This window comes from Arctopsyche grandis, chromosome 3 (genome assembly GCF_051622035.1).
Source record: "Arctopsyche grandis isolate Sample6627 chromosome 3, ASM5162203v2, whole genome shotgun sequence".
Lineage (NCBI taxonomy): Eukaryota > Metazoa > Arthropoda > Insecta > Trichoptera > Hydropsychidae > Arctopsyche > Arctopsyche grandis.
The window spans coordinates 23,693,367-23,981,724 of NC_135357.1; the positions used below are offsets into that span (position 1 = coordinate 23,693,367).

The 288,358-nt window shown below is 32.4% G+C and overlaps 11 protein-coding genes and 2 non-coding genes across 19 annotated transcripts in view; 4 read left to right on the forward strand and 9 right to left on the reverse strand.

Annotated features, from left to right (window-relative positions):
- LOC143909599 (uncharacterized) overlaps nucleotides 1-12,672 on the reverse strand; it is a 13,311-nt gene extending 639 nt beyond the window's left edge. The window contains exons 1-7 of the mRNA XM_077427656.1: nucleotides 12,496-12,672; nucleotides 3,624-3,731; nucleotides 2,720-3,046; nucleotides 763-936; nucleotides 561-665; nucleotides 366-476; nucleotides 1-64 (exon numbers count right to left, since the gene is read on the reverse strand). The exon at nucleotides 1-64 is cut by the window's left edge and continues 20 nt beyond it. Coding sequence (XP_077283782.1) covers nucleotides 1-64; nucleotides 366-476; nucleotides 561-665; nucleotides 763-936; nucleotides 2,720-3,046; nucleotides 3,624-3,731; nucleotides 12,496-12,516 — 910 coding nt within the window. The 5' untranslated portion in view covers nucleotides 12,517-12,672. The remainder of the gene's footprint in view (nucleotides 65-365; nucleotides 477-560; nucleotides 666-762; nucleotides 937-2,719; nucleotides 3,047-3,623; nucleotides 3,732-12,495) is intronic.
- On the forward strand, nucleotides 1,015-1,086 carry TRNAT-CGU (transfer RNA threonine (anticodon CGU)). The gene has a single exon. It is a non-coding gene; the product is annotated as a tRNA-Thr (tRNA).
- A 9,782-nt stretch (nucleotides 12,673-22,454) lies between the features above and the next one.
- Gp210 (nucleoporin 210) lies at nucleotides 22,455-33,598 on the reverse strand. The gene is made up of 36 exons (XM_077427462.1): nucleotides 33,225-33,598; nucleotides 31,954-32,098; nucleotides 31,757-31,877; nucleotides 31,597-31,675; nucleotides 31,402-31,519; nucleotides 31,182-31,322; nucleotides 31,007-31,103; nucleotides 30,712-30,931; nucleotides 30,442-30,625; nucleotides 30,268-30,359; nucleotides 30,018-30,185; nucleotides 29,804-29,941; nucleotides 29,634-29,725; nucleotides 29,362-29,550; nucleotides 29,147-29,280; nucleotides 28,851-29,021; nucleotides 28,554-28,757; nucleotides 28,295-28,483; nucleotides 27,989-28,201; nucleotides 27,687-27,909; nucleotides 27,390-27,596; nucleotides 27,118-27,312; nucleotides 26,919-27,035; nucleotides 26,760-26,845; nucleotides 26,500-26,681; nucleotides 26,217-26,379; nucleotides 25,917-26,138; nucleotides 25,718-25,831; nucleotides 25,430-25,642; nucleotides 25,238-25,339; nucleotides 23,979-24,099; nucleotides 23,668-23,903; nucleotides 23,443-23,595; nucleotides 23,210-23,360; nucleotides 23,091-23,141; nucleotides 22,455-22,991 (listed from the first exon to the last, which is right to left on the reverse strand). The coding sequence occupies exons 1-36, from the start codon at nucleotides 33,518-33,520 to the stop codon at nucleotides 22,762-22,764; spliced, it is 5,757 nt and encodes a 1,918-aa protein (XP_077283588.1). The 5' UTR covers nucleotides 33,521-33,598; the 3' UTR covers nucleotides 22,455-22,761.
- Nucleotides 33,599-34,566: 968 nt separating this feature from the next.
- LOC143909469 (exportin-4-like) lies at nucleotides 34,567-41,623 on the forward strand. Its single transcript, XM_077427463.1, has 13 exons — nucleotides 34,567-34,739; nucleotides 34,831-35,109; nucleotides 35,229-35,486; nucleotides 35,559-36,068; nucleotides 36,150-36,358; nucleotides 36,474-36,629; nucleotides 36,705-36,790; nucleotides 36,870-37,038; nucleotides 37,123-37,452; nucleotides 37,639-37,900; nucleotides 37,979-38,245; nucleotides 38,327-38,536; nucleotides 39,790-41,623. The coding sequence occupies exons 1-13, from the start codon at nucleotides 34,620-34,622 to the stop codon at nucleotides 40,177-40,179; spliced, it is 3,246 nt and encodes a 1,081-aa protein (XP_077283589.1). The 5' UTR covers nucleotides 34,567-34,619; the 3' UTR covers nucleotides 40,180-41,623.
- kar (monocarboxylate transporter 10-like protein kar) lies at nucleotides 41,621-57,581 on the reverse strand. Of its 2 annotated transcripts, XM_077427466.1 has the most exons (5): nucleotides 57,472-57,581; nucleotides 51,952-52,345; nucleotides 45,605-46,711; nucleotides 44,891-44,965; nucleotides 41,621-42,604 (listed from the first exon to the last, which is right to left on the reverse strand). In XM_077427466.1, the coding sequence occupies exons 2-5, from the start codon at nucleotides 52,190-52,192 to the stop codon at nucleotides 42,561-42,563; spliced, it is 1,467 nt and encodes a 488-aa protein (XP_077283592.1). In that variant the 5' UTR covers nucleotides 52,193-52,345; nucleotides 57,472-57,581; the 3' UTR covers nucleotides 41,621-42,560. The 2 variants fall into 2 exon arrangements, with proteins under 2 accessions (XP_077283592.1, XP_077283591.1); XM_077427465.1 differs by lacking the exon at nucleotides 41,621-42,604 and having other exon boundaries at nucleotides 44,287-44,965.
- A 517-nt stretch (nucleotides 57,582-58,098) lies between these two features.
- Ufl1 (UFM1 specific ligase 1) lies at nucleotides 58,099-61,800 on the reverse strand. Of its 3 annotated transcripts, none has more exons than XR_013260344.1 (7): nucleotides 61,560-61,800; nucleotides 60,452-61,443; nucleotides 59,920-60,370; nucleotides 59,382-59,840; nucleotides 59,041-59,252; nucleotides 58,611-58,958; nucleotides 58,099-58,413 (listed from the first exon to the last, which is right to left on the reverse strand). XR_013260344.1 is itself a non-coding variant. In XM_077427464.1 (6 exons), the coding sequence occupies exons 1-6, from the start codon at nucleotides 61,640-61,642 to the stop codon at nucleotides 58,807-58,809; spliced, it is 2,349 nt and encodes a 782-aa protein (XP_077283590.1). In that variant the 5' UTR covers nucleotides 61,643-61,800; the 3' UTR covers nucleotides 58,574-58,806. The 3 variants fall into 3 exon arrangements, 1 of the variants encoding a protein (XP_077283590.1); XR_013260343.1 differs by having other exon boundaries at nucleotides 58,105-58,285; nucleotides 58,672-58,958; XM_077427464.1 differs by lacking the exon at nucleotides 58,099-58,413 and having other exon boundaries at nucleotides 58,574-58,958.
- A 1,082-nt stretch (nucleotides 61,801-62,882) lies between these two features.
- AIMP1 (aaRS-interacting multifunctional protein 1) lies at nucleotides 62,883-64,251 on the forward strand. The gene is made up of 3 exons (XM_077427470.1): nucleotides 62,883-63,051; nucleotides 63,313-63,822; nucleotides 63,901-64,251. The coding sequence occupies exons 1-3, from the start codon at nucleotides 62,911-62,913 to the stop codon at nucleotides 64,186-64,188; spliced, it is 939 nt and encodes a 312-aa protein (XP_077283596.1). The 5' UTR covers nucleotides 62,883-62,910; the 3' UTR covers nucleotides 64,189-64,251.
- Nucleotides 64,252-64,290: 39 nt separating this feature from the next.
- Nucleotides 64,291-67,242, reverse strand: CCT8 (chaperonin containing TCP1 subunit 8). Its single transcript, XM_077427468.1, has 6 exons — nucleotides 67,005-67,242; nucleotides 65,898-66,455; nucleotides 65,454-65,828; nucleotides 65,154-65,380; nucleotides 64,863-65,058; nucleotides 64,291-64,785 (listed from the first exon to the last, which is right to left on the reverse strand). The coding sequence occupies exons 1-6, from the start codon at nucleotides 67,062-67,064 to the stop codon at nucleotides 64,561-64,563; spliced, it is 1,641 nt and encodes a 546-aa protein (XP_077283594.1). The 5' UTR covers nucleotides 67,065-67,242; the 3' UTR covers nucleotides 64,291-64,560.
- A 998-nt stretch (nucleotides 67,243-68,240) lies between these two features.
- Nucleotides 68,241-83,912, reverse strand: LOC143923130 (uncharacterized). 3 transcript variants are annotated; one of them, XR_013261699.1, is made up of 6 exons: nucleotides 83,645-83,890; nucleotides 83,172-83,316; nucleotides 82,780-83,088; nucleotides 82,447-82,645; nucleotides 69,086-69,227; nucleotides 68,241-68,651 (listed from the first exon to the last, which is right to left on the reverse strand). XR_013261699.1 is itself a non-coding variant. In XM_077446654.1 (5 exons), the coding sequence occupies exons 1-5, from the start codon at nucleotides 83,839-83,841 to the stop codon at nucleotides 68,563-68,565; spliced, it is 939 nt and encodes a 312-aa protein (XP_077302780.1). In that variant the 5' UTR covers nucleotides 83,842-83,912; the 3' UTR covers nucleotides 68,445-68,562. The 3 variants fall into 3 exon arrangements, 2 of the variants coding, with proteins under 2 accessions (XP_077302780.1, XP_077302779.1); XM_077446654.1 differs by lacking the exon at nucleotides 69,086-69,227 and having other exon boundaries at nucleotides 68,445-68,651; nucleotides 83,645-83,912; XM_077446653.1 differs by lacking the exons at nucleotides 68,241-68,651; nucleotides 69,086-69,227 and having other exon boundaries at nucleotides 80,545-82,645; nucleotides 83,645-83,907.
- On the reverse strand, nucleotides 75,310-75,525 carry LOC143910108 (small nucleolar RNA U3). Its single transcript, XR_013260439.1, has one exon. It is a non-coding gene; the product is annotated as a small nucleolar RNA U3 (small nucleolar RNA).
- Nucleotides 83,913-86,206: 2,294 nt separating the features above from the next.
- Ggamma1 (guanine nucleotide-binding protein subunit gamma-1) lies at nucleotides 86,207-89,648 on the forward strand. The gene is made up of 2 exons (XM_077426863.1): nucleotides 86,207-86,319; nucleotides 88,953-89,648. The coding sequence occupies exon 2, from the start codon at nucleotides 89,056-89,058 to the stop codon at nucleotides 89,266-89,268; it is 213 nt and encodes a 70-aa protein (XP_077282989.1). The 5' UTR covers nucleotides 86,207-86,319; nucleotides 88,953-89,055; the 3' UTR covers nucleotides 89,269-89,648.
- Nucleotides 89,522-92,794, reverse strand: LOC143908992 (DNA fragmentation factor subunit alpha-like). 2 transcript variants are annotated; one of them, XM_077426861.1, is made up of 5 exons: nucleotides 92,678-92,794; nucleotides 92,433-92,516; nucleotides 91,855-92,350; nucleotides 91,701-91,774; nucleotides 89,522-91,297 (listed from the first exon to the last, which is right to left on the reverse strand). In XM_077426861.1, exons 3-5 carry the CDS (start codon nucleotides 92,334-92,336, stop codon nucleotides 91,215-91,217), a joined length of 639 nt encoding a protein of 212 aa, XP_077282987.1. In that variant the 5' UTR covers nucleotides 92,337-92,350; nucleotides 92,433-92,516; nucleotides 92,678-92,794; the 3' UTR covers nucleotides 89,522-91,214. The 2 variants fall into 2 exon arrangements, with proteins under 2 accessions (XP_077282987.1, XP_077282988.1); XM_077426862.1 differs by having other exon boundaries at nucleotides 89,527-91,294; nucleotides 92,678-92,790.
- Nucleotides 92,795-109,743: 16,949 nt separating this feature from the next.
- Nucleotides 109,744-143,097, reverse strand: LOC143909473 (D-beta-hydroxybutyrate dehydrogenase, mitochondrial). The gene is made up of 6 exons (XM_077427469.1): nucleotides 142,959-143,097; nucleotides 139,499-139,820; nucleotides 136,743-136,946; nucleotides 130,385-130,538; nucleotides 112,500-112,861; nucleotides 109,744-110,574 (listed from the first exon to the last, which is right to left on the reverse strand). The coding sequence occupies exons 2-6, from the start codon at nucleotides 139,772-139,774 to the stop codon at nucleotides 110,419-110,421; spliced, it is 1,152 nt and encodes a 383-aa protein (XP_077283595.1). The 5' UTR covers nucleotides 139,775-139,820; nucleotides 142,959-143,097; the 3' UTR covers nucleotides 109,744-110,418.
- Nucleotides 143,098-288,358: the final 145,261 nt, after the last annotated feature.

Genomic DNA, 288,358 nt, shown 5'->3' on the forward strand with positions numbered 1-288,358 from the left:
ACATAGGCTTAATCAACTCTCTGGACAGCGGTGAATTTTCCCTTTTTGTTTCAGGAACACAACTCTAAAATTAAATATTTAATGTAAATAAAGTCATCTTTCAAAATATGATTATTTATTTCTTTTAACCACTTAATCGCCACGCGTTTTTAGAAAGTGATTCGATTTTTTTTATGTTTGTGTTTAGTGCCAACCCTTTACACTAACTACCTCTTGAATATATAAGAAACTAAGAAAAAATGTTGACATTTTTCAATTGTATTAGTATCACAGGATATATTTAGAGGAAACCAAAAATAATTTCGAGTCATAGCGCGCACCGGTGCGCTTATGGCGATGAAGTGGTTAAATTCAAATGAACCTACGGCAAACTTTTGACAAAATTGTAGACCCTCTTGAATATCGCCTTTTAGTTCATTGGCAACTGGCAAGTTTGCGATCCTTTCAGCTATTTTTTCATAGTTCGGTTCCAAATTCTGAAATATAATCGAATATGATTGAGAATATACTTTTTGAGAAAATGGTTTTAAAACAAGTTTTCGCCAAAATCAAAAAATTACTTGATCTAAATAGCCTAGTTCTTGCATTACACATGTAACATTTCGAACTTTTCCACTGGACCGAGACGTCAACACTTCAAGCCTATTTCTGAAGTCCATATCGCGCTAAAATTACAAAAGTACAATTTAAATAAAATCCACATATGTTTAATGAAATCCATTTACACTTTCAACATTAACAAAATATGTATGCATGTCTAACCGACATTCGTTGACGAAAATATGGGAAAGATTGCTGGAAGTATGATGGCGGTTGATACTGCATGGGGTATTGTTGTTGTGGCCATTGTTGGAAGTACGGTGAAATGATAGGTTGGTATATCGGAGCGTTTCCCAATCCAAATCCTAAAGATTGCGGAGCGTACGACTGGAATTGCTGAAAATTCAAACGAAAAAATTTGAAAATTAACGACTTTTTGTATTCAAATGGCAATATTTGAAATCAGCTGATCAGGCCTCTTTAGCTCAGTGGTAGAGCACTGGTCTCGTAAACCAGGGGTCGTGAGTTCAATCCTCACAGGAGGCAGGTCAATCGAACCCGAATTCTTTTTAATACTATTTTATGTACGTATAAAATATAAAATAGTCATACTATGATTTATCAAATACGTTTGTTAATCTTAATGATGCGTAATAACGAGTTTTAAAATTTTAATTATGATTTTTTTAATATTTTTTTATTAAAATAATTTTCTTTAATTTCCATCTTCTACACACACCATTCATTTTCTTCATACGCGAGAAAATTTCAAGGAATGGTTCAAGTTTTCGATTAATACATATATAGTGACATCTTCATACAGTCCTGAAAAACTATCTGGTAATAATTTTTAAAAATATGTATTCTACTACTGAATAATATCCAAGTTTTACTTTAATATACGATATTTACTTTAAATACAGAAAATAAAATAAACAATTGAATTAACTATATTTTTATACATATGTAATCCAAACATTTTTTTTTTAATTAATGTTCTTTTTTTGTATGACATGTATATGCATTATCTACTGCAATATCATTAAACGATCTTATCGTTTAAAAAAATATCAGCGCGTCAAACCCAATATTAAAACCACATATAATTTACATACAATCATATAATTTACATACATATTATTTATTCGATTTTCTGGATGATTATTAGTATGTCTATCGCTGCTAGCAAGATATGGATGGTTATTAAATCCAGATCGACCGCCTTCTTTTAATTAAGTTATAGAAATTGCAACTCTGAAGTTTGAAATTTATTTAACTTAATTGTCGTGACGGTTCCAATTAAATCGGCATACCCTGCCGCTCTTGCAAATTCGGCTATTCCAAATTTGTTGATTGTTTCAAACAATACATATACTTGCGATTTGTAATCAATACCTATATACCTATATTGTTCATAGCTAATACAAATATTCAATGATTTTTGAAAAGGGGAAAAAATATGCTTATAAAAAGGGACAAAATGGGCTCTTTCTAGAAAATTTCCAACGCGCTTGAAATAACAAACAAAGTATGTATGTAGCTAAATATGATATTATATACATATGTACACGATGTGTAAAAACAAAAGCTGAATCATATCAATATAATCTTCTTCAAGTTAAGTATTAGACGAATATTTGTTTAATTTTCCGTTTAACAAATCTACAGTTTTCAATTCGAAACCAGCAAATACATATACATAGTATACTATTATATGGTATAAATGGTCAAAAATTACTTATTTACAAAGATAAATAGTAAATACAAAATATTTGAACCATATCCTTGTATATGTTAGAGTCCAAGTGTTCACTTCGATTCGATCATGAACATACTAGTTTGTTCATACACGAACTATCGGTTTTTGTCCAATGCTATGTACATTCAAAAGCTATCTTCAAATACACTCACCTGGTGTCGCATGAAACTTTTGGCTGTCAAAACTTTTGAACTGTCTAAACCTTTGAGATGTCAAAACGCCAAATATTTCAAAGGGAAATTCTATGGAAACCGCATTCAAACGTTTCTATAATCCCTGTTTCCACTAATATTAAAATATTGCAACCCAGGGTAAGCATACGTACATATGTATGTACATATAGGATGTGGCATACGATTGTAACATATAGGTACAGTTGAAAGAACCATCTGAGATGTAATATTCAGTGTTGATGCTTACCTGTTGAGGTGGAAAACCCATAATAGCTTGCTGTAATTTTTCCGCATCGATGTTGCCCTGCTCTGGCATGGGCGGAACGTTCATCTGCGACAAAGGACCTGGAGGTATTTCATTATTTTGAATATTTTCAGGATTTTCTCCCAATCTAGTGTGTTGTGGGATGTTGATGGCTATCGGAGGAAGTCGTCCATTGTATATCGAAGATGGTGGGGGTGGAGGAGGAGGAGGAGATCTTTCTTCAGACATAGCAGCACATTTCGCACAAGCCGCCTTCATTTCCCTCCTTATATCTTTAACAACTTCTGCGCCAAAGCAGCTCTCGTATATCTGTTGAGAATTATTGTAATAATACATATAAATGTGCGCACATTGCATTTACAGTGAACCATTACCACCGCTAACTCTACAATTAAATTCGAATTACTCTCTCCCTCTCCCTACAGTTATACGTAGTTAGATAGTCTTAGTGGTGAAACAGGAATAGCCACGGCAACTTCAAAAGCAATTGCAATGTTTCCCATATCCCATCAGTCGTGATTTAACTGCATTCTACGAGTAAAAAGCATTCACAGATAACACAAGACTATTTCGGGATAGACAACGGATTCTGGTTGGATAAACAGATGTGTAATAAATGCAATGGAAGAAAGATAATTTAAAACGTATTACACAAATCGTGTGAATATCTCACTTAAAATCTCATCATGCTCAAAATAACAAAAACAAAGTGAAGTTGTACCAATTTTGTATCGTTGTATCTACTATGAATTATAAGTCGACTGTTTTAGCAAGGTGAAAATATCAAATAAAATTTGTACAATATTCAGTTGTATTATATTAAATATGGACCATACTTTCAGAAAGAGAGTAATTCGTAATTAATTATTCTATTTATTTTACAAACCTTCATCATTGCATATTTCTTGATAAACCGATCGTCGCTTGATCCAAAGCTCAAAACAGATACTGCCATCCCTAACAACAAAACAATTCTGAGCATTGTTGACCCCATCTGCAAAAAATAAAAAATTGTCTATGTAGAAGACATAATCTAAAGATTTAAATAATATTTAACTTTAAAAATTTAAGTATCTATGTATACGCATTAATCTGACACTTTTTTATTTAAATTAAAAAAAACCTGAAAGCAAGATAAATTACGTGAGGAATTTAACGTAAATGAGATTGCTCACGACTCAGACCAGTTCTAGTGAGATAGTCCGGCAACTTACACATGTAACTTATACATATACATGCGTATGTACATATTACATATTACATAGACCTATGTATGTATAGTCGTTTTTTCCACTCCTGCTAAACTCTTTGAAATAATTATCCACAGACACCTTTATAGGCACTGTCATTATTTTCTCACTAGTTTTGTGCCTGTTGATTTCAACTGGTGACTTCGGAAACTATACACGAATTAAAATAAAGTTATATGTTATATGTATGTATATAAATATAGTGTAAGGTAATTTGTAGGCGCGCGCGTGTATTAATGCGCCGTTCACCCGTTCGAAATGATGAATGGATGAGTGTGTGTGTGTGTTTGTCACCCATCGCTCGGCCTGACGTCGCACATGCCTGTCGTCGCTTGGCCTGACATAATACTTCCCCCCCCTCAACTTCCTCGCGTCACCTCGACCACTTGATTCTGATTGGTTGTGTATCCATAGTCTGTCATATGTCATATACCGATATCCCGTTCGTTTTTATATATATTATTATTATTGATCAACAGCGTGGTTTTAGACGGTCCCAATTTACAAATTTACTCTGTCTGTCAAATTTTGTTATAAAATCACTTGATGTCGGAGGACAGTTTTATGATTATCTTATAATTTTTTGAGCCTTTTAAAAACCCACTTTATGAATTGGAGGCAATATGTGCCATACTGCGGTAGGGTTTCTGACGAATACCTTACCCATTCTGGTGTTCCTCAAGGTTCAGATCTCTTCCTTGCTCTATATTCATAAATGATATCTTATAAATAAATAATATTCATAAATGATATCTTAAGGGTCATTAAGCACCCTGAATTTCTATCGTTTGCTGACGATTTCAAATTGCTCAAATCTATTGATGCGCTTTGCGATTCGGTTGACCTTAAATCAGATTTGGATGCTATTTTCAATTGGTCAGCTGTAAACTAGGGGCATCAAACTCCTCTACCAAATATTTGTTAACTAGAATTTGTTCAATCTGTAGTATACTGATCTGTTTGAGGGTTTGTTCAATTTGAAATCGTAAATGTGCTCTCATATTAAATTGTTCATATTTTATCTTATTTTTTATTTTATATATTACTAGTTGTTTTACCCGGCTTCGCTCAGTATTTGTAATATAAACAGCTTAAACGTGGCGAATCTAATAGTAAATATTCGTTTGTTTTTTTATTAAATTTATTTGAATCGAAAAAAATATAATATTCAACCAAAGGAATTGTCGTCATAGAAACTTTGTCTTGTTTACGAAGCTCCCAACCAAAGATGCAAACTTACAAAGTCTCTTTCGAAATAATATATTAGATTTTTGCTCTTTACTTTACATTATTTTCATGCTTATTTTTGTTCAAATTTTGTCATATTTTGATATTTAAATTTTATTGTATCTTCTAATTGTTTTTTCATGTATGTACATACATATATATTTTGGCTCTAGTGATGCTCTGGAGTATATCTGTAATGCCACTTTAATTTAACTGTAGTAAATAAATAAGTAAATATGTATCCCTAGTATATATTTTTTTTATTTTAAAAATATCTGAAAGTAGACGAGCAATCTCAACAAACAAAAAATGGTATGCGTGTGTGATAGTTTTCCGCTCAATTATAGATACATAATATTTTTGTCTATGCTGAGACGAATTTTCGATTAGTCAATTTGATCTGAAACGAGTACGTATGTATGTATGTTCAAAAACGTAATATATATTTTCCGTTAAAAAATGCCGTTGTTACTAATCATAAATCATCGCTTGATAACACACGAACGCTTGTTTAGCGTGAAACGTCAAAAACCTGAACTTGAAACAACCGTTACTAAGATTGGTCCATTTTTCTATACACTATAAATGACAGTCGTAGATATTTTTCATGATAAACTACAAAATGCTCCTCTGTGCTATCATCATACATATTTTTGGCGGAATCCTGTTATATTAATTGCTAATGAATTGCGATTTGCGGACGATCACATGACAACGATTATTTTTAAATTGCTTGTGCATTTCCTTTGTGAAATGTTGTTTGCTTTTTCCGTTAGTCGGTCCATAACCAGTTTTAGAAAAAACTTATAGCCGTACATATAACTAAACGCCAGTTATATTATTTTCCTCCCCCCCCCCCTCCCCTCCCACAGCATTTAATATTTTTCTATACTGAGTATACATCATATCATGTCATTGAGAAATACTTTAATGATAAAAAATACGTCACGATTAACGTCTCAACTTCAATACATTTTTGGATTTTTTTTTTACTTTAATAAGCAGTCCGTTTTTTGAAAAACTCCTTGTTATAGAGTTCTTTTTATAAAGAGGCTTTGATGAACAATCCAGGTGTATGAATCGTCTACCGAAAATCAATCCTAGATTCCCAAATTCAATCATAGTGCGTGCACTATTTTCAAGTGATAGTTTAATCAAAATAATTTTAATAATATTATAATATTATTTATGTACATATTGTACCGCAATGGTATTAAACAGAATGATTCAATGCGCCATTGTGGCATAAATGTTCAAACATTCTGCAAAGTATTATAAGTATTATACAAAGCAAATACAAATATCAATCAACATCTACATTGTATGATCAAATTTGCAGCATTTTATACTGAAAACCTGAAATTTTGCGAGAAAATAGGTAAGGTTGCCAATTTTTTGAAACCGTTTCCATGAAAATCACATGAATTGGCAAACTCTGATAGGAAACGATTGACCTCGAGTCACAAATCCAAGATCTGTCCAGCAGCAATCGCTGGGATTTGAACCCGTGACCACTTTGTTCGAAAAAATCATATGCTAACCACTGGTCTATGCTGCTGATATACATATATATATATATATATATATATATATATATATATATATATATATATATATATATATATATATATATATATATATATATATATATATATATATATATATATATATATATATATATATGTACATATGTGTTACAGTCCAAGTGTTTACTCCAGTTCGTTCATGAAAATACTAGTTTGCTCATACACGAACCATTTATTGGTTTTAGATTAAGTGCTAAGAGTCAATCTTCTATTAAAACTTTTGAGTTGTCAAAACCTTTGATATGTTACATAAAACGCCATGTTATTATTTTAAATGGGAATTCTATAGAAACCATGTTATAAGTTTATAACTCGGGATTGCAATACCGAAAGTACCGATACCGATAATATCAGTATTTGACCGAAAATAAACCTTTGGTACTACCGGTATTTAAAAAAGAAATACCGATAATATCGATTTTTCTCAAATTCGTACACTTTATTTGTCAAAAACGATATCTCCATGGCAAAAAATTACGAAAACGACCGATGTGTACGTATATTGTTTGAAAGCAAGTATAAGAGATATAAAAAATGACCACTAACACGAAAACCATGTGAACTTAATAAGAGGTAAGTAATAAAAGAGGAGAATACAACAAACTAAATAAAATATTTTTAAATGTTCACTGTTGGGGATAAAATGCATATATTATTGGCGTGGGATTTCGATGTAAAATAGTTTTATGCAGTATTTAAATTATGGTAGTACCCACTTTTTCGCAAACATGTAGTCCAGGTTACTCTATTCCTAGAAAAACGATTCAACTTTTATATAACAATATATGCCAATAACGTCGCTGCGACTATAAAATCCGCCACGTGCAGATAAATTAAAATAGAAATACTGTCTATACTTTAACTGGCTTTTTTTTCTTTAAATTTTGAAACAAATCCCATGTGCGTCTTTTTTGTTTTATCACATTTAAAATTTTTTTTCGATATCCAAATTTGAGATTTTTAGCATTAAAAATAGTAATAAGTTATTTTTCACATGGTAATATCGGCATTGTTCTTTTTTCTTTCGATAATAACGATATCGGAAATTTCGGTATTTTTGCAATATCTAATTACAACGTTACTATAATTCCCGTTTCCGCATTTATTAAAAATATTGCAACCCAGGGTAAGCATACATGAATAGAGGATGAGTGAAAAGATTGAAAATACTTAAATGTATGCCTAATAGATATGTACATAGATCGGTTGTCAATTTTTTCTTTGGTGTACACTATAACTGATCAGATTGGTTCGTATATTTTTGATTTTGAAATGCTTTTTATTATTACTAAAGTATGTTCACAATACGTCTCGTATCTATTTTAATAGCTACCGATCTACTGGTCATTTTCTATTTTACAATTTTATTTTATTTTTGTTAGTAATTTTAGTATTATATTATTCTAATGTACAGAATAATAGGAAAAATAGCTCAAAAACCTACATATTTATTGGTTCGTGTATGAACAAAATAGTATCTTCATGAACGAACGAATGTACACGTACAATTTGCGGGTTTTATACTCATTATTATTATAGAAACATAAAATCTTTATTTGTAATTTATTAAACGCAACCCAAGCATGTACTCAAGACACAAAACAAAATCAATGCGATCATCACTCACACATAAACCGTTTTTAATGTTTCAATCCGGTTGAATGTCTGTAGTGCAATGTGCGATATATCTTTTTTGAACGTCGGAGATAAATTCCTCAATTGCAATGTAATAGCACTGGATTCTAGTATGTATACTTATAAGGAGAAATGAAACACGTGACCACATATGTCACTGGACAGTATAGTTCAGAACTGTTATTCGTCCGACGACTATGACGAGGATCTGTTGGGTTCGCATCCCTGATCCGGTTCATATTATACATAGTATCAAAGTTGTTTTTTCACAAAGATCCAATCTACAGCCAACAATGACGGTATTCCCATCATCGTTTCGATTCGCGAGAAATTGCGATCGCCAAGATCTACTTTGCAAATTATTTGTGCCTGGTCATTGCTACGACAACAAAAAAATTACAATTGTAGGCACCCAACCCCGTCAACGAACTTTCAAATCCCGAACTATATACTAATGTATCGATTATTTCGTTTTCACAAGCAAATCACTGTGTTTTTATAATTTTTTGTCGAAATATACATATGTACATATATTAAACGTTGAATTTTATTGATCGCACACTAATAATAGTATTTTCCAGTTATTTGAGAGGCATCCCTAATCGACAATTGATTGCAATATTTTTACTTTCATGATCGTCAGTTAATTTAATCCATATTATGAAAATTGTCGCATTTTTTTTCACATGTAAATGATTACATACCGGTTACTTGATAGCCTACAATTATTATTCTCATTTTATATACATACATATGTACTATAATAATGAAAGGACTGTAAAAATACTACACATATGTATATACATACATATGATTCTTGAAAACTAATCAAAGAAGCGCTCTAATGGAATCAACATCGAAAAATTTTTCGTTAAATATATTATCTCTTATTGCTAGAAATGAGGTAAATTATTTGAAATATAATAATAAAACATCGTTAGTGGTCAATCGATTGTACCTCAAAGTGCTTATACGTGTCCATTGAGATGCGGTTCTTGATCTCCCAACATCGTAGTTTTTATAATCTTCTTTTCTTTGTATTGTAGGTCTTTATTTCTCAAAAAAAGTGATAAACAAATGGCCCATTTGTAAAGACATGCAGTAAATACCAAAGGAAAAATAGTATAATAAAATTGTTCAACAGCCCTGATGCGTTTACTTGTGCAACGCACTTCAGTGCATTGATCTTGAAATTTCTACTCACAATTATGTTATAGCTTTGAAAGTACACACTATTGAGTAACTTGTGCTCGACCTTTTGGGCCACCCATAAATTTAACTTACGAGCTATGTACAATAATAAACTCGCCTTAAAATAATTTATAAAAATATGCAGTTTTTTTATTATTAACATCTAATTTGTTCATTTTCTACGTAAATTATACTTATTATGAATTCGTTCAATCCGGATTATATTTTCAATTAAAGATACGTGATCATCTTAAAAAAAGCTCTCGTGAGAACGTTTAGATTTAAGATTGGGTCAATAGGCAAGTAGTAAAGTGCTAAATCATGTATGCTTTTTATTAGGTAGGATCTTTTAGTTTTTATTATAATTGAACACATTTTCAATTTGTTATGTCGAAGTAAGTATATTCCATTCAAAATTAAAATAATTATAATACGTTATTCGTAATATTTCAGGCATAATTCATCACTTTCCGAATCCACCTACACTTGACCAAAGTAGGTACCTATTTGTTTTTTAAATTGTTATTAACAAGATACCTACCAAAAAGTATATTGAACTCACACTTGATTTGGAAAAGACGTTATATTCCCATTAACCTCGATATAGCTTCGGAAATTGGCGTACAGAAAAAAAATATGTTATATTTCGAAAATTTCCATTTTCAATGTTTCACGTATTTTTATTTCAAGTGTGAGTCATATTTTCAAATACATATGAGTCACATTATTAAGACAATGAATTTCGTCTTCCGGTCAAAACAATAATCTAATTTTTATATATAATCTTTTATATTATATAATAATCTAAGTCGTAATTAATACGTGATGCGTTTCATTGTTTAATTTTTCACACAATTTTCCCATTACAACAATACATACGATACATCAGAACAATTTATTTTGTAACTAAGTAAATGTATAAATAAAAATATCTCCCCAAAACCACCATTTATCGTTATCTGCCTTGAACAATTGGGATACATAGCGTTAAAGATTCGTTTTCCCACGCGCAAAACTGCTTTTTGATCCGTGTATTTTTTCCCCGTCCCCCCTTTGCTCTTCGAAATTACGATAGTAATGATACCGTATTTTTTTTAGTTTAGTTTGAACCGTTTGTTTCCACGTACGCCAAACATGTATTTATCTCTGTAGTGCAACGGTTACGTTACGTTACGAAACGCCGGGCGGTTGCATCCACTTAGCGAAACATAATGAATATTTTGGTACGTGGTAATTGGACGTACGGTATCTTCAAAATTCAGCCAAATTGTTTTGTAAAAATGCCAGGTGTCTGCCATATCATATTGACGTCGAAATTTACAGGCTATCAATTTAAACTTATTCGGAATATATTTTTTCATGGTAACAAACCGAGTAATAGATTGATTGATAAGTAAATTTACCGTGACATTGGTCTAGATGAAATATCTAGACCAATTCATACAAAATAGATTTATCAAAATTTTATTGGTTGTGAAAATTTTGTATATCTATACGTACATATATTGGTATATTTATGCATTTTCTCTTAATTCATCTAAATTTGATTTGCTGTTTAGACAAATTCACAAAAATTTTTACTACATATGTATGTATACCGTAGTAATAATTGATGAAGTTTTGTGATCATGCGAAAATTCTACCACGAGAATTTTTTAACTAATACAAAACATATTTAATAATATACTTTATTTTCATTTCAATGAATATCCAAGATTTTTATTATTTAATAACTTATAACTATCTTAATATCCGGAGATAAATAGAAAAAAAGCTTTTGATGCGAAGTAATTGTATACCTATGTACATTTGTATGTATGTTTTCCTGATGTTCTCAAATGAAATATATGTAATGGTGCAAAAGTGTTCTGATTTCAGTATATATTTTACGGGTCTACGTGACGCGACAGAATGTTAAATGACAGAAAACGCAAATATCGGAAGGCAAAGATCAAAAATCGAAAGATCTTAAGTCGAAAGATCAAAAAAAAAAAGGTGCATGGTAAACGGTACATACTCACTTAATTTGCGCGAGCAGGATACAACAGGAACAAGAGGAACATGCTTTTCCTCCCGTATTCTGCGCGCGCACATTAATACGGGAGGAAAAGCCTGTTCCTCTTGTTCCTGTTGTATCCTGCTGGCGCAAATTAAGTGAGTATGTACGTGAGTATGTACCGTTTACCATGTACCTTTTTTTTTTTTTTGATCTTTCGACTTAAGATCTTTCGATTTTCTATCTTTGCCTTCCGATATTTGCGTTTTCTGTCATTTAACATTCTGTCTCGTCACGGAGACCGATATTTTACGTATCATGAAAAAGACGTAGGCTTTTGAACTCTTTTTCCTTTATATGCTGTAAATTAGTATTAGAATAATATAATTAGTATTATTATTTGTGAGTAATCATAGTTGATTACTCACAAAATTAAATTAAAATTGTAAAATAGAAAATTATCAGTAGATCAGTAGCTTTTAAAATAGATATAAGATGTATTGTGAACATAATTTCGTAATAGTAAAAAGCATTTAAAAACCAAAATCAAGAAAAAATACCCTAATTAAATTAATTACAAAAATATAACTATTTACCGTTCAATTTTTTCAGCAAAAATCTCACACCGATTAATTTTAAGTACAAAATTAGACAGACATCAAATACTCATGCGTATAAGGTAAAAAAATTATTTAATTTTGTTTTTTAAATTCAATTTTCTGAACACTCATAGATTATTTAATTATTTAATTTTGTTTTTTAAATTCAATTTTCTGAACACTCATAGATACTTATAATTAAAGTATTGTTTATATATGTATGTATGTATGTCTATAAGCATGGTTAGTATCAAATGACAAAAAAATTACTTACCTCGCCAAACAGCCGAGTCATTCACGAATATTTTGTTTGATTTTACACTTTTACTGACGATCACAAATCAATGACAGTAATTTAAACTGGACGAAAGAAAAGATGTAAAATTTTCACCGGTTGTGGTGAGTGCGGCGCGACATTGACCTCAACGCGAGGGTCATCAACGAGCGAGTAAACGCAAAACCCGCGCGCTTTACTTTATATACCCGAGAACATACCTACTGTTTGATGGAAGCCTCCATTTAAATTGACACATCAATTAACTTGATCCTCACATTCATCTACATTCTGGAAGATGAATTTATGTCTTATCAATTAAATTGAATTAATTTGTAAATGGTATAAATTATTTGATTGATAAAATAAATTGAAACAATCTAAAACAGAATTACTCAACACGACATAGCCATATACACATATACACATACATACATACATAGAAATCGCGTCCTTAGAGAGCAAATTTGCTTACTCCACAATTTGACGAAAGTGTAAGTGCACTATTTTCTTACTGTATTCATGTTCCATCAGATTAGACTAGTATTTTTTCAAAACAAGATCCCATTTTATAATTTTATGTTTAGACAATACATAGATACGTACAAAAGGGGTCTACGTGACGAGCGAGAATGTTAAATTACAGAAAACACAAATATCGGAAGGCAAAAATCGAAAATCGAAAGATCTCAAGTCGAAAGATCAAAAAAAAAGGGTGCATGGTAAACGGTACATACTCACGTACATACTCACTTAATTTGCGCGAGCAGAGTACAACAGGAACAAGAGGAACAGGCTTTTCCTCCCGTATTCTGCGCGCGCACATTAATACGGGAGAAAAAGCCTGTTCCTCTTGTTCCTGTTGTATCCTGCTCGCGCAAATTAAGTGAGTATGTACCGTTTACCATGCACCCTTTTTTTTATCTTTCGACTTAAGATCTTTCGATTTTCGATCTTTGCCTTCCGATATTTGTGTTTTCTGTAATTTAACATTCTGGCTCGTCAGGGAGACCGGTACAAAAGTTATAAGCTTTAGTTTTTATTAAAAAAATTACAAATTACGTATTAATTCATTTCCAAAATCACCAATTGAAATTTTAAGCAGAAAACACTAGTAGGTATCAAATAGGAACTTACAAATGAAAGACATTTGAATTATGAAAAGTGATTTTTTATTAGCTTCACTCTGTTAGTTCCATGGAATTCCTGTCAGTAAAAAAATTGTGATCTGATTTTGAACCACTTCCACTCTTCAAATCGTTTTGATATTTTATCGACATATGGGGACTAGCTAACATTGAAATAAGCTAATGTTTCTAGAGGAGTTTAATCATTAACGAACTCATTAAAAATTACATGGGAATGTTGTGTCAAATCAAAGCAATGGCAGCTAATTATACAAACGTGACTTTCTACTGCCCATCATCTCATATAAACTTATTATATTTAGTCCACCTGATTTATCTTTAAAATGCTTCCCTAAACAATAAGGCAATGTGTTGTGAAAACTTTTACGCTCTAAGGATGGGATACACATATTATACTATGTATGTATGTATCTACGTAGATCAGTGGCGGCTTGTGCCTATGGGCTGCGGGTCTGCAGCCTCCTAGTATAGTACATATGCATGATATTTTTGTTTGGATTTGGTCCCCGAGCTACTATTGAACTTTGTATTAATATGTATACCGAATTCGGTGATTAAAATTAAGTTATTTGCATAATTAAACATTGTATAATGTATGATACACTAAATAAACACTATATGTATTTGCATGCTAAACATGACACTGACTGAACTTATGACACATTTTTAATATTTTAGTTTTGTGGAAACTGTGTTGATTTTTCCACTAAACAAAGAACTATTTCTTATACGCTCGTGTACTAATATTAGCATGAGGACTTTTTATAAATCTACTTGTTTTCTTAGCTCAATACATACGTGAATAAATATACCTAAATATAATCTAAAGCAATGTAGGTGATTAGATCGCGCAAACAAATGAGACATTATTATTAAAAATAGCACCCATTACTTTCAAATTGTTTACGCTTTTATAACCGTTTTCATAGTTAAAGTTTCTTTTTTTTTATATATATAAAATTTTAACAACCAAGAATCTGTTTTATATTAATAGTCTGTTTTGAATAGCGTTTCATTGCACGTTTCGCATTTTAAATTTTAAAAAAAGTAAGAAAACGTTTATAAAATCGATGAACCATTAAAGGCGGCATGGCATCACTAACAACTTTGATTAAAAATGAAACATGAAATACAAGCATGAAATAGAAATTACTTAGAAAATATTCTCCATTATTAATTGTCGGTCTTATAAAATCTTTCGATCGATGCAAATAAAATCATACGAAGAAGTAAGAATCGTGGGAGCTTTTTTAACAGGCAAAAACACATTTAATTATACTTGGGTAATCCGAATTGATATAGCCGATGGTTCATTCATATTTCGTTTCCTTTGAAATGGAATTAACATCTACATACATTCTTACTTTAAGATACCCACCTAAACACGAACTGTTATTAATCAAGCTTGTTTGTAACGAAGTATAGTTAATCGTACAATACATAGTTACATAAATCGTATTTACGCATCAAGATAATATACCTATATATTGCGTACTTCGATACTGGAACTGTACCTGTTATTACTTTAGTTTTATATAAATTAAATATTTTTCACATCCATAATCATTTTCTTTGGATTATCTGTATATGTAGTATCATACATACGTAGGTTTTTATTTTTCGTATTGTAATGGAGATATGTACCTACCTACTAACATTATCAAAACAATAGTGCAGAATTAGATTAGGGATAAATATAGGTATCAAAGTTTTGTAGCTTGGATAAAAAATTTCATTGATAAATAATTTGAAAAAAATCAATCTATGTAGTGGATAATGTCTTTATAAAATTAGAATAGGAAATTTTTATAATGCGTTAAAAATTATTAATGATACGTATAAGACAAGACGTGCCGAAAATTCTAGTTATTTATTTATAGATAATTTGCTTACTCGATACGTTTATTATATAATATAATATTCCGGTGCGGATAAGAATCATTAAGAATCGTAATATCGGATCATCCGCGGTATTAAGTATTGCGATTCGTCTGTAAAATGGGTCAAATCTAACAAGTAATGGGTACAATTTCTGATCGATTCAACAACAGCCGACGCTCTCGAGCTATTATCGATCGGGTTTAGAAGGATGCGAAGTTCAGCGAAAATTGCATAATTCGATGGCATTGATGATGACGGGAAGACGGTAATAGATAGACATGAGACTTGCCAGCAATTACGCTGGATGTTCGAGAAAAATTAATCATGAAATAAAGCGTAATTGTAACGTGTGGAAGAATATGCAACGCGAAGCAACTTGTATTGATTGGTGCGGCGATAAGATGAGTAGGTATAAAATCTCGGCAATTTCCTTATACTTTTTATGTGAACTAAGCTAAATGAATTTTTGAATTCAGTCTTCTCGATTTCAATATGTACTGAAACATTTATTCGTTTTTATCAATCAATCCCGCCTACATCTTCAATGTTTAACGGTCAAATTTAATCAAGTCAATAAAATGCGTACCTGCATCAATTATTGACTACCGTTACGAAAATTTTATTTATTACGGATTGAAATTTTTTTTGAATTGTATCTTCTACTAGCGGTCTCATTTCCTCGACCATTTTTAAAAAAATGTACATATACATTTCAATATCGCGCATTTAATCAGACATTTCACACATCTTCTAACACGTCTAGACAAGAATATTGTAATAAAATTTACCAATCATAAATATGGTGAAAAGTTTTTAATCATTTCAACTGTATGTATGTACATATGTAGGTACATTAGCTTGAAATATTAAATGCACTCAAAGAAGTATGGAACGATAGGAATCTTCAATCAATGTATTTTTTCCAGTGATGATGTATGGTTATGAATAGAGGTAGGACCAGAAGCGCGCCGTCTATTGTTCCATTATTGTAAATGCTTTGTAAAAAAGGTTCGGCAAACCTTTAACAATGGATTTACAACATGTGAACAATGAACAGCGCGCTCTGGGTCCGCTCTTTAGTTATGAAACTTGGACATTGAATGCCAAGATGCTACTCAAAGTCCAATTCACTCAAATATATATAGAACGCTGTATGCTTGGCATAACGAGGAAAGACAGGAAACCGAATACTTGGGTGAGAAGTATGACAAGGTTAATAGATATCGTAGAGAGAGTGAAGAGATTGAAATAGCAATGGATGTCTAGAACTAGAAGAATGTACGAAAAGTGGAAAAAATAAATGCTAAAGTGGTACCCAAAAGAACATAAAAAATTGAAAGGAAGGCCGCAAGGAAGATGGTTAGACGAAATTAAGATAATGTGTGGGGTAGGATGAATGAGAATTGCGCAAAACAGAGACAAGTGGAAGCGTTTTGGAGAGGCCTTCATTCAGCAATGGATGGTGAATGGCCGTAGATAATGACGATGATGATGATATAGTGTTTAGTCGTGTCCATTTTAAATTAATTTTAAAATATTTGTATTTGATTTATTCCAGATAAAGCTTTTATATGCACATTTTAAATCGTCTATGTATATTATTCAACTCTTCGGGATGGTTATAACGCTGTCACTTGTCTTAGAATCGTATAATCATTGCGGAGAAAATCGCAATTACGTGTCAAAAAAGTTAACGGACAGTATTAAACTTTAGATACCATTTTAATAGCTTAATTAAAGTTTGATTTGTAATGCTATACATTAAATTTGACTTAAATAGTAAAGCCTATGCGGTTTGTGTGATTAGAACTCGGTTGAATTTACAAACAAAAAATATTATTGTGTAATTGGCTTTTCAAAGTAATTATGTTTTAATAGATACCTACTACACATTTCGAACGATGAACTGACCAAATCATATATGTATGTATGTACATATGTACCTATGCTTCTTAATTTTTTCTTTTTAAAAATTGTCAGATATAAAAAAGCACTTGATCAAAGTTACTGTTAATTGTAAATTGATAATTGAAATGGATAACGTTTTCGTCGGGTAGTGCATTGAACCCAATGAATTACAACAGAATCAAAATACTAGATTGATTATCAAATTTATATATTACATACACTTCTATATGTAGTCAGTATCTGAAAGTCATTTCAGCCATCATCCACATCTATAAATAAGACCCCAATGGGCAATAAAAAATGTCTTGTTCACTTTTCTCGATGGAATAATACCAACCATTAACGGCTTTTCATTTATTTTATCTGATGTTCAAAGGAAATGATGTATAGTAAATATACATAAAAGAAACAATTTACGATAAATATAAAAGGAAATAATAAACTCATTTTTTCTTTCATACAATAATTTGTACAAATATGTATCTATATCCCATTTAAATGTACAATATTTTGGTCAAGATTGAAACAAAATGATTTGACAAACTTTTTAGGGTGAAGATTTTGGTGTCTTTTAACCTTTATATTCAATCCCAGAAAAGCACGCCAGAAAACTAATTAGAAAATTATTTTTAATTTTTGCTACTCATAAGAAAATACTTTTCATGAAAAAAGGGGCTAATGGATTAGATACATATTTTTATGTATAATTACGACTATATTATTTTATTGAATAAAATACTTTCATAATCTAATCACATTTTCATGATGTAGAAAAATGTGTGTGTGGCTGTGTGTCTGTGTATTTTGGGGATTTTTTGAACACTGTTAGTCCTATTGAAGTGAAACTTAGAATCGGTTACTGAAACTCTTATCGATACGACGTAATTATTTCTCAAGTTTTTAAGTTGACCGGAAATGGTACCTCCCCTTATAGGTGTCCTTATTTTTTTTTAAGTTTTTGAATTCAATTATCTCCCAAACCGCTAACCGAATCCGACTGATTATCTTTACATGTGATAGAAATTATGAATTTCTTTTTTAATTATGAAATTATTTTTTGAATATTTTCATCTGAACCGGAAGTAGTACTTTTACTCCAGAGAATCGAGGTTTTTTATGTTTTTCTCAGAAACCTTGTGGTTTATTGAATTGAAATTTCATATAAATATAGAGGTTTAAGCTTAATACCAAGCTATGTATAAAATTTGGTACTCATCCGTTAACCGGAAGTGGCAGTTTACTCTTGTTCGATTTTTCTTCGTTTCTATTTTTTTAGTTTCCATTGGTTTTTATTTATTTTTATTTTGGGGAGGGAAAGTGTCTCTTGCCCCATCTGGGTGCACCATTGCACATTCTATCCACACGCATCTGCATCAAATTGTATTGAATGAGTTTCATTTAGAGAGAGAGAAAGGGGAGCAAAACGGCAATGAGGTTATCTCTATCCAGTCGAAGGGAAGATTCTTGAGTCTTGTAAGGGCCACGACCGTCATGGTCAAGGTCGTCAAGATGTCCGCCGTGGCTGTCGTCTCAATCGTTGTAAGGTGAGTGACCGCGGCACCTCTCAGCCGGCTTTTTTGTCACGGGCCGTTGATCCTCAACATCTCCTGTTGTCAGAAGTGCTCTTAGGCAAACAGTTCAGCGTTAAACAAACACGGCGAACGTTAAACGGAGCCGCCGCCCTTGCTCATGCATATGCAAAAATTCAAACGACCCAAAGAAAAGAATATTTTTTCACACCGAACGGTACATTCTAACTCTGGCAAATGTGCGTTCGTTCCATATTTGTGAGTCAACTCTCTTCTGGGTACCAATCGAGGCGATATCTCAAATGACGCACACGATGGTGTGACTTTATGCCAGGGCTGTGGAGTCGGAGTCGTTACAAAAATCGAGTGACTCGGATTTCACATTCAAATCGCACTTATTTGGGATCATATTTGCCGCGAGTGATAGCCAATACCTAATGTCTTTTTCTTATTATGAACATTAGAGAAGAAACAATTAAGTGATAACCTGAAATATGCGATCGAACGAGCCCGACAGATTGAAATTGAAAATTACGGTAACTTGCGGGCTATTCTTTTTTACAATTGCTTTAAAAAGATCTCAAATGTGTATTTAGGAATTCACAAATATAAAAGACTAGTGTTGTACCCGATGCAATATTATCGCATGGGTGTTGGCATATTTTATTATTAACTAAAAAAAAATAAAAGTAATGTGTCGGTTCTGTGTTCGATCCAAACGCGATCGAATTTTTTTCAAATACCTTTTAAATATATTTAATTTAATATTTATATATAATTGTTTAAAATTAAAAAAATAGTAAAAACTACCTACCTATATATAAACAATATAAAACACAAATAGAAAAATTAATTAATTAAATAAATTTTCAATAGATGGCGATAAACGCTCAGACTTAGTGCTAAATAAAAAAAAGAACTAGGCTGGTGTTTAATTTTTATGACCCCCCCCCGCTTTTTTCCTTACCAAAAAAAAAAGTTGTATACTAATATTGGTAGTTGAAATATTTATAAAAAAAAAAACAAATAATATTCTTGTTGAAATTATGATGTATTTTTTATATTTTATAAAAACTTCCATAATGCACCCTCTTCAAACCCGTGTTCGTGTGTCAACAGCAACATTTGCTTTTAGCAATGCTAAAACCGTGTACATACATTGTACATATGTATCGATGCGGTGCAAACGATCGAAAAGCGCCAGACAGACTGAACCACAGATTAACGACACGTGTACCTTATGCATGCGCACTGCTCGCACTTACACTAAGCGAAATCTCCCCGAAGTCCCGACATATCCCGGAATCGAAGTCGGAGTCGCATTGTGGATAAAGGTCAGAGTCATATTTTATTTAATAACTACACAAGCCCTGCATTATGCACATCCTGTCATAATATGAGCTTACCATCCCTTTTCTGAACTTATATTTACAAGATTTTTATTAGCTTCGTTTTATACTCACTTCACCGCTCGAGGTATGCAAGACTGCAAAATGTCTCACTGCTTTGATACAAATACGGAGTGTCTACTTAAGATAATAGTTGAAAAATTAGCGAGACTATGACCACGAAGTTACTATAGAATTTAACCAGGCAGACAGACAACAGTATGTTTGACCGAATTTTACATTGTTGAATCATCTTTCGTGGACAAAGGACGCCATTTTGATCTTGAAAAGAGCTCTCGGTGTGACCTAACGCTTTTTCGCGGCTCCATTATTAAACTTCATACACAATGCCACGGCTGCCATTAAAACGAGAATATTCATATCCTTTCACAACGACACCGCGGTAATTAGATTTTTTCCTCGGCAATGGCGGCTCGTTTGAGTTCAGCAACAAAGCTCGTCTTACTTAAACATCACCTATAAAATTCTTGCATAAATACATATTTAATAATCAACCGCAAAAAATGATTCAGTTTTAATTTATTTTCAGAATTGTGCAAATAAGCATTGAAGTAAAAAACAGATCAGATCTTCCAGCAACCATGTGTAAAATGAATAATTGGAAATATGGATTGATATTGTCCACATACATATATTCATAATTTGCCAGGTGTGTAGGTTAGATTCAAAATGTATCAATGTGTGAAGAATCCAAAATATCAGCAAATCAACAGTAGAACCATGACACATACAAATTATGTAAAAATTATCAGCTAAATTAACTTGAACATATCAATTATCAGGCAAACGGAAAGTATCATCACAGTAACAAAGATTTGCGAATGAAGAACTACATTGAATGTATCAACAGCGTGTATTCCATATTCCAAATGGCTAAAAGGTTAGAATAGCAAGAAGAGGATTTTTACGACAACAAAATCAATCAATCCACCCAAGCGACCAAAATCCATAATCCATTAAAAAAAATCACTTTCGTCGACTACTATAATAGAAAAACAATTGATCATTATTTACACGACTCAGTACGATATCTATACTATAAAAATAATAAAATAGTTTGTTATTACCAATTCATTATATGTACATGAGACATTGATACTGCTTTTGAAATCATTAATTGATCAAGTTAGTGAAAATTGAGAATTTTCATCAATGAAAAACGTCTACACCACTGGTCATACTAGGAACCGCAAAAATAATGAAACCTGTATAGGTATATTCACTATAATACAAAATCGTGACCTCACACACAAACCAATCTTTAGGTCCTTATACCGATTTTCATGCGATTATCTTCACCTTTGACGTACTCTATTCACCATTGTAACCACAAAAGACGACACATTTAAGTTTTTATCCAAATTCTTTTGCAAATCTCGTTAGATCAAATCAAATCGAATATGTATTTGCAGTTCCACGATTACATTTTAAATCTAAGAGTTACTTAGTTATTTAAAGTCGTATAATTCGAAAGTTGTGGTAATGCTCAGTAGAAAAAAAATAGTCAAGAAGTCACAGAACACAATATGAAGTATTCGTTTTTTCTTATCTGTGTAATGAAAAGACACTTTTGTCTTGTGTCTTGGTCGGTTTACTACATTCGAAACACCGGTGCCCATTATTCAAATTTGTCATTGTTTCATTGTTTTTTGATATTTACTTTTACAACATAGACGGAAAGTACTAATAGTATTAAGGTCAATATGTATATATACATACGCATAGTATGTATATACATATATGCATTCACAAAAAACAATACTTCTAACAAAAAAAGTATGTACATGTACAAGAAAAAAAGAAATGAGTAACACCATAAACTCATTCCATATTTATTACAAATGCAAAAATATGCAATACTAGTGTTTGCAACTGGGTTCACTTGCTATATATTTGTAATATATGCTTTAAGCATGGCTAATCTAATAGTAAACATTCATTAAGTTTTTTTATTAAATTATTTGCATCGAAAAAATTAATATTTAACGACGCCCAATAAAAGTCTTCGTTTTATATATAAGATTATTCTTAAATAAGCCTATAGCAACTAAAATTGTATGTCCGTGGAAGTAAAAAGACAGAATTCTCGAAAAATACTCATTTTATTTACACTGGTAATTTTGTTAAGCAACATACAAATCCAACAATGTAAAAAACAAAAAAGCTTAAAATAAAAATACATTAACTAAAGCGAGTCACAAAACCTAAACGAAATAATATCTAACATTATTTTATATTTACAACTTTCACAAACCTTCACACTTTTTCTCACGAAAAGAACATACTTTAGTCACAAAAATATTAACACATCGGGTTCTCCGAATTTATAAAAAAAAAATGTTTTCTCATTTAACAATTACATAATTGTATTAAATAAATATAAACCACTATTCACAAAAATCTACGATTTCTTCGACGCTCTGCCGATACTAGATACGACGGATCACCATAAACAGCAGAGCTACTTGAATCTAAATTAGGATTGGATGGAGAGTAATGCATGCTAGGAGAAGCAGCAGAAGGCGAAAATGACATGTCTGATGTGTTCCTAGATAATGGCGACCTGGATTGATAAGACATGCTACGAATTTGTGAAGTCATATCATTTCCCTGTGATACAGCTGTAAATAGAAAAAATATATATAATATTTAAATACATGTATGTATGTATATATATTGAAATAACTAAACAATATTTTAATAGATTGAAGTTATCTTACGTGAATATTCTTTTTTTCTAATCTGCAATGGATAGATGATATTGCCATATACTGAAAAAATAGTTTCCATTAGTCAATTGAACAATAAGTCATAATTAATTATAGTAGAAAATACGCACTGTATACTGAAGCAACCAAAATAATAATAAATGTTACGATTGCCAGCAATAAAGGTTGATACCCTTGTATAAATTGTAAAATAGGTGAAGATCCCCCAGCAGCACACTTTTCATCCAACGATGAACTTCCTCCGTTAATATTAACCAAGAACTTAAAAAAATATACATATTAATTATATTGATATATTACACATAATATATTGTCGATATATGTAAATGAAATCAAAACTTACTTCAGAATTCTGATGTGTTAATGGTGAAATCAACAAGATGGACGCTTTTCTTGGTCCATAAGAATTACTATCACCCCGTATTATATACCGAACTGCTGTATCTGACAAATGCAAAGGTCCTTCCACCGTCAATATATCATCCTTCGGTATCATCTTAAATTAGATACATAAAATAAATACTATTCCTTTTTAGAAAAAATTTTAATTAGGCAATTTAAAACAAACCATCAACTGTTTGAGCACTTCTTTTGATGCTACAACATCTACTGAAGCTGCAGAGGCTGGAGGGGGCGACAGCACAATGATTTCTGGCTGAATTTTGGCACTTTGAACTAAGCGTATCATTAGTGGATCGGTAGAAATGCTACCAGAGTGCGCAACGATTATTACACTTTGACTGGTATTGATGATATTCGAAAAGGAATATTCTTGAGACCACGATATTTCACAACCATAAGCACCTAAAATTAATAAAAAAAAAAATTAACTACTGTGGAAACAATGCTCTAAAAAAAATAGACATTTGACAAAATTACCTTTAACTTTATCAAAAACGGGCGTTGCCACTACATTTGACACTTCATCGTTGTATTTGACTTGACATGAAAATGGGAAAAACGTTATCTCTTCGGATAGACAATCCTTTTCGTCGAGAAGCTAAAAGAAATTCGAAATTGATTAATCAATGTTAAAAAAGTGTAACAATATAATAATATTAGTTTTGTACCCAATGAAATATCATCACATGGGTGTTGGCGTATTAAGTTATTAAAAAAAAAATGTCGGTTCTGTGTTCGATCCGCACGTGGTCAAATTTTTTTCAAATACCTTTTAAATATATTTAATCTAATATTTATATTTAATTGATTAATATGAAAAAAAATGGTAAAAACTACCTACAAACCTACCTACTTGTAAACAATATAAAACACCAATAGAAAAATTAATTAATTAAATAAATTTTCAATAGATGGCGGTAAATGCTCAGAGAAAACATTGATAGCAAACAGTATATGTATATACAAGTTTTTTCTTTTATTATTGTATGTTCGTATATGTTTTAGCAGTCACGTACATATGTACATATGTCGAATCGAAACGACTATTATAGTATTGCGAGCGTCATCTCAGACAGACAGAATAGCGATATTATTATGATTACCATCAAAATTAAATTAAAATTGTAAAATAGATAGAACATAATTTAGTAATAATAAAAGGCATTTAAAAATCAAAATCAAATATTAAATTAGACAAGATTTCAGTTTATCTTCCAGCTCCCGAAATTTACAATTTGTCGGTTTATTTCGGTATTAATAGGAGGATTGTGTTCATATGGTGAATTCTAGTATGATCGCGTGATCAATCTATTTTGGAGCCAGGTCATGACAGATACATATACCCATCCCTGAAGTGAAACACGCTTATAAACCGAACCATGATTCGAACGTCGTTGCTTTTGTGCACGTGGTTTTGCTCTCTGTTTACTTTACTTACATACATATGTATGTAGGGATGATTTTTAAACGAGCCGAGCCGTATGTGTGGTTGGTCAAACTGAGACCGGATGCGTGTTGTTATGGTCACTTGTTGGAGAACAAGCCCGAAGAGACATGTACAATAAATAGTTCTGACTTAATCTGCGCGTTTCGCTTGGAATCCTTCACATCCGGATCCTATATGTATGTCGAATCGAAACGACTAATATTGCATGGCGAGCGTTATCTCAGACACATAGACAGACAGACACACAGAATAGCGATATTATATATATGATATTGCTTAAAAAACTTACAATGTTATTGATTTTATTCTGTTCCTCGTGATTTGCAAGCACCAGATGAACTATGTAAGGTTTTTCTTCAGTAACCACATGGGCATCACCAATAAAATATATCTACAACAAATATATTACCCAAATTAAATTAAATATATCTAAGAAATTATTCATGTTTATATATGTACATAGCAGGAAAAAAATATCAACCATATCAACAGGCCTAATGAGGACAGCAGCATGGGCGACATATGGTAATCCATTTGGAGCATTAAGAACGAGAGAAGTAGCTGCAACATTCGAAACACGAGCTTGAGACAAACCCATGCCCCCTGCCCATACCGCTCCATCTAAACTTTCAGTCCACGTAGCGCCTTTGACAGCACTTCGCATACACCAAATATCGCCAACTGTTGCCAAGATCTAAACAAAAAACGAAACTCCTTACGAAACACATTTCGAACAAAAACGATTTACTAAAAAAAAAATGTTATTTACCTTTTGAGGATACAGAGCAGTTTGTATTGTCAATGATAAATAATCAGAAAACTGTTTTTCTGAACTAGGATCCCAAATTTTTACAACACCCCCACCGGAGTCAGCCAGTAAAAGCTAAATACATATTAAACAACGAGGTCAGAAATAAAGTAATTTTATTGTAAAAAAAAATTAAAAATTTGTATGACAATTTACTTACTTCAATAGTTTGTGTAGAATTTGTAACAACAGAAATTATATCAGGTCTGTTTGTAAGGTGTCGAATATTTTGAGTAACAGTAGAGAATTTTCGTCCGAGAACGTCAAATTTAGACATGGTTAAAGGCAATGTAAGTCCCATGGGTAAAGCTGCTAAGCCATTCAATTTATTAAAAACGGCTCCTTCCCAGAGTTCAACCATCGCATAATGTGGGGCACATACCTGATTAAAAAAACAATTTTAATACAGAATATTTATAATGAAATTAGATTGTTACGTTTTTTATTACAAAATAATAACCTCCAATGACAATATAATGTGTTGCTTAGACCATACTTCAGAGTCGACACTGCTTATTGTAAGTATAGCTCGTCCAAGTCTACCAAAAGTGGTTAATTTTCCTTCAGATGTTATTTTTACTAAAGGTTCACCATCTGAGAACTTATTGTCATCTTCTTTAATGCTGTAAATTTATAGCATAAACCTTAATATATGTATGTATTTGCAAATCATTGATGTGTTATATATGTATATTATAATTACTTCAAATAGAAAAATGATTAATATTAATACACATATGTACCTATAAACAAGATTATCGTGTTGATAATTTGTTTCTAGTGAAATTGACGAATGCGGTGCGAGAAGCAATGGAGTAACTTCGATCATTGGATTTTTCATTCGAAGTGGTTCGATTATAGTGAAATCAAACCTTGCATACCAAGAAGAACTGGATATTTTGGCTAAAACGGACCCTGCCACTGCCTGTTTAAATTAAAATATATTATAAAAACTTAAATTTAGAATCGATCGCATATATTATAATATGATTGAAAATATTACCGTAACATTAAGATGCACTATGACACTTCCAGGATGTACGGCTGTGAGTCTTATTGAAACTCGATCAGTGTCATCAAATTCAATACCTAAATTAATACAAAAATTTATATCAATATAATTATTACGAGTACATATGTATATTTTAACATGTGTAAATACCTGTTGAACCCAAAATATCATGAATGGTGGCAGAACCATCTCCAGATAAAGACCAACGAAAATGGAGAGAAGACTTCAATGAACCGAGTTCAATGGGACCCAAATTATCTGGTAAACCTTCAATATAAAAACGAAAAATTTATCATTTGCAAAATTTAATTGTGAAATATATACTTTTATGGAAGAATTTCTCACTAACCAGTCACCCACAGCGGCATAGTGTTACCGGTTAGCAATGTGGACGTTGGAGCATATATAGCTACAGATTCTAAAGGTAAAACGCGAACACTCGCTGATGCACAAGCAAGTTCAGCGCCACGAAGACCATCGGCACACGCTTCTACTCCAGCAGAACCCGTACTTAGACCAGAAACAACGCCAGAACCAGTTACATCTAAAACACAATAAAAAGTTAATAATGAAGTGTTCCAAATAAAAAATCGATATATTAAAAAATGGAAAAAGAAATACCGATAATATCAAATGGACCAGTACTCCTATGGAATCGTACAGTAGCCGGTGGAGGTGGTCCGCCAATTACTTTAAGCGTTACACTTCCACCTGGCAATAGTACAGATGAACGAGGTACCACTTTCAAAGGAGCAAAAACATGAGTGATGACAGTAGTCCTTGCTTTCCCGGCAGTAAATTCGATAGTAGCATCGCTTACTTCCAAACCTAAAAGTTCAGGCAACAAATACGTCATTACAAATCACATGCTAAAAATATACCTATAGAATAATAATAGCATCTTGTAAAATAGACAACCTTGTACGGTGTATATAAAAGCATCATCGCTTTTATTAGTAGAAGGATTTACTTTAATACGCCCTTCGTTAATCTTAGCCGTGAGAGCGGGTGCTCCATCTGCGTGAACAGGCAAAATTAATCCATTACGATCATAGAAACGAACCAAACAATCCGCACTATGACCCTTTTCAATTAATTCGGGCATGTCTGCTATTATATTCACGACAGACACAACACTTATCTAAAATCAACCAAGAGTCTATTAATATCAATTAAAATATTGTATTTCATAAAAAAAAATACGCATCAATTGTAAATACTTGAATTGTCGGTGATGCTGAATTCATGCACAGATCTACAATAGACACGGTCACATCGCCATCGGATAATGGTTGAATCTTGAGACTTCGTCCATTAGAGTGATCTAATGTAACTCGAGCACAATCTTCGTTGGAAAGGTTTATTTGAAAACTACCCGATCCATGAGACAATGATAGTTGAACTAAATTATCAGGTTGATTGTATATTAAAACCTGAGGAAAGGAATAGTTGTAAATATATAGTACATTATATAATAAATATGTATGTAGTATGTAGACGGAAAAATAGTTCTGAAAAATAAATACTCTATTCATTGATGCATGCACAGCAGCAGTTAGCCTTAATGATAATGAAGCATGAGGTAAATTTGTCCAAGAAGGATGATGATGAATGCCGGCCGCTTTTAAAACAGCTCCTCTAAATCCCAACGCTTCTAGACTTATCTCAATTGAATTGGTTCTATTGAATGTTTCAGATCCAGAAACAGCAAGCATCTATAATAATAAATAAAATAAAAAATGTATACTAAATATAAAATAATTCATTTAAACGCTATTTCTTTACCTGATAATGATAATCAACAACTGGAACATTGTATTGTTGATCAAGCTTTGTCAGGAACCTTTCCACTGGCACATCAGATAAGATTGCCGATGGTTTTGACGACCAACGAACCCTTACTGATGAAGCATTGTGAAAACTACGACCTTCGGCATCAAGAACTACAATTTCAACCTCCACTGAACCTTCACCATTCAATATTGACGTCTAAAAATGAAATCAAAATGTTGATTTAAAAAAAAAAGTTATATACTATATTTTTGCACTTAGACAATAGTACTAAAATATAATATGTATAACCTGTGATGATGAAACTGGACATAATGTGCCAATATTCTGTTTTGGAACGAGCTTAAAAGCAGCTGGATTACTACACGATATTTTCACTGAAGCTTCCGCTACACTGACCACACTCATATCTATTCCTTTATCACTACCAAAAATTTTTAGATGTGCATCAGTTTCACCTAACTGAAAAATTAAAAGTTTAAAAATAAATAAATTAATAATACAGTGAAATTCGGTTTCAATATTAACATATCACATACATGTATTTATGATATAACATATGTATGTATGTATAGACAAAAAGTTACCTCAAGACATGTTACAGTGTAAGCATGAAAATTATTAGACGTCGGATATGATACGATTTTAGCGATTTCTGGATTGGAATTTTTTATTTCTTTCTGAATGTCTATCTCATTACTAAACCATGGAGCAGGTCCTCCTAAAAAAAAATCATAGATTTTAATATTGCTGATAATATAACATTAATCGCATCCTGTAATATTTCATTGAATCAAATTACCTGAAAAAATTACATTTACAGAACTTCCAACTGTAAGAAGTACTGATTCGTGTGATGCAGGTGGATATAGTTTTTGCAATGGAGCATAACATCCCAACGACAATACAACTTCCAATTGACCCCATCTCACAGCTACCAATCCACTTCCAATATCAGAACACTTCACCCTTAATACAGTACATGCCAAACCTATAAGAAATGTAAGATTTACATTGAATTATATAAATTACATAGTTGAATTAGTATTCTTCAATATACATATGTATGTATACCGATCAATTTTTCTTCCTTTTTAGTTTCTAATTCAGCTGTTTCAAAATAAATTCCTTCCATTGAAACTACTTTAAAATGTATCAAATCACACCTGTAAAATACAATATTAAATATTAAACTTATGAAAATACAAAACTTAAACTATGTACACAATTTAAATATGTATTACTTGTTATATGGTAAATATTTTTCAGAATTAAGTGGTATTTCAGTAAATAACGCGATGTGAATTGCCAAATTAGATCCGACAGGTCCTTCTGCCTCGTACCATACAACGTCCATACGAGCCGGTTCGACAACCAAAACGCTGAAATTAAACCAAATTAACTGTAACATTCATAAGAATAGGTACATGTTACAGATATATCGTAACTAGATTTTACCTAGCGATTCCGTTAATCAGTGGATTTGATGCCATCGATGCAGTAATTTTCGCTTTTCCGGGTGATGCAGCTGTCACCAATCCACTGTGAGCATCGACAGTAGCTGAACCGTCCGCATGCCAAACATATGTACCATCTCCACCGATAGCCTTTAATTGAATTTCATGTCTGAAATATGAAAACTTTGTGTTATTAACACATATCCACACACACACATAATTGGTTCATAAATAATTAAATTAAATGAAACCTAGTGTTGTAGTTTGGCTCCCAAGGTAAAATTGATTTAGATGGAATAACCTCAATTTTATCAAAAATTTGCAATTCACCACTCGCTGATATCTATAGTTAACAATTTGAATTATGTATATGGCAAAAAAATGTATATATATATAGTATGTGTTATAGAAGTATGTATCAATACTTTTGGTGCTATTGATGTACCAGCAACTGACAGTAATGTTGCTCTGATTGAAACAATACCAATCTGCTGTGCTTTTCCAGTCAATACTGTGCCGTTAATACTTCTCGATTTGACATCAATTAAAGATTCATCCAATTCTAATCCAACGAGAGTTTCTGGTCCAATATATATTCGCCGATCTTGACTGTTAAGAAGAAAATTTAAATGTTCAGGTAAAATAAGTCTATAATAAAATGAAATACATTAGCGCAATGCACATAAAGTACTTACTCATCCATAATATGCACAAAAATTGTGAAAAGATCTCCATTTTGAACACTCCAGGGGCTCGGTCCTGAGCTTGGCTTAAGTTCCAATTTTATACTGAAAGGCGCCACTACACGAATATTTGCTTCTGGAGGTCTCACTCCGTCATTTTCACCATCCAGACCCTCACCGGCATCTCTTAAAAATACATGTGTAGAGCCCATAGTCACACCAACAGCAATGCCTATCGAGGAAAAAAATTGTGTGAAAAAATTGGCTCATATTTGATCTTATATCATTTAATAAATAAAATCAATACCAGTTTTTTTATTCAAATCTGCAATGTTATCATCTTCTATGTCTAGCCAATACTGTGAGGATGGTTGTGGCAATTCTACTAAGCGACCCTCCCGAACCTGACATTAAAAAATGATTAATACTTTATATTAACCGTCACATTTCAAATGAAGACAATGAAATGATTAAAATAAAACCTGAATAATTTTGAAATTGACGGAATCCCGCAACTGAATAGATACATCAGATGGAATAACCAAAAGATTGGCAACAACCCTAAGTGTTACTTCAACGCTGTTAACTGATGAATACTCAGTTTGTGGCAATTTAACTATTACCTAAACAAAACAAAACAATAATTGTATTTAAAAACCATAACTTTAATTTAAAATTCATTATAAATACTAAATATTTTACTTTCGCTGAACCAGTTGATACTCCTTCAAGCAGAGCAGTATGACCTCGTAATCCACGAGATTCCAAATCTTGAAGAGCATTCGATGCCTCATACTGGGATTCAGAAAACGTCATTATTCTATAAATAACAAAGAAAATTATAAAATAAACAAAACACAAATAAAACCACATACATATACACAATAATGAACAAACCTAATAACGTCATTATTTTTAAGCGGAGATACAATAGTCCAATAAAATTCAACCCCATCCAAAGATGTAAATTCATTGCCTGAAACACCAATACGTCTACATATACAAAAAACTCAAATTTCGCTTCATTTTGAAATCCAACCATGAATTTAGATACTACCTTGATCGTCATAAGCTCGCACTTCAAAAGCTTCGGGGGCTTCCTCTACGAACAACTCTCTCGTCGTAGTGACCACTTCGAGAGATGTTATTTTATCCACTATCACATCGCAACGAAGAATCTAATAAACAAAATATTAAAAACATTGGAGCATTTGCAACTGTACCAACAAGGCAAAAACGTAACACAACACATACTTGTTTGGTATGCACATCTTGGGCAAAAATTATAGCAGTCTGGCGATAAGTTAAATGTGGCACACTCGACACGCGTGCAGATGTTGAACAGCCGCTCACATTCTCCAAAGGCACAACGTTGACAATGTCATCCCTGGACGAACTCCTGAAATATGATAATTTCTAAATGAATATTATCTCAAATTTACTATTCGTATTTACAAAAGAATTAACAATAAAATTTTTAAATAAATCAAAGTGATTAAGGAAAAGCTACCATTCTCTGCCGGGGACTAAATCTTTAGCAGTTTTTCATTGAAATGCCAATAAAACTGGTTTGTTTTAAAATATATAAACCGTTTGCCCGCGGCCGTCTTCTATGGAAGCTTTGGGCGACAAGTTTGTAGCGCAGCTGTCTTCCATAGAATTTCTGAACTTTGCACGGGATTTTGAGGCTTATATGCGCCTATTTCAACTGTTTTAAGGTTCAAAATTGGTTGAATATATTACTGAGTTGAATGCCATCTATTCAATTTGCTTAAAATGAATATATACCAGTCAAAAATTAGTTTTTTATGGAACCATACCGAAACCTCGTTTATGTGACGTCACGTCTTCATACAATTATGAAGAATGATTATTTGACAATTAATCCAAAACTACGCGATATATTATTTATTTTATTGTTTAAAATAATACTTCATGTGTTAATTAACATATCCGGTTACTTGAGTAAATATTAAAATCTGTATTTAAGGTCGAAAACTCGATTGCCAAATTCCCTAAAAAGGTGCCGCGGACAGAGCTTGTTCGCTATATTTATTGCCACGGGCAAAGGGTTAATATGTATATTTAAAAGATATTTCAATGATAAACCGCCTTTTCTAGGCTGAGTACATTGCAAAAAGTTGTGGAATAATCGGCATTTGTAGTTTTATAAAATTTTAATGAAAAAATTATACACGAATTTATGATCCACATAGAATGATGCCGTAAGCTTATTATATTAAAAAAAAAATTGTATAATCTAATAATTAGTAAATACTGATAAGTTAGTAAGCTATATCGCGATTTTGATTTGCTGACTTTAAAAACAGGTTGTGCAAAAGTATAAAAAACATTTTATAAAATAACCATAGTAGTGCATATCGCTTTATTATGGTCGATAAATTAGTTGGTGAATGCCAAAATTATCGGAATTTAAGAATGTGTTTGCGACCTAAATCGAAGCACCTATGTACATAAATGAACGAAAATAATTTTTAGGTTATGTGAGTGGAGTGTAGAATAACCAAGAATAGCAAGAAGCCGCGCCGGTAACGATCAAGGTGAGGGCGGGAGGTGCAGCAGCGCGGACCGGAAGCGGAAGAAGAGCCCGCGGCAGACTGAGCTTGGGGCCGCCGGAAGGAGATGCGACCACGCCACCCGCTCCCGCTCCCGCTCCCGCTCCCGCTCCCGCTCCCACTCCCACTCCCGCCGACAAAAGCATCGAAAACACCGAAAACACAGCAAACGACGACAGCCACATTGTCGTGCGAATGTCGTGCGAACGCGACCGCGAATACCCCCCGCGGTTCCGCTCCGCCATCGCTTCGATTGCAACCGGCGTTGTTCAAACCGCGCGCCCAACTGTCAAGTGTCAAACTCGAGCCTACATCCTAGCTCTATTCACGGCCATACATTGCGGTTTCACAAATTACTTTAACTTAAGATCTACATTTGTTAGCCATGTAATGGTCATTAGTTACTTGGATTATAAAAAGAAACCACCACAGTACTATAAAGTATAAAAGTAAGTATAAAAAAACCACCACAATAAGTCTAAAAAAACTACTTGGGGTTTAAATTAAAAATAAGAACTATGTGTCACAATGCAATACATAGACCCTGGCTTTTGGGCTGGTGCTGATGGCACCGGACGCAATAGATGCTTTGCATCTATTGCGTCCGGTGTGCTTTGCGTGCTAAGTTAGAATTGTTTATTATCGCTGGCAAACATCTTGCCAGCTTTTGTTAAGTTTAGGTATGAAACACCACCATGTACATATGTATCTTCTATGCTCTCGACGACGCTCTTACTCACTCGTTACTGATAGTAGTATACTATATTAATTTATTCATATGGCCAACACGGTTCGGTGATTATTTCGCAAAAAGCGATCTCGCGCACGTCACTAAAATCTCGATCACGGAACATCTGGCACTCGGGTTCTCGTAAGTACAATATTCACGTCATCGAGATATTAGTGACGTGTGCGAGATCGCTTTTTGCGGAATAATCCGTTTACCGGCCAACACATACATATACATATATGTCATTTTAGGGTTCGGTGATTACTAATCAAATGTGAACTGGTCATAGGACAACCGGTTGCCCTAGATCGGTCACACGTGATCACCCGTCACACTAAAACTGGTCACACCTTAAAACTGGTCATACCCGAAAATTGGTCACGAAAAACTGGTCACACCCAAAAATTCGACCAATTTTTAATTTTTGGGTGTCCTGTGATTGGTTCACATATGACTAGTAGTCCGTTTACCCATTTTAGACTGTATTGTTTTTGTGCACCAAGTTGACAGTTGACGGTTGAAGATCGCCGGTTTATACAAATGTGGTGTGGTGTTGGCAGTAGTGCAGTGTATGGTAGAGTTGTGTAGAGTTGTGATTGTGTCGGGCGCTCGCAATGATGTGGATGGGTGCGGGGGCGGAGGCGTCGGGGGCGATGGGGGCGCAGACCTCGGGAAGCGCCGTGTCCTGTGAGCGCGTTTTGGCAGCGTTAGAGCCGGCTGCATGTCTGCTCCTGGTCAGTTTTTCATCTATTCTACCATAACCTCACTTGATCTGACACTTGGAAAAAATTTCACTCGTGTTGTTATCGATGATTTTCATTTCAGTCCCCTCCTAATTTGATGACGCCCGATCAATTGAAAGAAGCTGAAGCCATATTTCAAGACTTTCGCAAGATCCCTTCGCCTTATCAATTATGCAAAGAAATATTAGAGACTTCTTCCAACGAATATATTCTGTTTGAAACGGCAGGCCTGTTAAAAATCGCCCTTGTTAAAGAATGGTCGACGATAAACACGGAAGACATTCAAGTGTTAAAAAATTATTTATTACAATATGTAGCTCACAAACGGCTACCTTCCTCTGTTAGGGAAAAAATATTGCAGGTTTGTTTATATTAATTTAATTTTACGTACAAATCTCTCGTTTCCATATATTATAGAAAATCCCAATTCCAACAGTTTCAGTTTGACTTGTATAATTATTTTTTAAATATAATTTTTAGGTGTTAAGTATTATTGTAAAATGGCAAAGTTTAGAAGACGGTGGAGCTAGTCGACACGCTCTAGTTCAAGAAGCTAAAGCTCTGATCGTATCTGGTGGAGATCAATCCGCTCTAGGCTGTTCGTTATTAAGCGCTATTTTGCAAGAACATACCAGTAATGCGCGACCTTCAGATAATCTGTCTTCGGATAAACGTCAACAAATTAGAAGACAATTTGAATGCACTGATTTATTCGATATATCTTCATTTGGCATCCAAGTAATATTTTATTATTATCATTGTTTAAAATATTATATTTTTATCTGTAAATAATTTTTGGAAATGTTTCAGACTTTACAAGAGATAGTCGAACGAGGAGCTCTTAACAATCAAGACGATATAGTTTTTGCAGAAAAATTGTTACAATTGGTTCGCACTGCTTTGTGTTGGGGACAACTAACTTTGATGTTACCTGCTTTGTTATTTGACTCGGATAGAAAAGAACAATCTGAAGCGTGGACAGCTTTGATTACGAACGACAAATTTTTCATTACTCTAGGTGTATTAGGTAGAAATGGAGAACCACTATTATCTCCTGTTCTCTCTTGTCTAGAACAGCTGACTTACGTTATAGCTGGTTGTTCTGAAATGGACAAAGAAAATGCCTTGCGTTTGGCCAGAGCTTTATTCCCTCTCTTGGGTGTGGCTCCATCTCCTGCACCTGCTACAGCTCTTCGTCGACTTGTTATTAACCATTCCAGACATTTGCTTTCCTTACCACCAAATGAGTTTTTACAATTTCTCACTACACTTCTTGCTTACATTGAACATTTGATTCGTCTCAGTGCATTAGAAGAGGCAGTAAGTTGTTTTTATATAATTAAATAAGTCAAATATTATTGTAAAACAATTCCGAATGGTACTTATGTATGATTTATTTAGCATGCAGCGATAGGTACTGATGAAGAAGATGGTTGGCGAATGGGCCTTGAGGCTGCTTTAGAAGCATGGGTAGAATTATTGCATGTTGCTGCTCCTCAACTTTTAACATCTCGTCCACCAAAACCCATTCCTCAACCATTCATTGAGGGGTCTGCTCATATATTTGACGCCTTACTTAAAACTAGGCTAGCAGCTCCTGATGGCACTAGGTAAATAATTCTAACTATTATTTATTCTAGTAAAATAGTTTGTGTACAAAAACTGTCGAGTTACCATTGTGGGATTTGCTTTGTCTTGTTTAAGTTTATTTCAATTATTTTATAGACATGCTGGAGCTGAAAATGAAACTGAAATCGAAGAAGAAGGCAGTGATATTGAAAGATATGACAATCTATTGTCATTAGCCGGAGCTTTAGGACGAGCAGCCCCTGAACATAGTATTCCATTACTATGTCGTCTATTAGAAGCTCGCACAAATAGGTATGAAATATCTATCAAATAACCATTAACAGTATTAAAATACCTATTTACTTCTTTTAATTTCTACTATTTTAGGATGCAAGAATTATTTATGATTGGAATTGAATCTCAAGAACTTTGCTGTATATATGAAGACCTCCACTGGACTATATTATTTACAGGTGTGTATATTACACTCGATTTAGTCATTTGTAATTCGAACACTTATCTTTTAACTATCGAAACCATGATCGTTTACAGCACATGTCTTGACGCAAGATGGTGAAGGAGAAATTCCAGCGATTCCGGGAAAATTGGTTCATCACAGTGTCCGTGTTCCGGGTGACTTACTTGCATCAGAAAGATTATTAGCATCGCCAGAAAATCCATCATCTCTTGATGATATGCAAGCTGCAAACACGACTATAAGGTTTTTATCTATCATTTCTTCAAAACATGTATACAAAATAACAATATGTAATTAAATAATATATCATTATTCAAATGTTTTTAGATTAATAGCAGGTTTATGGCGTATGTGCTGGATAGCTGGATGGGGAATGGGTCGATGGGTAGCAAGTCCTACATTGGGTGCTAGTGTGACGTGGTTTCTTCGTCGTTGGGCTCGTGCATACTGGTTACCCGATAATAGTTGTGCTGTCGTATCTGGCAAACCTGGACCAGTATTACAGGCTATTTGGGGACGTGGCTCTCCACGCGACGTATGGGCAGCTCAACGGCTATCATCAGGTGCTTTAGCAATATTAAGATCGCTACCTGGTGATCCTGCACCTGCTCACCACGCCATTGCTCTATTAAGAACTGTCGCTTCGATAAATTGCCAGTGAGTTAATATGTTTTTTTTATTTTATCTATATACGTAGTAACAATAGATGAAGTATTGTGATCATGTGAAAATTCGAACTCGAGATTTTGGCTGATTCGAACTCGGAATCGATCACTGATCACTTTTGTTTATTTACTTGTTTGTTTCGAGTTTTTGGATTTAAATAATGTAATAAATTTTAAGAGAAGGTAGTACTGGAATGATACATGTGTGGGAAGCTGTCAAATGGGGTATCGGACCTGATGGTGTCGGATTGTCAGAAGAAGCGCGCCGTGGATTAGCAGCTGCAGCTAGCGCTGCAGTATCTGCACTTCCTGAAGATCAACAATCGTCCCATCTTAATGATCTCTTAGCACCGATTCATATCGCACTTACTTCGCCCTCGTCTAGTTCTGCCTATTTACAAGCACTCGACGTATACACTGGTCTTGCCGAAGGTTGCAAGGTAAAGTATATGCTGTATTTATAATATTTTTTAAATTGTAATAAAAAAATTATTTGTATGTATTTTATTTTATTTTAGGCAAAGTCTTCTATTTCCATTTGGAAAATATTAGAACCAGCTGTAGCTGCTTCTGTTCAAGGTTTACGTGAAGGTGGTGCCATTACTAGAAGTACATTACGCTTGGCAGCGTCGTGCGTTGCCTATTTATCACAGACTGTACTAAACTATTCTAGTGGGCTTTTGTTATTACACATAATTGATGTGTTGAGAGCTTATTCAACAAAGCCTATTCTACAATTCAATAATGCGGCGCATGCTGAAGATGCCGAAGATGATTATTGCGAGGTAGAGATTTAGTTCAAATAATTTTACAAAGATATGAGAGTCGCAATGTAATGCAATCTAATATGCGTATGCTTTGAATAGGAGACAATGCTCGTTATGGAAATAATCAGTGAATTAGTAGCCAAAGGATATAATGATTCTATGGAAAGCGGAAATAAGGAAGGCATGGCTGCCGTATTGGAAGGAATTCGTGTTATTTTGCCGAGAATGATGTCTCCAACATCACTACTACAGCGTCCTAATGTAGCAAAACGATATTATCGTTTACTATTTGATTTTGGACCTGATATTGTAAGTTTATTTATAATTAAATTTACAAGTACATATAGTGTCGTAACAGGGGGGTTGACGGGAGTATCAATGTCCCGGGCGCACCAGCCTTGGGGGCGCCGTATAGGCAACATATTGTTTTATCATATTTTGTAGTAACTTTCACTTCGAAAAGTACAAAAATTATTTGTGTTCTTTGTAATCCATCTGTCAAACATGCAGTATTTCTAGGCTTTGTATTGAAAGCAATAATGTGGCGCTAGATTTGAGCCTGACCATGAAAACGGAAAATACATTTAAGACAATGCCTTAGCTTTCTATAGATGTCAGTGACGGCTCGTCCATATGGGCTGCGGGGCTGCAGCCTTCCAGTACAGTACAAATGCATGCTATTTTTGTCGTCCACATGGGCTGCGGGGCTGCAGACCTCTCAGTATAGTACATATGCATGCTATTCACCCCGTCATCGAGCTACTACACCCCGATTAATCTCTGTAGCCCCCCCATGATGAATTCTCATGAGCCGCTACTGATAGATATACATATATTTCGTGTCTCAGCCCTTGAAAATACTACGAATGAATGAAATACAGAAATTCTTGTAATTTCCTGTATTTTCAGATATATGTACAGAGCCAGCTCGTGGCGTGTGCGAAGTGTTTGGCACACATAGGCGCCGTAAAAGAACGGGCGCCTAAAATATTTCGAAAAATGTTATAAATATTTATATGACCGAAGAACGAAACATTAATACACCAAAAATCTCATAAACCGTCATGCTTTCGCCCTATATCAGAATAATAATTTGATAATATATTACATATAGAAACCATTTTACCAAAGGTTAAAAACTTTTGTAATTTTCAATATTTTTTAGTTCATTTTACAAATTTACAAAATTTTGTTAGATCTCTATTTTCCTTTTTGTATGTATTGTGTATTTTGATTTTCTAATGCGTTTATTTTTGTATTTAATTGTGTATTTGAATATTTCTCTTAGACAACGATTCACAAGCTGGCTCTGTATATGTACACACATACTTGAGTTTTAAAAATTGAGATCATTTGTCTGTTACTTGGAAAATTATACAAGTCAACAAATATGAGTAAAAGAGGGGAAGGGGGTGGGGCAAAAATAATGCTTGCCCCGGGTGATATTTACCCTCGCTACGCCACTGTATATGTGTACAATATTTAACTTTTTTATGTATTGTTGCGAGTATTTGATACATTTGTGTACATGTATTTATATATTCCGTTCTGATTCCTTATAGATATGTCCTTTGGAAGATCAGTATTTCAATGCTGTCATGAGATCAATAGCTGATGGTTTGGAAGCTGCGTCGGATGAAGACGCAATACTAATGTGCAAACTTTTAGGAAATCTGGGAAGACAAGCAAATGGAACGATAATAGGAGCTAGTAGATTGTTAGATGCCTTACCATCGTTAGCTAATCGACTATTGTCAGCCGCGGCAACGGGTGCTTTGCAAGCACATATTGAATTCGCTGCCTCTACATACTATTGCCTGGCTTGCTATTTACAGAACATGCAATTGCCTAGTGAGCTTGCAGCCATAATGAAATCTGACATACCGCCTATGCGTCTAAAAACTGCTTTCACTAAGTATTTTTCACACTTGCAAACACTCAATTCTATATAGTGTTTATAAAATAAAAAATTACTTCTTTGTGTGAAAAATTTATATACTATCTGTAATATATGTATATTTGTAATATATATATATGTATGTTTTGTCTACTTAATGGTCAAATTCATACAGTGCTTATTGCAATGTGTATATTGCAGCGTATGTGTTGAGCCCTTCTGTAAGAGCACGTCACAATTGCGAAGGTGCTATTTTACAAACGTACGTGATTGTCTGACGTGTATAGATCGTTGGCGATGGAGCTCTCATATCTTCCATTTAAAAATATGAGATGTTTTAGGGTTTGTGTCATAAAGCAATGCCTTTGATATGTGTTTCGTGTTGATGTGTTAGCTATTTGTAATTCAAATTAACAACCTTGGTTTGCAGCTAACTGGCAATCTATGTATGTATGTAGATCTCGAAAAAGTTTGTGCTAATGTGATCCAAAATCTGCGACTCTAAAACAGCGATGGAAAAAATCCAAGATTGCTCGACTATTGCTTAATACCTAATGAACATGATTTCCAAATTTTGACTTTATTTTTTTTTTTTTAATAATTAATTTTAAAAACTGTCCTTATAATCTTAAAAAATGAAAAGCAGCACGAAATTTCATTGAACTCGACTTCCAGTAATTGTCGTTTTTGACCATTCCTTGGATTTATTTTGTTTTGAATAATATTTTTATTGCAAAAATATGTACATATTTAATTGGTACATAAAAATGTGCATTTAATTAATTTACGTAAATGATCTAAATAACAAACTATGTAATGATTCACTGCGAGATGCATAGTCGACAGACTGGTACGATCTAAATATGATTCTACTTTTTAGTAAAATGCTAGTGATATTGAATTATTATATTTAATAAAATATACTCAATTATTAATACATGCTCAAACATATATAAATTTTCAGGCATGTTTTATGAACAACTTTTATGTTTTGTTTTTTTTTTTATCTGCGATTAGAATGATAAACGGGTTTTTAAAACTTTTAATTTAAGTATTAAAAAATTACTGAATTACTAATATTATGTTAAATTTTCTTGTGCTGTATTAATGAGAATTAATATCCAAACATTTTAATTTTAACCAACAAGTAGTTGAAGAATTATAAATATTTATAAGAGATTACTAAGACCATTTAAAATTACAACACAATCACCTCATGTACGCTTAGGAGAATGAATTTCAAAATAATTGATTTTACATGCATGTTATCTTGCCATTCCTCGGTGATGTTAATGAAAATTTAGTGCATCATCAATATCTATGTGTAGATGAATATGCTTAAATATACATCGTGTTCCAAAATTATGTATTCCTTTTACAATTATCCAACCACTTGTAATGAGATATTATTTTTCTTCTTTCGCTATTTACCCTACATGTAAATGTACCAATGTAGGTAAATGTTTTTTGTATTTTTTTTTAATAAAAAATATTTTTATAAGTATCATATTTTATTTTAGGTTTAAGTACAGATATTCATAATTCAATACAAATACGAGCATGAGGTAAAATTTAGTGCTATAAAAACATAAATTAGGTATCAAAAATCATAACGAAATGAAAAATTATTGTTATAATGCAATAAGAAACTTTTATACCTGGTTTAGTATGAAAAAGAAATTATCTGTAATATTTAATCAAACTGGACAAAGTCAAAATTAAACCGAAAACAATCCGACATCGGTGGCCCAATATCCACCCATTCAGTCATTCTTTTCTTTGTACACGGGTTATTTATAATTAAATTTATTTATAATCAAATCAAAATATAATATTTATAATCAACACGGGCCATTTATAATTTCTTGATCATCAGCTAATCAATTTTAATATAAATCACATATATTATCAGACATTTATTTTATAAAGAAATTGTGGAATTACATATAGCCTGTAATTTGTAACAAGAAAGGATAGAAAAACTCTCGTTTCATAACAGATTTTTCGATTATGACACTTATTTTAGGAGTCACATCAGTCAATTGAGATATCGACATCCTGCTCTAATATTGTGTAATATTAGTTCATGCATTTAACCATTTCATGAAACATTCGCATTTAGAAACACCATTAACAACCAACGGAAAATTCAAAATGTAATGTACGCAAATTATAATTACACAAACACAATAATCTTAAAATAGAAAAAGAATTCATAAATTAGCGTTTTATCATAACATAAAATAAAATTTTTATAGACTTAAATTAACATAACGTAAAATTGTGAATTACAAATATCAAACAGCATTATAATGGGAGTTTTCTGTTCGTATAGTTCAATAATTTTATTAAATTTAAAACAAATCACTTGAATGAAAGAAATCAGTTTCTTCATATTTTTTAAATGCCCAACACTGAAAATATGGAGTTGAATTTTCAGTGCACTTGTGTATTGAGTGTGCCATTTTCCTTAGTCGAATCTGGAATAGAAATAAAATATTGGTTCATAATTATTCAAAAACGTACATAAAATATATTCCCCATTCAATTTTCAGATACTTACATAAGACATTGAAATTACGTAATACAATTTATCTACATATCATACATGTAATAAATAAGTAAGAAGCCTCTTACAAACATTAGAAAATTATTATGAAAATGTTTTTTGAATTTTAGAAAGTATGCAATGTTAAAAGACGTCATTAAGTAACCAAATATAGTTATTAAATTTAATCGAAAGAAAAATTAATATACAAACAAAAAAGACAATTTGTTATATAGACATTGTGTTATGACTAAAGGGCGGATAGGGAGCGTGCTTTTTCCAGGAATCGGGGCGTTTTGGGTCTATTTACAAAGCTAGAGTGCAAAAAAATAAGGTTCGACGAACAATTAACAATGAACGGCACGCTTCCGATCCGCTCACTAGTTATGACATACATATAAATAATATATATTATTGTAATACATACGATACATACATAATAAATGTATTGGTAAGAAACAATCACAGCACTAATTACACACAAATGCAGAACACATCAAATAATATCATTCAAAATATGCACATACAATATTTAGTAGAGTGTATTATTAAAAGTGAGAAATTAATTTATATATGCAGTCTGTTAAAAAATTCAGAATATCAGAAACAGCAAACTTTATTTTTTTCATACAAATCCAAGCAGTTTCGTCCGTGAACGAAGGTGTCAATATATGTATATATGTAGAGTATCCATTGGTGGTTTTCTAACCCTAATATACATATGTATATTATCTATATAATATATTTATTTTATTAATAAAATAGTCTCAACATAATTATCAAAAATAATTGATACAATAACACAGGATAAATATAAACACTTGATTTTTAAAAATAAATTCAATGTGATTCCAAAGTCAATAGCATTTCTAATAAACATATTTTATTTACCGAGCTATTTTTTTGGAATCTTTTTGATTTGATGCATTAAGAAATGTTTTATAGTTTATTAGTTATTTTCAAATCAACAAAAAATGTTATATAATATTATAGCTATACATATGTGTATGAAATTAATAATAAATATTATATATAATAAAAACAATTATATCAAAATTTCTCTTTTTAGTAATACAATGATGCATACTGGTCAATAGTTTTTAATGTTAGACATAATATATGCGTAGAAAGAAACAAATATGCTAAAAATGGCAGTTTTGCTGTGTACTCCATTTTATAGAATAGAAAACTATTCAAAAAAATTTATTTCCAAAATCGATTTTCCTTCACAAGATTCTGAATCTAAGTCTAGATGAATCTGTAATGACGAGTGTTGAAGTGGATCTCAAATGCAGATTTTGCTATTTTAATCAAAAAATTTGATTTGAGAATGAAAAGTCCCACAATAGTACATATGTAAATATTTGGTTCTTTCTACTTTGACGTTGACCAAAATTTTTTAATGATGACCGACTAGTTATAAGCTCTATTTCTAATCTATGGATTATTAAAGACGTAAAAGAATACACAACAAAGTCAAAAGGTGCTTCACGAAACATAATGTTTTATTTTATTCTAATGAATGTGATTTGGATAAAAATTTAAAAAATATAATATAACATATTTCATTTCTAATTAAAATTATATAATTATGTATGTATTTCATTTCTTTATGTATAAAATCACCACAAAAATAAAATGCTTAAGAATTTTTAGAAACTAATCATATCTATGTATTTCACAATATATTTTATATAAAATACTAGATCCCAAATTAAAATCGATTAGTATTTATAACTAAAGGTTCGAAGTAAACCATAGAAAACAATCATTATGAATCATCAGCCTTCGAGATCAAATATTTGGTATTAAATCATAAAATAATGAACACACTCCTATACATATGTACATTAATATATCACAAATAGATAGATCGCACTCAAAATATTATCATTATCACATAATTTGAGAAATATCGACATAATAGACTATGATACTGTGTATGGTTTTAAGTTTTGGATTCTTCTAAGTTCACTACTGTGTAAGTCTATTGGCCAAACCATTTTTTTTTTATTAGATGATGGACAAGAATAGTAAGCGGAAGAAGCATTACATGTGAGATAATTACTATTAAATTTAGGACCTATGTGAATGTTACAAGCGAGCAAAGGGGTATGCGAGTTTGACAGATTTTCGTGCTTTGTCGAAAGTGTTTTATTGTTGGGGCTTCGTGCTGGTGCAATGTAGGGTGTGCTGTAAAAATGCCATGGTAGTGTACCTGGCGAAACTAAAGCTGCCAAAGGCACAGCTTCTGGAAGATGGGATCCATTTCGTTTATCTGAATATTCAATATCTGAAAATTAATAAATTATTCATTCGTACGAACGTGGAAATATTTTTATTTTTATTATATAAATAAAAATATAGATTAAGTAACAATTAAAAGTTGTCTTTTTCTTATTATGCTGTATACTACTATAATAACTGACAAAAAAATAAAATTATAAATAGAAAATTATCAGTAGATCAGTAGCTATTAAAATATACATAAGCAGGGGCGTCATTTCAGCTTTTCCCAGGGGGGGGGCAAAATTTTTGACAAGTAAGAAATGACTTTCTAGGGGAGGGGGTGTATTATATTAAAAAAAATTACTGTATATGAATTTTAACTATTTACATATTTTAATCATTTTTTATTTATATATTTTTATCAATAAAATTAATAGTAAAATAATTAAAAAAATATCTATTAAGATTTGGTTTGTTGGTTTAGTATTTTAAATCATAATAATACATTAAACAATGTGGATAGTCCCGTTCAAATCTAGGGGGGGTGGCTGCCCATCCCAGCCCCCCCAAATGACGCCCCTGGATATACATAAGATGTATTGCGATCGTAATTTAGTAATAATAAAAAACATTTCAAAATCAAAATCCAATTAAGTAACAATGAAATTTTTCACTAAAATAATGCAATTGCATAATATCTTACCATCTTTCCAAGCATTTGTAGTCAAAATTGCTTCATGGCCATTTTTTTCTTCCATGGGTGGGTCTTTGGCAAGTCTAATCAAAAACATAATTGTTGCACCCACCAATGGTGGCACCCCAGCAAGAAGAAACGGTAAAGTGTACGATTTCGTATGATCATATAGCATCCCAGCTAATGGTGGTCCTAATGTTAGAGGTATTGAACACAGACCGAGTAGAAATCCAATAGCTTGAGCACCACCCTTTTGTCCACAAAGATCAAAAGCAATTGGGCCCAAAAGTGAAATGAAGCACCCATCAAATAGACCCATACCCAGCGCAATTGTTAAAAGCAAGCCGTAATAGTTTGCAAAAGGCAAACACATAGACAAAATTCCTATACTATAAAAAGAAATTTGTTGCAATAGAATTCTATCCACTCCAGGTAAATCAGCTATATAGCCAAAAACTAATCGACCAATACCAGACGTTATAGCGATGCACATAACTGGAAGATTGCTCTTAAAACCGAATGTCACTTCGATGAATTTAGGCATGTGAACATAAGGTACAAAATATCCAAAAAGTGCTGATGGAATAGCAAGTGCCCATATTACATACTTTTTTCTTTTCCAATTATCAACATTGACGAATGATTTCATCAGAGATGCACAATCTTGTTTGTGGCTTACTTTCTCTATCGTAGTTTGCGGTTTAAATAGTAGGGCACACCATATAATAAAGGAAGATAAAAACGCGAGGACCCTCAGTGTTACAACTAGACCATGATTCGTTAGTACATAATCGAGAAGTACGGGCAATACAACAGTAAATACTGAACTACCGGCAGTAACGATACCATTTACTAAACCAAGATATCGTCGAAAGTAATGTCCAAGTATAGCAAGGGAAGGTGTATAGGCAAGAGCTGCACCCACACCAAACATTAAGCCATACGTGAAGTAAAGGCATTCTATGCTATGACTTACAAAAGATGAAAGTAACATACCACTGGTGGCGAGAATACCACCCAACAATGTTATACAACGAAGACCCAATCTATCAGTCAGCATTCCTGCTACAAACGACAGGAAAAACATACCTCCTATAGCCAGCGAGCCAACCAACGCTGAAAAGATACAGAAAGGATTTGTTTATTTTGTAAGGAAAAAGAAGACAGCTGGTGGTGTCTTTCACAGGGGTGTGCTCATGTACAATGCCCTCCCTGAGTGTGTCAGGTCTTCTAAGACAGTGGATGCATTTTTGCGAGGTGCAAGGAGACACCTCGGTGAGAGACAGTGCATATAAATTTAGAATATATAAAATTTTAGAGTTAAGTAATTAATAATGTGTTTGAGTAAAAGTACAAATTGTATTAAATTAGCTAAATAGTTAAAATTATATAAATAAATAAATAAATAATGACAGTTTTTGTATGTATCCCAAATGTTATATGAATATTTTTAAACATCCTTGCCCTTTATGACCCTTTTTTGTACGCATCTAACGATGTCAATCGATGTCTCATGAGATCGAAAACAGCGCTGTTCAATTGATCGTTGAAAAACAATTGGCAAATTGATTAGATACTACCGCCTAAGAATTGAAGGTACATATGTTAAACAAATTGGTATCTATAGACTGGTAGTAATGAACTTTATTTTTGTTCTAATTTCCGGGCGGAATAAGCCACCAAGAAGCCGAAAATTTCCCAGTAAGCCCTCATTAAAATTATTTTATATATACGTATTTAAAATAAATTTGATTTAATGAATTGAAATTCAAAATATTACATCGGCAAAGATCGAAAATCGAAAGATCTTAAGTCGAAAGATCAAAAAAAGGGTGCATGGTTAACGGTACTATGTATGTATATATAATATATATATGATTGGCATGCGGTGAAATTATCTCTCTTTTTGTCATACAGCCTTGTTTAATGTGCGCGCGCAGAATACGGGAGGAAAAGCCTGTTCCTCTTATTCCTGTTGTATTCTGCTCGCGCAAATTAAGTGAGTATGTACGACGGGGGGAGAGATCCTTTTTTATCTTTCGACTTAAGATCTTTTGATTTTCGATCTTTGCCTTCCGATATTTGCGTTTTCGGGCGTTTCACTTTCGGCCCCGTGAGGTAGACCCATTTTATTTCAATATTTTGTACGCCACTGGTCCCAATTAAGTTTGCCTTCGTTGGCCTAGTCCGTACGCACCATAATAGTAAGTTTTTATAGTAATGAACAAGTATATATAGATTAGTAATAAGCAAGAGCACCATTAGGGTGAAAACATACTCAGTGGGACGTGGCATTTGTTTTTTTTTTAGATACTTTCAAACATGCGAAAAAACGCAGCACCCCTAGCCCATATTGATGGTACACAGTCCCAAAAATCACCCCCTGGAGTGTTTTCGGTGATATTTTATCCTTGCTTGATAGTGATCGATAATGGTGAATCCCATATTGGAAGAAATGTAGGAGAAACTTGTCGGTTGTATATGTACATATATGCATACACGTGCGACTTCCCAAACATATTCATTCTGCATGTGCACAGCGGGAACCAAGGACACATAACGTCCCATACCACTCAGTGCGTTTCTGCCCTTATGAGTACACTAGGTTTCAACTAATTCATACCCAAGTTATAGATGGTTCTTTAGTTTATTTTATGAAGATAGATCTCTATGAAAAGCTGTGATCGTGTATTTAAAACATTCCAATGCATTTCTGTTAGGTAAAGAAGATAGTTGACAGCGCCTCGAGAAAGGTCGTAATAAAAATCGGTTTGAGATAATCGTGACCTAAAAATGTACCCGTAATTATAATATTTTTATCAAAATAATCTACATAGGAAAACGTATATTATTGACCCATATTCAGAGATCTCAATTTAAATAATAAAACGCATCTTTATACTAGCATTTTAAATATAATGTGACAACATAATTATGAAAAGTCGATGAACCTCGGTTCAATGCTAATATTATTATATCATTTCATGATAATTCGGTATCAACACATTGCTATAGAAACGTCAAATTAAACTCTGATTCCACTTTTCCCACACATGAAGTACTATACAGATAGTGACTGGGATTGAATATAAACACAAATAAATATATAAACTTGCGTAGCTTTGACCGTAACATTTTCAACTATCTAAGCGGCATGTTCAGTAAAAAATTGATAACACGTATTTGAATACTAAATTGATTGATATTGATACATAATATTTAGAAACAATTGTTTTTCTCGTAAATATTGCTTATTTTTGAATTTGAACCAAGTAAAAAAATCCACGGCGATTTGCCAGACATCTGAATATTTAAGCGCATTATCAAATCAACAAAATATCACAAGCGTAGGAAGCTGTATACATGTAATATTTGACAAATCTATGAAAATTTCGATTATAAATCTGAAAAAAAAAATACTGCTATCGATTAGTAGACAAATGCCCCCATTGTGGCACTCAAAGTTCCCAGTGAGGTAAGTTTCACATTCAAAATCAAAGTAGAACATGTTCCAAGTTTTGAAATAGCAACTAAGCATGTTTATACGATAAAAGTGCAGTAATCACCGAAGAGGAGTCGAGTAATTCGATATGAAGAAATTTAATATGTATGTATGTATATGATCGATACGAGTAGATAGGCCTATGAACTGTGAATGAGTGAAAATTGATATCCCTCGAGTTCAAAGCCTCTTAAGGATTTATGTACCTACGATTATTGTGATCGATACCATCATGTATGAGTCCTAGTATGTGGTTATGAATAATAAAAAAGCGATACTATTTTAAAATGTGAATCACTGAATAAAATGAAATATTCAATTTAAGAATTGTAAATAGGTTTTTGAGCTCTTTTTCATATTATGGTGTACATTAACATTAGAATAATATAATACTACTAGTGTTGTACCCAATGAAATATCATCACATGGGTGATGGCATATTAAGTTATTAAATAGAAAAAATTAAAAGAAATGTGTCGTCGGTCATGTGTTCGATTCCCAGCCTATTTTTTTTTTTCAAATACCTTTTAAAAACATTTAATTTAATATTTATATTAAACCAGCTGAACCCGGTATGCGTTGCAATGCCACAATAACGCATGCGATTCCCGTTTCCGTTTTTGGGCGATTTTTTTCTCCGTCCCTGTTCCCATTTGTCGAAAAAACGCAGGTGGCGATGGTTTTACAGAAACCATCGCGCATATACACACAATAACTCCTGTAAGTTTCATCGCAATCGGGTGAATAGTATGGGAACGCATACGTGACAGACAAAGAGACAAAAAGACAAATATAGATTTTTATATACAAATATAGATAAGTATGTAGATTATTTAATATGAAAAAAATTGTATAAACTACCTACCTATGTACCTACCTAAATATTAACAATATAAAACACCGATAGAAAAGTTAATTAATTAAATAAATTTTCGATAGATGGCGATAAATTCTCAGCCAAGTGGAAAGATTGGCATCGATTAGTATATATAGAAGTTTTTTTTCTTTTGTTATTATATCTTCGTATACGTTTTAGCAATGACGTATATATGTATGTCTAATCAAAACGACTATTATAGTACGGCGAGTGTTATCTCAGACAGACAGACAGACAGACAGACAGACAGACGGAATAGCGATATTATATATATATATATATATATATATATATATATATATATATATATATATATATATATATATATATATATATATATATATGTACATATATGATTATGATTATTATCAGGGTTATATTATATTCAAGTTATATTAGTATATTGAATATTAGTATTCCTCTGAAAAATAAAATATGCCCAGACAAAAAGGTGCCGGAACGCCATTCCGCCGCGTTACATTATGAAAGGAAATAAATAATTTGTATATAAAATTATTATTTTGAATAAAAATGCCAATAATTTTATTTTACTACCGCCGTCTATGTATAAAATTAATGACTACCAACTGTCACCGAGATTAAAAATGTTCGGACTTGTTTCGCTTCTTAAACGATATTTTATCTCTATCGTAATGGCGGAGGATCCATTTACTTGTATTGATGACCAAAATGAGCAACATGGCAAAGTATGAAAACGATCGGATAAGAGGCAAACTTTTTCCTGAATTGTAATCGTAAGTGAAACGTAAAGGAGGTATGTAATAATAAAAAAGCCCCGATTATTATTATGATTACTAACAAAATTAAATTAAATCAGTAGCTATTAAAATAGATGTTGTAAAACGTATTGTGAACATAATTTAGTAATATTAAAAAAGCATTTAAAAATCAAAATCAAATATTCAATTGGATAAAATTTCAGTTCAGTTCATCTTCCAGCTCCCGAATTTTACAATTTGTCGGTTTATTTCGGTATTGATAGGAGGATTGTGTTCATGTGGTGAATTCTAGTATGATCGCGTGGTCAATCTATTTTGGAGCCAGGTCATGACAGATATACCCGTCGCTGAAGAGAAACACGCATATAAACCGAACCATGATTTGAACGTCGTTACTTTCGTGCACGTGGTTTTGCTCTTTGTTTACTTTTGTTTTCAGTGTTACAAAATTTCGCGTCTTTGTCCAATCCAAATGTATCCACAACGGGTGTGCAATTGCCAAAATCGCATTAGACGGTCGCTTTGTTCAAATATGACATTCAGTAGCCTTCCAGTGTTATTTTGGTCATTTTAAGAATCCGATTTCGCATCGAAATGGTGTACTGTCAACACTGAGTCAGCGCGCAAACCACTTTTGTGTTTGATTACAATACAAATCAATGTTGTCTTATCACTAAATTATCGTTATTACTATTTTCAACTCATTGACGAAAATAAATACTACACAATACACACGTGGAGTAGCGTTATGTCGAATCGGAAATAAGCATTATAATAACAATAGATGCATTTGACCATCAACCGATACGCCATTGAGTGACAAAAGGATTCTGTATAGTGCGATATATTATACACATATGAAGCACAGAAGTGCCAAACTATTGATTTGAAAAGTCTTCCAAACTGTTGACAATTTGAAAATCGATACGCACCTTTATATATTTTATAAATTTTTATCTTTCCATTTTTTAAAAAAATGGAAAGATAAAAAAAAGGATTCAATTTTAACTTTCTCTTCATTCAGGTTACTTTTAAACTCAAACTACTGTTCATATATCATATTTTCTCGGTTTAAATTTAAACATATGTACATGTACTCGAACAATAAACATATGTAGTATGATATAGTATAATATTGATATTAATGTAGATAGTATGTTAATATGATGGTAAGTTTTCCCTTTACATTTAAAGTTTCGTGCTGAAATGGCGCGAATTTCAAATAATTTTAATATACCTGCTTTGCTAGAGGCATCTGCGTCACCGGCCTCATTGAGGCTCTTCTGAAGATAGGTGTGTATGACCCCAAAGCTATTGATGATACCCAAAAGGATACCATTGCAGAGGAACGAGCCCATCATGACGAACCAGGCTCTGGCTCCTCCATCTGGTGGTTTGTTCGCCACGAGCTCAGTCTCTTTGAAAACTTGCTCTGGAGGCGGTCGGGTGTCCTCAGCCATTGGTACAGATTCCTCCATGAGTGCCAAAGATGAGTCTCAACAGTTTCGGCAGTACATTGGCATTGGGAGCACAACCTATACCTAAGGCCGGAACACTGCTACTGAGTGCCGATCGGCTTCTCTTGTCGCCAATATTCTCAAGCAGCTCATAGCGGCTCTCAACATTTTAAACTAGAAAAACACGAGAATAGATCAATAATATAATCGGCAGTACTTGAAAGCTGAGTGAAAGACACAATTGTCATGGATAATCCGTGAATGAAAGGGTGAATATGCACATGTATGTTATGACGGACCCAGGAGCGATCGCTCCCCTCGGAACTTATCCATATTGTGGGAAAATGAATTATAATCAATCATAATGCACCTCATTTTGATGTTAATTTAACAGACATACGAATTGTATGACTAGACCACATAATGCTTGGGGGATTTTCAATTAAACAAGTTGACTCAAAAAATTAAAGATTTAATTTTTATTTTATTATTTTTACTTTATCTACTAGTGGTGTACCCGATGACATATCATCGCATGGGTGTTCGTATATTAAGTTATTAAATAAAAAAAATTTAAGGTGGAATTTTTTCAAATACCTATTAAATTTATTTAATTTAATATTTATATTTAACTAGTTGTTTTACCCGGCTTCGCTCAGTATTTGTAATATAGCCAGCAGCGTGGCTCGGTCGTTAAGCTTCTGCTTAACACTGAGAGGCGCCGAGTTCGATCCCTTGAGCTGACCTCGATTGAAAAGAATTTTTCTGAGTATATCTGTAATGCTGCTGGTCAGACCAGGATTTGTGACTCCTGGTTGATCGTTTCCTATCAGAGTTTGCCAATTTTCTCTGATTTCATTGTTGAAACGATTCCCGATTAAAAATTGGCTAAAAATCCTTCCTACCCACTATGTCACCACTATTAGAGTATGATTAATGTAAATATTACAATAAAAAAAATGTATGTACAATTCATAGATGTCTCGTTAATTGTCGAGTTTAAGTCAGTGTCTCGTAATTTAGCGACTTATAATAAAAAAATGCTGTATTGTTTGTAATTTGGCCAGGAAGGCGCATTGGGGTTTACCTGTAATGCCTTCCTGGTATGAAATAAAAAATAAAATAAAAAAAATAAACAGCGTAAACATGGCGAATCTAATAGTAAATATTCATTTGTTTTTTTATTAAATTTATTTGAATTTTATGAAATTTTGACTTGTTTACGAAATTCCAACCAAGAATACTTACATACAAAGTGTATTTCGAAATTATATATTAGATTTTCTAATATAAATAAAAAAGTAAAAACTACCTACCTAGCTATATGTAAACAATATAAAACACCAATAGAAAAATTAATTGATTAATTAATTCATTAAATAAATTTTCAATAGATGATAGTAAATTCTCTGCCAAGATAATACATTGATAGAAAATAGTATATATAGGTATTTTCATTTGTTATTTTATTCAAATATACGTTTTGGCAGTGGTTTAGATGTGACGTACTATATAATAAATACTGAAAAATTCCTTAATCCTTAAAATCCTACAAGCTTTTTATTTACGAGTCATTCTTCTATTTAATTTTTTAATACATTTAATACAATATATTTAAAAAAAATTAAATAAAAAAATGAACATCGAAAATGATAAAATTTCTTAACTTTCCAAAAGCTTCCACTTTTATTCTGTTGAAAGTAAACAATATCATTATGAAATATAAAAAATATTGCATACATATTTGCTAGGTTTTTTTTTAAATCGTTAAATTAAGAATTTTATAAAAAAATTGTAAGAGCTAGTTTTTAAATACGAAATACTCTAGGGCGTCGCAACATGTGTGCCGTGGCACACGTATCTCACCATATAGATCTAACGCGTGGGAGCGAGATCGCGTGTGAGGGTTGCGTAGCTCTGCTCTAGGGAATAATAACTCAAAGTAAGTTTGTAATTCCGTCAAAATCTATGGCAAATATACAAATTTTATTAAAAAGAATTTTCAATTGACTAACGTTTCTGTTTGGCCAAAGTATTTCTTTTTTTATATTTTAAAAGTTATAGTCTCATCCCGACTTAATTTGAATGCAAGGTCGAAATGCCAAACTACATTATTTAAGTGATTACCACAATTAGTTAGGAAATTCAAAATTAATATAAAATGAACAATCAAACATCTTCCTATGACGTAATATACGTCTCTTTTTAGCATTCCAATATGTCAAGTTTTTCGAAATTTTAATATTTGATCACCCCACTGTGCGACGCCATAGCATTTCTATCTCACAACGGCTTATTTTATCTCATGATTCATACTAGTAAAAGGGGCGTATTTTCTCTCAAAAAATATCCATCTACCAATATACCCATGAAGTATAGATACATATGTATATGTACAATAAATTATCGGTTATTAATATAGCTTCAAAGTATCTACATGCGTGTATATGTTTTCTATACATATGTATGTATGTACATACATTTAGAACGGGTACCATTTATCGGCCCGGCAAAATAGCCCTATTTCCAGAAAAATTAGGTATTTATCACGACATAATATGCAAATAAAAGAGTGCCCCTCTCTAAAATAGCTCGCACGACAGAATCGGCGTTCGTCCGGCAAATCAAACGTCATGGGGGCTGCCAGTAACAAAAATAAAATTTGACGTTTCAGTGAAATCATAACCATTTACATTTTCACTGGCCCCTATCAGTGAAATTATATTTTCACTGACCCCTATCAGTGAAATTATATTTTCACTGGTCCCTATCAGTGAGATGTTAATTAGACATTAAATGTTTTTTTGACAATTGTCGTGTAATTTATTTTACAGCCGTGCTAAAAATATTATCCTATTTAAAACCCTCCCAGTAGAATTAGTAAAATACGCCTCTATGAGATAAAAACACCATGCATAGTTCCATCTTCTCATACATTTATAAATAATCATTAAAATTAGAATTTAAATTCCCCCTCTTGTCGCAACAGTAAATGCTATCCGTAAAGTATAAGTGGTGCGCAATATTCGTAAATAGTATGTATTCGAATTCGAGTTGGATTTGTTTATTGATATCGTATATAATAATTGTGTAATGCGTGCGTGTAAAATGCGTATTGATGTTCGTTAACACGCTCCGTCTCTCTTTCTCCCCTTGGAATCGTATATCGTGAAAAGAGACGCGGCATAGTATAGGCTTTGCGCATGCGCGATGCGATCGTCTAACAAAAACAAGATTTTTTTTTCAAAAACAATTATTAATTTTTAAATTATCAATTCCGTCGATCCTAATTGCGATATTTTACCGAGTGCACAATTATTTGCACACAGGCCACTAGTATAAAATAAAATACATACATGAAAATATTAGAATCGCTCTAATAACTTTAAACTATAAACAAAGTTATTACATTTGACTTAATCATGTTTTTATTTATGCTAAACAAAACAAATTAAATTATTGACTTTTTGAAAATCCATTTTTTATAATGAAATAAAATACTGTTTTGTGTATTTCGTTGCTTTTCGATAAATTAAAAAAATTTACTAATTTAGCATGCATTTAAGTACATATGTATGAATTTAATTAAAAAAAATATATATACTACAGTACACACCAACCCAACAATTTATTTAATAAATATAAATTTATTGATATTAAAAAAAGTATCTGAAAAGTGTGAATATTATTTATTTATGTATATACATATATGGGATTTATCAAGACCAAATTATTATTTTTTTCCAAATATTATGTATGCACATTGCAAATGAAAAAGTGAAATAAATAATAATCAGTTAAATAACTTTTTAGAAACCGTTGTTGGTAAACTATTTTATCCTGGAATAATAGAATGATGGCAGAGCAAATATAATTCAGACAGGAGTAAATATAGACATTTGTAATTAGTATAACATACATATGTTAGTCGCATAAATAAGACAAAAAAGTAGGACACAATCATGTCAATTACGGAAAGCAATTTAGCTATGACACAGTATACTATAAAACATGTAAGTATGTACTTTTTATTCCTTGTGTGTCGTTCAGCAGTTGAAGAGCCATTGGATGTAGTTCATTGAAGAATAGTATGACTTGCATTTGGAAGAGCGTATCTCGAGTAAACTGTTTAAGTGGTCGTTCACGTGTCATTTTTCTAATAACTTTTTTGATACTCAATAATATTTTATGGTAGCCGTTGTATGTAGACGTATTTGCGTTATCGAAACATTAATATTAACGATTCATGCACATTATTTTGCCATGAAGTCAATATAGGCAATGCAAGCATACCGATCGGCTATTTAACATACATTATTCTGTACCGATAATCACATACGTGTTTTAATTATCATTTTTAACTCGCCTCAAAGCCGAGTAAAATACATATGTACTTTTAATTAAGAGGTGCAATTTTAGACAATAAAGAGGGTAGTGCATTCAATCCCTATCATCCATATAAATAAATAATAAAATAATCAAAGATACTAAAAGGTACAATAATTGAATGCAATAAATGAAGAAATATTTGTAAGATATAAAATATTGAGAAAATAAGTAGAAAGTGATTTTTATGTAATAAAAATATTTGCATGAAATAGTTGCTGACGTAAAAATGCAGTGTTGGTATAAAATTCTTCTAAATAGTCAAAATTATCAATTATCAAAAAATTGATATTCATTTACTTTGTATTCATGGAAGGATAGAAATGACTGTTTTTGATAACATTTTCAGATTAAATGATGATTCAATACCAATAATAAATTAAACCATTGGCACTGAGATGACTTAAAACCTTCAACAAGCGATCCATTAATCAAAAATTATAAATTATTCTTTAGCCAATTCAACATGAATGTGTTTAACCCTCATTTAAAAAGTTTGCCAAGTGTCTATGCAGGTATTTCTCATTTTGATAATATGTATCATCATAAAAAAAAATCTACCCAAGTACATACATACATACCGACACTGAATTCAAACTCCAGCTTATTTTTACGTCGCATTTAAATTGCAGATTAAAAATAAAATTTATGATATTGAAGTTCAAGTATGCGACCTTTCTGGGAAAATTATTTTGATGCCTTGTAAAAATTGTATGATAAGACAATTTTTTAAACGATTTGTTTATATATATTGTATAAGCGGATTTCTGTACATTGAAAACACTTCTGAAACATTATATAATCATTTATCCCGATTTCGATCAATAAACTCAAGGTAACTTTTTCCATCCAAAAATATCGTATGATTGCACTCACTATGATGATGATATATATATGGTTTTAAATGTAATTACAATTGTGGTCTCTTGTTATCAATGGTAGTGTATCTATATACATGTTTATGTTTGTATGTCAAAAATACCGAATGGAAACATAATAAGTACGTAGACACATTGGTGGAATCAAGGTACGTTCGTAATGGCCATACCCATCTCTTCAGGAATATATTTATACATACATATGTACTTTTAAATATATCTTACCCCCCCCCCCCTCAACACGAACGAGACCCTCTATTAATTGTAAAAATTGTGATTTTTACGTGTAATGATGTAGCCGTTTTTAACAAATATTTCAGAATATTTGAACATTTTCTTCTAATTTCATAATCTAAAGTTTTCTCATAAAAATAAATTGGACACAAAAATTATCGATTTTTAAGTTTTTCTTTGTATGGATCACATTACTATGTACATATGTATGTACTATATGTAAGTACATAATGTTGCACCCAATTCGAGATATTGCTCGTTTTATTCAAATATCAACAAAATGCTCACTTCAGGAACATTGTAGAATTTCACTGAAAGCAAAATACTTGCATTTTTAATTATTTTACATTCAAAATAATATTCTCTATTGAAATTATATAAACCAGTAAAATGTATAGGTTGAGGCTTTGAGAAATTCAAAAGAAAAATGAAAATGTGAAAGAAAGTAAGGGCAGGTGTTTTTATTGGGACAGATAAAATACAGAAATAATATTGTAGAGTTAATATAATTACAAAATTTTTTTACAAATAAATTTTCCGTTTATACTATAAAAATACACATACCCACTAAAATATTTTCATGAAAAAATAATTTCTTTTAATTCATATGTATGTACTGGGTGCACCTCACGGGATCGAATGTGAAATGCACGAAAAACCAAATATCGGAAGGCAAAGATCGAAAATCGAAAGATCTTAAGTCGAAAGATAAAAAAAGGGTGCCTGGTAAGCGGTACATACTCACTTAATTTGCGCGAGCAGGATACAACAGGAACAAGAGGAACAGGCTTTTCCTCCCGTATTCTGCGCGCGCACATCAATACGGGAGGAAAAGCCTGTTCCTCTTGTTCCTGTTGTATCCTGCTCGCGCAAATTAAGTGAGTATGTACCGTTTACCATGCACCCTTTTTTTTTTGATCTTTCGATTTTCGATCTTTGACTTCCGATATTTGCGTTTTCCGGCATTTCACATTCCGGCCCGTCACGGAGACCGGTATGTACTACATACATAAAAATAGAGTAAATATACAATTTGCAGTTATGAAAAATCAATTTAATAATGATGCACAAATAATAATCAATATCATATATGGGCAACATCTATAAACATAATAATATAATTAAAAATAGCTGCAACTATGCTTCTGCATTGGAATTGGATTGAGTGGTTGGTTTTTTGAAGTCCAATGCAATTTTTTTGATGGTGGACATTTTCTCCTCAAGTGATGCCAAGATTTCTTTTCGTTTATCATTATCTTCATCTGTGCTAAGTAGTTCTAAAACTAGATCTGAAAACATAGTCGTTGGCAATATCAGTACATAAATTAATTTCAAAGTAAAATATTTTTAATATTCTATGTAGATACTTACCCTGATAATAAGAAATCTCCTTTCTTTGCTCATCAGTCAGATAAGATTTCAGAAATGTTATTATAGTGGACACCTGCCGACCGGATGCATGTAGCATAGTCTGCGTGGCAATAGTGAATATTGTCAAAACAGATAAATGAAGAAGTAGCGGTGGATCATCACATGTATCAATTTGTTCAAGTAAACCATGTTTATGAGTCAGAATTAGAGACCTTAAATAAACAAAAAAAAAAAATATATATTTAAAAAATTTTCTCAATTTACTAAGGATGATAAAGAAAAATTCAAGTAATGGTGTTAATAGATAATACAGATATAATTTTACTGCAATTTTAACTAACCTATCTTTCTTTTTATCAATTTTTTTCAATACCATGCTGCAAGCCTCTAAACAATTTTCGGCTGCTTGTAAAAAGCTTTCAACGCTCTGTCCACTGAGACTTTTATTTAACAGTGAAAGAACCGACTTATACTCATCTGTAACTTCATTAATCAACTTATTTCTTTGTTCGGTGGTCAATGTGTCTGGAGCTTCGGGTAGCCCACATTCATTGGCAACGTATTTGAAAAATTCTGAAGCTATGTCACATCCCAAAGATTTCAGTAAATATTTTACAAATTGCGGTTGTTGATCAGCAGGAAACATTTTAATGCCTTTTTCATAATGTCTAATGTCATTAATTAAAGTATTTAGTTTATCTTGCAATGAAGAGTGAGTTTGCCTTCTAATCTGTGAAGTATTTTCTATAGTGGCATTGAATAAAGTCTGAGCCGTAGCGAGGCCAGTTTTGTTTACCAAACTGAAAAATGATGAAAAATTCACTATGAAAAATTAAAAGATAAAAATAATTACAAACAAATACATGCATAGACACCCACGGATAAACATATTCTGCAATATTAGAGCATAGATATTCAAATCCTTCCTTCTCCAATGTGGGACTTATACATTTCTTGATTTCTTTCATTGACAACAATTCAATGGTAGTATTTGGCTTCTTGCTAGATACGTAAGATGATTCGTCAGAATCTGAATCTTGAGCAGCTTTACTACCTCTGGTATGTTTCTTAACAGATTTAGTTTTAGTTTCTCGACCTTGAGTACCACCACCGCCTTTTCCACCAGCAGCTTTTCTTCTTCGTTCGTCTCGCCGTTCTGCTTTCATGTCGACATGTACTGGTAAGTCAGCTTCTACCGTTTTTACATTGGCTAACTGTCTCTCTGTGTACATTTTCTGATAAGCACCTGATTTAACATATTCTTTAGCTTTTTCGTTAACCAAAGTATAACAAGGTACTGCTAATTTATCCACAAAATGAGTGCTGACAACTGCAACATTAAAAAATTACTATTAATTTGATTAATTCTGATTCAATTAAAAGTTAGTTTTACGAAAAAAAGAAACCCTGCCTGTTGAACCATATACCAAGAGTGTTTTTTGAAAAGCTGGAGTCAGCGCTTTGGCTATAAGATTCTCGACGTCTTGTTCACCGATAACGGAGGGCAAAAGTGAGGAAATATCAACACATTGTTTGGAAGTATTGCATTCTTCAATTGCTATAGTAATTTGCTCCAATATTTGATTCCCAATTGCGCAAGATTGTAAATAGCTTATGTCTTCATTAGCAAGAGTCCGTTTGATAAACTGTTTCGCATCTGTAATGCCCATTCGTACCAGAGAATCGTACTTTAAGTATCCGCTCTGCTTGTACGAGTTTACAACCCAATCAGTTTGCGATTTACTGTAAATATGCGGAATATAAAGAGCGCCAGCTTGTTTCCCGGTAACGGAGCCAGCAGCAGAAACTTCCTTCATTAGACTGAAAAATAATCTTTCCGAAACATTGCACTGATTTAAAATCGCAATTACCGGAGTGGGCCTCGACAAACCAGCTAGAGCTCCCTTAATTTTAGCTTTAGTCCTGGACACAAAAGCTTCGGTGAAAAAGATTCTAGGATCTGCCGGATCTTGTTTTCCAAAAATTAATTTTCCTAGCTTCCTTTCTAATACGGAATGAAGAAGAAAGTCAGCTGGTAAATCGTATGTGAGTGTCAATTCACTGACATTGATTTGTCCATTTTGAGTCAATTTTTCGTTGATTTCCGAAGCGATTCTGGTTATGTAGGTTTCATTTATGAGTTGCCCCAAAATAAGACTTGTACTCGAACTCGACTGGCAGACATCTCCTACTCTAGCAGATATTTGCGAAAGTTCTACATTCAACTCCTTGGCTAGATCTACAAGATTTACTCGTCCACCTCGTAAATATAACTCGTCTTTGATCTCCCTGGAGAGTTGTTGAGGAGTCAAGTACTCTTTGCCATCATTAGTGAAAATCACATCAAGTAAATTCAATTCAATTAACTTGGTAACTATCTCCACACAGTTTCTATCAGACAGCCTGGAAATTAAATAAAAAAGTTAAAATTAGAAGGCTATGATATTTACTATCGTTCCAATAGAATGATAGTAAAGTAAAAATTGAGAATGACGTGTGAATGAAGTGAGAAATAAAACCTTTGTAGAGTTGAGCTGAGTTGTGCTTTTTGGAAGTCGGCTGCTAATCGCTTCACCTCTTCCCAATCAGCTGTGGTGGCCATCCTTTCACTCTATTTGCTCTCTAATCATCAACTAAATCACCAACAGCCCACTATCTCGACCCGCCGCCTGACACAAGTGCCAAATTCCATATGGCAATAGCAGAACCACTACCGCTGCAACGTCATCTATTTCTACCACTACCACTCAATGTGCGATTGCCCAAAATTTGCTTGAAAACAATTCTTATACTCAATAATAATTGGAAATTAAATAAATTTAACTATTTTAGATTTAATTATTAATCATTTTTTTGTTTAATTTAATTATTAAACATTCATATGTAAACCTCTAGTCCACGCCGCTGATATAAATACAAATGATACAGAAAAAAATGTTTTTTATTTTAAACTAGCTGAACCCGGCATGCGTTGCAATGCCACAATAACGCATGCAATTCTTATTCCCGTTCCTGTTGTCGTTCCCGTTCCCGTTCCCGTTCCCATTCTCGTTCCCATTTGTCGGAAAAACGCAGGCATCGAACACATTTGAAATAATTCAATTGTTTGTTTAATTTATCTAACGCAGGTCGCGACGCGAAAACATTTGAAATTATAGTGTTGCAATGACACCCATTCCCGTTTTTCCTGTTTCCGTTCCCGTTTTTGGGCGATTTTTTTTCACAGTAACATCACGTCATACCGGAGAGGCGTACCGGAGCGTGTGTAGCCTCATACAATTTCAGGTCGACCGAAAGGAATACCTCTTCGGAATTCCGGAGCGTCTGTAGCCCCCTCAACGCATGCAATTCCCGTTCCCGTTCTCGTTTCTCGAAATTATAGCGAAGATACTCATTCCCGTTTTTCCCGTTTTTTTTTCACAGTTATCTTCCCGGACTTGCATACAACAAATCCTGAAAGTTCCATCGTAATCGCTTCAGTGGCTTAGGAGCCTATTCGACACACACACACACACACACAGACATTCATTTTTATATATATATATATAGACGTGTAAATGACTGAAGCTATTTATTTTTGCACTCATTGTAAAAGGTCATATACTATGCGGATTTCACACATACTCGAATAAATAAGTTCAACTTATTTACGGACGGTATTGAGTATTGATTTGATGTCCTTGAACAAGTAACGCCAAGACATTGCACAAAACTAAAATGGAACCATCGTCCCATATACCCTCCTTGAAAATTGCACCGTGTTTTTTGAAGTTAGTTGTGTCAGGATTTTGAATTATCGTGTTGTTATTAGTTTAAATAAAGTTGGCTAGCCTGTTCATAAGCAACTGCGGACGTCTAAATTTGGTCTCGATGTTGAGTGCGGTTGCTTTGACGTGGTGTCGACGACATTTACAGGCTTCTGTCAGAAGAATCTCGATCATGTCTTCACTCTCATCGGATGGTGATCGGATGCAAAAAGCTACCCATTTGCTTAATTCCCTTCAGCAAGAAGTTAGACTTCACTTAACCTTAACACCTATTATTTTTTTAATAATTTCTCAAAACTTTGAGGTTATGTTTACTTGTTAATTTGAATGAATTCACATTTTACCTTTTTTTTTTACTTTTTTCATTGTAAAATTTTTAATCTAAATTCTACATAGCATCAGACGTACATCCTCTCACATGACATGTCTTATTACCACACCGTCGTACAGTTACGGTCATCTTTTTAAAAATAATATTTATCGGTAACTTGTGTATTGATTTCAGCTCGTTGAACTCAAGCAATTAAAAGCCAAGGAAAGAATTGACGTATTATCGAATGAAAATGATAATTTACGGAAACAAATCGACGAGGCGCTAAGAGAACTCATAAAATTAGAATCTTTGCATGGGAAGAAACAAATTCCTATACCAAACCAAAAAGATATTCTGCTAGATACGTGTACTCCAGTGAGCACTGAAAAAGTTAAGCCAATGGAAAATACCAAACCGCAACCGGCCAAAGAAACTAAACCTAAAAAAGTGAAGCCACCCTCAGAAAATCCGACTTCAGCTGCGGCAACTGAAGCTCCGATAGATGTAGGCAGGCTCGACTTTCGAATTGGCAGGATTGTGGAAATCGGCAAACATCCTGATGCTGATAGCTTGTATGTAGAGAAGATTGACTGCGGAGAGCCAAATTTAAGAACGGTCGTTTCTGGTTTGGTTAATCATATTCCAATTGGTGAAATGCAGAATCGACTCGTCGTACTTTTATGCAACTTAAAACCTGCTAAGGTATATTTCTATATATTTTTTTTTAACTATTCTTCAAAAATGAAATACTGCAATCTTTAATATTGTATTTATTTTTAGATGCGAGGCGTTACCTCCGAAGCAATGGTGATGTGTGCATCATCTCCTGAAAAAGTCGAGGTGTTGACTCCTCCACCTGGGTCACAACCAGGCGATTTGGTTCATTGCGATGGATTTACTAGGAATGTAGATGCGCAATTAAATCCAAAAAAGAAAATCTTTGAAACATGTGCTCCAGATTTGCAAGTGAATTCTAATAAACAAGCTTGTTATAAGAATGTCCCTCTGACAGTGCCCGGGAAAGGAGATATTGTCTCGCAAACATTGATCGGAGTTAATGTTCGTTAATATCATTTCTATATACCTATGTACTTGTAAGTTTTGTTGAAATAAAACACTGCAATAGTGAATTAATAATATTTTTATTAAATGAACGTTTTTGATATAAAAATATCAATTATAATTAAAAGAATATAAGTTATTGTAAAATTAAAGCTACGTGTTTTTTAATAATAGGAATAATAAAAAATTATTTGCGACATATGTAGCTAATGAGTGGTGAAAGCGACAAGTTTTTGGTTAACACTGGTTGATAAGCTGTGAAAATACTGCGTAACTGGTTTCCTGCTCTTGTTTTTATACAGGAGAACAATACAGTCACTTTTTTATGAGTTAAAAATTAAAATCTTGTTTTGCAAATTAGAAGGATGTGTGTGAAGTTTATGATTCATCATCACTGTTGTGGCCGCCGGCTTTAGGCTTGGGTCCTCCTGCACGTTTTGCCATAATAATCTGATCTATTTTGATAATGGTGCAAGCTGCCCCTACTCCATATTTTAAACCCCATTCCTTTGCATTATAAAGGTCTAAAATTCCCCTTTCTTTCGTATCACAGTATCCATTCGACTCGGAATCAATGTCAAATCCAGCATTTTTGTTGCCTTCCTGTAAACAAAATAAGATATGAAACAAGGAGAGTTAAAAAAATATAAGTTGCAATTGATTTTTGGAGGAATTAAAACCTTGTGGGCGCGATGAAGATTGGCCAAAACCATGGTAGAATTAGCGCCAGAATTCTCTGCAAGGATTTTTGGGAACGTTTCCAAAGCAACTGCAAGTTTTCTTACAGCATACTGTTCTAATCCTGGAAGGGAATCTGCATACTTGGTGAGACGATGGGCCAATTCCAATTCAACAGCTCCTGCCCCTGGCAAAAATCTAAAACAATACATGATAAAAAAAATTACATCAGTTGTTCACTAACATCTTAAATGGTACATAAAATTTGCTAGTAATATAAAAAAATAATTTACCTTCCATCACGAGTGATTCCTTTGAAAGTGTTGACACCATCATCAATAGCTCGTTCAATATCATCCAAGTAGTTATCGGTGGATCCACGCACAATTATTGTAGCTATTTTAGACTCTGAACTCTGGTTGTTGAATACAACTGTTTCAGTACCACCAAATTCCTTCACGCCAACGCTGTCAATGTATCCCAGTTCTTGTGGAGTGGGAGGAGTCAAGCGAGGAAGCACCTGAAATAAAAATTATCATGAAAATTAATAATATAAGCTTAACTATAATATTAAAGCTCGAGGGTTAACTTACAGTGCCTCCAACAGCTTTGCTCAATCTTCTAAGATCGAATTTGGAATTGAGACGAACAGCCATCATTTGGTATTTATTAACGAAATGTAAAGCCATGTCTCCGAATTTGCCTCCAGATACAACGACCTTAGCACCAGTGTCAGCTATGGCTTTAATTTGAGCTTCCAATAGAGATTCTTCACCCCTGCTGAATTTTACCAATTCATCAGCAGTTTTAATTAAAACAGTTCCTTTCGTTTCTGTTTGGGCGATGTCCACGGGACAAGAATAAAGAGCCACTTTGCCTTTGGTTATAGAACTGACATCACCTTCAACCTGGCGTTTAAATACCATTCCTTGAATAATTGATGATTGCAGGAGGCCAGATCCCAAAATCTAAAATGATTATATCGTGAAATATTTTTTAATTATAAGCTTAAGTTCGTAATATGAAATTGTATTTACCTTGCAAACTCTAATGTTATCAACATTAAAAGTAGTTTGCTCAGGAATGATTGACACGCAAGCTCTCGTAACAAGATCGGCGATGAATTGTTCATGGCCCAATTGTTTAGACATTATCGAAGTTTTGATTGCAGCTGTGACAGCTTTAACGTCCCTGCAATTTTCAATTTTGAAACACTCTAACGTCGGAAGAATTTCCAAACATTTCTCCAAAGCGACTTCGAGGCCGGTCGATATTTCTGAAGGGTTTATGCCTAATCTCAAGAGATCTTCCGACGATTCTAACAACGCACCAGCCAGCACAATTACAAAATTGGTGCCATCACCAACTTCAGCATCTTGCATCTGACTGGCCAGAACCATCAATTTAGCGGCAGGATGTTCAACATCCAATTCCCTAATGATGGTACCAGCATCACTCGTAACAAATTGTTTATCAATGTGGTTGATAATCATCTTGTTCATTCCATTTGGGCCGTAAGCTGAACGAACACTATGGGAGAATTGTTTGCATGCGTTGATATTCCTGTATACAGCCTCTTCTAATCCGGAATACATCTGAAAATTAAAATTAAATTTCACATCAATAAAATAATATGGATTGATTTCAAATTTCTTCATGTTCCAAATAATACGAAACGATTTTTTTTTTTTGATGTTTTATGAAAATTTTTATTAAATTAAAAATCATATTAATTTGCTCAACTTAAATTGATCATATTTGGTATAGTTTTAATCGTTTATATGTGATAAGATCATTAAAGCGTGACTGTAGTAAGTAATTTTTGTTGGATAACATTACATTAGCCAGGATATTCATAATTGATTTGTATTTTTCGTAATATATGATTAATTATTTTATGATAACTTTGAGGAGTTGCCTGACTAATATGTCAAGAAAAGTGTTTCATTGTTGATGTGAGTAAAATGTTTTGAAAAATCGAAATATGAATTGAACGTAAAGTAATAAAATAAAATATATATTTAAGTGAAAGAGAAGAGAAAATCCATGGAAACAATTCACCAATTGATGATACAGTGAAATAGCATCGTGCAAGTGGGAGTAGAAGTGAATCAAACGGAAGGTTCTAGATGTTCGAAACTCACCCGTGCTCCTTCTTTGAGCATCTGGGCGACGCCGGGCGCCTTCGGTACGTGAAGAGCCATTTTGGTGCTTCTGCTTCTGACTTTGATCTGCTACTTCTGGCGACTCTTCGTCCGCAGATCGAAGGATCTTCACTAAGAGACTTAACCTCAACGCGTGCAAATGTGGGTGCGGCGAGCGAGCTGGGAGCGCGAGAGCGTGCGGTGTGCTTCAATATTTCACGCCTCTTCGTTTTCCCCCAAACCCAACGAACAACGGCCATTACTACTACAATACACAACTGCTTTCAAAATTAGATTTATCATCAAATATACGGTTCGGTGATTATTGCCCAAAAAGCGTTCGCCCAAAAGTCACTAAAATTTCTATAACGGAACATCTGTCAGTCGAAAAGTCCATCATACTAACGAGAACTCGAGTGCCAAATGTTCCGTATTCGCGATTTTCAAATCATGGCAAAAATCGTATATTGGGCGATCGAAATGTGCGTAATAATCCAATTACCCAAATATACACATCCTTGATCACTTTTTTTCGTATAAATATAGTTATTTTTTATTGAAATACCGTATAATCATATTATATCGTATTATTATATAAAATAATATTTTATATATTGCCATTAGGTGAGTATAGTTCGTTCAGCGAGAGAGCGACCAAATTCAGAGTGTTTGTGTAAATACATGCACTAGACATTAGTTAAGGAGGGCGCTAGGGCGCTATTTTCCAGGAAAGAGTTGCCTATTGTCAATTTCTATTTTGAACCTTTTTTTTCCTCTCTAGCTTTGTAGGTTGATAATAGGCAAACCGTCTTTCTTGGAAAAGAGCACCATCGCGTCGTCCTTTAGTCATTAGTATAGGTAGGAGCGGAAGCGTGCCGTTTATTGCGGAAGCGTGCCGTTCGGCAAACCTTTAAAAATGCATTTACAACATTTGAACAATATACAGCCCCCTTAGGGTCCGGGCTTTAGTACCGCTTCGGCTTTCGATGTGGGATGATGTGCCTGCGCTTTGTCGTGCACGATGTTTATAAAGTCCCTGATAAATAAATCTTTTTTTTTAATAATTATAATACACTTGAACTTTTGATATCAATATACGGTAAACGGACTACTAGTCAAATGTGAACCTGTTACAGGACAACTGTTCGCTCTAGATCGGTCACTCGTGATCATCCGTCACGCTAAAACTGGTCACACCCAAAAATTTAAAATTGGTCAAACAAACAAAAATATTCTCAAATACTTTTTATTTACGAAATTTTTATTATTATCCACTAGACATATGTTCGAGCCAAAGGCCCTCGTGGCCGTTGTTTGTGGTCTTCGCGGGCATTTTTGCGTTATTGCGTTCATTTCACTTTGACAGTTCGAATGTCACAGTTTAATCTTAATTCACCGGAGCGGTAAATGTACCGCGGGAAGGTCTATGAAAACACTGATTGTGAACACTAAGAGGATCCTTTATTTATGTTCACTTGTTACAATAGTAATTATATGTACAAAGAAGGTCGTTTTCGTTTCTCAGCTTCGGAGCGATGAATTATTTCTTCTGGAATAGTCAAATGGGACGTTGCCAGAAATTCATTCTGCATATTTGTACAAGAGCGATGATTATGCCATCGTCTTCATCTTTAATACGGACGGTATCTAAAAGTGAATTCGTCATTTTATAATGAATTTGTTACATCTCATCTACATAAATAAATCGTCGGTAACATTATTTGTTTATCTTTGTTACATGGTATAACATTTTCTATATGTCATCTATATATAATAATATATATTCAATTTTAAATAGGTTTTTGAACTCTTTTCTATTATGCTGTACATTAACATTAGAATAATATAATACTATAATTACTAACCAAATAAAATAAAATTGTAAAATAGAAAATAATCAGTAGATCAGTAGCTATTAAAATATATATAAGATTAATTAATATGTTTATGTATAATGTGTTGAAAACATAATAAATCATTGTATTTACTGTGCATAAAAGGTTTTTTTTTTAAATTTTGTCCCTGTAATTTAGATTTAGGTATATATTTTAAAAATTTATTTGAAAGTACATATATCATACAATTATAATATAGTAGCCAATATTGACGATGTTCTCACAGGTATTTTTTTTTATGTATTTAAACCGCTCCATAAGATGCACTTTATGTTGACGTTAAATTATGATACAATCAAGTATCGTATAAAGAACTGCAACGTGTAATCTGTAAAAAAAAAATGTGAACGAAACATATTGCTTATATGCAAATAAAAATTCTTAAAATAATCATAAAATCAGTTAAAAATCATTATTTTATATTTTTATTATAAAATATTATACACAAATAAAAAAAAAATATATAATTTTTTATTTTTGTTTTATTGTACATTTCATCTTATGCTAATAACACTCAGCGATTTGAAGTACTTTGCATTAAATTGAAATTGTATAATTACCAAGCAAGTGGTATTGTACATATGTATGTGGTAGAAACATTTCCAATCTTAGATATTAAGTTGCGAACAAGTCGATCATATACATATATGAAAAATAAAATCAAATCTTTTAATAATCAAAATTAAAGTTTCTCTTGTAGATTTGGTTTTTCGTAAACAAATATGATAATTTGTACAAAATCTATGTCTTCATCAAAACAACAACAACTGATCCACATTCAAGTGAAGCCTGAAAGTATTTGTGCATATAAACAAATTACTCAATATTTACAACACCTACATATGTACACAGTGGCGGACTGGGACTGAAATCAGTGCATGCCAGGAGTCAAAGGGGGGCCCCCCAGGGTTAAAAAAATTTGTCCCCCCCCCCCCCCCCATATAACAAAATTTTCTTCTTTCCACCACGTCAGGGACGTCATTTCAGCTTTTTCTTGGGGGGGGCAGGCAAAGATTGGTCAAATTGAATTTTTTTTCAAAAAATCTTTTTTATATCGGAATAAAAATGGAAAATATTCTTTGAATACACCTAATTGAGTTATAAAATATGAAAAAAATAAGCTTATTTTTGAAAAAGTAATTATAAAAAAATATTATGTAAAGAGAAAAAAGCGCCGCAGGCGAAAATTTTTTTCCACAAATCTTCACATGGTCAACATTAATCGACCATCAAACTGAGTCATCAAAAAACTATCAATTAACTTAATTTCTACCAACTGTCTTTTCACTTTATCTATGTACATGTACGTAATAACAATAGATAAAGTTTTGTTTTGTTTCTCTTCAAAGCACATAGCAGCGATTATTTTATTAGTTACCCAAAAGTAACATACATAAGAAATAAACGTAGCATTCATAGATCCGTAGTATCTCATTAATCATTAAATTCATAATATTTTCTAAATTCACACTATTCCTTAGTTTAGAGGGGCGAGTGCCCCCCTATGGCCACCCCAAATTACGTCCCTGAAAAAAATGCATAATATTTTCAATGAATGTTAATCGAAAATCGGGATTTTGGGGAGGGGGCCCCTATCCTATATTTCTATTTACATGAATGTGTCTAAATTAGGAATAGATTTTATATTCGGAAACTGTTTAAAATTGTGTATTTAAATCTTACTATATCATCGAAGTATAATCAAATGTTATTTTGAAAGTATGAAGTAAATTTAAATCGCTGGTTGATGATGAATCGTCCTATCAAAATTGTTTTATGCAATTATGTTTATATTTTTCACGAAAATTTGTTTATTCCCATTTTTATTTCAGTAGTTAGTTGTTACATAGGTATTGGTATATACATAATATTGAGGTTGGAAATGGGCCCGGCAAAAGGGCCCACGCAAATGTTGAAACTTACATTTCGAGCCTAATAAAAAAAGTTAACCGATCCTTGGGCTGTTAAAGCAGGTATTAGTTGTTTGTGTATATCGTAAGAAATTTGTTTTGTTGAAATACCCAAACTTTAGGTCCCAAAGTTGCAATATCCTATAAATAGTTAAAAAGTTATTTAATTTTACTGAGGGCCCATATTTTCTAACAGATAGTGGGGCCCACATGCCATCGGGCATGTTCGCTTGTATGGCCAGTCCGCCACTGTATGTACATACATATAAGTCTCGATATATGTAAATATTTATCAAAAAATGAACTAAAATCAAAATACACACTGTATCGAATGCATACACAATTATAATATAATGTACACAATTCCTGAATATTTACAACATGTACAAAATATAAAATCAAAATATACATATAAACAGTTATATACACAAAATAAACAAAAGTACATAAAAAAGGAAGAATAATTATTGTAGGTTGGCTAGACGTTGCAAGTATAATAATTTGTCAGGTATCTGGTGATAATCACTTATGACACGAGATACCGCTCTACAGTCTCTCGTACTTGGCGTTTAGTGGTTCAATTTGGCCAAATCTTACATTGGCCAATGTCAGCCTATGGCATGCCGTATCCCTTTGCAGCCCATCCAACAAAATCCACATGCTGGGATTGGCTGCAATTATAGATCGCGTTCAACGCATTGTGAAAACCCTCACAACAATTTGTTGTTTTGGGCGATCCATCAATGGCTGCCGAGTGTTGGTTCCACAATTCGATAGAGAATGGTGGAGTTCGTCCCCCAATGCCTCCAATATAGGTCGTAAAAGAATATGTCACGACTTCCTTGTAAATGGTCTCGTCTGGAAACTCCCCATGAAGCATCGAAAAAATTGTATTCACTTCGTCAACTGGGACGAATTCCAGAGCCGATAATGACTTATGAAGGAGTAGTTTACAATCGAGATTATTATCAAATTGAGATTTAAGGCCCACACTATTTATTTTCCTAAACAGGCTTTGGTTCAAATGGAAATAGCAACCCTTTGTTTCGCTGCCTGGAAATATTTTTTGAGCCGCGTTTATCGCTGCCTTTTCGAAATCGACAAGGATTACCGAAGGAGCTAAATCAGGGATCAACTCTTTCAATATATTGAACATCCTTTCGTATGTCAATTGCGTTTTGTGTTGTAATAAAAAGTAAACACACGGCGGATAGGAGTTTCTTACGCGTTAATGAGAGAATCTCAAAAGCAAATGAGAATAACACATTTTCTTAATAAATAAAAAAAGTATAGTCTGCGCTGCAAATATACTTATAGTATATGTACATACATACATTTTAAAACCAAATAATAACAATTGAGAGATTATCCATGTCTTTCCTCCCAGCATTGGCCCAGTTAATCGAGAGTATCATGTATATTGAAACAAAATAAAATCAAACACAAAATAATCCTAAACAATCCAGACAAGAAAATATCAAATTATATACAATAAATAATAATTAACAAAAATAAATTCGTAAATACACAGCAGATTAAAAATGTGGAAATACCCCCCCCCCCCATTCAATATTACAGAATGCATCGGGGTTCAAATCAAAGGTATTTAGTTAGAGAACCTATTTAGGGTTTTAATTACCAAATTCAGCCATCTAAGAAACAAAGTATATTTTATAAAATATACTAAACTATAAAAAAATAAATATAAAATTAAATGAAAGGAAAATTTAAAGAATATAGCTAAAATTTATATAAAAAATATACTATTATTTTATTTTTTATATTTTAGTACATTTTATATATATTATCTTACTATTTTTATACACAAAACTAATAAAAAGCCTTGTGTTTAAAAATCTTTTTTTACCTTTTATTTATTATTTTTTTGTTTTATTTATTAGCTTCACTTCGTCAATCGGTCGTACAATATTCTTATAATCTTTGGACCGCTTTGAAACTTACTACTACACTCAATGTAATTGAGTGTAAAAGGAACTTTACGAGATCCCGTTGCTCGTTTGCAAATACGAACAATTTCTTGTATTTTTTCTAGTGTCTTGAACACTGCTATTAGGGCACCAGCATAGTGATCCAAAAACATCCTGGTAAGGGCATCACTCAACGTCATTCCAATACATTTGCGATTTATGGAATCCTGTAAACTTCCATATAAACTGGTATCGTCATCATAATTAATTGAGAATGACCTGTGGTACAAGACAAAATCCTCCTTGATGACATCGCACGACCTCCAAGTATCCATTATCACCTATAGGCAGTAGCGTCGTTCACCACATTGTTCAAATTTAAAATCGCTAATTCGACTATCTAATCTATAATTTGGAAAGAGACTTTGTATGTAAATATCCTTGGTCGTCGTCCGTAGATCGGTGACGTCATCGAACACGTGATTCGATTTTTTTTTTTTTTCGATCCATGGGCGCCGATTTGTTTTTTTCGATTCAATGGATTCACCCCCGCGGGGGCGCAAGGCGAGTAGCTTCATGGGGCCCCGCTAGGGGCGCCACAAGGGGCGCAGCCCCGTGGGGCCCCGAAGGGGGCCCAGCCTCATGGGGCGCAGCCCCATGGGGCTCAAAAGGGGGCGCCACAAGGGACGCAGCCCCGTGGGGCCCCGGGGGGCCCAGCCTCATGGGGCGCAGCCCCATGGGGCTCAAAAGGGGGCGCCACATGGGGCGCAGCCCCGTGGGGCCCTGAAGGGGGCCCGGGGGGCCCAGCCTCATGGGGCGCAGCCCCATGGGGCTCAAAAGGGGGCGCCACAAGGGGCGCAGCCCCGTGGGGCCCCGAATGGGGGCCCGGGGGGCTCAGCCTCATGGGGCGCAGCCCCATGGGGCTCAAAAGGGGGCGCCACAAGGGGCGCAAGCCCTAATAGGCATTAACTAAGGGGGGCGAAGCCCTAGACGGCAATTAATCATGGGGGCGCGGAGGGGCGAAGTCCTAAAAGGCAACTGATCATGGGGGCGAAGCCTTAGACGGCATTTAATCATGGGGGCGCGGAGGGGCGAAGCCCTAAAAGGCATTAACTAAGGGGGGCGAAGCCCTAAACGGCAATTAATCTTGGGGGCGCGGGGGGCGAAGCCCTAAAAGGCATTAACTAGGGGGGGCGAAGCCCTAGACGGCATTTAATCATGGGGGTGCGGAGGGGCGAAGCCCTAAAAGGCATTAACTAAGGGGGGCGAAGCCCGAAACGGCAATTAATCTTGGGGGCGCGGGGGGCGAAGCCCTAAAAGGCATTAACTAAGGGGGGCGAAGCCCTAGACGGCTTTGAATCATGGGGGCGCGGAGGGGCGAAGCCCTAAAAGGCAACTGATCATGGGGGCGAAGCCCTAAACGGCAATTGCTCATGGGGCGTGGAGGGGCGAAGCCCTAGAAGGCAAAGGCTCTGGGGGGTGCCGAGGGCGAAGCCCTAGAAGGCAAAAAAAAAAAATGATTATTTTTTTTGATTTTTTTAAATTTTTTTTTTGATTTTTTTTTTAAATTTTAAATTTTTTTTTTTTTTTTTTAATTAAATTAGCTTAGTCATGTTTTAGCGGTTTATATTATAAACACTGAGCGAAGCCGGGTAATACAGCTAGTATTCTATATTCGTTGTATGACGGTTCTCGAGGGGCTACACGCCTCATTGCAATATCTGTATATGTCTTTATAAAGTGAGTTATTTGATATAAGCCAATGTAAAGCGCTAAAGACCTTGGTACGTGTTATAGTGAACTCCCGAGTGATGTCCAGGTTTTCGAAATACTCGGTTACTACCACGAGTCCCGAGTTATCAGTTGATCTTGGCAACATATCTGATAGCTTCTAACTTACCTCAAAAATGTCTTGAGTAAAAAGTACCGCCTGGCCACCGTGCTGTCCAAAAAGACTATCGTAACTGATGACCTTTACTAACAGAATAACCCTGGACAAGAGACGTACCTCACACTGTGATAGCTGTTGAATCATATCAGGTATAGGATCCAAGCTTTTCCATAAGCTCTTGATGGTGGAGTAGTCTTCTTGCTGGTAACGATGACACAATCATCATCAATTTAAGTATTGCATCAATGACACAATTCTTAAGACTCCTTCCCGGGCTCACGCAGCATGTAAATATGCTGGAGACGCCTCGATCATGTACGAAATAACCTGGCTAGGATAACATTGTTTTGTACATACCTCGCAAGTTTTATCACAAATTGTGTTGATCGCACTTTAAACTGTGTAGCAGACTACACAGTTTAAAGTGCGATGAACCCAATTTGTGATAATACTTGCGAGGTATGTACAAAACAATGTTATCCTAGCCAGGTTATTTGTCTCTTAAAACATTTGATTAATCCAACTATTATTTATCAGAAATTAAAATCATTCAAAAGGAATTATTAATTATTACGTATCAAGGATCCGCTAGAATCTTGATATAATCAGCAGAGTATGTAGACTTATAGAATCGAGAATAATGTAATGAATATGAATAATAAATTAAATTTTTAAAACGAAGCCACTCAGACAGCGACAGCCCCCCATCCTCCTGTGATCCTAGTACAGGTGAACGGTCATCGATGACTAGGAAAGAATTATTAAAATCCTTTCCAAGTCCTTCTCACGCTCAGGGAACCGCGCCACGTCTCATCAACGTGACTCGTGCACTCTCTTATAGAGCGTGCTTGACGGTGAAGAAAGTACTACAGAAATGATCCTGTGGAGTACAGTCCTTACAAAAACACCATTTTTTGGAGTACTTAAGCCTAAGAACTACGCTACCTATAGCCTAATACTGAAGCATTTAACGACATCTATCGAAAAAATTTAACACTTCAATGTATAAATTGGACTACTATCAAACTACTAACCCAAATCAAACAAACGCTTAGGTTTATTTTCAAAACCTCAAAATAAATTTAAATAAGTGAAACGTAAAGGAGGTATGTAATAAAAGACATGCATTTGTATATTTTTTACAATCTTATAAGGACACTGGTACCTATAGTCTAATACTCCCAAGCATTTAACGACATCTATCGAAAAAATTTAACACTTCAATGTATAAATTGGACTACTCTCAAACTACTAGCCCAAATCAAACAAATGTTTAGGTTTATTTTCAAAACCTCAAAATAAATTTAAGAACGAACAGCGCCTCGTCGGCATATGGCATCTCGTTTTATCCGAAATTGCCTTGCGTGCTTTTGATTATTTGGATGAAACGGAAGTAATTATGTTATGGTAATACTCACGATTTTTACGAAATTTATATAGTATCCTACGTTGTTTTGTCGCAAAGTAATCGTTTGCAAGTTTATGCAGCTGCTTAAGTTTTTCATTCGCCAAACGCGTTTTTGGCTGATTGCAGACTCCATAGAATTAAATACCTCAACGATGTCGGATAGCCTGCATAGTAAGGCTTCCAATCCCGGGATCCCGGTGATTTCTGGTACCGTGAATCCCGGTGCTGAAACTAGTCTGAATACCGGGATTACGGTGCTGGCAGAAATTTCTTTAAAATATTATTTTTACAAAAATAATATGGAAAAAGCGTGTAACAACATTATACAACGAACAATAACAGTCATAATACATTTGTTTGCACTGAAGCGCTTCACCCCAGCTCGCCGTTTCCTCGAAATATTACGCACGGCGTGAATTGTATTGCAGATTTTGTCCTCAACTGCAATGATATTCGAAGCATATTGACATTTTTTTTATTTTTATGAGACCTGTGTTATTTAGGATCGAATATGATTTTCTCAGTCATACAGGGGATTTTCAAGTGTTTGGATCTCGTTACGCTGTGTGTGTTGTACTAAGACGCTGTTGTTTCTGTTAATCGTACGAAGATTATCTATTTTGATGTAAGTACATTTTATTATAATATTTATATGTCCAGTTCTTCGATATATACATAGTACTATAAACTATATTAAAATTAATTATTGAATAAAATTCGTTAGTGTGATTTTTTTTTTTTACATAAAGTCAATTTAATTGGAGTTTTTATATTAGATGGATTGTTTCGTTTTAGCTAACTTCGAACTTATTTTAAAATAAAAAATTAAAATTAAATTCAGATCTGTATAATAAAAATAAATAAACGAATACTGTGTATTATATATTTTTTTCATATAGTACACAGTATTCTATATTATTTATATTTTAATAAGATTTTAAATGTATGTGCAATTGAACTTTTTTTTCCTTATACACCGGAATCCCGGTGCTGACGAAACCTTCCGGGATTGGAAGCACTACTGCATAGTGATCTGAATAGACGGTCTCATCCCAAAATCAAGCCAAAAAGTCAAATTCGAAGAGTTGAAAACAAAAATCGACCGATTGAATTATAATATAAACATTTTAACATTCAATATATAACCTATTAGTTAAGTAAATATATACATGAGAGATAATAGTCTATAATGCAAATTTTATAAGATATAAGATATGTGAAAAAGAGGTGTTTACAAAAACAATTAAAATCTGACAAAACGATTGGGGGGCGGAGAATCAAACAAAAAAGGCTGCTAGCTATTGGAGTGAATGATTTTTGGATTCTTAAACGTGTTTATTACGATTATATTTCACCATCGAGTTAGCGGGAGCAATTGAAATCTCTATCGGCGGCCAAATCTCGCAAAACGACTAAGTTTCAAAGCGATCGGAAGAATGTAGGAATTATTGTCAGACTGATTGGCGAAGTAAACCTAAAAAAGACTAATTAACCTTATATGTAAATAAACCTTATATGTCTTGTAATAAAAATGAAAATATAATTCAAACAAAATCGATATTAGAATACACAATGAGATTTAATAATATGGTAAACTATGTAAATAGATGCTCCATAAAAATATAATACATATGCTTGAAGAAATTTGAATTATGAAGTATTCACAAAGCATGATGGAACCCATACCTACCAATTATTAAAATAAAAAATAAATTAATTAATATACAAACACATGTACATATGTACATACACGACCAAAAACAACGAATGGATAAAAGAACGTGAAAAACTAGCAAAAAATAAAATACAGTAGAACCTCGAATATCGGGATTGTTGAAAACAAACACAAATTTTACGATTTTGCTGCTTTGCATGTGACGAATTGAAATTGCTTTAAAATTTTTACTTTTGTGATGACATAACATAAACCCCCCCCGGGAATTATTCATAAATGCATAACATAAAAATTCGAAAATAAGATGGAGAAATAAGTCAGTTATCTTCAAAATGCAATACTCAAACGACGTTTGTTTCTTGAAAATTTGATCGCGATTTAAATATTTATTTTTAATATTACCAATATGGAAAAGAAAATGTGTTGTATTATCATTAAAATACAAATTAGATATAATCAATGCCTTAAAAAGGGGTATCTTAAGACGTTTTTTGTCAAATAAATATGGTGTTGGAACTTCGACGATTTCACGATATAAAAAACAAATTGAAAAAATTGTGAAGTTTACTGATTCTTTAATGTCAGAAGATAAGATAAGCTCAGAGCGTAAGGTTATGAAAAAATCAGGAAATGAAGAAGTCGAAAAGTGTATTTTTATGTGGTTGATTTAAAGATGATTGTCTGGACAGCCAATATCTGGTCCATTATTAATTGAAGAAGCAATATTTTTAATACAATATCAAATGGAGAGTCCATCTTCAAAGCAAGTTCGGGTTGGCCCGAAAAATTCGAAGGGCGTCATGGTATTAGAGAACTAGAAATTCATGGGGCAAAGCTTTCTGCTGACATACCTTCAGCACACACTTTCATTGACACATTAAAGAAAGAAGGATTCGGCGAAGAATTAATTTACAATGCTGACGAGATCGGTTTAAATTGGAAGAAACTACCCGACAAATCTTTAACATCGAGACGTGAAACTACTGCACCAGGGTGCAAATCTAGTAAAGAACGTGTCACCAAAATGGTGTGTGCCAATGCAACAGGTAGACACAGACTCCCATTGTTTGTCATTGGGAAATCAAAAACTCCCAGGTGCTTTAAAAATATCAGAAGTCTTCCGGTTGAATATGATCATCAGAAAAAAGCCTGAATGAATGGGGAAATTCGAATGTACTCGTCTTTCCCTGTCAATTGTGATTTTTTCGATTATCAAGATTTTTCACTATCCAGACTACCTTCATCCGCAATTAGTCTGGATAATCAAGGTTCTACTGTAAAACAAAGATAAGTCAGGACAACGGTGACTATTTAAAATAATTTAAATTGGAAAATATATTTAAATATATTATTTTTAAAATAAAAACTTATATTATATAAACAAGAATTAAAAAATTAGAAATTCAAAATTAATACATTTAAAAAATGAAAGACAATTATTATTGCTTTATTGGACAAGTGTCAATAAAATTCTCTAAATCCGAAATATGTACACTTATGGAGCATTATTGTCTTCTCAATATTTAAAAGCAATACTTAAAATATAAATTCAAATATATACATACAATCAAGTACAGAAAAGAAACTATAAAATGACCAAAATGAGCAATATGGCAAAGTTTGTAAACGATCGGATAAGAGGTAAACTTTTTCCTGAATTGTAATCGTAAGTAAAGGATGTATGTAAAAAGTAACAATAGTATGAATGAAATCTGTATAAACCATCAAGTATATATAGTATAATACATTAAAAAATATGGGTGGTACTAGATTATAAACTGATGACAGCAATGCGGAACGAACATCTATTTGAGAAACGACTTTTTCTAATTTAAGACAAATATTACAAGTTACGTAAAGATAAGTGGTACTGCTAACGAAAATAATGTTTTGAGATAGTTGACAGCATTTATATTAAGTCTCATTAAAATAATTTCTTCCACTCCTGTCGAGATGATTTCAAAGCCATAGATGATTTCAAAGCAGTACTCGAAATGTATTTTGTATTAAATAAATAGTGGATATGTAGGGAAGCTTGGTGTCACGCAAACCATAAATTCATACATGCACACAGACCAAAATTAAACCAAAAATCGCTTATGCGCATAGCACATGCCAGAAGAAAACACGAAATGAATATTATAAAAAATAATAGAATCTAATATATAATTTCGAAATGTATGCATGTTTGTTTGTTTGGGTCGTAGATTCTGTGACGTTCAATTTAATAATAAAACAAATGAATATTCAAATAAATTTAAATAAAATAAAACTATTCAATTAAATTTAATTCATTGTTTACTATTAGATTGGCCATGTTTAAGCGGTTTAAACACTAGTTGAAAATATAGTTAAGTACAAAACGTCTACAGCCCAACGAGGTTATGAGAAAAAAATCGGTGACTTTTTCAATTATAGAATAATACAAAATTGAAAATTGATCAAGAATAAATGTTTGTTTTTTCTTCGAGTAACAAATGCACAAGCAATAAAAGATCACTGTGACACATACTAACACACATTTTTTCTAGACCATGAAAGCGTGATCAGTGATCGATTCTGTGTTTGAATTTTTGCATGATCTTAAAACTTCATCGATTGTTACTACGTCGATAGAAATAGTAAAATTGTTACATATGTAATTTTTTTTTCAAAAAATTTATATACATACATACATCATATATATAAAGACGGTAATCTGTGTGTGTGTGTGTGTGTGTGTCCTAACTCTCGCCGAACATAATGAATCAACCAGTATGGGGAACAAAATTTTTTTTTCTTCATATTTTTCATTTTTTCAGTTTTTTTTCATTTTTTCAGTTTTTTCATTTTTCAGCGGCGCTGGGGGCGAAGCCCCCGGGGTGCCGGAGGCATCGGGGGCGCTGGGTGCGGTGCGGCCGCCGGAGGCGTCGGCGAAGCACAAAATGTAATTCGTAATTCGTAATCACTTCGTAATTTGTCATTCGTAATTCGTGCATCAATTTCTTTCCGAAACCAGTCGATTCAATATCTTTAGCTTTATTTTTATTCGAGTTTCAATTCCTTTTCGAAACCACCCGTTGAAATCAACGGGTCCAACACTAGTATATAATAACGTCAAAAAAAAGACAAATATTACATTTCTGTTAGTAATATGTAGTATTTGGCTAGTTATGAGAAATATTTAATTCCAAATTTCTTTTCCTCTTTCTTTTTCATGGAACAACATCCGACAATGAATGTCCAGACAGCAATTTCTTTTTAGCCCTTGTAACGCCAGGTCGTCGTCTGGTCACTGCTGTTGGTTGTACATTTATTGCAGCTCTGTAATGGCTTCTCGAACGTATTCTATTTAATTTACAAATATCTGATAGACTTACACACTTATCTAAAGCTTTATGCAATAAATTGATATTGTACATGTCCATTGAAGAATGGATAAGTTTTGAAAATTTTTGAATAAGATTATTCTTTAAAGAAATATCGTTTTCACTGTCACACCTTTCCACAGAAGACTTAATAGTTACGGAAGTTTGTGAAGTTAAGGAAGTTGCTGAAGTTAGTAAAGATAGGGAAGTTGGTAAAGTTGGGAAAGTTGGTAAAGTTAGGAAAGTTGGTAAAGTTTGGGAAGTTGATAAAATTGGTGATGTTAGGGAAGTTGATAAAATTGGTGAAGTTTGGGAAGTTGATAAAATTGGTGATGTTAGGGAAGTTGATAAAATTGGTGATGTTTGGGAAGTTGATAACATTGGCAAAGTTAGGGAAGTTGGTAATATTGCTGAAGTTAGAGAAGTTGGTAAAGTTTGTGAAGTAGTGGGTGGCTTTTCGCTCAAGTCTTTCAGTGGCCTATAAAACTCATTGATTTTATCGCCAAACGCCAAAATTGCTGCAGTGTGTCTAACGTCGACTGTGTCTATTTGTATATCGAAGAAATGGATGAAAACAGCGACTTGATGTTTGCAAAATTTCCCCAAATATCCAACATCGCAAACACAAAAACCAACACTTATATCAACATCATAAATTTGATCTGTATGCTCACTCGGTACTAAATATTTGTCGCAATCTATCTGCAGAATGTCATCTTTCGTGAGATACGCTGCCAAATTAAGAAGTGATTTCCATCGAAAGTCATTTTTATTACTTCTCCCGTGAGCGAAATTCGCACACCGATTGACAAAGTAACTTTCCACGTAAATGGTCACATATCTCACTAGATCTGGTGTGTTATATGCCTTGTACAAATTTAAAACATTGTCTTTAAATATGCGCACAGTGATCTCGGCATAATAATTGGTCTGATTTCTACGAGTTAAATGGTCACGGTACGCATGACACCATTCCTCACTACGACTCCAGTAATTATCCACGAGGTCAATCCAATTTAAATATTTCGACGATACTTCACAGTGTTTCAGAAAGTTATAAGCTTCTATAGCTTCCGGTAGGGTGGATGCTCTTAGAATAATATTAAATCGGTTCATCAAAAATAGTTTATCATCTTCTGAAACTTTATGGTCAGAATAGCAGAGCCATTTCCAAATCGCTTGCAATATGTGGAAAGAGCATATTAAAAGTTTTGAATTGATAAAAATACTGCTAAGAGCACAACGTTCTGCACGGTTATCATCAGTCATAAAATAGCGAGGACTCAAATCTCCCCAAACCTTTTTCAGTAATTTAAACCCTGACACATATTCTAGAGTAGATTGCCCCCTTGTAATGATTATTGCTAACGGAACGGCTCCAATCATACCTGTAGTAAACACAAATGTTACGCAATTCTCTTCACGGTCGCACAAAGCTGTTGAGTCAACAAATATGATATCTTTGGCCGCTGGTAAGTTCATAGTTCGTTTCATTAAAGGTGTTACAATTAGCAGGGCAAATGGATCTTCACTGATTTTTATAATTGCTCCCTTCTTCTCCTCCTCTACAATCAATTCTTTTAATGTCTGAAAAAAAGGTAACATTATTTTATTTGGGTCTTACCTGGCATATTACTAAGAATGAATATGTAAAGGTAAATTATATTGAGCAATGAAATTATTATATTCAAAATAACATAAATATTATATGTACTATCCACCTGTATCATAGAGATGCCATTGCGAAGAGCGATATTTGTTTTCATCCAGAGTTCGTACCAATAACAAATGGTTCGTTTTTTGGGATTATAAAATCCATTTGCCAGCATTTTCTCATTTGCCCCTTCTTCATCACGCAGATAATTGGAATGAGCTCTCATTGCATTTGCCACACGCAGATTCGAATAAAAATATATTTCAAATTGTTCTCGTAAGTAATGTGGTGGCGACAAGGATGAGAGAGCTTCAGCGGATTCGATATCATGCGAATGATTAGAGTTGATGACAATTAATGCTGGTAAGTTATCCTCCTGCAATATGAAATTATTACGAATTGATTCACTTATTGTTTTCAAATATTAAATCTAATGAATTATTACGATAAGCTTCATACCTTTACATGTTGGTAACGCAATTGAACATTGGTGGTATTCTCCCTAATAACTATTTTCAAATTAGCACCACAGTTCATGTTTTTGGATCGTTTTGCACTTGTTGTGCTTTTACGGTATGCGCTATGATGGCATTTGTAAAAAGCACTGCAAGAATAATGAGAATTCGAATGGATTACAAAAAAACATATTCTGAATCATAATTATCACGTCAAAGTAATACAGTAGAGCCTCGATTATCCGGACTAATTGGGAATGAAGGTAGTCCGGATAATCGAAAAAATCACAATAGACAAGGAAAGAAGAGTACATTCAATATGAAAATATTTTATTTGTCTATATTTACATATATAATAACACTAGAGGTTTTACCCGGCTTTGCTCGGTATTTGTAATATAAACCACTTAAACATGGCTAGTCTAATGGTAAACATTTTATTAAATTTGAATTGAAATTAATGGGAGGTGAAGTTACCTGTAAATAATATCCTTCTGATTGTGTTTTTTGTCTCTGGAAAGCCACTGGGTGAAGGACATTTGTTGGTACACCAAAATCCATCTATCGGCTTCAGCAACGTTTTTAAGGTCCACGAATAGGGATATATAGCCTTTAGACGTGTTTTCCATGTCCACCTTGTGACGAAACTCCTCGGGGAAGTGCATGGACAACATGGTTTTGGCGCGAAAGTACAAAGACAGCAAGTGACCGTAACTGTCGAGGACGAGTGTTGACAGCCGGCAAATAGTCTGTTTTTAAGCAACGCTGCCAACAACGAAAGTGGAATTTTTCTTAAACTTATTAATTCATCTAGTAATGTATCGTTGTAGCGGTAAACGGGTTACATCCCAAATGTGAATCGCTACCAGGATAACCACCGCTACGAAAATCGCTCACGCGGGCTCCTGTCGCACCGGAAAATTGTTGTACAGGAAAGTGCTCAAATATTGCTCAGCAAGATGCTTTTTTTTTTACGATATTTAGGCAGTTTTGTGTACAGTGTATTTTCTGCGGTGGTTATCCTGGTAGCGATTCACATTTGGGATGTAATCACCGAACCGTTTTAGGTCTGTTCATACCTATCCAGCACGACCCGTATCCTGCAGGTGTCATGCAAGTGCGGATAGTAAGTGATCACTTCTTTGAACTCATGTCTGGCACCGGCATAATGGCAACCAACATCTAGCCTAGGGCTGCCATACGTCCCCGTTGACAGGGACATGTTCCAGTTTCGAGGTCTGTGTCCCGGTGTCCCAGTCCGAGAGTCATTTGTCCCCGTCAATTTCAAAATTTAGACATTTTAAAAAAATATTCAATTATTTTTTAATATCTATCGAACAAGACCTTTTGAACCAAGAAATCTCAGGATGCACTCTCTATACTGTGGTCCAAAAAGGAAAGACGTTTACACGTCAAAAATTGTACCCACATAATATCTAATATGGATACGCGCGCGCATATTGGCAACACCGACAACGAGAGCGGCGGATGTCCACTGCCGGCCACTGCCCAATTTTGCCAGCTGGCAGCACCGACAATGACACTCACAAGTACGAAGCGCGCGCAGTTCGTTTACTGTCTGCTGATAATATCCGTTTGTTCTGTTTGTTTCTGATCGAAGAGGACTGATATTTTGATGTAAGTTTTTCAATACATAGTAAATATAATAGTAAATATCTAGGTATTCAAGCAACCCAGGCATACAATAAACTGAAAAAACACATGGACATTATGACGACACAAGTAGCAGCATTTGAAAAAGATGTAGAGAATTTTTACAACGTTAGAATTAATTATTTGGCAAAGTGGTCAGTTCCACTGGCGAAATATGATGTTTTTTCATGGATGCTTCTCCATGAAGTACCCGAATGGGAACATGTTGAAAAAACTATTGCTTATTTAAGTGAAATGGGAATATTGTTCACGGATTCAATCTATGAGGAAGTAAAGTACATGAAGTCATTTATCGAAAATAAAAAATCCGAAGAATGGAAAACGAAAGATGTGCATGATAAATGGTTATACTATTTCAAAAAAACTGAAGAGACAGAAAGAAAAGCTAATCTACTGAAAATGTGCCAATACTTGTTCGCCATCCCACCGCACAATGCACATGTTGAACGTGTGTTGTCATTAATTAAAAATCAATGGACAGATGAGCGCAATTCGCTTTCTATTGACACAGTAAAAAGCATAATTCAATGTACTTTAAATTATAAAATGTCATGCATTGAATTCTATAATGATATAAAAGGGGAAAAAGAGTTACTTCAAAAAACGAAAACATCGGAAAAATATGATTGGTCAAAGAAGAGCGATGATAATGAAGTCACGGAAATCAGAGAAGAGTGAAGGCGATAGAAGAATAGGCTACTGTACATGAAATACAATGTTAATGTAAGGTTTCATTTAGTTAAATTTATTTGAATCGTCCAATTATATATTTATTTATTTTAGATTTGGTACAGACGCTTCCACAAAAAAAACCTATTATCAATCTTAAAATTTTTCTTTCGATTCAATTTTTGTTTAGTTCCAATTACTTGTTGAAATGTTGTATATTTTTTTTATAATACAGCTATGAATATCGATAAAATGTTTTGTTTTGTTTGTTTGTTTTTTTTTTTTTTTTTTTTAGGGGGTTGTCCCCGTCGGTGCTCCGACACTTATGGCAGCCCTAATCTAGCCCCGCTTTTCCTGTCGAGCGTCCTCACTTTTACCCAAATTTAACCAGCAGCACCGTAGAATAATTTGAAAACATACATGATTTTTTCCAATCGAAGTCTTATCTAGGTTTGAACTTCTCAGCCGCTAGCAACACACATTAATTACTAAGCTATGTATATCTTTACAACGTACTTGGTTCCACAACATTCAATAATGACAAAAACGAAGGAAACAAATTGAATACTTTTAAACGCAATGAAATAAGTCAAAAAATTGTTATTAAAATAATTACTAGGCGCACAATTATCGAATGAATAAATGGACGTTTGAAATCGATTGTCTTCAGTGTCGAACAGTGGTTGGCTGCTCTGCGAGTTGCTCTCGTGGTCACACTTGTAGTTGGTCACACTTGTAGCTCGCACTCCCACAGTCCGCTCATCGCAATTCGCACGATTTGGCCGGCGGTCGGCTTCCGTTTCGTTTTGGTGATTGTTTCCTCATTATTATCAGAGCCCTCCCTGTCGCTTGGTATATTTCCCAATCCGACATTGTTTCGTCCCGTGACTCATTGTTGTAGTGTTTTAATCGGTCACAACAGTTTCGCTTCCGCCCGCGGCCCCACCCTTTTCAACAAAATGTCCTTCGCTCGTCTATTTATCTCGCTGTTATCGTCGTCGCCCCATTCGGTCCGACCGCTTATTTTATAGTCATTTGACCACATTTTCATCGAATGTTGAAGTTTTGTTGCATATTTTGTAGTTGACAACGTACTTGGAAATTGCCCATGTATGTATGTTGTATTTTTTTGACAGCAGGAATAAAATTTGCTCCCATTATTCATATTGTTTATAAATAGGCAACAACGAAAATTTCAACAAATGAAAAATTTTTTTTTTTCAAACAATTTTCAGTGTAATGGCATATATTTTTTTAAACGAAATTTTATATCAAAAATTATACTCAAATACTCAAATTGTAATAAACACAATTCATTTCATGACATGAACTATTGTGTATTTTCTATGTTTTGATAACATTTATTTATCTGATATAAATATGACCTCATAATGGCGTTTTTAATTTTTGTTCACAGGGAATTTTTCAGTAAAATTTTTAGCCCACTTAAATTTTCTAATATATATATTTTAGCAAATATATTTCATTCCAATTGTCTTCCGACAACACATGTGTGTAAATTGCTGAATGAAAAAAGTCATAAGAAAAAAATTACTAGGCAAATTGTGTAATGATAATTTAATAATAAAATTAATTATTTATACGAAAACCTGTTTCTTTCAAACAAATCAAATCAAAGCAAAAAGTGTTGCTTTTGATGAAAAAAAATTGGGATCGTCTTTTATACACAATTTTTGTATATTTAATTTTACATAATTTCCTTAATCCTTTGAGTGCTGACGTCTTTTCTGTTGAAATCCTGCCTATAAAAATTGTAGCTAATCCAAAAAAAACCCTAGATAACTACCACCAAGGATTTCGAGTTTTGTAAAAGTGTGTTTAGTCTCTAATATATCTTGCAACAATAGAAAATAATTCTATTAATTTATATATTTTTTTCTAGAACTAGTTCCATCTTCTTCATTGTTGTTAAAATGTAATGATCACAATCTAAATGCCAAGCCACAATCTAAAATACTCAGCAGTTAGGGATTCCATCGGGTAATTCTGCTATGGTTATAAATTCAGAAATTCCGGTGTAAACTGGTCTTTATAAACGTTGACAAATAAATGACACGGATTGCATGACCTATGTTCAATGCATTTTTTTTTCAATGCTACCTGGAAAGGCTTAGCAGGTAGTATTCTTGTTTTCTTTGTACATGCTCAAAATACTACGCCTATCGGCCTTTTTCAAGCTCGTGGACTTGTTGGCAAAACGCCGATCAGCGTTGATCAGCATTCAAAGGGTTAAATTTTTATGTAGTTATATAGTTCCCATCTAATATATAATTTCGAAAGAGACTTTGTATGTATGTATGTTTGTTTGGTTCGTAAAATCCGTGACGCTTACTTTAATAAAAAAACAAATGAATATTCAAATAAAATTAAACTATTCAAATAAATTTAATAAAATGTTTACTATTATATTGGTCATGTTTAAGCAGTTTATATTACAAATACCGAGCGAAGCCTATATGAAGATATGAAATTATCATTTCTCACTCTTATCGTTTTTAAATGTACTGATTTATTGTATAATAATATTTACACGTATTTAATTTGTTTTTTTTTTGATTTTTAAATGCTTTTTATTACGAAATTATGTTCACAATACATCTTATATCTATTTTAATAGCTACTGATCTACTGATAATTTTCTATTTTATAATTTAATTTAATTTGGTTAGTAATCATAGTATTATATTATTCTAATGTTAATCTACAGCATAATAAGAAAAAGAGCTCAAAAACCTATTTACAATCCTTATAAATGCTCATAATACATCTAATACATAATATTAATTAAAGACTATCTAAAGTCGATGACCTAAAGCAGATTGTGTTTAGGTAATCTGTGTTTATACCTGAAGGGTATAGACATTTTGTTGTAATCACCGAGACTCTTCATAAGTGTGTTAATATGGTTATTAGTGATTCTGTCATAGAATCTACTGGTAAGTTTGTTAGTAATGTCTGTAACAAACGGAATATTATTTATGGCATGCAGTTTTTTCAAGTTAGTATACATATACGGGTGTATTATAAATTATTTTTAGGGATTTATTTTGTATTACTTGGAGCTTAGTATTCGAGGCGTTATTCCATACAGGTGAAGCATAGGTTAATAATGGTAATATGAGCGCGCGATATAATTTTATTTAATTTTGAGTTGATAAAGAACTATGGCGATTAAATATTGGATATATTGAGGATATACCCCGCATCGCCTCTCAATGTGAGGTGTGTATTTAATTTGTAAATAACTTTGATTCAGTCAGAAAGTTGCATAATCAGTCACCGACTACTTGATTGTTGTTAAATTTGTTAATATTATACCATTTTTCTATAATATTTGATGGCCGCTTCATTTACTTCCATAATAAATAATTACTTTTCCTTAGGTATGTTTATTTAATGTGATTTAAATTTTCGATTTTAGAAAACAAAGTGTGGGCATTTATTTGCTTTGAGCCCGCTGAAGGTTTTGTCTATTGGAGTTTGAAATTTAACCTATCAACATAGGCCTATCAGATACCGCCGTAATGGACATGATGGTGTCAACTCTGCAGCAGCAGCGCGCCGTCACGGAGCAGCTGCGCAGGGAGGCTGCCATCAAGCGCATACCCGTGTCGCAGGCGGTCGCCGACATTGTCAAATTCATCACTGACCACGAGCAAGAAGATTGTCTCCTGGTCGGTTTCACCAGTCAAAAAGTCAACCCGTTCCGCGAAAAAAGCTCTTGCACTCTGTTGTAATCTCACTTATATTATCGGTATGAATGTGTATCAAAAATTTAAAGTATATATATATATATGTATGTATAAACCGTATGTTTCTATAGTATCAAATACATGTTGTGGTCAATGATCAGTGGTATTATATTTATCATATCTATTTTGCTGTCAATAAACTATACTATGTAATTGAATAATTTTTTTTTTCCACCAAATGTAATGCCGATGAAAATATTTCATGGAATTGGAAAATGGTCAAATGATAAATTCATTTAAATTCCGACTAATTTATTGATTGTTTTAAGCAATAAAACAACAGTAAAGCCACTGTGCTATTTTGGATTGTAAGTGGTTTCACATATTCAATTTCTGCACAACCAAATACAAAGATATGTCATATAAATAAGGAGTAATACACGTAAATATTCAAAAATTTTATTCTACAAATAAATAAAACGCTAAAACAGTAGTCAAAAACAAAGTATAATGTTATAATATGTATTGGAATTAAAAACTTGTGCATTTAATATAATTTAATCCGAACGATAAACTATAATAAATTGTTGTTCAAATTCATTGCATTTATAGGCATACTCTCAATTCCTCACTATAATTTACGTACATGTATAACCATTCAATATTACAAAATTTAAAATTAGTTTAATCAACACTGGGATAGTGACTATAGTAATTTTCTATGAATGTGTAAATAGCATAAGAATATCATATATGTTGGTGTCCAATATTCGTAATAATCCAAACGCTTATACAACAATATTGTTATCTAAAACTTAACTTTATTGGTAAGTGACATCATAGGATGCGGGTCTAATGGGAGATGAATTTCGAATGTGATCTATTCTCGATATAAAAACCCAATAAGGTTTTAGAAGCTCCTTTAAGCGAGTAAATACTATTCACAATCGCGAAATGTGGCTCACCACGGCGTCAGTTTACGTAGTATATGATGTGTACTATTTCCTCGTAGAGATTGTTAAAGTTACATCTAAAGCTCCAAACTTAATCTATTGCTGCAACGATGGATAATAAGCCAGGTTTCATGACCGTATTTTGTTGCAAGACGGTGAAATGATAAAATAAATCTGATAAAATTATTCTCTTAGAAAGAATTTTTTTGTTTCAAATAACAGGTGAACTCATTGAGGGCCTTTATTGAAGTTTTGGGTTGTATATAATTTCTAAATAAGGTAAGCACACATCATAAATTAATAGCCAACGTACTTACTCCCTATTTTTTAGACTTAAGATATTGAGCAACTTGTTTTCCATTATTTTGGGTGTTTTATTTGTAATGATTACTAGTCTAATGCCAAAATTTAAAGCAAAAAATGTTAACAACTATCAGTCTTTGAAATCAATGACCGCTCCCATTCATAAATTTTAGTTTCTTTTAATCAAAAGATTATATTTTGTAAATATAAGTTTTTTTTTTAAATTATAATTGTGTACACGTGAGATTTATATAAACAATTAATTGTTTATATATACCTTATACGCATACAATGATATACAAAGAAAAAAGAAATATAATTCTATTTCAAAATTGATTTGATAAAATTGACAGGTTTATTAAATTTCAATAATCTCAAAGCTTCATATATAAGTTACATATATGAACAACTTTTCTAAAAAGACTCGATCAATAAATAAAATCGATTACAAATGATGTATGAGCAGAAAAGCCACTGGGAGATGAATATTTCGGTGGGTCATTATGTTGCACAAGGATTTTACATTAACATTATAAAAATTTTAAAAATACTCTTGAGGTTTTGATTTATTACGAAAATATGTATTTTAAATGTGACATAATTTGTTTTTTATATTCTACTGGGGGATTAAAAATGCAATTAAGCCCATTCAATTCGAATACGAATTTGTTTTGATGGAATTCACAATAATTTTGGTATTCGACAATTTTCCTCCGATGTGCCCAGATATTTGCATTATGACCAAATGCTGAGAGAGCCACACGAAATTTCGTTGTCTGCCACAATGGCACATGTGTCTTGGTTTGCTGACACGCCTGCTATAAAATATGCAGAATTAGTTCACACAAATGATATGATGGAACGACAAAATGTGTCATATCAGATGATGCATACAGTCATATTTGGTGTCGATTGATGAGTCTTAAGCTGTGATGATGATTGAGATTTATGCTTATATGAAAATGGTAATACAGAACGTACATAAATAATAAGTGTATGACAATGGTTACAGATCACATAAACATATATGCATTTCATTCTTGTTTCTCATTATCTTAATTGATCACAATATATAGTTTAGAGTGAAGCCAAGTATTGTTATGAAACTGAATGATCATGTACAGATAAAAACAAAATAATAATAAGGAGAGTGCACGTTTATAGGCATGCGTGAGGGTTCCTATACTTTCTCTTGTTTTGGTGAAGATAAAGCATCATTACCATTGGATACACTTTGATGATACAGTTTTAACAATTCCATTGCATCATGAGCTTGCTGTTTCTCCAAAAGAATTCTAAATAAAAAAAACAACAACATTTGAATATTTATATAGTGAATTTAAAAATAAATTTCAATGAATGCAAAAGTAATTACCTTCCTGACGCTTCTTTAAGCTGTTCCAAAAATATTTTGTTATCTTTATCTGATACAATATCCACTAAGTTATCGGGATCCATATTTGCTAATAGTTCGAGGTCTTCTCCTCCGAGGAGTGAAATATGGCATAAGCTGTGTTGAATGCGACCGACAACATCTGCAATTTGCACTTTCTCGTGCGAGGCATCTGTCTGATCAAGCGATATTTGGCATTTTGGTACGTTCGGATGCCATTTCTCTATCTGGCGCAACACCATTAAGCTCGTGTGTGGTTCGAGTGTGGCGAAATAGTCTTCATCGTCAACTTCAGTTCCGTCTACTTCGAGCACGACAGTTGGGGGCGAATTTTCGGCTGGAAAGCCCAATTTCTCGGGGATTTTTGACAGCAAATCCACAAGTGACGTCGCCACAACACCAATTCGTTTTTCACGAGTAACGTCGCAAATTTTGTAAGGCTTAACATTTTCATCATAATCCATTGTGAAGGTGGATTCTGGAATGCAAGTTGGTTATTAGTGCGAAATATCGAAAACGATAAGTTATATATATATATTTGTATTTTTTTTACTACATACAGGTTACCCCCTTTTAACAGAAAATTGAAGGTGTCCCTTACAAGTTCAAATAAAGTAGTTGGTCTAATATGAAGACCTACCCAACTAAAATACGAAATATATCTATTAAATGCTATATTTACTAAGATGATTAAGTTAATTAAAGCAGTATCAATAAACATGTTTTCCATGTATTTTATATATATAAAATACTGATCTTTTGATCAAAAAAATATATTATTCGAATATAATAAAAATAAAGAAACCTTAAAACCATTCAATACTATCCAAAAACGCCAGATAAGAATAATACAATAAACACAGTGAAAACTAGTTTGACAGTTAGTCATGAGCATAACAAAGAATCCAATGACAGTAGCCATAAAACCAAAACTTTACGGCCATGTATGTATTTACGAATTCAATTTCAGAAAATTTTAAATTTTAATTGAAAATATATGTTTTCAAACATTATTACAATTTTGAATATTTTAAAAAGATCTTTTAATTTTAATTTGTATATATTTGATGGTCATTTTGGTGGAAAGATTTTTTCCTGTAATTTATTCTAAAAAGTGACTTTCAACAATTTGTTTCACCGTTTTCTATCGATCAGGTAATTTTTCGATACCATTCTCATTACCTTAAAAGTGGAGGGGACTATATTTTTAAAATAAATTAAAAGAAATATTTTTTCACCGAAATGACTTTTATAAAAATTGGCGCATTGCGCTATAAAGTTTTTAAACTAAAAAATCCTTTTTAGAGTTTGATTTTTTAATGCTTTTGAAAATTTGTATTACGCATTCAATTTATTGACATGTCCATTGAACATACATATGTACATACATAAGCTACATTGAAAATTAAAATATTGTATCTTGTATTTAATTCATGATGGTAGCCTAGAATTAAAAACGGTATGTATAGTCGTATTTATACTTGGGTTTTAAGGTTAAAAAACTAAAAACACGTAAAATTATTGAGAAATATTTTTTTACCCTCGATGATCATTCCGTTCACTACTAACTGATCGTAATTTTAAATATTGTAAAACGTTAATTATTTTTACCTATACGTATATATGTAAATACGAAATACCAATACATGAAATATATGTTTAATTTTAAAATTCAAATAATATGAACAATTGTACTTCTATTGCTGTAAAATCATTGTTACTTTTCGGAAAATAAAATAAAAGCTGTTAAATGAAAATTGATATATGTATGTAATACCCAATTTATTTTTCTTCAATGACGACGTAAAGAAAGTTCCAAATCCATCAAGCTAAAAAGTATATATTAAATATGTTCGTCCAGAAAATAATTACATCAGAAACACATTTTAGCACACGATATTATTACAAATATTCAAAATAAAATAAATGAACTCACATACTTATTAATTTGATAATACAATAGGAAAGGTAATTTTTTTTTATTATCGTAATAATTTAAGCAAACACGTGTTTGTGAAATATGTACTAACGATATTACATAAAAACCCTAAAAATAACCAAATTCCCCATTAATTTGAAAGTTTCACAATGAATTAGAAGAATTATCGCATCATATAAATCACCTCCTTTATATCTACAAATGAGTTTTCAAGCGAAAATATATGTATATAATACTTATCCATAGAACAAAGACTCGCGATCATTAAAACTTTACCAAACTTTTTATTTCATAATGAACACTTTTTAAAAAATTCCATCGCCTGAATATCATTATTTTATATATGTACATCGAATAAGGTTCGCGTGCAAAAGGCAATCTTCAAAGTTTCAAAGATTTTCCCGTATAGAAAAACACACAGACATAGATTCAATTGGAAAACGGACAGTTTATTTACGAATGGACCGCGCCCCCCTCAACTGACCGAAGCGCGCCACAAAAGTTAAGAACAGACATTTACGATACAAAGAATGTTACATCAAAATACAATATATTTAAAATAAATCATAATGAAACACCTGTTGTTCAAATTCTAAATTTTCCACACAGCAAATATTATATTATAGAAAAAATTGCATACAAGTACATACATTTTTTTAAATTTTTGTATTGCACTGACCGTTGTTATCAGAGGAAGATTAGATTTTATGATAATTTAAAAGAGGCGTTTCATCGTGATGCATCGAATTGATTTGAGAGATTTGATAAGTATTGAAAAAATTGAGATAAATACATGCGATGGTGTTGATGATGGTTTTGATGGTGTTGCAGGGGTTTGTGTAGCGCGGCTCGCGGTCCGGGCCGCCGAGTGCCACTGGGGCCGGCGCCGCGTCGGTGCGACCCCGCCCCCTACACACCCTACACCCCTACACCCCTAAACCCCTACACCCCTACACCCCTAAACGCACCCACCCCCGCCTCGGATCAATAGTTTTTACGTCACGACGCCGCGCTACGCCGATCATCTACCTGTGGAGATTGAGATGCTGGAGCAACGAGAAGGATTACCTACATATGTACAATGCTCTCTGACTGTTGGTGCATCTGTATTGTGAGCGCTTACTTGCGAGCTAAGAAAAAGCGTTCGATTCAATGTACATGCATACTAGGTGTTGCTCAGATGGGTGAAAGTTGAATAAAAATCGAACTTTTACAAGAAAATTTTGTATAAGGACTCGTTGATAATTTATTTATTTAAAAGTTTTGGACCATTGTGGCATTACAGGAAGATTCTAATGCGCCACAATGGCCTACATAAGAAAACAAGAGAGAGAAAAAACAAAAAGAAAATGAATAGAAAAAAAACAACATTTATACAAAAGGGGATAAATGAAAACTTAAAATCTATATCTATATATATAAAAATGAATGTCTGTGTGTGTGTGTGTCTCGAATAGGCTCCTGAACCACTGAACCGATTACGATGGAACTTTCAGGATTTGTTGTATGCGTATCCGGGAAGATTACTGTGAAAAAAAAAAAACGGGAACGGAAACGGGTAAAAGGGAATGAGTGTCATTTCAACGCAATCATTTCAAATGTGTTCGCTGCCTGCTTTTTCCCGACAAATGGAAACGGGAACGAGAATGAGGATGAGAGTGGGAACGGGAACGGGAAAGGGAACGGGAACGAGAACGAGAATGAGGACGAGAGTGGGAACGGGAACGGAAAAGGGAACGGGAACGAGAACGGGAACGGGAACGGGAATTGCATGCGTTATTATGGCATTGCAACGCATGCCGGGGTTCAGCTAGTATATGTATATATAAATCAATGTTGGTCTGTCTGTCACGTATGCGTATATTTGATTTTTAAATGCTTTTTATTATTACTAAATTATGTTCACAATACATCTTATATATACATATTTTAATAGCTACTGATCTACTGATCATTTTCTAATTTACAATTTTAAATTAATTTTGTTAGTAATCATAGTATTATATTATTATAATGTTAATATGTATAGCGTAATAGGAAAAAAAAACTTATAAAACCTCTTTCCGATATCATTCAACCGATTTCGATGAAACTTAGTTATTGTGTATGTCCACGATGGTTTCTGTAAAAAAAAAAATCGCCCAAAACGAGAACGGAAACGGGAAAAACTTTAAATTGTAACGCAATAATTTCAAATGTTTTCGCGTCACCATCTGCGTTGTTGGTGTAAAATTAACAAACAATTGAATAATTTCAAATGTGTACGCCGCCTGCGTTTTTCCGCTGCTAAACGCTGGATAAGTTAGATTACCACGACTTTAACTCGGTAACGGGAAAAACGGAAACAGGAACGGGAAAGGGAATAAGTAATAAAATTCAAAGATAATTTAATAAAGTAATAAAAATAAAAAGAAGGGAATTTCTTCCACCTGCAGCCTGTTCCAATAAATAAAAACCAGCTACAAATAAAAAAACATCCCTACGAGGCCCAAATAGTAGAGAGTAGATTAGAATTCCACTCAGAAAATACATTCAAATTATGGAAATCAGCGCAGACTACCAGACAAATATGTTAAATGTAACGTAGAAATCATATGATTGGCCCTCGTCAACCACTGGTGTACTAATGCCGATCACCTAATTTAGTGTTCGCGCCAAAAAATGTATACAACAGCCAATAAGGTCTCGCGACTCATCGACCAATGATCTCTCTGTGCGGAGAGATTCATGCTTCGTGATTCGTGTTTACTACCTACATAACTACTAATTAACTATTTCTACTACTGCGTCTTTCACTTTGGTCTCAGAAATCTCTCTACACGTCCACTCTATTGTATTCAATTTAGACTGCTTAATCGTTTTTTTTAAGTCATCAACCTTTAGCTCTAGCAGGATAGAGGCATTGGTTCTTCTAGCTGTACAGAGGATTTTGGGCATCCGTCTCAAGTACCATAATCTCAAAGGCATCTATTGAAAAAATACGGGAAAGACAAAAGCTCGGTGATGCCCCGATGTTTCCAAATTTTTTTTATCTCACTACCTCTCTACTGGTAAACATACGTTGTAGCAAAAGAAAGTAAATGAAATTTTGGTGATTCTAAATTGAAAACTGTAGATCTACATATTTTTTCCTTTGAATCCCCCAAAAATCATCTATGATCTATAAAAAATGCTATATTTAGTGGCTTTAAACTGAATTTGAAGATTTTTGTAACTGAAAAGGCATTCTTCTTTATATAGTAGATGAAATATGTGTATCAGTATACATACGTACATACATATGTGCGTTTTACTATCTAGGAACAATAAAATGTGAGGGTTAAGGCAGCCATTCGTGTAGAGATATGTATGTCCTTCGTAGGGTCTCAGGCCACGACATTATTTATTGTGGCTAGATATGCTACGATCATAACTTTAGAATTTTTTGAATTGAAATAGTTCAAGAAAAAACTTTTCAATAATTCAAGAGAAAACTGAAAAAAATTTCATCTTTGCCGTATAACTTTTAAGGAAAAAATAATTGTTGATTTTTGATACATGTACTTTTTCAATCTGTATTATAATTTTGGTGAGAAATTTGTATATTATTAAGGTGAATAAATAAAAAAAAAATTAAAATTGACAATATGAACATCTTTGTATTATTATAAAGGGAGGGAAACTGATCATTATTCTTTACCCGCAGCCTAGGGTTGAACTTTATATTATATATTTTGATGCAACAGGTGCTTACGCAAAGGACGCAAAATCATGAATAGGCAAATATTGAATAATTAATTATACTGTTCGACACGAAAAATGGTTTAGAGACGAGATATGACTTTTCTTATAGATCTATGCTCAGTGAACACGAATCTGGTAATAAAAAAATGTTGATTGGCTTGAGATTCGGAGATATATGTATGTACATATTTGTTTTTTTATTTTATCGAGGTAAGCTAGTTATCAGATAAAATACCCAAATACCAGTACTACAAATGAAAGATAAAATACCCGACTATAGATTCCATTATTTATTTTGAACAGGAAATGGACAGATTTTTAGACATCGACCGAAAAACACCAAGATATAGAAAAATCGCTCGATTTAAAAAACATATATCTCCGAATCTCGAGCAAATCAACATTTTTTATTACCTGATTCGTGTTTACTGGACATAGGAAATCTATAAGAAAAGTCATATCTCGTCTTTGAACCAAAAAAAAAGTCGTCATTTGTCGAACAGTGTTATGTGAAATACGTGAGAGTGCGTGGAACTAAGAAATGCAACTGTGATTTCATATTTTATATGTTACAATCTATGTAAGTGTATATTTCGTTCGTTCATACACGAACCAATCTGGCTAGTTATAGTGTATATGAAAGAGTGGTTTGTTCTTGCACAAACTATTAGGTATAAGTTTAATTATTCTCAATATGTCGCATCCTACTCAGTTTGTCCCATCCTCTGTATATACATATGTATGTACATATGTATATACATATGCTTACCCTGGGTTACAATATTTTAAAAATGAGCGGAAACAGGAGTTATAGCAACATTATTCCATAGGATTTCCCCTTTAAAAACTTGGCGTTGTGACAGATTAAAGTTTCATGGTGCACCTAATTAGTCTATTTGAATATAGCTTTTGCTTGTACTTAAACTAAAACCAATAGTTCGTATATGAACAAACTAGTATATTCATGAAGGAACCATAATGAGCACTAAGACTGTAGCATATCCAATACATATGATGAAATTATACCCAGTTTTGTTGGGGTCCATTTCGGAATGGGTGTAAATCGTACAATATGTACATATGTACATATATACATATGTATGATCGATAAGACATGAATAATATCAATGAGCTTCACACTGCATATTCACGATGATTGATTATTATCTTAATGATATTCAGAATATGTTAGTTAAACACTGTACGTGACCCGTGAAAATATTTAGGCATTTTCACGTAATAAGTAAAATCTCTCTTTCTGATCCACAAAAGAAGAAAGCTCGTTAAAATCTGAAATCCCTTAATCTCGAACCAATATTGGAAAAGTGAAGTGTCTAAAAATACGGACGAAGAGCTGTACAATATACATATATACATATGTATGTACTAGTCCTTGATCAAAAAATATATATTTTCAATAAAGTGGAAAAATATTTCGTTGAAAAATATTTTTAATACTTATGAAGGCCATTGTGTATACCTTTGTGTATAAAGTGTGTACTTAAAAGAATCTTTATAATATTTAGACTTTCTATTGATACCTATATATGTACATGTGTATATACATAGCAGATATGTATGTATATATACATACATACATATCTGCTATGTATATATGTATATAGGTATTAATAAAAAGTCTAAATATAATACACACATATATACATATCTGCTATGTATATATATAGCAGCTAAAAAGCATAATAACCAATCAATACAGAACACACCAATCAACATCTCAAGGTCAAAATAATTCTCAATCTCAATATTAGTAATAAAAGATATATATGTATATTATATATATATATATATATATATATATATATATATATATACATATATATATATATATATATATATATATATATATATATATATATATATATATATATATATATATATATATATGTATATTTATGTATATATATATATATATATATATATATATATATATATATATATATATATATATACTATATATATACTATATACATATCTGATATGTATATATGTATATAGGTATTAACAAAAAGTCTAAATATTATACACACATACATACATACATACATACATACATCACATTTCGAATGCCTACATCTTCAGGATCCATGTCTCGACTCCATACGATGTAATAGGGAACACTAGATATATGTATGTACTTTAACTATACACCAGAAATGCTTCTGTAGTGTATTGAGTAAACCCCACAGTCGCATTATAAGTTGTTGATCAATATTTTGTATTGATCATCTAGAGATAAAGTGGGGTAACAGAAGCAACTAACAAATTCAATCAGATCCAATAATATGTATCTACTGGGTACCACTTCAGTATGGAGTAACTAGTCGATAGGTGTTGCTGTCCAGACCTTGAACATACATACATACATACATATGTATGTATGTATATGACTCCAGGTAGATCGATTACTATCAGAGTTTGCTTATTTGTCTAATTTAATTGTTGAAAATTTTTCTCATCAAATTGACCACCTACCTTCTATTTGTCACCCATATACATATGTACATATGTACATATGTATTTATATGTACGACTTTGGCCGTAGGTGTTGTAACCTGTAATGGTATCATGGTAAATATATGTACGTATGTATATGTTTATAAAAAGTCATTATAAATCCTGTAATAAAATGATAAAAAAATGCTTCAAACATAAAACTGAAGTGTTTGGATAATTTTGATTTTGAGGGTCGTTAGAGCCACGTACATAGGTCGTGTCAACGACACTGCAATGTTGGGGTCGAGTGTCGGGGTTCGCCAGGGGTCACGGTGCTATCCCTCGCGAATCAATAGTCTGGTCCAGACCCGGGTGCAGCCGTGCAACATACGTAACTGCACATAGCATGCACCGCTACGACAGACTGCATACAAAAGGCCTACAGAGAGCAACGGCTACTACGAGCTGCGCGGGATGCACACTGCACAAGCGCACCAACAGCTTCTACATAATACATGTGCTTAAATATATTTTTAAATGTATTATATACTAGGCCTATACGATTTTTTTTGTTTTTGATGGAAAAATTTATTTGCTTTAGCAGTGGGGATATCTACATACATAGGTGGCCCATTTTTAATTTTTTCTCTCTAGGATTTTGATATTGCTACGTAGTTCATTATGCATACAGTCTGGACGACAAGTGACAAGAACAATTTAGGGTTGGTATAAAAAGGTTTTTTGTGGTATGTATGTAAATATAGGTATGTATATGTGTATATTGAGGTATCCGGACATGTACCCCCTGGACACATACCCCCGGCCTAAAAACCGCGGATAAATAGTTAATAATTAATAATAAAGTAAAGTTATAAATAATAATAATTGAGTGCGGTTGCAGGTAGAGCATATTGAATTTCAATTTATATACAGTATTTAATTTCAATTTATTGTAGTAAATATAATAAATATCAATTTAAAAGACTTTTAGTCACGAGCTCTGTAGTATTGAAAGTAAATTTTAATAAAAGTATATATTATTGTTATATTACATTTTAAATATTTTTAGACTATCCATGATGGAATTCGTAAAATCTGTATTTCTGAATTTGTCTTTTTCTGGCTGAAATAAATTAGCATTGATATTAACTTTTTATTAAAGACTAGTGTTGTGCCCGATGATTTCAACGGGTGATTTCGAAAAGGAATAGAAACACGAATAAAAATAAAGTTATATGTAGTATAATGTATAATGTAAGGTAATTTATAGGCGCACGCGCACGTAATATTATTAAGCGTAATAAAAGTTGCACATTATAAACTTAGTAATTCAACCCGTTCGAAATGATGAATGAATGTGTTTGTGTGTGTGTGCCCTGAGGGCTCCGCCCCCCGCGCCCCCAACGCCTCCAGCGGCCTGGGGACTACGCCCCCCCACGCCCCCCGATATATATATGTATATATTTATTTATTTATTTTTATTTTTACATACATATATACAAATATACCAGGAAGGCTTAACAGGTAAACCCCAAATGCGCCTTCCTGGTCCACATAATAATTACATAGATACATGTAAATCTAAACAATATCTGACATCTATGATCAGATATTACAAACATCGTATTAATACGATAAATAACGATGAATAACTTTCATGTAACAATACGAATTTTATATTCAATAAACAACCACAGAGACATTTATGGTGAGCAATAGGGCGAAACCTAAGATATAACAATAACTAAAGGTTCGCAACAGAAAATTGGGAAGAAACGCCAATTTTACCGGAATCGTTTCAATGAAAATCAGAAAAATTGGCAAATTCTGATAAGAAACGATCGACCTTGATAAACCAAGGTCTGGCCAACAGCGAGACTTGGCGGGAATCGAACTCGTAACATCAAGTACGAAATAATTCAACATTCACCACTAGACCACGCTGCTGGTTGACCACGGTACTATATATACATATATACAGTACCGTGCAGAGAAATCACATCACTTTCAATTGTTCGATGTTTTCGATTTTTTTAATTATATGAAGCTATACACGAGCATTTCGCTGTAAATGTTGGAGTGAAAGCGGCAGAGATCTTAAAGGTCGATTTGTTTGAATTTACTTTAGTTAAAATTAGAAAATTAAAATATAGGTATATAGGATCTATGTAGTTATCCGGAGATGTATGTAGGTGGTAGAGAAAAATGAGACTCGTTGAGCGGTTTAAAACATTGTTTATTACTCGGCGGAGCGCCACAACGGTCTGTTACACTACATCATAAAATTTCATTATTAATTCTAATCGTGCATGCCAACTTAATTATTCATACATGCATTATTCTAGGTAATAAAATTAAATCCCACAATTATAATATAACGAGTAGTTATTTTTTACACTACTATACATATGTATAGTAAATTATGAGAACTTGAATTGTGGTTGATGGTTAATATTCGAATCACCATTTTTTTATTGCAAAGCGAGTATTGAATATCAATTTGATGAATTATATAAAAAAGTGTTTATTTTTATTTTTTTAATGGAAAATTACACCCACATACATACGTGTACATATTTATACAACCTTTTGATATATACTTGTAGAGGTGTTTGCATTGTGAGCCTTTATTGTGTCGGAATTTTTAATTTAAGCTTTATGAACAGCACAGCGTAAAACCTTAAAAAGGGAATCAAGGTTAAACATTAATTGAAAAATTGAGGTATTGTTTTACATAATTGAAAGAAATTTTCATTATTATGTCGACCTGTGAATTTGGCAGTTCTGATTTTCATTATATCTATTTTTTATATTTTAATGGTTAGGTGTCGATTAAAGGTCCGCTTATATTATTTGACACTGCAGGTCAACTGCTCGGCACAACACTGCACGGAAAAAGACTAATTTTATTAATACTATTAAGCACAGCCCGTTTAAGGCATACTTGTTTATACTTGTTTTGGACGAGTGCAAGGCAAATCGGTCCGTATATACATATGTACAATACAGAGCGCGACGATAAGGCGCTATATTACTGTATAGTACACTCGTCGCATTGGAGCGATCTGTAATGATGAGTGTACATAGATTGATTGATTGATTGAATAAAATAAATAATCTACGTTTCGATGACATGTAGTACTGTATAATATGAATAGATCGTGTCGGGTACTGCTGTTTCGCATACGCCACGTACGCACTACGGAATATATGAATGTGGCCATCGTCTTCCCCAGAAGACTTGTGCTAAATATTCATCATATATGTATGTAACTTGTTATGTGTAATAATAATATTCAACGTTAGGAGGTCAATGACCGTTTGTTTATAATCAGAAAGTATTAAATTTTGTAAACTAAACATAACAGCTAAACTTTTTTATGCATTTTGTATCTATTTCTTTCTATTCTATTTCATTTCCGACTCTCAATTTCTTTTTCAGTTCCGATTTTCAATTCCTGTTTCAGTTCTGAATCCCGATTCCTGTTTCAGTTCCAATTTCCGATCCCTGTTTCAGTTCTGATTCCCGATACCCGATTTCTGTTTCAGTTCCAATTCCGATTAATTATTACTATTCGTATTGTAACTTTATTTTAAATCAGATCAATTTCGTTCTGAAACCACCCGTTGAATTTTCAACGGGCGTAAAACTATGTAGTATAAAATATTTACAATATATGTATATAAAATATTGATACTTTGTTTCATATATTATTTTGATACCAGTTTTAGATTATGATACAACATAGGATGTGTACGTGGAATTTCTTTTAATAATATAACAACAATTCTGAAGCAAAAGGCATATCCAAAAAAAGATCGGGCAGATAAACAAAGTGCGTCGTTATTTTTCTTTCTCATGGTGCGAATCGGATGTTCTTCTACCTTTCAGATATCATTATTTACTGATAATGACCCACGCGGAGGGCTCTCATTCCTTTCGGGCACAGTAATGATGATGCCTTCAGAGAAAATTACTGTTTGTGAGCAAGGTCTATTATACATACATACATACATATGTACATATATAGCTAGTTTCTACGTATGAACACATAAACTGGCGTAACAAAGTTAATTTGTCTGATGGGTAAAATATTGGAAAATACCTGGCTGTATTCGATTGAAGTCAATTGCGATGTATTTAATGAACCAACTAATTCTTCGACTTATTAATATGTGGATATTCATCGTCGTGGTCTAAGAAGTTTTATATATGATACGATGTTTTGAATATTATTCATGATGCACTATGCAGCAAGTTGCAGACTGGAAGTATGTAGAGTGAATTCTCTCTGCTATCATAAAACGGTCCTCGGTGGACTTATTAAAGTTTCAGTTTCTCAGGTGGTCTTGAAACTTACCACTTTTATGCGGTGGCGAAGCTTAAGAGCCTCCATTTAGGTTCACATTATCAAAGTATATTATAGGACGTAAGCATTCTTGTATTAAATTCAAAATGACACCGAATCGATCACGCTGTTACTTGAAAATATACCTACATAAATATGTATATGAGCCGTTATATTTAAAAGTGGCCAAAGTCCACTTTTCTTTATTTTGAGAAATATTTCGCAAAACATTAAATATAATATTTTACGTACATATAACAATATTTAAAAATACTGGTAGTCTCCCATAGGTTTATTCTGCTTTTTAGAGATTCTGGATATATCGAATTAAAATAAGTGATAATAATTTGTGAATTAAGTCAAACAGAAATAGTATTTTTAGACCTGAATAATATTTTTTCATACAAAACTAATATAAACCTTGTTTTTAAAAAACTCTTTTTTACCAAAGTTTTTACAAGGCTCTTCTATATTTCACTTCGCTCATTGGTCTGAAAATATATTATATTAGATATATCCTACATTCTTTCGATCGTTTTAAAACTTTGCCATTTTGCGTGGTTTGATCAACAATTGATATTCAAATCCATGCCGTCAATACGATCGTGAAAAATAATCGCAATAGACACGTTGGAAAATGCTACAATTTTGACCATCTTGACGTCTTATGGTAAGTAGTCTTATATATTTACCTTTCCACCACCCTCTCGTTTTGTCAGATTTTAATGGTTTAAATGCCTATAAATTTTTCTTTTTCACACTATATCTTATAAAATTTGTATTATTTCGACTATTCTTGTGGATTAATAACAAAAATTCGTTTATTTTATCGAGGTAAGCCAGTTATCAATAGAATTTTTATAATAGTCGAAATAGGTTTTTTCTAAGTTTAATTTTATTTAATTCTCATATTTTTATTTTTTTATTTATTTACATATATACCAGGAAAGCCTTACAGGTAAATCCCAATATAAAGACAATTTCATATATTGTCCCTATTGATTCAATTCAGATTCGTGTAAATACGAGTAAATAATAGTAAGAGATTTTAGCTCGCAATTTTACCGATTTAAAATTCAGCACACTTCCTATCCTTGTTTCAGTTCCAATTACCGATTTCTGTTTTAGTTCCGCTTCCGATTAATTATTACTATACGTATTGTAACTTTATTTTTAATCATGTATCAATTTGTTTCCGAAACCACCCGTTGAAATTTCAACGGACATAAAATTAGTATAATAATAATGACGCATACGGTGTATTAAAAGGTCAAGGTGTATGAAAATATTCAATCAATAAGCATTTTTCAATCTGCGAGATTTTGAGTGATTTGAAACGGATAGGCATTTCGAAAAACATTTTTCATTGTTTGTATTTCGAATACGAGGTTGGATGGATATTTTATTTCATGTACCATTTGTACAAAGGCATCTAACAAACACGTGCGAGTATTTCGTTCTAGATACCCGTATTCCGTGAAGTAATATGATATGTTTGAATTAATTTTTATTTAATTTCATTTTCCAAGAGAAACGTGATATTTTCGTAATAAAAAATTTAACGAAATCGTGCACAATTAATTGTAATTAAATTCAAACATTAAATAATTACTTGGAACATTTTGGGTTTGGCATCGGGTTGCGTAATACCATTGTATATCGGATGGTGTGGGAAACGTCTGGCTATTGGGATACAGTTAGGGATGGGGATGGAGTGTTAGGGAGGGAGAGAAAAAGAGACGGGGCTGGCTAGAAGCAATGGCATAGAAGGTCAAAATGACAGGATTTGAGGACGGGCTGAAGACTGCGAATCCTAAATAATTTACGACCTTTTGTATTATTGTGTACATATGAACAGGATTATGTATCTTTATTTCAAGAGGCTTTCATTGAGTTTACTCAGATTGATACTTGCGAATGGCTGCGTAAACAATAACTTTTTATTTATGATCACAGAAGCTAAGAGAAGTCCTTTGACAATACGTATTAAATTATTTAAAATTAAATCAGCGTTAAAACGCCTCACAGCTTCAGGACAAAATTGCCGCAGCATGGATGGTACAATTACGCATTATATATATATGTTTATACACATGTATGCTTAGTATACATGTATAGTATTCTGGTGTATTCAACAGGAATGCTTAAATTACCTAAGGGATAGTATTTGGCACGGCTGTGAAACAAATTACACGACAAATGTCAAAACGACATTTAATGTCAAATTAACATCTCTAAATTAGCTCGCACGACAGAATCGGCGTTCGCCCGGAAAATCAAAAGTCAAACGGGTTGCCAGTAACAAAAATAAAATTTGACGTTTCAGTGAAATCATAACTATAGATACATTTTCAGTGGGTAATCGTAATATCTTAGCAACCAACACTTATTTATCTAAGGATTAGGTTAGGTTAGGTTAAGTTGTTAGGGTTGTTAGGGTCGGTATTTATTTTTGTCAAATTTTATATTTGTTACTGGCAACCCATTTGACGTTTGATTTGCCGGGCGATAACTGACTCTGTCATGTGAACTATTTTAGATTTCTTTTTATTTGCCGGGCCGATGAATGATACTCATTACCTAATGGGTGTATCAAATCAAAAACTTAATTATTTTTCTCAATATTGTCTAGGGATTCCAAATCCGGCATTAACGAAACCGGTTCTACCAGATATTGGTCGTACAAAATAAACTACTGGTAGTACCAAAATATAATAATTTTAATTTTTTGAAAACGTTGTATTGGCTAGTTTGTATTAGTTAAAAAATGAGTCAACACTCAACATCATTTTTGACCTCTTCTTCTATTTTTACTAACCTCTTCTTATTATATCTATTTTTGAACTGAAAATAGCCGCTAAGTGTATAATAAATTGAAATCCAAAGAAAAAGTATGCCGAAAATATCGCACTTTTACCTGAAACTATTTTCGAATACATACATATGTACATATATTGATTTATAACTGAGTGTTAATTTTTTCGAAAACCTGTCATTTTCACTTGACAATTGTACGTGTATATAATATTTAAAAGCTAAAACCATCCCTTCCACACAAATATTATTCAAAGCAAAGTACGCAAAGTATTTACATTTGCTTAGTTTTTTTTATTTATTTTAGATTGATAATTTTCGCGCGTTGTAGAAGGACTCGACACATTTTTTTTAACTAGGAAAATAAATAATTAAAAAATATTTAATGTAATCGATTAAAATAATCAATTAATAATAATTAAAATTAATCTATAATTGTAATATATAATTGGTTATTAATTAAATTTAATTGTTTAAACACGTCAATAGTGATAGTTATCGGTATTACAGGTAGTGATAAAATTTTCCGGTAGTACTGGTGGTGACAAATGTCGGTATTTTTGAATCCCTAATTCCCGTTGCATATCCGGGAATTAGTGTGACATGTCCTGGTCCGAAGATTAATATGGAGAGTAATTCTTAATCCCCGATTCATTTTGGATGAAGGTACTAACTAATGCGAAATTCATTCCTTGAATATACATAAATGGATATAATAAAGTAAAAAAAAACCTTAGCGATTACATTTCCTATTACGTAAAACCGGCGATCGTTGTCGAGAACGTGACGCGAGAATAATAGTCGAGATTTTGGGATTATTGGCACATTTATTCTTTTATTCGCCTAAATTACGTACCGTGCGATATTTTATCTTCAACGAACGGATATTTGTGTCAAATTCAATGTTCGGTTGGGTACGATTGGTGTCTAAAACATATGTACATATGTAATATGTACATTGCTGTTTGTCAGGCATAATGTGAGCCATTAATTTCACCGATTCGCATTTGAATACACCTAATTCCGAGATAAAGCTCAGACGCTTATCTTAAACACGAACATTTATCTTAATAGCAAGAATGTACAAATATACTCGTTAGAGTAAAATGGAACGATTTCACGGAATTCAAGTATATTGAATACATGTTTACATATTGAAAATGCTAACCATTCTATATTTTTTTTCCTGTTTGAATAAATGTTCCGAATAAACGAGATGTATATATTTATTATACATATTATAACAAATCTCTTTAGATTAATAATACAAAATTCTCCTTTATATTTCATTGTAAATTCAATTCATTTTGTTTGATAAGTGGCATGTAGGATAGCTTGTCGCATTCAGGGTAGTAGTACATGTCGACGCATAAATTGTCACGATACGTGATGACAGACCTTTCTGTACGAACTTCTCTGCTCTACATACATATTTTTTTACAATTTAATCAAGTTTTGTGGTAGTTGAAATGTGTATTTTTTTATTTCAGTATAGACCGTTACGAATTTTAATCATATATTTATATATGTACATACAAATGTTCACACCTACTTTTATATACATATTTCTGTAGCGAGTACCAATTTTGAGTTCAGAGAAGCGACGTTAATGGGAGGGTATTCAAGGACGAATTGTCGAGCAAACACGAAAAAGGATTATATTGTTTCGTAACAATGCTTAAAGGTACACATGGACTCTCCCGAGTGATAAATTACTGAGTGACTGGCTCTTTACGGACCATCCTGTACATAGATGATCCAGCCATTGTTTCATTTTATATTTCCATTCGAAATCAGCGTGCTGAACTAATTATTTTTCGACAGAGTTCACGTTAAAGTAAATTTATTGTGACGAAATTGAAAGCTTGTAGAATTTCCACGGATCTTATCGATTTTCTCGAAGCTTGCCTCGAGTAATAATAAGTTAGGGCAGGTTTCTTCGGAGCAATCTTGAAATTTCGGCTTATTTCTGTAATTTATGGGGGGGTATAACAATACACTGGTATTTTCCTTTATGAATTATTACTATTATTATTAGTATTATTCTAAAAATCACTTTACTATAAAGTCACTTTCGTGTAACACTAATGTGTGTCAAAAGGTGTACTTCTACATATGTGTCAAGAATACTTAGGTCATATCGAATTTTTCATCGGAAAATGCTTCTAACGTAAAAGTGATCTAAGAGCACCAAGAGTATTACATCTAATATATAATTTCAAAAGAGACTTTGTATGAAATTTTTGGTTCTTAGAATCCGTGACGTTATCAAACAAATCTAATTTTCTATGACGACGATATTGATAACGATATCGATTCCGTTGTCAATTTCGATTTCCTTTTCCGTTCCGTATTCAGATTCCTTTTTCAGTTCCGATTCCCTTATAAATAAAAAACTATTTGTTTCTGATTGGCTGTCATTGAATAATATTTTTTTTCGATTAAAATATATTTAATAAAAAAACAAATTAATGTTTACTATTAGATTAGCCATGTTTAAGTGGTTTATATTACAAATACCGAGCGAAGCCTGGTAAAACTACTAGTATTTACATATATAAATATAAATTTATGAAGAAAATCATGAAATAAAGATCAAAATTTTATTTGGATTTTATTATATAGAACTTCTACAATATGGTACAAATTTATATTATATATAGGTATACATAAAAATTTATAAAAAAAACATACAACACAAAATTATTCTAAATACACAACAGTTTCTAATTATTCACGAAATCTGCTCATGATTTAAGTTTTAATTTTCGAATTGAAAGCAGTATAAAACAAAAAAAGACAAACATTAAAGAAATGCTTTAATTTCCGAAATGAAAATTGTTTCGTAATGCTCTAAAATAAATGCATTAAATTGTATAGAAGTCTTAGGCGAAAAGCGATGAAATTTTTTTATTACAATTTCGCAATGATTCACAAGTACCAATTACTTATGCGGAGGTCGAATGTAAAAAATAATTTACAATAGAATTAAAAATTTTATTTTCAAACCGCATACTTACATACATACAATATGGATTAAAATGAATATCCGAATTGTACCCTTGTATACGAATTTTCAAACAAAGGGCTTGATTTGAATGGGCTCGTCTGATACATACGTAAGTACATCTATATTATGCAGATGTGTCGACGTATTCGAGAATGTAAATTTCAACTTATGTAGTTATATGATATCCATAGTATGTGGTGAGTCGATGAGAGTTGGCGCCCGTAATGTAAATGTATCATATTAACGTACGACAATCATTCGAAGAAAATGTCGTAGACGGATCTCGGGAAGTGGTCGGCGACGAAAGTCTGAAGTTTCTCTTGACGTGTGACAGGGGTGTAACGAGCCAGAGGGAACGATCTTGTGACAGCGTCGCACAAAGCTCGCGTCACAGGTGTCAAGTCAGCTCCCTGAAAAAAAAACACCATCAAATTGAACTAATCATTGAGTGACAGTATAACTAACGATTTAATTTTATTTTGAATTCATTACAAAACAATTGAAATTTTCAATATACTACATCATCATCTACAGCCATCCATCTACCATCCACTGCTAGTTGAAAGATTTTCCATTAATTTTGAGCTACTCTCATCCATCTGATCCCGCACATTTTTCTTATTTCATCCACACATTTCCCTATGGCCTTCATTGCACCCTTTTGAATTCTCTCGGGTACCATTCGAGCACTTCTTTCGTTTTTTTCCTTTTGTCATTTCATTTATGTATTAATGATCAATGTACCGCTGGCGTAACGTAGCTGGTGAAATCAATTTTAAGATATCCTTTTTATACCTTTGAAATATTTTTATTTTTCAATATAACTTACATTCATTCAAGTATTTAAAAATATTAACGCACATAAAGTTTTCTATCACATCAAAAAACAAAAACATCTCGTGTAAGGGCAATATTATTTTCTCATATTCTAATATCTTATTCATGTCTTCATTAATATATTATTATGTAGCTATTTTCCATCACACTATTCGATACAGTGCCGGCTGACCAGATTCTGTATGTATCTCTATCGCACAGTAAATAATCGCATGTGTGTGAGGAGTGTTTTCGAGCAGCCCTAGCGCTTCTATGAAACACTTTTCGTACACATGCAACTATGAACTGTGCGATAGAGATTCAGCATCTGACCAGACGCCACTGATTCGATCGTATGACGATTTTTCGTACATACAGAAGTTACAACGACAGTGCGTATATGCATTCGCAGTCTATCAATTGTGGGGCTCGGCAGTAAATAATGGTAAATGCCAAAATTATTAAAATGAGTTTTTTCGTGGAAAAAACTAGCGAGAGATCTTTACTACAAAAAATAGTAAATTTCAAATTCTCTCAAAAGATGGAATTGCTATCTTGGATTACTCATACAGATAAACAATTTTTTAAAAACTTATTTTTTTAATATCTCCAAAAGTGACAAATGTCACTTACCATTTTTTACCGCCAAGCCCTCCAATTGGACTTTCTCACACGGTGCACCTGGCTACTAGTTTTATATACATAATATTGTAACGTGGGAAAATGAAAGAGAGTATCCACTGTCAAAGTGCATTCGTGGGTGAACAATAGAGACCCCAGATTAAGCTAACGTGACTCAGTAAGTGCCCAAACAAAGGATACGCTGGAGTTCTTACAGACCTTGGTCAGTGAATGCGTAAAAAATGGACTCTCCAGGGTAAACCTATAAGTGCCTAGACAATAGACACATTAATGGATCGGGGAAGCTGTGATGAGCAACTTGTCTTTCATAAGGAGGTACACACGGTAGATCAGATTATTCTGGGATGAGCGGTGGTTTCATGTGGACCTCCCTAATCGTTAAACACTTAATTGTCACGCGTTTTTAGACACCGATTCGATTATTTTATATTTGTGTTTAGTGTCAACCCTTGACACTACCTCTTGAATATATAACAAACTAAGGAAAAATATTGACTTTTTTCAATTTCATTAGTATTACAGGACATTTTTAGATGTCACTGTGAAGAAACCGAAATTAATTTCAAATCATAGTCTTAAACAGAAAAGAGCGCGCGCTGGTGCGCGCTTGGCAATTAAGTGGTTAAATAAATGCTGTGAAGCGACTTTGGCCTATCATTTGGATCTCGAACCCACCCCTACACAACATTATAATGTTTTTAAAATTAAGTCCACTATCCAATATAGCACGACTAACCCTCCCCACTCCTCCCTAACAAAAAATCCAGGCTGCTCATCTGATATTGGCTTTCATCAGTATATATATGTATGTACATACATAAATAAAATAATGTTGTTATTTGTCATATGTATATGTGAAAAATCGGTTGAAATTAACCTCTCCCTTGGTGTACTTTTCCAGTGATCTCAAACTCTTCTCGAAGTAGTCCTCGTCGTAGACACCTTTTTGTTCGTCGCTGAGCATCCGCCACATGTCACGTGCCTGTTCAACCAAGGTAGCGTCTGACAGCCAGGCTGTTCCAGATGTGTGTTCTCCGGGGGCTACGACCACTACGTCTACACCCCGGGGGCGTAGCTCCCGTCTCAGGCACGCCGAAAGAGCCTCCAATGCCGATAGTAAGGCACAGTGAACTCCGCGAACTGCTGATGGGGCACGGCATAGACAAGAGCTTACGTTCACGATTCGACCACGAGCACGTCTCACTAGTGGCAGCATTACTTGAATCAGACGAGATGGACCTGAAACAAATAGTTATGGGTTAATGATTGTAAGGATACACATAACGATGGTGATTGTATGAAAAAAAAAGTGTAAACTCATTGTTTGTATTTCAGATATAAGACTTAACAGTAGTAATAGTATTGCAACGTTTTGAAAGTTGAGACAAGTTCGGACGTGTTCAGACGGTTTCACGACGAAACGTTTATGGACAAAATGACTAACGACACAACATCTACGACTAAAGGTCTGTTCATACCTATCCAGCACGACCCGTATCCTGCAGGTGTCATGCAAGTGCGGACAATATTCTTTAGTACATTCTATATGGACGCGCATGAATGCGTAAATGCGCGTGCGCGAATGGAGTATGAATTTTTTGACTTATTTAATTGCGCTTAAAAGTATTCAATTTGTTTCCTTCGTTTTTGTCATTATCGACTGTTGTGGAACCAAAGACGATTTAAGGTCTGTTCATACCTATCCAGCACGACCCGTATCCTGCAGGTGTCAAGCAAGTGCGGATAGTATTCTTTGGCACATTATATGAACGTATTCATACTCCATTCGCGCATGCGCATTTACGCATTCATGCGCGTCCATATAGAATGTACCAAAGAATACTATCCGCACTTGCATGACACCTACAGGATACGGGTCGTGCTGGATAGGTTTGAACAGACCTTAAATGGTTACGGATAAAATGTTTACGGGACATAATGCTCGCGGAAAAAAATTATAACGAGACATAATATTCATACACAAAATATTCATACAAACGTTCAAAAACGACTTTTTTAACAAAAGACATAGTTAAGTAAAAAGTATAAGAATTCACTAAAACGCGTGGTGAAGAAAATTCATACACGTTCTTTGACATATTAGCCAGCAGCATAGCTCGGTCGTCAAGCTTCTGCTCAACACCGAGAGGCACCGGGTTCGATCCCATGAACTGACCTCGATTGAAAAGAATTTTTCTGAATACATCTGCAGTGCTGCTGGTCAGACTATTTCCTATCAGAGTTTGCCAATTTTCTCTGATTTCATTGTTGAAACGGTTCCCGTTGGCTAAAAATCCTTCCTACCTACTATGTCACCACTTAATTTAAAGTGTTGGTCGTTATAATTATTTTCAGTGTCAATTGTAAATGCTTTTCACAATCAACAGAATTACATAATATTAGAGTATGTTCAATGCATCATTTTGTCCGTGAATATTGTCGCTTATTAATTTGGTCCGTGAGCATTATGCCGTGTAAACATTTTGTCGAGGATATTGTGTTGTTAGACGTTTTGTCCGTAGACCGTCGTGATACCGCTAAGACTATTCGTGTCAATATACCTATATATAAATAGGCTGGGTTATTTTTAAGGACATACAAACGTTTATAAATAACATACATATGTACAAACGCCAGATCCCGTATTCTTGAACGAACAAATCAATACATCTTGTGAGGCGACATTGACATTTAATTTGGACCGTAGTTAGTATCAAGAGTAGTCCGTTGATGCTTTGAACAATAATAATTAGTTTGCCGACTGATTTACAATCAGTCCACAATATGGCGGCGAATATAAGCAAAAAAAATTACATAAGGTATTTTTAATGACTATAATAAAGGAAATTTCATATTTTTTTATTCCAACAATGACGACAATGACAAAATGAATGAATCTTTGTGTATCAGGAACGTTTTTTAAGACACTTCAGTTCTGGTAATTTTTAAAAGCTTTTTGTGAGTCATACAAGATGCTTTTAACAAGAGTTTTACAATGTATGTACGTTGTGTAAAATAAAGAAATAAAATATTTTTTATCATTTATTAACATCATAACTAAAATAAAGATATGAAACTTGTTTTTACTTTGAAAAGAAAAATGAATTACGTATATATTTTACATATATATATATATATATATATATATATATATATATATATATATATATATATATATATATATATATATATATATATATATATATATATATATATGTACTATGTACATATGTACATGTATGTATGAATTTCATTTTGTTCTCGAAGGTTCCTGAGCTGTCTAGAAATAATATTATATTTAGGATTCTTGAAATAAAAATTTAAATTCTGAAAAGGTTCGCAACGTTTCTGCGTATTTCAGTTGGTCCATTCGAATCCGAAAGTTGTTTGTTTTACCTTCGTCTAAAGTTTGAATAAGCAAACGAGCTGCCTTTTGGGCAGATCCCAAGAAGACCCCCGAAAATGCTTAAAGAATTAACTGCAATATAATATTATTTCACAGTGTAAAAAAACAGACATTCAATAAATTTGAAAACAAAGACGAAAATTTTGAATAACATTAATAGCTGCAATCATATGACAATCGTTTGACTCTACATATTTTGTAATAGTATTACATATTTTGTAATAGTATAATAGGATAACGTATTAAAAAAAATATAAATGCAAAGAAATATTATATTAGTTTATATGGGAATATTTATTTTTTACGTCCATGCAAAATTCCATAAAATATAATATGTAAGCGTGGGCGACCGTCGTTGTATGGCACGGACATGTCCTTCCGGGAAAACAAAAGGAAACCCATGGAAATTGGTTGGAGACTAGAAAATAAAACGTCCACCCTAGGACGTCATGTAGTTGTATATTTAAGTGGGCTCAATTTATATAAAATTCAAAATAAATAAAAACTTAAAAATGCAACCTCATTATTGGTAATGAAGATTAATATTCATACACGTAGATCATTGCATCATACATTATTATTTAGTAATTGGAATAAATATAGCTATAAGATTCTAAAAACATTGTATCATATTATATGTATGTTGTGTAATGATGTTTAAAAATGTTAGCAATGTAATTTAACTTTCTCACGCAAAAACGTTATCTACAAACCTTTATTGCTCGTAAAATGAAAATTACCTTTCATATTTGTATACTTCGCGTTAGCCTGTTATGTTTTCGAAGAAATATATAAATTTTACGATCGGCATTTTAATATCTAAATACATTTATTCGGGATGTACATCAATAATAATATAAATATGCCACAAATTCGGGGCGTTTATTAATTCCTTAAATGAAATTTATTTCAGACTATGTATGTTCAAGAAAAAACACTATTGGACGAGTTAAGCGTCGAGGGTGATCCTATTTTCCGTAAATGGATAGGTGGCCTAAAGGGGAATCCCCCAGAGAGCTGATTCACATGACAGTTTAGATCAGGCATTATCAACCTGGTCATTTTAGAATTTGTATTACTTATAAAAGAATATCCAAGTAAGATTTCATACAAAAACTTTTTTTGTGATACCACGTAAATATTATACATATGTACATAAGTTGAAAATAAAATTTTATTTATTTTATTTTTTACATACATATATACTGGAAAGGCCTAACAGTTAGATGCGCCTTCCAAGACAATTAATTACAAACATTACAGCGTTTTCATTACATAAATCTGTAATGTGTATTTTGAGAGGCTGAAGAATACGAAATTAAAAATTAAATAATTAATTAATTAATCCATAGAGACATCTATGGATTAAGACTTGTAAATAAATTTTCACATATTGTACATAAATAAAATTCAGATATTTGTAACATAGCGGGTAGGCTGATTTTTGCCAATTTGATGGAGGAACCGTTTCAACAATGAAATCAGATAAATCGGCAAACTCTGATAACAAACGATCAACTTGGAGTCACGAATATCCAAGTCTGACCAGAAGTATTAAAGACTAGCACGGGATGGAACCCGGTAACCTCTCGCTGCTAAACATAAACGCAACTACCGAGCCATACTGCTGGCTAATAAATGAAATTAAATTTTAATAAAAATTCGAATGTAATCATTAATTAGAAAAAAATAGTTAGTAATCCAATACCCGTATATATTTACATATTTATCTTCATATGTATAGTTTTCTTCAATAGGGTCGTCGGTATTATACCAATTGTATTTTTTTCGCTTGTGTCCATCGCTTTTCAGGAAAATCTTTTCATAAGAAATCCCATTTAAAATGGATGTCTGATGTTCAAATACCTATGTAAATAAAGGAAAATCCTTGAAGGCATCTGTTCTAATCAATAGCTCGCGTATTCAGCGACAAAGCTTGGTGGTGTGTGAAGAAGGATGCGTGAATGGAACCCTCGCTTTAAAGCGAAAAAGCAAGAAGACGTATGTGACATTCAGAAACCGTATAAAAGAGTGAATTTTGTATATCGTTTTTTTAAAAAGGAAGAAGGAATTTTTAATTTCACCTCGGGACCGAAATTCCTCAAAGCCGAAATCTATACCCTCGAAGTATTTAGACGGAAAATTTTGATTGCAAATTGTTCAATATTTGTTTTTGGGCTAGAAGTATCTAGCTAAGCTAATTAAAGATAAACATCGATACAATTCTCATTAAACAAACACGAAATTGCTTACTTGGTTAAATTTGTAGACGCCATTTCACACAAAAACGTTTCATAAAGGCATACATACGTACTACATGCATACACTGTATGTTTTTTGAATACAGCGCTACAAGCCGTGAAATGTTACTGAACACGTTACAATATTACAGCAATATAATTAGCAAAATATCACGTTGATGTGGCTTTTAGTGTGAATCTGAAATAAAATTACAAGTTCGCAACGGAGAAAGTTAGCAAAATAACGCGTCGAAAACGAAATGTGACGGGTGTTTGCGTATGTTTTAAGGCGAAATTAATTCCCATAGCGAACATTCACAAGGCGACAGATACATTATAGCGCCTTCGGGATTTTCCCCTTTGTCCCAGCCACATCCCTAATGGCATTCTTGTGCCTTATTTTCACGTAAGAAAAACACTAAGACGAGCCGGATATTTCATTACGTCTCTCGGGATTTGAAGGTTGCGTTCTTTTCAGTTAGCGATAAAGATCATCAGGATACATTTTTAAAGGTATATAATATAATATTTAAAACGGAAATTTTGTTGTTCAAGCCCCAGAGAAAAATTAACAGTTGCCAACTCACAATTTTTGTATTTTAAAAAAGTATTTATTTGTAAGATACATTAACACGATACAACTTTAACCATCATATAAAATTTTACATAGTACATACATATATATGTACATATATATATATATATATATATATATATATATATATATATATATATATATATATATATATATATGTATATATACATATATATATATATACATTTATATATATATATATATATATATATATATATATATATATATATATATATATATATATATATATATATATATATATATATATATATATATATATATATATATATCTATACATGCAAATATACATATATGTACATATATTTGCATGACGTTTACTTATATTGATTTTTGATTACAGAGGTTTTAGAGGGAGGGAGAAGGAGAGTCAACTCAAAATTTGATAGAATTAAATGTCGCATTTGGAAATCTTTAAAATTGAAAATTGACTGTCGAATCCTGTTCCATTCAAAGAATAGTCAAATAAAATATAATTATATGATGAAAATATTCTATTCATTAGTCCAGTAGCCACTGATCAATTTGCCCATATATAATTTATTTGAAACATCCCCAAGGACCAGGTAGCGTATGTTTTACGTACATAAATTTTCGATGGGATCAATTTAATGGCACCATTCGGAACCGCGTCATGTTCAAGTCCAGGGCATATCAAGTTTTTGTTCGATTTCACGAAATATTGAAAAGGTCTAATGTTAGTTTTGTGACTTGTTGCCTAAGTAGATTGAGTTCTAAGCAACAGGTGAAATATTTTATGCTTAAGTGACTTTCAAAAGAAGCTAATGGCATCTTAAGGGTTACTAAAAAATGTATGCCAGGTCAAAAGTTCAAAGTGGGGAAAACGATGCAATGGGTAGAAATATTTTAGTATACCTTATCTTACCTTTTGTATATTGTAAATTGTATATTTTTCAAAATTGACTTTTTGAAATGTATAATTGAATTTTAAACCGTTGAAATGTATAATTGAATTTAATATTATTTTTCGCATGTCTTCACCATAATTGTTGAAAATATTATGCACTGTGATATACATATATTAATATCTGATCGATTTTATCAACTTAGTTGTGAATAATTCACCGCAGAGATTATTCTATTTTATAGAAGCTACTCTCGTTCAATCTCATTATTTTCGAGTAACAGATTGAAAAGAAAAGAAAAGGCAGAAGGAAAATTGAAACGAAAAAAATCAGGACAATTATCATCAAAGGAATGACGTCTCATTTCATTTCGTTTTGAATGGACAAAAACCGAAAAATTATAAGATAGTGTTAATAATTATTTAATTGAACCATAGTAGGATATTTAATTTATGTATTATAATTACATTTCGTTATGGGGAGAAATGTTGAAAGCGTATGGCTTTTGGGGTTAAACCTACCGATCCGCAACTTCGTAACAACTCGCGGTTCTATAGGTCGCAGTTTGGTAAACCCCAGTGATGTCGATATGACAATTTTATGCAAATTGTGGCATTTTGTGAAGATATCATAATGATATTATAATGAAAATGAAAATATTATAATGCAAAAGTTTTACAATGAATTCGGTGTATTATGTATAACCTTATTAAAATTGTTGAAATTTAATTTGGAAATAGGTACTGAAAGCTTACGCTATAAATTGAATTAGGTTGATGGCATAAAAACGTCCATCAAATAAATTTGTTTTATTTTCCAGCACCTAAGTTATAAATATTATGAAAAATCCAAATATCAAAACGATAAGAATTTTATTTGAGAAGTTATCAACATGGATGTTTCGAGAAATGTAAGACATAAATTTTCTTTACAAAGCGCGTAGGCTTATATTTAAGAGCTTTCACATTCAGCAACAATTTTCAGATGGGAAAAATACTTCAAGTGCTCGGTTCCTCTGAATTAGAAATTCGCTTCTTTCATATATTCATGCCGAAAATAAACATATTGCTCAACCTTCACAGAGGCAAGCGAGAAGCGGCTCTTCGTCAACAAATAATATAAAAATTTAATAATTTCTTTCATTTGAAGTTTTATAAAACCATCTTCAGACTTTTGGGCATAGAAACATTATATTTCCAAGTTCAATTGTATTATTTTTTTGAAATAAACTTCTTATAAAATGTAATAAATGGATCTGTTGTGAAAATATTTTCCCTAAAAAAAAGTTCATGTATCATATTTTCTGTATATTTATGTCATCACAATTTTTATTTGAGACGTTAAATTATACGTCAAAATTCAACGGAATAATTCGATCAAACAAAATCGTATTGAAGAAAAATATGTTGAAAAAGGATCAAAAATGGCGTTTACGTCGACATGCATACACGCACAAGAGATTATTTTGATAATAGGTATGAAATTCGATACTCCTCTTTAGAATCAATATTTTTTTAATACATAGCATATTAAAAAAATTCGGATGTGAACAACCCCTGACTTTATCTATAAGGAATATAGGAAGGTTACAAAACAAAGTTCGATATTGAACCGTACAGACAGATTATGAAGTACTAATAACTATGACAGCATTTTCGATACAAAATGAGCGCAAATGTATGGAAACTTATGCACAAGACAAAAGTTCTACTTCCAATTGTCGGTTTTTTTCAATTTTTTTTTATTAATTAAAACCAATAACAGTATTATAGACAATAAATATCAAAAAGGTTAAAATAATTTAAAAGGTCAAAATTAAATAATGAAATATTAAAAAAAAAAACACTACTTCTGGTTTACGAATTCTGACCAAAACCTTATCAGCTCTAAGTTAGTACATAAAGAGTACAAATATAAATTGTCAACATGATACGTTTAGGGGTGTGGACAGAGTAGTGGGCACAATATTTTTATTACAAACCTCCTTTACGTTTCACACGGTCTTCGTTTAAGACGTCATTTTTGACCATTCTAAGAGGTAAAAATCCCACTTCCGTTTCATTAAATTTAGTGAATTATTTTTACTTAAAATCGCGATCTTTATTATACACAATAAATATCAATTTAGAAGGTCAAAATAAAATAATGAAATATTGTTTTAAAAAAAAATACTACTTCCAGTTTACGAATTCTGACCAAAACGTTAGCAACTATAAGTTAGTACATAAATAATACAAATATAAATTTTCAGCTTAATGCGTTCAGAAGTGTGGACAGAATCCAGGCGATAACATTTTTGACCTTTCTAAGAGGAAAAACTCCCACTTCCGGTTTATTAAATTTAGTGATTTTTTTTTATTTTCATCACATTGATACAAGAATTTTTTCGTGAAGAACACATATGTTTAAGAGGTCGAATAAAATAGTGGAAGAAAAATCGAACAAGAGTAAACTGCCACTTCCGGTTGAGGGATGCTTACCAAATTTTATACATAACCTGATATTACTCTTAAACATTTAGATATGAAATTTCAGTTCAATAAACCATAAAGTTTCTGAGAAAAACATAAAAAACCGCGATTCTCCAGAGTAAATGTACTACTTCCGGTTCAGATAAAAATATTTAAAAAACATAAAGTTATAAAAATTATTATTTCTATTACATGTAAAAAAATTTTAGTCCGATTTAGTGAGCGGTTTGGGAGATAATTGAATTCAAAAACTTAAAAAAAAGAGGACACCTATAAGGGGAGGTACCATTTCCAGTCAACTTAAAAATTTGAAAAAAATTTACATCGTGTCAATAAGAATTTTAGTAACTGATACTGATTTTCAGTTCGATAGGATTAACGTTGTTCAAAAAATCCCCAAAATATACAGACACACACGCACACATTTTTTCTAGATCATGAAAACGTGATTAGTAATCGATTCTGAGTTCTAATTAGTAAAAATTTCGAGTTCGAATATTCGCATGATCACAAAACTTCATCTATTGTTACTACGTACATATCTTATCTTCTATCTTCTTCTAATCTATAATTTGGAAAGAGACTTTGTATGTATCCTTGGTCATCGTCGTCGTCGTCGTCGTCCGTAGATCGGTGACGTCATCGAACACGTGATTCGATTTTTTTTTTTTCGATCCATGGGCGCCGATTTGTTTTTTTCGTTTCAATGGATTCACCCCCGCGGGGGCGCAAGGCGAGTAGCTTCATGGGGCCCCGCCAGGGGCGCCACAAGGGGCGCAGCCCCGTGGGGCCCCAGCCTCATGGGGCGCAGCCCCATGGGGCTCAAAAGGGGGCGCCACAAGGGGCGCAGCCCCGTGGGGCCCCGGGGGGGCCCAGCCTCATGGGGCGCAGCCCCATGGGGCTCAAAAGGGGGCGCCACATGGGGCGCAGCCCCGTGGGGCCCCGAAAGGGGGCCCGGGGGGCCCAGCCTCATGGGGCGCAGCCCCATGGGGCTCAAAAGGGGGCGCCACAAGGGGCGCAGCCCCGTGGGGCCCCGAAGGGGGCCCGGGGGGCCCAGCCTCATGGGGCGCAAGCCCTAATAGGCATTAACTAAGGGGGGCGAAGCCCTAGACGGCAATTAATCATGGGGGCGCGGAGGGGCGAAGCCCTAAAAGGCAACTGATCATGGGGGCGAAGCCTTAGACGGCATTTAATCATGGGGGCGCGGAGGGGCGAAGCCCTAAAAGGCATTAACTAGGGGGGGCGAAGCCCTAGACGGCATTTAATCATGGGGGTGCGGAGGGGCGAAGCCCTAAAAGGCATTAACTAAGGGGGGCGAAGCCCGAAACGGCAATTAATCTTGGGGGCGCGGGGGGCGAAGCCCTAAAAGGCATTAACTAAGGGGGGCGAAGCCCTAGACGGCTTTGAATCATGGGGGCGCGGAGGGGCGAAGCCCTAAAAGGCAACTGATCATGGGGGCGAAGCCCTAAACGGCAATTGCTCATGGGGCGTGGAGGGGTGAAGCCCTAGAAGGCAAAGGCTCAGGGGGGTGCCGAGGGCGAAGCCCTAGAAGGCAAAAAAAAAAAATTGATTTTTTTTTTTGATTTTTTTTAATTTTTTTTTTTTTTTTAATTAAATTAGCTTAGTCATGTTTAAGCGGTTTATATTATAAACACTGAGCGAAGCCGGGTAATACAGCTAGTAATCTATAATTTGGAAAGAGACTTTGTATGTATGTAAATATCCTTGGTCGTCGTCGTCCGTAGATCGGTGACGTCATCGAACACGTGATTCGATTTTTTTTTTTTTTCGATCCATGGGCGCCGATTTGTTTTATTCGTTTCGCGAGTAGCTTCATGGGGCCCCGTGGGGCCCCAAAGGGGGCCCGGAGGGCGCAGCCTCATGGGGCGCAGCCCCATGGGGCTCAAAAGGGGGCGCAGCTTTATGGGGCACAGCCTTATCGGCCGCAGCCTTATGGGGCGCAACCTTATGGGGCGCAGCCTTATGGGGCGCTGTCTTATGGGGCGCAGCCTTAGGGGCGCAGCCTTATGGGGCGCCGCCTTATGGGGCGCCGCCTTATGGGGCGCCGCCTTATGGGGCGCCGCCTTATGGGGCGCCGCCTTATGGGGCGCCGCCTTATGGAGCTTAGCCACATGGGGCCCCGAAGGGGGCGCAAGGGGGCGCAGCCTCATGGGGCGCAGCCCCATGGGGCCTCAAAGGGGGCGCAGCCTCATGGGGCGTAGCCCCATGGGGCCCCGAAGGGGGCGCAGGGGGGCGCAGTCTCATGGGGCGTAGCCTTATGGGGCGCTGTCTTATGGGGCGCAGTCTTATGGGGCGCCGCCTTATGGAGCTTAGCCGCATGCGGCCCCGAAGGGGGCGCAGCTTCATGGGGCGCAGCCCCATGGGGCCCCAAAGGGGGCGCAGCCTCATGGGGCCCCGAAGGGGGTGCAGCCTCATTGGGCCCCAAAGGGGGCGCAGGGGGGCGCAGCCTCATGGGGCGCCGCCTTATGGGGCGCTGCCTTATGGGGCGCCGCCTTATGGGGCGCAGCCTTATGGGGCGCTGTCTTATGGGGCGCAGCCTTATGAGGCGCCGCCATATGGGGCGCCGCCTTATGGGGCGCCGCCTTATGGGGCGCCGCCTTATGGGGCGCCGCCTTATGGGGCGCCGCCTTATGGGGCGCCGCCTTATGGGGCGCCGCCTTATGGAGCTTAGCCGCATGGGGCCCCGAAGGGGGCGCAGCCTTATGAGGCGAAGCCCTAAACGGCAACTGATCATGGGGGCGAAGCCCTTGACGGCATTTAATCATGGGGGCGCGGAGGGGCGAAGCCCTAATAGGCATTAACTAAGGGGGGCGAAGCCCTAGGCGGCATTTAATCATGAAGGTGCGGAGGGGCGAAGCCCCAAAAGGCATTAATTATGGGGGGCGAAGCCCTAAACGGCATTTAATAATGGGGGCGCGGAGGGGCGAAGCCCTAAAAGGCATTAACTAAGGGGGGCGAAGCCCTAAACGGCATTTAATAATGGGGGCGCGGAGGGGCGAAGCCCTAAAAGGCAACTGATAATGGGGGCGAAGCCCTAGACGGCAATTAACCATGGGGACGTGGAGGGGCGAAGCCCTTATCGGCAATTGATCATGGGGGCGAAGCCCTAGACGGCATTTAATCATGAGGGTGCGGTGGGGCGAAGCCCCAAAAGGCATTAGCTAAGGGGGGCGAAGCCCTAAACGGCAATTAATCTTGGGGGCGCGGGGGGCGAATCCCTAAAAGGCATTAACTAGGGGGGGCGAAGCCCTAGACGGCATTTAATCATGGGGGTGCGGAGGGGCGAAGCCCTAAAAGGCAAAGGCTCAGGGGGGTGCCGAGGGCGAAGCCCTAGAAGGCAAAAAAAAAAATTTGATTTTTTTTTTGATTTTTTAAAATTTTTTTTTAGATTTTTTTTTAGATTTTTTTTTAATTTTTTTTTAATTTTTTTTTTAAATTTTTAAATTTTTTTTTTTTTTTAATTAAATTAGCTTAGTCATGTTTAAGCGGTTTATATTATAAACACTGAGCGAAGCCGGGTAATACAGCTAGTGTATATATAAAGTAACGAATCTGAGCGCCATATTTTCCTCAAAAGGAAAAAAATTCAAAGAAGAAATATTGTTAGAAATTTCGTCGTTTGAGAAAACTGACAGAATTGAATGGGTGCGACCCTTTTTGCGGAGTTAGGTCAGTTTTGCGGACAAGGGTAAACTTTTTTTTACAAATTGAATAATGATGTCGTTGACTTCACAAAAACACAATGCTGACTTCGAAATATTATTCATGCGTTACGAAAAACCTTTTCCATGCTTACAATTTCATTTTCCATAATCACAGATGTTGAAATTATTACAGAATATTAACCATTTTCTAATCAAAAGGCCAATAACACTGAGCAGAAACTTAAATTTATTTTCTGTCCTATTTCTTGACCATTTTTTCTCAGGTACAAACACAATATATTTTGCCCAAAGCAACGCATAATTCCTATATATGTACATATATATATATATATATATATATATATATATATATATATATATATATATATATATATATATATATATATATATATATATATATATATATATATATATATATATATATATATATATATATATATATGTATGTATTATATAATATATGCATGTATTATATAATACTTAAGCAATATCGTTTCGGCTGTATTTGCTTGGGTAATATAATACAGAGACACGTATTTTTCACATTTTGCGATAGATGCTAAATATATTCCAAAATTCGGAATAGATGCAGAATATTGGCGAATAGTTAATAGTGTATATGCTGACATATTTCAGTAAATATAATTTAACTAGTTTTGTGCCCATTGATTTCAACGGGTAGCTTCGGAAAGGAATTGATAAACGTATTACAATAAAGTTATATCTACATATGTATATACATACATATGTAAATAAGAAGAGGTTAGTAAAAAAAAAATCAATGTTTGCCTGTCTGTCTGTCTATCAGGTATGCGTTCCTATACCATTCGACCGATTGCGATGAAACTTACATGAGCTATTGTGTATATGCCCGCGATGGTTTCTGTAAAAAAATAGGTGAATTAATGTGTGTGTGTGTGTCTTCGTGGATGTGAGCATGTGTGTACGCTCCATGTCAGGTGCTCAATATCAGGAGCACATGTTAGACGCTCCACACCCCCCCCCCACATCACCGCTACCACGCTTACCCACTACCCTACTTCCCAGCGTCTCCTCGACACGATCGGTCGTCATGTCACATCCCTATTGCATAACGTATACTCCTGATATTCTAAAATTTGTTTTTTGAAATCTCTATACTTGTCTACACGTCCGCCACATATGTTCATACTAACATAAATACATACATCATCGCACAAATCTTAAAGAAGCATCTGTGGAAACTTGCTCCATGCTTAGTTTTAATAAATTTTAATTTGATGTTGTATTTTTATATTCATGTTTTTTGGCTTCGTATTTTTCATCTTATATTTGAATTAAAAAACATTTTTGTTATTTTCTATTAGTTTTTAATTGTTGTGCTATCTTTACATACCTGTACATACCTATATATTATGTACAGGTATGTAAAGTAGAATGTACATACCTATATATACCTATATATTATATGCATGTACATAATTTTTTTTTAAATTCATCGAAATTGTTTATTAGATGCTAAAAATTCGTGTCTCTACACAATCATACGATGAGCTAATGAATGCTATTGTTAGAATATTCTAACATAGTGGCATCCTTAATGTATTAATCCAAATTAACACGTTGCCGGCTCACGCCCCATTACCCAGTAAGCTTTCACGTTTTAATGAACATTACGGTGGAAGTGTCAACATTAGCGTGCTAAAAGTTTTCATCCCCATTATTATCTCGTTTTAAATTAAAAACGATATTAACGAAATCTAATGGAATGTGAACTTGTGCCGTACGCTTTATAATGTATAGGCGAGTCGCAATTTCAGAGAAAGGCCGACTTTTCAACATGTCAACACGACTTTTTAACGTCAAGGCTAAAAGTTTAAGCTAGCTGGTGAATTTTACGACACTCCACCGGGAATTGACTTCGTTTCTAAATTTGTGTCTATAATCGCAAAATATTGCCATGCCTACAATATGAAACCGCACTACGTCTCACGTATCACATAAATAATTCACTGAATCGATTCTAATTCAACTGAATCATAATTAATGAAACGACTAGAGACATTCCGCACGAATATATTCGTAATCCCTTAACAAAGCTTAATTTATTTTTAATATCCAATTCAGGCACTTGGCAAGGCACTTTCACAAGAGAAAAATACAAAGTAACCTAAAATGATTGAAATGCGCATTTACACTGAGCATTAAGAGGGCTGGACCCCAGCGCCTTGTCCATACAAACGTATTAGACTTCTCCTTTCCTCAATTATGGCACTAGAGAAATTATTTTTAATATGCTATTTATATCCACCATAGGTATGTTTTAATTTTTGTTATTTTTTTGATTAATCAAAAAATCAAATAAATCAAAAATCAAAAAAACAATTAATTCTAATACGTTTGTATGGACACGGCGCTGGGGTCCAGCCCTATTAAAAAACTCGCGTATAGGATCGGCAACCGTCCAAGTTGACTCCCTCTATTTAATAGGTGTTTAATCTTAATAACTCACGAGTTGAGAATTTTTTATTAAACTGGAAATTTGTTGTAGTTGAAATAATGCGAGTTTTTCAATTCTAAATTTAGCTACGCGCACTTTTTAATTGTTAAATGATCGAAACATTTTTTCATTTCATACTAATGTAACATTTTTTTTATTTAATATAAATATGTTTATTCAATGCGTAATTTCTTTTAAATGCGCAAATGATTCGTTTTAAGGAGCAAAGTTATTTTTTAAATGCACCGTTAATTCGTGCCCGAAATGTATTTTCCTAACATCAGAAATTGACAATATTAATCAAAATTTTCATACTGGTAATAAAATGAAAGAAATAAGCTTGAATTACGTATTGTACTAAAATTGTATTAAAATGATATTAGACGTATAATAATTAAAAAGTTTGCCCTTAACTGTGACCAAAACGAATTCATCCCTCCGCATAACCACGACTATAAATTACCGTAATTTTTTCGTCTACACGTGAACGGATTAAACGTAAATGTTGGTGTACAGGAATATTAATGTGAAAGCTGTTGGGTCATGGCCGCTTTGGGACCGCGACCCCCGCAAGCCAGACGGCGTGACCTTTTTGCACATACACCCACTCAAAAGGCAACAAATTGCAACAATGCATCGTGGAAAGTCGTGCCGTGAGAATATTTTCGCTCGTTTGATATTTTCACAGTGAAAATATGCGTTCAATTTCAATGCACGACCCAAATTGGAATGGAAATTCTGGGTAACGTTAGGGTTAATGAAGAGTTACGAGTTTTGCTGTCGTCATCGTGGGCACGCTTCATCCCTTTACGGCCGGCAAGCATGGAAATACCTAGAAACGTCATGTTCCTTTAATGCATTCAGGGCTGTTTAAATAACTAATTTGGACTACGGTTCGAAGCTAAAAAGTATTGAATCATTAATATTATATACTGGTAATATTTTGACGTTAGCAATTTCGATTTTTTTTACAATTTTTATGGCGTAACTGGGTAACGAGAATTTCAGTGTCTTATTAAAATCAAAACTCCTAGCCTTCAGTTTTCATAATTAAAATTTTAATTAATATTCATCTTGAAAACGATTGCTTCCTTGGTAAAGATTGTTACGCAAGCGCGTTGAAAATACACAAACCGGAGAAATTAAATTCGCTCTGGAAAATATAACAGAAAAAAATGGATCGAGGTAGGTGAAAAAGGTTGATAAAGACGATAATAAATATTCAGAGCGACCGTTTTACCGCTCACGTTTTTTCCACAAACAAACGCGATTTCGAATAATGAAAAATCTTCCTTTTTGTCAGAAAAATAATAATAAATGTCTACGTATAATTTTTCGAACGAACTCAATGTATTTATTGATGTCTTTTATTTTTTACTTATTAATATCTACATATTTATTTATATGAATAATAAAGATTTGCTCTAAATTAAATTTTATAGTAATGTAATCTTAATTAAATTGGTACGTTATAAAATACGTAGATTTAAGTTTTTTAACTGAAATATAAAAATTTTAGACTTTTTTAGAAAGATCTATCTTGAATATATGTAATTTAAACAGGAAAAAAAAACAGTTAACACATGAAAAAGCGAGTGGGAAAAAGAAAAATAGTATTACAAAAATATACACAGAATAAAAACTTAATTTATATATCTATGCAAATCACGTAACGAAATGTGTGAACAAATACCATTTACTAATTTTAATATCTATGCGTACATATGTATTTACATAGCTTAAATGATTAGTATTTTTGATAAAATAATTAATAACACAAATATACAAATGTTATTTTATTATAATTGGATGAGAATTATCTGCCTAGCAACTCGACTCCACTGTTTTTAAAATTTTCGACTCGTTCGAGAAAATTGGATAGCGATTGGGAACTTTTCTCGTTCCATGCTACTCCATATTTCAAATTACGTGGCCCGTACGGATTTTAGGCTTTCGCTAGAATGAACTTTTTTCGTTTCATGTACGCGTCTTTGGAACTCATTTTTCTCTTTTTTGTCTCAACACAGCACATTGGATTTATTTTTTTACAATTCCAAAATGTAATATATTTTCAACCCTTTATAAAATAATAAATTTATATTTGCTTTGTTCACAGGTAAATGCTATTTTTTTTATTTATATATAAAATATAAAACCGTTACTCGAAAAATCCGCTAGTGGTTGAATATTTAAACGGAAGTAATCGTTTGTTGAATGATTATATATACATATGTAACATACCTATCTTCCCTGCGGTCTTCCTTTTACCCTATTGCATTCTCTCGGATACCATTCAAGCCCTCCCTTTGTCCACCTTTCATCCTTTATTCTAGCCACGTGGCCCGCCTATTGCCATTTCAATCTCTTTACTCTATCCACTATGTTCACTACCCTTGTCATACTTTTCACCCACGTGTTCCGTTTCCTGTCTTTCCTCGTTATGCCAATCATACAGCGTTCTTGGCTATGCCAAGCATCTTGGCGTTCAGTGCCCAAATGTATTTATGGTATGTTCATAATATAAAACATGCATACCTATAATCCTTTCAAATTTGATTTGTTCTACATTTTTATAGGACTTACTTAATAATATAAATGAAAATATATTTATATTATTTAATGGTTAAATAAATAAAAGCGTACATATGTATGTACAAACTACATACATACCTATTACAATAAAATATAAAATAAATAAGTGACATCTTCTGATATCATAACAAAGCTTTATAAGTTAGAATCGGAATAAAAATTAAAAATAATTTAATATTTTTTATTATTAAAATGAGAATAAAATGTGGCGATATATTTGATGCGTAAAAGACTTTTTTTAAATTTAAATTAAAAAATGAAAAATAAATCATTTAAAATTTACTAGAGACACCTATTGAAAGCTTTTCTCACTAAGAAAATTTTCCGGATAGCAAAATAGCTTACGGGTATAATATACCAAATATTTTGAACACGTTCAACTAGATGTCATACAATTTTTTAGACTCACCCAACAGATTGATATCAGTCGCCCTTCGGATAACGGAAAATGGTACCCATTCCAGTTCACCAAGAGCACACCATGATGCAGCGTTCACCAAAGCCCAAAGACCATCGGCACCATCGGGAAGATGCTCGGCAATATATAGAGAAGCTGATAGAATCTATCGAATTAAGAATATATGTATTAATTTTTATTTCAAAACAATTTAATATTACGTATATATGTATGTACATATGTCGAGAGTACCCCTAATCAAATTTATATTAATTTTACACTCCTAAAAATTGAGTATTAGTACTAATTTAGAAATGTACAAGCTATTAGATAATGTTATGATTTCAGTTCAAAGTGTAGGTGTACTTCGTATAAATAGATGGAATAGTAAACAAGCTCCAAATACGAATGCCAATATACTTTATGCATAATAATGGAATCCTTAAACGTTTTCGTTTTACATTGCGAAAATCTCTATTGATGAAAACCGTAGTAGAGCATACACTTGAGTTGAATCCTTCATTGTAAATGTTTTCGTTTGCCGACGGGTATTCTTCAACGCTTGTGACATGAGAGGCTTAAAAACGCCTTGGAAAACCTTCCAATAAAATCGAATATCTCAGCCGAGAAAAGCGCACACCCGATTCGCCACCGGAAAAGTCCTCCGATATTAAAGGTCGTGAAAAGTGCGTTGTGTATGGAAAAACTTTCTCTCGAAATTTGTTGTGCAAATTGGCCGTGAATGATTCGCGGCTTCTACGTCGAGCCCAAAGACGACGGAGGAGGCGAGAAAAAGGAGGAGGAGAGGAGGTTTCCACGCGAAAAACGAGCGAAAATTGTATGAACGGCGAGGAAAATTCGTATTATCGATCAGTCTTAAAATAGGGTCTTCCTCTTCATCATATGCCAAGATTTTCCGGCGTTGGAAAACCGCACTTATACGCATTTGTCAACGCTGTGGGCTTAGTGAAAAGCGAGACTCGCTCATCTCACGCTCTCATCTAAATTGCCGTTGAAATGATGAAACAATCTATTTGCATGTTAATTCACAATGATGTTTTCTATCATCACTACATCTCGCACTACTGAATCTGCGGAATATATTCTAAAAACATGTTCTTCATTCGTGGATGTTCCAAATTGGACAACCCCATCCCCTTTTTACGGGGTCGTCTGAGAAAACTTAACCGCTTAGGTGGCCGAGAGGACGGGTTGGCAGTTTGTTTTACGGCTTTAGTTCTCGTGAGAAATCGTTAAAATTTTATACGGGAACAACGAAGCAAATATGCGTGCGAGATAGATACTAGGAAGGTCGTGGAACTCCCTGCGAGCACATTTAGTGGATCTGTCGTAGCTAAATTAAATACATGGACGTAAAGGGCGTGGTTGTAAATTAACGGAAGTTAGTGCCTAGCAACATTTTACTAATTCGTGTATCAATAACGTGTATTCTATGTATATGTATGTATATCCACTGAAATGTTTACATGAGATTATCTCTGGAACAACAATAGTATTCAGAATTCAAGATTATCTCTGGAACAACAATAGTATTCATATTCTTAAACAGATATACAATGTCGTTTTCCAACATCAATAATCATGATTCAGTCTGGACTTACAGCTACTCGTCATACACTGCTAGATGAAAGCTTATCCAACAGGCTTCCATTCATCTCTGTTTTGTACAAAACTCATCCATCTTACCCGACACATTTTCCTAATTTCGTTTACCCATCTTCTTTGCAGCCTTCTTTTCACCATTTTAAATTCTCTCGGGTAACATTATAGCACTGCTTTTCTTCATTCATATAGCCAGCTATGTGACCCACCCATTTCTTTTCCAAATTCTTCGCTTTCTCCGCTATGTATGTACATATATCTTCTACTCTTGTCATACTTTTCAACCACGTATTCCGTTTCCTATCTCTCCTCGCTATGCCGAGCATACATATTTATTCGAGTGCGAAATTTAATGAATTCTTATAATGTTGAAAAAGAAAATATACACAACAATGATGATTTGTGAATGACCAACTCTAGTATTTTTATTTCTGTGAAAGGTCTTAATCTAGGACGTTTGTAGTTCTACATACAATGTATACTTTCACGTGTTGATTGTTAAATATGAATTTGAACCATATTGTTGTGCATAAAGTTTATTTTACACTACTTTTTAATGAAGACAACGATCACAACGCAAGTACTCAAATAAGACAAAGTTGGAGATGCTGGGAAAAATTAATAATATTATTAAATGGCTTATTTTTCAGTTCAAATACATTACTTTTTAATGACGACAATGATCACAACATAAGTACTCAAATGAGACAAGTCCTTTTGACTTTGTGACCACATGTGAATCGTAGTTGGATGAGGAGTACATTTGAATAGAACCAACAATACACGTTTGATTTAGAAACGGGAAAATTCAGGTCACAGCCTTGACATAACCCTTTCGCAAATTTACTAAACTCCCACGCGGCCGTAACGAGTCGTCCTCCAGGTGCGCATCAAAAGGCGACTCCCGCTACTTCCTGCCAAGGATTAATTGAATACTGGAGGACCAAGAGGGAGGTTCGGGCCCACGAGACGACCTAATGACGTCACGGGCGCGTCACGCGTGCGTGAACCACCTCCTGATTAGTGAAGGTATTGGGTGACGTCAGTCGCTAGGTCTCCTTTGTTTAATTTACATAATTCCCTTGCCTGAGAACACTGTCGATTCTTAGTTCCACAATTCCTGCCAAACTCCAGTTACATAAAAATCAAAATGGCGACAAACGAAAATTTTACGCTAAAAATTATCGAAACTGAAATGGATTCACTCCACTGTGTTTAAACGTACATAGTACATAGTATTATGTAGATACGCTCATGCTTAGAATTTATTGCAAAAATTAAAATACCTAAATTATTGATTTAAAAAGATAAATTAATTCAAAGTCAACATCGAATGTAAATTAGGGTAGAAATCAAAAAGTGGTCACCTTAGAGGCCAAACTGGGAAATTACTTTATATTTTTACAAGGAATTATTATCTATCTACCTATATATATATATATATATATATATATATATATATATATATATATATATATATTTTATATATATATATACACGAAACTGACATGCGTTATTGTGTGTATGCTCACGACGATTTCTTTAAAAAAAAATGCCCAAAAATGGGAACGGGAACGGGAAAACAGGAATTAGTGGCATTGCAACGCAATAATTTCAAATGTGTTTCCGTCGCCACCTGCTTTGTTAGGGCAAAATAAACAAACAATTGGATAATTTCATATCTGTTCGCCGCTTGCGTTTATTCGACTAATTATCATTACTGTAATTTAATTTGATTATTAAGTATTCATTTGAAGCTGAAATGTTCACTTATCGAAACACTTCGAGAAACGAGAATGGGAACGGGAAGGGGAACGGGAATGGCAACGGGAATGGGAACGGGAACGGAAACGGGAATTGCATGCGTTATTGTGGCATTGCAACCTATGCCGGGTTCAGCTAGCAATTTATAATATTTCTAAATGAGAAGAGAACGATATCATTGTATGTGCATACATATGTATATCTAATATGAGAATTTAATATTTTTTAAGAATCGCGCGGATCAAAATTTTCCCTTTGACTAATAAAAACTAGATCATGAAAACATGATTAGTGATCGATTCTGAGTTCGAATCAGTCAAAATCTCGCGTTCGAATTTTCGCATCATCACAAAACTTCATCTATTGTTACTACGTACTTACATATGTACATGTTCAAGTGAAAGAAAATAACTATGTTGATTATATTTCCGCTCGCATAGATATTATTTAATTTATATAATGTATAATATTTGGCCCATCAGCAACTTGCCCCGCCGCAATAGGATATTGCCCTGGTCAAAATCCAATGTTTAGTCATCGTTTTACGTCTCTTAACATCGGATGTCCATAGCAAACGTCATACGTTTGATTTCTAGGCATCACTGGAATAAACAATAGTATGTCTAAGTCTAAGTCTAAGTCTAGTATGTATGTAAGTCTATACTACAGACTCTTTACTATTGTTTATTGTATTACGGTCATTTTTGTGACTTCTTAAGATTCTTAGCATAACTTAACACAATACCAAACCATCCCTATCCCTATTAATTCAATTCAGATTCATGTAAATACGAGTAAATACTAGTACGAGCTTTTAGCTCGAAATTTTACCGATTTAAAATTCAGCGAACTTACAATTAACCCTTTTAAACGAAAACAAAAAATAGTGTGGCCAGAACACTATCCCAATAAACATGTTTCAATAGAAAAGACTCAATATACAATAGTATTAACAGTGGGAAAAAATCCTAAGTGAAAATACGTAATTTTGATTTTAACTGGACGACTACTTAGAGAGATTTGAAAGCTAAAAAGTACTACAAATGAAAGATAAAATACCCGACTATAGATTTTAATGTTCATTTTGAACAGGAAATGGAGAGATTTTGAGACATCGACCGAAGAACACCAAGATATAGAAACATCACGCGATTTAAAAAACACATGTATATCTCCGAATCTCGAGCCGATCAACATTTTTTATTACCAGCTTCGTGTTCACTGGGCATAGATCTATAAGAAAAGTCTTATCTCGTCTCTGAACCATTTTTTGTGTCAAACAGTGTAATGCTTTTTACATACAAGCGTCATTATTACTCTGATAATATATCCGGATAATCTTAATTTTAAAAGCTACATATTTTCGTATCTCGACTAATTCAATTATCACCTACATATATAAATACCGCTTATATATGTATATTAAAATACATTCCGTTTACGATACAATTACGCAGTTATCACTAATAATAAAGAGGCTATAAAGCTACCGCTATATACTACATATATGTACGGGTATATACCACGAATGGATGTAGTTCTACATACGTAAAAAAATTCTAAATTAAAAGTGAATATTTTGATTTTTCTTTCTTCGTATTCCACTATGGAGATAAATTTAATATCAATTTTTATTTAGTAATAATATATATACATATACATATATGTATGTAGTATATAAGAAAAATATCTTTATTTTGTGATTTTTTTACGGATTTCAGGTCACTGGAGAAAAAGTGTGTGTGAAAATATTAATATTGCGGTATTGAAATAATACCGTCATGTGTTTCTTTTGTGTGTATAAGCTTAACGTTTACGTGGTGGTAGTAAGGGTGGGTAGGAAAAAATCCCTTTTTTCCCCCTCTTCGCATTCGCATTTCCCTTAATAATTCAACATTCTATGTGTTAAAATACAAGCACACATTACACAAAATATTTATGAGTTACGAAAATCAAAAGAAATGATACATTTCTTCAGCATTTTCCCTCGTGTTACTTTGTAACCGAGTCTTCATCAAGCATATCAATATATATATATATATATATATATATATATATATATATATATATATATATATATATATATAAAATTAAATAATCTTTTCATCAATGAATATTTCATCGACGATGATTTTTAATATATTTTTCAGATTTTTAACAATTTGAATGGCAGCTAAAATTATACCATACATCCCCTCATATTGTGATAACGCAAAATATAAAGATAACAGTAACTGCTTCAAAAGCAAACATAAATAACGAGCCGTATCCAAAAGTAAACTTCGACCGAATCGAAAATAAATTTATAAATTCGGCAAAAAATTATGATACAGATATTTTTATATTCAATTTATCGCATACATTTAAGCGGTGGTGTTTATTTTTATTTGAAAAATATAAAAGTACATGTTGTTCTAACGCTGTTGAATATTTCACAACGGTATATTTTAATGCAATATTATTATATTTGAATAAAAAATAATACGATTTAAGAAAAATTGTTATTTTCAATTATAAACGGTAGGTAATGTAAAAGTGCGACTTGTTTATAGGTGAGTTTACACAATCTGTGAAGTATTAATAGACTAAAAAATATTTCTTTATACATTTTCTACACAACGGAATAGCGACGCATTGTTGACTCGAAAATCGGATTCCATTATCATCTTTTCCGCACAGCTGGAAAAACGATTTTCCCCATTTCCATTGATCTATCTCCGACGTGGAAAAATGTTCAGCTATGATTAGAGTTGTCTAGGCGCTCTTGACACCTCATTTATTATCCGACCCGTTGGTTTTTGAGTTCTTCAGTACAAATTTACTACCTACATATACATATGCAATATAGGATACGTATAGGTATATTTTTAAACGGAAACCTCCCGTCTGTCCGTCCGCTTGACGGATTATTTTGATAGCATTTTCGAAATACAAAAGTGGGGCTCTTTTCATACTTGATCGTGAGATTACTGTTTATTTTTACCTGCGTTTCTGAAGTAGCGTCAAGTTGTATCGTCTTGAGGCGACCGGAACAGTCGTTCTTGAGCATATCGGCGTCGATATTATCCGCTTTGTTGGCGAAAGCAGCAAAAACTGTGAAGCCCACTTCATCTAGTCTTCTAGCAAGTGCATTTCCAATCACATTGTCGCAGCCAGTTATCAAAATAGCCTTACCAGCTGCTGTCACCTATTTTTAAACATTAAACTTCATTATACACGATAATTAATCATTCAAACCGCAGAAATAGAACAATGAGAATATTTTAAAATTACAAAACATTCACGTAGCTTAGCTACCAAGTAGCTATTTATATATTTTCATTAGCGAAATAAATATATTTTTTCACATGTTTTGTTTCATTTAAAAATAACTTCAATTCTTTTTTTTTTCAAAATTGAGAAGAAGAGAATTTTTTTTATTATTTTCATTCCTCTCAGTCAATATAAAATAAATTACATACGTCCTACATATATTCACATTCACACATACATATATATATGTATGTATATTTTGAGACTCCTGTGAGGATCTAAAAATAAAATCCGTATTGCAGATATACATATATCACGGATTCATCTTCAATCCGTTCAATCCTTAAGGATTTGTCTGTCAAAAGAACTGTCCTCATATTATTTATTTAAATTGTCTTGAAATCGTAATACGAAGCGGTGTCATGTATTATTTGATATCCAAGTACAGTATCGAGTTAGTCGAGAACAACGCACGTATTCGAGCCGAGTGTCAATGGATAAGTTTTATATTTATGTATGTACATATATAAAAATTTAACAATAAATCGCAAGAAAATCTAGTAATTCACCTTTGAAATAATCCACATGTGAAATAATCAAAAATAGTATGTACATATGTATATTTCTTCTGTTTAATTTATGCACACGCGCTGTGGAGTAATAAATTAAAATTTTTGTTTGTGATTGACATAAAGAATGTGGTGTTTCAATCGAAAAATGGAAGAAATGTAAAATACATATATTTCGATAGGCGTTAAAATCGCTCCGTCGAGATGAACATAAAGAGTCTGAGCTTTTATGATTGAAACTCTTGTATGATTTCATTTAATGAGCTCTCGCATTTCTACAACTATACAATGATCTTTGGTAAAGTGCAATATTTGCGCTTTCAAGACGTCTAACCAGGTGCTCGGAAAGATCCCACTAGCTCATTCCAGTTCATGTAATATACATATCAAACAGAATCAGCAATTCAAATCCGGATTCCGGAGAGTTCCACCATAGAATATTTATTAAAATTCCTGGTGAAAGTGCAAGGACACCTTTGAAAAAGTCGTCAATGGGTATACATATGTATTATTAACGTTCAAATAAAAAATGTATACGCGATATATGTATGTATGTATGTATATACATATGTATATTACCATTTTTATGAACAAGTAAAAGAAGTCAAACGAGGTATTATTACAATAGTACGGTTATTGTAGTTGGTTATTACACCATCAGCTCAAAATGAGCGGTGCAAATGTAAAAGGATCCATTTGTTTGCCCTCGCTGTACCGAAGAAAGTACTCCATAAAAGCATAAAGGAAATGAACCCTATCTAGAGACAATGTGAAGTTGATTAGCTCAATTGTTACCCATGTACATATATTCTATAATGAAACTTTTATATCTATCTATTATTTGAAATAAAAAAACGTTTTTAACTGTGCAAGTATTTCTTTCGCTTATTATTACTACATAAGTTTTGAATGATATTGATTGTTTTATGCGTTCATAATTTAGTTGATGATTCATGTACTAAAATACTTAATTTACTCGTATTTTATTTCATTATGTATGTATGTACATATGTAACAAAGCATATATCTTTAGATGAGTTTAAACAATACCACAGCTAATCTCGACAAAAGCTACTTTTACTCACACGGATAAATTTCTTGTCGTATAACCAAAGTCGTTAAAGTTTTAAGCGTGTGTGCAAGGACTTTATATAAAACATTTGAGAGTCCTTAGAGCAAAATGAAATAAAAAGGGTTGGTATATGTTCTTGATATTGCAACAGGTGGTTTTGGCTTTATCTTTATTTCGCGAAAAGTTTAAAAATGCGATACAGTGCAATGCAATGTGAACTTCATCTCAGCAATAAAAGATATTTTATAATATGACAGCTGCTTAAGACGTGTTATTAAATATCATATTCATGTTTAACGTAGAACTTGTCGGAGAGTATTATAATGCAATGCCGATGTATAATATGCAATGAGGTAGTGCTAATTCGTGCTACATCGATTTTACATAGTTATACCCTTGGGAGTTTGAACAGAAACTCGATCATATGACGTGCGCTATACAACGAGATAAAACTTTATTCAATATTGAAATGTTTCATATATAAAAAAGTCTAAATTTACATTGGGAAATTGCTTTGATTACGTACGAAATACATGTTAGCGCTCGTCAAGTTATAAAATAACCGCAAATTGGCCGACATTTCCTATTAAAACGAAATAATATCCATAACTTATAAAATGTTTTCATAATTTAAAATTCATATAAAAGAACATATTGCGATTTTGCAGGATATATAAATCTAAAATTATGTGTATTATTTACATATACCAGTCAAATACGATGTTCATTTTTTCAATAAGATTCTGATTAATAATACATCAGAAATATGTACATTCTTAACAGAATGTACATTTTTAGTTATTAATTCCTGTTTAGTAAGATGATTTTAATACATTTCAATCTTACCTTGAGATTGTGATAGAACCACACAGCTCCAATAGTTGAAAGGGCGAACCAAAGGAACAGCGTGAAAGCAGATACTTGAGATATCCTCAGCACGTTCAGAATTGTTGACAAAAGGATGGCCAATGCATGGCAAAACAGCAACGGAGTTAAACATCTATCGATGATATCCCATGGTACCTCCCTGGGAGAATTAGGTGATCTGAGAAGGATCGAACCTCTTCTAGAGGATCTCCTGTTCTTCAGCGACGCTCTACGACTAACGTCACCCGGTGGCATTTTAGATTTTACAACATCAAATCTTCAAAAATACGTATTTGAGTGCCTGAAAAACAATTTAAACAATATGAATATTTATTTAAATTACATACATCGTACTTTGGAAGATTCCAGATCAAGTAGGAAATTGTGTATGTATGTATAGCTTCTACAATATATCTATGTACATATGCCAATTCAACACTAATCAGAAAAAAATGTATACTATTGTACATACTTGCTATCATAATTTGCGAAATTTTTTCAACATTTAATAAGCAATGACGCAATATGGAAGTTAGTATTTATCAATAAGTATTATGATTAGAACCAGAATCCGAAACTGCATACATATCACGAAATCTAATCCTATACTATTATTACAACAAAAACCATTTTTGTCAATTTTAAGATAATTAATCTCTTTACAAAGATTTTATAAAATGGAACGAAATTATCCTTTCTTCAACTTGCTTCGACTTGCAAAAATTTAAAGGGGTTTGATTTTTTCTACCAAATATACTGATAAAACAAATGAATTGAAATAATTGAACTAAAGTACAGTTAATTTATTTTAAATATAAAAATTACGAGTTCTACATTTTGTACGAGTTGGGTATAAAATTTTCTTTCCAGAGTGATTTTCAATTTTCCAGATATATGAATATGTATATGAGGCGGTATATTTGAAAGTGGCATAAGTTCACTTTTCTTCATTTCGAGAAATATTTCGCAAAACATGTTTTTCATTTAACAATATTTAAAAATACTAATACGTTGTTTACAATTTAACAATATTTAAAAATACTGATACGGTGTTTATCATTTAAAAATATTTAATAAAAATACCGTCATTACGTTTATTTTGCTTTTTCGAGATCCTGGACAGTGATAACAATATGTGAATTCAGTCAAACAGAAATAGTGATTTTTAAATTGAAAATTGGACTTCCGCCACTTTTAAATATAATGGCTCATATATTTATATGTATGTACTTCATCAAAATGTTAATAATATATTATGAACCGGGTGGAATATGGATGGATTCGAAATGGGAATGAAATAAGTTTATGTAAATATAATGGCTCATATATTCATACATATATTATGTGTTCATGTCTTTAAAAATATTTGAAGGAAGTAATTATTTTTTTGTTATTTGTATATTGATTCCATACTATCCCAAATTTTGATTGTAGAATTGTCTACTTTCTGTTATTTCTTTTTAAATTATTTAAAAAGACTTCATCGATGAGTTTAAAATTACACGTGGAATTTATTGGACGACCGTGCAATATTTTTTCCAAATAAATCTGAATCCTGAAAATATAGATGTCGCATCCGGGGCCGAGTTCGACGTCAGACACAATGAAAATACCATTATTTACGGGGAAGCCAAACATGCTGCAACGATAAGAAATTGGAAAAACGTCTAAACGATAATAAATTCTAGGTAAATTGTGACCAGTGAGAGTGGAATCAGGAAACGCAATATACATATGTACATATATTACTCGTCTATGCAAAACTTTTCCGAGGTTTTCCGAGCCTTTCATCTCGATTTTTCCCAATCACCGGGGCTAATTTTTTCCGCGGCTTTGCCGTCATTAAATTTGTCAACAGTGTGATTAATTGCGTAGAGGTGTGTTCGCCATTGTGTCAATAATATATCGATCATCGTGTCTGATGGGTGTCTCTTTACGTCATAGTTGACACCTTCGATATGTTTTTTCTGTGACCTTTTTGTTTGTTTGTGACGTGAGTTCGTGAAACTGACACGATTCAGGTTTATTTTTGTGTGAAACAACCCACGACGTTCGCTTAGTTTTCCGATCGTTGTCTACTTCACGTATGATTTCAACATGTGAATTTTACACTCTATTTATTTTCGATCTGTTATCTTACATTTCGATCAAATGTGGAAACCCCGATTGAACATCTCATCTTTGATATTTATGCACACCATAAATGATGGGGTACGCGCATTCACGTAAGTGCAATCGCCATTAACATTTTACGGCGACCCGCGTCGTATTATTAACCTTTTGCGCTCGCGTATGCATTATTAATGGATCTGGTTATCCGCCAAACGAGATGTATTTTAGTATTACATGCTAAAATGCGTGTGATGCAAATGTGAAGTATTCGAATTCCAATTTACTTGCGTTGCAGATTTTTTCAGATGTTGTCTTTATTTAAATTTTGCGAGCATTATATATAATATATGATAAATATGTAACATGTAAATTGAAAGATTCGAAATCATGCGCTGTTTTCGTTGTTCCCAGCGTTTTGCATAAAAAAACCGATGAAATACGAAATATTCATTTTAAAAGTGGCAAATTTTATAAGGGTATTTTTTCATACATGGTTAAGTTGTCTGAATTAAAAACACTAAAGAAATACATAGTTACATTAATATAAACTACTGTAAATATAATTTAAAAAAAATTTGATTCAATTTTATTTATTTTGTATTCGTTTATTTAATTTTATTACATGTAATCTAATATATAACTTTGAAAGAGACTTTGTATGTAAGTATGTAAGTATGTTTGCATGTGAGTGTGTATGTACATATGTAAGTGTGTATGTATGTATGTATGTAAGTATTTTTTGTTGGGAACTTCGAAAACAAAACAAAGTTTCTATGACGACAATTCAATTGGTTGAATATTATATTATTTATTATATATTTTTTTCGATTCATTATAATAATAAAAAACAAATGAATATTTACTTTTAGGTTTCTAATGTTTAAGCTGTTTATATTACAAATACTGAGCGAAGCCGGGTAAAACAACTAGTATTATACATATATTCAATCATGCACAAATTCATGACAGTACTTATATTTGACGTTTGATTGAAATTAACGGTAGGGATTTATATATTTTGTGAAAGGATTTTTCTCATACATAATATGGATATTTACACAATCATTCGCTTTCGCCTTTTCCATCATATTTATTTTGCTTTTTCCCCCGGTCTAATTTAAACATACCCACGAGACTTTTCCTCTTTTATTTATCTCTCTCTTTCTCGTGTTTTTTTCCAGCACGATGACGCGACGATCACTTCAGAATTATGTACATATTTTATGATATTAGTATGTTTGTGTGACACATTACGAAACACCGAAAGACTGTTTTTTTTGGAAAAGCGTGTTTCTCTCGATAAGGGAATTAAATTGAAAATACTTGCCGTCGGATTTGGGCACTTCTAACTTTTATTAGTGTCGAGCACGAGCTGTGCTTCGGAATGGAAGAACTTGTGTTAAGTTGAGCTGATCCCGGGGAGCGGAGCGCCAACACTGAGTATTAGATAAATCGAGACGTCGACTGAGTTAGCATTCGCTCAAATGGCACAGGGCTTGCGAAAATTAAAAAGTAACCAAATTAATGCAAACTCCAAGCCACTCATTATTCGACCGGGTACGGTGAAGAATTCAACGCAAAAATTGGCGATGCTTAGCCAGAGATGGATGCACCCCTAGCCCTGGGGTGCGAGACACTCTTTCAAGGGGTGCGAGACGTGACTGATTCAAAAGTTTTTATGAATTTAAAAATAAAAAAATCTGTTCAATTTGGTAAACTCAAAAGATATATACTAAAAAGAATTTAAAAAACCCAATTGTATAGTGATTTAAATTGAACGCAATAAATTTTGAAAGGGTTCAAAGAAAGATTTACATTTCGTACAAAAAAATAAAATGAATTAATAATAGTAGTTAAAATTCGATTTTCAACAATTAATTTTCTATGCATATGTTTCAACCTGATGCATATGATCAATACACATAATATGTTTCCATATTATGTGTATTGATTTTAATGTTTTGTGCACTGTTTCCATAGTATTGATTTTAATGATATGTTGTTTATTTTAAGTATTTTCATGTTTTGGGAAATGTTCTACTTATATACATACATATGTACATTTGTTGAATAATGTTTTAATTGTGATCTAAATTATATATTTCGATTGACATAGTTAATGTCAAAATTAAGTCGTCTATACTATAATTGTACAGACGTCTGTACGTTCATCGAGGCGATGAACTTGCGATTTTCATCAATGAAAATCAGATTAATTTATTTATTTATACAATTTTAGTTAGTTAGCATATTGTACATAAATCAAATTCAGATATTTGTGATATAGCGGGTAGGATGAGGAACCGTTTCAACAATGAAATCAGATAAATTGGTAAACTCTGATAAGAACAGATCGACTTGGAGTCACAAATATCCAAGTCTAACCAGCAGTATTAAAGATTAGCACGGGATTGAATCTAGTAATCTCTCGGTGCTAAACAAAAACGCAACCATCGAGCCATATAGCCATATAGCCAGTAGGCTATATGTAGAGACACGTATTTTGGGCATTTTGCTATTAATGCTTAATTGATGCTAAAATTCGGAATAGATGCTGAATTCGTAAAATATGCAAATATATGCTAAAATAACAAAGAAAAGTGAAATTTGCATAAAATTTATAAAATTAATTCACAATTTAGAAGGGTCTTCTTATCCCTTTACCCTTTTATTATGTGAAGAAATTGAGGGGATAAAACAGAGCTTCCAGTTTACGATAGACGGTGTTTTTCCTGTCGAAACCATGCAACTGCTTTTGTCTACTACTGTAAATAGTAGACAAAAGTGTGGATGCTGAAAGGTATTTTAGTAAATACAATATAATTGTTACCGATCTTTGCACAAATCTCAAAAAAGAATCTGTAGAAATATGCTCCATGTTGAGTTTTAATAAATTTTAATTGGTATTATAATTTTATATTCATATTTTTTGTCTCTGTATTTTTATATTCATGTTTTTTTCATTGAAATTTTAATTCCAAAACATTTTTGAATTTTTCTATTATTTTTTAATTGCTGTGTTGTCTTTAAATTGTATATATGTATATACATTTTATTAATATTCATCGAAATTTTTATTATTTAAAATTAAACTCTTCATAAAAATAGATAATAAAATTGAACATTTTAAATGCTCTAAAACGCAAAATGAAAATGCTAAAATTGCCAAAATTAGATGCCCAAAATACGTGTTTATTGCTATATGTTATAGTCCAAGTGTTCACATTACGGTTTGTTCATAAACGTACTATATAGTTTGTTCGTACATGAACTCTAAGTTTTAACAGGCAAAAGGTATATACAAATAGACTAACACCAGCAAAAAACTTTTAGCCCAGAATTCAATTCAACTCTAAATACATATACAACTGTCAAATCAATATGCCAAATATTTAAAAAGGGAAATCCAATGGAAACCGCATTACAATATTGCTCTAGTTCCCATTACCGTTAATATTAAAAATATTCTAGCCCCGGATTTATTCACAAAATTCACATTCACAAAATATTCAGATTACTATAATTTGCATAAATAGACTAGTTTTCTTGTCAATTTGTTCGTTTGTGTACACTATAACTTGCCAGATTAGTTGGTATGTGAACAGATTTGTATGTATGTAAATGACCGAACGAAATGTACACTTAAACTGTAGCATGTACATCCATTTTTATTTTATTTTATTTTACATATATTTATACCAGGAAGGCTTGACAGGAAGACACCAATACACCTTCCTGTACAATTAATTACAAACAATGCAGCATTTTATTATTACATTCCCAGAAGCTGAAGAACACGAAATAACAATTAATTATAATAACAGAATTAATCCATTGAGACATCTATGGATTTATATTTTTGTACATAATTTTTACAAATTATACACACAATAAATACAGAAGATTTGAAGGAAAGATGACTTTTTGCCAATTTTGAGGAACCGTTTCAACAATGATCAGATAAAATTGGCAAACTCTGATAAGAAACGATCGATTTGGAGTCACAAATACCCACAAATCTAACCAGCAGTATGGCGGATCGAACCTACTGATCACTTGGTGCTAAACATACTCGCTACCATTAAGCCACACTGCTGGCTACATATTTATATACATACGAATATCTACAATACATATTTTTGTATTAAAACCCATATGAGAAAATTGATTGTAGAAAATGTGCAACTTTTTCAATCGGTTTTAGTTAAAATTTTCATCTTGAAAATGTATTCATAATCAAAGGCAATTAAAGCCTAACGAATTTTGAAATTTATGAACATGCTGTTTTACCACATTCAGTTACTTATTTACAATCAATAAACAAGGGATTGTCTGTCAATTTTGTGTCAGCCCTGGTGTAATTTCGGCCGGTAGCCAAAAGCGAACGGCCTACATACTGTACCAGTGCCAGTGGAAGACGGGAAAAGCAGAGGATAGCGGAGCAGAGTGCAGCTCCTACCGATCACCTTTAGCTCAGACTAACAATAACCGACTAAAGTCAATTATGTAATTTGGACACGAGCTATCTCCAATGGCATATGCCGGTTGCGTCACGAATTCGAGAAATGGTCGAAAAGAAATGGCGCTAAAGCGATCTGTAAGATGTCTTCTTGACAACGATCCATGATCAACTTCTTGACAGCCGGTTCACACGCCCACCCACTGTTGCGTATTTCTTGTTTACAATGCCGTGCTGTTTCGTCATCGGCTTGTGCTCGACCAATCTGAAAATGTTCCGAATGATTTTTACCATCATTTAGTCATTTCGTTTTTCAGCGTGGCCGTGGGCATTTATCGACTCCCGAAAAGATTAAATGACTACAGCTGCTGGATAATATTAAATGAATGTTTATCGATATTATCAATATTGAGCTAATCCGACTGGTTCTTTGAAAATAGTCAGACGGACACTTTGTCTATCACTCATTTTATTGAATAATCGTACATATGTACATATTATATATATACATATATATATATATATATATATATATATATATATATATATATATATATATATATATATATATATATATATATATATATATATATATATATATATATATGTGTGTATGTATATGTAAGAATGTCTATCTGTCTGTGTGTCTCGAATAGGCTCCTAAACCACTGAACCGATTACGATGGAACTTTCAGGATTTGTTGTATACTTGTCCGGGAAAATTACTGTAAAAAAACTGTTACTGTAAAAATTACTGTAACGGAAACGGAAATGGGAAAAACGGGAATGAGTGTCATTGCAACGCAATAATTTCAAATATGTTCGCTGTCTGCGTTTTTCCGACAAATGGGAACGGGAACGGGAACGGGAATGGGAACGGAAATTGCATGCGTTATTATGGCACTGCAATGCATGCCGGGTTCAGCTAGTTAATAATAAATGATGGAATCAACAGCAAAAATTAAATTAAATTAAATAAATTAAAGTTTTATAAAATGTCAATTCTAAATCAAATTGAAAAAAAAATGTTTATTATTTTAATATCTAAACCACAGTCAGTGTCAGTTATTGTTTATTATACGTAAAAAATAAATATGATTTATATTTATGTGATTCCATTCAGCAACTGAAGTGTTGAAACAATTGTTTTCTCGATACAATAAAAATATTATATCATATATATATATATAAAGACGGTAATCTGTGTGTGTGTGTGTGTGTCCTAACTCTCGCCGAACATAATGAATGAATCGATAAAAATCGATAAATTCATTTTTCGACGAGACGACTTTGTCGCGACTCGAACCGATCACCCCAAATAGCCTGAACATAAGTCTAAATTGAGCTAATGGTCACGTACATCACGCCAAATCCTATTCTTCAATTCGCCTTTTTTTCTTAAACATTAATTGAAATATTCCTTCTCGCCATATAAAAATACGTAATTTTGATAATTTCATTTAGCGAGGTTTTGAACCATTTTTTTATATATTTATTTAAATTAAATTTAAATTATTTATATTTTGACGATATTCGAGAAAAAAATTGATTTAATTCACCGCGGGCGCCGGGAATCGAACCTCGGACCCTCCGATCCAAACGCAATGTCCTCATGAGCTCGCGTCGCACGCCATATCCTCGCCCAGAATACGTGTTGTAAATACACATCATATGTATATGCACGTAATTTGTTATGTGTAATAATAATATTCAACGTTACGAGGTCAATGACCGTTTGTGTATAATCGGAAAATATTACATTTTGTTAACGTTAACTTTAAGAATTGAAAATTATTACAAATAAAGAATTGAAAACTATCTATGAGAGTCTACGAAAATAACGGTTCCGGTTCCGGATTTTTTTTTTAGTTTTATACGGGTATATAATAATTTTATACCCATGCGATGATATTTCATCGGGCTATTCACTAGTACATATATAAAGACGGACGCGATGTATGCATGTTTGTGGGTAGGTGGCGAATGCGTTGATAAGTATGGAGATTAAAAAAAAAACAAATTTTAGAATATTAGAAGTATATGTTGTACCTAGAGAGATATTTAATAAAATAAATACACGCGAAAAAGGCGGACAGTCAATCTTCGTGAAGTGGTCCACATTAACTAAAAACTTTGACCAATTAGAGCAACGACGATACATTCTGACCACTGCATAAAACCGTGCTCCACTAGTACGAGTTTTTAGCGATTTAAAATTCAGCACACTTCCAACTAACCGTTTTAAACGAAAACATAGTGTGACTAGAGCACTATCCCAATAAACATGTTTCAATAGAAAAAACTCAATATAAAATAGTATTAACAGTGGGAAAAAATCCCAAGTGAAAGTACGTACTTTTGACTTTTGATTTGAACTGGACGACTACTTAGAGAGATTTGAAAGCTAAAAAGTACTACAAATGAAAGATAATATACCCGACTATAGATTCCAATATTCATTTTGAACAGGAAATGGACAGATTTTGAGACATCGACCGAACAACACCAAGATATAGAAAAATCACGCGATTTAAAAAACACATACATATATCTCCGAATCTCGAGCCAATCAACATTCGTGTTCACTGGGCAAAGATCTATAAGAAAAATCATATATCGTCTTTGAACCAAAAAAAAGTCGTCATTTGTCGAACAGTGTTATTATACGTATTGTAATTTTATTTTAAATCATGTATCAATTTGTTTCCGAAACCACCCTTTGAAGTTTCAACGGGCACAACACTAGTTCGATAATAATCTTTGAACTTCGTTGTTGCTTCAAATCAGGTTCTACAAAACCTTTTTTAAGGTATTCCGGTATTTTGGGTATAGGAAAATTCCGATATTTCCGCAATTAAAATGAAGATTTCATCGAATCTAACAAGTATTTATCAATCCGTTATACAAAGCATGCATAAATTGTATTTTCAATTTTTTTTTTCAGGGTTAATATTTTTAATAGTATATATATAAATGTATAAATAGAAGAACAAAAAAAAAACACACGTTTAAATATTAAAAAATCACTTACCCTTAGCTTGGACACGATGTCAAAAATGATATTTGAAGCATCCTAAATTATATTATACCGATATCAAAAAACTATTTATGAATCCGTTATACAAAGCATGCTATAAATTGTACGTTCAATTTATTTTTTTTTAGTTTTCAGGGTTAATGTTATACATATGTATAAATACAAGAATAAAATAAACACACGTTTAAATATAAAAAAAAATCACTTAGCCTTAGCTTGGATACGATGTCAGAAATGATATTTCAAACATCCTAAATTATAAATTACCGATATCAAACTTCCAAGTCCAAAGTTGACATACTATACATATACTACATATGTATATGTATACTCGTCCATACATGTTTGTCCATGTGTTGTTATTGAATAAATGTTACTATACTGGATGTATTCGTGATATATCGCTTCGAAGGTTTCTTTTTTACCTTTTTTTTATTATTTTTTCCGTTCGGTAATTTATCATCAAAGCGAATCGGGAACGTTTCTTGTTAAATAAATAAGCGATAGATTGTGTTGAACGAAGCTGCCGGGCATCTCGAATGACCCGACAAGAGAAGCATCAGATCCATTATTTATTATTACGTATTCTACAGTTTACCGTAAACATTGTGAGTCCCTAAAATACATAGTGGTAGCTTTTTTTCGATGTACCAGGAAAATGGAAAGATTATTGTCGAATATTTTTATTGTATCGAGAAAAAGATTGTTTCAACACTTCAATTGAACAGGTTTAATGGAATCACATAAATATTTATTTATTTATTTTGTTTGGAAAATTAACAGTTTATTAAATTACATAAATTGATAAAAGAACATAATTATTTTAAGAAAAACCATTAAGAATTTTCGCATATAGGATATAAATATAGCACACATTTATTTTTTTTATACGTATAATAAATGACACATAATAAAGTTTTAGTTTTAAATATTTAAAATCACTTTGAGAGTAAGATGCAATTCAAATTTTATAAAAAGGCTGAAAAACACTCGCAGCATCTCATACATACATGATTCCAGAATCGTTAATTTTAGCCGCAGCTATCGTATCGAAATAAAGCGGGCGTGCTTTAAATAATTCCAGCGATCGAACCGTTCAAGTGTGTTGCGCATTTAGGCGCCAAAAGGTTAAAAGACCGTTAAAAACGCCTGAAAAAATCATCTCAACGTCAATTTTTCACACGTAAACAAACATACATACATACGAATTAAATTGAAAAAAATTGCTTTGCCAATTAGTGCAAATCTTGAAAATTTTCAACGAATGCGCGTTTTGGTTTAATGACTGTCGGGGCATATAAAGATCGCTATCGTCATTTTTTTAATGATACGCACGTTTCGCGATATAAACACTGTATTGCGCAAGTGCCGGTCCAATTTCACTCGGAAATAAATCAAAAATACACGAGGAAAACTATTTCCAGTTGCGTATAAATAGATTGTGTTTGAGCTTTTTATACGGACTCGTCTTAATGACCGCTTCACATGTTTATGCGGAAAACTTTCGTACATCAGAACGATTTGAAACGGATATGTGTACGTAGATTGGCTGAAAATTTGGCATGTGCAAAATGAAACCGGAAATATTTTGAAGAAATGTTGTATTAATAAATCTTCATCGTCCATGGTTTGTAAATCATTGCAAGAACGGCTATCACTAATTTTATTAATGGATCAATTATCTGTATGTACCATTAAAATTGTGAATATGTTATCTAATATTTTTCGTCTAAATATGGAATGAATTATTATTCAATTTTGTTTTAATAGTGCAACTTAACGATATCTACATATGTATAATACATATCGTAACATAAACCCATTTCCCAGTTTTCCTCTCACATATGTATAGAAAATTTGAATAATGTGTATTCGATGGTCATACGAACGAAATATTTTCATTTTATGTCTTCAGAACTCTTAACATCGGCCACACATAAAAGTGATATATTTTCCTTTTTTTTATTTCGCCACAAAGAAATATATGGAAGCTTCAAATTGAATAAATTCAGCTTTATTTGGAGAGTACATAGACGTAAACACATAATGCATTTAATAAATATCAATATTATTTATGAACGTCAGACATTGTTAAAAAATGTAAGTATACTTTTAATTTTATTAGCATTTTTATGCAGATACATACATACATATGTATATGTATGTACATATACTTTATGAGAATATTTAAAATATACATAATACTGCCAATAATTGAATATTATCTAAATTATAATTATTATAAAACATCCAAATGTAATAAAATATAATATTTTATATTAAATAGTATTTTTAGTATACAGGTCCATTCAATGAATTCGTAGTTTACATAGATAGGACCTAAAATGTGGTAATATATATACGAAGTATAAAAATAAATACTGTTTTTTATTTAAATACAAATTTATTCTTTTGTTTTTTTTTCATCAGTAGGCTTTAGGTTCGTAGAAATTAATCTCCTAATATGAGTTCATATTAAATAATTAGTTTTTAACCTAAACGTTCCCCATCTCCATTATGTTTCCAACAGATCAAGTAAGTGAACAGATTTTTTTTCTCAAATTACATGATAAAAATACATTGAGATGATTTTAGATAAGATTAGGTTAGTGTTTATGAACATTTTCAAAGTTAGTTTAAATTTATACGGGCTGAATCTGGATATTTATTTCAATGTATGTACATATATGTCACAGTTGGAGTTTATATTTTAGTTGTAATATATTTTGACTAGTTTCATATTGTGAATCACAATTCTACTGGTCAAAATATATTACAGCTGAAAATTCACTTCGACTGTAACATATAAATAAATACCATATGTAGGTGCCATAACAAGTTGTCCCAATTTGACACCTAACGTCGCGGTTTCGGAAACCGGAACACTTTTTACGATTTTACGATTTTTGGGCAATAAAAATATTGTCCCTTTAGGTGTGTGGTTTTTAACGATCAGATCTTTTAAATTTGATTGTTTTCTACGATTTGAGTTCAGTTTAGTGTGAGTTTTCGAGGTGTACGGATGGAAATCGTTGAAAATAAAAATACCATGCAACAATACACTCAACTATCATTGGAGGAGAATATAAAAATCGCGGCTTTGGCAGACTCTGGACATTCATTGCGATCAATTTCTCAACAAATGGGACGTTCTGTATCTAAAGAAAAAGGATTCTGGAACTTTTGGGTGTAAAGAAATTAACATGGCCTGGGAATAGTCCCGATTAAAACCCAATTGAAAATTTATGGATGGCTATTAAATATAGGATTAGTAAAAAAAAATGTGTCTAGCCATCAATCATTAAAAGAGACCATTGAAAAAGTATGGTATGAAGACTTCCCCATCGACATTTTAAGAAACTTAAGAGATTCTATGCCTAACCGTATAAAAGCCATCATAAAATTAAAAGGAGCCGCAACAAAATATTAATTAAGTTTTTATAATTTGTAAATAATACAACGAGACTAATAAAATTAAAAGTTTACGCTCAACTGTGTTTTTTCATTCAAAATTTCATTCAACTGTGGAGACTGCGTTTGGTCATAAAAACCGGCTCGGACTAAAATTCTCCGTACCGTTTTTTTTGTTTCTTTTCTTAACGATTGTCGTTAAAATAAAACACTATGATATAATCTACCATTTTAATGACTTTGGTTGTTTATTTAATTTAAGATCACTAAAATTTCACGCAAAATCACATTTTTCTATGGTGTTCCGGTTTCCGAAACAGCGACTGTATGGTCAAATTATTTCGTACGTAAGTACTAAAGAACAGTAAAAAACATATGAGAGTAAAAACTATAAATATTTATATATTAGAGATAACGAGAACCTACATATAGAGCAAATTTTATAAAATATAGAGTGAGTTATAGGCGTTTAAGCAATTAAAATCTGATATGGCCATATCACGGCGAAAAGGTTGAAGATAGATTATAGTAGCTTGCTAGACGTCACCGTACCCAAAATTGTGGATATTTGATACGCATTGTATACGATATTTTATCTCCAACGTAATGGCAGACGATACATTAACGTATATTGATGACCAAAATGAGCAATATGGCAAAGTATGAAAACGATCGGATAAGAGATAAGAGATATAAAAAATTACCACTAACACGAAAACCATGTGAACTGTATAAGAGGTATGTAAAAATACAAGGATAACTGTTTGGTAGAAAAGTATTTTTTCGTTCAACCAAATTAAAATTATTTTAATTAAATCTATTTTTAATTACATGCATACATATGTATATAGAAGTCCTACAGGATGGATAATAAATTTGAAAACGGCAATTAAAAGCGGCGATACGGCAGAAATTACCAGTTAATTTAAAGCAGTCGAGAGCAAGAGTGGCAATTAAGAGGTTATTAACATTTTATAAATGGAAAGACCGTTTTGAATAAATCGTTATACTCTACCGCGAATAGAGCCTACGAACACACTCTTGTAGCTATTCTAATTATGCCATTTTGCTTGACGAAACCTTATTATTGTTTTGTTCTCATTTTTAATTTCCTTTTGAAAAAATCTTTTATCTCCATGTTTTGAATTTTATTTAACCTTATTACATTTTCCATTCGCAAATGCAAATTATCGGATTATATCTATAACATGTAAGCAACGTTTCTATATATAATTTTCCTTTCTAGAGAAAAACACTGCTGGTATAAAATAATATGAATTTTTCAAACTGAATAGTCGAAATGAATTTATATAAACTGCACCAACTCAGTGATAAATAGCGAATACTCAGCCGACAGTTCTAATAATACATGATGTGTATAGTTTAGATATTTTTTTAGATTATGTGGTGCAGTCTCAATAAATCGACAGTTAATTGTAACACAGTATATGTATGTGTTATGTAATATTCCGCCAAACTGAAAATACGACACAATTAATTAATAATGTTTGTAAAGCAATATTACCCCTTGGGGTTCTTGAGATTTAACGACATCATTTTTATTAAAGCTGATTTTATGTAATGTCGCGAAACACTCCATAAAACCGCATTTTATTATGGTCTATCTATATATGTATGTATGTACTGATATATATATGTACATATACATATGTATATACCGGTCCAGCGCGTTATATTTTTCTTGTAGGTGCTGTTCAATTTTTGGCACCTTTTCTAAAAAAATTCTGTTTTTAACAAAAAATTACTTAAAAGTAATAATAATTAAAGAAGAAGAATTTATAAGCAGTTCCTCTAGATTGTTGTTATATATCTACTTCAAAACCAACTTTGGTATACTGACTTTTCGAAACAACAACTTTATCTACTTCTATATCCTTCGTTAAAAATTCATGGCATTTTTAATCTTTCCCAAAATTTTATCCTTTATTGCTTTAATGATCAATGAAATAAATTCCCACAAGGAATTAGTCTTTTGTGGATTTTTTACTGCCCGTTTTACACGCTTCTCTAACCCTGGATCATATTTTGAGAATAACTCGATAATTTAAAAAACCCATATATGTTCAAAAAGACCATCGTATTTGATGATCTTCACAAAAGGAATGACCCTGGACAAGAGACGGACCTCACATTGTGATAGACGTTCAATCACATCAGGGATAGCACCAGGATCCAAGCTGTTCCAGAAAGCCTTAGGAGGGGGAGTAGTCTTCCTGCTGGATAAATGCTTGTTGCATCGAAAACACAATAGTAAAACTGTTTTCTGGGAAAAAACAGTATTTAAATATTCCGGAGATGTCGAAGAGAATCTATATGCAGTAACTTGATTAGGATAACACAGTTGTGTACATACCTCGCAAGATTTATCACAAAATGTGTAGATAGCATTATCGAACCGTGTTATCAGTTTATCTCTTAACGAAGGCCGTGACGTCGCCGTGGTTGAAAATTCCTCATGAGCCGTACTAATTTTGTTAAGGTAATACTCACGATTAGCACGAGTCTTATCTAGTATCCTTCTTGTTTTAGTGGCTGTATCCTCATTCGCTTGGGATTGTAAACGATTAAGTCTTCTTTTTGCATTTCGCCGTATCCGACATAATTTCGTCTCCATAATATTAAATACCTGGAAATGGCTTATAAACAATAGTATGTATAATATAATAATAAAAGATAGTAAAATATCGCAAGGCGGTTTAAAAATAGTTAAATGCGGAACGGTCAGTTTTAGATTTAAGGGCGAAAATCACAAACACAACACACCGCACAGAACTGTTAAACTATTGTGAAAGTACCGTTAGCAGCGTAGGTAGTCATAAAAATTGAATGTAAGGCCAGCATCTTCTGACGATCGCTTATATCACTATCAACGTTCAGAACAATATGAGTGACCTAAATATATAAGAGAGATAATGAGAACCTATAGAGCAAATTTCAAAAATATAGAGTGAATTATAGGCGTTTAAACAATTAAAATCAGATATGGCCGTTTCATGGCGAAAAGGTGGGAATACACGGGAGGAACGCTTGTTAAACGTCAAGAAGGTCTACGAGCCCCGTTTTTAAAACGCGTTGTATACGATATTTTATCTCCAACGTAATGGCAGACGATACATTGACGTATATTGATGACCAAAATGAGCAATATGGCAAAGTATGAAAATGATGGGATAAGAGATAAAAATGACCACTAACACGAAAGCCATGTGAAACGTAAAGGAGGTATGTAAAAAAAATTACCGTTATTTTCAGTGAATAGTTGACATGACATAGCAAATCCTCTAAATCCAATATTTTCTGAGGCCACCGTTGGAATAATTGATATTATTTATCCCAATGTTTGACCTCGCTCAAATATAAATTATTTGCTATACAATCGATAGTTTGATTTGTGGAAAGGCTCTTTTTTAAATCACTCTCACTTCTCATAGTAATCAAAATGATGAGTGCTTTCCTGGTGTCACTTTAATAAAGCCGTCATATGTCTCCAATCATTAGAACCAGCTTTTGCCAAAACAAATTCACCTTTACTTAATATTTTGCAACGAAAACTTTGCAACGAGGTTTTCTTCCACAAATTTTAAGATCAGTCGGTGTTATTTAACAATATTTTCCGACGGCATAAAACAATATTATCTTACTCGCAATCGAAAAGCAAGATGCTAAACGTTAAACAATATTCATATGTATATATATACATATATATATATATATATATATATATATATATATATATATATATATATATATATATATATAAATATTTATTTTTCAAGAAATTCAAATCGTGTTGTATATCATAAGACAATTCCATATGCATTAGCAAAATTGGTAAGTGTACCTATGTATGTAACAAAATGAAAATTGTAACAAATGCATATGTACATACATAGTTCATTTTGACAAATGTGATTAAGAGGAAACATTTTCATTTCGATATAAAGCTTAGCGTGCAACTCCAGCTTAAAAATAAATTTTATTTTGGCAAAATCAAATACTCTTTGGCAACATTCACGATTAACATTGAAGCGAGCAGGCTTATTTAAATAGTATATGTATGTATCGTGAATGTTTATTTTATCAAATAGGTCACAATGAAATCTCAATTTTTCTATCATATGATCGGTATGAAAAATTACGAAAAATTTATTCAAAATATAATTTTCTATTAATGTTTTGACATACATATGTACATATTTGTTAACAATAAAAAACCAAATTTCCGGATCAGAGTGGGAAAAACCTGATCCGGAATTCGACTCAAGGATTTCGACCTCTTCTAAAAATAGTCTTCGGTCTAAGTGAGATAGTATGTACATATATATACAAAATTGTTAGTTCTATATTGAAAACTGTCGATTTGCATAGTGGGCAAGTAAACATTCATCTCTGTATAGTATGCTTAGTAGAAGATATACTCGTATTACATAGATACGACGTATGTACATACGTACGTACGTATTATATGTGTATGCTTATAATTGATATGTATTTAGATTATCTTGCATCAAATAATAAAGTAATTTTATATAACAAAATCTGTTATGGATGCAAAAATTTAAATATAGGATGAACTCTTTGTGGTTAAGTATTGAATCCAAGTTCTCTTTAATGAAAAAAATTAAATTGTTGAGATTATTATACAAAAGAGATTTTAATTTAATTTAATTTTTAATAACTTAAATAACGATAAAGGAAATATATATAAAATAAGATAAAAGGCACAGCGCAGCGTAACGAAAGTTTGGTAATAATTTGACTAAAATATGTAATATGAAATGTCTCTGGATATAATGTACATTTAATAATAAGACAATTTCCTCAAATACACTTAAGGTGCTTTGGGATTGTATTCAAATTATATTATCGCAGAAATTTGATGAGTGTTTTGCGGAAATTCGATACGAACTTTGAAAGGGATTTGTCTATTTCTGTCGAGTATTATCCACCAGCGAATAAAAAAGCTATCTATTTCTCAAAGAAAATCATAAAATACCGTTTCAAAGAAAAAGAAAGAGAGAGAGTGAGACATTGAAAAAAATGAAATCAGCAAAATGAATACCGGTGAAAGCGCATAATAGGAAGCACTAAATAGTCTCGTATTATCAAACCAATATAGGATACAAAGAATATAAAGGAATCATCCAAAGACTTACATATATGAAATGAAATATTCAACATAGATAAGAGATATTTACATTCTACTTACATATATACATATATGATAAGGTATTTCGCCAATACTATGGGTAGGTAATATGTATATTTAGCCTGCTTTGAAATTGTTGCGGTGAATATAAAATTGTAATTATCATTTTCGGTTGCTTATAATCGAATGTTGGATTTCGTACATGAAATTTCCTTTTTTTACATTATATCTAGAATTGTTAATTACAAGGCGGGCGAAAACATATATTTTATCAATGGCCACGAAAAGTTGCATATTCATCAGTCGGCCATTTGTAACGATCAAAATTGTGAATGGCAAAGAGAACCCAAAGGCTCTATATAAAGAACCGCTAATAATAGACGCAGATGAAAAGCCTCAATCCATCGTCCGATAATTATTATTACTTTCAGATATGGTAGATATTATAAGCAAAAATAAAAATGTTTGTACAAAATATACTCGAAACTTCTCTTCCTTATGTACAGTAGACTGATTTCAATGTAGTTATTCAATTTTTGATTTTTCCATTTAATCGTCATTTTGAGAATATTACACAATATAAATTGCGAATTTGTTTACAAGTTTTTGCAATGTATGTATGTATGTGCGTTCCATCAACATCGGTGGTGAAATTTTCGCCCTGAAAATCGTCTATAAATATATGGTATGTGAATGCGAAAATGATGAAAGCGTAATCGAGAATAATTAGGTGAAAGTAACGAACGTTTCCCATTCAAACGATTTCCGTTAATTTTACCCGCAACTTTGCCAATATAGATATTTATTATTAGCCGCAAACAAACCTACCGGTTGATTGCGATGCTACATGTTCGAAATGGAAATATACTTATAAATAAAATGTGAAAAACTCCACAAAAATATACGTATGTATGTAGGTATATTTATCAAAATATGTATTTAGGTATTTAAGTGAGTCTTGACATTGTTCATGAATGATGAACAAAGAAGACAATTAAGTGAATAAAGCTAAAGAAAAACTCCAAACGAAAAGTTAAATGGGATTTATAATTTTGTTAATATACGTTTAACAGTGAAAACATAAAAAAAGAAAAGAAAAGTTTTCAGTTAATCAAATCATAAAGTTAAAAGCTCGTACAAGCTATCTTGTTATATTCAGACGCATCTGATAATAAGAAATAGCAAACAACAACTCGTATTAAAAATCTAGAACCAAATTGACGTTTCAAACAACTCAATCTTTGAATATTATACGCATTATACAATATTAAACAGATAATGAACATAGAAATTGGGTATTTCAGTAGCGTGTTTCATCAAATATCAAATCAAATGATAAACAAATTCATCTTAATTCACAGAATTTGAATTAATCTTACATTAGTAAATAGTAAATACGGCTGTGTTGTATTTGTGCGATACTAAAATAGCCCTGTGTATGTACATATGTACATGTATCTAATCTAGAAATAATATGTTCAAATACAAAAAGGTCACGGGTGATTTTGGACCGGTGAAAGATCCCTCGGGGTATATTTATTTAATTGATTTATTTTCGATTGATAAATAAACCTATGGAATTATTTGATTTATACCTATTTATGTATAAACATTAAAATACATAAGTTGATAGCCAGTGAGTAAAATCTTATTTGGACATTAAACATTATTTGAAAAATAATTAAATAAAACTAAAATACTAATTACGTAAGGTAGCGATACCATGACTCAAAATTAGGTAAATTTTCCGGTATTTGTTTCCAACTTACATAGAAATATTTCAAATTATTTCAAATTCCGAAACTTTAGATTGTAGATTAAGAGGGCTGTACACCCGAAACCTTAATTTTGTTACCGTTCCTTTCTTCGATATATATATTGAGTGTATGTATATATTGAGTGAATGCGACAATATATATATATATATTTAGTGAATGCGATACTTGCGCTTCGACCAGATAAAACGTGTTTTAAATTGACAAAATCGAGGTTTCGTATTCTACTATTTTATCCTCCAAAACTGGACCAATTTTTAAAAAAATTTCATCATCGGTATGAGAAAGATATTTTCTGTGCATCTATTGGCGTATTTTTTTTTAAAATCGACCGTTAAATAACCACGCTAGACTCTTTTCATGGGTGTAAAAAAGAGGCGATTTTATAGATGTTTGACGGCTTCTAGCTCCTATAAAAATAATTAATTAAAAAAATAAAACGATAGATGCACCCCAATGGTGGATATCCATAGCATATTAAAAAATAATTTCTCTAGTGCCATAATTGAGGTAGGGAGAAGTATAGTACGTTTGTATGGACGAGGCGCTGCTGTCCAGCCCTCTTAATACCGCCCAAATTGATTTGCCCAACTTCAAATATCAATTACCTACTTACACTACTAACGATTAATTCCACTACATATTTCATTGTAGTTAGTTTTGAGATGAAACCCAAGAGAATAAAGCTTTGATATTTTAAATACAGTAATACATATATTTTTTTTTGTTTTTATTTTTTTTTTACATATGTACCAGGAAGGCTTTACAGGTTAACCCCAATGCGCCTTCCTGGCCAAATGCAAATATATGTATCATAAATAAAATCGATAGATTCCACGTCTCCAAATGTAAACCGATTATCAATACCTTCACGCCAATATTTTTGGTCATTCACGCAAGCCAGAACTGCAAACTCAATATTTTTGATATTTAGCAATTTTTTACTAACTTCACTCTATTAGTTTCGTAAAATTCCTGCCCGTCAAAAATTTGTCACTCTTTGGATTGCTTTGATATTTTACCGCCATACGGGAGTACGGAAGTAAAATTGAAATTGGAGTAAGCCAATGTCTCCGATACGAAACTAGGGGAGTCATTGAACTCATTTAAAATTACAACGGAATCTTGTGTCAAATCGAAGCGATGACAGCTAGCTATCCAAATTTGGCTTTATACCGCCTCTTCACAACTCATTTGAACAGTGGTAACAGCAAATCACTTTTCACTCTATTTACTCTCATCTCATATACATATACTGTGACTCTTTTGACGCCCTTTATTTGGAAATTCTCATTCCCATTTCGAATCCATCCATATTTTACCCGGTTCATAACATCATATTTTTAGCATTTTAATGAACTGTACATACATGAGTCGTTATATTTGAAAGTGGTGGAAGTCCAATTTTCAGTCCCAAATTTATTTCTGTTTGACTTAATTCACAAATTGTTATCACCTCTTTAATTAGATATGTCCAGAATCTCGGAAAAGTAGAATAAACGTTTTACAGACCACCAGTGTTTTTAAATATTTTTAAACGCCAAATATTATACTTAAAGTTTTGTGAAATATCGAAATGAAAAAAAGTGGACTTATGCCACTTCCAATTATACGACTCATATGTATATACATATTTATAATTGTGTACATGCGTGCAAATGTGTTTGAAGTTGAAATGTACTCGTATATGTAGTGTGTTTTTTGTTGTTATCTTTTTTGTTTTTTATATTTTTTTCTCTTGTAATATGTACATACATATGTACATATGTGTGTCTGGCAATCGTGGCGTATTCGGAAACTGTAAAAAATAAAATTTAAATATGAATTGTTATTATGCGTTCGCGCAAATATTATTTCGTCTAATTACTTTTGAAACATTAAAAATACCGTGAAAAATGTACCGGCACGCCGTTCCACCGCGTTACATTAAATGAAAAGCCCGGATATATGCAGGGCCACCTAGAAGAATCCCGAGCCCTGGGAAAAATAGTTCCGGGCCCTGTAACAAATTTCAAAATATATAGGTATATTTTCAATGTATGAAAAATCTATCAGAACTATTAGAAAAACAATCGTGGCGTATTCGGAAACTGTAAAAAATAAAATTTAAATATGAATTGTTATTATGCGTTCGCGCAAATATTATTTCGTCTAATTACTTTTGAAACATTAAAAATACCGTGAAAAATATACCGGCACGCCGTTCCACCGCGTTACATTAAATGAAAAGCCCGGATACATGCAGGGCCACCTAGAAGAATCCCGAGCCCTGGGAAAAATAGTTCCGGGCCCTGTAACAAATTTCAAAATATATAGGTATATTTTCAATGTATGAAAAATCTATCAGAACTATTAGAAAAATACCTATACATATATGTTGGTTGTAATTTTTTTAAATAATTGAATAAGAAAGGCTACGTACGATTGACATGTACGAATTTCGACACGGGGCGCCTAGAGTAGTCCGGGCCCTGAAACTTTGCCCCAGTTCCCACCCCCCCCTCCCGGCGGCCAAGGATATATGTATGTATGTTTGTTGACGAAATAAAAAGTAAATAGAATTATTTATTTAAAATTCGGTGGTAACTGAATGGGTTATTTTTTGGCGTTCGAGAGAAATATTGACAAACATAGAGCAAACGGGCACGTCGACTCGATAAGGGTGAGCTTCGGATGCCGCCGATCAATCTTAACCGGCGACTTAGTCTCGCTGTAGGAATCGGGCACGACGGCGACATTTCCCGGGAAAACATGTTTTTATTTGGACGGGAGGGCGAGGAGGAGTTGGGGGAAATGGCACGAGAGGAGGTTCGGCGTGCAAGGTGTTTTGCTAGTCGTCTGCGCGAGAGGATGCAGGTAGATCAATATCGGATAGGTGTGCGTGAGTGGGTGGTAAGGAGGAGTTTGAGGAATCCCCCCCAGACAAGACGCGGTGTGTCTGGAAGAGGTGTGGGTCGCGAGGGGGCTAACAATGCCGTGGTTGGGTTGGAGCATGCGCGCGCGACAAAACCAACAAGTGTCCGTATTCACTTCTCAGAATATTCTATTTTTGGTCGTCGCGTCCCTACCACACACACACCAACTATCTCTATACCTACGAATCTATTGTATTTGTCTATCTTTAATATGTATCTCTCTCTCTCTCTCTCTCTAGACCAGTCGTTCTCAACCGGTATATTGCGACGCGCCGGCGCATCTCGATCTGTTAATATGTATGTAGTTTTGAATTCTACTCTTATTTCGTCTCATTATCTGCAGCCTCTCACCATCCACTTCACTCCAACACGCTTCCATTCGTCCCCGTTTTGCGCCACTCTCATCCATCTCACCCCACACATTTTCTTAATTTCGTCTACCCATCTTCCCCGCGGTCTTCCTTTTACTCTTTTGCATTCTCTCGGGTACCATTCTCGTACTTCTTTTGTCCACCGTTCGCCCGTTCTCTAGCCATGTAGCCCGTCCGTTGCCATTTCAATCTCTTCACTCTATCAACTATATCCTACTACCCTTGTCTTACTTCTCGTCCACGTATTCCGTTTCTTGTCTTTCCTCGTTATGCCAAGCATACAGCGTCCCATACTTCTTTAAGTGCCTTGGAGTTTTTGTAGCATCTTGGCGTTTAGTATCTAAGTTTCGCATCCATACGTCGTCACTGGCAAAACGCATTGATCAAAGATCTTTTTCTTCAAGCGGAGTGGCATTTTTTATTTAAAAACAATATTCATTCGTCCAAATGCACTACATCCTAATTTCATACGTCTCTTTATTTTTATATACCTCCTTTACGTTTCACTTACGATTACAATTCAGGAAAAAATTTGCCTCTCATCCGATCGTTTTCATACTTTGCCATATTGCTCATTTTGGTAATCAATATAAGTAAATGGGTGTTCCGCCATTACGATGGTGCAAAAATATCGTGTAAGATGTTTTTTGAAATTTGAATTTCAGAAAAGTGCGTGACGTCTATCCAGTTTTTAGTTTTAAACATAGATGACGGTAGTAAAATAAAATTATTGGTATTTTTTATTCAAAATAATAATTTTATATACAAATTATTGAAGAGGTATGTTTTTAAAAAACTTTTTTTCTTCACTATCGGACATGTCAATTATTTGACCTGAATATAAATAATTATTTATTAGCTCTACTTCCTTATTAAATACTAGTTATTTTACCCGGCTTCGCTCAGAATTTGTAATATAAACAACGTAAAAATGGTGAATCTAATAGTAAATATTCATTCGTTTTTTTTATTAAATTAATTTGAATCGAAAAAAATATAATATTCCACCAATTGAATTGTCGTCATAGAAATTTTGTTTTGGTTTAAGAAGTTCCCAACCAAAAATACTTACATACTTACATACATAAGAAATCTACATACATTACAGGTAAACTGACAAAAAAAAAATCGCTATCGGTTTATACCGATAAATTTTAAAATCCTTTTTACTAACCTCTTCTTAGTTCAGAATCGATTTTGTCGTCTGACGAAGTTTGGGTTCTTATCCGATCGTTTTAAAACTCTGCCATTTTGCTCGGTTTAGTCATCAATATAAGTGGAAATGACGTCCGCCATTACCATGGTGAAAAATAATCATAATAGACACGTTTGAAAATACTGCATCTACTTTCACGGTGACGTCTATCGTCCACACTGTCCCTTTTTTAAAATTTTGAAAACTAAATTTATTAGAAAAAATATAAACAAGAGTGTGTTAAAATTAGCTGTTTAGCCTGTGAGTTGTGAAGGGGTGGTAGAAACTCGTGTATAGATGGTTAGTTGTCATCTCTATGATTTGTCGAACGGGAAATTAGAATAAGGGGACAGGGAAGCTAGCTTTTTCCAAGGCTTTTCTTAGTTTTACTTCGCCTATTGGTATGACATTCCTACATTCTTCCAATCAGTTTGAAACTTTCATTTTGCGCGGTTTGGTCACCGAAACAAATTAAAATTGCTTCAGTCAAAATAATCGTAACAAACATGTTTAAGAATCCAAAAAATTTGGAAACAGTGACACCTCATTCACCGCCAATGCCCTTGTTTGTTTGAGTTTTTTTATATATTTATAAATATCAAATAGATCATACGCTCAAATAAATATAATCCAGTTTTTGTTAGGATAATCTTCCTTGTCGCTGTATTTAAATATTGGTTTATTATGGTACTTAAAAAAAATTACTCAATAGTTTCAGAAGAATATTCAGTAAACATGTATTGAGAAAAACAAAACTTTTATTTATTTCCCTACTGAAAAAATGGGCGAATAAAAATAATTTTACCCATTTCACTTCTGCATTTTCCTATCTGACTTGGATTGGAGTCTTAACATTTTTTTATGTTTTCGGAAGGCTATTGTGATCAAACTATGGATTCTTTGCCTCTCCTGAAGTATTGTTAATTGACCTTATGGATATTTTTAAACTTACATACATACATATGTATGTAAATATGTATTTTGCCTACTTTTTTGTGTATATAAAACTAGTAAAGTTGTAAAAATTACCCAAAAATCTATGTAGGTACACGAGAATAAAATTTTTATATAGTTTATATAGTCATTAAAATCTTGAAGAATGGGGGGGGGGGGGAGGGTTTAGGTGTAATTGTTTTATATATAATACATACACATATGTATAGTTAAAATGAGAAACAAGGTTGAAAAGCCCTGATGAAGTCATCTACCTGTATAACGTAGTCGTAATGCGTAACGAACAGCGTATATGTTTGCGAACGCGACAATTCGTGATTTCTTGTCGTGTTAAATTTTACACGTAAACTTTATGATTTGATTAAGCGAATCGAACTATGTACATACAGAGACATTGTTTTGTTTATCCTCAAGGGTTCAATATTTAAAAACTTCTCTAGTAGATTTTTTAGTTCCAAATTTCAAAGTTTTTCCTCATGTACCGAGTCGATATTACACTATAGCGTATTGCGTGATTCAATCATAGTTAATAAGTGAAAATAACATTTGTGTTATATGCTACATTTTGAATGGTTTTTTTTATTAAAAATAAGGTAAATTTTTTAATATATTTTGTTTATTCTATATATATTTTAATGTCTATGGGGTATGTGTAATCACCATATTTTTGAGGTATATGCATTTAAATACATATGTATGTATTATAACTTGCAAATAATGGAATTTTGACTATGTACTTCGCCGAATTTGTGTATACCTACGCCAACCGATATTTAAAATTCAAATCATTTCTTCGATATACAGTTTCTTAACTCTCAGACGCTCAAAAAGTCAACAACTTCACGTTTAAATGCACGACTATTCAAGACTTGAAGTGTCCTTTGGTATAAAAATATATTTGTTGACTTTTCCAATTCAGTCGTACAAACCTTACGTATCCGCCAGTATAAAAAACATCTTTTAAGATATTTTGTCAACAATGCGTACAATTTAATATCAAATATTTTTATTATATATTTTTCGCAGGGTACTTGAGTTTCGACAAACCGGTTAAGTGTAACCATAGAAAAATGTTATACACTGAGGTTTCCACGTGCATAAATATGTACGTACATTTGTATGTGTATTGGAGCAGTACTCACATTTTTATTGATTGCTTTTTGTTTTTGGATTAATATACGCAAGGGTTGAGATACATACATATGTACATGGTAGATTATAACTCAGGGCATCCCTTTAAAACCAATTGTTGAAAAAAAGGTCACACAAATGGGCTGGGGAAAATTTTAACAGCATGAAGATTTTACGACCAACGTCGACTTTACGCTTAAAGTGCAATTTGAAATTTAAACATCAGCATTTTTGATTTTATTAGTTAACATTTTCATTCACAAATTATAAAGAAGGAACTAAAATTTTGTCGCAGGTTCTTTTAATTTTATTTCTGGTTTTTTCGGCTAGTTATGAAATTTATCAAAGTTTTTAAAATTTCGATAGGAAAATCTTCAAATCACAGTTTTTCTATAGCTTCTTTTAATAATTTACGACAAGATACGTTGCTTCTCTTTATTGTATATTTTAAACCCATCCATAAAATTTCAATTTGGTTGAAATCGAGACTTTACCCAGGCTGTGGTAGTGTCTTTTATTATTCCCAAATGAAAAAAAAAGTAACAAATTTTTTTCAGTTTTCTGATCGAAATTTTATGAATTATGTTTAATACCATGAAATAAAATGAATACTCATCAATTTAGCTTGGTCACAAGGTGCAGAGTGACTTTAGATAATTATGTTCTTCAAGTATAAAATTACGTTCTTCCATCGACGAAATGAAACTTACTTCTTGAAAATTTAAATTAAAATGAAATTAAGTGATTAAATTTAAGATTTCTTATTTTCACCTTACAGAAACTGTATTCTTTCATGGTAAATAATACATTTCCTCACCATTTGACTTGGAAAATGCTTTATTGTCTTCTGGGTACTTTTTTCGTTGAACTTTTCACCAACTTTTCGCCAAAAATCCGGAAAACCCAAAACAAATTTGAATTTGTCAGAGAAGATAATTTGTCGCCAATCGAATACACTCCAATTTTCCTGCAATTACGGCTATTCCAATCGTTTTTTTTTTATTTTTACGTTGAGTGGTGGTTTTTTTCCGGTCTCGTAAAGTGTAAATTCCAGCTTCTCTGAGCCGTCTTTTATTGTTGAATCACTGATTTCATTATAAAATTAATCTGATATATCATTTTTTTTATTAAAAGAGCAATTTTACTCACTGTCGTAATAAATGTTATCACTGTCGTAATAAAAAACGGGTTGTTGGGCGATCTTGTCTCTCAGATTTTCCTACCTTTTCAGTACAGAATCTTACTTACAAGTTTTAGATTTGTTTTTAATTTTCAGTAATCTTGAGAAAGTTGATGGAGAATATCACATTTGAGTGTAAATTTACCACAATGATAGTCCAAAGCTTTCCAAAGTCGCGATTTCATTTTTTTCTTCAGTGATAATCGACTGTTTCCTACTTATTTGTTTTCCTACTTATTTGTTTTCATACTTATTTTTTTCTATTCGATTTCAAGTTTTGCACCTTGCAAAGTTACACGAAATTGAACTCAAATCTTGAAATGAAAATATAAACTAAGAGACTTTACTCTTATGTAGTTGTAGTAGCACACGCCACACATTAGTGAGAAAATCACACTATGCGATTTGTTAAAATAATTCAGTAAGTTTAGAAAAATATTGCGTCATTAGTCACAAAATTCGGTACATAAATTAAGAATTCCGAATTGCGTCGATTTGTAAACTAAATGATGTGATTATGATGGTGTAAATTAGATGATGTGTTTGGTTAATTTTAATTTAGTTATTAAATAATTTAACAATAACATTAGTTAAAGCTGCAATAATTTATAAAATAAGTATTCAATCCAAATGAAATAAATAAATGAATTATTATTTCAAGTAATCGATAGTTGGATGATTGCATATGTCAAGCAATCATATGGAATTTATACAATTCAATATGATTGCCGTAGCTCACACGTATGTAGGTACGAATTACATGTATCAATTATTTACAGGGATGTGGTCCGTTTTCATCGAAATTAATTTATTAAACGTTTTCTTTGTTTCCGTTTCAAAAGGGATGGTGGTACGTGATCGAAATAACTAGACTGTTGAATTTCTCTAGACTGTACGTATGTACATAAATGTATATTATAAATATAAATATATATATTATAAACATAATATATATATATACATATGATTATAAATATGTATGAACATATATACATACATCATTTTTGTTTTAATATTAACCGTTTGAATAAATTTTACGAATTCAACACATAACATCAAACGTAAAACAATCGATTATCTTTTAACTACCACTGGTTTACAAAAATAATAGCTTAGTAAGAGAGACATCAGAATATGCCGAAAAATAGGAAAATATTTAAATTTTGTATAAAAAAAAAGATTTGCCTTCCGTTACGGGAAATGTGAATTTGTTTCCCAGTATATTCATATTGTAAATAAAACATTCGTTCTTCCTAATACGATTCCTTTAGTAGTATATACAATATTTGAAATACAGGGGGATTTTTGAGAGGCAGTATGTATTACTTTTCCCCGAAAATATAATCCACGTCTCATCCTAAACATCCCACGATGCGACGCGACGTGAAGTAAGATTAATTTTTGGTGATGCTATAAGCGTTCATAATCACACAATAATTCCCCTCTTATACGGATCGTAAAATCCACTTCGTGGGTCGTAATTCTATTTGCGTACATTTCCGAAGTGCCATCAAAAATGTAAATAAATGCTTTCGCGTAGGTGTGTCGTCCTGTGACGCAAGTCCTATGAAAGCCGATTTCTGTTCAATGTTTTACGCGGTAGATACAACCGGGTCATGGTTCTCCAGTTGACCCAGAATCTGGCGTATCCTTGCAAATGACGCAAGCAGTCCACCCACATATATATATATACATATATATATATATATATATATATATATATATATATATATATATATATATATATATATATATATATATATATAATATATATATATATAATGTATGTATGTATGTATGTACGTACACACAAAAATTGACAAATTTCAAACCTCCAGTTATGAAATATTCGAATTGTAATGCTATTAGACCAGATAAGCCCGATAATTGAGAAACTCGAGCAGGAACAAATATTCGTGATACGATGTAAAGGAGATACGTCAATCTAAACAAGGCGTTTAATTAAGACAATTGGACTTGTTCTATGTAGGTGCGGTTCGAAGAACTCGTATCCCAAGCCATTGGTCTTTATCTAGTCGTCAGCTGTCAAGTCCGGAACGGTAAAAGAAGAGGAGGGGTAGCGTACCACCCGCCGGAAGTATCGCGTGCAAGGGGGATTTTCCTCTTCAAATGTTTAGAAGCATGGTGATCCGGAAAAGCCACAGGTAGCTTGAAATCATTCCTTCCCTCCTTTCTCAAATATATTAAGCGATATCATCAAGAAAACTTCATATTCGACTTGAAAGCCAAACTATAGTAGGACTATTGTAATAATATGTGGAGAAATTCGCGATTTTTATTGATTAGAAAGATACCTGATATATGTATGTATGTACAGTATAATGGACCGCACAGATGATATAAGTTTTAGACTTTGAAAGCGGAGACTTGGAACGGAGCTCGGACCCAAAGCATGGATTGGTGGAGCAGTGGGATTTGCCCGGAGCAGGAGCTGAGCGGGGCACGAAAATTTTGTATCCGCACCAAATATGTAAAAAAATATTTTTTCATCAATTACTACATAAAAGTAAAATCTGTGTTTGAAGCTATTACTTCTTATCCAGAAAAGATTCAAACGGGATGTTACATATTGCGACTAGTGTTGTAAGTCGAGAATATTCTCAGAGAACGACAATATTCTCCAAAAGATTATTCACCGAGAATTTTCTTTTTTCTTGGTTATAACACATCTCTAGATAGTTTATTAGCTTTTTAGATGATTCCAGGATATTTTCAGAAACTAATAGGAGTAATAGGACTTTCCAGAATGTCTGGAATGACATTTTTTCATTCTGACGACATTGAATGTGTCATTTCGTCATAAGGGGGACCACTAGTGTGACATTTTTAAAAAAGCTTTTTTTTTAATTTTTAAAAAATATTTCGATAGTCTATACCTTTAAAAATAACATACTAAAATTTCAAGTCCATATCTCGAATAGTTACAGCGAAATATACGCGGTATATTGGCGATGGTGATAGTGCCACTTACAAAGGATTGTTGGATTTGAATCCATATGATGTTCCAATACATAAACTTGAGTGCTGTCAACATGTAAAGAAGAGAATGGGGTCACGATGCCGTAGTTTAAAGAACGTTTTTAAGACCTTAGGAGGAAAAAGCAAGCATACATAAAAATAACTATCAAATTAATTAATAAACTCCAGTGCTCTCAAAATTATAGAATTATCCAATTATTTTGCTACGTCAATTTTCAATGACGGCTATTCTTCTATTTTAAAAATGTAGAATGGGATAGGGAATAATAGTTGGACCTGCAGCAAACGATTAGCAGTAGGTATGATATTTCTTGATTTATAACCACGAAATCAGTAACTTAAACTTTTAACGCGTTTTTCTCGAAACTACATTTTTCAAATTTGCTGCAGTTATAACTCAAGAATGAATCATCTGATCGATTTGATTTTTTTTCAGCTTCTATTATATATGAATCTCCAGTTTTCCGATTGAATAAATTTTTTTTTTTTAATCGAGGTTCATGGTACGAGAAATATCTTCTAGTTTAATACACTTTTTGAATTTTTTGATTTCAGACACTGTGAAGGTCACTATCAATGCAGCAGTGGGAGTACTTTTTTTTTTTGAGCCTTGGGAGATTGCGTATAACTTGCTGAATTTTCAATTTTTTTGTCTAAAAACTTTTAATTATGTATTATATTTAGTATATATCTATAAATATATTCATAAAACGATAAAAAATTCCATCCAATGGTTTTTTATTTTAATTCCCAAAAATCACCTTTTTTTCGCGCGGTCACACTAGTGGTCCCCCTTAACAAACGCGCATTACCACCATGAACATTTTCCGCGAAATTCTCACATAAATGCAATGCTTTTTGACTCTGGAAGCAATAAATAATGCATATTTTTATTGCTTTGGTGAATATATTGCAATTAAATTGTTCCAACTTACTGATTTAATCATTCTTTTAAGCTTAATTACTTTTATTCATTTCCTCCCTCATCTTTACAGTTCACATAAATTTATCAATATACTTTCATAGTTTTCGAAGAAATTTTTTAAGACAAATTTTGTATTTGATTTTGAGTTTGGGTATTTTAATTGTTATTTCACATCAGGGCGTACTTTTAAAACACATTACATAATATGAAATCGTAAATTTATTAAGTTTATAAACGATAAAAATTGGTAAATAAACAATGCGAGTTACCATTAACACTAAAATGTCAGTTGGTTTTTTTTGCTTCCAGATCTATAAATTCATAAATAAGTTGCTTTGATTTTTTTTTCCAAAATCGTTAAATCTTTTAACACAAACTACATAATAGGCGTAAAATTTCTGTTGTGTTTCGCCAACTGCTCAAAAGTCACATTTGCTTACCCTCTCTCTGTACATATGAAATGCAAAATATTAAAAATTATTATTAATTAGGTTTTTGCATTAGTTTATTTATTTTTATTCGTGTTTTTCCTCATCTTACCGTTCACATGTATTTATCCATTTTTTGAAATTGCAACGAATAATATAAGAGCCCTCCGGAGGCTCTAAAAAATAATATTCTCGAAAATTCTCGGTTTGGAGAATATTCTCGAGAATATTCCCGAAAATATTCTCTAAAATATTATTGGTTATTAAAGATTATCGTCATCTGGTGGAAAATAGAAATCGAATCGCTCTGATAAATTTGTCAAATGAAAACTGATAATATCGCGCAAAGACGTCATATTACGCTCCTCTCCTCCTTAGTAAATAATATCAGCCGAATTGTGAAACGTCATAGCAATCTTTTAAAACACGAATCTTCCATGTTTTTAGTTTTCGTTTCAACCCATCTGTATTGTCTGCCATTGCGAAACAAGGTGATATTCTTCCTTGCATGGATTAAGTTAAGGTCATTCAAAATGCAAAAAATATCTGTCAAATAAGCTAGCTTGGCTATCCAGTCTATGTTTTGAAATACATAGTTCTGATATAAGATATTGTTTTATTTTTTTATTACGTCTTTCTCCACGGACCAGTAATGGGCCGCGGACCATAGTTTGAGTAGCACTACGCTAAAGTTAATTTAAAATGAGAAAAGACAAATGATGAAATATGATTTGCTCTCGGCCATATTATATTATATTACAATGTAAATGACGATGATGATATATTATAACATAATACAGCTTTTTTAAGATATATGTGTTTCTTTTTTTTTAAAGAAAAGTTAACGTTTGTATATGTTACAATGAAAGCATATTTTAAGTGGAAATATATTTTCACCAATTCAAGAAGTGTAAATGTATCAAAAAATGAATTTACAACGTTTAACTCTATAAATTTAACCCTACTTAACTCTAACCCTACAACCCAATCTTAAAATAATAGGACCAACAGTTACTTAACCTAACCTATCCTAACCCTTAAAAAATACCAACCCTAACAATCTAATCTTAAATGAATCAAATCAACCCTGAAAAGGTAACTGGTTATGATTTCACTGAAACGTCAGTGAAAATATATTTTTACTTAAAATATAATTTCACTGTGACATACATATATACATACATATGTATGTATATAATTTTTATTAAAACTTTTTACAAGGAGTTTGAAGAGGAGCATGCAATAGAGCTGGAATGGAGCAATTAAAAAAATGTTTCGCTCCAAGTCTCTGATTGAAAGTAAATAATATATTGATATTTTGTTAAGTAAAATATGATATATGTATGCCTGTTGCAGAAGGGTTTATGGCCTATATAAGGACACCCCAACATTAGCGTGTGGGAAAATAAATTTAACCATGTGAAATTTCCAATTTTGGACTGTATCGGTCAATGAAATCCCGATTGAAACACATAATATTGTTTTTAAGAAATATAGACTTTGGGAAATAGTCCTTCTTATTTATTTTATTGTTCCGAATTTATAATTCTTGATTTTTAGAAATAATAATTTGTGCGCTAACGTAGGTGCGCTTAAGTCGGTGCGCAGGAGTCGGCGCGATCGGGTACCGCGCGTTATATAAAAATAAAAAATAAAAAAATAAAAAAAATAAAAAATAAAAAATAAAAAATAAATAAAAATAAATATGAGAGATTGCACTGATCAATGTGCGCAACGCACATGTACATCATATTTAGTCAAATTAAACACTAAATTGAATTTATTCAGATTCAAATCGAGGTTAAGTTGCAGAATGGGATTCTAGATGTATGCATATTTGGCCTATTATCTAGTAATTTGGAATGAAATTTTAATTCTTTAATTGCCAGGTCAACAACAAATACGTACATTGATCCTGCATATTATCTCACGTAAATAATAGATGCATCTATTATTATGTCTTACTTTTTTCATATCTGAAATTGTGAATAGTCAACACTAAATCTAAGGTATTCGCTTCACTGTCGATTAATTTTGAACGTATGTACATATTTAGAAGGCATGTACATATGTACATAAGTGCATGTTGCAAGTGATATGATCGGGATGAGTCTGGATAATACAATAAATAAGTTGTAGGCGTAGAAAAGTTGTGGAAATACGATATTGGGGGTTGTGAAGGATGATGATGAAATGTATCCTGCAAGTAGGAGGTAAGCTCACATTGCGTGGGTCGTTAGCATGTTTACGAAGAAAATATTCATATTACAAATAAATGGATGAAGCCGTTGTGCTACAATGCAACTCTAACTATATGAAAAATATCGTTGTTGGGAACCACTACATAATTTTTCATAACTTCTTATACATTTTATATAACTCTTATACTTATATACATAGAATCTAGGATTTGAATGTTGGTTTAAATTTATCAGATTTATGTTGAAATAGATCAGTACATAAATTTATGAAAAATTAATTATAAAATGTACCTAAATTTCATCGCTAATTCTCTTTTCATAACAGACGCAGGATGTCTATTAAAAAAGTTCGTATTGTATCTACATGTGTTTGTATATGGGCAATATTCCTTCTAAATAGGCAGTATTTATGTATATTTATTATTGACTGTTGGTTAGTAAGAAATTTTGACCCAATTACACTGAGAATTTTTTTTTTATATTAAATCAAAATGAACCAAACCCTCCCCTTTCCGAAAATTTGTTTACAATATTTTTAAATCGCCAACCAGAATGGATTAAGATAGATTGCATTTGGGCGAATGAACTCCGTTTTTAAATCAAAAATGCCACTTTGCCTAAAGAAAAGGATTCTTTGCCTTAAAGAAAAAGTGAAACTTGGACATTGAACGCCAAGATGCTACAGAATGTCAGCCCTCAAAGAAGTATGGAGCGCTATATGTTCGGCATATCGAGGAGAGATAAGAAGCGGAATATGTGGGTGAGAAGTATGACAAGCGTAGCGGATATAGTGGAGAAAGTGAAGAGATTTAAATGGCAATGGGCGGTTCACGTAGCTAGAAGATTGGACAAAAGGTGGACGAAAGAAGTGCTCGATTGGTACCCGAGAGAATGCATGGGTGAAAGGAAGACTGCAAGGAAGATGGGTAGATAAAATTAGAAAAATGTGTCGGTTGAGATGGATGAAAGTTGCGCCAGAGACGAGTAGAAGTGCATTGGAGAGGCCTTAATCCAACAGTGGATGGTGAATTGCTCTAAATGGTGAACGGTATCTGTTTACTCGGTTCCTTTATCGTTTAATAAAATTACAATATGTTTTTCCAGTAGCTGAGCGATGGAAAATTGAACTTTGATTTGAAATGATGTTTGACTTTGATTTAAATTTAAAATGATGTTTTACAAATTCAGACCCATTTAAATTAACTTAAAATCACTAGAAATTTAACCTATGCTAATTTCGTAGTAGATTACATTGACATCGGATACATTGGAACGTACAGCACTCGATAATTGACAACACAAAAGACTTTTGTAATTCTACATGCAACATCAAACGAGAATATGCGGCTCTTTAATGGCATTGTTTTTTACAATTACAAACCTCCTTTACGTTTCACATTAAGACGTAATTTTTTCTCTCTTATCTCTTATCCGATCGTTTTCATACTTTGCCATATTAATCATTTGGGTCATCAATATACGTTAATGTATCGTCTGCCATTACGTTGGAGATAAAATATCTATACAACGCGTTTCAAGTTTTTGATTTTTCGGGTTACTTGACGTTTATTCATCAAGCAAGCTATTGCCACTTGTCTTCTTACCTGTTCACCGTGATCTGGCCATATCATATTTTAATTGTTTAAACGCCTATAATTCACTCTATATTTTATAAAATTTGCTCTATAGGCTCTCATTATCTCTCTTATATATTTAGGTCACTCATATTGTTGTAAACGTTAATCGTGATATTAGCGAACGTAAGAAGATGTTGGTAGTCCTTTAGATTCTTTGGACCTATTCGGCTTGGCCGTAAAGGTTAATTTAGTTTGACGTTTGACGTATCTACACATTTTGTGATAAAACTTGCGAGGTATGTATGTACAAAACAGTGTTACCCTAATCAAGTTACTACATGTAGATTCTCTTCGACATCTCCGGAATATTTAAATACTGTTTTTGCCCAGTAAACAGTTTTATTAATGGTTCTGGAAAAAAAAAATATATGGGTACCTTTAACATCTTAAATATTATCCATAATATATGTAGATATTCGCGAGACTGAGCTGAGGTCGGGTTGCAATAACGCAAGGGTTTTACCTGGCTCGTTCAAAGGGACGATTTAATCAAAGCGGGTTTGTGTCACCCACTCGTGCCGCGTAATAAATTCAATCAAACCGGAACGCGGGCCACAGTGTGCGGGATCACTGCAAACATACATAGTTGTCCCCTCTCCCTGCCCCCCCCCATCCTCCCCTCCTATCCCACCCACTTTCGCACCTTTGTGGCTGAAACAATGAAAAGCTGCCGCGGGATATAACACGACAACATAATGGTGGAAACCTTGCCCCTCTCCACCAGCGACCAAGTCTTGATTGTGTCAAAACGGCCACCGAACCCACCCTAACCCTAAAAAGGGGTGTGTTCGTCTTGCCGCACAAAGGATTCGCTTTGGGTGACGTATTCAACCCTTAATGATTATTAAATATACGTCGAAAATAACAATGTTTACGTGACTTTGATATTATTTTATGTAATACCTTCCATTAATAGAATTTAAGTGTCTACCGTTTTATTATATTTCGTTTACATGAGATATGTAGACTTTGTAAGGTTTAATTGTATGTAAGGTTTGGGTGGTAGAATCTGTGACGATATCGAAAAAATATAATTTTCTATGACGAAGATATCGATATCAATTTCGATTCCTTTTCCGGATTCCTCTTTCAGTTTCGGATCCCGATTCCTTTTTCAGTTCCAGATCCTGATTCATTTTTCAGTTCCAGTTCCGGATTCTTGTTTCAGTTCCGGCCCCGGATTTCTTTTTCAGTTCCAGACCCGGGTTAATTTTTCAATTCCGGTTCCAGAGGCTTCTTTCATTTCCGGCGCCGGGTTCGATCCCATGAGCTGACCTCGATTGATCAGAATTTTTCTGAGTATATCTGTAGTTCTGCTAGTCAGACTTCGATATTTGTGACTCCAGGTCAATCGTTTCCTATCAGAGTTTGCCAATTTTTCTGATTTCATTGTTGAAACAAAAAAATTGAATTTTTGAAAGCGTGCAAAGTAAGCTAATGGGTCGATAATTGGCCGGGTTTTTTGGGCATTTATCAGTATGGGAATTACGTTGGCTGTTTTCCAGTATTCTGGGAAATACCCGGTGAGTATTTCCCAATATTTTAGATAATGAGAGTAAAGCTTTAAATGGACGTTGTTTGATTATGATGTTATCTATTGAATCTCGCCCAGGTGCCTTTTTATTTTTTAAATTACGTATTATATTTTGTATTTCACACGGATGCACCAATTTTATATTTTTAGTACTGTTAGTGGGAGTTTTTGTGATGATTTTAATGGACCGGTTGACTTTATTATGCGTTGGTATGTGCTTGTAATGTTGTGTGAGTGTGTAATGTTTTTGGAAAGATTTTGATAAAAGTTCTGCTTTGTCGCAATCACGCGTCACTGTGATTCCTGCATCATCTAATGGAGGAATCGAGTTTTTTGTCCTGCGAATCGTTTTAGCCAATTTCCATAGAGAGCCATCAACTGAGCTTAATTTTTCTAATTTTTTTAGACCAAGCTTCATTTTTGATTTCTTTGATTCTTATTTTAATTTGATATGTGAGCTTATTTATTAATGTTTTCAGTGCTGGATTTTTTGATATTTGCCAAATTTTACGGAGTTCATTTTTACTTTTTATTAGATTTGCAACAAAGTCAGTTATCTCTAGTTTGTGTTCAATGTATTGTGTCTTAAGTATGTGAAGGTGTTTGGATTGAGTTATTTATTCCGTCAGGTGTATTATGGAGCTGTCGATTTCTGTTTTGTTTGTGAGTGTGGTAGATGTCAGAATAGTTTGGTCATTTATGTACGATTTGAACTCTCGCCAGTTACCTCTCCCGTAATCCCAACTATGCTTGATGATTTCCTCGGGTTTCCCGTCGATTGTGAAGATTATCGGGAGATGATCAGACAACAGGGCTTGAAGGGAATTTGGTGTCAATATTTTTGGGCAGTTCTTGACGAGGACAAGATCTAGTGTGGATGGTTGTGAGTTATTTGTGGGATAGTGTGTGTACGTATCCGGATGAAGTAAGATTGTATCTGTTAGTTGAATGTATTTAAAAAGAGTTGTGCCTTGTTGGTCAGTGTTTACGCAACTCCATAACGGATGTTTGGCATTAAAGTCACCAGCTACCACTACCGAACTACCAATGTTAAATATTTTGTTAAGATCGGATACCAATAATCGTTTTTGGGGAGGATTGTAAGCGGATGCTACTATGTGACGGGTGTTGTTAATTGTTAGTTCGATGGCGGTTAGTTCTAGATTTTTTAGTGGCGGAGTTATTATGCGACAATGTTTAATTGAGGATTTTATAAAAATGGCAACTGCCCCTCCATGCTGTTCTCGGTCTTCGCGATAGCAGCTAAAGTTAGATAGGTTAATACGGATATGAGGTTTTAAGAAGGTCTCGGAGATTAGAACTATGTCAACACAGTATTCACCGATCGCCGACTCTATTTCGTCAATCTTATTCTTAAGTCCACGAGCATTCCAAGCTAGAATGTTCAGGCGACGAATCCCCTGGAGGATCTTCAACATCTTCGCCATGGACGCCATGGAAGTCAGGTCTGTTGTTGGTTGAATGTTGGGATTGGTTGGTTGATGAGGTTTTTTGGGGATATTTGGTGTACGAGATTTAATGGTCGGTAGCTTTGGGATGTTATGATCGTTAACGACCGGGATATTTTGTGACTGCACCACTGGGAGTTTCCAAGGGTTGCCTTTGACAATTGATGCTCGATTCTTCCTCGATTCCGCATTGGGGTTTACCTGTAAGGCCTTCCTTGTATATACAATGTACAAAAATATATATTTTTCTCATTCTTCTAAACCCATCTTGTTTCAGTATGAACTACATTGTGTAGAAAATTGTCCACAAATGACCTTGGCATTACATTTTAAAGTAGATGGATGTTTGGTGTCCATATTTCCAATATGTACATAAAGTTTCAAAGATGCTGGGTTTCAATAATTTGAGTGTATTGCATCTTCTTTATAACGCATTGGTCCGAAGCATCTTGGTTTTTGGTTCCATAATATGGAGTCCCAAAGAAGTGACATGTCTCTGGAAAATTGAAAGAGTTCAAAGGAAATACCTCCGCTATCTACATATATGTATATATATATATATATATATATATATATTTATTTATTTATTTTATTTATTTTAAAAAATCAATACCACAGAGACTTGACAGGTTGCCCCAAAGCGTCAATGTGATTTTAATACAAATAATAAAAATCATAAAAATTACAAAAAAAACATCATAAAAAAAATAATAAAAATCATAAATAAAAAAAAAACATAAGAAAATAATAAAAATCATAAATAAAAAAAAAAAACATCATAAAAAAATAATAAAAATCAAGTAAAAAATATGTACACAAAATAAAACAAAGAAATAAGATTGAAAAATTTATATCGTGCTATTTAGGATGTGTTCCACCAACTCAACATAACTGGCATCGAATAGGTCCAAGTAATGTGCCAGTAAGTTAAGGAGTCGAACAGCTCTCGAGAGGGGGGAGTTCATGAGCACGTTTGATTTAGCCCTAATTGGTAAAAATATATCATGTTTTCTTAAAACTCTACGATTTTCCGGGGCCCAGAATTTTAGTTTCTCCAGGATAGTGGGATTGTGAATCTCTCCTCTAAGTAATTTTACGAAATGTTTCCCAAGAAATAAATCTCTTCTCTTTGCCAGGGAGTTGAAACCCAAAGATCCCAAGACAAAGGCACTAGGGAACAGATATGGATAAAATCCAAATGTCTTCAGATATAAAAATCTAAGGAATTTCCTTTGGACTCGTTCCAACATTAGAGAGTAACGAAGTTGATAGGGAGACCATATAATGGAGCCAAACTCGAGCACACTGCGAACTAATGTACAATATAAGAGACGAATGGCAGTGAGCCCTAGTTCGGACGAATTACGGATTACGAATCCAAGGATTTTTGTTGCCCTATCACAGATATTCTCAATGTGAATGTTGAAACTCCAACTATTTTCGAAGACTATTCCCAGATCAGATATAAATAATTCTCTCTGAAGAAGAGAATCATGAAATTTATACGGATATTTAATAGGAGAACGAGAACGAGAGTAAGAAATGACCCGACACTTTAGGATATTGAAGGGAAGTTTATTAACATTAGCCCATTCATAAATAGAATTCAAATCCTCTTGCAAATAAAGAGCGTCAGGTAAATCAATTATTCTCTTATAGATTTTTAAGTCATCCGCATATAATAAAAATTTAGAATGGTGAATAGAAGATTGAATATCGTTGATAAATATTAGGAATAATAAAGGGCCAAGATTTGATCCTTGGGGAATCCCAGAAGTGGCAACATACTCATAAGAAAAGCAACTCCCAAACTTAACGAATTGACGTCGATCCTGTAAATAAGAAATAAAAAGACCAACAAGATTATAAGTAAATCCAATAAAACTTAATTTACTAACCAAAATTTTATGATCAACTTTATCAAACGCCTTCTCAAAATCAGTATATATTACATCCATTTGATTATTACAATCCAAAGTGCTGGTTATGTCATTAGAGAAACATAACAAGTTGGTAATGGCTGATCTGGCCGGACGAAAGCCATGCTGCTGATCAATGAGCATACTTTGAAAGTGATTAAAAATGTATCTGTGTAATATTACCTCAAACATTTTGGCTGGCGCTGACAAGATAGTTATTGGTCTGTAGTTCCTTACACAAGATTTATCGTCCTTCTTATGAATAGGAGTTACTTTAGAGCATTTCCATAAATTGGGGAATGAAGAGTTCCTTAGAATTAAATTAAAAATGAATTTTAAAGGTTCTAAGAGACTAACCTCACATCCTTTTAGGATGTAATTAGGGATGGAGTCAGGACCGGAAGAATAAATATTTTTTAACTTTAGAAAGCCATATTTCAGATCGGAAGAGTCAAGATGATTAATCGCTAAAGTGGGGAAAGTAAATTCCGAGTCATTGGTAGGTTCCATGGAATCAGTAGGATTATTGAAAACTGATTTAAAAAAGTCGGCAAATCCATTAGCAATGTTTTGATCACCCTCTAACAATCCAGAATCATTGTACATAATGGTCGACTTTACACGATTTACACGTTTAGAATTGATGAAGTTCCAGAATTTCTTAGGGTTTTTAACTATGGAACTTTCACAATCAGCTACATAAACATTATATGCATTATTAATATATATATATATATATATATATATATATATATATATATATATATATATATATATATATATATATATATATATATATATATATATATATATATATATATATATATATATATATATATATATATATATATATATATATATATATATATATATATATATATATATATATATATATATATATATATATATATGAGAGAGTTTGGATACTATCTACTGTATCCCAGTGATATTGTACAGGAATCTGTTGGCTATAGTTCCTTATCTTGTAGGAGGGATATGCTTCGTATGTGTCATTTCTTCAAATTATTAAGAGGTGGTATTTGCAACCCAACTATATTGGAAGAAATTAAGTTATGGATTCCATCTCACCTCATTGATTACACTGTTCGACAAATGACAATTTTTTTTTTGGTTCAGAGACGAGATATGACTTATAGATCTATACCCATTAAACATGAATCTGGTAATAAAAATTGTTGATTGGCTCGAGATCCGGAGATATACATATGTACATACATATGTGTTTTCTAAATCACGCGATATTTCTATATTTTGGTGTTGTTCGGTCGATGCCTCAAAATCTGTCAATTTCCTGTTCAAAATGAATATTGAAATCTATAGTTGGTGATTTTATATTTCATTTGTAGTATTTTTCAGCTTTCAAATCTCTCTTAGTAGTCGTCCAGTTCAAATCAAAAGTCAAAAGTACGTATTTTCACTTGGGATTTTTTCCCACTGTTAATACTATTTTATATTGAAACATGTTCATTGAGATAGTGCTCTGACAACACTATTTTTTTTTCTTTTAAAAGGGTTAATTGGAACTGTGCTGAATTTTAAATCGCTAAAATTGCGAGCTAAAAAATCATATTAGTTGAGCACGGCTTTGCATTGTGTACACTGTACGCTCGACTTGTGCATACAACAACATTTTTTATTACAAGATTCGTGTTTACTGGGCATAGAGCTATAAGAAATGTCATATCTCGTCTCTGAACCATTTTTCGTGTCGAACAGTGTTATCGGTTACGCCATTGTTCCATACCATAAAAACAAGAACTAATATTAGTTGAAATATCAGTGCGATCCAAAGAGTTCACTCTTGTGTGGTTCAAAATCTATTCACAAATTTTTGACGGGCAGGAACTTTGTAGAACTATGTAACTAAGGATTGCAACACCGGTATACCGGTTGATCGGTAAATCAGCAAAATTTCGCCATCGATAAATATTATATCGCTAATTAAATACACATATGGGCATATGGGATTTGGTTGTCTGGAATTTATTTATTTTCAATATCAAATTGGGCAATTTCAAATTGATAAATTCACTGACATCACAGACGAATCGTAATAAATGCGATCAGGCGCTTGTTTCAATTACATATGTACATATGATCGAAACTTTCAAATGGTCCAAACTTTAAATAAATAAATATGATTGGTTAAAAATAAAATTTATATATTATTACGAATTTACTTTAATACATTTATATCAAGTTATTCACCTAAGATTTATTTTTAATTATTTGCGATTTAATCTGATCGATTTAATTATTTGCGATCTAGGTTAACATTTTTAGAAATATTTAGAAAACTTTTTTCATTTACAGGTAAATACCGCTATACCGGTAGTAAGAAAAATCATTTACCGTTTACCGGTTTATGAAATTTGACGATAAATTGTAACCCCTAGAACTAACCGAGTGAAGCTAATAAAAATCCTTAAAAAAAACACGTGGCGCGTACCACTCTATGTGTTTGTACTTATATACACAAATATATAGAGCTTACATATAGCAAAACTAATGAAATTAAGTACGGAAATGATAATGTATATGGTGGTTGTTTGAATTCCATTGACGGTTACCTTGAAACATATGACAAATTTATTTTTACTTTTATATTCACATGCAATCAAATAAGAACAATATAGGAAATACATAGAATGTTGCTATTTTCGGCAATATATTAGAATAGTAGCAATAGCTTTCATATCTTCAACAAATCTCAGGTTAGATGTTAGTCCAAGTGTTATCGATGAAATGAAAATTCTGCAAAAAAAAATTGTCCTAGTGCGATCGCGGCTCAACTTGAATGGGCCATGGCCGTAATATATATTCATTGAGAGAGGCTGGTTTCATTCAAGCCAAGAATCCCGAGTTTTAGGAATCCAGCGCTAGGCAACAATGGCTTTCTTGGAAAGCGTGAATGAAAACGGGTTGGATTAGGCACGTGAAAGGTTTTCCTAATGAAATCCCGAGCGACCACAGACGCCGAGCGTTACTATAATACAATACTTACCAATTCGTCCAAAGTGATCAGGCTTCGAAGCGAGGCACACACATGTACATTAAAAGAAAAAAAATCGAATTTTGATAAGTTAAACAAGATAGGTAATATGCGAGTTGTGAATATGCAAAATCATTTTCATTTTCACGTATTACATATAAAGTATTTAACTGACATCTAACGGTGAAACTGCCTATCATTTTTTAATTAGAAATTATATTACATTTATAACAATGGTTTTTTTATAATTAAAAGCTTCCCCATGTTTCATTAAAAAATCACTCATCACGTAATGGGAAGTGAAATAAAATTCATATGTAAATACATTTTCTGGCTGAGGCATTTATTTTACATATATATCATATTTGATGTTGTTTCTTTATCAATTATAATTGTTATTACATTTAATTATTAAATACATTTCAGTTGACTTAATTTCAGATTTTTACATTAATACTTTTTTTAAACTTTCCCAAACATAGCAACATCTCGAATTCTCTCCAGAATATTTCCATATACATATATATATATATATATATATATATATATATATATATACATATATATATATATATATATATATATATATATATATATATATATATATATATATATATATATATATATATATATATATACACATATATATATATATATATATATATATATATATATATATATATATATATATATATATATATATATATATATATACACACATATGTATATGTGTATATACACGTGTATCGTATATGTATACAAACACAAATATAAGTGAATATAAATGTGAATACACATTGTACACATAATACATACGTTTGTACATATGTACATATATACGATAATTTAAAAAAAAAAAACATATTATCAGCTAACTCCCATAATTGAATTTCAACATCAAATTTTTAAAAATTACAACAATCACAAATATAATATCTGTTATTACATACATATACATGTATATATATATATATATATATTTATTTTGTTTTACAATATATAGGAAAAATATAACAGATCAATTTATATTTTATACACAAAATTGAGAACGTAATTGAAAATGATCAACTTCATCGGTGAACTGTAACAGTGTATGTACATGAATCAATTGAACTTGAAATCAAATGTTAATACTCCAATTAATTAAAAAAGAAACTATATTTTAAAGAAGAATGATTTACTACTTGATATACAATATTACCTATGTATTTATACAATTTTAAAAGAATCACGCAATTATATATGTATATATAAATATATATACATCATGTTTCGAAACAAGGAATAGCACTTAATGAGAGATCAATATAAAGCAAAAGTATAGAAATATTGGAATAAATAATATTAGGAATTCAATTTTTTAAGTAATTTAAAACTAGACTTATTTGATATAAAGACTCACATATTTCAAGTATACAACCAGATTGTACGAGGTTGGCCAACAAATATTATGCGAAATTGACAGATTGTTAACGAAAATCATCACTTGGTCTCACTTTGACCCGTTCGGGTGTCGGACGAGAAAAATCGAATAAAAAATAGTATTTAGCACCCCTTCGATCCCGCGTATTGTGGGATCGCAATGACGATGCGTTGTTGAAGAAACAGTGATCGAAAAAAAGGTCATTTTAAATTCTCATAGTGTAAAATTGAGTACAAACATTGTACAGTGATTACAAAATATCGTATAGAACCTTCCATAAGGCGAAACATTCTCCCGAATTTATATATATTTTTTTTAAATCTTAATTACTGCCTAAATATAACACGAAGGCTGAAAATCACATTCGTAAATGTTTTTAATTTTTTTTAGTATTATTTGTAATCTAGGAATATAATTGCAACACCGGCTTTGTAACTCTTTTTTGTTACATAAAAATTAAACCAAGTGTTCTTTTTTTGTGAAAAAAGCGTACATTAAGCGAAATAGGAATTATTTGATATATTAAAAAAAGAAATGCATTAAAATCCAGTGACAAATTCGCAATAATTTTGGAGCGTTTATAAATAAATAAATAATTGAGAAAAAATAGTAATATATATTATGTATTATAATATATGTATATATATATATCCTCAATTATGCTTTTTCCAAATATTTATGTAATAATAATACATACACTTGAACTAGCGTTTACATATATAGGTATATGTATATTACATATAACGTATGACTAATAATATTATATAAATAAATATTTATATGTGCAAAGTGCATTGTGCCACCGGGCAATCGTCTATTAATAATTAATACATAAAAAGAAAAATATTTAGTATCTTTTATAAAAATTCTCCAAATTTAATGCCATTCAACAATGTATAAACTAAATCAATTCTGGTTGTGCAGATTAATTTTTGTAAGATTATAGTAACAGTTATTAATATAACAATGAAAGGAAGCATTATGGTTCAGTTCATACTTTTATGGTAATAGTAAAACTTATGTGTATTGTATTACATTTAAAAAAAAATCTTCGACCATTATTTTTGGAGAATCTTCAATACATTGTCATTGAATTCATCAACGAGAATAAATATTTTGAAAAATCAATCGGTTTAAATACATCATAGTTTTTTATTTGTGATTAGCAAATGCGTTCATAAAAAATCTTCAACAATTAACATTTTCATTAATTTATTTACGAACTGTGGACCCTGTGCGATTTCGACAATCACAATACGAAAGAGAATAAAACCAAGAGTAAGCAATATGCTAACAACGATCGCGAATATCCAACACACGTAACAAATGGGTGCTTAGGAAAATTCGTTCCATACATTTAATTAATATTTAATGTTTATAATCGATACAATTGCTTTTTCGTACAGATATTTTAGAAGAAATTGCGCCGTCTCTCTTACATAATATGTAGTATGTATTTATGTATTTTCACGCGCACAGTATCATCTATATTTTATTGCCATTTGTTTCCTTTTGTCTTTTCATCAGCGGTCTTCATATTCTTCCCCATCGAAAAATATATATTTGTCATATTTTAATTTATATCAAAATCATTGAAAATTACGAGAGCGATCGCCCGGCTTTTAGGTACAGTGACATACAATAACGTTAGTATATTTTAAAAAAGAGAATACTTAATTATACAAAAAGTGTATCGCACACACTCCGACGATCATAAAAATCAATGCATTTTTTATTTCGTTTTGTTTTTAGTGTAAGTTCAGCTATTTATTTCTTACGAAGCACATTATACTTGAATGCAATGAAAGTCACGCAGTTTTATCGTTCTTTGAGCGATGAAAGTGCTGGAACTTCGAATGAAAAAATGCGATTCCGTGCGAGAGAGTGTGCAGATGCAACTTTATGGCAGGATTTGATTGCAGTGCATTCATATTTGATCGTTTTGAAAAATGCGTTTTTTCTTCTAAGCGTTTTCATAAAACATGGAAAATTTCAACTGTGAAAAAATTCTCACATGCAATACAATTAATTGAATCATAAAAATTCGAAACGAGTGAACCGTTGGACGATTGAGTGATTGATGTGCGTGCGAGGAATTTATTCCAGTGCAGTGGAATGCTTTTTTTAAGATAAAAAAAACGCATTTTTCAAAAATTAACGTTCTTATAAATTAATTTTAATTTTAGTTAGGTTAGTATCACAATTAATTGCAGTGCATATTAACAGGCAATTTAGTGCTTTTCGAAATCAATGTATTCAATAAATAACCCATGTCATTATTTACAGGTACTTTTATAATACCAACGTGTAATACACATTTATAATAATAATTATTATGTGTATTAAAATTAATACATCAAGCGTACAATTCATAAAACTACACGAGTGCTTTTAATACGCACACATACACAATCGTAAGTACATACATATGTATATACAATTCCGTCAATGTATGTATGCGTATTAATTATAATGATAATAGATTGGTGTCGGTGCAATTCAGTGCAAACACATTTAATTACATTTAATAAATACGTACACAAATTAAAAATACACATTTAATATACACACATATATATATATGGTTTGGTGCTTGTTATAATGTCAGCAAATATTTTTTGAAGAAATTAAAATACTTCCCATATATTTTTGAGCAATATTTAATATTTTCTTTAATAAAATTATTCACTATTAAGTACAAAGAAATTATTTAAAATAATATTTTTAATGTTGATTACATTCAAAATGTCACACTTAGCAGCCTCTACGACCCGCGTAAAAAAATATCCATTTTATTATCAAATTTAAGTGAAAAATCAGTGACGATCAATCAAACAACGGTTAGGCTATTTTCGTTTGACGAATATAAAAGGAAACTTCGTATAAATTTAGAACGAAATTTCAATAGTGTGAGGGAAAATTTATGAAAATTCGACACGCGTCATTTGTCATGAATGTTACCGTCTTCTTAAGCGTGCCTAATTGACGTATAGATGACATGGGTGTATTCAAATTGGTTTTTCTCACCTCTTTGGAGGGGATTTTTCATACTGGGTGAAAATAAAGAGAGGAGGCGAAGGAGAAAGTGAGAAAATTTTGTCGGAGAGTGACACGTGTTTTGTTGGCGTAAATCCGAGCATTGACAAATGGTGAGTGTCACGCGATGCCGCCCTGGGCTAAAGCCTTACGCGCCAAAAAATAACATTAGCGAGAAATTAAACCAGCATAGTATAAACTATCGTTAGTTTTTAAAATCTTTGAATGAAAATAAATACTCTATACTTACAGAAGCAAATCAAAACTATACATTCAATCTAGGATCGATTTTCATTGATTTATTGATTTATATCGTAGATGTATATTTTAGATAACTAATAATTATAATATTGGCAAAGGAATTTCATTTAATATGAATCAATCTAATAAATGATTTAATACAAATGAAATAATTTTAAATGCATTTCATTATATGTACCTATGTATATGGAAACAATTACAGTTTTATATGCATCGTACGTTTCTGTTTCAAAATACCTAACAATAATATTGTAAATTATCAATATAATTTGTATAATACAGCTTTTTGTGTGCGTTTCGAACTATTTTTAAACGATACTGTGTCGATGAACGTATGATCCTATCGCAATGCAATCCATTGAACAGTGCGAGATCTTCTGAAGTCCATCATACCAAACCCAAAGGTTGCAAAATTTTATACTCTTTCATACATACATATATATTTAAAAATATATTTAATATTTTGAGAAAAATTTCCGTAAATGGCTTACGGTGGCTCAGGATGATCGTCGGTTTTTTTTGTTTGGTGCGACGACATCACCCGCGGCCCTTTACTGAGATTTTACGCTCAATTTCGTTTCTTTAACTCCAGGGGTTGTCGCAAAGTCCAGCCTCCAGGATGCATTGAGATAATGTGATCATCAACCCGTTTCTTGGAAAAATACTCATCCTGAACATTTTGGCCGCTTTCTCAAATTTAATTAAATGCAATGTTTCAATGTTTTCCCTCGTCGTCTTTATCGTGGTTAAAATGCTTCTCCGTTTAAAGAAATGTAATTTATGAAAATATCTACTTATCTCGCATTAAATACGGACACAAAGTATTATTAATAGGTATATCTAATTTTTTTAAATATTTTTTCAATAATAAATAGACATCTATGTAATTTCAACCACTGACACATAATATGCACGTGGATGTGCTTAAAATTTAAACTATTTTTATTTTTATTTAAATATCCCGACTGAGTCGGATAGTGCAATTTGAAAATTCAGTTTTGCTTTGCCTAAAAACACGTATAATTTTTTTTTTTTTTTTTTGTAATTTTTTTCGTTTCTTCAAAGTGTGCAAGAAAAAATACAATTTGTGACCATCGCTATGTGTATTTTTAATATATTCTCATCAAATAACATGCAATATTTGTGTTTAATTAGTGTAATAATATATCATATATATGTATATATGTGTGTATCTATATGAATGTACATATATATATTTTTATATTTGAACTTAAGACTATCTAACTAATTACCGCTACGTAAACACGAAAGAGAAACATCTTACATACCCACGATAATGACGATATTTTTGCCGAGTATCAATTTACTACTCCACTCTTAGTCAACAATTAGTCTAATTGATCAAAACACACACAAAAATTTATAAATTACAACACAAAATTAATGATTTTTCAACAATTATTTTTATTAAGCTCGCGTGATCCGTATCGTTTCCTAAATTTGGTCGTCTATCCAAACACAATTTTCTAATTAGGTAATACGTTTCCCGCCCGTTCTCAGAAAAATACGTCATTTCCACAAAGTCAACACTATTTATGTCGCACTTGTAGCTAGTAAGAAATATACCCGTGTGAAGTATTGTGAATTATTTTATCTTATGTCATTATTAAAAGTATTTTAATTTAAATTATATGTAGAATCAATGCAATTATTTTAACATACAGTTATTTAAAATCATATTTGCATGACAAAAGTTTGGATTAAAACGTGTTAAACTCTCCTCTCCCTTTTTTACAATTTCGTTGCAGATTTTCATTATAAAATTCTCAGCGGGGGCTGTTTTTGATCCTTTTAGTCTGTACTTTGTTTGAGGTTCTTTTTAGGCACGCCTATTTGCATTTTCAGCGCATCATTTATTTATCACGGATAAAAAGGATACTGTAATAAAAAAAATGTCGCGAGAATTTTTTTTATGACTTAAAAAATGTTACAGTAGCGAACGCTGTTAAAAAGTACGTTCCTATAGTAATTTAGATTTAAAACAACAGTCGTTGGTAGACGAGAGGCTAGTGTTTATAATATTAAAGATCAACATTAAATTTAAAAAGCAACGTGGTTATAAAATGTAAAACATATACATACTTATGTAAAAAATAATATTTGTTTTTGACGATATTACTCACCCTGACACGTATTTTTACAAGATGAAGCGCTTTATATGAGTAATATCGCTACATACTATATTGGTACAAATAATAATACATGTTTATATATATTTATGAGAAGTATTTCAATCCAAATAATGGTAAAAAAATTAAATATACATACATATATACATACATATATGTATATATATGTACATATTATTACATTGTGTGAAAGAATTTTTGAGTTTAAAAAATTGAGTGAAAGTCAATTTTTGCTAAAACATTATTTATATATATATATATATATATATATATATATATATATATATATATATATATATATATATATATATATATATATATATATATATATATATATATATATAATTATACGGTTTTATTACTTATGTACGGTTGTTGTTTTTTTAATGTAATAAAAATAAATAAAAAACTACATGTTCAAATGAAATAATTTGTTTTCAAATAAAAAGAAAACCTTCATATATATATATATATATATATATATATATATATATATATATATATATATATATATATATATATATATATATATATATATATATATATATATATATATATATATATATATATATATAGACACAAGTAAAAAAGATAGATATTCTTTTCATTATACCAAGTCTTAAAATTAATTATTAATATATTTACAAATTCTTTAATACATCATAAAAAGACAGTGTAATAATTCACAAGTGAAACTCTTCTAAATCAATAGCTAAAATGAAAGTAAATAGTTACTGAAAGAGTTAAAAAAATGCAAAAATGTTCTAATGTTACAAAATCTCAGATGTAATTTACACGTAATAATTAATAATGGACTTATTTACTTTATTTAACACATTAAAATAGAATGATAGTATAATAATAAATAGTTTAACTCGATTATAGCTGCCATGTTGCTGAGTAATTTTCTTGTATTCTAGTCTTCCAAGTTTAAATCTCAATTCGTTTAAGTTTAAAAACGTTTCTGTTTTCATGTTTCGCAATAGTTAATTACGACAAAATTAAAAGTTATACAAAATATTTTCTTTCAACTGCTTGATCAATGACAGTATTTTTAATTTAGAAAAGGCTATCGAAAAATGTTTACGATTAATTATAAGACATTTTCATTTTACTATTCATCACATCAACTGAACGAAATTTCAATTTTATAAAATTCACAGTTAGAAAATCTATCGACGATCAACGTTAACCAGCCTACGTGTTATCTTTACATTTTTCAATAATCATTTAAGATTAATTTGCCTCTAGAAAATTTACCTGATATTCAACTATTTTTCCTCCCTTCCCATTAAGCGATATGTATTTGAAAAATATATGTATGAGTATTAGGCCGAAAAAGTCGATGAAACAAATAAAAAATAAAGTTTACACAATTGGAAACTTTGTAGCCAAATTTAATAACAAAATCTATTTATTTAAAAATTAAATTAAGCGCTAATAATAATGTGAAACAAAATAGTTACATAAAAACGACTAGTTAAATAATTATAAACTTTTCAGTCTTTCTGCATCCTTTTTTATTATTTCTTCTATGGAAAGATTCAATATAATTTATTTTACCACTATAATGGGATCTATCTATTTGTGGTATTTTTTCAATATATTTCATATATTTTTTAAATTACAATTACAATAAACTACACCTATGACGTTAGTCAATCAACAGGTGAGTCGTATTTGTTTACACATAGTATATAATATAATAATACCTATCTAAAATGTATCATAAATGTAAAAAAGTTGAACTATTTCAAAATGATAATGTATGGAATCAATAAAAATCAACAGAAAATCATAAAAAAATTCGCACGAGAAATTTTAGCATTTGTCATCCAATTTGAATAAGAATGACACCATATTCAATATATACGCATCTTACACTTTTTTCCATATTTTGCAATGAAAAAGCATAATATTACAAAAATATAGATCTTGAATGCCTATAAGTACAGTGTATAAAAATGAATAACTCAATCATTTTTAATCAAAAGGACTTCATTCACTTTTTTGTTCCAATTTATACATCTTTAACAATAGGTGAATTCCTCGAAAAAAATGCACAAAAAGTTGAATAAAAATAAAATTAGACACAACTTGGAATGTAACGTAAAGTATGCTGTAGATACAGATGCACCCGGTGTCTGTTGTGATCAGTTTTATACACTGGCGTCTTGGGGTTGTTTTTCTGGTTTTCTTTTGCCGGCCGGATACCAAAGTTTTTACCGGTGGTTCAAAAAAACAAAACAAAAATGGAACGGTCGCTTTTTCACGAGCACGCATGTTCTTTGTGTTAGTGTATAAATGGGTGTGTGTCTGTGTATGTGTTTTGGTCTGTTTGTGTATGGGGCTGCTACTTGACGGTGTGGGGTTGTCGTCATCCCTCAGTTAACGACCTCTCGCCCACCTCAGCAGGGCGTCGGCTAGGACGTCCAGGTGAGCTTTTGTCTGTTGACAAACAAAAAACAAAATCAAATTCAGAACACAAACACGTGTCGAAAAGTCTATATTTAATATCACACTAACTGTGTACCTTCATATCAATTACTCAAATAGCTTTATTAAGCACATACATACATACATGCATACTTGCGTATAACGTACAAAAAGTTCTCATAAACTTAAAGCTATGTTATAATAAACTAGCACATGGTAAAATATCGCAATTCGGATCAAAGAAAGCCGACATAAACAAAAGAATAAATTAAAAATATGTATTTTTCTTTCCACGAATCCAAGGGGAGGAAGAGAGACGGAGCATGTAAACGAATATTCACACGCCCTCCACACGCATGTGGACACGCATTAGACAATATTATTATATACGATTGAAGGTCTATTCATATCAGGTTTGGTGCAGTTGCCGGTTCCTGCCGACCCGGTATGAATAGACCTTGATACGTGCATTTTTAAAACTTATTTTATCAGGTGTTTCAAATGGCGTAATACAAAATCTGTTATAAGGTACGTCTAAATCTCTGATTATGCTATCCAGCACTGAACGTCAACAGGTCGGCACAGCAGGGTACGGAAAATAATATTTTGATTCATACAACACAGCAGAGCACGCTTCGTCACATTTAGACTTGTTTTGGCCGAGTGCAAGGCAAAATCGGCTTACATATGTATACATACATTATGCAGAACGTGACGATACGGCCCAATATTGCTTGCGTTGTATCGTCAAGACAATATTGTCACAGTATGTTTCCGAAAGTATTCATATGCACATGGCAACACTTTTGTTAGTACGGGTGCATTCGCCACTATGACGTCATGTCATGCGTGAATATTTCTAAAGAAAAAGTATACTTTACTGCTGTATCATATAGAATTTAACAAAAAAATTTTTTCGTAATGCTGCTTACGTGCATTTGCCGGCTTGAGCTATATTATGTACATATGTATGTATATAGACGAACCTTATCAGTATCGCCCCTTGTATCGATACGACCAGACATAGTCTGTTCTGTCTTTTGTAACTTCACATTTTAAGATGATCAGAAATGAAAATTTCATAGGACTACGAACCTGTCTTTAATATGTACATATATTACTTCTTTTTGCATTTATGTTCCTATATATGCGTTGTGCGATTTTTTCGCCGCAATATTTTGGTTTGCGCGATTTTGTCGTTGCCCGGTTTCGTCCAAGCGATTTTGTCCCGTGCGGTTTTGTCGGAACACTGTAATTATGTCGGAACACTGACAATAGCAAAATATTTTTTGTGCAAAAAGCATCGTCCCAACGCAGATCTTTGATTATGACAGATTTCAATATGAGTGGGATCTTTTCATTTAAGTGCGCGCTAACATTAATTTATTTCTTAAGTTGGATTGGAAAAATTTGTTTATAAAGCATTCTTTATGAATATATCCGTCAAAATTTGCATTTTCCGGGGACTTTTAGAACCTCCTCTGTACATTCTTGTTGAATTATAATTAGGGTAAACATATGTATATACATATGTCCCGTTTTGGCCGGGACAGTCTCGTTTTTACATACCTCCTTTACGTTTCACTTACGATTACAATTCAGGAAAAAGTTTGCCTCTTATCCGATCGTTTTCATACTTTGCCATATTGTTCATTTTGGTCATCAATATAAGTAAATGGATCCTTCGCCATTACGATGGTGCAAAAATATCGTGTAAGACGCGTTTGACATCTTCCCGGCGAGATCCATCGTTTGTTTATTAGTTTTAAACATAGATGGCGGTAGTAAAATAAAATTATTGTTTTTATTCAAAATAATAATTTTATATACAAATTATGGAAGAGGTATGTTTTTAAAAAACTTTTTTTTATGTATATATTTTTTCAAATACCTTTATTACTTGCTTTTGTTCGTCCACTGATGCACACAAGAATTTTTTTATTGATATTGTTTTTAATTCCACATTTTTCCAAATCAATTTGTTTCTCATAAACAAATATTTTATGTAAATACACATTTACATATAATATATTCATATTAAAGTAGTATGTATTTTAATATTTTGTTACGTGATTCATTTTATGTACATGTTTCTGAAAAAAATAAAGTAAAAAAAATTTGTGGTATTATTTTCATTATATTTATTAAAATTATTTTTTAATAAGGGGGGGGGGGGGATAATTGCAGACCGTCCAATTAATATGGTCACCCTAACTATAATGTATGTATACGGTTGACGGACTATTGGCCGCATGGATGCTTCGCTGACGGACGCTTGGTTGAACGGACATTTGGCCAAATGAAAATTTTCATTGTTTAAATTTATCAAAAATATCTAATTTTAATGAGGTCGAAGTGATTTATGAATAATGTATTTATTTTCAGTTAGTTTTGAATAATTTATATACACAATCGACCAAATGCTCGTTCCTCCAAGTATCCATTCGGCCAACAGTCCGCGCACGATGTATACTTTTCAGACGAAATTATTATATAAATGTCGAACACATTTCGATTATCGCAGAAAGCTATTAGCTACCGGGCTTGAAAAGACTTTGCCTCACACCTTCAAATGTTGAGATTATTATTAGGAATACCTGCGAATTAACTTTGACGAGGCGAAAAGTTAACGAAAAGATTAGATCACCGGTTCGGTTAACCTCGTGGAAAACTTCTGTGAAACCAGTTCGTGCTGATTATGCAAAGGCAAATACGATTCCTGTGAAAATTCATCGGAAAATTACCGCTGGAAAATCGTCTTCGGAAAAGTTTCCCTATTTGATATATTTTTTTCATATGAAAATTAATGCGATTTATTTATAAGCGTTATTTGCCTACAAATCGATGTGACAAAACTGATGGCCGTAAAAACACACATACATAGCGTTCGTCATAAATATTTGATCATAAATGTTCGTACAAATAAAATTACCGGGCGATAAAAACGTACAATGAAATTATTATGTTGAAAGATTTTTATCGCACAGGTATAATAAATATTTTTACGTATTCGATTTTTTTACGTATTACACGCATTTATTATACGCTTGCAGCCACAGCTGAGACTTTTTTAGAGTGTTCTTGGAGTTACGTCACTAGATACATAATACACTTTGTCTTTTACATAATCCCGTCTAAGAGAAAATCCACCCGGAAAAGTCCAAAACTTGCGTGAGTTTAGCCTGAAACATTAGTCCCGTTTTACACTGACAAAATTATAATTTTTAAATATTTTTAGTTTTTAATTCCAAAATTATATACAGTTATATTTTAATCCTCTTATAGAATTGAATAGTATTACGCAATTATTTTACAAGGCACCAAAAAACATCATATCTGTTCTACGACTGTCGACGTACGTATGTATGTATCCATATAATCTATCGTTATGATACAAACAGCATTGATTTCAACGGGCACAATACTAGCATCGCACATCGAGTCTGAGCGCATCTGACATCATCCATCATCCACATTCATGCATAAATACATCCTTTCCGTTTTAAATATATAATATTAAAGTAACGTGCATTAGAACCGTTTATTAAATACTGTTAAAATTCTAATTGTAATGTACTTAGCAATAGTTGTATCTTATAATATCATTTGTATGACCAATCCGGCCGTCATTTCGTTATATTTTCAAAACTTCAAGGAGTAAATTTTTGATAAAATTAGTTCATATGATAGAGCAGTGCACTCTGTACATATGTACATATACATATAGTTGGGCAACTGCATTAATTTTGATTGCGTTTTCAAGCAATGTTCCTTCACTACCTGTTTTATGACGTTGGGGACCGAGAAAGACAGTGATATTGAATAATTTACCAACGCAACTACTTATACATAGACAGACAAAGACAGTCTGGCATTAAATTGTCTTATACGTAAATAATTTGACATGAAACGCTTATAATAAAATCAAAATACCGTTTTGTAGAACATGCATGCTTGTCTGTCTTCGTCTTCCCCTGCTGGACAGTCGATAAATCCATCGCACAGGACGTGATCATCGATACACCTGTACCTCCCTTGTCTATCAGGTGTTGGACATGCAAATCTCTCCATACCGTCGGCTGCTGGTGGACATTCTGCGGACAAAACATAATAAATCATTAATATTATTTCTTAATAAATATGTATTAGCAATGCTGTCATCCAACGGCTATTCAAGGAATTCCGTAATGCGGTTGTTAAATGTCATTACGAATAAACTTTTGCTCGCCACCAATGTGTTTTTGAATTATTGGAGAAGAATGTTGGTAGAAATTAGAAGAAGAAGAAATTATTGGTGAAGAAAGAAAAATTCATTTATAAAATATATAAATTCTGATGTTAACATAATCTAATCAATTTCATTCGATGATTTGATCTAATAGTAAATCAAATCACTTATCTTAATTATGAAACACGCATTTACCATATTATTTTATGAAAAAATACCTTTTTATATACATTTATTATGTACATATACATATATGTGTATATTTATTAGGATGAACGAAAATTTCCAAAATGACATTAAATTATTTATGATTACTTAAGAGGTAATTACGATGTTTACATATGTACATATTATGTACATATTTAAATATAATAAAAGCGCGTGAGATACAACACGTTTCTGTGTCCCATTTGATTATTTTAATTGACCTATAAATTTAATAAATCCGTACTCAGCGTTTCCGAAATTTTGGTTCATTTAGCATTTTTGTAAAAAGGTATGTCAGTATATTTAAAAGAGGATAATCAAAAGCCAATAACCAATCATTTTTCCAGAGATATGAAATGTCCGATTTCAGTTTAATCAAATCGCCAAAATTAAATTCTGTATAGCATACATAAATAAACCGAAATCGAGCACGTATGTAAAATTAATGGTTGGGGTAATAATTAATCATTTTCGTATACAAAAGCTATCGCTTACATTGGACGCGTCAAGGTTACGAGATTCCCAAAAAATTAACAACAAAAGGATAAATCGATTCAAATATATTTAGGTATTTTTGGCCGTTATACGATTTATAAATATAAGCATTCTTTGTCAAATGAAAACATTTTTCGACTATACAAATTCTGTTTGAATTCAATGAAAATTTCTAATAATCGAACTCAAAAATTGACAATTACTGGGAGCGGCTTGGTCCAGTGATTCGAAATAATTTCGTTTTGATCAAAGAGATACGTTTAATTGCAATGTTATAATTTTCAATAACCTTTTATGTTTAATATTAAAAAAAATAGTCTGTAGTTTGAAAGCGGTGTATTTTTTAATGAATGTTTCTTTGAACCATAACATGAACTCTTTGATTAGTTCATGTTATGGTGCTAAGATTCTCGAGTTACTCACACTCAGTTTGAAGTTTGAACTAATGCACTAAGTAATTACAAACTTCACAAACTTGAGTTGAACGGATATTTTAATCTCGAAACGAACCTCGCCATAAAAGAACTTCAAAGTTTTGCAGATAGGTGATTCAATCACTATACATAATTTGTTTATATGTATATTTATATTAGTATTTACGCACCATAAGTTGAAGCTGGATATGCGAATGTTACCCAGTAGAGGTCGTTGATTTAAATCCCGGCCGAAATTGAAAACTAATTCAATTTTCTCGTTGATTACAAGTTATTTCAATCACTGCTGATAAAATTTGGAGGGTTCTGAAAATCCAAATCGCCGCCTCTTGTTGGAGTTTGTATGCAAAATACTTTTTAGAATTTTATCTAAGTATTTTGACGGTTCCAACTAATATAAGTCACTCTCAAATTCAGCTTGTGTGTATTTGTTAACTGTCGATAAATATGATATGTTTGTAATTTGCGTACAAACATTGATATAAAAATTATGATATATGATTTCTAATGTAACATATATGTATGTACTACATATTACGTACACGTTTTTATGACAATAGTGGCGTAACTGTTAAAGCCATTTTAGTAAATCATTTATAAACACGCCCATTTATTTATACAAACCTGAAAAGACAACAGTCCCAAAATAGCATTCCATTAGTCTTGGATATTACTAACAAACTAACCAGAAGATTCTATTAAATAATTACTAGCAATTACTATATGTATTAATAAGCGTGTGAAGAGTTTCAGTGGTTACCGAAACACTATTCGCTTAGATCCTCGACTTTAACGAGTCTTAAGTTAAAAATATTATACATACATATGTATATATGTATTTATATATAGGTACATACAATCAGTGGCGTACGGTGACTTTTCAACCAGAGGATGCTGTTTAAAAAATGATGAGTTTATTTTTTTAAATTTTATTTTATTCTTCGAAACTGTCCTATTTATTTTTATTAAAATTTTTGACGTAAATTTTAAAGGATGCTCAGCATTCACAGCATCCATGTACGGCACGTCACTGATATATATGTATGTACATATATAAAATTTTACTGATATATATGTATGTATGTACATATATGTACATATGTATATAAAATTTTACTGATATATAAAAATGTTCTGATATATAATATTCTGTATATATACATCAAGTAAATACTAACAAGAAAAATAGTGTGTAAAATAGATAGTAATCATTGGATCTAGCTATTATGTAAAATGGACTTAAGTTGTAGTGTGAACATAATATATGAACAATATGATTCAAAATTATCATTTCTGTTTGTTATTTTGTTTGTTTAAAAAGTATTAGCACTTGCCTTACAGTGCTAAAACAATCCGCTGATCACTATGCTGGATGCTAAACGTATTAAAATCCCCCCCTCTTTCGTATCTGCGAGGCACATGTATTGAAAATAATTATTTATGTTGATATTGATCAATGTTTTTATTCCGTAATGATATCATTCTAATTATAGAGGTTTTGATGAGGAACACATAAAATATTCAGACCCTGCATTCAGTATATTTGGAGAAATAGCTTAAAATATATGTCCTGGTCACTCACTATCCATCACAGTGCGGAAAGTGTTAACATCGTATCCGTCACGAACGGACAAACTGATGAACAAACGGATGGCTTAGCCTTATATATGTACATATGTATGTACATGTGTATGATTTAAAATTCATATCAATCTTATTGTTATAAATATCACAATATCATTTCAATTGAACATGATTGTATGGCGAAACTGGAGAATTTTTTTGACACATTCAGCTTATCCCGAGTAGTAAAGAATCATTTACTAATGAGAAGTGTAGAAAGCCACACCTGTTGCACGATGTTGTATGTATTTGTATCATTTTTGTTGCGGATGGTTGTCGATCTGCGTCAAGTGACGTGGCCGGGATACGCTATTTTTAGCCCCAGCTCGAGCTTCGGCTACGGCTACAGCTACGGCCTACGTCACGATCTCTCTCTTCTCTCTCTCTTTCTACCTCTCATGTAACTTGTTCGATGCAGTCAAAATCCGAATCAATGTAAACAACCCATTGACAAATCCATTTCGAATACTTTCCACATATGTATATACATTTAATGTTAACTTTTTAACGACTAACATGTGAAAAAGTAATTAAGGTGTAGATTTTACAAATTGAATCAAACTTTCGATCAGATAGTTTCTTTTCGATATTTTACCAACCAAATGTGGACAAATGTAGCTAGACTCCTATTTACCGATAATATGAATAGAGAGGTATATTTGATACATACATACATTGAATCAATTTGAGTTAATTAATTAGTAAAGTACTATTCAGTGTACAGCAACATCAACAATTGGTGGTCCCCTTGCTACATAGATTTTGATACGGCTTTCGGCTCCCGATTCGGTAAGTGAATTAGGTGCTTTACATTAATAATATATGTATGTATGTGTTTTCCATTTTAGAATCGCCTACGCTTCAATCAAGACAATTATTTACATTACATTATTGTATTATTCGACTATTTGATATTTATGAATAAGTACATAATTTTCGTATACTCTTTTAAATAGCTCCATAAACTATTGAATCGATAATACACGAAATGATAATTTTACATGCCTAGAGTCTATTACATTGTTAGCTGTAATTTATTGATCGTAAATAACTTTATTAACATAAACATAGGCAACGGCGGCGTAGCTGTAATATAATCATCCGGGAGGGGGGGGGGGGGGGGGGGGTGAGCGATGAGAACCTATTCGAAGTTGGTTCTTAAATTTTAGTCCGTGCTAATGTTTTCAAACAAACAAAATATATACAAATGTATGTATGTGAAAATGTAGTGAACTACAACAAAAATAATATTTAAATTTAGAAAATTCGATTTAGATCTGAAATGTATAAAAATTCATTTCAACTGTAATAATATTGACATCGTCTGGTAAAGTTTAATGTATAATTTCTTTCATAATGACACGTTATAAAGGATACTACATAATAAGTTTTATTTCGGTGAAATGAAAATTTAGTACGCCGCAAGTAAAGATTATTTTGATTTAAAAAAAATTGTATGATTATTAGCTTTTAGCACTACTAATTATGGTTCACATTCCACATTCTTTGTACATTGTTGATTTTACTTAACTACTTAAGAATTAATTGTATGATAGTTAAAAGTAGGAACCGCGAGAGAAATGACGGATATTCGAGAGCCGGTAAAAAAGGATGTCAAGGGTTTCCAGCCGATCGATCGCGAAGCAACATTTGGTCGATCACAATATTGTGAATTTTGAAAATAGTAATGATTTCCATATTTTTACATAAAATATTAAAAAAACTTTTAATTTTATTAGATGGAAAGCGGTTCAGAGAAGAAAATTTCAGAAAGAAGTTGAGACACAAAGATTTGGTGATTCACAATGAGGTAAGGTAGTCGAGCAATGATTATGTTTTTGTAAGGTTTTGAGAGTTACATTCTGAAATAAGAACGTTTTTAATTTAGAAAAAGGGTAATAATGTGACCTAATAAATTTTCAAAACAAAGAATGGCTTTTAAAAACAAGAAATATTAGATAAATTTAATTAAAGCTTTACTGACTTTAATGAGCAACATAAATTTTGTAGTTTCTTATTATCATGATATCATATGAATGATAGTAATATCCAAAGTCTAGCCAAAATAATCGCAATGATTTTTTTCAATGGATGTAGGAAATTTAGAATCATTTTTGAATGAATTTCAAAATGATATTACGTTGACACAATTGAAATGTATTGAATCAACAAAAATACTTATATTTAAAGAAAATTTATGAATATTTAACTTTTTAACACTACAAAAGTAACAACAACAAATTTTTCAGATAATGACAAACGAAATAAATATAATAAAGGACTTCAAAGGAAATAAACATACTTTTCAGTATTTATTTTAATTATATAATGTGCGTTATTGGAAATGAGCCATTACTAAATTTAGGCGTTGGATGGATGCTTTTCACTCCATTAGGGCTCAAAGCAAGCGAGCAAAAAAAGCATGGTTTTTCTAATAAATTGACACTAGTGAACCATTTTTTGTGCGAAAAAAATCTATCCAATACCGATCTCTTGTCATACCCTAGTAATTAAATAACATTTTAATAATAGCACGGTTGAAAAATTTTGTTTTATACCTTGAGCATGAATAAAAATTTACCTTGAGCATGAATGAAAGCAATTCAAAGAATTGGCAATAATAGCTTTGTTAATTTTGTCGAAATTAACAAAATGTTTAAATGTCTTTTGTTCAATGAATTTATAAATTGTTCCATTTTTTTAGTAAATAAAATTTAGCTTTAATTTTTTCAATCGATAATTGCATAATTGAACGCCGATGTCAATTATGCAGCCACAGAAAAATTTCACATACATTATGAATCACTGTTATATGTAGAAGGATAATCTGGTTCTTCAACTCACTGACGCAAAAACGACAAGGGGATGAAAAAGTGAAATAACAAAGACTCAAAACTTCATTAAAATCTGTTAAAATTTGGCATGAATTCACACCGAATTTGCCGCTTGGGTAGTAGGATCACGACTGAGAGAGAAATGTGGTTCAAGCCCGTTACGAACTTAGTATTATCTTTTCCGTTAATTTGAGAAGGTTGTTCGGGTAAATTTGTGTTCACATTTTCTAGCACTGTTTTCCAACATCAAACCTAAATTTACTTTATATCGAATTTACTCTGCGGAGATTTGAAAAAGAAATCAACGGATCCGGAAATAGCATTGTTGAGACATATGTATATGTTTACATATAGTACATGGTCGGAAAAGGCAGATTGAAAAAATGACTAACCACACACATACATATGTATGTACATCGATGTAGAATCGGGTGTGGAGAAGGTACTGGGACGAATTCAATTGTTGACGATCGTCGTAGAGGGCTTTGTCTACGGAGATTTATACGCGGTGCGGCCCGTCTGATCGAAACAATAATAAAAACGGCACGCTCGTGTTTACACGTCTTATTTTAGACGCGGGCTTATTTTCAGAACGAAAGCGTTTTGTTGCCCTGGCGGGGAAAATTCGCTTTCCCGTCACGAACTAGCCTTTTTCCTCATCGCATACATATGTATGTACATACGTACTCGTATATAATTGGACGTGCGAGAGTATGTGCTATGTGACTTTCAGCGCACGCGCGAACATAAAAAAACAGCCTACGTATTTTATTTTATTATGTATAGTAAACTGTGTGACGAGAGCAGTGCTGAAATATATAAAAAAACATACGTATATATATGTGTATATATATATATATATATATATATATATATATATATATATATATATATATATATATATATATATATATATATATATATATATATATATATATATTTACAAATGTGTGTGTGTTTTTTTAATATATTTCTTAGTCAAAAACATAGTCAAAATTGTTACATTTTGTGAACATTGTCATTTGCGGTATTGTATAAGTCACCAGGTCTACATATGTATGTATTATCTTTATAAAACGATGGTATGTATGTATGTACATATGCAAATATGTACATATATATGTATGTACATAAAAATATATTTTATTTTAATTTTTTTACATAGACATATACCAGGTTAGATGGAATATATTCCAACTGGAAAATACACTTCAACTGTACCATATGTACATATATTTCATTTGTACATACCATATAGATATATGTATACTAGGAAGGTCTAACAGGTAAGCCCCAATGCGCCATCCTAGACAATTAATTACAAACATTGCAGCATTTTTTATTAGATAAACTGCTGTATTTCGAGAGGCTTAGCAACACAAAATTAACAATTAATTAATTCATAGAGACATCTATAGGTTTAGACTTGTACATACATTTTTGTATATTGTACATACATCAAATTCTGATATTTGTGACATAGCATTTGTAATGCCCTTCCTGAGAGCATTAGAGGTGCTAGTAACATTGGTACTTTCTTGAGGGGTGTTAATGGATACCTCTGTGGAAGATGATGTAATTGTATGTGTAAGTTTAATAAAATGCAATGTTTGGAATTACATTATATTACTTTAGGGTTACTTATTATAGTTTTGTTAACTATGTTATATTATAGTTATTAGTTTTAGTTTAAATTTGTTAATTGCTTAAATGTTCATTAGCAATTTGTTATTTATGTAATAATAAATAAATAAAAAGCGGGTAGGATAGTTTTTATCAATTTGATGTAGGAACAGTTTTAACAATGAAATCAGATAAATTGACAAACTTTGATAGGAAACGATCGACTTGGAGTCACAAATATCCAAGTCTGACTAGCAGTATTAAAGATTAGCACGGGATCGAACCCGGTAACCTCTCGGTGCTAAACATAAACGCAACCACTGAGCCATACTGCTGGCTAATATGCTTTTTTATGAAAAATTTAAGATTGAATAATAGGCTCGGCTTAAGCATGAAAGTTGTGTGCTACATTCGAACTAATCTCAAACGAAGTAATTTGTGGGGTACTCAATATGTGACGTGACGACGTTGAAATTTATCATTTATAAAACATAAATTATGCGTCACTAACATTACCGGGTACACGTGGAGAAGGGTCGTTTCAGTGCTTCAACGCCCTAAAGATAAAGGAGATGAATTTAAATAATATATATAATGGTAAATAATAGCTTTCTATGTTAAGAATTTAGTACATGTATAATTTTATAATAGCGTCTTCCAAAAAACATTTTATGTTTGGTATTTACATAAGATTGAAGAATCAAAATATTTTTCTCCGATTTTTATGCTTCTATTTGATATTGGGATAAACATTTTAGAATGAAAAAAGTCATTTAAAGCGATGAAAATTTAATGAACCAAAGTCACTGCTACAGCAATCGTATTAAAATTTGATGCTGTATATATTATGTACGTAAAATGCGTAAAACACAGTATTCTATTCGTAAATAATAAATAAAATCTGTCAAAGTATTTTTGAATGAATTTATATGTACAGCCATTTGGACTAAACTTTCATTTCATATTAAATAATACGGGTTAAATTTATAACTTCTTTACTGACAATTTGCGACCGAAACACAACGTAATAATACGTTGTTGGAAATTGAGGTTTATTATTCGTGTGTATATACAATATGTACACAATGTATGTACATATATACACTTGCAATAGTATATATTATGTATATGAATGTGTGCGAAAAACATAAATAAGCACTGCTGAAAGCTAAAACCTGAATAGCGTGCTATATATTGTATAATATTATAATGTAGATATATGTGTGTATGCGCGCGACGTAAAAAAATCTGCTCAATGAAAATGTGCCCTTCTACGACATTATTTTTCATTCAGGGTTGTTTTAGGGGTCGCGCATACCCCATTCACATGTCGTATCCAAATTATTTTTCATATCACGGATAACGGTGAGGGTCAACGCGCCCCTGTGCGTCTCCATCGCGAATTCTTGAATAGCTCTTTGCGAAATCTCTCACAACTTTTATTTATTGTCTCAAATATTTCCAAATCGATTATGATTACTGGAAAAATTTTGTGTATTGTAAAAATCAAAACAAAAGCAGTACTTTTTTATGCAAAGATAGTTTCTATCAATTTATTTACTACTTACATTGAAAAGCGATAAATATACATATATTTAATTTTTCTTATATACATATAATATTTTTAATTTTTTCACATTTATGTTATATGTCTGTATGTAATTTTATTACTATTGCAGAAATGATTAATATTTAATATATGCGGTCAATATTAGCGTTATGCAACCAATCTCAATTAATCCGTCATGTAATTGAAACCTATAAAATAGTTAATTATAATAAATTGTAAATATTTGAAAGCTATAGGCAATTGTAGTGTGATTGTGACGTAAAAACACTTTTTTTTTGTTACATGGTTTTAAAAGTTTCCATTTTCAACTTTCAAGCTATTGGAAAAATATGACAAATTCACACACTATAATTCAAAAAACTGAAATTTGGTTAATTGTATGGTAACCAAATAAACCGTGCGTGAATTTTTGGCCGCATGGACCTTTGGCCGACGGACTTTTGGCTTGACGGACGTTTGGCCGAACGGAAATTTGGCAATTATTGTGGATCAAAATGACTCGAAACTTGGATTTTCTCGTGAAGAGCACACATGTTTAAAGGTTCGAAAAAAAGAGTGCAAGAAAAGGAAGCTGCCACATCCGTTCATCAAATTTTATATACAAATAACTTGGTATTAAACTTAAACTTCTAGATATGAAATTTTAGTTCAATGCAACCAAATGAGAAAAACGTAAAAAGCCTTGATTCTCTAGAGTAAAAGTACTATTTCAGGTCGAGGTAAATATATTTAAAAGTTTTGGTTTATAATATTTATAATTTTTAAGATAAGAATTTCAGTAACAAAGTTTCATTTCGATAGGGATTAATGGTGTTGAAAAAATCCCCAAAATACACAGCCATATGTATTGTTATGTGGTACGATCTTACAACATATGTATATACTTATGTATAATACCCTTTAACCTTAAGTTTGAACATCCGTTTCATTTTTAACTACTTATGATGTTATCTCTTAAAGTTATCCCTCATTATTTATGAGACTTTCAATATCTTTATTGCTTCCACACTGCACAATCAACTATTCTGTTCAATCCTATCTACTTAAATTTTATCTATTATAATTTATACGAGTTTCTAACACGATTGTTATATAAGACGACACAGTTAATGACCTGTTGAAATCCAAAGTATTACTTTTAATAATCTTTATTGCTATAGCTGCATTTTGTCTCACGACACGTGTAAACCCTCAAATATTATTATCACTATTTATCTCTATGATAAATTGTGTATCTACTCAATAATGTCTCGATACTCTCAAAAAATAAATCAAATATTAAAACTGTCTTACACATGGATGTTGCTCTGTATCTTAATCACTTTGTTATTTACCAAAATTTTGTGATTGGTAAAAACTTATCATTCTTTTGTGTATAAATGCTCATGTTAGATCTATTGAACCTCACTTGCGATCAAACAGTCTTACAAGGCACTTGTGACTAATCTGTCTAACTAGCACTTCGAGACTAGTAACTTGTAATACAAACTTGTACATTAATCTCGTTTATATTTACTGCCAATTAAAGAATATAATCATTTGACAAAATCTGTGACTGTAATATTCTACACCATCTCCTACTTGTCCCCGTAACAGTATGTACATACTAACACACACACACGCATATACACATTTTTCTAGATCATGAAAACGTGATCAGTGATCGATTCTGAGTTCGAATCAGTGAAAATCTAGAGTTCGAATTTTCGCACGATCTCAAAACTTCATTTTTTATGTATTACTACGTATGCATATATGTACATCTGATATATAATTTCGAAAGAGACTTTGTATATACATATATCCCTATATGTATGTATGTATGTAAGTTTTTTTGGTTGAGAACGTCGAAAACAAGTCAAAGTTTTCATGACGACGATTCGATTGGTTGAATATTATTTTTTTTCGATTCAAATAAATTTAATAAAACAACAAATTAATATTTACTATTTGATTTGCCATGTTTACGCTGTTTATATTACAAATACTGAGCGAAGCCGGGTAAAACAACTAGTGCATAGATAAAGTATAAATCAAGCGAAACAAACGCTCGAAGTGTATCCATAACAATGTAGAAGTAAACAAAGTTTAGCTGGTAGAAGAAATAAGGAATTTCTTTAGTTTCTAGAACACTAGAAATTAAGTGTTATATTCAACGCCTGAAATTAAAATTTATATTTGCATTTATGTGTGTGATTCGGTCGAGTGTACATACATATGTGAAATTCGCTTATTATTTTTTATTGAAAATGATACATAGCACAAATGACAATGACCCATTTACGCATTTTATTCCATTCACGACATTTCAGCACAATTATTTTAATGATGCCACACCCGAACAAATAATCTACACACATATTATATGTACATATGTACATACATACATACAGATATACGCATATAAACCCGTCATATAACTGTCCTAGATTTGATTTATTAGATTCAAATTAATCTTACTGACACAAAACAAATGCATGTATGTACATACATACGTATAAATAATAAATTATATAATTTGGAAGACAATTCAGCACCAAATCATTGTCATTACTATCGTAAACTGACTTTCAATCTCCTTTGGAGAATTTTTTATTTTATATTTACTTTACCATATTTTATGATCATATAAAAATTGATCTTGAAATATCGACTGAATCGATTCATTCACGATTTCATTATTTATCTTTTTTTTAATGTTTTTATTAAGATTTCGGTTGACTGGAAGTGGTATGACCTCATATGCAGGTCTCATTTTCTACTTGTCGTGGTTTTTGGATGCAATTATCTCCTGAACCGCTCAAAATATGGGGCTGTACCTTTTTTACATGTAATAAGTATGATTAATTTCATACATTAATATTTTTACTCTAATTAAAAGTAGTGTTTTTTAGTAGTAACGATTTTAAAAGTGGAACGTGTTCGAAACATAGTATAACTATAATATATAGCTAAAATATTATATTTTTATTCGTTTGATAAAATTTATAGAGAGCGAGAATATAATATTGAAAAAATTAAAATGCGATTCAAATTCAAACTTTTTTTAATGTATATATTAAACATTATTTATATACTGTATAAATTGATTTATATACATATGTATTAAATCAATTTATTTATATTATATATGTATATATAGCTCTACATATAATATAATTATTTTGATTCCTTGTACCTGTATATAAATTATCACGAACGAGACAATCATAATAAAATATATTTATGATGTAACGTGCCCTTAATGATTAGAATTTGTTTCGGTGGTTAGTTTTGCGCTAATTTTTATAGAAGAAATTTCCATAGTGTATTTTTGGGCCGAAAAGTATTATATATAAACTTGTCGTGTAATAACCCCATTAGTTGTTGAACTTGTTTTCGTTATATTAATTTTGGGGTCGAACGCGACCAAAAATAAGAATTTTCCGGCAATCTTCGATCTACAACTGGAAAAAAAGCTGTTTGCCGAGCACCAACACGAATGGGTCAAATTAAAATACTATAGCGCAATTTTTTGGTCAGAGCGAAGCTTTTCACGACGCAGCGCGAACAATGGCCGAAAGCGGAAACGGAACTTGTGAATGAAAATAAAATTAATACACCTTTTCAACTAATATAAAAAATATGGAATAAAATATATATTACAATGTGAATAATCTACATTCATATGTATCGTAGATTTTGTCATTGTTATGCATCAGATGCTTGCTCGTACCAAGTTCGTGTTTCAATCTGGATTTGCTCAACGCTTAACAAACCTGAAGCAGTACTTTGTACATACATATGTACATAAGTATATAGTTTGTGAATGGAAGCAACGTCCTATGAAATCGTTACAATGAAATATATTTTGACGTATAACTACATATGTATTTTCATGGTGATACATTATGAATTAGCAATAGTCACGAAACCAAAAATGTTGTTTTTACATACCTCCTTTACGTTTTTTAAAATCATTATAAATCCGTTATTTAAATAAAAAAAAAGATAGAAAGGTACATATTGGACGCCTTTAAAATGTGGTGCTGAAGGCAGATGCTGCACATTCCATGAACCGCAAGTCGCACGAACACTTTCATTTCCAAAGAGCTGATAGTTTTAGAAAAACTCTTCACAATATGTAAAAAAGGATACTTTCCTACTTTGGCCATATTACCAGGAAGGATGTGGAGTGTCTAGAGAAGCTGGTAGTCACTGGAACACAAGAGAAGGCGAGCGAGAGGAAGGTTTATATTAAATAACTGACGGGATCGTCCCTAAAAGCCGGGCCAAACTGCGTGACTGAATGACGTAAGTCTTGTAAGACAAGACTTACTTACAAGCAAGTTGGTCAGTAGCTTGTTATGCGACTAGATCAAATGCATGCAGTTGTATGGAGGATGCTACACCGGGCAACTCACTGGTTTCCCAAGCAATAAAATCAGCCGAGTGATCATCGCGATCCCTCGAAATGTATAGCTTTGTATTGAAAGGTGCCACACACTTGGTAATTAGTCGCTGGCGACCATATAGTCTATTAACACGTGACCTATGAACAAAAGCCTATGAATACGTGACTATCGGCACATATTGACAACGCTTATGAGGTATAAAGTGAACTGATTTTTGGTCGCTTTTGGTTGCTGGAATTAAGAGACCAAGAGTGGCTGCAAACAACTACGCTTGAGCGACAAAATCGCTTGCAAGTCACCCGATGTGTCTCGGCTTTTAATGCTGCTTTGAACTTGGTACAGGACCGAGAGAAGTAGAGGTGGTCCAACGGATACCAGACGAGAGAAATGACGACTTTATGAAGAAGATAACATAAAATTTATATATTTTAATACAGCAAGAATAATAATTATAATGATTTGTTGACGTGATGATTCGGAGACAGTATTCAGACAAGGTTTTGCGAAAAATGAGTGAATTTTGTATGACGTCTCGTAAATTTTATTTTTTAATATATGTACATAAATACATATATGTTCCCATGATACCAATACGGGTGGCGCCTGAGCGACACATATGGTATTAAACTTGTACATAAAAATATATTCAAATAGTGGTTTTATAGTGGTTAGGATGGTTTTGCCAATTTTGATGAGGAACCGTTTCAACAATGAAATCAGATAAATTGCCAAACTCTCATAGAAAACCATCGACTTGGGGTCACAAATATCTAAGTTTGACCAACAGCACTACAAAAATACATCAGAATTAATTCTTTTCAATCGAGATAAACCCATGGCTTGAACCCGGAACCTCTCAGTGGTTAGCATTTAACGCAACCACCGAGCTATATGATAACAATTAATTGCAATATTGTTAATTGCAATGATGATCACAAAACAATCGTGAAAAATATGAAATGAATGAATCTTTATAAAACAGGAACAAAGATTTCTGATCTCATTTCCGCAACGTAATTTTAAACTTAGTGAATCTATGTACTGTGACTGATATATTATATTATATTAAATTTATATAATAAAAATCATTTAAATTTACATATTTACTAATAAGAGTGATCATTTCAGATATGTAGTTTAATAAGAAGGAAGAAAATCTCCTTGTATTGTACTTATAATAAGTTGTAATAATTGTTATAATTTGTATCCGTTTAACATGATAAAAGGACACTTTCATTGCATTACAAATAAAACGCGATTACCACGCACATTCAAATTCGGAGGCTAGCCACGAATTCCACTGTATTATTCAAGAAGTTGTATAACTGTACTTAATCTTAGCTTTGGTTTCGAACTTTACTTGTGCACTGGTGCATGTCTTTCGTACAACACTGTACAAGCGAACAACTACATATACTGTATCCAGATATACGACGGTCGTTATAACGTAACGGCTAGACTTCGCCGTAATTCTGTTACAGCAGTAAACATGACTAAATTCAAACGACATTCAACGAAAGAAAATAATACTTTGAATCAAATTTGAACGAATGTTTAGCGGAAGTTCATACAATAACGAAATAAAAAAAAACACTTCCCGATAAATAATTCATCGCCAGCGAAACCTTCGAAAGATTGAGAGCATTGAATATAAATAATGCATAGCCTCCATATCATCTTTACCCTACTGAAATATTCAAACGGAAATATCTTCGATAATTCTTGTCGGCAATTTCAACCTGTAGCGACTTAAATATACGTATGTACATATGTACCTGTGTACGTAATCCTGTCGTCGTTTTCGTCATTTTAATTCCGACTTATGGAAAGCTTTCCAAGGGTGCTTGGTACTGTTTGAAAATTGCCAAAATAGGCACACAAATTGGCGTGTCCTAATTACAAAGATAATGGGATTCGAAGCGTGCACACCGTACGCTACGTCCGCCTACACATGACAACCAATTACTTTTGATAAATGTTTAATTATGTGTGTGTGTGTGTGTGTGTGACGTCAAAAGCCTTAATCTTCTGAATGTATTAGACAAAGAAGATTTGAGAGCTTATCTTCCTGTAGGAAGGTCAATTCTTCAAATATGAAAATTCAACTGTGATAATCGTTCTGCAACGCGTGTACTCTAATTACATATGAATAAGTAATAAAATTGTATGATACATATTCAATGTTCACTCTTTGAAGACGGATCTGAATCTAAATTAAATATATATATTTAATATAATACTACAGTCATACGGATTAAAGTGATACCTACAATTTTTAATTACCATTACATTGTACATATTTGTAGAGTGAATTTAAAGCTATACCAATTTTGTTTAGGAATTTATCATTTGTTTACAGTAAACACGCAATCTTTTGTAAATATAAATATATACACGTACATATGTATGTATATGTGTGTGTGTGTGTGTGTGTGTAATTTGGAAAATAAAACATAACGAAGAGTAGAAAAAAGTTAAAGCAAAACGACATTACAAAGACACGAAGACTTCGTCTACGAAAACGACACATACGAAATGACAAAGGTGAAACAAACTTTCCAAAAGGGGCATAAATCATTTTCGAATAGGAAACGACGAAGGTAGAGAGCTGCACAGAGAATATAAAGTTTGAAAAACACTTAAACAAGAAGAAAATTGAAAAAGAAATAAAAGATTCAACACTCCTGAGCGCCTTTTAATTATAAATTTACATAATGGAAATATATGTATATGTACATAGTATGCGAGTACATACTATAGATTCGCTTCTTTGAAATGATAATATAATAATATTTCATTGTCTAGTATTTGTTTCGCATTTCATGATGTATGCAAATTATCATATATGTATGTATGCCGTAATAACTACATATTGTATATTTTATAAGCATATACATATATTGTGTATAATATTAAGGGTAAGCGTACGTTGGCAATACACTATTTACACGGATGTACTACATACATATGTACAAATGCAAATTCATAAATAACAATAGGCAGATTCAACTTTCTAATAGATCATTACATAAAATTCAAGCTATTCTAACCAGATATACTTATATCTATCTATATATTATATATAACAATCTGTCTGTTGGTATGTGTGTGTGTGTGTCTCGAATAGGCTGCTAAACCACTGAACAGATTACGATGAAGCTTTCAGGATTTGTTGTGTGCATGTCCGGGAAGATTACTGTGAAAAAAAAAACGGGAAAAAACGGGAACGGAAACGGGAAAAACGGGAATGAGTGTTATTGCAACGCAATAATTTCAAATGTGTTCGCTACCTGCGTTTTTCCGACAAATGGGAACGGGAACGAGAACGGGAACGAGAACGGTAACGGGAACGGGAATTGCATGCGTTATTATGGCATTGCAACGCATGCTGGGGTTCAGCTAGTATAGTATATATTGTACAAGGAATGCTTTTCAATCTAGCTCTTAGTTTGTTTTGTTTTTTTTTTCAATGTGTTTTGTTTTTTTTTCTTTTACTTTTTTTTTGCATATCAGTCAATAGTATTTCGTCTTTCTTGTATATATGCAAATAGTAACGGTCAAAAGAAAGCTAAAACGGCATACGCAAAATTCCAGAACGATTTCAAGAAAATAAAATAAAGATATCAAACGATGGCCGTGCTTTTATTTCAAATGAAACCGAACAAACTTTTTCTCGATGGAGCTTCATTGTATATTCGAAGGAATATTTGTATGGAAAATATAAGGTTTACATACCTACGATTGCGACAGCACATGTATTGCCATATATGTATGTATGTATGTATGCATATGTAAAATCATATATAAACTGATAAACCTTTTAATATAATAATTTTTAATGTACAAAAATTATAATCAAATTCCTTGGTATATTACCATTAAATTCAAATGTACATAAGTTTTGAATTACAGTCAAACTCGCAAATTTCAAGGTTCAAGATAATTATAACTCTTCTTTATACATATGTATGTATATATGTACATATATATACAACTTTTAAAACCAGTAGCGTACAAAATATCGAAATAAAAATTAAATTAAAAAATTGAAATTAAATATCAAAATTAAGCTAAAGAGCGAGATTGAGCTAAAATTAGATCATCGTTGATGTTTTGAATTACGACGATACGCATTTACAACCAGAGAAATATTATAATTTCTCTGCTTGCGAGCGAAAAAAAATCTTGTTATTATTTCTTAAAAGTCGTCACGATATCCACTGTCCTCTGAGAAAACAATTATACGGTATCACACTTTAGCCTATATACGGTTGTATGAGTTGATTTGAGATTGTATTTGTATATTCATGAATTCGCTCCCATTCGATCAAAATCCATCCTCTTGTCAGTCATCACAAAGGAAAATAATATTAATAAATAAATCAGCTCAGATTGCCGACCGACTTAAAATATGAAATTCTCTAGTAATTTTATTTCGACGAAATAAAAAAAACCCTTTGACAAAACACCGAAAACCGACACCGACGGTTTTTTACATACCTCCTTTACGTTTCACATGGCTTTCGTGTCAGTGGTCATTTTTATCTCTTATTTGTCAAATGTTTTTTTTACCGATCATCGACGGCCGAAATTGTGTATGAACACAGTAGCGGTGATTTATGAGGAAGTAAAAAAAAAAATTCTTTGATTTTTTTTCGATCGTAGTGCGTATCTTCGAAGTCAAAACATCTTCGAGTTAAGTTAAGTTAGGTCGAGTTAAGTTAAGTTAAGTCGAGTTAAGTCGAGGACTACCTGTATGTGATTGTTGATGATCTAATTTTAGCTCAATCTCGAAAATTTATTTAAATTGTGTATGTTCTGTTTTAACTTTCGATATTTTATTTTAATTTTAATTAATGATTATAATTTTATTTTGATATTTGAATTTAATTTTAATATAATAATAATAGTTTTAATTTTGATATTTTGTACGCTACTGGTTTTAAAAGTTGGTCTGGGGGCCGTTCGTTGGTTTGGTGCGTACGCAGCATTAAGCGAACCCGAATTTATAATATAAACTTCATGAAAGAGATATATTTAACGAAAATTACACGAACAAATACGCATGAATATTTATGATGCGTGTCCCAATATAAATAGATAGATAATGTGTGGGTAATTGTTGCAAAACGGTCTCCGGGTTGTGGCTAAGCATTGTCTCTTGGGAAATCAACCCTTTGTAGACCCGCCTGTCGGGAAAATGCTTAATCGCACTACCGTACCAAACCCAGACTAGGGCCACTCAAATATGACTTGACTCTTAAGAAGAAACCTTTTACGATATAATTGTTTTTTGGTATTTCTATATTTTTTTTTCTGTAAATCGAAATGATTCAAATGTTTTTTTAGTCTTTAATTTTTTTTAAAACGTTTCAAATAAAATATTACTTTTGAATGTGATAAATCTAATATTTAAAACATGATTACAAATGACTTTTAATGCTTCTGCATCGAGAGAAGTAACAAAATAATAGAAAATAGTTAATTCTTAACAAACGAAGAAATTCATCAATGATCAAAGTAGTATTTTAAAATTTATGAGTAGTATTTTAAAATTTATGAGTAGTATTTTAAAATTTATGAGTAGTATTTTAAAATTTATCAGTAGTATTTTAAAATTTAAAATAAAATGTATGTATGTTAGATAAATTAATAAAATTGCGGAAATTTAGTTTTGGTATAGCTTTTATTTCATCATTAAATTGTTTTACATTTATTTATTTAAATTACTTATTCCATCAGAATAATATAACATCTCGAGAATATTTTATATAATTTTTATTTTAATAAATCTAATATTATGGCGAATTTTTTATTCAAATATGCTAATTATTAAATTGTATTTAATGTAAAAATATTTAAATAACTTTAAGTTTGGTAATTAAATAAAGTCTTTGTACACGACAGAAATGCGAATAAGGTAGAAAAGCGAATTTAGCAGACGATGCCAAAAGTTTGTAGGTGGATATATCAAATTTCGACATAAAAAGTACTGAAGGTAATCGGTACTATAAGGCAGATTTACAGACAAAAACTTTGAAGGTCAGTTAAAAGCTTATTTTCGAAGTACTTTCCTTATCCTATTTTAGTTTATTCGAACACTCTTATAAGCGCGCAAAAGTACGATTACACTTTAACCTTTGAAAAATTTAACCGAGGGAAGCTTTCAAATTTTGCTATTTAAGCAGCTAATTGTGTCAAAACATAATTATTGCGTATTCCACGCAATTTTCAACAATAAAGCGACTTTATTGAGTTTTCTATTTTTAGGTCATGACAATCCAATCATTGAAAAACATTAAAACCTAGAGGTGTCACTTTTTTAATTACTTCATTTCCTATCGTAAATAAATTAAAAGGCAACAGTCGGACTTCAGTAAACTTGACTGAAAAACTTCGAAGGGACGAATGTAAATAATTAAAAGAAACGATGCGAAAAATGAAGACGGATCTTTACATACGACCAAAGCTCAAAAAACGATTTTTCTTGTGGGTATATTTTAATTATATAATATGTAAGTATTATATAGGTATACATCGAATTGAAAAACATGTAAAATATATATATATATATATATATATATATATATATATATATATATATATATATATATATATATATATATATATATATATATATATATATATATATATATATATATATATATATATATATATATATATATATTGATATACAATTCTTGTAATTTTTGAGATCTTACATACTATATATGTATATGTATGTATGTACATACATGAATCCAGCACGCTTGATTTTTGGCCTTTCAATTTATTCGTATACATATTTATTAAACAGTAAAATAATCCATTAAAAATTGCTTTTCCCAACTCGCTTTCTCATACGAAAGAGAGGAGCTGTTTATGGAACAGTTAAGATGTTTGGATATGAAATGCATTTTATGTGTCTTTTGCTACGTCGAAAATACGCTGTGGACGATTTAAAATTCACGTATATTTTCAATTAAAACTTTTACCAATATAAAATTTAAAAAAAAACTAGGGCCGCGATAAAATATTATTAAATAAATATGTTTAAGTTTAAGTTGTCGTAATAAGATAACAAAAGCGGATAAAATATATTTACATTTACATATTTTAACCATTAAAAGAATGACGTATTTTCTGTTGTCTTCTTTAGACGATGAAGGATGCTAGAATTATTTAAATCGATTTTGTTCAAATATTTCTGATATGAGACTTTTCAATACAAATACTAGTAATCTCAATCAATTAGCTTGTCTATTGAAAGAAATATTTAGTTTCATTAAACATATAATATGATCAAATTAAATTCCACTTCAGTATAATATTATATCATTGACGGATGAAAGAATTCCATTAGACCAAAAACGTTTCAAAATTAGCCTGTCATTAAAGAAAGTTAAGTGATAATATCGGTGTCGAGACCTGACACCCACCCACTGAGAAAATAGATAGAAATAGAAAAATGGCGCGCGAGCACCCCGTGGCGCTTGAACGTTAATTACCCTCAACCACTCGGGAAAAACAAGCCCTAATTCACCACAAAATGTACATGAGGGTATGGGGTAGGGGATGGGGTTTGGAAATTTCCCTGCAAAAGGTAACGAGGATGGGAAGGGCCGTTATCGTCTCCACTGAACCCTTTTGTCTGACCGCAACTTGTTCGGCCACTGACAAATATCGATAGATTAGGTCCCTAGGAGCAGGTCTCTGACATAGAGAAACTGGAGGCGGGTCCCGGGGGTCCATCTTCACCGTATCATCTTAGCATGGGGGTGGGAGAGAGAGAGAGGCAGAGTGACTATGAGGAGCAGCCCTTTTTATGATAAGTACCAAAGTTCCGCCGTATATGACGTCGTTAGTTACCCTCCTGCCACTATTGACACACATTCGTGTAGATGTAATAAGTGTGTGGAGTTTCTGTCTATTTGTAGACCTCACTTTGAAATTGAAAGTCTCTTTGATAAACTTAAATTAATTTCAGTATAATTTTTTTTTTGTAAAATACGGTCACAATATTTTTTTCTAAGATTAAATAAAGTGTGTAAGGTTTCCCAGAAAATAAAACGTTATTTACTATGTAAGTAGGTTTGAGAAGTACGTACACTGTAATTTGCGAAAAACAAATATAGTATCATAGTTATGTTGATTAATAAAATTTGATTAAAAAAAGTTTCCAAAAATAAATAAAGCCGTAAAAGATTAATTATAAATTTCAAATGAATTTTATATAAAAAGGTTTTTGAGATTTTTCTTTTATTATTCCGTAAATTAACATTAAAATACATAAAATAAAAACACACAGGATAAATAAATTGTAAAAATGAAAAAAAGTGTCAAATATGTAGATCAACAAAAACTTAAAGTTTACATTTACATTAGTAAAGCTCATGCTAACAACTGCAAGTAAACAGCTGTACAAAAAATATCCTGTAGTAGATTCTATATGGACACATTCATTTCTTCCGTAATATGTACATGGCGTATCCGAAACAGCAGTAACCGACACGATATATTCATATTCGTGCCAGAAGCAGCATAGCTCGGTCGTTAAGCTTCTGCTTAGCGTCGAGAGGCGCCGGGTTCGATCCCAGGGCCGGGCCTCGAGTGAAAATGAATTTTTCAGAGTAGGCTGTTGGTCAGACCTGGATTTGTGACTTCAGGTTGATCGTTTCCTATCAGAGTTTGCCAATTTTTTTTTTGATTTCACTGTTAAAACGGTTCCCGGAAAAAATGGCTAAAATCCTTCCTACAAAATGTCACATATATTTTGTGTGATTGTTTAATAAATAAGTTTGTGTACAATTTGATAGATGTCTCATTGATTTGCGATTTTTTCAGTGTCTCGTAATTCAGTGACTTATGTATATAAAAATGCTGCATTGGGGTTTACCTGTAAGGCCTTCCTGGTATATACATACATATATGTAAAAAAATAAAAATAAAATATTATCCAGCAGTACATGTCACCGAAACGTATCAAGCAGAACCGTTTTTTTTATTGACCACTGTGAACATATTCACGCATTATGTATGCAAGTAGTGGCGAGTGCACCCATACTAACGAAAGTGCTAACATACTTTTATAAATATTTTCGAAAACGTCATATTTTGAAAGTATTGAGTCGACGATATGACGCAAGCAACATTGCACCGTATTGTCGCCCTCTGTAATACCGATTTTGCCTTGCACTCGTACAAAACGAGTCTGCACATGCCGAAAACGGGCGGCGCTGTATAACCAGAATAGAATTAGTCTTTTCCTTGCGGTGCTGTACTAAGCTGTTGACGTACAGTACTGGATAAAATAAACTGACCTTAAGTCGTATGTACTTATTGTGAACAAAAATTTTATTTAAAATGCTTTTAACTAAAATTTTCAAATGAAACAAAAATTGATTACATTATAGAAAGCATTCACGTATTCAAATGTTCAAAACTTTAAATTTTGTTTTATTTTAAACTCTTGTATTAACATTTGAAGACGCGTTGATCGTCGACATGTAATATAATTTAACATGGGCCAATAAAAAATAAATATACCAAATAAAATTATTCCAAAGTAACGTATATAAAAATACTAATTCGTGTATATTGCCAAGAATCTAATAAATATTAATATTGCGTCAGTTGATACGGTAATCTTGATTAGAAAAGACATAAAATAAGACCCGAAATGAATCATTTGAATCTGTTCTCGCAAGAAAGAGGGTATAATGAATGCACGTGGTCATAAAAAAGCCGTCCAACTATCGTTGTTTATTGACTCGACGATAATGATAACGAGAATGTGTAGTTGTAACAAAGTGGATTTACATACATTCATATATAAATAAATTCGTATAAATATCTATGTATGTATAATTCATTTGGCGACAATGACCGATAAGAGTTAAGCTCGTTGCTTGGAGCCAATTTGAACTGTGTGAGATTAAGTCGTTGCGGCTTTTAATCCGTGAAATAATTGAATTTACCAGTTTTGCTTTGGTTTATCAGACGAAAAAAGTGTTCACCGGTAGCAATCAATTAGTTAAATTGCACCTTCTGACTGAACTAGCCCGACGCGAAGCAGTTAAATCAGGAAAATAATTTAACTTGATTTGTTTGATCTTGTTTGACCTTTTATTAGTGAATTTCTTTGTGACACAATTTAACGCCCGAGCAAATTCATTTACATTTTTGATTCAAATAATGCTTCATTCCCATTTTGGATTAATTTAAATTGTAAATAGTTACTAAAAAAATTCGGATGTGACCAACCCACGACTTTATTTATATAAGGGTACACAAGACAAAAGTTCTACTTCCGTCTGTTGGATTTTGTTATTTTTTTTTAATTTACCAAGAAGAAAAAAATAATATAAAAGGTCAAAATAAAATATGAAATATTGTTTTAAAAAAATTACTACTTCCGGTTTACGAATTCTGACCAAAACCTTATAAGTAAATACATAAAGAATACAAACATAAATTTTCGGCTTGATACCTTCAGGGGTGTGGAAAAAATTTTGTGGTCACAACATTTTAGACTTTTCCCACTTCCAGTTTATAGTCCCACTTCCATCAATTTTCACATATGTATATTAAAGGGGAAAAAATAGTAGAAGAAAATTTAAATAATAGTAAACTGCCACTTCCAGTCGATGAGTGCTCACCAAATTTTATGTATATATAACTCGATATTAAGCTTCAACTTCTAGATATGATATTTCAGTTCAATACACCGAAAGGTTGAAAACCTTGATTATCTAAAGTAAAAGTATTACTTTTAGTTGAGGTAAAAATATTTTAAAAATATAAAGGTATAATATTTATAATTTCAATTACATATAAAATTTACTTTATCTATGTACGTAGTAACAATAGATGAAGTTTTTTTTAGTATGTCTCAGTTAGTGGTTTGGGAGATAATTGAATTCAAAAACTTTAAATAAATAATAAAAAAATAAAATAATTAAATAAAATAAAAAGGCAATTTAAACAATATTTCAACAACAAATATACGACCATATAATCTATAAATATATAAAATGTGTGGGATCATGATTTGGATTTCAATCAAAAATATTTCAATCAAAATTATGATCCCGGCTTAAACTAATGTAATTAAATATATTACTAAAAGGTTTGGGCCGCGTAAGTACGTACATATGTAATGATATAAAGGCGAACCAAACCTCTATATTTAATTACAATAGTTTAAGCCGGGATCATAATTTTAATTGAAATCCTAATCATTGAAATCTTTTTGATTGAAATCCTACACAAACACACATTTTTCTAGATCACGAAAACGTGATCAGTGATTGATTCTGAATTCGAATCAGTCAAAATCTCGAGTTCGAATTTTCGCACGATCACAAAACTTCATCTATTGTTATTACGTATATACATACATAGATAAAGTGAAATATATCACTTTCGTAAATATGTATGTATGTACGTATGTATAAATACATAGTATAATTATTCTATCAATAAGACATTAAATTTATTTTTATCATGTAATTAATTAATTCAAGAATGTTTTTATGATTTCACGCTTTTAAAATCATACCGGGAGCGTAAAAGAATTAGCTATTTAAAATATTTATCATAATTAAATTTCGACAGGGAATTTAATGTTCACTTTATTTACTTTTCAAAATCTCAATAATTTTAATTCAACACAGAAAGATAAAACGGAGGGACGGCGATTGTCGAAATTCGAAACACGAAATTAAATTTAGAAATTAATGAATATTAATTTTATGCCGGTCGCCGAAAGATCTCTGAACTCATGTAATAATCGTGAAATTGTTATTTTTGCAATTCTAATTTGTTCCCAAATTAACGTGGACTTTATAAGACTACAGATAAAATAACAAGTAAACAATCGCCTCATAGAATATTAATATAATAATATCAATAGGATAAAAATAAACGACACTGTCATGAAACATTCTACTTCGAATCATCGGACGATAATATTATTATATATGAATAAATACTACATAATATAATTGAGACATACAGTTGACATCGATAATGATATAATTACATGTGTGCTATAACTGCTAAAATTATGATTAAACACATTTTCTCTTTTGTTACATATTATACATATGTACATATATAATCGGAACATTATCCTAAAATCTAAAACCTGAATTGTTATTTAATATACATAACAAAATCAATACCAAATTAATCTATCTACATACATACATATAATACAACATTGAATTATTTTTTTTATTTCAGAATACAAACATGTGAAATACCTAAATATATATTGATGGCAACTTTTTTTTTATTTGGAAACATTTGAAATACCTACATATCTACATGTTAAAATATTTGATAGTGTAAAAGCTTTTATTTTATAATCTAAGCACGCCACTTATCGTGAAAATTGGAAAAATATTTTTCTAAGCGAAACATTGTTGTTATATCATAAAATTTAAGTTAATAAAATTAAAAAAAAACAAACGCTTATTGTTATAAAATTTAATATAACAAGAACACAGTGCGCCTTTTGCGTTATGTGTATTTATTTACTTCATTTCAATTAGTGGATAAGAAAAAAAATGCCACCAAAATCATCTGAAGCTTTGTGAAGGATTTTTCGTCAACCAAATTTCGCTCATGATTTCATAACTATAGACTCATTAAAAATCAGAGATCTGGAGCGGAGCGTGGAGGAGAAGCGGGGAGCAGGAGCGGGACCGGAGCACGGAAATTTGTAGTACTGATCTGAACATTAATGTATCTGTGAATGTTAATTGATATGTATTCACTGAATTTCGCTGAATTGTTTAAAAATGCTGCAAATTTACAAATTTGACCATAGATGTCTCTGTGGGTGTTAATTGATATGTACATATTTACTATGTATGTATACTACTTGTATCAAACGTACAATGTTTCTGGCCAGGAGGGCCCATTGGGGTTACCTATTAGGCCTTTCTGGTATAGATTAAAAATAAATAAATGTAGTACAAAGATTCATTTAATTTTTTCATCATTATCATAATATTGCCTTATACATATGTACATTTAATTTGTTATATATTTTTCGCAAAACTTTTGACTCGGTCTGAATAGAAGTCAACCATACTAAGTAATTATTATGAATTATGATGTTATCGTCAAAAAGCGTCATTCTGGTTCTTTTAAACTCCATAAGAATTATTACTATGCAAGAGATAATTTCGGATTTATAGTAATTTTACCGCGACTACTGCTATATATAATACATACATGGGTATTCTCATGAATAGACGTATGCAGCTCCACGGTTCACTTGTCAAAATACGTCACAAACAAGGTTGACTCTTCACGCACCAGAAAATGTTATACATAGGTATGTTTATGATGGTATTTGTGGTTGTTTTGGGCTGAGCAAAACGCAGTGGCTGCAGGTGTGGCGTCGCGGCGCCAGACGTCCCGGCGCCCATCCGTGAGAGACGCTGCACACCCACACTAACAACTGCATCTACATTTTATATGTACCAAATCATATATTTTACACCTAGTTATACATTTTGAAGAAATTAGTGCTCACTCTCATCGTTTTCCTTTGGGAATGGGCTCTAGTTTGCGCAGTATATGTAGTATAAAGAATGGATTTCCTATTATATACATACATATGTTTGGGTTACATATTATTTATGTGTATGTTATGCTTGTAAAAGTTTAATCTACATTACAACATGGTGAAAGTAGATGAAAAGTTTTTATCGAAATATTTTTTTATGAAGAAATGCAGTCAACAGTTGAATTTATCGCATTAGTCAGATCTTTATTGCATACTCTAAAACGCTGTAATTTTCACTTTATTATCTAGATCATTGTATGCAAGTAAAGCTGATACAAAAAACTTGATGAAAGAAATCTTTTGTTGTTTTTTTTTTACAAAGCCATCCCATTAATAACACATTGGAAATCATCGAAAAAAATCTTTAAAACTTAAGCCATTCAAAAAAATCTTTTAAACCTTGAACCATAAAAAAAATCGCCTTAGGTGATTTATTTTTATCTCAGCGGTTAATAAAACAATATTTAAATGATTTTTGAGCCGTCGGCAAATGTTCAATCTGAATTTTTCGGAATTCTTTCTTTGAAAAGCAGTTATTTTTAATAATATTAAATTGTTCTAGACTTTTTTATTATAAAAACAGATGAGAGAGCTAAATTTTGAATTATATTGTAATAATTAGAAAATTATGAATAACTATTTATGTAGTATGTATGCAATCGGCTTCTTAGAAACCAAAATTACGCAAGGCACTTTTAATTACCCTAAGTCAGATACTGTTTAAAATAGACAATTAACACTATAAATATATATATATATATATATATATATATATATATATATATATATATATATATATATATACATATCTATATATGTATATATATATATACATGTACATTATTGAAAAACCCGTTACAGCTCTGCACGAGAACAGAATTCAAGCGTATAATCTACCTATAAATTTCCGAAAAAAAAACAAATATTATATTTTCGCGGTCGGTAATTCGTTCAGAGAACTCCGATCAATGTACTTAGAGCTTAAGAAAAATGCTATCTATAAAGCCAACAGACATCCGGTATTTCTTTTCAGCTGTCTCCAACCTAGATAAAGACATTTACAGCTGAAAAGTTCGCCGTCGCATTGAATGCAGCTTTCGTGCTTTATCAGAATCCCTTTCTAAACGTAGTTTTCTTATACGTAAATGTATGTATGTATGTATGTACATAAGTACGGGTGATATACGACAAATGTGCGTAATAAATTTGAAAAGTTTCGAGGGGCGCGCTGAAATAGCATTGTTTCAATTGTGTTATATTATACGGACGTTGAACGCGGACAAACTCGCTGGAAGAATACGACGCTCCAGAAAAATCTCTATGACAAGTTTGATGTATTGCATCAATTTCGATACACAGAAATAGCATCATATTCGACGAATTAAAGTGTGATTTATGCGAGAAGGCGTCGCGACGCGTATAATAGCATTCGCGTTCGAACCGTTTCGTACGAAATTCGATTTAGAGAGGGTTAGTTTTTCACATCGGGGTAACAACCGAAATGACGTATGGCCTCGACAGTTTAGCAAACACCGTGTTTTACAGCTGCCTCGAAATGGATTAAATCAATTGACAGTGCAGTGGCTTTTCAACTGTGGTGACCGAAACGTAACGATCCCATTTAAAAAATAGTTTGTTATATCTAGTGATTCCGATTTATCGATGATTTTCATTTCTCGTGAAATAAGAATTCACAATTTAACTTCTTAAATTTCTCGAGAAATTTTGATAAATGAAAATATATATGTATATAACACAGTAAAGTGTCGTTTATTCGACATTATTGTTGTATCACGACTACATTTTTGAATGGATGTGAATTACAAAATTAAAATACCCCCTCTCCTTAGTATAATATAATCTGTATTCGAGTTACAAAGATTCATTATCGAGTGACCTTATATACATATGTGAACATAGAGAAGCCAGTGTTTCTTAAGTTGTTTTAAAAAAAATGAAAACAATTTTATTCAAATAATTTATCAATTTGACAAAAATTCAAAATAAATTGTCATACATCAATACATATGTACATATGTAGTATGAATGTCGAAATCTCAAAAATATTTATTTGTATTGATAATAAAGCTCAGAATATTTCGATCCATCAAAACCGTGTACGCCGTAATTTATATGTATCTGTAAACTGTCAGTTTGAGGAATCGAATTACCATAAGTTTATATCTTATACAAACATGTGTTTTTACAATTTTGCTACAAAAAACAGGTTCATTACAGATATAGAATTTCCAAATAAATAAATAAATGTACGTATTTATGTACATATATAGATTTTATTTAATATGGATGTAAGCCATCTATGCGACATCTATGGCCAAAATTGTACATAAATACGATGTACATTTTACGAATTGTACATAAATACGAATACACGGTATATTCAATTCGGAAATGAAACGATTTTTAAAGACGATCAATGTTTTAAAGACGGTAATCAATGTCTTTTCCAGTGAGCTACGCTGTGGCTACATCCATGTGTTTTCACGTCACCTAGGCGTATTTTAAAAATAATATTGGGCAGATTTTATATGTTTGTTTTGATTTTATTTGTTTTCTATTTCTATTAATAGAAATATAAAACAAATGCACGTAGTAAATACAATAGAAAATAAATGCATGTAAATTAGTAGTGTATAAATAACCAATAATTGTAAATATTTTACATAAATGTATATATCTAGACTTTTTTTGCAAGGAAGAAAATACGCACTTTTTATTAATACGCCATCATCATATAAAAACAGTGTATATATTAAAAATCTGAATTCACTGCCACGCTATAAATATACGTATTTAATACGTATATTTATAGCAGTCCTTGGTGCGCGCACGTATGGAATATGTATGTACATACATAATTGTAATATACGCTCCTCTTATTACAAGCATGAAATTAATTTAAATCACATTAGTTACATCACGAACTTATAGCACAATATAGCCGAGCCGTGCTACCCGATTGAAATTCACGTTGATCATTCGTCACATGTGGGGTTACAACCCACGTGTAGATTTTGAAAGACGCACGTGGGTGGATCGGGAAATGTCAAGATATCACACGAGTTCGCTTGTTAAATCCGTAAAACCGTATATTTATTATATAGCGCTATAAAGTGAAACGTTTGAATTCGCACCAGTGAATTTTTAATATATCTGAAGCGATGCGGCTTAGTCGTGTTACTACCGAAGGTTATAATATAATATTATCCACAGTCTTATGTGGGAATATGAATAAGCGCGCATTGCTAAAATTCAGATTTAACGTGGTAATAGTAGCAAGGTTAAACGGAATATGTGATGAATACGCTTTTGAAGGTATAAAATCGTCGCTAGACTATCCCACGGGAACGCAGGTTGTAAAGATAAAACAATTTGAGGAAAATCCGAAGGAACCGGAGTGTAGGCGCCCCATGGGAGTGGTTCAACAACCAATGCTTTAACTTTTACTCTGCAGGGTACAAAAAAATCACGCAGAAATTTTTACTTTCATTTTTTGGCAATTATTTATTTATTATTGCCAAAAATCCGGAAATGAGATATTTTTCTCTTTAAAATATGAATTGAAGATTTAAAAATAGTATTTTATATTTATATTATAGTTTTTAGTTTGCATAATTTCCCGTGTGCTTTTGATGTATAAATATGAAAATTGCGAAATTTGTGTATGTGTGTGTGTGTGTTGTGACTACGTGCATATGTGATAATTTTAAATGTTTTTATTGTGAATGTCTTAAAAATGATATACACAAGTTAGAACGGTAGTAGTCAGCTGTTAGGAGCCTTATAGCTCCCTTGTGACAGGATACGCCATGTTTTTAATGTAAAGAAGTAAAAAAAAAACACCACTGGACATGTCTGACTGAAGGATATCTTGAAAACTTGCCTGCGGCACATTTTATGTACTTACTCAGAATTTAAATATGGTCAATGTTTATATACTCGTTAAAAAATTCCATACATGTAAACCTTTCCTTTCAGCACAAAACCTTATTTATTTTAAAAGTACGCCGTATTGTCGCAATTTTATAAATGACTAGCTTTATTACCCGGCTTCGCTCGGTATTTGTAATATAAACCGCCTTAACATGAATAATCTAATAGTTAACATTTTATTCAATTTATTTGAATAGTTTTATTTTATAAAAATTTATGTAAATTATATGTACACCCCCGGGGTCTGCGCCTCCTAGGGCTCCACCCTCGGCGTCAGCGCCCTCTAGGGGTTGAAGCCCTAGGGCTTCGCCCTCGGCACCTAAGCCCCCGAGAACTTCGAATCCTTTGAATTGGAAAAAAGCGAATTATTTGTTCGATGACGTCAGAACAATAGACTGTTGACGAAAAATACGTAGGTGCATAAATTCATACATATACGAACAAACTTTAGTGTTTTAGTTGACGAAAAATACGCAGGTACAAGATACATATGTAAATACGTATCATATACGAACAAACTTTAGTGTTTTATATAGTAGATTTGCTAAATTGACGAAACAGACAAGAGCCTTATTAAAATTTACCGACTCCGACTCCGATTTTATCTTATTATTCGATTCCAATCTCCGTCTCCAACTTTAAAGATTTAAGTAAGATCGAATTTTCTTTACAACGAATAAAATTGTTAGTAATAAAAATAATAGCGATTTTCAAAACATAAACAATTAAAGAAATCAAAAAAATCACTAAAAATGAATATGTAACCCAATTTATTGAATTTTTGGTAATGAAATAAGTATTTATAAATAAAAAGTAAGTACATTTATTCTAGTATACGTATGAATTTCATACACAAACAAATCAATTTAATAAAAATATCCGAGTAAAATTGAGATTAAAAAAAGTATGAGACGGAGAAAATAGACCGGTTTGGCCAAAACACATCAAAATACGTGCAAAAAGTTTTTTTTTATAATGTAATTTAAATTCATGTAATTTTTTATAGTTATAAATTATAATAAAATTTAAATTCATGATTAAATTTCCATTTATTGGTGGATTTACTTTCGATTTAAATTCGAGACTGTGTAGTTGACGTATGCCGAAATACTACTAATTAAACAAAACCACAAAAATGAGTCAGAGTTGGTTGATTTTTTACTCGACTCCGACTCCGACTCCACACCCCTATTTAATATCGGAAGCTGTTTTTTTGACATAATTTGAAACTTATGTATGTACAGACTATTTAACCAGCAACATCAGTGGTTAGCATGTAATACTTTTGATTGTGTGGTCACGAGTTCTATCCCTAGCATTGTTTCTGGGCAGACCTTTGATATGTGACTACAAGGGCGATTGTTTCCTTTCAGAGTTTTGCAATTTATCAGATATCATTGATAGCTGTTCCAACAAATTGGAAATCCTGAAAATACATGTTTCTATGACGATTGTAATGATTGATGATCGATTTTTGTAATTGGCCTTGAATAATACGTATGTACAATGTTCACCATAGATGTCGTGTTAATAAAATGGGCGTATATCTGTATAAATAAATAAATATTTTTTTTACTATCTGAGTACATTTACAGAAACTGTTTTGTGTGAAGAAAATACTCCTATTTTCCCACTTGGGATTGCAATACTATTACTGGAAACTATTTTATCGCGAATTAAGTACATATGTATACAGTAATAATATTACATTTAAAAAAAAACGACGCAAATTGCGTATTGTGGATAAGATTGTCTGGAATTTGTTTTTTTTCAGTATTAATTATGGCTATTTCAAATCGATAAGTTCAGTGGGAAGACAGACCAACCAAATAATGATAAATGTGATCAAACGGTTGTTTCAATATTATGATCGAAACTTTCAATTGGTCCAAACTTTAAATTAATAAATATGTTTGGTCAAAAATAAAAAATAAAATTTATTTATTTATAGGAATTTGCTTTCAATCATTTTTGAGTATATGACCATGCCTGAGATTTATTTTTAATTATATATGATTCAGTCTAGGTTAAAATTTTTAGGAAAAGTAAACACATACAGTTTAGATCTAATCCACGAAAAAATACTTTTTTCGTTTACCGGTAAATACAGGTATACCGTAAGTAAATCATTTACCGGTTTCCGGTTTATGATAAATTGCAAGTCATATGTATTTACATATATATGATTTACATATATGTATATGTAGTGGTATGCTCTTTGAACCAAACTCCTCTAATATAATATTATCGGTCGGTTATTGAAATGGAGTCTGGAGGTATAGTTTGGTTGCAGATGGAAGGGAGTTTCACTACGTATCATAAGTGCAATGAATGCATTGTGTGTGGCATAAAGACGAAGCATACGGGTGAAACGAGCCATCAAATGCAGTTATATTAAGAACCCGAGCCAAATAACTTGCAAGCCGGAACTGAGCTGCCATATACCGTCAAACGTCCCCTAGGTATAACCATAAACACCACAGACCGATTGCTCACAATAATATGACGAGAATTTGAAGCCGGAAAATTGTTCAAAAGCACTTTTTAATTTCATTATTTTTTTTATTTTATAATATAACATGTGATTTTTTTTTCAAATTAACTATACGGGTACAATTAAATTAAATCTTTCGTCGTTAAAGTACCGCTGTTAACAAATAATCTTGGAAGTTTTCTCACAAACACATACATACATAAACCTAATTTTTATTTTGCATCTCTACGATGCAATTGTTAAAAAAAATCTGTTAATTCACACTATTGACACACATTTGCCGAAGCATATAGGCTAATTTATACCAGTACCGCTCAATCCAGCGATTGTATGTAAAAAAACAGTACGAAATTTTTCTTTAGTATTGTTGCGTAGGGGTGGGTGGAGGATCCAAATGAAAGGCCAAAGTCGCTTCACAGCATTTATTGGGTGATTAAGGAGATTCACACACCGACAGTTCTCCTTCCAGAATGCCTTGATATGATCTTAAGTACCTGCTTATAAAGGTCAGGTCACTCAACGCATCTTCCTCGACACGTTTGTTTACATATTGTTTTCGATACGTACGGTCGCACGGTCTCAGAAACGCGCCATCTCACGCTTGTCCGGATTCTGGGAAATAGCGGAGATGCTACTTGGCCTAATCTGAGGGTCTCCATTGTTGCCCTCGAATGCACTTAAGCCACCTGATAATCCCGATTGCACTTAACCGGCAGCGTGTGTTACAGTATATTCTATATAGACACATTCATATGTATATTCCGTAATATGTACGTGACATATCCAGACCCGGCCCAAGGGAATATAGCGTCCCTAGGCAGATTGGTTTCAACCCCCCCCCCCCTTAACTTTTTAAAAAACAAATTATAATGAAACAAATTCAATTTTTAAACAAATGATAATGAGATATCGCAGAGGCAAATGAAATTGATCTGAAGACTTTTCGTGGAACTGCAACATGTGCGTGCAGAAATTCGTCGGCATTTGTCCCAATGTTTGACCGATCGTCGCGGTAAGAATTGCAAAACATCGTTGTCTATAAAGGAGAGGAAGTAATAATGGTCCTATGCACTCGGAATTATTGCATCCGCGGCCATACGTGCAATACAAGCCGTAGGCTGACGGGTCGCGGCCTATGCCAAACTCAACACATGCCAAAAAGCGTTCATATCTGCGCTTTGGACGAGGAGGGGGAGTGGATTGAGGTGGCGACAAATATGTCTAGAGGGGAGAAGAGGTCCAGACCACAAATGGGTGGATTCCCCCATCCCCCGAGAACCTCCTTCTTAGTATCGAATCCTTACACAAGTCGTTTATGGTTCTCCTTTCGCCACATTTAGCCCCGATGCGAGCGGCTACAAAGTCGTCCAATTGGTTGACTTACATTACGGCATCTAATACGATTCTACTTTTCCCCATTGTATTTTATATACACACATACATACATACTATGTGTATATATATGTATGTATACATCTGTTTGTCCCATATATAGAACCCCTTTATGTTTTCTACACGACTAGATAGCGTAATTGAGGAGCTTAGCACGACATTGCAAAAATGCGCTGTTAAAGGAAATATCAAAATAATGATACACATTATACTCATGTGACTTGCCCATTAAGTACATAAATATATATACAGTGCTTTTATCTCGCAAAGACGTATTATTAAGCAGATTTTAAATATGTATGTATGTATATACTGATATGTCCATATAAGCGCAAACTATTATCAACCACTAATTATAAAATAGTGAGGATATCGATGGAGAACTTAAGAGAAAAAAAAGCCTTTTTATTTATAAGCTCTACTCTATTAGTTTGGTGACATTCCTGCCTCGTAAAAATGCTTAATAATATGACAATTTCATCAATGGGATTGATTCATATTAAACATACAAATATCAAAATCAGTATTACCAATATTGTTGAGTAATAAATTGATTATAAATTGCTGCAATCAACAAAGATATCGGTTTTATGGATTAAATATTAATGAATTAAGTTTACTAACCATTTTCTCTTATATAAGTCATTATGTTTGAAAGCGGTGGAAGTCCAATTTTTAGTTCCATAAACATTACTTCTGTTTGATTTAATTCACGAATTCAGAAATGACCACGACTCTCGACATTGAGCAAACGAGAAAAAAGATGATAACATAAAATTTATATATTTAAGTACAGTAAGAATAATGCTTTGTAGTAATAATAATAATAATTATTTAACATGAAGCCATTATATTTGAGAGTGGCGAAAGTCCAATTTTCAGTTCCCAAAATACTATTTCCAGGTGACTTCATTCACAAATTGTCATCACTACTTTTAATTCGATATGCCCAGAATCTTGGATAAGCAGAATAAACGTATTACGGACCACCAGTATTTTTAAATACTGTAAAACGCAAAACGTTACTTGTAATGTTTTGCAAGATATTTCATGAAATGAAATTTTTTATACATATCACGACCTTATTTAAAATTTAATCGATCGATTTAATCAATCCCAACTGAAAACCCTTATAATATGCTAAAATCTGTACTATAATACATATTACAATATAGTAAAAATGTATTATTATATGTTTTAATAACATTTTTTCGATCAATTTCATATATTTTTTACGTGAGCAACAAGATAAAGCGTTTTTTGATTGGAATGTTGTGCTTTCAGTATTAAATAACATTATCTTAACTAACAGTTAGCTGACGTCCGTTGGAATACAAAGCTTATATAATATAAATTAATGCGGAGATGTGAGCGTAACTAATCACCGCTCAAAACAAATATTATATGTATGTACACGTTCGATCCGGATTACGCTAAAGACGCGCCCAGTACCAAATCTAAAGCGAATTTCCCACAGAGCGGCCTTCGGATAATCCCTACCTCGTCCCATATATTTAATTACCGCTGGGAAATAACGGCGAGCACAAGAGAAAAAAAAATGGTAAAGCGAACGAAATTTGCGAATTTAATTTGCGATCCTCCGCCACCCCTCCATCGCGTTCGAACGAAAATAGACGTCGAAAAGCTCCCCAGCGAAAGCGGTGTTAAAAGCTCTCCAAAAGACAAGTTGCTCTCGAACGTATAAAAAATGTGTATACCCGATTGCGGAGCGCGATGCGTTGTCTTCTCGCAGTTTTCCACTGGCGGAAAAACTTTTTCGCCGTCGGGGGAAAATTCGACGCTGTCGCCGAAAGCGACTTTCAGACGCTTGACGTAATGCTGACACCCGTATAACTTTTTGTTATCTCGCGTAATACGAGAGCGGATTAACGTCACATTCAAGAGAGCGTATTTTTATGACGGCTGACAAATTTAATTTTTTGTTTCGTTTTTTTGGTGGTACGCTTATGAAACTCGCTCGAAAGCCTATTCGTTTAAATCAATTCAAAGGTTGATGCTTTTACTTGATTTGATTTACACATATTAATTAACGTTAAGATAAATCGCATTATTTTAATAACACAATTTATGAAAGCGTGTACAATACAATACATCCACTATTTTATTGATGCTCACTATAGACTTATAGACGAAATTACTGAGTTTTCTGTTCTGTTTTCTGAGTTACTGATATTTTTTATACGAACTCATTTTTTTATTTTCAATACACAGTACGTTTGGTTTTATTTGATGTACCAGATTAGGATTCTGTTGAAATTTTTTAAATATTTTGACCTTTCTTCAAGACTTCATCTAAATAATTTAAATCTTACTATTTGATATTCGATATTCAAATAGTTCGAATATTTGATAACCCTACTACTGAGTTTAATACGTACATATGTATATGTACATGTAATTAAATACGAAACGAAAGAATGTATTTGATTATTGTATCTTCTATTAACTTTAGTAAATAATATATTTTAATAATAACCTACATATAAACCTAGTGAATTCATTTCAATCCAAAATTCAAAAAAACTATTCCAAATTCACCTCTAAGTAAAATTTTGATGCCTGTATATAAAACTGTAAAAATACAATTAAAAAATGTGGCAAAATTAATAAAAGTTGATACAATATAAAGGCCAATAAAACAATTTTCATTTTCCCCTGAACAAAATTGGATTTTTGGATTTGTAATGTTAACAAAGTGATATAACGATATGTAAATTGTAGCAATTGTAAGTGAAAACACGAATCCTTTCAAGAAGGAATTTGGATTTGATTTCACAGCTAATAATTCAAGAGTTAAAATAAAATAATCAATGTAACGGTTCTCGAAATCGATTATACCCATAATTTATATTTTTGACGGTAGATATTTTAAGATAATTTTAATATGCTCAGTTACTTAATATTCCGTACATTAGAATAATATAATACTATGGTTACTAACAAAATTAAATCAAATTTTAAAATAAAAAATGATCAGTATCTATTAAAATAGATATAAGATGTATTGTGAACATAATTTTGTAATAAAAAAAAGCATTTAAAAATCAAAGTTCCATACTTGAATCTTGATACATATTTAATAACATTCGGAAAAATTACTAATATACATATTTAGTTATGTATGTTTAGGGTATAGATAAAAATCAGCGCAATAAGACGTATGAAAAATGGTAAACGATTACGACGCTTTATCTGAGATATCGGGACAACCGGTCGGTTTTCACGGACAATTTTCTTTATATCTTTTTATATACAATACAAACTATCCGAGTGACTGTCGAACGCATTTTGCATGTAATCGACACGAGTTTTTCCCATCGAGAAAAACCGTTAGCAGCCGAAATGGCAATGATAAAAGTTGATGGTGTTGTTGGTCGACCCGAATTGATTATATTTCGGGTTATTTTGCAGTCAACGACAGACCCGTTAGCTGCTTGCGATGTTGTTATGTACGAATACCACGTAAAATCGATGTGCATGGACGTTAATGCATTTTCGCGTGTACGTTTTCCGCTCGCGGTCGGAAAAGCGCATGCAAATGCACAAGTAAATGGAGAACTCGCAAGGTGACTGCCTGAAGATTATAATTACTTTTTTTTATGAATAATTTTAGACGCGTTACATAAGCTTACTTATAAATACGAGTATATATAATTTTAGTCGTTCAATTTAATAAAAACAAAAATTAAATGATAACACACCTATTATAATATGTATGTACATATATTACTAATACCAAAATTAAAACACAATGGTTTAATTTAGATATGACATTCGTATTTTTTTACATACATACAATATTATAATATGTATTATTTTTAATCCGCATGTAGGTGTGGTTTTACATTAGCGAATTTGTATTTTATCTGTATTTTTATTTCAATTCTGTAATACTAATATCATTTTATTAATATTATCATAATGATATTTTAACTCTACTATAAATTTAAAATTTATAAAAAATACATAACATTATAGTTATTGCATATGAAGTATATAATCGGAATTAAGCTAAATGTGAAATATATACTGTATGTTTATGTAAACAATGTTACAATACCTTCAAATGAAAATCGTCATTATTAATACTTAGGAATTATTGTTTTTCTTATAAGAAAATGTGATTCATTTCAGCATGTTAATTGAAATCTTTCTTGGAATAAGACCCCTATAAGAGTTTCACGTTAAACGATTTTCACATTTGTTCCAATTGAATAAATTTCTCATTATACGTAAACAAAATTAAATATGTTTTGAATACAAGTCATGGAACTGGATTCTGATTCATATAACCGAAATTATGTATAATCATTCCGATGTCCGCATTTCTCATATAGTATGATATTATATGTATATTAGTTGGAGTACAGATTGCGAGTTTTGGTTGAATTATATGTCTTTGGATGCACTTGGGTATTCGCAGACATTTTGCAAGGTAAAATTTCAATATCAACACGTGAATAATTTCTCCCATTTGAAACGAGGACTTGGCAAAGTGAAATATATTACGCGATATCGGTGTACCTTTAAAACGATTTCGACAATAAAACTCAGTTCAACTTTTGCGGGTGGGCAATATAATGTAAGGTATGTACGAATATCTTAGTCCCGGAGACACTTTAAAACATTGCTATTTTATCAAACCATAAATTTATCTCCAATAGTCAACGTTATATACATTTTTACAGACAAACGGGCAAACATATAGGAGTAGAGTGCCACTTGAAAAATATTTTTGAAAATGCTATCGAAAGTGCAATAAAGTATAAATCATAAATATAAAATAAATTCACTGTAAAATGAGAAATTGCGAAAAAAGTAAATGTTCTAACTATTCCACTATGTAACCCGTTAAGTTGAGTAGAGGCGGCGAGAAAGCGCACTGATAGTCAGCTGTCATCACGTCGATCTGACGGATAATTCCTATGTCATTTTTAATGAGTTCGTTGATGATTAAACTCCTGTAGCTTCACGTTGGAGACATTGATTTACTTCAAATGTAGCTAAAGCCACGTATGTCGGTAAGATATCAAGTGTGAAAGTGGTTCAAAATTAAACCACAATTTTTTGTCGGGTAGAAATGTAACTGAATTAATACAGCGAAGCTAACAAAAAACTTATCAGGACACTTTTCACAAAAAATATTATTATTAATATAATGCAATGGCATTTATATTAATATTATTATCTATTTTGAGAATGTCGAACATGAAATAAAATCTTGAGAAATATGAAACAAGAATAAAATGTCAACGAAGGAAAATTTAACGACCGAAAAATCTATCAAAATGATCTATGTATGTACTTATGTAGGTAAAAAACTCACCATTTCCGATATCAAAAAACAAACAACTGAGGCCTTAAAATATTTCGCTAAATACGCGGTATTTCATCAAAGGCGACGACGTTGAAATCGGCAATGCTGCGTGTTTACCGAAACTCATAAATATATTGTATAAAAGGGAAAAATGGGGAAGGGCAGATTTATGTTCATTCTTATTTAATTCATAAGCGCGTGGGCGAGCAAGAAACCGATAGTGTTTACTAGCGGCTACCAAACAGTTTGTTCTATGTTACTTTTTTTTTTTTTGTATATCCGTTACGTCAATCGACGTACGAAAAAAATAAAGAAGGACGCATGAAAAACAATTTTTCAGGCAGACGTCTCATACGGCCTCCCCTTCAGGCACTTGAGTTTTAAGACCGGTTCGAGTAATTGTTATTCGCAAACGGACCTTGTATTTATCGCCCATGGAATAACTTCTCCAAAAATATACATGCTGACACAAACAGCTCAACGCCGCATTAGTTCTTGCAGTAGATATGTATAATAATATATTAAATATAATATACAAATAAATATATATTACAAATCTAAATGCCGCTCAAAAAAGACAGACTGAGGGCTAATTTTCAAAGGGACTACAATAACACACAGTTATATAAATTAAACCGGCATACATTCACAGATTTATTCAAATGCTACTACTGCTTTAACAATCACTTTTTCGTTCAAACTGTAATTGTTCCCTTATTGGTAATAGATTTTTAATTAATTTCTCTTATATTGTTTATTTAGCTCAATTAGTTTTTGACGATAAACATTTTTCGGTATTTTTCCACTATTTTTTTCGATCCTTTAAATATGTGTGCTCTTCACGAGAATTTCAAGTATAATCTTTGTATCAATTTGATGAAAAAAAATCACTAAATTTAATTAACAGGAAGCGGGGTTTATTTGAAATTCGCGACATAGAACATAATAACCAGTGTTGTAATCGGGCCAGATGGCCGCCCTGGTACATTGATTGATATAAACATTTTTATTCGAGTACAATTAAAAAATTTTTTGGCCAATATTTCATATAAAATTTTTTATATCAAATATTGTGAGCAGACTCTCGTTCTAACATTTGATGACCACAACATAGTAGTAATCTGAGCATATTCAAAACATAAAAGACGTTTAATGAAATGTATGGGCTTTTTTATATAAAACCACCTAAAACTTCGAAAGAAAATATTCTTTGCTCTATTGACCATACGCACTTGAGGATAGATAAAATAAGGGAACTCAGCTTAAATAAATAGTCATCTCTAAATTATTAAAATTTGATAGTCTTTCGATATATACCTACATATATGGTCTTACACACAAACACGGGTTTACAAATTCAAAGATGTTGAATATGATGCAGTGTGTAAGTTTTTATGAAATATAAAAAAAAATTAAAATCATCATAATTTCAACAATTAAGAATACTAGCATTTGATTTTTTTATAAATATTTGACCTACCAATATTTGGATATATATTAAGGAAAAAAGCAGGGGGGGGCGAAATATACACCGTTCTGGTTCTTTTTTATTTAGCACTACACCACTGATAATAACAACTCGAAAATAGAATAATAAGTTACAAAAACTTTTTGCATAGTACCTACCTATTTAATAAAAAAAAATCAAAATCGATTTTGACATTTTACATTTTTTCCAGCAGTTTTTCAACGATCATTTCGTTATAATGACGGGTTTGTATATTTCACTACAAAAAAATACGTACACATGTATGTACATATGTAACATACATATGTCCATATTTCGTACCTATAGATGGATGAGTGTGTGTGCCAGTGCGTGCGTGAGACGACCGTCGGCGATATTGAATGGAATAGTCGCGTCACAACAATTCCAAGTGCCAAAGCGCGATCGTGAAATATCGTCCGAGTTGCGTCAGAGGCGCGTGGGTGGTTCGGGATGGGGAGGATAGAGGCGCCAGCGGGTCCAGACTCGCCCCGGGACTACTACACGTCCCTACCTACCCCTACTGCTCATCCTCCTCCACATCATCCTCCACAGCCCGCCTTACAACTCTACACCGCCACTTCACCATCGCTGATTGACTCTGTTCGCGATCGGTCTCCTGTCAAATATGTACGCTTTCCAACAAATCGATGCATACAAATGTGCATTTCCCTAATACAGTATGTACATATGTATTAATACAGTATGTATAGTAAACTACCACTTCCGGCTGACAGATGCTCACCAAATTTTATATATTATATAACTTGGTATTAAACTTAAACTTCTAGATATGAAATTTCAGTTCAATAAACCAAAAGGTTTCCGAGAAAAACACAAAAAATCTCGATTCTCTAGAGTAAAAGTAATACCGGATGGGGTAAAAATATTAGGATATAAAATGTATATATTTATATATATATATATATATATATATATATATATATATATATATATATATATATATATATATATATATATATATATCAGTGGCGTGCGGTCCATGGATGCGGTGGATGCGGCGCATCCCCTATAACTTTAAAAAGCCAAGAGTATTTTTAATAAATATTTGAATTTCGCTTCGATGTATTCTTAGTGATGTACGTGATTATGATGTAGTATATGATATATATTTCACATATCACGTGTTTTTTGTTACATGATGCATTATATAGGATCTTTTGATAATTTTTATTAAGGATTCGCATAGGCCGCATTCGCATAGGCCGGCCACAGGCGAGTGACGCTGGCGAGTAGACGCTGAGTGAAGTGCGCGCGCGTCATGGATTCGGAGTCGCGACCGATCCCATTTGCGCATGCGCACTATGAGGCTGTCTTATTCGCGCGGACGCGTTGACACTTGTTTAACCTCTACGGTGGATTCGGTTTCTCTGTTTGCTTATCTATTGAGTTTCACTTGGAAGCCGCTGTTGATCGATATTTCCGCACGCTACGCCCCAAGTTATTTATCAAAAAGCTAGCCGATTCATTTCTTTAGACGAAGTTAATCATTTATACTGTAAGTTGGTTATTTTTTACTTTTGAATTAAGTTTTCATTTAAATTAGTTTCGTCTAACTTTATTTTTAGTTTACTGTTCCACTACTTACGAGTTTTCATTATTGCCTTTAATATGGATATCGAAAATAACAATGAGAGTGGACTTGTCGTCGAGATCAATAATAATTGCAATTGTTTAATTGAAAATGTGCTGAAAAGAAGATTTGCTTCTCTCCCATTTAATGAAAAGGAGATTATTGTTAAGAGCCCCAAACCCACACCAATATTAAATATTCAGTCTAAAACAAAAACATTTAAAAGGTATTTTAACACAGAAACATACGAAAAAATTTCATGGATTTGTGGATGTGCTCACTTAACGAAATTATTCTGTTGGCCATGTATTTTATTTTCTCAAGAAGTGAATGTCTGGAGTAAATTTGGATTTTCTGACCTAAACAATTTAAGTAAATCGCGCAAGAGACATGAATGTTCTCAAGCTCACATATGTTCTGCTGCTCAATTTAAAAAATTTGGAAAGGGACCTCGTATAGAAAATTTTTTAAGTGCTCAATTTAAAGCAAATATTGAAATGCACAACAAAGAAGTTACTGCAAATAGATACATTTTGTCGAAATTAATAAGCGCGATCTATTTTTTAGCAAAACAAGAACAACCTTTACGAGGACATTTTGAGCACCAGGAATCGGAAAATAGAGGGAATTATATTGAATTGCTGTATCTGTTGAGTGAATCAGACATAAAATTGAAAACTCATTTAGATAACTCTACGGTGTTTACTGGACTATCGAACCATATACAAAATGACTTGGTATCCGCAATATCAAAAGTCTTGCTAGATGAGATTAAAACTGAAATACGTGCATCAAAATTTGTTTCCATAATTGTGGACGAATCTACAGATATCAGTCGCAAAGCTCAGCTATCTACTATTTTTAGATATGTAGATGAAAATAATGAAATTCAGGAGAGATTTGTTGGATTTGTCGATGTTAGTCCCAATAGAACAGCTAATGCTCTTTTTCAGCACATACGTGAGACCTTGGAAGAATTTGGTTGTTTGGACAAATTAATTGCACAAACGTACGATGGAGCGGCTGTAATGTCCGGGGAGCATAATGGAGTGCAACGAAAAATTCGAGATATTTGTCCTAATTCTTTATTTGTCCATTGTTACGCTCACAGATTGAATTTAGTTTTGTCGCAATCTGTTAAACATATATCCGGATGCAAACGTTTTTTCAGCCGTATGTTGTCATTTTCAACTTTTTTTTGTAAGTCTTCAAGAAGAATTTCCCTTCTCGATTGTCAAATAAAAAAACGATTTCCCACTGCTGCCCCTACACGATGGAACTACAATAGCAAAATTTTAAATATGATATTAGAATATCAAACAGAATTAATGGAAATATTTAATCAAATAATTAATGACGAAGACGAATGGGATACTGATGCTGTCATAAATGCTGAAGTCCTTCATCGTTATTTAAAAGAGTTTGAATTCAATTTCAATTTGCATTTATTTTCTGCAATATTTAATTCGGCAGATTTTTTATTTGAAATTTTACAAAAAAAAACCTTTGACATATCGTATTGCGTAAGTGAAATTAAAAAATTTGTAAAATATTTAGATAACAAAAAAGACGATTTTGATTCATTGTGGAACAAAGTAATAACTAAAAATTTTAATAGAAAAAGAAAATATGCTGAATGTGAAGAAGATGTGAAAACAACGTATAAACTTCACTATTCTGAAATTTTAGAAACTCTTTCAGTAAATACAACCAATCGATTTCGAGATATCGAAAATTTAAAATTTCTCGAATTTTTTAACGTCAAAAAATTTAAAGAATATGAAAATAATTTTCCAGATTTCCTATTTAAATCACTCCACCTAACTTATGGAAAATACTTTGATTTTATGAAATTAAAAAGCGAATTAATTTACATGTACTCAACGCAAGATTTTCATTTGAAATCTATAAATGACGTAAAGGAATTAATTGTGAAAGATGATCTAATAGACGTTTTGGAACAAGTATTTAGTTTAATACAATTAATTTGTACGATACCTTCCACGAGCGCATCGGCTGAACGATCATTTTCGACTATGAAAAGAATTAAAACGTTCACCAGAAGTAGTCAAAGTGAAGAAAGACTCTCTGGTCTTGCTTTAATTGCAATCGAAAAGAAAATAATGTCAAATTTAAAAAACAATAAAAAATTCTATGATGCGGTTATCGATGAATTTTGTAAAAAGGAACGAAGAATAAAATTAAATTTTAAAAAATAAATTGGTCGGTTTTTTTTTTTCAAACAAGGGACAGCATCCCTTGTTTGAAAAAAAAAAGAGGACATCTATAAGGGGAGGTACCATTTCCGGTCAACTTAAAAATTTGAAAATAATTTACGCCGTATCGATAAGAATTTCAGTTACCGATAGTAAGTTTCTTGAACGGTGTTTAAAAAATCCCCAAAATACACAGACACACACACATTTTTTCTAAATCATGAAAACGTGATCAGTGATCGATTCTGAGTTCGAATCAGTCAAAAATTTTGCATGATCACAAAACTTCATCTATTGTTACTACGTACATACATACATACATATGTACATATGTTGATAAAATAAAAAGTGAAATTAAAATTACAATGATGTTTCAGCGAGTTCGTATTCGATTCACTTGGTGTTGTTATAGTTTCACTACGAAAATTACATGCACGAATCTTAATTAGTATCATTCAAATGTCAAAAATTATAATTTTTGACATTTAATTATAATTTTTGACATTTGAATGATAGATACAGACTCTAGTTTATTTTATAGATTTTTTTACAATTCAACAATTAATTGATATCTCGTAGACAGATAAATCAGATTTCTAATTACGATGAAACCAATGACACTATCTTGACTCGAATTGAACAAAATAAAGATAATTCGCACAATTAGTGTCTTGTCTGAAGCACTAACTATTAAATAAACCGTGCAAAAATTCATTGAAAATATTTAATAACCGATATTAGTTTTTGATAAATACACAAAACTTGAACAATTTTACATATACATATATATATATATATATATATATATATATATATATATATATATATATATATATATATATATATATATATATATATATATATATATATATAAATATATTTAAAAATATTTCAAAGAATTATGCAGAGCATCGCTTATCCATAGCTGGGTTAATTATAGGTGTTTGCTGGCTTTCAATTTTAATTCTTATATATTTTAATATCAAAAAATCGTGAAGTGAAGTGAATTTGTATTTCTATTGAATTTGTAATCCATACTCATAATTATAATTTCGCTAGAGAAATTTTAGTTTCACTGACAATAACAATTTCATTATAACATAAATATTTAAAAAAAAATCGTAAGTAACATATTTTCATCGATGTTCGGATTCAGTTTGGCAGTTAGGTCCACATCATTTTGAAGTCAGACTCTGAGATTTGGTGCCACTCAGAGGCGATATTCCGTTTACCCATCGAGAGAGTACAGAAGAAGTTTCTTCTTGTATAGAAGGAGTATGGTGCTTATCTATTTTTATATCCTACGCTGATTCTATTAAGAAAGCTGAGATACATATATACGTATGCATTTAATAGATTGATGGACCGAGTTGACAACCACGAATTCTTAAGAATATTCGTTCGTGGGCTCCAGAATTTTCCACATGTCTCTATTGTGTTCTCTTTTCTTGCCTTGCGCGCTCGTGCGTGATTATTCATAAGTTATTTTCCTTCTTTCCCATCTCATATGGAGATTTCATTTTTAATTTAAAGAGGATAACGATAAAAAAAATAGTATAATTGACTCGAATTTATTCAATGGACAAATATTGCATGAAAGTTTTGTCAAAAATGTATGAATTCTCTTCAAATTACTGTGATTTACTATTATATTAGTAGATCCAACTATGTATGCTTACAAATCAAATCTAAAAAAAATCAGACTAAGATGACACCCTTAAAACAAACGAATCTTTCTATAACAACAACTATGGTATATTCATTTCTTTAAGAAATCCTATTCTAGGAAGATTAACACGTAAACCCTTATATTTTTTTCTAATAAATACTCAATGAATTGTGATACATTTCCTTTAAAATAAATCGAAATTAAAAATACATATCGATTGGTTTTAAATTTATTTATAAATTTTCCCAAGGGAATCTCAGAGGTTAAAAAAAACTCAATTCTTTACTTCATGTTGTGTGCAGTTCAAAAAAATTTTAACCATCTTAAGCAAAAAATCCATTAACGGGTAAATCGAACACGTAAATAAAGCACTTTGCGATATAAAGTAAGAGAATACAAAAATAGAAAAGAAGTCACCAGATATGTATGTATATGAGCGTTGTATGAATGAATACCCAGAAACTGACCATTATTAAGTTAAACGATTCCAAGCACTTCCTTATGACACCATATAGAGACTAAAAACTATTATATATTATAACTGATTATTAATTATAAAAATCCGAACTTGAAATACTAACTAATGAATCTCGTGCGAACGTCTTCAGATATATTAGAATTTGGAATTAAATTTTCACTAACTATAATGAATAAAGTTGCACTAAATATCACATTCAGATTCAAATATGATGCTTTGAAGGAAATTTACATTCACAATTTGTTCTTACACATATTCGAATTCACACATAAATGCACATATGCATGTGTGGGAACATACATTTATATACATACATACATATGTATGTATGTATGCCAGCGAGAGTCTAGTGCCGAAGTATTTTATTATACATATCTTTTTATAGTTTTCGTGATTCTTTCTTCCATGAATATGAATATATTTGGGTTGACCTCGAATTTAACGCGAATTTCAAGTCCAAAAATAATTTGTTTTGGTATGCAAATCTCGCCCAATATCTCAAAAGAGACGACATTGTGCTATCCTATACCAAGGACAAGAATATAATCCGGGAGGGTGCGTTATTTATGTCAAACATAAATTATACATACTTTCTAAAAAATATCCCATTGACGTTGTAAATTTTTCGAACATTTATTTTACATTAAATTTTTAATTTACGGAAAATATGTTAATAGCAAAAGAAAACATTGACAGAAAAACTTTTAAAACAATATTCCTTGTTAGTGGAGAAAATTCGGGTGCAAAGGGTTAACAAGATAGATCGGTCAGCGGGTGGTAAACAGGGAGACCCATAACCCTTACACGTTGTGGATTCGAACCGAAAACTTCGTCCATTACGTATATAACGAGTCGAACGGTCAAACATAACTTTACAAACCGATTCCTATAAATTCAAACATTACGCGATATTTTTCCACATGAACATAAATTTGTATATGATTAATAATGAATTTAAAATACCCGAAATACATTTATTTCATAATGAAAATCATCGATTCAAATAAATATAAAACGTTAACTTTATCGTTAGACAAACTAAAAAAAAAGGTACACTTTGACCTTTGAGAATCTGTGATGAATCTTTAAAACAGTAGAATATATTTACAGCTATTTAAAAATTTTATAGTAGTTTTCATTGATTTGTGGCAGTTTTGTTGTCGCGCAAACTTTTTGATTGAAAATCTCGATCAATATGTATTCAATTGACCCAAGACGGAAGCATTCGGAAACAATTATTGTGTTCAGATTAACAGAAAAATAAATATTGATATTAAATAAAACGACAATACAGTAACTCAGTTTTATCTGACGTTATAAAACGTTTTACTGTCTGAACGATATGCAACTAACAGGTCGACAAAACTCCATATTTTCATTTAGCATTGCTAAAAATGTACAATACAAACAAAACACAAAAAAAAAACAGAAATAACAAAGTTGTGGTTTGACAGAAATCTTGATAGGATAAGACGAGAACAGACTTTTTGCTTATCAAACATTTTGACTTTGGGAATGAGAGAAATAACAAGAAAATATAATGAAACCGCCGAATGGGGCTAAAAGGAACGGCGTCGACCAATTTGTAAAGTGGCTTCGCGTCTGATCAATATTTATGAATGAAAAAAGCATTCTTTGGAATCCGTGGTGCTCTATTCGTGTCCTCTTAGCATCCTTCGCTATGTAGATATCCCCGAGCTCAATCAGCACCGATGAGTAATGACAAATCGATTCCATTCACAAGTATCGTGCATGTGGAGCAATCAATCATTGCATACATCAACATAAAGAACAAACAAATTCAGTTTATGAATGCAAACGAAACGATTTCCTTTGAGAAAGGATCATTGACTAATCCAAATTGTTGATGTGCGCATATTTTTCATAAAAATAAATCTGACGGAATACATCTCATAATAAGCAAACATTTGATGAATGCATTTACCAAAATAAATAATTTTGTGAAATTAAGATGGGATGCATTTGAGCGAATGAACGCCGTTTTTAAATCAAAAATTCCACTTTGTCTGTAGAAAAAGAACTTTGGTCAACGTGTTTTGCCTTTAATGACGTGGGAATGTGTTGGAGAGATTGTCATCCAGCAGTGGATGGCAAATGGCTGTAAATAAATATATTGATCATAAATATTTTATGTATGTATGTATATTAATTAATAACATTGCAGTGTAAATTTTTAAAATACAAAACCCATGGATAAATCTGTTTATAACGGAACAATATCTATGTATGTATGTTTCAACAATATTTAACATACATAATATGTTTCAACAATATTTAACATACATAAATATTTAAATCACAGTGACATTCTTAAAATAAAGTACAAAGTAAAAGTAATTAAAGTATCTCTAAGTACCGAATCACTTAAACAGTGTAATGTAACTAAAATCTTAAAAATACAAAAAGTCCTTATAATACAAAGAATAAAATTAAATTCAGAAAGATATTGTCGCCGTTTATTTTTATGCTTTTATTGGGCCATAAGTCTTTCTGGCCATTTCGTAAAAGCGATTGTGTGCGTGCGTGTGGTTTTGTTGGACGTATTTCACCATAAATTCCTTTTAATACATTATAAAATTATGTACACACATATACGTAAATACAGTTGAGTATACAAGTATTGGTGGAAAGCTGAAAATTGTCTTACAGTTGACGCAAACACACAAAATGTAATATTCAATAAAGGCCAAAGTGCGTACGCCCTCTACAAGTTCACCATAATTTCGCTTTTACGTTTTAAATATGAAAATGAACCTTTTAGCGGAATGAAGTTATTACGTGATAAATTACGCGGATCAAAGTAATAACTCGTGAAAAAATCTATGTTCATCATTCCATTACATGAATATGCATGATCACTAATTTATTTATTACATCGCATTAGGACAGTTGTGCGTGTATATTTATATAATATAATCACCCGAAAAAACTACTAAGGTCTTTTTTATTAATGTGTAGATACCAATTTAAAGATCACGATTATAAAATTTCAACGCAATATACGTAATTGAAAAATGGTTCATTGAAAGGTAATATTAAGTCCATTTAATTAAGTCTAACAATATGCATGATTACTAATTTATTTATTACGTAGCATTTGGACAGTTGTGCGTGCATATTAATATAATATAATCACCCGAAAAAAACTACTAAGGTCTTTTATATTATTGTGTAGATACCAATTTACGGATCATGATTATAAAATTTCAACGCAATGCACGTAATTGGAAAATGGTTCATTGAAAGGTAATATTAAGTCCATTTAAGTCTAAAAAAAGTCACTATAAAAGTAAAACCTCTTCATTATTAAATATAGATAACAATGAGCAACAAAACAAATACCGGAGCAGAGAATAATCAACCTTTACTAAAATTGATAGCTGGATTCGAATATAACAATCATTTTTGTTGGTTTGCTCTCGTTTATGAGATAATATTCAGACTCTTATAAACGTGGTGAAATGAAAAACTAGCGAAATAAACTTATAATACCACGGAAAAAATATCTATTAAGTATTTTAAAGCAATAAAAATCACAACCAACTGAAAAAAATTTGCCAATACTCACTCTGAGTATGGCAATACTAAATTTTGAGCTTAAGACCGCAAAGACCGCAAAAACTAAAAATTTCGCATTCTTTTTAATGGCTCATATCTCATGAACGAAAGCAAACCAACAAAAAAATCATTTACACATTCAAATTCTATCGAATTTAATTAAAATGGTTTAATATCAGCTCTGGTTACTCAAAAATGTGATTTTGGTTGCTCAGTGTAATTAAAACAAAAATAATCGATTACTTAATTTTATGATAATATTATGTAATTTGTTTCAATTAATAGATAATTTTATGCCCTCATTTAATATGCCAAAAATACCGGTCTCCGTGACGAGCCCGAATGTGAAACGCCCGAAAACGCAAATATCGGAAGGCAAAGATCGAAAATCGAAAGATCTTAAGTTGAAAGATCAAAAAAAAAAGGGTGCATGGTAAACGGTACATACTCACTTAATTTGCACGAGCAGGATACAACAGGAACAAGAGGAACAGGCTTTTCCTCCCGTATTAATGTGTGCGCGCAGAATACGGGAGGAAAAGCCAGTTCCTCTTGTTCCTGTTGTATCCTACTCGCGCAAATTAAGTGAGTATGTACGTGAGTATGTACCGTTTACCTTGCACCCTTTTTTTATCTTTCGACTTAAGATCTTTCGATTTTCGGTCTTTGCCTTCCGATATTTGCGTTTTCGGGCGTTTCACATTCGGGCCCGTGAGGTAGACCCCAATAATACATACATATATGCAAACAGCAAACTCACATTACACCAACGTTCTATATAAATTCTGAAAATGTACTAACATTATGCAATTAATTGAAATATGCGGAACTAAATGCCAAATCCGCATATTTCTACCCGTCAATAATTTTCTATATTCGGAAAGAACACACCCCCGCGCCGTCTGCAAGAAAGTTGTGATCGCGTATCTAGATGAATCACAGCCTAAAAATATCCGTTGTTTGGCATTGTGTGGCATATAAATCACAATGGAGGCCCCACCACACGGGGATACCCCCGTCTACGCGGAACTCTACGCGCCAATGTATGGTAATGGTCCATGGAACCCCCTACTCATCCCTCTCCCCCTCCCGGTACCTCCCCATGGCCGTTCGGGAGGCGTAGCTGTTGCGATGGCTTAAGAACAAACACCTATACGAATGGTTTTCTACGCCATATAGCAAGGTGCGTGGGATAGTATAAAGCGCGTTAAATTTCAGTTACGCAATAACTGAGCTAAATAAAAGCAAAACCGTCAACTTACACCCATCCCCATCCCCTACCTACCGTATTTGCTTGTCTTCTCGTCGTTCCGATCCCGAGGGAGTAAATTTAACCGGATCGTATCCGTTATTGCGTCGCATATCTTTTGTGCGACAGACTGCTTCCTCTCGACGTCGACTCTCAAACACAATACAACTCTATTCCGATTCTAATGTAGTGGATACAAAAATGTTCACTGCTTTCATTCGAAAATTGTTTTTGCATCCAAGAAACCGATTAAATTTGAAAACGAATTATTTCGAGCAAGAGCGTAAACAGCTTGTTATTTTACTTCCGTGCACACGCTTGGTAAAATGTTTTTGTGGGTAATTGAAACACGAGTTAAGCTTAAAATATCAAATATAATTTATATAATATAACCAGGAAGAGAGGCTTTTTTTATATATGTAGTTCAAATATCCAGTTTATAAAATAAACTATTTATGGATTACATAACATAAGTGATTTCCGGACATTGATAGAAATAGATTATACGAATACGGCAACTTAAAACTTTTCTGCTTTTGAATAGAAACATAACTTTTATGATTTGCATCATATATAACTTTTTCCTGTGAAATAAATTTATGATAACAAAAAAAGATACGATGTAAAACCGGCAAGAGCTTATTTATTGCTCTTTCAAACTTTTGACGGGTTCATTATTTTATTTTAAAGCTTTTCCTTCTTGATAACCATTAATCTTTTGTTGCCTCGTTTTACTTCAATATCAATATCTTTGGAAATGTATTTCAATCCTTGATTTTATTATTTCCTTCATATTTGAGTCTCAATTCTTTTTTTCTGTAAAAAACATTTCATCGTAACAAATTTTCACTATTTTGGATATGATAATGTTGTAATTTTTTTAATCCTTCAATATATAAAGCTCTTAAAGCTGAATATAATAAATTAATACATATTTCCCGGTAGTCTATATATATATATATATATATATATATATATATATATATATATATATATATATATATATATTAATGATACATTTTTTTTAATAAAATAAAATAAATACAATTAGAATTCGTTGCTTAAATAATTCTTAGTAAAAATATTTATATTATATTTAATCCGTTATTATAATTCGAAACAAATTATTTTAAGTTTACTACACGCGATTAACGTTTTACCCAATTTATTATTAGTTCTTGTTGGATGGCTAAAAGCCTTAATTGTCTGGTGTAAATATACATAGATCCCTTTTATAAATTTTACATGTGAAACGCTCCGGTTGTTGTACACCTGTATATAACCTGACCCGGCTCTGCAAAAAGGACTCAAGTATCCAATGAAAGGATAAATAAATATTTGAACAATGTATGGCCCATCGGGGATAAGGGAAAACCCGACCCAAATTAGAACCAACCCGCGCAAGATATTCAAATAAATGTCGACGTCGGCCAAAAGTCGAATTTCGACCAAAAAAAAACACTTTTTAATTGTGTATTTCGATCATTAGCAATTTGAACATTTCAGAATACGAAACCGGGCCAACGAGCTGTGTCCGATAGTCTCGTCGTGTGTAAAACAAATTATCCACGGAATTTCACTCGAATCGGAAAGTCAACAGGGGTGTGGTACCGTTTTCAGCGTGTGCATAGTTTAAAATAAAAAATTAATTCACCGTAAAAACATTTGATGGTCGTGATAAAACTGTGGTTCGTACACGAACGTTGCCACTGACGTCAAAAGCATTGGAGGTTGCATGCATCTATGTGAAGGCCGAACCTCAACAAGGGCGTATGTGACAATCGCTCAAAACTACCTTTTGGATACTCTTCTTCGACAGTAAAATTCAAAACCAAATATTCAGACAACGCTATACCAAAATTTTGTCAGTCGACAATTACGACCGGTCTGTCATTTTTTCTTAATTTAACTTTCAACGGTAAACGTAATCATACATTTGAATACCTATCTACATATATATGTATGGTAAACGTGTTCATCGATAATATAGTTACACTACTGTTGTGCCCGTTGATATTTCAAAGAGTGGTTTCGAAAAAAGAATTGATACGGAATTAAAATAAAGTTATATGACATCGCAATTGTAATATGACACCAAATCTGTATTTTTTTTGTCATATCTATCACTCATTATCAAATAATGATAAGAATATGAATAAATACCAAATTATGATAAGCCCGATGAAATATTATGGGTTATATCATATTAAGTTATTCAATAAAAAAAAATTAAAAGAAATATGTCGGTCATGTGTTCGATTCGCATCGCAGTCGTATTTTTTTTCAAATATCCTTAACATCTAATTAATTTAATATTTATATTTAATTGTTTAAAATAGAAAAAAAATATTACATCTACCTACTTACCTACCTACATATAAACAATATAAAACATAATAGAAAAATTAATTAATTAAATAAATTTTCAATAGATGGCGCTAAATGCTCAGAGATATTGGTAGCAACAGTATATATATAAGTTTTTTTCTTTTGTAATTATATTCGTACATTCTGTTGGCAGTAGTTTAGCTGTAACGTACATATTTATGTCGAATCGAAATGACTTATAGTACGACGAGCGTTATCTCAGATACACAGACACACAAACAGAATAGCGATATTACATATTTTGTTTAAGTATTCTATTAATTTAAATAAATTGAATGAATTTCAATTATAGCTCTAAATAACCTCACTAACTTTTTAACTGATTAGTAAAATGAAATAAAAAAAAATCATTAAATAATTCGTTTACGTTCATAAATATTCAGATTACAAAAGTGTAAAAACGCCGATAATAGATAAATGTAACGTGGATATAGTATGTACGTGAATGTATAGAAGAGATTATTCGTGCCAAAATGCGAGACTAAACTAATTAGGGCGGGAGGCGTCAAACTTTAAATTCGTTTTCGCAGTTTTGGCCTATTTCAGGAACAAAAGTCAAAACCATGAGACCTTCCCCCTACCACCCCGAGAGTGACTAGATGGCTATTTCCATAAGGCGTGACCATAAATTACCAAATTGCTCCTCCTCGACAAGATTAATATCAAACAGAAAGTTTGCCTCCGAAAAGGACATTTTCCGAGCCAGAGGACGCGTCACGAGAGCATACTAATTGGACGAAGGGCGAACAACACAACCAGAAAAGACGTTCGAATTAAACGTGATGCTTGCTTCGTTTACATTATAACAAAAGCTAGATTGCTACATCTCGACATTTAATACTACACAATACATTATGTGAAACGAATGTTACTATTACTAAGACAAGCGTGTGATTTAAAATAATCTTTACCATTAAAAAAAATCATGTTTCATTAATACAACACTTTAACGTACATATTATAGGACGCGAATATTCAGTATTTTCCAAATACTGAATATAATTAACGACAATGGATATCAGGTAGAAAATATTATTATAACAAATAAATTTTATTTTATCATACATATGTACATACATACATACATACACTTCTACCATAGATGCCATGACAGATTGCCCCAAGTTGACACATATATATGTATGGTCAAAGCAATACAAATATATAATATATACATATACGAAGCGTCATCTATGAAGATATTAGTATAATCGACAAATTCGATATACAATGAATTATGTGAGAAACACATTCTACCGGAAGTAAAACTTTTGTCTTGTGCAAGTTTCCAAACATTTGCGCTCAATTTGTATCGAAAATGCCATCATTGCTATTAGTATTCCATAATGCTGCCGGTATGTGTGAATGTGCCTGTACGGTTCAATATCTAATTTCCTTTTGTGACCTCCTTATATTCCTCAAATACATAGATAAATTCATGGGTTGGTCAAATCCGATTTTTTTTTACATGAAGTCAATGTAATTACATTTTTCATATTAGGTGGATTGTTTCGTTGAATAATTACTAGACGGTACAAACTATTTGTAAAAAAAATATAGAGTGAAAAAAGAAAAATTTAAAGGCGTTTAAATAATTAAAATTTGACAGCGAGATGGCAGGGCGAAGAGTAATGAAACTACCGATGTGAATGATGAATGTGACAGATAAACGTCACCGTGTAATACGATGCAGGATTTTCAAACGTGTCTAATACGATATTTTTTCACCATCATAATGGCGGATGATACCTTAACTTATATTGATGACCAAAATGAGCAATATGGCAAAGTATGAAAACGATCGGATAAGAGATAAGAGATATAAAAAAGGCGTCTTAATGTGAAACGTAAATGAGGTTTGTAAAAAAACGAATCAATGAATCGAAGTAATGCTTTTCATATTATTTAATTACATTATAGAATGTGTTTTATTAAATCTTACAGAAATCTATACATGGCTGTGAACCGAAAATCTGAAGAATTTAGCCAAACTTTCAAAAGAAGGACGCCAATATGGGAGTATTTTTTGCGTGAAACATCGCGAGAGTTTGCAAAATGCAATTGGACATTTTATTCTTTTTTTTTTTATACATTTGATTTCCCGGTGCTTGACCGGGATCCCGAGATCGAAAATCCCAGCACCGCAATCCCGGTCCTGAAGTAACCTTCCGGGATTGGAAGCACTAATCAAGAACAATTATTTTAATACACTACATACGAATTTTATATACGTCACACAAGAATAATCCAAACGTTAAAACTCTTCTGTTGATCGTATTACACGAGTCAACAATTATATATAATTAACTGTTACTATATTATATATGTATATTATTTGATTCATCCAGAATCTCTCGCATCTGCGTATTTATTTATACACGAATGACTTTTCAAAATTTATTCAAGCATAAAAAGTTTGATATACACTAATTAAAATACATGCATAAAGCAACGTTTTAAGCTCAGCGCATAACGATGGAAAGCTCCTGTGCACTTGCATGTCTGATACGATCTTTGTAAGCGTTTTAATTATATACAGGTAAATGCTCACTCTACTCAGTGTCATACATTGCGATGATTTTAACGAAATCGGTGAATGCGACGTGACGACATATCACTCTAAAGTAAGCGAAAGCTTCAGACAAAAGCTTTTTTAACGGAGTGATGAATGTCCCACATCGAAAACGCTATCTCATATCGTGTTATTGTTGTCATTATAATATTTCAACTTTTGGTCTCCTCCTCCTCCTCTCCCTCTCACCTACCGCAGTTAAAAAGTTTAATGATGACGGTAAAAATTGTTATTCATTGTTGGTGCGGTGGTAAAAAATACGTATAAAATTAGGTTATTGCTAGCTATCCGTCGCTTTCGAAGAATTTCCTAGAACGCCGCAAGCGATGACGCAATTGCGGAAGACACAAAATGAACAGGGGATGAAAAGAAAAAAGAGAGAAAGAAAAAATAAATGCTAGATCTAGTTTAACGGCCTAATAAAATATGTTTTCAATTTCTCGAAAAAAAAAAATGTAAAAATACGTGGCTGATAATAAAAAGCACATGAAAATTGAGATTTTCGTACGAACCGCAAACATTTTATTATTGGATGATTGTTAACGCAACGTTTTATTAATTTTACTGTTTCCATTTCATATTTTGCTACGTTTATTAAAACATTCCAATATTTTTATCTTATATTTATTGATTATTTAGCGGATAGAGTATAATCAAGCGTACATTTCGAATTTGGTTGATTCACAATACAGGCTATGTACATACGTATGTACATATACATATACATATGTATGTAGAAGCTAATAATTATTATTTTCGATCCTTCTATAATTTATATCGTGAATAAGGGCGACCATTTGTCCCACTTTGGCACGGACAGTCCCCTTTTGAACGTGCTTTGCGTTCGTCCCGTCGTTTTCGTAAAATTGTTTGATTTGTCCCGTTTTATACGTCCACTGATGCACAGAAGAATTTTTTTCTTGCTTTCCAATTAATTTTGTTTCCCGAAAACAAATATTTTTACATAAAATATACATTTCCATACTACATATTCATTTTAAAGTAACATTTGAATATTTTAAAACAAGATTCATTTTACATTTTTCTGAAAAAAAAAATCACTGTTATTATTTTCATCATAATAAGTACAATATTATATTATATTTAATTTTATATTTTGTTTCATTTATCTCCTTTTAAAGAAATGCACGTTCTGGTAAAATTATATCATTGAACAAAAAAATAAATGAAAATTAAATAAAATGTTTCAGAAAAAAATCTGATTATTAAAAAATAAAAATAAATTATCTTGTTTCTATTTTCCTTGTAAACAAGAATTTTACAGTCTGAAAAAAAATAATTTCTTTGAAAATATTTACATAAACATATTAGGTTATCTGAGAGAATTAAATTTTTTTAGGACGTGCAAACCCAAATCATGACGTAAAGGTGTTTGATACTATAGAAATACTTGCAAACGTACATATGTACATATGTATGTACCAGGTTAAAAATATATTTAAGACTTTTTTTTAAATGTACTAAGAACCATTTCATGTTGTATATTTATGTAGGTAATTCATAAATAAAAATGATAGTGTCAAAAGATCAATGATTGAAATCAAACACACCACTTAATGAAGAAAAATTGATAATAAAAAATACCATCGTATTCGGGTAGAATATCAAATAAAATAAAATACATCGTAGAATATCAAATAAAATGTTACAATGTTTTCATATTGAGCAATTTTACATACGTATGTACGTACAAATAATGGTGTCCAATTCCCATGCACTTCGCATAAAGTTGAAAACTGCATAAAACTGCACGCTGCGCGAAAATACATCAGTTCACGCCTCGAAATGCATCGTCAGCCATTTACCGCCTTAGATAGTGCAAACTATGGCATTGTTGTCGCTATATGAGCGCCAAAACGACGACCAATAAAACGATCGGAAATTTCCGATGATAAACAGGGAATATAATTCTAAACCTTTATTTTTGTAACCACACTCTTTCTCGTAGGAATTACAGGTAAAATTTATAACGTGCCGTAAACAAAGCGTTCGAATGAGACGATAAATGTTGTTGTAAAAATTTTGTGTAAAATATTGCACTAAATTTTAATAAACGTAAATACATATATATTCAATATAATTTCATTTATTTCCGGCTAGTATAAGAATTAAATACTTTTATTCTGGGAAACTCAACATTATCCATAGTCAATGAGATAATTGAATTTCCATAAATTGAAAATAGAGATGTTAATTTCCTTTGTTCGGCCTTCCATTCCAAATCTCAACTTTGATTCAACTGCGATATTTCGGTCTGTTGTTAATATTTAATAATGTTATTATTGGCATTTCTTGTTTCCAATAAATAGCGAAATCAATCAACCGGAACAAAAGATCCAGAATTTTCCGGCTTCTTCGTGAAATTTTCGTGTCACGAGCGCAAGGAGCGAACTTTTGGATATTCTCCAAGTCTTAAGAGACTTTTCTATATAGGAAGGTCACATCTTCTATGCTTATTGTTTACGCGAAATTAAAACATCGAATAAAATTCGACTTAAAACGAAGCCGAATCATATTTTCATTTTGCCGAAAGCTCATGCATTCGAAAAAAATGAGACAGATCGTAATATACAGACGAAGTTTGAAGTGCTAGTCAAAAACCAAAGCGGATAAATATTCATGAGGGAAACTTTACGCAGAAGTGTCCGATAAAAATTAAAAAATTTCAACACCAGAAAAATTCTTAAAAAGCTATTATTCCAATCGGAGGAAAGGGGCGAATGGACTTCAGATATTCTTACAACACAGTAAAAGTTAAAATTTTGAAGCTGCAGAATTTTGTGCAAATGGTACAATGAGTGCTCCAATTAGTTATTTATATGGAACCGAAGAGAGTTTCATATAAAATCAATCCGCCCGCACTTCTGCTTCGAACGATTCCGATTAAGATGCTTACGGGTGAATCAACGCTTAATTCCACTTAACAAGTCCTGACACCAACCCAAATGAAATCCCAAGATATTCGGATTGAGCCCCTAAAAGCCTTTTGTGGGGTGGCTAACTACCCCCCGTCGATCTTTGGCGTTGAAAACAAGCAAGGGGGAAAGGGACGCACGCTAATTATGCAAATCTGCAAAGCGACAACCCCAAAACGACCATCGTTGCGACCTTTTTATTTTATACAAACAACGTTGCCCGGCGTTGCTCGGGTGGGTGAGAGCAGCGAAAAAACCTTTAAAAGACTATGACCCTTCCAAAACCCGTCAACTATACAAAAATAAAAACAAACTTACATGCAAACCCACATAGACGCTTACACATACACACATATACTTACGCATATACACACTTATGCTTTCTAAAAAAAATCAATATTACATTCTAAGTCTGAAGCATATATTTAATATAATTTTATTACGAATTTTTCCACGTTCAGCGAGATTTAATTAAAAAGTTCATACTAAAACTGGACCAATTTCGTTAGCGGTCAGCTCGGTACCGGTTACTTATTAGAACCTATTCAGCGAGTTTGCCTCGCAGCATAAATTGTCAGAATCTATTTTGCATATTAATCGGTCCAATTTGCAAATTAGACTCGCGTCACGCTTCATAAAGTTCACGTGAATAAAAACTGAATACATTTTCCGTATCATTTTACACGCTGTTTTTTTCTTTTCTAAAAGAGCTTGAATACTAAAAAGCGTATATGATATTTTATAGAAAGTCTCCGTAAGGACTCGTGTTACCGTGTGAAATATGGCACACAGTATATAACACATCATGCAAACTCTAAGAAATTTATAAGACTTTAACTGTGGAAGAAACGTGTGTTTCTGGCATTGAGCACCACGTTTTATCGCATCGATGAAATAAAGAGAATTGCGAGGGAAAAAAAAATAAAAGTTTTTCTTTGAAGAAGCCCTCACCCATATACAGTCGCGATCTTTTACAACTATAATATTAAAAAATATACTACCAACCCACAACTAAATTTGAGGAATATAAGAAGTATAAAAAAAATTCAACATTTACACACATACACATTTACGCATACCGGCTATGAGAACATATTCAATATATATACGTATGTAAGTTTGAACACTATTATAGTTAAACTTACACAAGACAAAAGTTCTACTTCCGATTGTTGCATTTTGTTCAATTTTTTTTTAATTCTTTATATCACCATAAATATTATATGGATAAAATATGAAGAAGATAAATAAAATTTAAAAGATCAAAATAAAATCATGAAATTTTGTTTTAAAAAAATTACTATTTCAGGTTTACGAATTTCGCATATCCAAAACTTATCAACTCTAAATTAGTACATAAAGAAAACTTGTTTAAATACCTAAAATTTCTATCACAAGTAAAAAAGTTACAGTGTGATCCGTTGAGCGATTTAGAAGATAATTGAATCCATAAACCAAAAATAATAAGGACACCTATATATGTATGTATGTACATATAAGGGAAGGTACCATTTCATATCAAATTAAAATTTTGAAAAAAAATTAAGTTGCATCGATAAGCATTTTAGTTACTTATACTAAGTTTTAGTTCGATAAGACCGTTAATAACCGTTAATCTCTAAACCAAGAAATCTTCAAAATATATAGGCACACATACTACCACACACACTCACATTTTTTTCTAGATCATGAAATCGTGACCAGTGATCGATTCTGAGTTCAAATCAGTCAAAATCTCGATTTTGAATATTCTCTATTAATATACATAGATAAAGTAAAAAAAATCAAGCACGTATTTTACACTACACATTATATTCCTTATGCAAAATCGAAAAGTATATATAAGTGCACATCGTGTGAATATGCAAAATTGCACAATCCCTTACATTTTTATTAAAAATAAATTGGAAAACCAACTTTGCAGTGAGTCATAACTAAACTGATTTCTACGAGTACTTCAAACGACATTCAAGATTATCACCGATTTTTATTTTTATCTTACTATATAAGGTGTAATAAATTCCAAGTTCTCTTTTTTATGATCAACTATTTGACTTACTAGATAAATAAAATAACATTCAAACTAAAAATAGGCTAAAATTTGCGATAAATTGTATAATGCTCAATTTGGTGAGCTGAAAAAAAAAGAACCATATTTTATCAAGATATACGCGTTCCTGTGCATAATTCTCAAAAAGTACACGCCTTTAGAGCACCATAGTGAATTTTCTCAACTACATATTTTAGCATCATCCTCAAAATCGATAAAAATTAAGCTGCGGAATTTCACGCTATTGTGAGAAAAGGTCTACGGTTGCAAACAATAGTGGCGAAAATAATAATGGTGATGATGAAAACTGAAATAAAAAAAGAAATAAAAAAACGTCGACACAAAGGAAACACAATAGTGTTGAAAGTGATAATCGATAAGTATGTATTGGCATTTAGAGGGTTATAAATACGGCGATCATTACCGGCGCGCCGTTAAATTTTATTTTACGCAAGCGAACGACTACGATCGACAGTTTGGAGGTTTTAATCAACAGTTAACCATTGCAAAATCCATCAACTGATTGAAAAATTTATTAATTAACCAATTTAAATTGTAAATGACGAGTGCACTCAATTATTGATGCATCACGCGTATCTGCACACAAATGTACATATGTATGTATGTATGTATGTAGCATACATATGCACTTATATACTAGGGAGTCCAATTTATCGTAATTTCCATTCACCGGTAATACAATCGTTTTCATTATAAATAACCGGTAATTTGAAAAAAATTATAAGATTTTTCAATCTCAAAAATGAACTATAAAATGAACATATTTAGCCAAACGCTAATAAAAATTATATACAAAGATATGTTGGCCAAAAAAAGTATGGGTGCTAATTCATTATTTATAAATTAATATTTTATAAAGGACTAAAAATAAAAAAAATAAAATATTCGTCGTTTAATAAAACAACACAAACTATTTTCAGATAATTTTGATCAAATTTTTCAGATATTTTTTCAGTTTTATTTCATTTCATCAAAAAGGTAAATTTCTTTATCTATTTCTTTCCCAGGCTGACTTCAGTTGTATTTCTAATAGCTAACTGAAGCCTTCCTTTTTCTGCATAAAACAATTTTAGAGGTAGATGAAACTACTGCAATATCATCGGAACTGAAACTGATAAATTTATTAAATCTTCCTTTAAAATTCATTATTTAATTTGTACTATTATTTTAATAATTGTACATTTTTTCCCCTGAATGAAGTACTAGGTTGGACCAGAAGATAGAATAAAAGAGAGGAGTTTGATAAAATGCAGCGAAAATGTTTTAGTCATAATTTACGGTAATAGAAAGGTAAAAGTCATAATTTACCGATAAATTTCCGATATTTTTTCGGTGAACCAGTTAACCGGTAATGGACTCTCTAGTACAAATTTTAAATAATAAAAGTATATTATAAGCTATATTTTAAATAAGTAATTACAAGAAAAAGTTCTTATGTAATTAATTTCTTATAAAACTATGTACATATTAGCTCAAAATAAATAAAAAAAGTCATTTCGTTGACAAATTTACGTACACAAATTATTTACATTACGTATTAAATTTACGTTCGTATTTCCGATTTCAATTTCAAAGAAAAATATTTGGCCTAAAATATTATTTAATACAGTTCAATGAGTCCTTTTCTTATTGCTTTCGAATTGACATCTATGTATCCTAATGTAAAATTTGTTTGAATTTCGATTAAAAGACAGCTTTCTAGTCCAAATTGAAGTGTACAATTACAAAGAATTTCTCTCTCTTAATTGGAAACATGACACTAAAATTCAACAAACTTAACGATACGGAAAGACAGCATCCGTTTCGTTCGACAAATAAAAGTATTGGATAACACCTGGATCGGTATACAATTAAAGGTCAATTTTATTATCATTATACTTTCGACATTTTCATAACAGCAATACAGACTCCCACACGGGAAACATTATTATACATATATAACTATACTCAGAGCCGTAGCGATGTTTTTGGCGCCCATGGCAAATATCAAATTTGTAATATTTTTTCATTGGATTTAAAGAATTTATTTAATTTGAAAAATATATATTTATTGAAAACATGCAATTGGGGCGCCTTCAGTGCCCCTCGCATGGCACTGCATATATGTACTACATATGTACATATGTACATGTACATATATCGACAATCTTTTCGCAATGTATATTCATACAAATCCGCTTTCGTAAAAGTCCACTAAATATGTACATATGTACCTATATGTATAATAACATAAAACTACAATTCAAAGTGCTAGTACCTTCACTATGAATTGGATACAATTTAACGTTACCGGCATGGAAACTATTGTGGTGGCAACTTTATTTTAACACGTTCGCGCTTTCTATTCTCTCGGTATAAAAATATTATAGTATTAAAGCTATATAAATTACTCACTTCATTATTTAATCCGATTACTTCTTTTCATATCTATATAATGGATTATTTACCTACATATGTATGTACAAACAAAATATGTACAAGAAACAAAATCTTTTAGATTTTAGCAAGAAAAAAGTTCCACTTAAGTTTCCTACATAAAGTCATTTCGTAATATTCATAGAAATATTGAATATCAAATTTTATATATGTATATTCAAGTCATGAAAAGTCATACATTAAACAATAATACTTTCTAAGTGAAAAACAACTCCTTCTGGTTTACACCAGATTAATTTTATTACTAAATCCAATCTAAAAATTTTTGATAATAATCAGAAAACTACGAAACTTTAATTTTTCTTTTCCCCTTTATACCCACAAGCTATATGCATTTAATTTATAATTAATAGTACAAAATTTCTTGTGGTCATTACTTTTTATCATTAATTCTTTACACTGTAACAACTACTGTGAAATGTGCCAAATTTTAATTTGAGCAAATTCTATCTGTGACGGTGGGAAAAGTTGAAAAAATTGTTAAAATTTTTAATGTTAATTTATATCATGTAAAAATTATGTACTATATATGAACACACAGTCAGTTCCATTGTATTTTTATGTAAAAGAAATATTAAAAGCACAAAAAAACTGTAAATAGTGACTTATTGTTTAAATTTAAGGTACATTTTTCCCCATTCTCAAAGACTTCAAAGAGTGTTTGTCTGTAATAGTCCCCTGTCCAAACAATGTTTGTATTTATACCAATGAGTGAGAGGTGACTACGAGATTGTTAAAATACAAAGTTTTCTATGGCCCAGGTCACGTAGGGCTGTTTTGGTCCTCCGGACAAATGCACCTCCAAACTCCGGAGAAACGTATGCAGTTAGATAGTGTGTCACATCCGGTGATTTCTTAGTCGCTCACATTTTCATACATTTGGTCTAGTCGGTGTAGCCTGGAGCTATGTCCTGGGACATGTGTAATGAAATTAAATATTTATAATATAATACTGATTCTTCACAAGGTATAAAATTCCGACTGTTAAAATATTGATCAAAATGTATAAAAATGGCATTAATTTATGTATAAGTCATATGAGATGATCGAAACATAGCTATGTAGTCATATAGTACATAATAATATGTAAATTAAACTAAATTAAACATCCTTATTCAGCTGTCACTTTGACACTTGGTTATAATATAACACGCTGTCCCGTCCACGCATTCGGCAAAGAATTTGCAGAATCCGTGAACTGGGCAATGTGCTTGCATTTTTCACGCATTCGGCAATTCTGTTACCGAATGCTTGTAATAGAAAATTTCATGGATTCGGTGTAACATACATATATAATATGTACATGTATGTATGTATGTACATATGTACAAAGGTGGCGCCTTAGAGGAAATCCCGTAATAACACCATGGTGAAAATAAATTTAAATGAAATATTGTAACGCAGCTTCAATGTGGTTTGATTACACCCTTAATGATAATACTTTTATATGAAAAAAGGTAATTTAAAACGTGCATATACTATGTGTGTATTAACTTACATGTGCGTAGTACGTAGATTGTTACATCGTTTTAATTTTTCCACTGTATATTACTTAACACACTCAATATAAAAGTAAAGCAACGAAGAGATTCTCATTAAACCGAATTATAATTAACTTTATGATTAAATTCCAAAGTTAGTCCGACCGGGGAGGCTTTTGCGGTGCAAAAGTTCTGTAATAGAAGCACGCTCCGATACGAATCCCTTTGTAATACTTAGAAATGCATGAGGTCGCCAGTTGATTGCCGCCAGGACATTGCATGGGAGACAAATGGATTTCTAAAAATAAACACTTGTCGCTTTTTGCTCCAAATTTCCGCAGGCGCTCTCGTTGAAAGAATTTTGGATTTGCTTTAAAACATCACTTTGCGATTTAATTAGAAAACCTTACACACACTTCACATACTGTCAACCGCATAATTACAATTTGAATATCGAATTTACTAGACATTGACGCAACTTTTGGTATACTAACTGTTTGTAACTCGAAAGTGGAAAGCTAATATACAGTATATGACAGTAGATGTCACGAGCAGCAATAACAAACCCCAAAACTAATCATACTAATGAATTCGACTAACAACGTGAACTATTCAGTTAAATGTGCGATATTAAATTTTGAGGTTTGTGGCCGATGTTGAAAATCAATATTAATATTTACACGCAAATGAATTATAAATCGTTGAATTATGTCACTAAAATCTCTTATGCAAATTCTGTCTCACTTTAGCATATTTATTGATGATTAACGGTATTTCCTACTAGTGAATGTGAACAAATATTATTTTAAATGCAACATACGGAATTCTGATATTTATTGGAATAATTAGGAATAGCATCAAACTTTATTGTTTGTATGTCGTATTTCCATAATAAATTGCCGTGTATTTGTAACCAAATGTAAGCACAGAATTTCAAAAAAAAAAAATGTTACCGTTTCAAATATTGAAATAAGCGATGTTTGCTCGTCATCCAAAAACATTAAACCACGTGATAATAATGATAAGTCAAAAATAAAATAAGTAAAGTAAAATTTATATAATTAAGTTGATGTACACTATCAAGAAAAAATATGTTATTGTCTCAAATATGGATAAGCCATGTTTGTATGTATTTGAGGAATATAAGAAATTCACAAAACAAAAATTCTATATTGAACCGTACAGACACATTCAAACATACCGGCAACATTATGAAATACTAATAGCTAAGACAGCATTTTCGATACAAATTGAGCGCAAATGTATGGAAACTTGCTCAGGACAAAAGTTCTACTACCGGTTGTCAGATTTTGTTGATACATTCAGAGGTGTGGACAGAGTAGTGGGCACAATATTTTTGACCTTTCTAAAAGGAGAAAATTCCACTTCCAGTTGATGAAATTTAATGATTTTTTTTATTTTCATCACATTGATACAAAAATTTTACTTGAATTTTTTCGGGACGAGCACACATGTTTAAGGGGTCGAAAAAAATAGTGGAAGAAAAATCGAACGAGAGTAAAGTGCCACTTTCGGTTGACGGATGCTGACCAAATTGTATACATAACTTGGTATTATGCTTAAATTTCTAGATATGAAATTTCAGTTAAATAAACCTAACTATTTCTGAGAAAAACATAAAAAAAACCTCGATTCTCTAGACTAAAAGTACTACTTCCGGTTCAGATAAAAATATTTAAAAAATATAAAGTTATAAAAATTATTATTTCTATTACATTTAAAAAAATTTCAGTCCGATTCAGGTAGCGGTTTGGGAGATAATTTAATTCAAAAACTTAATAAAAAAGGACACCTATAAGGGGAGATACCATTTCCAGTCAACCAGGGGAGGTACCAACCAGTCATGTCGATAAGAATTTCAGTAACTGATACTAAGTTTCAGTTCGATAGGATTAACGGTGTTCAAAAATCCCCAAAATACACAGACACACACACACACACATTTTTTTCTAGATCATGAAAACGTGATCAGTAATCGATTCCGAGTTCGAATCAGTCAAAATCTCGAGTTCGAATTTTCGCATGATCACAAAACTTCATCTATTGTTACTACGTACACAGATAAAGTAAAAATGTGAATTAAAGATGAAATAATGACAAAGGTCAAAAATAAAATAAATAAAGCTAGGTTCATAATTGAGTTGATGTACACTTCATGCCCAAAGGTTTGTTGGAAAAGTATATAATGTAAGACATACATAACTACGATACATTTTTGGAATATTAAAAAATATTTCTGCCAGAAAAAAATACTAAGCAAAGACGAAGAAAACGAAAAGATAAAACGTGGAGAAAATTGTGCAAATGTTTTCTTATAACGAACCATTTTCATTTTACGTTTTCTCTAGAAAGATTTTCGCATGGGTATTTTCAGTGTTTTATTATGTACCTATTTATATTAGGAATGGAACAAAATTCTGTTAATTGTATGTAACACCAAAAGAAATACTTTTTCGTTTGAAAAATCAAAGAAATCCTTTGAAACATTAATAATTATTATTTGAAGTATTTAAACAACATTTCTATTACACACACATTTATGTATGTATTATATATTATTTTGCGCAACGGCGCCATTGCCATTAGAACAATCAAGCAAACTTTCCTTACAAAGTTTTATAATCCGCTGAAGATATCGACCGATTTTAAGGGTTCTTCCTTTCACAGCTCGCAACTGTTATTTATTTATAAATAGACAACAATACAGTCGAATAACTAACTTATTTAAATGAAAATCCAAAGACAACAGGCGGTGTGGAACCAACGGGGGCAGATGGGCGGATGGGGGGGGGGGTGGTTCCGGTAACGAAAAGTTGTAGGAGCAGTGTTTTCCTCGGCCGCTTATATCTCGTCGAAGAATCTTCGAAAACAAATAAATTGTACGAGTTCACCGCGGCAGTATTTGCCCTCCGAACCTCCCTTTTTCCTACTCCCCCCACTTCAATACATTTATTATGTCCAACCGGGCATTGATACCGCCTCCACAGAATACATTAGCAAGAAAACCGCTCAGAATCATACCACGCTATATGTATGTATGTATGTACATAAATGGGTATGCGATGTATTGAAATTTCGAAAGTTTGTCTACGAAAAACTCGATGATAACGCTTAGGAGATAGATTCACACGTGAATCGGTACTACCAACATTTTTGGTGCTGATGAATGGTGTTTCATGAACTGAGAATCAAAATATATTATTATTATAAACTGAAAAAATTCTCACATACACACAGCAACATTTTATATGAAGTTTATGGCGTTAATATGACAATTTAAAATTATCTATATACAGTTGAACAATAATGTTTTCTAATAATGTGGAGTTATTTGTAAATTATACGGGTCTACGTGACGAGACAGAATTTTAAATTACAGAAAACACAAATATCGGAAGGCAAAGATCAAAAATCGAAAGATCTTAAGTCGAAAGATCAAAAAAAAATGGTGCATGGTAAACGGTACATACTCACTTAATTTGCGCGAGCAGGATACAACAGGAACAAGAGGAACAGGCTTTTCCTCCTTAGTTCAAATAAAATTAATTTTTATTTGAACTAAGATGAAATTAAGCTAGCGTTTTCAAAAGAAAATTTATGGCAGTTTGACTTTTGCTTTCATCAACTGGCAATTTACAGAATCAAAATCTGACCAACCAACGAATTTTCGCAAAGTTTCAAATAAGAAGAAGTACGTGTTACTACACTTGATTTAATTCAAATTTTGAATATTTCGTTATTGCTTTGAGAATTTTATCATATAAAAAAGTATTCTTTCAATATAATGTACAAACATATACATATGTATTCGTGTGTAATTTATCTTAACATGTACAATACATATGCATAGTAGATAATAAAAATATCATTCAATAATATTTAATTAGCATTCCGTTTGTTTTGTGCGTACGAGAAAGATATTAGATTGGATCTTAAAACGAAATTGAAGATAACCCAATTCTTTATCTAGATCTCCGGACAAAAATATCTTGACCGAATTTACTGATTTTCTTGCGCAAATTAAAACAATCCAATTGAATTGAATTGAAACGAATTTTCTCCGTTTTCAACGACCCTTTTGATTATTTTTTTCCGTCGAATAAACCAGATAATACGCTTCTTATGTGATTCCGGGAAAGTTCTAGTCTCTTTTTATTTTTTTCATATTTATTAAAAGTGTCCGCTACGAGTACAACAAACAAGGACATCTAATAAAATTTGACGAGCGTTTTGTTTGTTTTCGATTAAGGCGACAGTCGATGGGCGCTAATAGAAAATAAAACTGCGCGTTTTGCAAACGCCGAGAAAACAAATCCATTACTCACCCATCCGAACGGAATCGATCAGTTGGGTTGTCAATTTTGGATCAATTGAACGAAAACGGATAACTTGTCAAAGGATTCGTTGCAAATCTCATAATAGAAAGATGCATATATCACATACGTGTATATATTCAAAAGAAAATCAAACACACTACATATGCAATGAGGTAACTAATCAAATAATGCTATTAAATACGTACATATGTACATGTATTCAAACGATGTTTCAAAAAATTATCGTCATGCGATTTTCCTCGTTATACAAATTATTTGCCAAGATTAGAATTATATTTTAGACCAAAAATCATCGACCTGCTATACTGCGATTTTTATACTGGTAATAAACTAATATAAGGTCAAAACAAACGTTAGAATAACGACACTATAAATCGGGACTGATCTATTTCAGGCAAAGATTTATTTGGCATGTGATAAAGCTCAATCTAATCAGTATGACAGTTCGTACAGCTGAAAACTTTTACAGAACTGAAATAGTCATATTATTTTACGTTGTGCGTCCGTACCACATTTTTTCCGAATACCTTTCTGCGCTCGTCGTATGAAAAATAATTAGCAATGAAACAAGTGGCAGAAAATGAAGTTTTTCTATTCGGAAAACGTCTTACTATAATTGAAGCTATACTCGCGGGAAATGTGCCATTGTTTCACCGATCGGCAACAACCACGCTATTACTACTTACAATATACATATGCATTTGAACAGAAATTGCATTCGATTACCTGATCAAATATGTATTCGAACCAATCGAACTACTATTTCAAAAACGACACAAGTTCAATATCAAACCTAACAAAAATAAATATCAATAAAATTGTATTTAAATCGATCGAATGATTTGATATATTTCTATAATCTCACCCGCATGAATCGAGTTAATGTTTAATTTGCAATAAACAATAGGAACATCTAACTATTTTCTGATGCCAAGCAAACAATAAAATTTTAATCAACCACTATTAGTTTAGAAACGTTTTAGCTTGGTAGACTGTAGTCGCCGCCGATAATAGACCTGATATATAAGTTTCACGGAGATATTTGCTCAGATGAAAGGAGAGCTACTTTGCTGAAAGGTTTCCCGCAGATCCTTTTCTGGGAATCAAACAAAAACTGTCTTCAGTTGTTGCGTGTTGCGTTTGACACGCGATCACCAATGGCTAATCGACCCCTATTCTGAAACGAATTTTCCTTCACTAAACAACTGTCAAAATTCGTTTATTTTTAGGGTTGCTTTTTAGATGTACATACGTGCCTCTTAAAATAACCATTAAATTCCTTTATGCGCACAAACAAACAAATGACATAAAAAAAACTTCAACAATTGAATTCAAAAATTCGCAATTGAATTCAAACATTTTAATGCCGGTAGAATTCGAAATTGTAATCCGAATCGTAATAATTTATTGACTACGCACATGAATAATGTTTATTTTATTTTCGATCACACAAAGTGTATCTGTTGTATTTCACGTATGTATATTTGATTATGTAATGTATAACGTGTTCAAATTTAAGTTTTAAAACGTACTGAGGTATTTCAATTTATTTTTAAATATAAAGCCACGCGCACGCAATTATCGTGTTTGCCGCCAATTATGCGGTAAATTATTCCGTTAATGTTCTATCGAAAAAGGAACAAAAATCTAAATTTAAAATGAAAATAACCAGCACGCAAAATAATTACTGCATTTTTCGACGATTCGTACTTACATACATACATATGTACATATTTACTAGAGTAATATTACGAATGTTTCGAAAGGCGCTTTCGAATATCAAAAGACAACCTTCACAATATCGAAATAAACAAAACTCACGGTCAAAACAACAGTATAAAATCAACCTTATAAAAAATTAAATGTAATTAAAAAGTCACTTTTAATATCAGAGATTAACCGACCACACATTGAATTATAAAAAGTACAAGTAAACACGATTTTCAAATAACGCTTTCAACGTTGAAATTAAAATCCAACATACCCACTCGCACCCAAATTTTAATACTTAAGAATACTACACATTTTAACTTCCAGTTTCTGACAAATTTAAATATTCAAACCACTACATACATATATAATATGTACATATGTAATTTAATTTCAGTCATGTGTATTTTACCTGAGAATTTAAATTATTAATACACATACATATATGATTTCGAAGGACTATAGTTTACTAAACGATCCATTTTTAAAATCTTAGGTTTGCTTCACGCGAACGTTCTTATGACGCCCAATTTAAAAGTAAATTGCTACCTATCGAGCTGTTGATTATTTATTACACAGTTCAAATATTTGTCGATTTTCCGTAACATTCACGGTGTAATATTTGAAGAACAGTAAATAAAACCAACTAAGTGGTGAGGAGAGGGGGAATGACGTGCGTTATTTTGACGCAATGTGTGAACTTCTCCACGCGGAGATGACGCGACCAATGCGTAGCGGGCCTAAATGACCTACGAAATTTAGCCTTTAAAATAAAATGTTGTTAGAAACATCACAACTTGTTTCAATATACAAATTATAACCAATGCCATAAAGGTCGAGTGAGATTAATACAGTAGGTTGCGAATACAAATGAATAGAAACCCACACTGGGAAAAAAAATAGAGCAATGTATAACCAAATTCCAAAGTGCAAAGAACTCTTGTCCTTTTATACCTGACTACAACCGTATTAATAATAATAATAATAATAATAATAATAGCTTTTATTCCAGACGATGAGGAGAATAGTGCAATCCCCAACGCCCATATAAATAATATATAGATAATAAAAAAAAAAAAGTATTGAAAAATAGTAAACAAAAAATAAATAAATAAATAATAATAAATAAGTCTAATAATAATAAATAATAATAATTTTATGTCTATTCAAGGCGGTCGGTGTAGCAGTTCCATCCATCGAACATACAATGAAGAATGCAAATGAGAAGATGCAGCAGCAAGAAGACAATTAGGCGATAAAAATATACGAAGACGTAGAGAGGCCGCTCTCATCCTGAGAATGGCTTCAAAATGAGGCACATGCCCTTCTACAAACATTTGCGACGCGCTACAGCTCCTAGGTAACCCGAAAAGAGCACGGTAACAGTTGTTGTATTGTACCTTTATCTTCCTCATCGTCTCCCGCTTGTATCTGGTCCATAATTCACCAGTATAGAGGCTAGTACAAAAGGACATAAATAATTGTCTCTTAACCTCTACACTGGAGTGGAAAAATCGTCTAGCCAGCATATTTGCCCTTACACAAATGGCTCTTCTTTGTCTTTCGATGTCACGGTCATCAGATAGATCCTCCGTCAGCAAGTGTCCCAGATACTTGACTTCCCTAACAGTTTCAAGATTACGCCCATCTAAAATAATGTTCATCATCATCATCATTCACGGCCGTTCGCCATCCACTGCTGGATGAAGGCCTCTCAAACATGCTTCCATTTGTTCCTGTTTTGGGCAAATCTCATCCATATCATTTCACATTTTTTCCTGATTCCATTCACCCTTCTTCCTTGTGGCTTTCCTTTCACCCTTTTGCATTCTATTGAGTACCATTCTATCACTCTTTTGTCCACCTTTCGTCCATTTTTCTAGGTACGCAGCCCGCCCATTTATACATCAATTAATCATCCACACTTGTCTAACAGATTGCTCCAAAGTGACAAATGTACTAAACAGATTATGAATGGAATGAAGTATATTAAAATACAAGTAAAATACATAAATAGAAGAAAAAAATAGAGAAAAATAAAAAACCATGACATAAAAATTCTTAGCTGATCAAACTAACTCGACTGTTCCAATTGGTCGCGACCTCCGTAACCGAGGAAGTGGTGTAGCAAATGATGAAAGATGTGACAAACATCAATGGCACCATCCAGTGAGTTTAAGAAACGGAGGACACGAGGAATTGGAGAATTGAGATATGCCTCAGTTCTTACCAGAGGAATATAAAATAGGAGACGGTGGCGGGTCCAGATCAAACTCTCCGGATCACGAAGGCCAATCTCCGCCAGAATAGACTGACCCGAGATACAACCTCTAAATAAAGCAAACAAAAACTTGATGAGGGCAACATTCCTCCTGTGTTCTAGAGAAGTACATACATACAGTCGACCATACACATGACAAATTTTTACCCTCAACATTGCATTAACCACCTTTGTCATACTTCTAACGCACGTATTCCATTTTATTATTGGATGATTTTATTGATTGATATGATGATTTATTATTGGAAAATATCAAATATGTATTAGTCTCTTTCATACTCCACGCATACTCTACTTTAATAACTTTCACATATCAAACAATTTGCTATTCAAAAAAGTTTTCTTGCAATTTTAACTTCAGTGCGTTTCCATTTGTTTTTTAAAGATTAGAATGAATGACAATTTAAAAAAAAACGGTTGAATTTTTGATGGTGCTAATTTTGTATTGAACCGTCTCAACAATTAAAATTGACAAACTCTAGAATACGTAGGAGATATTCGACCCGCATTTTATGACTGTTCAGATTTTGCCATTTAATATATAATTTCGAAAGAGACTTTGTAAGTATGTAATGTTGGTTGGTAACATCGAAAACAAATCAAAGTTTCTATGACGACGATTCGATTCGATATATATTTTTTTCTATTAGATTCGCCATGTTTAAGCTGTTTATATTACAATTACTGAGCGAAGCCAGGTAAAACAGCCTGACCATGCCCGACCAGCTACGTTGCGGCTGAAAGGAACATAAAAAAATGAAATATTAAATTGAAAATAAAAAAAACTCACCAATTTGAGGTACGTCGTACTGACGATTGCCGCGCACACTCCTCAGCATGAGCTGACTGGCGAGGCTGACCGGAAGCTGCGGTCCACCCCGCTTGCTCCAACCAACGCCTACGCCTGCACCAGCCGCTGCGCCAGCCCTCCTCAACTTACTGAGTCCTCCACCCTTACCAGACCAGTGCTCGCCACTCTGGTTCCACGGGTAATCGTGCGAAATGGAATCACCGAGACCCTTCTTCCAAAGCAAATCGTTTGAAACATCACCAGTCGGTCTCTTGTCACTCCTGGACTTGTTCTTGTCGCCGTTGGATTTCTTTGCGTAGCGCGTCTTGGTCGACAGCTCGTCTAGTTTGGTGATGTCGTCATCAGGATTGGGTGGGCCGAAGAGACTCTGGAGGCCAACGTCTGGGAGGCGGTCCACCGTGTGATGAGCGAGGTCGTCGTGGAATGTGAAGTGGTTGTACTTTTCGTCTCTGAAGTGGGACGGGGGCACCGGGTCGAGGGTCAGCGGCGAGTCTTCGTAGAGGAGCCAGCGATCGGAAGCTGCCCTTCGGTGGGCATCTCTGCCGAGATGACTAGCGGTGGCGTCGCCCCAGCACGGCGACGCCAACACCACCACCAGCCAAACCAGCCTCATCGTCACTTACTGGGATTATTTTTTGTCCTAAAAAAATATTAAAAAACGCACTCGACGCAGCAGACTCGAATACTAGATTTAGGGGGACGCTTTTGTGTTTTGACTACAAAAACCGACGATGGTGAAATATCATTGCACTCCGCACGTACAGAACGTAGTTCGTCGATGGCATGACTGTTAAGTGCCGTTGAACGAGATCATGTTGCACCACATCGGTTCTCGCTAATCGGCGGATGCGCTTAGCAACGACACAGCATCCGGCGCTTTTGCAAATCCAACCTTTTTATTTCTCTCTTTTTGCCCCGGTTGACACACCGACTACTGATGCCCACCAAAAATGAAAATGGAAATGTGGTACATTAATTCTGTATTCTTTGGACTTAATTTCGCGGAATTCCCCAGCGTGAAGTTTTGCACCGACCAAAAGAGATTTTAATGACGATACGGTATTTTTAATCCCAGTGCTAGATTTTTACGTTTTTAACGCTTTTCTTTTTCACTGTCTTTATTCACTTCTTCCTTTGAATAAACGTATATTTAATTGCCTCTTTGCAAAAATAAATCAAAGTAAAATACATATAAAATCTTTTATATGATGGCGCTCTCTAAACGATGCGGATCTCCGTTTCCTGAAACAAACAAAAATAAAATTTCAAAATTACAAATAATAAAAACATAGGTATATAGTATATACATAATCAAGGCCTAAGGAGAGGGGGGGGGGGAAAGCTAGGGTAAAGTTCCAGGGCCCGGACTACCTGAGAAGACTCGTGTTGGGACGTTCGGCTGACCGATATTAATATTTTACATAAATACATATATTTATTTAATGCTAAATGTTTATTATTGTTCGATCCACGCATTATTTGTGTCCATGTGAAATCATATCTGTTATATCATATTTTATTATTCAATTATTTTTTAAAATAGGAACGAAGATTTTTTGCAGATTAGAAATATATCCAAAATATTTTTTTTTAGTTTGACATAGGGCCCGCAACTATTTTCCAGGGCCCGGGATTCCTCTGGGTGGCCCTGTATATAATTCTTACAAATATTCAAAACATAATATAATATTTTACCCAGTCTATGCCTGTTAGTCACGATACTTACAAAAACAACAACTTTCAATACATCTCTAGAGGTTTCGTACAAAGAAAGTTCCTATCTGCTAACATACAGGACGAAGAAAGTTCCTAACTATCAACATACATATGTACATATGTACATATGTACAATCTTCTAAAACATGATTATTCCAAATTATCAAAAATTTTGTGTTTTAATAATTTTAAAAAGTTGATGTGTGAGCCACAATCAAGACTTGCAATACGAACTGAATTCTTAAAAAGTTCAGTTTTTACCCTAGTTTCGTGCACTTTTTATTAAAAATTGCACATCGTAGTGCTTCGGACACTTGGGCGCCAGCCCAAACTTCAACAAGTTGATAAATGGCCGCTTCTTTTGTTTTACAGCAACTGAAAATGATCAGACCTTTCGGAAGAAATAGAGACTGAAATTCGTAATGCGAAATAACGACGAAAACTAAAAATGCATCACATTAATGCTATTCGTTTGATATTTCAATTTGTTCATGCTTTCACATGCGCATTACAAATTTCGCTTCACTTTTACATTGAATGTGCCTTTATTAGCCGTTGGCAACACTAAAACCAAATATCACGGTCGTTTAAATGTTGCTTTTCTAATATTAGCCGGGGAGATCACTACGCACTCCGTATTTTCGGAAATAATTCTATCCGTTATTAAAATACACGAGACATTGTGTCTATGGAAAGAATATGGCCGCGACCTATATTTGTAACGGCGCGCTGACATTTGCCATTGTTGAATTGAACAAAACTACGTAAAAAGGGAAAATGTAGCTTTAAAGCGACAAAATTGCACGTGGGCGACGGAACATTCGCAGATTCCGGGTCGAGGCCAAGCTTTGTCGCAACTAACTGCAATCACCGTACACATATGTATGTGTATGTATTACATATAAGTCCAAGCTCGCATTTATCTGTTGGAACTATCATTATAACTGTGGCAGGTATAAAGTAAACACACACAATGCTCAAATATAAAATATAATGTGAAACGTGTCCAGCGGCGCAACTGTGATAACATACATCCATATGTAGAGCCACCGTTAGCGATGCGAAAGGGCATAACTCAAAGCAAACTCTCAAACGAATATAATACATCCACATTGCCGGCTGACTGAATTCATAATTCATTTAAAAAATTAATTTAGGATGGTCTACCTTCCCAAACAGTAGTTGGCCACGTGATAATTCCTTTCGTCGACAGGGATTTGTCTTGCGATAGGGTCGGTTATTATCTAACCCATTGGATACTCACTGGCTTTTCAACTTGCTTGCCAGAACTAAGCTAGAAATATAATGCGATTTTATGAAATCCGCATGAAGCAAATTATTCTTAAATGATTTGAAAGTGCAAAAAGCATTTCATCGTTTCCTATATATAAAACTTTACTCATTTCCTTTTGGGCATGCTAGAATATACATAATACCTTAGAATTTTGAAGAAACTTCTCACTGACTAGTTTCTTTCTCTAGCTAGTATGTATATGTAGTAAAACTTCATACCCGTCGTCGTTCATATCATTTTGATTTTTGTATAGAGCGTCTTGTTCCCCGACGAAAGGGTCTCTCAGACTGTATTCGGGGGTAGTGGCTTCATGTTGAGGAAGTTTAGAATTTTTTGAACTTTAAAGCGGGCTTTAAACACCAGTCGTCGTTGTTGTGATTGAGACTTTATTTTCCAATTGTGTGTGTGGTAGACATCATCATTCAATGGTCATTCCTACTTCCCGCACAATTCTTTTTCCATTCCAAGAGCTATCCGAATTCTAAATGACATCCTTGCGAATGTGATTTTTTTCCTCCTCAATTAACTTGGGTTACTGGATATTATTTAAGCCTATTTGTCTCATAATTAACATCGCATATAACTGCGAGAGTTGTTTGAGTAGAATTAATGATCTATTCTATGTATTTTATTATTTTTATTTTACAGATATAAACCAGGAAGATTTGACCCAATTCGTCTTACAACTAATGCAGCATTTTTATTACATAAATCACGAAATTAACAATTTATTAATGAATCCATTGAGACATCTATGGATTTAGATTTATACAATTTTTTTACAACTTGTACATATATAAAATACAGAAGATTTGTGACAGCAGGTAGGATGATTGATTTTGCCAATTTTGAGGAACCGTTTCAACAATGATCAGATGAAATTGGCAAACTCTAATAAGAAACGATCAACTTGGAGTCACAAATATTCAAGTCTAACCACCAATAAATGAACAATAACAAAAAGTGCTCAAGTGGCCAAAGACTAGCATCATAAATAAATATCCATATTTATTTATTTTTACATATATATCAGGAAGGCCTTACAGGTAAACCTCAATGCGCCTTTCTGGCCAATTACAATGCAGCATTTTTATATAAGTCACTGAATTATGAGACACTGAAAAACTCGCAAATCAATGAGACATCTATCAAATTGTACACAAACTTATTTATTGCACATTAATCAATCACAAATTTTATAGGAAGGATTTTAGCCAATTTTTTCCGGGAACCGTTTCAACAGTGAAATTAGAGAAAATTGGCAAACTCTGATAGGAAACGATCAACCTGAAGTCACAAATCCAGGTCTGACCAACAGCATACTCTGAAAAATTCATTTTCACTCGAGGCCCGGCCCTGGGATCGACCCGGCGCCTCTCGACGCTAAGCTATGCTGCTGGCTAATAATAAATAATCTCAATGAATCAGTCAATACGGTCGACCTATTTGGTATGAAAGAGATTAAAAATAAACCCTCGTATTATATGTATATGTATGTATGTATAACATGAGTGAAATTCATATTTATTTAATTATTATTTTTCGGTATGACGATATATGTATGTAGTTGGAGTAAACAAAGGGAAAACTTTCCAGCTTTGTAGTCAGATGGGACTATGTATGAAAAAAGATGCTCAATTAAATGTTGTTGATAAAAGCGGCTAGGCCCGTCTGCCGCTGGCTAACGACCGCTGGCTGCAGAACAGGGACGTCCGTGACCGGGCTGCCGATGTACAACAACCGAGAGCCCTTTCGTTACATAAAGATGTAAGTAAGCTTATTTTCGGACGGGAATGGTTCCGGCCCACCCCTTGGCTAAGTATGTACCTTGAAGGGCGAGAACAAAAAGGGAATGGTTGGATTGTTATCGGTGAGAGGTTCTCGACGGATCAAACTTGGAAACTTGGAAAACTCGAACCCTAGCGAAAAAATAATTTTTTTAAAAAAACGTAATAAAATTGAAAAATCGTGTCTCATTTTTGATTCGCGGTCCGACTAAAAACGCTAAGTGAACACTTCAATCTTCTTTTGTGAACGGAACCGCTCGGGCTACGGCGTTCACTGCTGATCTAATTTAAACCCAAGACCGGAAGTAATTTCAGTCATTTTTCAACCGAATTAGAACTGTATATTTGTAGAAGCGAAATTTTCGTTAAAGCATTAACACTTGTTTTTTCGCCTTTCATGGATTGCTTAAAAATAGCTCACAATCGAACTAAATTACATAAAAGTTTATATAATATATAAGTATGTAAGTACTTCAATGTTGTTTAACGAAGTTCAAACAATTTTGTTTCTTCCATTGTGCTCATAATAATGTATTATATTGAAATACGCGATCATATAGCAAAATAGCCTTCATATATAATATATGTACATATAATATAATTTTTCTTAGCTTCAAAACTTTTAAAACTTTCTGGTAAAATTTTTTAAGCCTGAACAATATAGACTTTTTTAAAATCGCATAAAATTTCAATATTAACTAAAATCCCTCTCAAAAATATTTGTTTTGTAAATACATTTAAAATTATCTTATTCGTCGTAAACTCCAATTTCCTGTTCAAACATTGAATTTTACTTCCGTTTATAAACAGTAAGAACGATAAAACACTTTTCCACGCAAACAAGCTTGAAAAGACATTCCAAAGATATTTTGACAAAAAGGAAATTTTTAATTTATGAGTCTTACAAAAAACATTGAGTTTGGCCTGTACCGAAGTGAATCATTCAAAATATATTTAATCGATAAGCTTTGAGCCAGTATGAATTTGATTTCAAATTAATAAGGATTTATGTTTTACATAAATGATATACATACATATATGTACATATATGTGTGTAAAGAATGGTCAAAACTCATCATCACTCAAACTTCAAATAATTTAATAATAATAATTTAATTTCAAATAATTGCTAAAATTTTATTTTCCTAATTTAAATTTTGTTCATTCGAATGATCTAATACCCTTTATAAAATAAAATTCAAGATCGTGAGGGCTTTTAGGAAAGTAATTATAATATTTTTTCATGAGAAAGTAATTCCCAAAGGATCGTCGTAAAGACTGATATTGTGTAGTTAATATGAAGACGTGTTGTTGAATCGTAAATCGATCTATAACAAACTTTCCACATTTTCACTGCTTGACTATAAAAATTTAGCTCCATGAAAATGACGATAAAATTTGTGAAACTAATTTTTAACCGTCCTGTATATTATATCTGTATGTGCATGATCGTTAGAAAACACTTTAGTCGAAAAATCGATATCACAAATACGCGGTCTAAATTTAAAATTCTGTAACCGATACGCTTCTATTTCAGATGGTGAATTCACGTGAATCGTTAGCACCTACCTCATTCCAAAAAAAAAATTTTCAAAAAAATACCATGATCGAGCATGATGGTATATCGTGCCATAAAGTATGATGACTGCCGTAGTCCGTAAATCGATGTCTACCGTGTAACACTTCAATTTCTCGCCAGGTAATTTTTCCCCCATCTTCTTGGCGGCTGATGATGATAAATATTGCTGAAAAGGTCGCCGCAAATCAACGTCAAAACTATTACAAGATTGACGGGGAAATTTTAAACAGCTTCCTGATGTATTATTACGCCATCAATAGTGAATTTGTTCCAGAAATAGATAGTAAAACAAAACAAGTCGATTAAAAAGTAACGCGTAGAAAACAATAGGTGAATACTCGTTAGCAATGGAGTTTCCCAGTAAATTTTCCGACGCGTTCACCCACTGGTAGTTCACGTTGCTGTAGATGATTGAAAAGGGTAAATTTGCATACGAGATTTGCAGACAATTGACATTTCGACTCTACATATGTATACATATACTACATAGAATTTCAACATTCAAGTCACATCAGAATTTCAACCACTGGGGAAACACATCGTGAAATTCGTTATAACTTGAAACCTCTACCTACCGTGTATGACAAAAAAATTAAAATTAATATTTCTAAAACTTTCAGATTTTAAAAAACCTATTAAACTTTATTCACTATTGCAATTCAATTATTACCCACAGTAGAAAACATATAATTTTTTAACGAAACAAAAATATTATAAAATTCTACTCAAACAATAATGAAGAAATATAAATCTAGTAAAAGAAAATAATACAAAATTATTTTCAATTCTCTCATAGATTTTTTTTACACAGTGTTTTAAGGGGGGGGGGGGCACAATACGAAAAGACAAAGAGATTTTTTTTTCGCAGCTTAACAATATGACGATACATCCTCTATTATGTTTATTCTAATGTAAATTTATTGCATTTACTATATGATGAGGTAAATTATATAAACTATTAAAAACGAGCTTTAAGTTAAATAAACATTTGAAATCGGTAAAATTTACGATTTTTTCAAACTTGAATGGGTTTTTTATATTATTTTTTACGAATTCTCCATGATACAGAACATCTCATCCAACTCGAGATATTTCCAAATTCCAAAATGTGTTGTTTTCAATGCTCCCTAATGGCTTAATAAACAAAATAAAAGATATATATTAAGCATTTTAAAATTAAATTCATCATTTAAATTACAATTAGTGAATTAAAAATGTATAAGAGAAAGTGTGAATGCCTGCGAGTCAAAGCTTACAAAAGATAAAGTAACAATCCGCGAGTTACGGTAGAAAGTTGCGTTTAGATAGCTACCTGTCATTTTAAATGGTTTAGTTGATGATGAAATTTCTCTAGCTCTTTGCTAACTTTAATGAAAATTAGCCCCGTATGTCAGTAAAATATTAAGGCGATCGAAAGAATGAAAGTGGTTCAAAATCAGCTCACAAATTTCGTACCACTGGAAATTTCACCGAATCACGAGATAAAAACATTGTACTTTCAAATTTCAGAAATTTCAAAATTTACAGAAATTAGAACATAGAACAGAGTTTGAGATTTAGATTTTTTCCAAAATGTCAATATTGCCTACATATACATTCATACGGAGGGTAGAGAAAGCGGCGATTGGGCAAACGAAGCAAGATTTGGCGTGTAGGGGAAAAACCATGGGGTTGCTTCGAGCTGATATCGGTATCGTTGTGTTTGGGTTCATTAGGCCGACTCTTAACTACCAGTTGCTGATGGCGACCACACGCCAACCCAAACCATCGAAACAAACACGACAAATTATTCAGCGGCCTCGTCTTACACAATTGGACATAATGGCCAAGTTGTCGAAATCTAACTTGGTATATTTTACTAATTTAGCTTAAAATAGTACTTAGAAGCATTGTTATATTTGCTATATAATATAATATTTCAACCATGATTTTTTTTACTTTTTAATAAGTATCTTCAATTGTAATAATCAGACTAAAAAAAATAAGTTCATACGTATTTACATAAATCCATACCTATGTATGTACAGCATATAATATTTTGGTCATTGAAATCACTCCCGTAAATTTTAGTAGGTCGGAGATTGTAAATATTTTTCATTGATTGAAATTAACCATCGCAAATTTTTAATTTTGAAATATCCAAACAAGATTAAACTTGAGAGTTGAAATGGCGTAAAAAAAGTTTTTTGGGGAGTAATCGGATCGGGGCGTGTGAAACTGTGCCGCGCTTATTTTTAGCGGTGTAATGTTCGACGGCGAGCCTTTCGACCCGTTTCAGCCCCGCAATTATGATCTCAATCGGGGGATAAAAATAACAAAGAGAAAGCACAGAGTAGGAGAGAGAGAGAGAGAACGAGAGCGGGGGGAAAAGAAAGCGAAAAACGTGTAAGAATAATAGCGAAAAGAAAAACGACGATTTTTGGCGGTGAGTTTTCGCGTGCGCGTGTAAACTTTAAAATATGACTTTCAATAAATTGGTCTATACCACTGTGTACATTGGCCACATCTAACAATTTCAAAAATTATAGAATATACTTTAGACATTTATTTTCAATCCAAGCCTGTATTAAAAAGAAAGAAACGTTATCTGAATGCAACTTAAAATGAAAGATATACAATTACTTTATTACGCTATATCAAGATTTTTTGGCAAAATTTGAATTGCTCAAATAAAATTAGAATCTCAGATAATTACAGCTTCTTCTACAAAGCGACTCTTATAAATGTTTATTTTCTTCACTTCAGTGGCACGAAAGAATAAATCCAACTTTTGTGGAGCTTGCATAATACTACAGCACAATGTTTAATTTGAAAAACACTCCCTCAAAGATGTTGAAATAAACAAAGCTCAATTTGGGTGGATTAAAATTTGTTGAAATTCAGATTTCTACATGGCTATTTTAGAAGACGAATAATTGTCGATTTCAAACACTACTTATACTTTAATATGTTCATATAGACAGATATTTTTATATTACTCCCTTTAGACTGACGAACAATGGAAATATCTACAAAAAGAGACACATACAGATAATATAATTCAGGATTAATTTAGAATATAATATAGATATAGTACATATGTATGTATGTATGCACATATGTACATATGTACGTATGTAGTTGGAAGTGGCTTGACTTTTAAAAAGCAATGAAAACAAAAAGTTTGAAAACCTCCGACATAATCTGTTCCTTTCTTATGTTCGAAAATTTTCCATTTCTTTACATGTACATATCTACATATATGTACACCTATGCAATAAAAACTCGAATTTTTGGCATACCTATTCGCGAGCATCGCATAAAAACTGAATTATTTCCAGTCTTCAATCTCGGTTACGTGAAAATATCTCTCAAAAGGAAATACGACGTCGTCATTCGTACGTAAATTTGTCTTCTATCATCTCCGGTTTTTGCGTGTGCTCATGAATATATATGACTTCGTTTGCCTTAAATTTATCCTAATATTTAAAGATCCCCGCCTTTCATATGAACATGTTTTAACGCGTACATTTTCACATGTTGGTGCTTATAATAAATTTAAGTATCCCTTGCTTCGTACAAAAAGTTTTCATTTTTACTTTATTTTATTTATTTAATTTAATTTATTTTAATATGCCATGTCAAAGTATCCCACTTTTTCTCTTTTGGTATATATTGAGAAAGCATAAAATAAGTACATATATGTATATGTATAAATTTTATATGGTCACGACCACTAGTAACTTGTGCTTTGGTTCAAACCCAACTTTATTGTAAACCAAATTCCGATAAACAGAAATTTATCATTCATTGCAATTCATTTGGAAGTCTGTCCATTCGATTGTAGAATAATTTATGTATATCAGAGCAGTAAGAGTTAAAAATAAACACGGATACATCTGAATATTTGAAAAGGGTAAAAAAATTTAAATTGAAGTCGCCGATTATTTCTTTTGTGTCGATAAATATTTCGTGAATTATTTATCGATATCAAAATGACATTATATTGGCCTGTCAAATTTGACGTTACAAAACACGCATTCATAATAATATATCTGTCAACGTGACAGTTTGACCTTTTTACCTTACGTTTCCATGACAAAACTGCCATTTGAATTTATACTATTTTAGTGGACAAAGTTTTTGATAATTGCTCCAATTACTTACAAAAAATATATAGCCGATATATTACTGAGCGACTAATTGAAAAGGTATCGGAGGGGTGGGGGGACGACAGACAATTCGAGTCGCACTCGTATGTATTATGAATCGTGTGCTTAAGAGGTCCTCACAAAAGTGTCTGTCTGGCGGGTTGTGAGTGCTTTCAGGTACGATTTGTATGGCTGAAAGACCACTATTTCAGGGTGGCTCCCCGGACGCTACTTCCTGCTCCATTATTCAAACGATTGAAATTCACCGAACGCTGTGGGGATGCACCTCCAAATGAAGCCGAACGTGACCGGAGAAAAACGCTGAAATGCCACAGGTTCGATATGGACATTACTTACAGTTCGGTCGTATATACATATGTACATACATATGTAAAGAGACCGAACTTCTACGTGCTGTCGTTGACATTTTATGATTGCGAAGTCGCAACGAACACACTTCAAAAGAACCGAAACGTTTCTAAATCCCACGAATTTAATTCAAGTTGATAAAATTTACTTGTTTGCATAAAATTTTCATATAAAGTAATAGTAGATACCCTACATATGTATGTAAAATATCGAAAGGAGACACACTCGACAGTGTAACATTTGGCAAGACACACAATTTGCCACTCTTCACTGTTTAAAGTAGCACAAAAGACCACTCCAGCTTTTGACCTATTATTTCCTTACTAAAATAAAAAAATAGAATACTTTCAAAACTTCAGTTATTAGTTTTAAAGTGGGTCACTTTTTTAATTACTCGTGCAGGCAAACGTGACTTTCTTAGCAATTTAAAAACTATGGCAATTTTGTATACATAATATTAAACTCAGTAAATTAAATTTTACTAAGAAAATACAAATGCAAATTATTGAAGGTAGCCCGGAAACAACCACAGTTCATAAAACAACTTTAATTATTTAGAATGATTAACAAACAAACGTAAAATGTACGTTTTAAAATTAAAATCGTTAATAATTCGACGACCGTTATGGATGACAGCACTCTTCCAACCTGAAGTTTTTGAAAGATTTCTTGACGATTGTTTGTTTTAAATTGTACGTTTTTCCTGAATTGTTTATATAAACACGAGCCAAGAAAAAAATCTACAAAAAATGTGTCAAGCGGATATGAATTATAACCACTTTATATCAACTCTACCAAAAAAACTTTTTTTTGGAAAAAAAATCACGAACTATGTACTAAGAAACTTTCATAATATATAAAACACGTGGCTCCTGTTAAAGGATTCGAAACACACCGATTTTTACAACATGAATGACAGGTTGCGCGCATCCTTAAAAGTTGTATGTTTGATGTTGATATTTTAGGCCTACATAACAGTCACAATCCATTCAATACTGAAAATTTTGCTCGATATATTTTTAATTTCCTAAAGTTCACGAACAGCTGTTTGTGATCATTCAGTCAACAACAAACTGCTTCTTTCGTATCTCTAAATTAACGACCCTCAACTACACTCACATTGTTCGTAAATATCATATTATTATCCGCAAACTTTCCCTCTGCTTATTTTCGAATATTATGATAATTGAAGTTAAATTTTCTCAATTTCACTGAGAAAGATTATAAAAGGACAATTGTAAAGCTATAAACTTTCACTACATATACATATGTAGATATAACTACATATGTATAGTTAAAATTATGTAATTGAAACAAAAAAATATCAATACACATACATAATATCAAGTATCATCATATACAAAAACTGTCTATCTGTCTGTCTGAGATAACGCTCGCCGTACTATAATAGTCGTTTCGATTCGACATACATATGTATGTAACAGCTAAACCACTGCCAAAACGTATACGAAGATGTAATGACAAAAGAAAAAAAAACCTATATATACTGATCACTCCGAGTGTTTCTTCTAGGCTGAAAATTTACCGCCATCTATTGAAAATTTATTTAATTAATTAATTTTTATATCTGTGTTTTATATTGTTTATGTGATGGTAGGTAGGTAGTTTTTACCATTTTTTTTTCATATTAAACAATTAAATATAAATATTAAATTAAATATATTTGAAAAAAACTCAACCGCGTGGGGATCGATGACACACTACTTTTAATTTTTTTATTTATAATAACTTAATATGCACCCATGCCATGATATGTCATCGGGTACAAAACTAGAGCAGTAATATAACTCACCTTGGGTACTCGAGCAAAAATTTCGATGCCAAATACAAAATCACACGGGCAAATAGTCACTCCGTTATAGTTATAACCACAAACACAAGACAGCAAACACCATTTATTCTGGACAACTAACTGTGCGATATTTACGACTCTCTTAACCGAGTGTACATAATTGCTAACAAGTTATCCAAACAGTAACGCGACAAAGTTTCAATTGGATCGCGCTCGCCGCCGTGCAGCTTTATAACGAACCGCATTCGAATGAAATTTTACTTGGAAAATGGGAATGATTCAGATGATCGTGATCGGTGTCGACTCTATTTCCCCGGTTAACCGGCCAACCAATGGCGGTTTAGTGAGTAACGGCCCGTTCTTGCTAGTGACGGGTGAGTAACGACGGGGTACCTCGTTAAAAATTGATTCGCACATGCTTCCCACGGAAATCCAACGTTTCAATTTTTCAACAGCGCTAGAATCCGAATTTTTACTAGATTTGTGCCCTCAATTTAAATAAATTCTTATGATATGTAAATAGTCTTATGTGCATTTGAATTTATTTACATACATACATACGTGTATGTATTTTAGTAATGCTTTGAAATAAAATCTACTTTCCACTGATTTGGCAAATCAAATTGAATAGTTACTTAATTTAAAATTCAAGCCGCATTAAAAATTTATCATGACGATATACTTCGCATGTATATTTGCGATATATAAATAGATGAATGAAAATATTAATCTGACAAAAAAAAATACCTTCGTCTGGTGTAATTGCATGCATTTTACCTATTGATAATCAAAGATCGATGAAAAAACCAAGCCAAATAATAGCCGGTGTGACTATGACATAATTTCCAATCAAAATAATGATACAGGTGTCGATGGAGTTGAATGTACGTACGTACCTAGACGGAAAATCAGCACAAATATAGAACATACATATGTCTTCGCCATAATAATGGACTTCGCATTGAAAACCGAGTATCGGAAAATGAGAACTAAATAATTCGTTTAACTGTAAACGTTTCTACAACATACTACGAGTACATTTTATGAAGATAAAAACACGATGTGTTTGAACTTTATAGTGTTTCGAATGCATCTATAGACTAAATTCAATAAAGTTATTCCGTGGCTGTTTCGATTGTAAGATCCTTTTCAGCCGTCGACTTTCTCCCTTAGGTACTGAGTTTTCCCGAAGACGCAAGTTTTGTAAGTATTGACTGGAAAAATTCAATTTTCTCTTTAGACGGTGAGACGGTTGCCGCCAATCTAAAGTTTCCTTTCTACAAAAGATAGCCAACAAGGTGATATCACATTGAAAGTATACTTTATTTTTATTCAAAAATGTAATAAAAACCATCTTGTGCTTCTTTTCGCAAATCCACTATTGAAAACCTAATATGAAAACCAAAAGTTAGTTATAAAAACAATATTGAACTGAAATTACCGATCTAAAATAATCAAAATCAAAAAACAAAATTTAAGGATGATATTATTTTTGAACGTGAGTATGAAATTGCTAATTGATTTGCAGAGTATTTTGGGTCAGTTTTTCACTCATCAGCTTCGTATGTTCAGGATGCTGACGCATTATTAGTATTTCATGTGCTACGCTGAGTATCAGAGAATTTTTTGACACAGATATTAAATATGGGCTTGAAGTGTAAAGCTTCGTGTGTTCTTGATCTTCTCCCCGACTTCGTGGTGAAGGGATGTCAGAGGGGCCTCATGAAGCCACTCAAGTTCATTTTTTTAACCTTTCTTTGAAAACTTGTTCCTTCCCTGAAGTGTGGAAAAAAAATGTAACACCAAACTTCAAAAAAGGAATATCTGGTTGAAAATCATAGACCTATCTCTGTTCATTCTATACCGGCAAAGGTATTTGAAATAATTATTCATATATTTATTTTTAATCATTGTAACCAATATTTGATGTACTTGTTCTGTTGTATCGAATATATTTTTTAAAAGTAATTAATTGACTTTAAAAGCTTTTCTAAAGTAATTGACAAATCTCTAGATTCTTCACTGCAGGTAGACGTTGTTTATACTGATTTTGAAAAGGCCTATGATAAGGTTGATCATGGCATTCTCATACAAAAGCTTTCTAAGTTTGGGCAATTTAGTGCGTTATTTCGCCAATTATTTAACGAACAGAAATCTGTATGTTTCTTGCGGTATTTATCGATCGGATGAATATCACGCTTCATCTGGTGTACTACAAGAGTCCAACCTAGGTCCATTATTGTTTCTTCTGTTTGTTAATGATAATGGTATATCGATTAATTACTCTGGATTTCTCCTTTTTGCAGATGATTTGAAGATTTTTAGAACAATCAGTTGTCATTCCAACCGTGACAGATTGCAGGATGACTTGTTATTTCCTTTTCAAGGTTCCTGTCCCCTATTGAGTTCTCTCATAACCTTCGGAACTATCAGTTATCGAGAGCTGACTAAACTGTGGATCTTGGCATACTGTTTAGGAGTGACTTCAAATTTTCGACTCATATTTCAGATACCAAAATGCTAGGATTTGTTTTGCGCAATTCTCACTACTCCCAAGATCCAAGTATAATGGTGTTACTTTATTGTTCGCTTGTTCGGAGCATATTAGAGTTCGGGTATGTAATTTGGAGTCCAACTGAAATTAAATTTTCTCTCTTGATTGAAAGAGTTCAAAAAAAGCTTCTCCGATACCTTTACATGAGTAAATATAAATATTACCCATATTTATTTCCCACTGCCTTTTAACAAGGTATCATAGGCTTTCCATATACTCCTTTGGAGTATTAAAGGGAAGTATTGACAGCCCTTCGATTTTATCGGAACTTAAACTTTGGATACCTGAATGCGGTAAAGCTTAGCGTCATCGTTGACTTTTCCAACCCATTTCTGCAAAAACGTCTGCTTTCAATAACTCGACTCTTGTAAAGGCTATCCGGTTCCTTAATTTGGACCTGTTTGATTGTCATGTTAATGAACTGGTCAGTTTCATGAGATTCAACACGAGTATATTGGAATGAGATGAATGATTGCTAATTTGTTATTGTTCTTTTTTTTGTAAGACTGGTGTGACCCATTGGGGCAACCTGTCAGGTCACATTGGTAATTAATTTAATATTGTTATTCTTTATCTACTTATAATGTATTTATTATAATAATAAATCAAATAAATACCATTTCTAGTTGTGAAATACGAAGTGAGACAATTTATTTACCGCAATAAAAATTAATATACATAAAGTATTATATATATACATATGTATATATATATATATATATATATATATATATATATATATATATATATATATATATATATATATATATATGTGTGTGTGTGTGTATCCTAACGCTAGCCGAACATAATGAATGAATCGATAAAAAGCCTAAACTTTGTATAAATTCATTTCTTCGAGACTTGCGGCGGTGTCGAACCAGTTATCTCAAAATAGCCTCATATCGTTCTAAACTAAGCTTAATGGTCACTAACATCACGCCAAATCCAATTCTTCATTTTCGCCTTTTTTTT

Coding starts and splice junctions, on each gene's coding strand:
- LOC143909469 (XM_077427463.1), top strand. CDS start 34,620: ATGATGTGGATGGGTGCGGGGGCGGAGGCGTCGGGGGCGATGGGGGCG. Junction 34,740..34,830: donor CGGCTGCATGTCTGCTCCTG/GTCAGTTTTTCA, acceptor TTTTCATTTCAG/TCCCCTCCTAATTTGATGAC. Junction 37,901..37,978: donor GTCTTGCCGAAGGTTGCAAG/GTAAAGTATATG, acceptor ATTTTATTTTAG/GCAAAGTCTTCTATTTCCAT.
- AIMP1 (XM_077427470.1), top strand. CDS start 62,911: ATGTTGAGTGCGGTTGCTTTGACGTGGTGTCGACGACATTTACAGGCT. Junction 63,052..63,312: donor TTAATTCCCTTCAGCAAGAA/GTTAGACTTCAC, acceptor TATTGATTTCAG/CTCGTTGAACTCAAGCAATT. Junction 63,823..63,900: donor GCAACTTAAAACCTGCTAAG/GTATATTTCTAT, acceptor ATTTATTTTTAG/ATGCGAGGCGTTACCTCCGA.
- Gp210 (XM_077427462.1), bottom strand. CDS start 33,520: ATGGCGGAGCGGAACCGCGGGGGGTATTCGCGGTCGCGTTCGCACGAC. Junction 31,323..31,401: donor TATCAACTGGTTCAGCGAAA/GTAAAATATTTA, acceptor TGTTTTGTTTAG/GTAATAGTTAAATTGCCACA. Junction 26,682..26,759: donor TAGTGCATCTTAATGTTACG/GTAATATTTTCA, acceptor TAATTTAAACAG/GCAGTGGCAGGGTCCGTTTT.
- Ggamma1 (XM_077426863.1), top strand. CDS start 89,056: ATGGACATGATGGTGTCAACTCTGCAGCAGCAGCGCGCCGTCACGGAG.
- LOC143908992 (XM_077426861.1), bottom strand. CDS start 92,336: ATGGATTATGATGAAAATGTTAAGCCTTACAAAATTTGCGACGTTACT. Junction 91,775..91,854: donor CTTAAAGAAGCGTCAGGAAG/GTAATTACTTTT, acceptor TTTTTTATTTAG/AATTCTTTTGGAGAAACAGC. Junction 91,298..91,700: donor TCATCAAAGTGTATCCAATG/GTAATGATGCTT, acceptor CATATTTTATAG/CAGGCGTGTCAGCAAACCAA.
- kar (XM_077427465.1), bottom strand. CDS start 52,192: ATGGAGGAATCTGTACCAATGGCTGAGGACACCCGACCGCCTCCAGAG. Junction 46,712..51,951: donor AGATGCCTCTAGCAAAGCAG/GTATATTAAAAT, acceptor GTATCTTTTCAG/CGTTGGTTGGCTCGCTGGCT. Junction 44,966..45,604: donor TACAAATGCTTGGAAAGATG/GTAAGATATTAT, acceptor ATTAATTTTCAG/ATATTGAATATTCAGATAAA.
- LOC143909473 (XM_077427469.1), bottom strand. CDS start 139,774: ATGCCACCGGGTGACGTTAGTCGTAGAGCGTCGCTGAAGAACAGGAGA. Junction 130,539..136,742: donor ACGCTACTTCAGAAACGCAG/GTAAAAATAAAC, acceptor TTAATTCGATAG/ATTCTATCAGCTTCTCTATA. Junction 112,862..130,384: donor GACTGATATCAATCTGTTGG/GTGAGTCTAAAA, acceptor TATTTGTTTCAG/GTCCATCTCGTCTGATTCAA.
- LOC143923130 (XM_077446653.1), bottom strand. CDS start 83,841: ATGTTGTCCATGCACTTCCCCGAGGAGTTTCGTCACAAGGTGGACATG. Junction 83,317..83,644: donor CAGAAGGATATTATTTACAG/GTAACTTCACCT, acceptor TTATTCTTGCAG/TGCTTTTTACAAATGCCATC. Junction 82,646..82,779: donor ATGGCATCTCTATGATACAG/GTGGATAGTACA, acceptor CCTTTTTTTCAG/ACATTAAAAGAATTGATTGT.
- Ufl1 (XM_077427464.1), bottom strand. CDS start 61,642: ATGGCCACCACAGCTGATTGGGAAGAGGTGAAGCGATTAGCAGCCGAC. Junction 61,444..61,559: donor CTCAGCTCAACTCTACAAAG/GTTTTATTTCTC, acceptor TTTAATTTCCAG/GCTGTCTGATAGAAACTGTG. Junction 59,253..59,381: donor ATTGATAAAAAGAAAGATAG/GTTAGTTAAAAT, acceptor TGTTTATTTAAG/GTCTCTAATTCTGACTCATA.
- CCT8 (XM_077427468.1), bottom strand. CDS start 67,064: ATGGCTCTTCACGTACCGAAGGCGCCCGGCGTCGCCCAGATGCTCAAA. Junction 65,829..65,897: donor ATAACATTAGAGTTTGCAAG/GTAAATACAATT, acceptor TAATCATTTTAG/ATTTTGGGATCTGGCCTCCT. Junction 65,381..65,453: donor GCAAAGCTGTTGGAGGCACT/GTAAGTTAACCC, acceptor TTTTTATTTCAG/GTGCTTCCTCGCTTGACTCC.